Raw genomic sequence first — 239,117 nt, 5'->3', positions numbered from 1 at the left:
AGAAGAGGCGCGAAGGAGGCGATTTCTCGCGCGATCGGACCGATCAGCCACGATTGGATCGATAAAACGCGGTCGATAAAGTCGTATTTTTAGGCCTCATAACGATGCATAACTCGCGCGATATGGGAACCGACGGCCGGCTATCTCCGGGAGTGAAGAGATAGGATAGGAGTCGCCGAGTTTCTTTTTTCATCTGAATATTTTTTCTAAGCCTAGGAGAAAACGCAGGAGGGAAAATTTACGGTGGAAATGCCGGTCTCCTCGAGATTTAATTTACATCTCTTGCCGATGGAGGGAGGGAGAGAGAAAGAGAAAAGGAGAGATGCTCCATGCGGCTCCAAGGTTAGATCTCGTGACAAAAGTGCACACTCCATGCATTCGCTGCACCGTGGAATTTCTTTCGAGGTAAAAAATTCCGCGTCGGCCGACGAAGGAATAAAAATGGTAAACGGAACCGAGGGTCGCGAAGTCGACGTTTCGAGGTGATTTTTCCGACATTTGAGGAGTCTACTCCGTAGGTGGGTTAATTCGCGTTGGCATAAACGGAAGCGTCGAGGAAAGGCGTCGGAGCGATCTCGGATAACCGCGTCCGATCCGAGCGTTGACGTCGCCATCTTTGATCTCGAAATCGAACGGGACCGCGACGACGAAATCCCAAGGGACGCACGGTTTCCCGCGAGATACATAAATTAGAAGTCCCCAACGAGGGAGAAGGTGCAGGGCGTCGAGTGAAGTTCTCGTAACGGCCGCGCCTAAAAAGGACCGAGAGCGGAGAGTCCTTCCGAGCGGGACGTCCAAAGCCGAGCCGTCGCGGCGCGTTCGCCCTAAATTCGAGAATTGGCCCCCGGACGTTCAATCCAAGCGGCGGTATCAATTGATAAACTCGAAGGGTCGGCCGAGACCGGGGTACCTTAAACAGCCGCGGGGACGGAGCGCGTCGCGCTGGGTGGCGGAGCGGTTTCATTTATTTAAGGCGAGACCGGCAATTGACCGTTTTCCCGCGAGAGGATCCGCGGGGTCGGCGAGAGAAAGGGGGAAGAGGGGAAGAGGGGAAGAGGGGAAGGGGGCAGGGGGCAGGGGGGTCGGAGCGGGAGCAGCCGGCCTGTCGCGTCCGGGGATCGGATAAGGAGTCGCGGATAAGGATAAGGGGCCCGGTCCCTCGGGCTGCGCTCGGCCGGCGGCGGCTCGGCGGCGCTCGGGGATCTCCGCCGGCGGTCGGGCGTGGTCGGGCCGCCGCCTCGCGCGCTCCGCTGGCTGCCATGACTGGCCGGCTCGGGTGGCTCGGGGGGGCGCGGGGCCTGCGCCGCGCGGGGGCCGCCGGCGAATCGGGCGGCGCGATTGGTCGGCGCGTGGGAGAGCCGCCCGCCCGAGCGCCGCGGCCGCGGCAGTCCGCGCCGAGCAGCCAGGTGGACCACTTCGAGCCGGACCCCCGAGCGACCGGGCGAGAGAGCGCGCGCGCGTCGGCCAGAGAGCGACTTCGAGCCGGGCGACGAAGAGACCCGGAGGAGGACGGCCAGCGGAGTGCGCGAGAGGGAGCGCGAGGGAGCGAGAGGGAACGAGAGGCAGCGAGAGGCAGCGATCGGCGAGAGGGAGAGAGAGAGCGAGGGAGAGCGAGAGCGCTCGCGACCGGCAGTCGGCGGCCCGCCAGGGGCGAGGGGAGCGCGCGCGCGCGCGCGCGCTCGCGCCTCCCGGAGCACGCAGGATGGCCGCCGAGCGCGTGCCGAGTCGTGCTCGCGTCGCTCGGTCCGCGCGCACCCCGCCGGTCTGCCACCGCCGCCGACCTAACCTCGCCGACCCGCGGCCGAGCCGCCGCCACCGCTGAGGGCGGCCGAGGGCTCCCGGCCGCAGGCGCGCGCGACCGGACGCGCCGCGTCCGCGGGCCGCGCGCGCGAGTGCGGGCAGTGAGACGGGCGGGACCGAGAGGCGCCGCGCCGCGACGACGCCCGACGGCGGCCGCCGGCGCCGCGGCCCTTCCCCGAGCCCGGACACAGCCCCGCCGCAATAATGCCGCACGTGAGCAGCAGCGGCGGCGGTGACGATCTCTGCAGCGAGGACGAGGTCAAGGTCTTCAAGGATGAGGGCGAGGGCGAGGACGAGAAACGCTCCGAGAACCTCACCGAGGAGAAGAGCTCGCTCATCGACCTCACGGAGTCCGAGGTGCGCGGCCCCCCTCCTCTACCCTTGACCCCGACCACCGCCGGCGACGGGACCGATCTGGATTACGACATTCCTTGGGTTATTGTGTGTGTTGCAGGAAAAGGGCGCGCTCGCCGCTGGGAGCTACGCCGCCGCCGGCAAGACCTCCGCGAGGTCCGACCTCAGCCCCGTCTTCGGTGAGTCCGACCGCCGTTATCGGGACCCCGCGAGCCCCGACGGAACTCGAGACGACGATACCCCTTATCTCGACCTGGGCCCGATTCTCCCCGGCGCCGTTATCGCCGGAGGAATGCTCCCGAGACTCCTCTCGGAACGCGCCGGGTCTGAGCGATTTTTACTGCCCGCCCGTCTTCCCCATTTTCATTATTTTCACTATTTTCACTATTTTCACTATTTTCACTTTTCGCTCGTTTCCCTACTTTGACTACCTTCGCGCAGGACCTCGAGTTCCGTCGCGTCGTCGCTTTGTCCTATCCTAGGTATACCTCGCTGTAAGCTCCCGCCCGTTGCTAGAAAAATCTAGAAAAGTAAGCAGGAACGGCGGTTCTCTAGACGCCTTCGGCGCCCGCCGCTCCGGTCCCGCCGACTCGCGTCCGTCGCTCCAGACCCGCCGTCGGCCCGGAACATGTGTTCGACGGCTGAATCGTTCTTGGCCTTCGGAAACGGTTTAACGTGCATATACCCGCGATGTTTCTTTTAATTTTTTTTTTTTTACAACCGTCTCTACTTTTTAACGGTTCCTGGGGGGATGGGAAAAAATCCGTTTACAATGTGACGCGATTTTCCGCCACGATATCAACGATGTAGCGCGACTAACGCATCGGTATGCGTGTATTTAATTTCGCTCCATGAAACGAGGGTGGTCTATTGTCGGTGGCTTGTTAGAAATTCGCTAATTGTTTAGAAACCGGTAAACCGTCCTCTTCGGACGCCGCGCGGGGAAGACTCGAATCAAATCTCGGTGGGGGTTGGACCTTATCCTGTTATCGGTCGAGTTAGGAATTTTTCACGTTTCTTGCCCACCTTTTTTTCTTTTGGACTTACCTGCGAAAGAGTCGACGCCTTATCGTCGCGGCGAGTTTCCCTAGAGTTGAGTCATCCGAAGGGACGAATTGCACCTTCCCCAGGTAGGGTCCGCTCCTTGCCAGGTCCTGTAAGGATCCTCGACGTTGCTCGACCTGCCCAGGCGGATCGAGTGGACGTCTCGTCGCGCGACCGTTGTCTTTGGAAAGACGAGGAAGGCGCGTATTTCGATCGTCATTTTTTTTTTTTTGGAGGATGATGGCTCGTAGTTAAAAATGCCGTCCAGGGGCCTTCGGGGAACGTTTCTCGTCATCTTGTGGACGGTCGGGAAATCGTCGACCAGGGCGAATCGACGCGCGAATGGAACCTCTATCTACGGCGGAACGGCGCGAAAGAGAAGGAGACCCGACCGGACGTCGACGTCCGGTAAGGTCTCTTCCGCCCTTCCAATAATACACAACCTCCGTACACGGAAATCCGCCAAGTGTGGGAGGCGGAGAGACACCTCCAAGTTTTTGGACGCGTCTCGGGCCGCGAGATGGATTTCCCGAGCCGAGGAACGAGCCTTGGTTCGCGGGGACAATTTTCATCGGCGCCGATTAGCCCAGGGTAAAGTGCGCACGTGGAGGTCGTTCTCGATATTCGGACCTCCTCGAGGCGAGAAGCGCGGCGTAAGTCATGGAGGAGCACCGGGGAGAGACGTTCCGAAATTCCCGAGTCAAGTTCGACCCGGGTCTTGCCAAGTCGCCTCCCTCGTCCCCTCCGGGAAGCGTCCTCGAGGAGTTATTTTCGAGGAAGGAGGAATCGTCGCGAGGAGTGCCTTCGATGTGGGCGGGCAACGTTTTCCCGGTGACTGTTCGAGTATACCAAAACAAATCATTTTTTTTCTTTTTTTTTTTTCGTCTCATTCGTCGGATCCTTGTCGGCCTATCTGACGAAATCTCCGATCCTCGAACATCCTGGACGAGCGCTTTGATTACTGCGCCGAATCTCTTAGTCCGACAATTTTGTATCCTTCCTCGTCTAAATACATTGTAACGAGCTTTCGGGATCAGGGATGCTGCGCAGAGGGCGACTCAATGTTGCCGACTTAGTTTACATGGTCGCTCGTCGGTTCTCATTCCGAGGCCTCGTTTACGAGACACCGTCGCAGACCTTGGAGGATCGATTATTTCAACTCGGAGCCGATTACCTAACGCGAGTTCCGCGAAAAGTCCTCGCCGGTATCCATCGAGAGGGATCTCTCCTATCCCTCTCTCTCCCTCGGCACTTTACGTCCTCTTCCAGGAGTTAATTTTTCTTTTTTTTTTTTTTTTTTTCGCGCCTTGCGCCGGACCGTGCGATCTCTCCGGGGGCCCCATCGGAATTTCAAATGGGGCCCTATCGGCTCAGGGCTTCGAGGGTTCACGCGTGAGAAAACCCCCAGGTACCTCCTTACACGTTTCACGTCTCGCGGAGGAGCCGGAGTTTACGCGGAAGTCGGGCCTGGACGGGGAAAACGTCGCGGGGAACCTTTACGCGTTTTTCCACTTCTGGGATTGTCGCTGGAACCGAAAATTAAAACCTTTCGCCAGGTCCGACACGGTGCCGGGGTGGTAGTCTAGGAGGTGCGACATAGATTTTTTTTTAATTTTTTTTTTTTCCGGTACTTTTTAACGGAAACTTTAACGACGGTAGAGCAAACCCGAAAAAAATTGTTAAGCGCTCTTTCATATAGGAGCAGCTTGTAGAATAATCTTTTATTTATTTATTTTTTTTAATTTTTTCTTGCGGGTTGAATACAATTTTTAAGGTTAGGGGTGGATTTTAAATTCGATTTTAACCTCGGTGGTAATTTTCGTTCTACTTTTCGATCTTAGTTCCCGCCTCAGGGGAGGGTAAAAATGCGAGAATTTCGGGATTAACGGATCTCTTCCTATGGGAAAAAGAAAGTCAAGGGACGCGATCGGCGGTTTTAGTGAACTTCGACGCCCGAGACAAATTACGGTCGTTAGCGGCGCGGACAATAGCGGCCGGTCTCTCTGGCCGGCTGCTTAGTTTAATAAACCCTGTCACTGACAAATCGATGACACGCCGTCACGCGGCCGTCACTGCCGCTGCCAAAATATTTCGACGGGATTTACGGGCGCTCTTCTACGCGGACGCGTCGATGGCGCCCCGACGCCGCTCCCTAGGAAAGGCAAACGTCAGTAAAGTGTCGCGTATGAGTGAATTAATTAATTTCATTTATTTATCCACTATCTATCCGCGATAGTGACTGCCCCGGGAGGAACCTTCCGCGATTCTTCGAGTCCTCTCCCCAAACATTTCATTTACCGGCCACTGGCGTTCCGTGTTTTTTATTCTCCCTCTCTATTCTTTTTTTTTTTCCTTTTTCGCCCGGTCGAAAAGCCCCCTGCGGATCCTGCGGCTAAGTCCATAAACGAGGGGAACACTCGGCCAGGGTAAACGGGGAAGGTCAAAAACGCGTCCCCGGGTTTTCGGGCTTTTCCGAGAGGCGCTCGACGCGAACGAGATTTCGAAGGGACCACGGGAGGACCACTCGGCGCGACTTGTTGACTCGGAACCCGCGATTTATTTATTACTCGGCCGGAGGAAATAGAAAAAAATAAAAATAAAAAAAAAAACGAAAACTACGAAAAAAAAATAAAATAGGATGGCGGGGGTTTCGCCACGGCGAGGAGGCGATCGATGCGCCAAGCGGAGAGGTCGGCGAACATTTGCACGTTCGCGCTACGCACATGGCGAACCATGGCGAACCAAGGGGACTATCCAGAGACCCGATTCTCGAGTTCGCAGGAACTTTCGCCCGCGAAATCGACAATTTCGTGTAAGACTTTCAAGCGTCGATCAATTATGCCAGATCAATTTCGCAGCGATGCGAAATTTCCTATGCGACAAAGTATTCCTATGAACTCGAGAATAGAGGCCCAGGAACCCCATCAGTCCATCGAGCGGTATAAAAAAAAAGAAAAAGAACCCGTGGAATTCCGGAGACCCAATTTCTCGAGAACACCTCGAATTCCGCCGATCGCGTCACCGGCCAAAAATCGCGACTCGTCGCCTTTTCCTTTCCCCCCTCTTTTTTTTTTTTTTATCTTCCCTCTCCCAATCTCTTTCTCTCCGGCCCCGCGAATCGGCCGGTTCTTTATCGGCCGGCGTTGTAGCACACCTTGTTTGCCCGCCGCACACATAAGGAGGGGGGGAGCGCTAATTTATTCGCCATTCTCACGTTCATCGGCCGATCGCGGGTGCTCCCCGGCGAAGGCCGCGTAGTGTGTTACCCGAGGGAGAGAGAGGGAGAGAGAGATCGCCACTCGAGGCCGAAGGGCGTGCGAACGCGAATCGGTCTCTGCCCATCGAGTGGAGGCGCCAATTCGAGATCTCGTTGTATCCGAGCCCCCCCATAGACGGATTCAACTGGCATTGACTCGACAATGTCTCGGACTAGTTCGAGGGAGATCGCATGCACTTCTTGGGCGTTCTTGAGTTGCACGCGAGGGTTTATCTCACGATGTGACACGGCGACGGCGAATCGAGGTCGTATCGAGCTCGTTCATCCTTCATTGTTTATTGAATGGCGATAGGAGCTTGATAAGGGGCACCTAGGTATGAGAATGTAAACGCGAGTCGTGGAACGTTCGGCTGGAAATGGGGACGACATTTAAGCCATCGGGAGGATGCACTTTTATTTGTCATACGGGGTGGACGATCGGCGTAGGGGGGGAATTAATTAAAATCACCCGGGATAATCGAGGGGGAATTTCGGGGCTGAATTTGGTCCGGTTTATTTTCGTTACTTCGGGACGTCTCTCGTGGCTGTTTGAACTTGGTGAAATTTTGAAAGGGAACTCGAGGTGTACCCCTTCCGGGGTGAGTCAACGGGAATCTTTTCACCGGGGGTATAGTACTAATAACAACGAGAAGTAGTACATCGCGCCTCAAACAGGATATGTCGCGGTGCACTCGATGTCGCTGTTAATCTTAACCTTTACAGCCGCTCCGCCGACACGGTATCGCCCGGCCTTATCTTTTCGCGTTAATTATTCAAGGAGCACGGCTTCTGGCTGCGGGGGGGGGGGGAGGTGAAAAAGTATATCCCCGTAAATCATAGCTCAATGGCAACCGGTTGTAAACGAGACCGCGTGTCGGACACGGCAAGAGTTATCCCCGCGAAAACGAGGCTCGAGGCGTGCCCGGTGAAATGCCTCCTGAGAATTTTCGAGGAAACGAGAAGGTGGACACGACCGGGATATCAACTTTTCATCCCCCTCGAGGGATTTGAAATTGGCGCCCGTCCGGGCGGAGCGCCGATCAGCTGATCGAGGCTCGTTAGTGGCCGGAGACGGAACGGTGCGGATCCCGTCGTTGCCGGACGTTCGATCCGCGATCGGCCGTCCGGAAGGTGACGGGACTCCCGACGCGGTCTCCCATAATTTGGCAACATCGCGTGCGGCGCCGACGAAGCACTAACGATGCATCGGCATATAATAGCAGGAAATGCAAAGTGGAACGCGTTCCCTCCTGCGTGCCCGAGACGATGGCCCGAGCGAGATGGAGAGAGAGAGAGAGGGGGGGGGGGCTGTAGGGGAGGGTCGAGGGTTAGAGGGAGACGGGACGAGGCGGAGGAAGGATTTTTTTGGGAAAATCTTGAATCCCGAGTCTCTTCGTATCGGCGGGGGGAACGGGGGACGACCGGCGTCGATAACAAGGACATATAAAATCCGGGGAGCGAGCGTCCCGGCGCCACGGCCGGTGGAAGCGATAAAAATTGACGAGTCCGGGGACGTAGGATGGCGGCCATTAGCATGAGCGGGGCCGCGCGAATGAATCCTTGATTTTAATCGGCGATTTAAATAAATTCGAGCCGACCTTCGCCGACGAAGCCCGAATCCGTCGTTAGAAAGTGGACCGGGTAGAACGGAAAAAGGTTTTGCGAATTTTTTTTTTTTCTTTGGGAGGGGGAAGGAAAAAAAAATTGGAAATCCCTTGCGCGCAGGTCCTTTCTCGGCGTCGCCTCGCTCCGTCTCTCCGGCGCGGCGGTAACGTATGGGCGCGCTCGCAACGAGGGCCAATGATATCTCGTTGTGCGAAGTAATTGACGAGTTCGCGTGTAGGCGGCGGTCGGGCGCCTAGATAGCCGCGAGGCGCGGCGTATCGAGAACCGGGACGGAACCGAGCCGAAACTCGAACCTCGCCGGACGGAGAGGAGGCGAGGCGGCGAGGAGGCCGAGAGAGCGAGAGGGGAGTACCCGAGGCACGCATCACCCTGAACTTGTCCGAATACCTTCCCTCCGAACCTCGGGGTAGCCGCTCTCGCCGATGCACATGGCACCCAAGCGAGTTCTCTCGCTGCCTCTCTCTCTCTCTCCCTCTCCCTCGTTCTCTCTCTTCGCTCCCTTCGTCCCTTGCGCGCCCCCTCCGCTTGCCCCGTCTCCTCGCGCCGTCTCCCGGCCGCGACCGCCCTCTCTCTCGCTCCGCCCGCCCGCCCCTATGCGCGGTCTCTCTCCCTCCCGGGCCGCGGACCCTCCTCGATCCCGGCTCTCGGTCCCTGTCGGCGTCTCTCGACGCCTCCGTGCTTCTCGCTCGCTCTACCGGCCCGCCGCCTCGCTCCGTCCTCCTCTCTCTTCCTTACCTCGTCTCTCCGGGCTAACCCACCCATTTCTTGCGCTTAGCCGCGCGTACCGGGTGTCCCCCGAAACCTCGCACACTTTGTGCCCTCCCCCCCTCTGTCGAATCTCCATCCCAGGGTCCTGGTGACGGTTTCCCATCGGTGCATCTCGCTTCCATCTGGTCCGTCTACCTGTAACTTTCGAAAAACCCCCTAGTTCCTCGACCTTCCATGGCCGGTCTCGATTTCTCCGCGTCACCCATAAATTCGGTCTCGCGCGTATCTATCACCGAGTTATCCATATCTTGCGACCCGACCATGGGCCCGGAAAAGGGTCGACGCGAGTGCCCCCGGGATGGGCCCGGGCCCCGCCGCGCTCTCGGGACACCCGGTAGAGGGAGACACGGACACGGTGACTACGGTCGGCATTGTACACCTACCCCGGGCCCGACTCTACCTACCTACCTACCCACCTACCTACCTACCTACCTACCTGCTCGCTAACGAGCCTACCTGCTGCACTTCTTACATTCGGAAAGGTTACCCAGGGCCCCCTCCCCTCGGGTACCTGGGCCCTGCCCCTGCCCCTGCCCCGCGCTGCAGGGCCCGCTCTCGCGGTGGTGTTGCACCTTCCTTTATAACTGGTTAAACAAATTTCCTCGTAAAACGTTTTTCCGAGAATCCCCACGGATCGGGGGGGGGGGGTCGGGGGCACCGGGGAAAGGGAAGAGATTATCGTTTTTCCAGGGACGGAATGCACCTGATTCGCAGGGGGGAGGTTGCTTTTTTTGCCCCTCTTCCTTTTCTACCGACCCTCCCGATGCATCTGCGGGGGTAAAAACGATGCTCCCCTCCCCCCCGGTCCTTTTTGCGGGCCCCTTTTCGTGATCGCGAGGGGCCCAGCACGCGACTCCCTGGGCCCCGTCTTGGGCATCCTCGAAATCCATGTAGGTTAACCCGTGTAAGTATACGTACGTACGCATGCGCGGATATTTTTTTACGCGCTCGGCGATGTTCAACGGGGGGACGGGGAGACTCGTTCGTGCCTTATGGCCGGGGCACGCCTAAAATGCGTGCAAATGGAATTCTCACCTCGGATAACGCGGCGGGGCCTCGAATTAATCAGGATCGCCGGGGCAACCGGTAACGAGGCGGCGGAGTTAACGATAATGCGCCGCCGCCGCGTTACACGGGGTACAAGGGGGCCGCGACGTGTAACCGGTGGGGCCCCGTTGCCTCGATGGGTCGCCGCCGTTACATGACATTGGGGGGAGTCGTAATTAATGCGCGTATTAATTTCGGCGCGAATCGAGGTAGGACGGAATCTCCGACGGCCGAGTCCAACGTGGACGTCGAGGCGCCGAGGCGAGATGACTCCTCTCGGGCGATACACCTACCCGATATATATCCCCCCTCTTGGTGCGACACTAACGAACGCCGCTGTACATCTGGACAGGCCGATTAAAGAAGAAAGGAGGGCCCCTCCTAGTATACGCGATAAATCTGCAAACGGGTACCTCGTTATTGGTCCAACGGCCCCGACCGAGACCTGGGGGATCCGGGTTAAGTGTGTTAGTTAACGCCTCGACTCGCGTTAGACCTTTCGAGCGAGATTTTGGAGTTCTCGACGCAGAAGGAAGTCCGTGGAGAATTTTATTACGTACATTTTTTTCGGGGGGATTTTGAAGGGTTTGTCGGTGGAGGAATGTCAGGGGCGACGAGTTCCTTGGGGAGGATTTATCGGGGCTGATCGGCATCCGCCTCGAGGATTCGATGTCCTCGGTCGACGCGGACGCAACGATCGCGGCGGACCGACTCGCGCCAGCCGCGAGGCACGGGCGCATGCGCGGGCGCGCCCGGCACACGTGACTTCCCGCGACCCGTCACGTGACGCCGCGCGCCACGTGGCTCGGTCATTGAGTGCGCGGCCCTCGCCAGCGACGGATCGGGCGAGTCTCCTTGCCCGGGAAATCGAGCCCAGGTGGGGCCTGATTATCTCGCGATACCTCGGAAGGACCAGGGAAGGGGGCGGGGGGGGGGGACCTTGGAGAACAGTCTCAACTCTCTCTCTCTTTCTCCGCTGCACTTGTCGCGAGTACGCCAGCGAGACACGTGGCGGTCTCGCGCGCGTCGCGTCACGCGACGTCGCGCCGCGGTCCGGGTCTCGTCCATTGAGCCGGGGCCCTCCTCGTGCATGACAGATCGCCCCGATGCACGCGCGACAAATCTGTCCCTCCTCGTCTAGAGCGAAGTCTGCCGACTCGACGGCGAGGAACGATCGGATAAGAGATCGTTTTCTCCCTCCTCGGCACACCTTGCCTCGGTTGGAGGAGGTCCAGGAAACTAGTTTCTTGATTTCGATGTTTTTTTTTTTCTTTCCATAGTTTTTCAATTCTTCTTCTTTTTTTTTTTATCATTTCGTTTTTTCTTAATCAAGTCTCGATGTCGAACATTAGCGGCCATTCGCATGATCGATTTGGATTTCAGCGTACATCCGAGTCGATCGCCTCGAACCATTTCGCGTGCGCGTCGCCGCTCTCCGATTTCCGATTTGATGCGCGGAATCCGCGCCGCGGGTCGTGGACGGGATCTGTATCGGGGGCGATGCACTCCCGCGTCGTGGAGTCTTTTTTCCCCGGAGATGCCTCGCCGCACCCCCGAGGTCCACCTAGAATCCAAGAAACGTGCAATCCGCGCGGAATTGCCGGCAATCTGGGCCGCTCGCGACCGGTCGTTTGCTCTCCGTGGGGATTTGAAAAAGTCCGAAAGTTTTTCTTTTCTTTTCTTTTTTTTTTTTTGTTTTCATCCCCAAGGTAGAAAAATCTTTGCATCGACCGAGGCCTCCTGACTTTGGGATGGGAAAATCGAGGGTTGAATTTTCGAGGGTCCTCCGTTGACGCCTTCTGGGTAACTCGCGGAAATTCAGTTCCGCAGTCTATTCCGAGGAAGGGTCGCCGGTGAGGTCGATTCGGCCCTCTGGAGAGGGTCTTCCCTCCATTCCGGACACGGGCTCGGAGGTTTCCTTATCGTCACCCGGGAAATTCGACGCGCCACCTGCGAGAGATTTATTCCCGACTCGTTGCACTCGATAAACCGGCGGGAAACGCGTGGCTCGTGTATACGCGACTTTTCTCCCCCCCCTTTTCCCCCCACGTCGTACTCTTTTTCGCCCGACCAAATCGACGCTCCGAGTCGAAACGGAGCCGTAATGCCCCGCACTGCATTCAGGCCCTGTCGGAGCCCCGAGCGATAAAATCTTGTTAAGAAATCGCGCGCGTTCGATCTGGATTCTAATGCCGTGGACTGTGGTACGAGCGCGATGCGTGACACTTTAGCCAAATCGGCGAGACCCTGAAATGGGCCTTAAGGCCCTTTTCCGAGCCTCTCTCTCTCTCTCTCTCTCTCTCTCTCCGAGATAACGTAGATGAAAAAAATTTCTCGCGGTCCTGAGAGGAACTCTCGCAGTCGATCGTCGATTCTAGCGCGGTCCCCGGGCGGCCTCGTCGGGCCCGACGTCGGGCCCCCAAACGGACCGTGGCGGCCCCAGCGTGTGGAGGCTTTCGAAAGCCGGACTAGCTGCTCTAAACAAAGAGCTTTATGGCCATATTTATAGTTGTCGTAAAACACTACGCAGATTGCTAACCTCTCGGCGAGCGCGCAGACGGCGGAGCCGTGCCCGCCCGTTTCCTCGCGCTCGCGACCTATCCCCCTCTGCGTCGTACCCTCGCGGCCCGGCATCGCCCTCTCTCTCTCCATCCTCCGGATACGCGTCTCTCCGTCTCTCCTTGCGAGACGGGCCCCAATTTTGCCCTCCACTCCTCTCCCCCCCGATACTCTCCGAATCCGTCTAACGTATTCCCAACTAAAATCTAAATGACGTACCGAAAGATGAATTAAAAAAATATATATATATTACTGTTATCTTATCTTTATCATTTACTTTTCGGTATATCATTTAGATTTTAATTCACTCTTTCGCAGCCTCCACCCCAGTTTCGACCGTTCGTCCCCAGATTTACGGAGTGCTCACCGTCGTCGGGGTCAACTCCACCCGTTAAGGGGAACACGCGACGGAGGGCATAAATCCCCCCTCCCCCGTGCCGTTATATCGTTAGGCGAAGCGATTTCTGGAATATCGCGAGCGGCTAATGGGTCTTAACGCTAGTTGCGCGAACGGAGGCGATCGATGCCTCGCGAGGAGCCTTCTCTAGTCCCCTCTCTCTTCCTCTTGGGTAGCGGCGAATGGTTCCCTCTCGCTCTTCGGGTCCACTTCGCGCTCCTTATAAGGGGGCCCGCGGTCCCTCGCCGGAAGCTGGCCGTCGGAATTAAACGAGCGAGATGGGGGCAGGAGGAGACAGGGAAATTCACGGTTCCGCGACGGATCCGCACAGGGTCGGGCGGAGAAACGGGAATCGCGGGTCTCCCGCGGAGAAGAAAGTCCAGCGGCGGGGGAAGGGGGAGATAGAGAGAGAGGGAGCGGTGCACTCGATCAATCGGTCCCGGCCGGTGAGTTAACTAGGGCTAAATAAGGTAGCCACCCGGTCTCCGTAAATAATTGTATCTCGTAAAGCGACTAGGTTACCGAGGATTTATATGGGCGTAGCCGTCGGGCCCCGACACTTGCTCCGACCGGCGACCGAGAGCCGCGCCACTCGGCCTAACCCTAACCTAACCTAACCTAGGCGAGCCCTTTGTCCACGATACCAATGCCCATGACCGACTGCGTGACGTCACTCGCGGGTTGTCCCTCTCCTCAAATTGTTCTTTTTGATAACGCCTCCGTACCCTGAGAAAAGCAAAAAGAGGACTCATCGATCCGTTGGGATATTCCTTTGTATTGTGCCTAAGAAATATCTTTTTAGCTCGAATAATATCACTGAGAATGATAATTAGCATTATTTGAATCAACCAAGTATTTCTTTGGAACCGAAGAAATAGTCCTTTGGTCCAGTGAATCTTCTTTTTCTCAGCCTACGGAAGCTCGGGCCCGGCTATTCGAGATGTACCTCGATAGCGAAATCGATATTAATTTACTTGAGTCAGATGGAAGTGATTTTTTTTTTTTTTTTTATATGAGCGTTCAAAGCGGGAGAGGGGCTTGTTCTCGATTTTTCCCTCTCTCTCTCTTTCCCTCGCTATTAATATTTTTTTCATTTGTTCCCTCTCAACTAAACACCTATCTCGCTTCCTCTCGCGCGGTCCAGATAGCGGTCTCTCGTTTTTCCCCGATCGGGGACGATTTATCGGACGTCGGCTGACGAGTGGATCTCTCCGCGAGGGTGGGGACGACAGGTGCGCCAATTTTCGTCTCCGCAGGTGAGATCGCTCGGGGTTGTTTCGATTGGGCGGGTATTTCGCTAGGAAGGACGGCTTTAAGTCATTAGTCGCGAGGGAAATGAGTCTCTCCTCGGTTCTCCCTTGTTTACCCGTCTCTCACTCTCTCTCTCTCATCCTCTTCCTTCTCTTCCTCCTCCGGTCTCGACGCAACGATCGGCGAGCGGAGTAACGACGAGATGAGTGCGCTACTCAACCTCTCACGAGAGGTCGCGATCCGGATCGTCCCTCTTCCCTCTCTCTCCGTCTCTCCTCCGTCTCTATCTCTCCCGCTCTAAAGTGCGAGAGAGTATATCCTTAGGGCGCGGATCGCGTCGACAATGTTGCGTGCGCGGCGCCTCGTCTCTCCTCGTCTCTCTTTTACGGCTCACTTGCGGACGATCCGCGGGCCCTTTTCCGCGATCCGCGATTCCTCGCGCCGTTGTCCTGGGTCCGAGAGAGAAGGAGGGAGAAAGGACCGGGGTGTGGATATATTTTTCGCTGGACGGATTCGCCGTCGCGGATTACCGGGCGCCGGTCTTATCCGCGAGATGAGGACCAGGAGCCGATAAGGAGAGGGCCCGGGCCCAAAATCCGGCTCGACCTCGTTTCACGTATTTCGCCGCGCCAAATGTACCGGGGGCCAAGATATACAAGCGGGGCAAACCGGCGAATACTTTGTATCCGTGACGTAACGGAGCCATGACGGCCATATTTGCCGCAGGCTGGCGTCGGGGGAACGGAACGTCGAGGGACCCTCAGGAATTTTATCTCCTCCCGCGGACGACGCTCGGTGGCAAGGTTGACACCGAACGTCTCCATACTTTTCGTTTTACGGCCTTTTTATGGGGGACTTTCTCTCCCGGCTTATCCGCGCGGAGGATATTTCGAAGGCGGAACTCTTGCGGGGACCGAGGGCCGTCTCGGGCCCATGTATGGACGTCGTCGGGAGGCACGACGTCTTTCCTCCAAGGTCCTCCGGCCGAACGGGCCCCAGGTCCCGCTCGGAGTGACCCGACGCGGGGACTGGAAATCCTGAAAATCTCGAAAATCATGAAATCCTCAAACTCCTCGAAGATTTCCAGACGCCACTCGTGGGGCCCTCCGTCGCGACGGCCCGCCGTCGGGCCCCGTTTCTGGACCCGAAAGAGAGAGAACGCGCGGCGGACGCGGACAGGGAGGAGTGGTTCCTCCCTCTCTCTCTTTCCCATGACTCGAGGCATCGCTCCGTCCCTCTCCCTCCGCTTGGGCCTGGGGCCCGGAACGCGGGCCCAGGGCTGCGGGGCCTCGAGCCGGCGGCTACTTACAACCTTGCGGCGTTGCCGTCTCGCCTTGCGGCCCCTCCGCGTGAAGAACGAGAAAGAGCGAGAAAGGGAGAGAGAGAGCACCTTCGAGTGCGCCGGGAGGGCGCCTCGCTCGTTTCTCGAGGGCCCGCTTTTCCGGAGAATCTCGGGCCCTTCGCGAGACGCCTCTCGTCACTTCGTTTCTTCGTCTCCTCGAGGATCCAAGAGGCGATCCCAGCCTCTCAGCTACCGAGAGACGCATCGATTCTCGGAACGGGCCCCGGGAACCCTCGGAAAATTGGGCCCGCGATCCAATCACCGAAATTCGGGCCCACTGGTGTTCCGTCTTTCTTCTTCCAATGCTTCGGAGGAACTCGCAATTGGTTTCTTCCTTTTTCTTCCTCGTATTTTCCGCGTTCGGAGGGGACGACGCTCGCGAGGCCCACTGGCGCGCGGGCCCGGAGATGCGTTCCCGGGCCCGACTCGGCCGAGACAGCCTTGGTCGCCGGCAGGGCACCCATTGTCCGCGCTCGGCCGTCTCTTGTTACGGGACGAGACGAGCGGCTCGCCGCGGCCAGGCAGTCAAGCAAGGCGGCAGGCCAGTCGACGTTCGAAGGGGCCAGTCCCAGGCGGGCCCGACTCCTACCCTCTCCCCGTCCCCCCGCGGGCCCCTCTCGCCCCGCAAGCCAAAACCACGCGCGCTCGTGGTCGAGGCGTGCGCTCGCCGCTCCGCTGCGGACCCACGGGCCCATTGGGCCCCGCCGCGCGCGCCTTGACCTCCGATCCGAATCTCGACCCCGAGCCGAACCGGAGTCCGTTTCCTCCCGCGGGAACGCGCGACTCCGTCCACCGGGACCCCGTCCCACTGAGCGCGTCGGCGGCGTACCTCCCGCTTTGGGCCTTACGATTATGTGATAAAACGTGGGTCCCACGTTTCCCAGTTTTGTGAACGAAGCGAGGACCTTTAAGGTAATGAAAGTTTGGTCGATTTTGGGCCGGAAGTCCGGAACGGGCCGCAGGATCGGGCCCGACGCGCCGTCTCGGCGCCGCGGGCCCAAGGAGCGCCGGCCCGAGCTGGGCCCGGCCCCCGGGCACGTCTGGAATCCGTGGGCCTTACGGCCACGTGGGTGCGCCGACTCTCCTCGCCCCGACGCGAGCGAAATTCGCCACGCGTCGCTGGGCCCGATGAGGCCCCGTGTCTTCGTAAAGGGCCCTTTTCACGGCGACTGTTTGTCCATCCCGCGGTTTGCGATGGAAATCTCCGTTTCTCTGCGGTTTTCGTCACCGACGCTGCGTCGTTAACCGCTCGATTTTTCGGTCCCAGTCTCACGGGGCCCCGAGCTAGAGAACCGGCCGAACCGTGACCGAGACGCTAAATCCCTTCTCCGGTGTCGCTTTCCTTTGGAATCCCAACAATGCCCCTCTGTTTGGGCCCGTTCGGGAAATATTTTGCGGCAAATTTACCCCGGCTCGGTAACGTCGCTCGAAGGGCCGTTTTACTAGGTAAACGACGATTCCTTGTCGGCTGTTTCCGTTTATTTATTTATTTTATTTTATTTTTTTTTTCCGCTCGGGATGTAATACAGCTCGGAGTCCCGGAATCCGTCGCCGGACCGCAGGAAGACGTTTCGAGCGGGCCCGAGCCGTCCTCGGCGGAAAAGGAGCCGTGTCGGCCATAATGGAAATCTCGGTCCCCCCGCGGTGACGGTCGGACCCCTCGGAGGGAGCGAGACGCTCCGACGGCGCGACCGTGGGCGCGACGGAGACGCAGCTACCGATCGGGCAGCCGTGACTAAGGCGTCGCACTTGTTGCACAAAGCCAGTTTCTCGGGGCACTAAATTCTTCCGTGGGCATCGGCTCCGGCCGTGATTTCTTTCGGACGGGGACCCCCCGGGTCGAGGCCCATGAGACCGAGCCCGGCCGAGGCACGCATTTCTATTGACACGGCCAATAGTCCTGGCCCCCGGGTTTGTTGGGAATCTGTACGGTCCTTTGCCCGGTCCCGGGGGTGCGGTAATCCTTGACCTTTTCCCTCCGCGTGGGCTCGGGCGGTCGCGCCCTCTCTCTCGCTCCCGCGACCCGGCCGCTCGCTCTGTCTCTCTCGCCCTCCCGCGAGACTTCGGCTCCTCGCCCCGGGAGAACGGAAGAGCGCCGGACCGGCTCGCGATCCGGGCGCAAACATCGGCGTTTTCTTGCCGATCCCTTCCGAATGGGTGCACTCTCTCCCCGAGTTCGCGCCTCTCGATTCTCCCCTCGAAATTCATCTCCCCGAAAGTCGGCACGAAAGCCGAGTTAAACCGTCCGGGACGTCTTCGTGACATTTTTCTTTTTTTTTTTTTTTTTTCCCACCGTGCCTTATCGGCGGGTGGTAATTGTTTCGTTCCACGGGGGTCCTTTCGGATGTGTAATTTACGCCGAAGGTAAATCTCACCTTTAGCATATCCACTGGGATTTTTTTTCGAGACTAATCGACCGAGAAACTACCTGATCGGGGGGGAGGGCTATAATTATACAGGCCTCGTAAAGCTCGACGTGCGTAGCGTGGCTAAATTATGGCCGACTCGAGCCGGGATTTCCTCTATTTTTCAAATTCATTCACACATTCCGTCCGACCGATTCGAGAGGTGTTGTCGGGTTTTACGGGAAGCGCCGGGACAAAGTGGCCGATCGGGCCCCGCGTGTCCGTATGCCTATCCAATTAGAATTACCGCTCGGGCCCGGCACTAAAAATCCACTCATCCGAAATCCGAGAGTTCCAGGAAACGGCCGCTCGGAAATTCTGCCGTCGGTTTTTGGTCTCGAGGGGGGCAGGCTGGGATTTCGGGAAGGGGCCCTGGATCGAGGGGACCTCGGGATCGGCGGGGCCCGGGAACCGAAATGGGTCCAGGACCCATCCAAGGGACACGGGAGCGAGAGAGCGTGCCGTTAATGCCATTATGGGCAACCTCGTGTGTACACCTTGTTGTCGGCTGGTAAATTACTATAATTGTGAAGTTCCGGCGATTTTTAGATTAGCTCTGGTCCATCAAGGGTATAGCCTGCCTACCGACCTGCCGACACACCGTATACCCGGAGAGGGCGGCGGTTCTCAAATCTCTCTCTCGAGGCCTTCGCCGAGGTTCGGGGAACGTCCCAGGACCACCGGGCTCGTTTCGCACGGAATTGGACTCCGGTGGTGCCTTTCGTTTCCCCGACTCGCTCTCGGTGGTCCGGCCCGGTCTACTTTTCGGGAAGGGCCCGCCGAGAGGTGGGACCCCGGCCCCGGCGAGAGGGCCCTCCTCAATGAAAACGAGCCTCCCCTCTTTCTCGAGTTTTACGACATTTTCTAAGATTTTTTTTATAGAACCACGGGAAATTTTACGGATTTTCGTGAAACCTTCCGGGATCTCGGGAAATATCCCGTGAGATTCTATGAAAGACTTCCGAAGTTTCTTGGATTTCTCTGAAACTCCATGACAATTGTATACGCTCTCCCGACGTTCCGTGGAATTTTCTGAAATTTTCCCGACATTCTGTTGGATTTCATGAAATTGCCTAATTTCACCTCGGGCCCCCTTCCTCCTCGCGGTCCCTGAACTCGCGAGGGACCTCGAGGGAACCTCGGGGCCCCATCCGTCTCTCGATTAGCCGGCTAAACGACGGCTGACACGCCGCGGCGCGCATCTATAATTACCGACGGAGTATTATTCCAACGCGACTGAGAAGTAAACAAACCACCCGGGCGGAGGAGGCGAGCTCGAACTTTGAGTTTGCACTCCCGGCTCTGTCGGAGGACGGAGGGCGCGCGGCCCGAGGGGGGCGATGCGACGCCGCGAGGTGACAGCCGCGGCAGAAACGGGGAGGGGGGGGGGGGGGGGGGCTCCGAGCGCTTGCAATAAACTTTGGTACGAGGCGTGTGGTGCACATGTGCGCTCTGGTCGCTGCGCGCGAGGTACAGTCGCAAGCGGTCTCTCGACGCGGCCGGACTCTTGCCGGTGATTGTACCGCCGATGCCGCCGACCGCCGCGACCAAATCGGCGCCGATTCCTGCATTGCGCAGCCGCCAAACTCGGAACATGCGGGCCCGCGATTGGTCGCGGCGGTCACGTGACCCCGCGGCGCGCACCCATTGGCCGAGCCGCCGCGACCCGCATCCTTATTGGCGCGATCGCCGCCGAGCGCGCCCAGTGGCGCGTCGACCCCTGACGGATGCGCATCTTCCCTAGATACGTTTTGCAGAATTGATTCCGTGACAAGGTAATATATGTCTCATGGAATACGAGATCACGGCAACGACGTTATCTCGAGTTCGAACGAACAGAAAATTGTCGACGGTTGGACGACCCTTGAGAAATATAAATTTCACGCGGTCGATTACACCGAGCTCGACGTGGCTGTACCCTCGTTGCGTCGACCTCTGTTTGGTGCGGGGGCGGGGGCGGGGGGGGGGGAACTCGTTCATATCAGAGATAAAAAATATCGGGCGACCTTGCGACGCGGCCCGGCCATGGACTATTGGAATTTCGGGCGATCGATCGCTTTCGTCCAGGGGGAGGGCGTGAATTCCGCGGGTAATTTCTACGGCAAAACGGTGATTCCTCCGAGAGGGGAGGGCGCCAAAACGAATCCGCGTGACTCCGGGGAAAAAGCTCGACGCGTCGTGCATCAAATGCGGTTTGTCGGGTCATCGCGTTATTTATAGAGTCTCGTCGCTGACGATTTAATCGCCCTTTGTCACACGCGTTGCGGTGGCCCGCCGGCTGCGTGCGAGGCTTTGACGCCTTTGCGAGCACTCTCAATAAGCATGTAAACCGCTTCTCTCTCTCTCGCTCCCCCTCCCCTCCCGCCGAGAGCTCAAACGTAAAAGTTCTTTTCGAGCAAACTGGGCCACAGAAGCCCGCCGAATGCTTTCATCGGTTCTCTGCGCCCCACCTCCCCCCCCGCCCCCCTTTTTTTTGCTTCAATTAATTTTCAATAAGTGCCGCGCGCAGGAAATTGAGCGGCGCTAACGAGTCGTTTCCGGCGGGATTGAATCTTTTTTATTTTTCTTTACTTTTTTTTTTTCCCTCCTCTCTCCCGGCCAATTTGACACCGGGAAATTTTCCAGCCGATTTTTGCGTCGAACGCGCGCATACGTGGTTACTCGCTCCGGCTCGTCGTTATTTATTCCCCGCGCAGGCGCGCTCGCCTCGGCCTCGCCTCGGTTGGCACCTTCGCGCCTTCGGTCGTTTTCGATCGGCGCCGGTCGACGGGTCAGGAACGAGCGAGCGAAAGCGAGGAGGAAAAGGAACGGGAGGGAGCAAAAGGAAGGGTACGCATAAATAAGGCGGAGGATAAAGAGGTATTTTTTTCTTATTCCAACAGGAAAGGTGGATCCGACGCCGCACACCTCCTCGTTCAACATGGGCTACCTCGTCTCGCCGTACCCCTATCCCAACGGTGCCGGAGGACCCATTCCCGTCTCCATGGTGAGTCCACTCGATTTAAGCATGAGCTTTCTTCCGTACGTACGTTTATCGGTCTCTCGTTCGAGAGGCGTCGATTTTCGGTCATTTTAACCTTGGCAGAGATTTATCGGAGGGGCGAGTCACCTCGGGAGCGCCTCGAAGCGCGGGAGAAAAAATGGAACGGGACAAGGTGAAAAGTCGAAAATGTGAAAAATCGAAAATGTGAAAATGTGAAAAATCGAAAAGTCGAAAATGTGAAAATGTGAAAAATCGAAAAGTCGAAAATGTGAAAATGTGAAAAATCGAAAATTCGATTTTTCGGCGACTCCCCCGTTAGGCGGCTCGCCGCGACGCGCGAGCCCATTAGGCCTCTTCGGCGTTGATAAACCAGCCGGCCTTAGGAGCCGCGAGTGCGGCCAATGGGCGGCGGGCAACGAGCAACGGTCAGTGGGCAGCCGAAGCTCTCTTCCGCCCGCGCCGCGGGCCCCGACCGAACAGGATTCGTTCTCGGCCACTGCGAGCGCGCCCGAGCCCTGCCGGGTACTCCCGAGCCCTGCCGAGTCCTCCCGAGTCCCCCCGAGCGCGCGCTTCCCCTCTCGCCGCGCCCCGCCGACTGGCCCATCCGGCCCATTCGGCTCGTCTCCCTCTCCCCCCGCCACTCGCCTCCTCTCGCCTCCTCTCGCCTCGTCTTACCGTGGATTTACCTACCTCGGGCACTCATCTCCTACCATGTCATTATGTCGTTATTTCCGACAACGAGCATGCCTCGACAAACCTTCCTCTATAGAATTCGCTTCTCGCCCAAATTCGGCCACCCCCCTGAAGCCCCTTCCCCTACCCTCTCTCCGGAAGGGTCGGGGCCCGGGACGTGCCACCGCGTCCGGATTCCCGGACCTCCGTCAAACGATTCGGACTTGGGACTCGAGTCGACCGGTTCGCGGTCGTTCCTCGTCAAGGTCCACGGCGGTCGTAGTTGGTCCTTACCGTTTAGAAAATCCTCTCCGCGAACGTCGACTGCTTTTAAGAGACGATCAACCCCCTCTCCCGTCTAGTTGCTCAATTTGACATTATTTCCCTTTTTGGGCCACGGGTCCTTCCCCTGATACCGCGCCTCGCGTATATCTCCCTTCTCTAGGGGACCGTTCTCCGATTTTCTTCGCCATCCCTTCTCTCCCAGACGGGGGTGGAGGCTCGCCCCCTCCTAGTGTTCGCGCGAGATCCGCCTCGGACCGACCGACCCTTGGCCTCTCCTCCGCCATGGCGGGGTGGACCGCGCCCTCGGGAACCGGCGCGCGCGTCCCACCAATTAGAAAGGACTCGATTCGGCGGGGTTCCTGCAAATAACGGGCGTATCGGAGCGTGGCGCGCTCGCGGGGGAGGCGGGGAGGGGTCGAGGGGGCCTCCGCGGGGGGGAGGGAGGGGGGACGCGCGCACGTGAAATCCAAAACCCTTATATTAAAACAGAGCCAGCCAGCCGCGCTCGGCGCGCTTAATTCAAAACAATATAATGGGTCTGCCCGAGTGCGTCGCTCCGCTGTACGGGGTGGCTCGACGCCGACCGAGGCGGGACAAAACGCCTCCTCCTCCCCCCCCCCCCCCCCCCCCCCGGTGGGACCGTCGAGGAGATCGATTCAGTAATCGAGCAATCGAGGATTCGCGCCGGGGAAGGGTTCCTGGGAGAATTTCGAACTCTTCTCGGACAGGGACGAAAGTGGTCGAGGGTCAATCTGGGTAGATCGGACGAGTTTTTGTCACGCGCTATTTTATTCATTTCATCTATTTCGATGGTTCCGTCGATTTCGTCGATTTTGTCGATTTCGTCGATTTCATCGATTTCGTCGATTTCGTCGATTTCGTCAATTTCGTCAATTTCGTCAATTTCGTCAATTTCGGCGATTTCGTCGATTTCGGCGATTTCTTCGATTTCGGCGATTTCTTCGATTTCGGCGATTTCGGCGATTTCGTCGATTTCGTCGATTTCGTCGATTTCGTCGATTTCGTCGATTTCGGCAATTTCGGCAATTTCGGCAATTTCGGCAATTTCGGCAATTTCGGCGATTTCGTCGATTTCGGCGATTTCGACGATTTCGTCGATTTCGTCGATTTCGTCCATTTCGTCGATTTCGTAGATTTCGTAGATTTCGTCGATTTCGTCGATTTCGTCGATCTCGCCCATATCGTTAATTTTATTTATTTCATCCATTTAATCAATTTCATCCAATTCGTCGATTTCGTCGATTTTATCGGGGTGGTCGGTCTCGTCGGCGCGAGTCGCTCCCGTCGACGTCGACTCGCCGGCGCGCGCAAGAGCGAACGGCGGAACGGCGGAGGAACGACCGTACCGACCAAACGACGGGCTCTTTGTCCTAGGCTACGCCGGAAGACCAGGCACGCGGCATTGTCCTCATTGTTGGCCTACAAGAGAGCGTGGGCCGTTAATGCCCAAGATGTCCGCGATACGTGCGAGCCTAGCGGAGCCTCTGGTATTTAGCGCTCCCAGGGGAGCGCGTGGCCGTTAATTGTTCCCGGATCGCTCCCCGGGAACGTGGGAGCCAAGCGCATCTGGGTCGACTTCGAAATTGTTTTCCCTTTCCGAAATCTTGGTCCCAAGGAGGGGAACATTGGCGCGCGCGTTGGGTCGGTCTTAAAAAAAAAAAAAAGAAAAAAAAAGAAATAAGAAAAAAAGGATATGTTAACAATCGTAACGATAATAACGCCCCCGTTTGGGATAAATTCATCGAAAATCTGGAAATTTCTCGACGACCTTAACGCCGGTTAAATTCTTCTCCCTCGGGCAGGAAGTTCCTCTCGGGCACGCGTGGGATCTACTCGCGCGATCTCTCGCGAGATCCCTCCTCTCTCGATCCCGCGATCCGCAGTCGCGATCCTCGCTCGCGACGTCCCGACGTTGACATAATGGACGGTCCGGGATTTCAGGAATCTCGTTTGGCCGACATCGCCGCGCGGGGTTTACGATCTCCCCGGGTGCGTCGTGCCTGGTATCGGTAATCGATCGCGATCTATCGATCCGATCGGAATAGCCGCGGGTATATCCTTACGACTTCCCGTTCCCATCCACGGTTCGTTTCTCCGGGTTTGGGTTTTCTCCTTTCTTTCTTCCTTCCTTCCTCCTCCCGTGCGAAATTTCGTTAGACGGCGGGACGGTGGAAATTTCCGGCGCCGATCGAGAGATCCTCGAGGCGTCGGTCCCGAAAGGGTTCACGACGCACTTTATGCTAATCACCGGCGTAAAGCCTCGTTTACGGCTTAAGAGGCCCCGAGAAAAGCCGCGGTATCGCCGGATCTCCGAGCGGCCTTTCCGCGCGGCGGTTTCTCCGCGGGAGAGGGCCCCGCCGTCGGAGGCCGAGATAAATCCTTGGCGTCGCGTTTTCCGGAAAACGGAGACCCGTCCCTGCGATGGGGACCTCGAGATTTCCCCGCTTTTAGACCCTACCTGGGGGGGGCGTAAGGAGGTGTCCCCGGGGATTACGTTAGCCGAGCCATTACCTCCTCTTGGTTAACACCTGAGACCTCGGACGAGGCTCCTCGCCTTCTCGGGAGGGTTCCAAGGAGACGGCGAGGAAACGGCTGCGCAGGGGGCCACGGGGGAGGATGGAAATTTAAGCACCCTTCGACGCGGAGGGTCCCCTGGATCGCGACACTTTTCCGAGACGCGGATCCTACGTCGCGTTCTCGCGACGACCTCGACCTCGTGGAAACGTCATCTTCGAAATGAGTCCTCGAAAATCGACGCCTTTTTTTCGCACGCGAAAATCTCGCGTGAATAATTTCGCACCGGGTCGTCGGTCAATGTTCAAGAGTCGTACACGAGACTGTCGATTTTTTATGAGTAATTCTTCATGCAAATCCAGTGGTATGGGAAAAGAAAAGAAAAGAAAAAATCCGTACAAGGTCGCGGGGTTTAGAAATTACCGAGATGAAGATAGAGGGGGAGGTTGGGACTACGTGCCCGGTTCCGCGGGGGGGTCCCCTGGGATTTCCCGTTTAATCGATCCGCCGGACCTCAAATCGGCGTTCCCGCCACCTCGGAGGAGCCGACCAAAAGGTTGGCCCGGCGCGAAGTGGGTCGCGCCGCGACGGAAAGGCCGGAGCGGGACCGTCCACGGGATGGAGCGAGACGGGGAGCCACGGGCCCGAGAGGAGGCAGGACGCGGCCGACGCGGCGATCCTGCGGGATAAATGAGCCAGAATAAACGCGAGGGAGGGCCGTGAACATCGAAGAATGCCCAGAACTAACCACCTCGGGAGGGAGAGAGAGGGCCGAGCTGGCTGGTTGCGGCCGAGAGACGAGATCCACCTTGTCAGACCGGGCCCTCTCCGTCTCCCTCTCTCTGCCGCCTCGACCGGACCCCCTCCACCTTCCCCCCCCCCGGCGGCGCATAACTCGACTTCGGGGCTCTCGTTAAGGCGTCCCTTAACGCGCGCTGCGCGTTCCGCGTCCCCCGGGAGGGCGGCAGCCTCGTCGGTGCCCGATTCCGCGCGCGGAATGCCCAAATTGCAATTCCGGATCCGGCCGGCCACCCTCGGATCCTCCCCGACCTGGAGAGGAATCTCTAATTTAACGCGAGCGTCGAGCCATCCGCCTATCGGCCTATCGGAAGCACTATCGATCCCGGGCCGATCTACGATCCGACGCCCCCCACCGGGGGGAGGGAGCCTCTTTCACCCTTTGCCGCAATTTCGCCCCAGAGATACCACCCCCCGGGGACAGAGATCCGCGCCTCGTTGCACGGGTTTCGTGGTTTTCTCGTTCGACGTCGGAGGTTGAATTCGGTGGAGGGGCGTCGAGACGCCGGACCGTCGCGCCGACCTCCGTCGACGTTTCCGTCCCAACGGGGACCCGTCCCGGGGCCCGCCCCGTCGTTAAAACGCGCCGTTAAGGCCGGACGTTTTCCGCGCAGGGGATCTAGGAGAGGAGGATCCTCTCGGCTTTCCTTCGCGATTCCGGTCTCGAGGGTAAAAACGGGGCCCCTCGCAACCCCCGTTGTCGTTGGCGGTTAGCGGTTCCTGGAACGATCGGCGGATCCTTCCCCGATTCTCGCTCTCATCTCCGCTTCGCGTTAAGCCGGGCCGAAGCGTGACGGAACCGCCGCGGGAAGAAGCTTCCCTCGGTCCTCCCTTTTCTTGCCCCCCTTTTTCATGTCGGGCCCACCTAGGAATCCGCGGATGGGAACGTCGCCTCCTCGTAGGGAGTATTCAAGGGGCCGAACGGATTCTGGCAATCGGTGCGGCATGTTTCCACGTCCTTTGCGGATTTTTCACGTCCGTTGGCGAGGGCGTCGGGTCGCCCAGGGGAGGGGGCTTTAGGGCCCCGACGACGTCACGCCGTAAGGACCCTCGGTCGCCAAGGCGTGGCGATCGTTCCGCAGCGGGTTTATAGCGGAAGGAGGGAAGAAATTGTTTACGATGTTGCGCGAGGAACGGCACGAGACGAGCGTTCGTTCCACTCCTGAATCACCGCGAGTCGTAGGCGGCGACCTCGATCATCGGACGTGACTCGACTTCGTGCGGAAATTTCGCGCGTTTTTTTATTTTCTATTTTTATTTTTTTTTATACGCCGCGAAATCTCTCCACAAAATCGGGTCGAGTCGGTTTCGCGGTTCTAGGATCCGGCAAGGGGTGAGTCGATTTTGGGCCTCATTTGTGGAAATTGACAACGGATCTCCTCCCGGCGATCGGCGAGGGTCTATGGTTTCGCGATTAGACATTCAATTAAGCCGATATGTAATTTTCTTTTTTTTTTTTTCCAAATGCATCGTTTTAATCCGACCGGGGCCCGGACCCATTCAGGCGCGCCGGTTCCGTTTTTGCGCCACTCCTCCGCGCCTCCTCGTACCCTCCATTCAAGTTTGACGCGCACCTACACTCTCGCAAGGCCCCATACACGCACGGGCCCCTGGGCTCGGAATAAAGATACGAAATCCGAGAGAGGTCGGAATCAGGTGGGGACCTATATATACCCACACGCCTACGGCGTTGTGCTCGGGGCCCGAAACAAGTCCCGGGGAAAACTCCCGAGGCACTTTTTACCCGCCGATCCCCCACGTGACGTAATTAGACGTCCTTTGTCAACCGGCCCTGCTGACTGGGCCCGGGCCCCGCCCCCTCTCTCCCCTCGACAGGCCGATGACGCGCGTCTTTGGGCCCTAATGACCGAGCGATGAATAATTTCGAAGGATTCGGAGTCGTCCGAAACAGCGCGTCGGTGGAATCGGCTCGGTATCGCTCCTCGTCGAATGATAAGGGATAATATCTGCCGGGAAGAGGGGCCTTATGGGACCGACGAGGTCCTAGAATTCGGATCGATCTCTGCGCGGTGGACTAGGAAAATACCCGAGAAATCGACAATGGCCGAGAGGAGGCTGCGCAGCTTCCCCGAATGAGTCTCACCGGCCCCGTAGGGCCCCGAGTCCTGGAGGGGCCCGAAAAGTAAACGGCTCCCCGTGTCCTTTCACGGTTCGTTTGTAAACTCGAAATTACGAGGTCCTAAGCTCGGCCGGTTCCCTCCCCGTTAAACCGCCAACAATCGGCCGGTCCCAGGAAAACGTCAATTTCGAGAGGCCCCGGAACGGGGCCAGTCTCGGCGCCCGATTCGGCACGGGTGCTCGAGGGTAAACAAACGCGCCGTTTAACGACCCCGCTGGGAAAACTTTGCATCCTTCGATGACGCCGAAAAATCCGGGAAACGAGTCAATACGGAATCGAGGTAGCGTCTCGAGACAAGTTACCCTTAATTTATCTTGAACATTACTATTTGACGCGCACGTAGAAAGTCACATTTTAAAATACCTTATTAAAATTCCGCTCATTAAAATTCATATACCCCGAAAGAGTCTCTCGATACGTCTTACGACCTCGGCGGGGAAAAAAAGGAGAGGTTCGTTCGACATCTCTAGGGACCCTCGCCCTGGGCCTATCGTCGCGGCGCGTCGTTAAATTCCCGCGTGCTCGCCCTTGCGCTGTCGGAGCGGCCCACGCGGCGGAGCCCGATAGCGCGGCAAGAAAGTAGTCCGTGCGCGCGCAGCGGAGCGACACGCGCAACGATCGGGGCCTTATCGGGCCCGAAGTCGACGCGATTCCGCGGCGCCGCCGTCGGGCCCGCGATTCCGGCCAATAAACCGCGCAACGGCCCGCAAGGCGATCGAGATGCAATTACTCTCGGGCGCTTTGTCCCGGAATAATAAACTTGGTCGGCAGAGGGGGGGGGGAANGGGGGGAGGGAGGGAGGGTAGGAAAGAGGAAAGAAAAAAAAGACGATATCGCGGGGTTAGCCGAGCAAATATCGCTCCCATTCTTCCCGCCGCGCGATTTACCGTTGGCGAAGAAATTAACCGCGAACGGCCTCTCCCGGCGTTTCGCGGCTAATTCGCCTTCCGCAACGGCAGATCCGTTTTTTCCCCGGTTTTTTTCCCCTTCGTCCTACCGCTACTCTCGAGATCGTCGAACCACGGACCCGAGGCTCGCGATTGGAGGATAGAAAGAAAAGTGCCACGCGACGTGGGTAGTTGCGAAACGAGCCGGATATCCCGGGGCGGAAACGAACAGGCTGGCGTCACGTCGGGCGGGTCGTAGGTGCAGCAGCAGGTGCGGCGACCAATTTCGAGCGCAAGTCCTCTGCCCGGCTCGCCTCTCCGGGGACTCATCCAAGACGAATAACCCTTTATTTCGACCGCCCTAACCTCACTTTCAAGAGGTCAGGCCCGAGTCGGTCGGAACCGGCGCCCTGGCGTCGGGGCGCGTCTCTGGGAATTCCGAAAACCTGGTCGAGCCTCCCCTTCGAGGTGTCGTCGCGAGCAAGACGGCGGAAGTTGCGGGGGAGAGGTGGAGGAGAGATGGAGAGAGAAGGAGAGAGAGGGAGAGGGACGGTGGCGAGCGATGAGTGGGGCGTGCCCGCTGCGGTAATAGCTGGTAAGCGGCGCTATTATGAGCCCCACCGGCAAAAAACCTGACGTCATGCTAGCCACTCCCGTACACAGGGAAAAGGATTGAGGGAAGGGAAGAGAAAAAGAAACAGGGTGGGGAATAAACAAAACGGCTCGCTGGAGAAGAAAATGACGAAAAGATGGCGTCTTATTGTTCCCCGCGATCGGGGGTGGTCCGGGGCTGGCGCGTCTCCCCGGATCCAAGATGGCGGCGCCCGGTGGCTGCGTTCCCGGGAGAGCGGACGACCTGCGACGGGGGGGGGGGGACGGTTTTTGCTCGGCTGCGGGGTGTTGCTCACTTTGCATTTTAATTTACAGCGAGGCTCGCACCCCGCTCTCCTGCCGTCGTAAACCACGCGATAGTTAGTCCTGCGAAATTGGTCCTTTCTTTGACTAGGGCGAGGCTCGGCACGGAAAAGTGTCGCCGCGGCCTTAATGGACCCGCGGCCGGCCGCTCTTCGAGCCCCTCTTAAAAAACCGGAGGGCTCTTTCCGCCTTTTAGAAAACCTCCCACGAGGCGCGGGGGGGAGCTGATGGAACCTGAGGAGGCCCGCCATGTTCGCCAAGGAGAATTCCCTCGTCCTCGCTGTAAGGCCCGAGAAATTCCCTCGCCCCTGGTTTAAGGTCCGAGGAACTCGACTCGGAGATCTCGAGCATTTTTCGAGGGAAAGATAAGAAAAATCATAAATAAACCACGATGTTACAGTCGCCTTGGAGTATCGACGGGTCGCGGGGGTTGGGAAGCAATCCGTCCAGTCTATCGCGTGCGAGCGTCGCGACGCCGCCCACGCACGGGAGGAACCACTCCTAGGTCGTGGTCGCCGCGATTGCGGAAGGTCACGAACTCCCGACTCGAGAAGATCCCGCCAACTCGCGTGAACTTCTCCCGAGGAATTTTTTTTATCGTACTTTGTATAGTGACCATTACACTTTTTGTTAAGTCCGTTTCTTTTCGTTCTCTCGCGTTGATCTCGCTCGACGAAGCGTCGTCCCCCGTCCAAGCGGTTCTTAGCTTTGTAGTCGACGCTGCCGGTACACTTGAAAGGGATATCGCCGGTCCCCGGACAATGGCGGGGTTAATATTTTCATAATTAACGGCGGATCGAGGAGGACGCGGCAGTTCCGCCCTCGACTTCGAGGTAATTCGTCGCGTGACGGCCGGCGTCGCCGAGGTCGCGGTCGTCGCAACGGCGGAAAGCCGTCCACCTCGCTTCGCTATTCCACGGCTCTAATTAATAAGAAAGCACCCTGCGGTGGGGCTCCGCGACAATGCGGAAACACTGGCGGCTAGCCCTCGAATATTTCCCCGTGGCGACCCCACACGGCTCATAAAATATTCATCGCCTCGACGGACGACAACTCGTAAATACGCATTGTTTATACATGCGTGCCGAATTTTCCGCGGAATTCCGGAGACGTCGAAAAATGCAGTCTGGAGGAGACAGGTGCGACTCCGCGGGCATTCGTCTCGCGACGTTTTCCGCCTCGGAGGTCCGCGGTCGTTCCGGAGGCGTGCCCGCTCCTCGCTCTAATTAATAACGGGCCGGCCCTAATTAATAACCGGGGCCTGGCGACGACAGTCGAGGCTGGACGCGAGTCGCGTGACCCGCGCGCCACCTACGCGCTACCCTTGGCCTGGGGGCTTTCGTCGACTTTGTCCCGCTTTTAATTCTCTCCGTATAAGGAAGACGAGAGGCTTAAGGCGATGCGAAAGCGGCCTCGAATAATTGACCCCTTCCTCCGACCTGGGTGCTCCGAATCGGTTGAAAGTTTGCAACTCGACCACAGTGACCATAAGGAAGGTCCCGACCCCCATGAAATTCCAATGTTAACGCGAAATTTAAAAAAGTGTCTGGAAAGAGGTTAAAAAAAAAAGAAATTTTACTAAAGTCAGGATCTTCCTTCTAGCCTCCGTATTCGCGTTGAAAAGGTTTTAATTCGGTACGCCCAGTTCGGAGAAGTTACGCAAAGGGTTGTTTGCCATTTTTGTGTCACCTTAAACCACGGGTATGGGATCTTTGCTAACTTTGGATGATGGTGCAGGGAGGAGGGGAATCGAATTTTCCCATTTTCCGCTCGCCGGTAGGCATAGGGTCCGCGGTCCGTCTCCTCCGGTGTCGCGGAGGCGTGTGCCTACCCCACGGCGTGGCGCTCTAATTAATAACTAGGCTCGCACGAGACAGCCGCGTCACGTGACACGCGGCAGCCACTCGCGCGCCACCCCCGGGAACTCGGTAGCGCCGCGCAGCGCGGGGCAGCGCAGCGCACTCCGCGGCGAGCCGCTGTCTCGAGAGGGGGCGCACGTTTCGCGTCGACCGGCTCACCCTTGACACACCCCCAGGGGGGCCCCTTTTAATTGCCCCCCTAGCCATCGGTCCTCGGTTATTAACGAATGCACCGTCCGAGGACGCGCTGCGCCTCCTTCGAGGAAGTCGCGCTAAGTGGACGACGGCCGGATGTCGAGTGCCGAGTTCGTGAAATGCACCAATTACCGGGATAATTACGGAATTGTACGATTACCGGGTACGCGGCCGAAGGGGGTTGCGAGTCCTTTTTTTTTTCTCCCCCTCTCTCTTTCTTTCCTTTTCCCGTGAAATATATCCCACGGAGCGGGAAGGAAGAAGTGCCGGTGGGAACTCTCTCCCTGCTCGGGAATTTCCAGAGGTACGCGTTAACCCTAGATTAAAATCCCGCGGGCCGGCCGCCATTTTGATCTCGAGGGCAACCACGGAGGGACCCTAAGCCGCCTCGGAAAACCGATTCCCATGGAATAATCGAATCGAATTGGGATCCACAGGGGGCGGCGCGTCACAGAGCGAGGCCCCCCTCCCCCCGATTCTCGAGCGGGGGCGGATCGCGCGTTTTGTAAAAATTGAAACCCGGTGGAAAATGCGCCTCCGCCGGGCCGTTCGCGGCCGGTAATCCGTCATCAGCGAAGATTAATGGATCGCCGGGGGAATAATTATTTTTCGCCCGGCGCAGGCTGTGCCCGATCGAGGCGAAAATGACCAAAAGCGAGGGTTTACCCCGGAAATTTCACCTGGAAAAATGCCGCGGGGCCATTGACTGGTAATAAGGGCGGCAAGTGGGGGAGGGCCCGCGATTTTCCCATTTCCCCGTTCCCCGACGATTCGAAAATCCCGCTTCATCGATCGCCGGCACCAGGTCGCGAGATACCGCGACGGTTTTCTTTTGACAACTCTTCGCGACACTTCGTCGCTCCTAGGCGTGGTTAGCGGAAACGAGGCGCGTTATGGTCTATCCAGAAAACGCGTGGCCCGATATCTGGGAGGCGGAGGGGGCCGCACGCGATTCCGTGGTATCGGAGATCAAAGGCGAAGTATCGAGCGTCAAAGGCGCGATCTTTGGCACAAAGCCGGACCAGCGTAGCGTTACATCGCGCGGTTTTCGGCCGGGCGAAGGAAGGAGCACGGAACGTGTGCGGAGAAAGCGCGGAGAAAGTGCCCCCCCTCCCTCCGAAAAGGTACCTTTTCGAGACCCTCGCCCGCGACCCGGGGAAATAATTTTATTATCCCCGAGCCGCTTACCGGGCGCGCCAATTAAAACTTCGGTAATTGCCGCGGCGAATTACGTAATTGCCGCGTCGCGGCCGCGGCGGCAACATGGCGGGTACTAATGCGACCGCGCGCGCCGGTTTCGCCCCCCCACCCCCGACTCGGGGAGTCCGGGCACCTCCTCCAGGTTTCGATTCGGACCGATGACCCGGGATCCTCCTCGGGGCGAGGTAGACGTCCATCGTCGATTCCGCGTTGACGCCGCGTCGCCAGATGGCCGCGGTGGAATCGCGCAAAAACGCGCCCGGTTGACCGCGTCTCGCGTGTCCGGGGCGCATTAAGCGCCTCCAGGGTCTACATCTCGAGAAGTCCAGGTACAAGGAGCTGCGGCGACTGCGAGTCGGTTGGTGTTTTATGCGCCGACGCAGAACACGCCCGGGAGCGCCTATTCGGTTAATCTCCCCCGAGGAAAGAAAAATGATCATCGTCTATTGAATTTCTAGGAGGCATATTTTTTTTTTTCCTTCTCCCCGAGTTTATCCTCGTTTCTATTCCTTCCCATACCGGGGGTATCGCGTGACGTCCGGCGGGCTAATTACCGAAATTAATCGGAGACAACGTTATCGAATCTAAATGCAATTTGCGAGTCGGCCGGAGGCAAGTCGTGTGCGTGGCGGGTGACGCACGCGCAGGTGCGGTGTTGCGTCTGCGGACGAGTGTGTGCGACCCGCGGCGATATGGGGAACGGATGTTGCCGGTGACGCGCGGAACGCGGGTGTCGGTCGGAACGACGGCGGTCGTCGTTATCAGAAGTAAACGATGTACCGCGATAGGGTGGGCATCGGTTGTCGAACCGAGAGTTTCGGCCCCCTCCGTGTAAGGTATGCGTCACGCGCGAAGAGGACGTAGACGAAATACGCCGGCGGATCTCGTGTTTGCTCGCGGAACGACGGCATAATTTCGCCCCAAGTGCATCCACTCGGCCGGTTTAACGAATTCCAACGGCCTCGCTCTCCCAGGCAGGCGAAACGAACGAAAAGCGGACGCGATCGGCAGGTCTCGTCCCTTTTTTGCCGCGGCCATCCTTTTCTTCTCCCCCTTTCCCCCAGGGCCCTCAGGAAACCCTCGACTTCCCTCCGTGGAAGTCTTACGAGCTCGCGGAATCCGCGTCCTTTCGGGGGGATAATTCGCTTCGAGGAGATCGGGTCGGTTTCGTAGGATTTCAGGAGAAAGACCGGCGATCGACCGTGCCGATCATCGCGGCTCGTCCCGAAGGAACCCCCAAAGCGTCCCGGCGATCCCCTTCTTCGAGGGTAACCCAGATGGGACGTCGCTATCTACGTGACTAACGCGCCGTTTAGCGCTGCCATTTTTCTGGCCCTCGGCCACCGGGGTTCCTCGAGTTCCTTCGTGGCGATTTTTTTTGTCCTACCTTTTTTTCTTTCCACCGGGTCCATTCGTCCCCGAGGCGGGCTCCCGAATGCGCGGCTCGCGCGCGCCCGCTCCATTTGGAGGCGATCGGCGCTCGGCGCGACCGAGGACTGCCGAGGACCGCCGAAGACGGCCGAGCGCGCTTTGTGTCGCGGCCCGCATAGCGGCGTCCTTGTTTGGTCTCGGCCCGAGTACGCGGGCGCGGGTCGGACCGGTCCGGTCGGGCCGGGCGCGACCCGATGGTAGCGGCGAGATCCTCGCCTCCTACATGCAGCGCGCCTTAAATCACCAGCGGCCCCGATAATTGAGGGGGTCGTTGAGCCGCGCGTCCCTCTCCGTCCCCCTCCTCCTGCGAAATCGGCGAAACGAGCCGTCGCCGCGCCCTTGGGCCGCCCCTCCCTCCGGCTTCCGGAACCCGACGGCGGAGACGCGCCGCGACGCTCGGACCCCCGTTCCCGGCCTAATTCCGCGCGACCTTGACACCGAATCTCGCGTTTTTATCCCCGACGGTGCCCGGCACTCGATCGGACATCCTCGAGATCGGGACCCGTCGTCGACTTTATCTCGAAAACGAATTCTCGCGAGGAGGGGAGAGACCTACTTCAGCGAGTCGTTCGGCGCCGTGTGCGGTCGCGATCGAATTTTCGCCACTTTCGCCCTCCTTAAATTCCCCTTAAATGGCCTCCTTGCGCTCCTTACGTCCCGCCGGCCGCTCGTAAACGCGTCCCGATTCGACGCGCGGGCGATATTTCCGCCCGGCGCTAACTAATTAATTAGTCGCTTTTCCGCCACCCCGGCTGACCGCCGAACGCCAAACTTTCGCCGCAGTCGACGGCCGACCGCGGGGTCGCGCCTTCCGCCCTCCCCCGGCCCGCGCATGCGTCCCCGTGGGCCGACCGACGCGCCCGCAAAAATCAGAGAACGATCTCGAAAAGTCGAGCTCGAGCCCGCGACGGCCGATAAACCCCGGAATCGGTAGCCGGTCTCCGCGTTGTTTCGCAATCCCGGCTTCGGGGAATCGAATGTGTTCCGCGTTTTTCCCTGATAACGGCGGCCAACCAGCGGAACGTTTCCGCGGAGCGGCTTAGGTCAGGATCTCCACTCCGACGCTGGTTGGCTTGCAACCGCCAGGGTCCCGGAACGCGCGGTCAAGCATTACCGACAAAAGTCGAGGACCGGCTCGGATAGAAAAACCCGGCTAATTAATTAGCCCTCGTAGCGTGACGACGTCGCGCGCCCCAGCCGGAATTTTTTTATCGCCCATTTTTACCCGACAACGAAACCTCCGTCGCGGCAATGATAGCGACTCGAGAAAATCAGCTCGAAAGGGGCACTGGGTCTTCTCGCATAGTTCGACAAAATTCGGCAGCGCTAGAATGGCGTCTAATTAATTGACGCTCGCGGCACGACACTCCGCGTATCGGTTGGATTTTTTTTTCTCGCCAACTTCGCTTCGATACCGGACCTGCATCGAACGAAACGATTTGTGAAATCCAGGTCAAAAGGGGTTACGGCGATTCCGGGGCCCTCCTTGCCACGTTCGGCAAAACTCGGCGGTCATCGGCGGTCCTCGGCGGCGCTAGAGCGGCGTCTAATTAATTAGCGCGCTCGGCTATCGGTCTCTAACGCGCGGCTCGACTTGCTCGGCGCAGGCGGCGTTGCCATGCCTCGAGCCACACGCACCAAATATTTGACGCTAACCATCGGTGAAACACGCTCGTTCCCCGGGGTTACTAGCCGGCTCGAAAACATTGACGCCTCCTGTTATTTGCATTCCCCTAGCAGCCACCGCGGTGTCATTGTCTCCGTCGGTGTCTCTCTCGCTCGGCCGGCGGCGCGGCTCGCTCGGTCTCGCTCGCTCTCGCCCGTGCCCGCATCCCGTCTCCTTGGCTTCGCGCTCGCTCTCCCTCGCTCGCCCGCGCGCCGCCTCCGGTCCTCTCTCTCTCTCGCTCGCTGCCTCTCCCGCGTCTCCTTCCCCCTTCTTGCGCGCCTCTCGCTCGCTCGCGTTCCCCGGCTGCGCCGATGACCGGCGAAACCCGAAGAATCTCACCTCGCCCTTAAACTCCGGAGAACCCGCTGCGCTAACTGCGACCGGACCGAAACCTCTCCTCGCATCGGACGTTGGCCGATTTTAGCCCGAGGTTAAAGAGGCTGCAGAGGGAGACCGGCCCTCTCGATATTTCGAGGGCGGGTCTCGATAGCCCCTACCCGCTTATCGATTAAAATCCCCGGGCGCGACGTCGCGGATTTAAAATTACAGGAAAGAGGCGTCGAGGCCTCGTAAGCCAAACTGCTCCTACCTGGACATACCGAATCGTTTGAAACTCCGTAGATGGCCTCGACGGCCATGAAATTTCACTTAGACGTTTCTTAAATATCTTTACAAACGTCGATATTTCCCGGAGGTCGTGAAGTTTGAAACTATTCGCTATCGATCCTTCGGACGCCACTTTCTCATCGCCTTCCTCTCTCTACGCTTTTTACAGGATATTTCCGTGTCACGTGACGTTATATGGAAGTTGACCGCGACCTACGTCGTGAACCGGGTGGAGGCGAATTTCCCGCGACCTTGGCCGCCATTGCTCGATATCTCGGTCGATAAGACGCCAGTTCTCGATTTTATCGACCGGGCGATCGGCGGGGACGGCGACGTGGTTTTCGGATCCGAAGGCCCCACCCACCGTGTCGACGGGAATCCGGAGACTCGGTTGACGAGGAATTCCCGAAGGCCCGTGCTCGCCGGCGATTTATGCCGGATCGGTCGACGATCGGCTCGTCGAATTTCATGCGGCCTCGACGGGCCCGCCTCGCGGCCTCGGGCGCAGCTGCGGCCGGTCGGCTCGGCTCGGCTCGCGACTGGCCCCCCTCTTCCCGACCCGCTCCCCGCGACACCTCGGCTCCGACTGCGACTCCGAGAGCCCGCTCCGGAGTCGCCCTCGAGCGGTCCTTCCTCGAACGGGGCGAAACCAAGAAATTCGTAAACCGACTCTTTGACCAATCTCAATTCATGGAACAATTTTTCTTTTCCCTTTCAAGCCGAGAAGAGCCCTACGTGAAATTTTCAATTTTCAAAAACTCCGACATTAGCTACCTTGAGAAAAAAAATCTCCATCGAGCCGAAGAAATATTTTGTTCACTCAAGGAATATGATTATTAGACTCGAGTGAGCTCGAATATATTGGATGCAACGTTTGCCTCGGGATTATCTTTTTTCTTTCTCAGGGTTATTCTCAATGTTAGAATACCAGGTGTAAGTTTCGGGTAAGGTGTAACATTTATATGGGTTTGTTTGCAATTTATAAACCAATTTCTTGGTTACAACGGGGTGATGCGGTAACAAGGCGGCAAGGTTTTGAAGAAAGTGCCAAGAGGAAGGGTATCTTTGGCCGCAGGGAATTCTTTTTAGGCCAGGCCAGGGTCTAGGTTCGAGTCGTCGACAGGCGTCGATCGCGTCGAGCACCCGTCATGGAGTATACAGAGGGTGAGAGGGGGGGCACTCGGTGGCATGCACCGGGCGACGACAGCGCCCCCAGCGCCGTTGCGTGCTCGGGACACGAGGGGTTAATTAACTGCGGAATTAGTCGAAGCCGACACTTGGCTCGTCGACGGAAGCACCGGGGATCGACCGATCGACCCGATCGGCCGGATCGATCGGCGAGCCGGGCGCAGCAACGCGCGAAATTGCCGGATAAAAGAAGAAGAAGAAATGAAAAAAAAAAAGAGGGAAGGCCGAAAGAAACGCCGCAGGTTGCAGGTGCTCCCAGGGGTGCGTAAGCGCCGGTAAATGCGCCAATTATCAGGAATCAGGCCGCACCGAGGAGCGACTTCGAGAAAGGGATACCTTCGAATCGCGAAACTGCGACCCTTTCGCGTATACCCGGAAAAAGAAGAGAAATTATCCAAAGGAAACGAGAAACACCGAACTCCGCGAATATCACCGGGAATCGTAGCGTGCATCGTTTATAAAAGTCACGCGTGGACCAGCTAAAGAAAAGAAAAAAAGGGAAAAAAAAGGAAATCAACTAGTCATAGTTAAATGCGCGCTATTTATCAGAAATCAATGGATAAGATACAATCGCGACGGCGATGGGCGAGGGGAGAAAGTCATTCTTTTTGGTCGAGGCGAGCGCCCGGCAAAAAGGGGGTGCGCGCACGCACTTAGGCGCGCAGGGCGCATCGCCGCTTTGAGGGGGAGGGAGGGAGCGGCGCGAGATTGTCTACTTGACAGTCGTTGGGCAGCTCTCGGGAGGCGCGGTACTCGAGGGAGGGACGAGACGGGGGAACGGGAGGGGGCAGGGGGAGAGCCGAGGTGCGGGCACCTACCGGCGAACGAAGAGAGTGTCGCGCATTTAGATAATGCGTGCGCTCTCTTCACACTCCGCCGCCGTTCGGCCGTAAAAGCTTAAAGCGTGCATCCTTTTATCCTCTTGTAACTTTGGTGCCTCCTCGCGGCACTCTCGCGGCTAGCGCGGCGCGGCGCGACGCGGCGAGGCCGCGGCGGCCGCACGCGGACCCCCGAGCCCATTAACGCCCGTAATTGCTCCGAAACGCGCCAAATGCAACGGCCGCCGTCGTTAAGGAGCCGAGTCGATATCCAACGCCGAAAGGGACGGGTAAAACGGGGGACGCGCGTTTTCGGCGCCGCGCGGTAAAAGGCTTCGACGGTTGCCACGTAACCGCCGATCTTGGAGCGTTCCGCGTTTTCCCGCAATGCGCGTCAAATACCGATCCCCGTTTCGCGGAATAAAGGGCGAAGGAGGAAGGCGATGATACGCTCGGCGAGCGACGCTGACGGTTTTTCTTCGGTTTGGATTTACCGCGTCCGACGTTCGGTCGAATATTGCTTGCACGGGCACGCGAATCTCGCCCGTATGTAGGGAGGGCTGGGTTGGAACGGAAATCCCGAGTCAAAGGCGCGACTCGTGGTCGACCGTTAAGTACCCGACGGACTCGCGAGCTCGACAAAACGTCGTCATTGTACCTCTGGAAACTCGTCGTCGTTAACGGGCCTCCGGAAGAGCGGAGCAAGAAGCGCCCGCGCGGGCCAACGCCGTGGCCAGTTAAGGGAGCCGGTTTCCCGCGAGGTTCCACTTCGGTTCCGAGGCGACGGCCAATCGGAAGGTGCTCGTTTCCCGGTCGCTCCGGTCGCGCCTCGGCGTACATGGAGGCTTATGGATCTTTACGATCCGACGGCCGCCTCCCCGTCGCCGGGCGGGCGCCGTCTCCGTCCATGGAAACGAGTTACGGAGGCTCGTTAGAACGCCATTATGGCGCGCGAGCGGCCGCGGCACATTTTCCACCCGAGGAGGCCCTCGCCGCGCGGCGTCGCGGCAACGGGCGCGTTACGCGCTGAAAACCTAGAGCGAGCCTAAAGACTCGCTCGTAGCCCGTCCGCTGAACTTTAGACCTCGCCTGGACTGCCGCTCGTTAGGTCGCCGTTACGGCTCCGCGACGGGATAACGCGGGGACGCGCCGCCGTTATCCCGGATAAGGAGGGAGCGGAACGCGCGACGCCTACTCGCGCGTCCGTCCTCGCGATGGCCCGAGCCCTCGTTATTCGCTACGAGAAAGAAATGTCATTGAACCGAAGATACATGTCCCTTTGAATACCGGCAAAGAAATATTTCCTCAATTCGAGGAATAATCAGCGTTTCCTCAAAATCATGATAATTTCGGGATATCGGAGTGAAATGAAATACTTTGAATGGGAAAAAAAAGTTTCTTCGGTATTACTTTAAAAAAAAAAAAATGCATCTTCGGTTCAATGACATCTTTTTCTCAGGGGCGAGATGGTGATCTTCGATCGTGCTGAATATTTTACTTGCAATACAGTCATCGTAGTACGGCTCGTTTAACGGTTTAATGTCCGTTTATATTCGATCGTCTCGGGCGAGGAGCGATTCCGCCCCGGGTCCCCGACTCGTCGCGACGCCGGCGTCTCCTCCGCGGGCCCGGCGGCCGCTCGCGAGTACACTTTCACATAATTGCATTTCGCTCGCCACACCCCGACTGCCTCGCCTCGCTAATGGTAATATCTGGGGCTTGGTTTGCGCCTGCCGGGAACGCCGGTCACGTACTCGCCGGACGCGTACGCGGCCTTAACGATATTCTCGTCACGACGCCCTGAGAACCGTGACGCCAAGACGCCGAGAGGGCCCCCTTACTTAGATCCGTCATTTGACGCGCCAACCGCGACCGGCTCTGATTCCCGGCGCGGCCGTTCCGTGCCGGATCCTTGCCGCGCGGGAAGACGCGGAACTCGCTCGCGTACCCTCCACCTTAGTCAGCCTAGGTTAGGTCAAGTCCGCCCCCGTTAACTTAATTTGACAATCTAAACGAAAAATGTCCCCATTAACTTAATTTGACAATCTAAACGAAAAATGTCCCCATTAACTTAATTTGACGATCTAAATGAAAAATGTCCCCATTAACTTAATTTGACGATCTAAACAAAAAATGTCTCCCTTAACTTAATTTGACGATCTAAACGAAAAATGTCTCCCTTAACTTAATTTGACGATCTAAACGAAAAATGTCTCCCTTAACTTAATTTGACGATCTAAAAAATGTCTCCCTTAACTTAATTTGACGATCTAAACAAAAAATGTCCTTTAGCCCCGTATCTCAAAATCGACGCCCGACGTCGCGTTAAAACAGCGAAAGGGAGGAAGGGGTCGAGGAGGCTCGTATCCCCCCGGTGGACCACCGTTATCACATCGGCGACCGAATTCGCGAAAGAAGCGAAGAAGGGTCCCGTTAGCGTCGGGTCAACCCCCGCCCCACGGCGGCGTTAACTTGGCCCCCTCCCCCCTGGACGGTTCTCTCATCTCGTTCGAAGGCAAAGGACGAAGGCCCCGGGGCAGGTATAATATAACCGACCCACCGTTGCCCCCTCCTCGGACCCCCTCTTCGAGCCGCGACGGGCACGGCCGCTCCGAACCGGCCGAGGAGGTTATTTATTACGGGTTTGGCGTTTATATTGGATTTACACAACTTAAATACCGAGTCGGACGCAACATCAACATAAATATTGTAGTTTTGTCCGCGATCCACGCGAGCCCGAACGAGGGAGGAAGCCGCGGCCCGGCCAAGGCCGGGCCCCTTTTCCTGCCCAATTTGCGAGGTCCCCCCCCCGGACGAGGGACGTGCCTTCGTCGTTACTGCCTCGGCCGTCTTTTCGATAATTTAACGTGGAATTTTGAAGCGCCTGGCCGAGAGGGGGGGACGGGTAACCCCGGGTGCGGGACGACCCCCTAGGCGACCCGCGGTCACGGGTTACTTCGTGGTTATCATTGGTACAAGTAGTACGGCACATCTGGCGTGAGGTTCTCCCGAGTTTTTGATTTTCGAAGATTTTCAGTTGGGTCCCGACGCGATCTGCGTGCGGGGGTGCGGGAAATTTCTATCCAGGTTTCGAGGTTAGGGACGACGCGATGGATAACTTAACCTAACCTAACCTGCGGGCGGCCGGGAGGCGGCGGGAGTAATTCCCACCTGACAAATTGCGAGACTCCGAGCTGCTTCGTTACCGAAGGTTAAACAGACCCCACCTCCACCTCGTCGGGCCTCTCTTTCTCCCTCGCCCCCTCGCCGTTTCCAATTCGTCAAACTCGGTCCGTGCTATCATCCACGAGCCGGGCGTGGCCACGCTCCCCTCTCTCGGCCCTCGTCGCGACCCGCACGGGACATCGGCCCGGGCCCCGGGCGCGAGGACGGAGAACGAGGTTCCCGGCGGGTCGTCGAGATGGGTCGACGCCGCGATCGAGGAAGAGTAACGACACGGCCGCAACGGGCGCGGTGGTCTATCTCGGCGCGCGGCGCGGAGGGATTGCCGCGAACGGCCACGCGGAGCGCTCGCCTCCGTATCTAGCGGTCGCCGGCGGCGGCGGTGGCAACGTGTAGGCATTCATCCATCATCCAGTGGCGTGGAGAGTACTCGTTTATCCGCCACCCCCGGCTCCCCTCCGCGGGGAGGGATCCTCTCCGAGAGAGGGAGAAGTTGGAGAGATAACGTCGCACCGAGGGAAAAAAAAACAGGAACGAAACTCGTGGAAGTCGACGAATTCAATTTTTTTTTCGCGACCGAATAATTTCTTCCAATGATGTATCTCGTCAATATGTATCGAGTAATTTTTTTTTTTTTTTTTAATTTAGTACACGCGGTCATGAATGGCTTCTTGGTGTACATGGTGCTGCCTGGGGTGGTAACGTAAATATAACGTGAAAAACCAGCTCGAGAACTTATGTACTTGCGATACCTGATGTATAATAAACTGTAAAATAATTTATGTAATAAAGCAACTTATTAAACGATAACAATGAGTACGTTTAATTAGACGAACATGTCTAGCAAATCCTCTGATCGCCTATTCCTGATCCTTGAAAATCAGTTAAGGAGGTGGCACGGAGTTTCTCCCGAGCAAAAATTTTAGGGGCTGAAATTTCCGATTTCTAACAGGATCATAGAACAACCGAGGAGGTGGCACGGAATTCTCCCGGACAAAAATTTTAGGGGTTGAAATTTCCGATTTCTAACAGGATCATAGGACAACCGAGGAGGTGGCATCGAGTTTCGTGCCTTAGGTCTACGAGTGATTTTCATGGATCAGGAATAGGCGATTAAAGGGTTTGCTAGACATGCTCGTCTAATTAAACATACTCATTGTTATTGTTTAATAATTTTCTTTATTACATTAATTATTTTACAGTTTATTATACATCAGATATCGCAAGTACATAAGTTCTCGAGCTGGTTTTCGACGTTACTTTTACGTTACCACCCCCAGGCAGCACCATGTACACGAGGAAGCCAATCATGACCGCCAGTGTATCGTGTTCCTTATTTCGGTTGCAGTCGTGTGGTATATCGAAGTCTCGGAGAATTATCTACTTTCGCGAGCGACGACGGGGGGTCCTGGGGGTCTCTCGATCGCGAGAGGTTAAGTCGACCCGCGCTCTCGCGGCGCGCCGGGCAAGTGCCGCGCGCTCCCGCGGCGTGCACCGCTTCGTCCCTGGCGCGCTAGCCGAAGCCGCAACGCCGCACGACGCGGCAACATTGTAACCGGGGGTACCGGCTGCTCGGCGCAGCGCGAGCGAGACGAGGCGAGCCGCGTTCGCGGGTTGAACGGAGACGGAGCACCGAGCGCGCGGTGGGTGTCGCCTCGATCGCGGCGACGTCGCTGCCGTTCCTCGTTACCGACGCGGTTGCCGGACGCCCTCCCGGCCTTCGGCGTCGCGGCCCATCGGGCGTCCTTCAGGGGCGCAGGGATCGAAACGTCACCTTAACCTCTTCGAAAAGCCTCCGAAACCCTCCGTCCCGAGACTCCGGAATGGACGAATCCACCTTGGACGCCCCTACAAGTGTCCCCGATCTTCGGTGGATTTCCGGCAAGTCGCAACTCGCAAATTCACTAACGAGGTTTCGGTAGGCCTTCGTTGCGTCCGATCGCGCCTCTTCGGTAGCCGCAAGAGGTCTCGCGGCCTCCGGCCGCGCCTGCGCGGAGGAGGTGCGCGCTAACGAGCGAGCAGCGCCCGCTCCTCGGGGTGTCCGCCATAACCGGCGCGGAAGGGACGCGAGTTACGGGCCGGACCGGCCGAGGAGCCCGGCGATTTGGCAGCTGCTTTGTCCGCGATAATGAGTTTGGCGAATTGACGCTTGTAAAGATTCTCGGAACCGGGGCGGACTTGAATTTCACCGACGGTCAATAAAAATGCCGGGCCCTCCGGCCCGGGGCGCGCGCGCGCGTTTCCATAGACGACCTATCCGTGACAATTACACCCAACGAGCACGGGGTAGCTTTTATACGTCGGCTACGCGTGTCGCGTCCGATCCCACCCGCGCCGCAAAGCGCAATTCGGTCGTCTCGGCGTTTCCTAAGGGACGAAACGCGTCCGTGTGCGCCGGGCCTTAACGCGGCCGAGCGGGGGACGCAGAAATCCGAGCACGGCCCTGTCTCGCCCCCCGCGCACCCCCCGCGCTCCGTCGCCGCCGCCGCCGCCGCTCGGTCCACGCCGGACGTGCCGGCCAGGGGCGCTCAACCTCTCCCGGCCCCGGCGCGCGCGCCGGTCCGGTCACGTGCCGCGGGTCTCGTTAACCGCCCTAACGACCAGGATCCACGCGGCCAAACGTGGTTTCATCAATTGGCCGGCACAAATTTGCTTTTAATAATTGTGACACCCGCCGTCGACCGATACGCCCTAATCCGGGCCGGTGTGCGCGCCCAATGGAAAATGCCGCGCGGCGCGGCCGGCGTTAAACGAATAGCCGCCCGGGGTGCGGAATCAATTGGCCGGTTTTTTTTTCCCCCGGAGTTTCCTCGGTGGACCCAGGGAGGACGGGAGGAAGGTCCGATTTCAATAAACTTTCGCCCACCGAGGGACTTATCGGCGAGGCGATATCGAGTCGAGAAGCCGCTCGGAAGGAAAAAAGGGGCGGAAGGGAGCGAGCCGCCTCTATTTCGGTCGCGGGTGCGGAGTCGTATCCGGCCGCGGCGCCCGATACCCGACTCGGCCCTAATCGGCGGGCCTTATCGCGGCGCGACGTCGCTCGGGTAAATACGGAAAGCCGGGAGAGGAGGGGCGCGCGCGCGCCGCCTGGCGGCATCAAAAGCGCCGCCCTGGGACGGCTTTATGCGCCTCTAATTTACGAGCGATATACGTAAGCGCGCCACCTAGCGGCGCGTCGCCCGGCCCGCCCGGATTCCGGCACCTTTTCCGCCCCGGGAACCGCGCGCGGTAGCCGCGCGGCCGAGCGCCGCCAGACGATTGCGTGGCGCCGCAAGGCCGCGGATAAGGCCCCGCGTCGCCCCCCACCACCGCCCCGCNCCCCCCCTGCCCCGCCTGCCCACGCGGCCCCGTTAATCCTTGCGTCGTCCTTCCTTTCTTTCCGGCTACTTACACGGTAATTAATTATTATACGTGCCGTCATACCGCGCGCGGTTTATAGTCCCTAAACGATTACCCCGGCCGGTTAACGACGCCGGCGTTCGTTAACTCGCGGCAGGACTTTATGGCGCCGAATCCTGCCGTTTTTATTGGCCGATGATACCGAGGGGAGATCCCGGCATTACACGGCCCGACACGGCCGCTTAGGGCCCGGAACGAGGGCGTTAAGGGGCCCGATCGTTGTCGCCTTTACCTACTGCGGTTTTCGGATTCGAGGACGGCCGATCCTTTTATGAACTTCGCCGTCCGGTCGAATTTCATCCCGGGCCTTCGCTAACTGGCTCTTTGCCGCGGTTTCATCCGTAAGGAGCCTCTGCAGATCGACGCGTTTAGCCCTGCGCCTCGAAGAGGGGCCGATAGGAACGGTGATAAGATATGACGTGCCACCCTAACCTAATCGCTCCTTCCCCGGGTTCCGAGGGAGACAAAGACGGTCGCGAAATTTCAAGATCGGCCCTTTTTCTCGCGCAAACGTGGCGTGATCCTTTTTTCCGGGTCCTACGAGGATCCCCTCGAATCGAGGGAAGAGGAAAAGTTGGCGTGCCGCGTTTGGATTCCGGGATTTGCATTTCGGCGATACGCGTAATCGGTCGATTATTAAATATGAATATTTAACGAGCCTATCTGGTCGCGCCTTCCGAGAATGGCGCGGGTGCTGTCCGAGGGCACCTCGAGTAATGTGGAGTTACGGCCGTTTTAGTATTTTTTTTTTTTCTTTTTCTTTCCTTAATTCCTTCTTTTGCATTTTCTTTTCCAACGCGCGACTTTTGCGCAATCGGGCAATATTCCTCGCATGAGCGACGCTTCGAGTGACGAGCAGTATCCTGGTAAAAGTGCGCGAACGAGTTCTCCGCTCCTTTCTAAACGCGACGTGCAGTATCTACTTTATTTCCCGGTAATTGTGATTAACATTAGCCCGCGGCTCGTTAAACCGCGACGCATAAAGATACCCCGCGCGAGTAGCTCGCAAAAACCTGCGACGCTAATGCTCTTCATTACCGCGTTTCCTGCTATCCGTTAATGCCGGGAAAATGGCCGCGGCACGTCATCCCCGTTCCACTCCCAAGTCGAAATTATTTCTAAGAGTGTTTATCCAGTAAGTGTCGCAATAACGATTACCTTATGTCCTCGCTGACGTTCTCAAGATTCCTCGTGGGGTTAACCCGTGATTCCCTTCTCTGTTTCAGGTGAGTGTCGATTTTCTTACGTCACCGGGTCGGAAGGTCGTAAGTAGCGCCGCCATCTTTCCTTCCGCGACCCTCGAGGGAAATTCCCGAATTTATTCCAGGTCGAATTCCAACTCTTGGGCCACGTACCGCAAGTGATGTGGACATTGCGCATCGTGACGTATCGCAAATCCCCGTAATCGAGGATAATGGGATCTCAAGGGGGGGTAAAATGCCTAATCCGAGCAACCCCGTCCGAAAGGACGCTCCAGGGTGGCGGACAATGCTCGCCTCGGCCGAGGGGCTCGAATGCCCTCGAGGGTGACCATAAGCAGGAATAATAACTCGCATAACGGATACCAGCCAACGGGCGCGTTGAATAAATATAACGCGACCGTTAGGAACGCCGCGGCCGAGCCGTTTGCACCCCATCAATCGCGTGCGGTCGTCTATCGCCGCACGCGTCGCCGCAAACGCAACCACCGGATCGCGGGGTGGATTCTCGCACCTCGCGAGACCTCCGTTTTTCGTTTCTGCCGCGGAATCGACCCCGGTCAACCGCGGTTTGCGAACTATCGGGAGGAGCTGCGAGTGGAGGTAGATCCCCGTTGTGGGAGGAAATTGGGAAAATTGGGAAATTTCGCGGAATTCGAGAAATGCGAAAAATTTTCTAATCAGGGGAGGGATTTGAAATTCGCGGTTTAACGGGGGTTGGGTAGCAGGTTGGTCGCAGGTTTCGTTCCCTCCCTGGAATCTCCCCTGGTTAGGAATCGACCAGGCACAGTGGCACCTGACTGCAGGTCTCGGCCGGTGCGTGCGGTCGCCCCTGCACGCACGTCTCGTCGGGGATCATCCTTGAATGGGCCGGGACCCGCAGCGGCCCCTGACGCCCCTCGAATATGAGTATAAATATCGTGCCCCCTGCCCCACCGCCACTTACCAAATGATTTATCAATTGAGCGCCGCCAACCCCAGGGACCGGTGTTGAAATATTATAACATCATTCCCGCGCGGCTCACCCTAATATTATCCCTCTTGCCGGCCGCCATTAACATAACAATGTCGACCTAATTGCGGGGCTAATCGGCGCCGCGGGCGAACCGGGATGCCCGATGCCTCGATCCTCTCAAAGAGGGGGTCCATCGCGCCCCTCTCGTCGTCGTCGACGGGTCCGACCCCCCCGGAAAGGAATTCCCCGAGTCGCTCCAGGATTTCCGCCCCTTCGCTCCACCTCCGGGGCTCCCCTTAAGAAACCCTTTTCCGCGGCCGCCTGGACCAGGATCTCAGGAACGCCGCGCCACTCGACGCGTCGCGACGCCCAACCCCCGGTTACGTCTCTGGAGGGGTGGAAAAAAAATACCCCCACGCTCCAGCCCGATATACCACCCGGGGACTCGGCGCCTAGACTATGACTTCCATACCTGGAATTTCATCAAACCTCTGAGATAATGGAAACATTTTATTTCCTGTATTTCTCGGAAATTTATACCCCGAGGAATAAAGGACTCATTGAACCAAGGAGACATTTCGTTAATTCGAAGAATAATCACTTTACTCTAATTAACTCCAATAAATTGTCACGGGTCCGAATAAACGCGTTGCGTCCAATTTACCCCAGTTCGTGTAAGTGGAATAATTATTTCTTGAATCGATAGAATTTTTTTTTTTCATATTATAGGTACGGTAGGGGCGGGTGGACGTAGGTACATAGGGTATGAAAAAAGGAAGGACCTCGATTCCTGGATCACCGATCGGAAGGCGGCCGCGACGCGGCGGTTTCTCTCCGGTTTTATGGTCACCCTGGAAGGCTTCGATCCCGTCCTTGACTTCGGGGCCGGCGATTTCTCGCGAGAGCTATGCGCAACTTTGCAAACGCGCCAGAGCACCGAGGTCGACGCTCGTTAAATATTCTCGTTACCGCCGAGGCGCGCGCGCACCGTCGTCGCGCGTACATTTTTTCCCCCGATTTTTCTGCGTTCCTCGCCGCCCGGGGCGCGGGCCCGAGTAGCCTCCTCTCTCTCGCTCTCGCGGGCCCCGGGATCGCTCCCTCTCTCTCGCTCGCTCGGCCGGCTGGCCGCGTGGGTGAGGACGGCGGGATTGTCTCCGTGGCGCGAGCCGCCGTCCTCGGTGCTACGCGGGTTTACGACGCAGATACGCGGGGCGCACGTGCGAATGGGTGGGCACGAGCGTGTAATCATTGCGGCCATTGTCGGCGGTGTCCAATAAATAATCGGTTTAACGTCAATCTACAAAGTAAGGCCGTGATCCGTGAGCCGGCGCGAAGTCGCGCGCGTCGCGTCGACTTTCGGTCGCGACCGCGGGGCGTCCCGCTAATGGCGCCGTTCGATTTGTCCAAATTGCAATTTACCTTCGGGAAGGGGGGGGGGGGCGGGATAATTGCGATCGCGATGTAATTACAAAGGGGATCCAATTACACTCGTGATTAAAAAGACACTGAGAATCGAATACTTTCGCAATTAGCCGATAAATATAATTATTCGATAACAGATTGCGTTACAGGGGCCGCCGGCAGGGATCGCTTTGCTTTTATTCCCGGGCAAACATGCTCCAGTTACTCCGCGCCCGCCCGCGCCGCCTCGGTTTACACGTTTCAGTAGGCGGCTCGGTTTCCCCGCGCGGGAATTTCGCGGTTCGTCTACAATTTATTTTCCGCCCGACGCCCGATCCGGAGCGTTTAACCCCTTTGCGAGTGTCGGGGAGTGCGGAGACCCCGCGCGGACGATCCCGTCGTCGTCTCGCCGGGAGTCGCGCGGCGACCTCGAGGGAGCGGCCCAGCGGAAAGAGCGAATCCCGCGCCGGTAATGGTCACGGGGCGATCTCGCGGTAGGCGGAATTCGCGTGGGAGGGGGGGAAGGGACCCGGCGGAACGGAGGCCATCTCCGTTCGCTTTCGTCTCTTTCTCCCCTGGAGCCCGGGCGCCCCGCTCCTCTCTCTCTCTCTCTCGGCCCCTCGGTCCCTCGCCACCCGCACGCTCCGGCTCTCGTGTTTATATATAGGAAGCAGAAGATCAAAGAGCGAACCTTCGCTTAGCTTAGCGGCATCGCACCGGGGTACTGGCCCATCGTCACCGAGAGGGAGATCCGCCTACGCCGGGCGAGAAAGGGAGAGAGAGAGGGAGAGAGAGCGCGCGTATATGGGCGGCGGGGCGAGTGGATATAAATGCGTTATGTTTGCGGAAAGAGCCGCGGAGGGGAGGGGCCGTCGGCCACTGATCTATAACGGAACGTCCGCCCGGATTCGTCAAATCCGCGGCAATCCGATCAGCCGTTCGATCCTCTCGACACGAGGGGTAGAAAAACCCGGACGAATTTTCCCTACGCACCTACCCGAAATCGCGATTTTTCCCAATTTTCCCAGTTTTCGAAACTCCCGATCCGGCCGCCCCCCGTACTCCCGATTTTCCGGAATTCTCCAAGATTCCCGGGAACTCGGATGCTTTTCCAATTTCCGTCTTCGTCGCTCGAGCGCTGCCGGAGAGAAATAGAGGTCCGCGTTAAAGTAACGCATCCGCTCGAAGAGAACCCTCCTCCCCTCCTCCGAGTCCCCCTTTTTCTTTCCTTTCCCCGGCCCGCTTCTCGCGCCGTCGGCGTTCAGCTGGTAGCCGGTTTCGTTTCCGACGTGGTCGTCTAAATTCCTCGGGGGTCGTATATTTTTTCAGCTTCCGGCGGGCCGCGGCTCTCCCCTCTCGCGGCCGCTGCCAAGAACAAAGTAACCCGTTTCCTAGGAGGCCGGGGTAGACCCAATTAGAAAGCGCGGTTACCGCGCGGACCCTCGTTAGGGGGCCCTGCCTTCCGTCGGTTCCCAAAGTGGGGGCGACACCTCCCCCCGGACCCCCCTACGGTTTACGAGCCCCCATATGCGTAGCGCCTCGCTACGACGTGCTAATTATATGATTTCATGAATAACGAGATGCGGGCAGGGGGCGCCATCTCTGATCCAAGAGGCCCTCCGCCTGCCCCCTTCTCGGTTCCTCGACTTTGGGCCCCTTCGTCCCGACGATGCTCCTCGATCCGACATCCTCGAAGGGGATCGCAACCGCGGACGCGGAATCTCATAAATTCCAAGGCCGGCGAGAAGGTCCATTCGAAATTCCCGCTCGGGGCGGAGGGGCCCGAAGTGTCCTCCGCGAGGGGCCCGTCACCCTTCGCACTTTACGGCGCGTTCCCGTCCTTGTAAATCCGAGCCTCCGGGGGGAAGCGTCGTCCCGGAGAAGTCCAGAATCGGGGCTCGGCTTTTACAGCTTCGACGCGAGGGAGAGGACTCCCTCGTCGGTCGGGTTGTAAAGTCGAGGCCCTTTAAATTTACAGCGGAAGTCTCGCGCCGGAAGGAGGTTTATTCGTTTCTTCGCGAGCTCCGAGGGAGCTCGGGTGCGGCACACGTGTACGGAGGGGGTATACGAGGACGGGACACGCGGGTGCCGAGCGAACGTAGAGAGAAACGAAACGGCTCGTGCAAACAATGCCGGGAAACCTGTCGGAAAGCGATCGAGGGCGATCGGGCAATGGCGCGTAGGTTACCGCGGTCGGCTGGCCGCTCGTACGTCGCGCATTACCCTCTATTAATATCATAATATAAACATAACTCGTGCGTGCGCGCGCGCCGAGTCAGCGAGGCGGCGGAGGGAGCGAGCGGGAGCGAGAGGGCGCGAGGGCCGGGCGCGGCGGAGCGAGAGAGAGGTCCGCGACGCCACCGCGGGAGAGACCGTTCAGGGCCGATGTTCGAGGGGTTACGGATGCCGGCAGGGGTGCGGGCGAAAAGAGGGACCCGCGGGAAGGGGAACAAGTGGCGCGTGATGAGTAGGGTGTGTTACACGCACATTATGCGAGATCCTGCCTCGCAAGGGAGAGCCGGGGAGAGGGAGAGAGACAGAGCCGGTGAGAGGTCGGATACGTGCCCGATTCTGCCCCCGACAACCCCGTTTTATATCGGTCGCCCTTACGGCAGGGGGTTACAACTGTATCGGGTAATCGTTTCCGCATCGGCTCACCCCCCGCGCGGAGCACCCTCCGCCCTCGGCATCGCGGCGCGACTTAGTCCCGCCCTGAGAAAACTTTGCGCGACCCGATCGCCTCGGTCCTCCGAACTCCTAGGCGATCCTCGGCGGAAAGGTCCGAGTTTCCCGATCGCGCCGATTTTCGGTCCGGATACCTTCCCTTCTCCCCGCTTACCTCGCCGGACCGTCGTCGCCCGCGTGACCGTCCGCCTGGAGCGCCGGCGCGCGAGTGTGTGCGCCGCGGGCGGGCGCGCCGCTAATCACCCGCGACCGCGCGGTGGGGGGAACTGGCGCGGGCGCATGCGCGCGAGGGAGTCTCCGAATCTCGCGAGTCGCGCGGCGACGTCGATACCGGCCGACTAATTGGCGGCACGCCGGTCACTGTTCTCGACGCGGGGTCCGCCATCGATCTCCCATGCCGGGATGGGAGACCTTTAAACTCACCTGGATCACTTCTTACACCCCTGGAGGTCTCCGGATGAGAACCCCGAACTCACCTGCCGGTTTCTAGGGGATCCCCGAAAAGTCCTCGGATGGCAGATGCGACTCGACGGCTTAACGAGGTCGATGTAAACGGCGGCGAGCGGCTCGCGCGGAATACCGGCGGAGATGACGGACTCTCTCGGCTCGACCGCCCTGAGACCGAGGGGAGCTGAAAAGAGAAAATCCCCTAAGAATCACCCGGTATAAGGCACCGTACATTGGTGCACTTGACTGTAGCACGTACTCCGCAGTACACGCAAGGGGTTCGTGGGGTGCATACGTTGCGGTATATGGATTAGTTAGGCGGACACAATAATTCCGCCGGCACCCACGGGCGATGTTTTCCTCTCTCTCTCTCGCGCGCGCCATCGCGCTCTCTCGGCCTCTCTAGTCTAGCCGCGCCACTCGTGGGGCGACTCTCTCTCTCTCTCTCCCGATTCCCCTCGGCGCCGAACCCTCCCCGGCTCGCCACCCGCCCCTCCGACCAGGCCTCGCCGCCCCTTCTGGGCCGTACCTGACGATCGACGCGACCCACTCGTGATCTCTATAAATATGAGACATAACCCGCAAATAGTGCAGGTTGCCTCTCCGACCTGCCCAAGGGGGAACTCTCCGACTCCTGAATCGTAATCCTTTCGCTCTTCCCTGAATCTTCGTTTTTTCTAAATCCTAGGTTTTACGTTATGTCGACAGGAGCGATTGAATTCCAATAAATTGAATGCAACATTTCTTCGGAATTGTGACAATTAATTTGAGAGAAATATTTTTTGGCTCGATGTTTTCCTCGCAGTGGGTGAATGAAGTTCGTTCCGAACTTTTTGACTTTATCCGAGATCGTGGCCCGTTTCGATCTCCAGCGGGTGGAGTCAGCGGAAGCTTCGACTGGAGTCACTTCCGGCCGGTTCGTCGCCGGGGCGGCAGGGGGCACCGCCGGAGGAGGTGGTCGAGAGAACCCCTGCCCACCCTTATTAAGATTCCAGCTGTGGAATTCTACCTGCGCGCAGCTCGCTACTGGTCTTAAGTAAATAAAACACGAGCGACCCACGTCGCGGCGGCCGGGCCGCGCTCGTTGCTCGCCCGCCGTTGCCGCTCCGTTGCCGTAGCCGGCGCGTTCCCCTCCCGCCGAGCCTTCTCTCCGTCGCTCCCTCCCGGTCCTCTCCGCCATTATTTCGCTCCTTTGCCTACGCGTCCGGTTTTACGTCGCGGCACCTCTACGGGGGACGTCGGGCTTAACTGGTCCTCTCTCCTGGGGCCCCGGGAGAGAGAGAGAGAGAGATAGACGGGCCCTCGACCTCGACTTTCCGAATCGAGGGCGAGACTCGAGGAGTTCGGAGAGTCTCGAATTTATCGCCTTCCATAATTGAAAGGAATGGATTTCTTGGGTCGCCATTTTGAGATCCATCTACGGTGGATCGTTCGTGAGTTCCCTCGACATTAATTTTGTAACGCGGACTTTGGGTGGGATTCGGTTCGGTTCCTCTTTCCGGGTCGGCGCGGAAAAGCGATCCGACGTAAAATGGCGGAAGATGGCTCCGCCATCCGAGGGCGCCGGTGACAGGCGTTCCGACGCCGGGCTGACACAGAACCGCGGGGCTTGCCATTCGTTACGGTTACGTGTTACGGCAGCGGATGGCACGGCGACGCCCGGCGTCTCGGCGTTGCCCGAACGTTTTTAATATTCCCCTCGGCGGTGTTTGCGCGGCCGTCATTCAAGATTCCCCCCGGCGAGGCATTCGGGGTCAGGGGGGCTCCCCTCCGAGCACAATGCGCGCGGGCCCGGCGCCGTCGCGGCGGGGACGCGCCGACGCCGGTGGTGACGTCGGGGCGCCGATTGCCGGGCGTCGCGGCGCGGATGCCCGCGGGGCCCGCGCGCGCCCCCGACACCGGGACGCCCGGGAAAAAAACGAGAGGATAAAGAGAAGACTTCCGGGCATAATCCGGCGTCGCGGTGAGGCGCCCGGCGTCGCGCTAGAACAAATCAAGCCGCCAACGGACGCCGCTTCATTGTTACCGAGCCCGCGGCCATTTTGCCGCGATTGGGGCCCGAAGATGCGCCGAGTGCTCGCTTTCTCTTCCCTCCTCCCCCGACCCGGGGGTTTATCCACCGGCACCTCACTCCGGCTCGAAATACTCGATTTTTCGCCGCGCCGACTAGAATCCCGGAGACCGGAGTCCCGAGCGCTCGTCTCGGCCCGGAAGACGGAGGGAGAGGGACGGGGCCCGAGAGAGAAACGAGCCTCGACGCCGCGGGGGGAGCGGCCGAGGAAACGCGCGTAGGACGAAACGGCCGAGGGGGAGGGAACCGCGGACCGCGAACGGGCCCCGGGGGGCGCGGGCCCGGGGGAGGAGGCCAAGGTATGCATTGTGCGCCCGGGACCCGGACCGCAGGGCCGAGGGTCCCCGACGTTAAGGCCCCGGGCTTCCAGGAACTCCAGTCCGCCCGAAAGTGGCGGGCCCCGACCGGACCCCGACCGGACCCCGACCGGACCCCGACCGGACCCCGACCGGACCCCGACCGGACCCCGACCGGACCCCGACGGGCTACCGGCGGAAATCTGGGCCCCGGGTCGAGCTCCTCTCGCTTGATCTTCCGAGTGTCTAAAAAAGTGTACAAATTCGGCCGAATCCATAGGATTCCTCCCGCGTAGAGCCCTTTGGATTTTCTCCCTTCTCTCCCGTTTTTCCCATCTATGGCGGCGAGACGGGTCGCTGCATAATTCGGGGCTCCATCCCCTCGTGCAAAGAGTCGCGGGGGTTTTCGCCCGAAAATTGGCCGGACCTCTCGGGTGATTTCGCTGCGGGGCGATCCCACCCATTCGGCGGTTCTACACGCGGGCGGATACTCGCGAAATGATACACTAGGGCGGTGATAAGTACCACACTCCTCGCAGATTATATGAGCAGTGGACGAGTGTAAGTATACGAGGACCCCCGAGCCTAACGATCGAAGGACTTTTTGGTCCTGCATCCGCCTATTCGACGCTCTCGCCCTAAAAAATCCGTAATTGATATCGCGGCACGCAACCTTGGGATTACGCGCGTTAATGGCCGCCGCGTTTCCTGCCGGTTGTCGCTTCCTTCGGACGGCGATCCTCCTCGAGCCGGGGTCGGGACCGAGGGTCGACGCGACCGGGTCTCTAAAAAATAATCTCGACTCTATTGACCCGTTAAACCTGGAAGTGGCCCTTGCACGCGTCCGGATAAAATAATCGCGGCCGAGATCCGCCAAGATGACAGACGCGAGTCCGCCTCGGGCCGCTCCTTCGAGAGCCGACGAGCTAGGCGAGATGGCTGTAATCTTCAATCAGGCCGCCGTTTCGCGGCCGAGGGTGCAATTATGAATTAAGGATGAATCGCGAGAGGGAAAAGGGCGAGCCGAGGGAAACGCCGAGGAAGAACTCGGATGGGGCCGAGTCTTGGGGCGGCGCGTAACCCGCGGATTTTTTCTTCTTTCTCATTTTTTTTTCCTAACTTTTATTTCAGTTAGGACTCCGGTCTTAACGCGCGGCTTACTCGTTGCGCATTACGCGTTACGCGTTACGCCCTCCAGGGGAAAAACGGGAGGTAAAGGGGGCCCCCGGTCGGGTCCGATCCACGCAATAAATCTCCTCGGATATTTCTCATCCCCCCTTCCTACGACCATTCACGTCCGATCGCGCGTATTCCGCGTGCGGCCGCGTAACATCCGCAAGGCGCGACTCGAGGAATCCCGCTTCTTGTCGGCCGCCATCTTTTTCCGGGCCGTTTTTGCGTCTCCGCGTCCAACCCCGAGGGTTATTGAATTTCAGGACCCGCCGTTAGGAAACCCGCGACGGATTCCACGTGACGGCCGCAAGGCGATAAAATTGCTCCGATCGGATTCTCGATCCGTGAGAACGCTAGCGGATAAAAACTCGACTCGCGGCGCGTTTTAACTATTTTTTTTTTATTTTCTCCCTTTTCTCGACTTTACGGGACTCATTGGATCATCCGCGGCGAGTCCGCGTCCCGGGTGGAGTTTTCCGCCCGGCATAACGCCGTGGAATTTTTCCGAGGGTGCCTTGGAGAAGAGCTCTCGAGAATAGGCCTCGATTGTAAGTCGAATCGTGAAGAGGCGACTTTATGCGCCCGCAAAGTTACGGCCCGAGGGTCTTCGATGACGACTCGTTTCCTTTAGGGGGACCCACGTCGAAAGCGGCCGATTCTCCGAAAACGGCGTCGACGGGGACCCTCCTCGGGGGCGAGGGTAACGCGATCCCCGGATCGAGTTTCCGAACGGCGCGATGGCCCTCGCTGATAATTCCCAGCCGCAGGTTCTTGCGAAAGCAGGAAGATCCCGAAAGCCTTTTTGCCCCCTTTCTGGTGTTAGCATAAAAGATCGATGGCGACGTCGGAGCCGTTTCTCGGGGCCCGTCTCGACGTTTCCGATGGCCCCCCGACTTCTGCGAATCTAATTCCCCCCCTGAGAAAAATCTCCCCCGATTTCGCGAATCGAACCTTCCTTAACGGCGATAGAATAAATCCGATAAAAAATTCGCCATCGTTGCGAGACCCATATACACGACCTTGGTTTTTATGGAAAGGAGGTACTCGCTGGTTTTTAATATCGAATCACAAGTACGAGTCGTCAAAGAAGCATTGTCTGCCACGGAGGGGTTATTTTGCCGCTCGACTTTCCGTGTCCTTTTTTTTTTTTTGAATTTTCTCGCGTTTATGGTTCCTTGGAAAACGGCGAAATCCTTGGGCTTCTCGAAGGAAAGCCCGGAGTTCCTCGAGAGTCACTCGCGTGCTCGGCTCGTATCGGGACCTCCGATAGGGCCTCCGTAGGCACGCAACGTCGACGCGCCGGCACCGGCAACCGAGCGGCAACCGAGCGGCAACCGGCGCGCAACCGGGCGGCAACCGGCAGCCAGCGGCTCCCTAGGAACGGGTTCACGGTCCCCCTCCGGTTGCGCGCCAGTAATTGCTTCCTTTGAGTAGCTCCGGAGGTGTAATTTAGTCCCGACCAACAACCTTAACTAATTAACACACCGAGCACAGCGAGAGCGAGTAAGCGGGCGAACGAGTGACGGAGAACGAGCCGACGAGCGCCGAGTGACGGACGTCGGACGGACCTCTCCGGACCAGTCCGAAGGTAACCCGGGGTTGTTCGGTAGCTTCCGTGCATCGGCCCTTCGTTCTTCCCCCCTGAACGATCCAATAAATATTACTAAACCATTAAAAATGCAGCCAAATCTGCAGTTCGATACAAATTCCATAAGACTACAAATTTTCTCTGACAATTTGATCGTTTTCAAATTGTATCACATTTCAGTTTTTTCAGGATTTTATTAGACCCGGGTCATAAGGTCTGCACGTGTTAATCCAAACAGGGAAAACGTGAGGTAGTTGCATAAATCATATCGTAATTCACCCAAGACCTTAACCGGAAATATTTATTTGATTCAATGACATTTTTTTTCTCGGTGTACCGGATACATTCCACGATTTAGTATAGTTTCTTGTTCAAACACCTTGGTAGGTCTTCGGGGTATCAGGGACTGGTTAAAAAAAAAAAAGAATGGACGGTTTAAATCCCTTTTTGTCGAGAAGCAGATCCCGGAAAGTGGCGGCGAGGTCGAGGGCTGCGCCTCCTCTCTCAAGAGCGAAGTCTCGGGCGAAATCACGGTAAAACGCGGGACCGCGCGGGAATCGCCGCAAAGTCCGGGAATCGAGAGGCGAGCGCGCGTCCACTTCATTTGGCAAAGTGGATATCCCATTGCGGAAATGGCGAGGCTCGTCGGGGAGGAGAGTGATCATGTAGGATCGATCTCGAATCTCGGTCGGCGAGGGCGAGGAGCGCGGAAAAGGGCTCCGGATTTCGTGTCCTCGCTCCCCGACATGGCCGATTTCCCAGCGATATCGGAAATACGTGGTGAAATATAAAAAAGTGAGCCTTTAAAAAACTAAGGCAGGTACCCCTGGCACGGAATTGTATTTCTTAATCCCGGCCGATTTTCTTTTAAATCCTCCCAACGTCGAGTTAAGACGGAGGCTATCCCTGTGAGCGGTGGAAGCAAGACCTCCGCGATAATTATTATCAATAACGTTTCAATAAGGCCCGACCGCGCAGGTGGGCCCACCTGCGAGGCACCTGTCGCGCCGATCGGGCCCGCGGTCGCTCGATTCGGAAAGTCAGGGCAGAGCGGAGGTGCAACGATGCTCGTATTTATCACCTGATTAAAGCGAGCGAGGGGTAGCGTTGGCGTGACCAAAGCGATTGCAGCGAGATGAGGCCCCCCCCTCGTCCCGGTGCGCCGTGGCCCAGCCTCCGGGTCCCTGGGGCCCCTTCGGCCTCTTCACCCCTTCGGGCCCCCCCGTACTTTCGGAACATAAGGTGGTCCGGCCGGTCGCGGTCGGAGGGGGCCGGGAACGGGCCCCGAGCGACAGCGTAATCACCTGGACGAACTACCACACGCCACTGGCCCAATGGCGTACCTCGCCCCGAGATCTGGACCTCGGGTTTAACTCTCGGGAGTCGCAAAAGTAATCCAGAGAGGAAATTCTGAAAAACTCTCTTCCTTTTCTCCTTCTCTTATACGGATATCAAAATCGTTGAGCGATTTCGAGCCGAACCTCGGATTTAATTATTCAGAATTTATAGGAAGACCGGGGGCGATTTTCTGTCATCGTCGAAAGTTCATTTATAAGGGGAGTTCGGAAAGGTCGGTGGTCCAGGCGTCGAAAACCGGAGACGCCGCGACGCCGTGGGTCCTCCTTAATCCAGTCGGGGGACGTAACGAAATTTTATGATTACAAAACGGCCTACCTCCCGACGGAATAACGCGGCGTAAACGCGACGGAGTAACGACCATCCGCTGGAAGATCCAACGATAAGCGCTTATCGGAACCGGGAATTCACTCTTGAGAGATCTCTCCGTCGGTTTTATCCTCCGCTTTGTCACACTTACGACAAACCAAGGTGCGATTATTAAACCGGACCCGCGGCCTCGTTTGCCCCGTACTCGGCGTCGATGCGTCGCGTTCGCACCTTATCAGAGAGGGAAGCAGTCGTCGCGTGCGCGGCGATAAGGCCGATAACTCAGTGTCCAGTTCAGCATAGCAGACATCGATCTAACGAGCTCCCCCGCAAAGAGAGTAGCCGTTGTCGGAACCGGAGCATCGATGCCCTCGCGTGCAAGAAGAGGCCCGACCCTGACCTTGAATCGCGAGCCACCTCCATTGATAAGGATATCCGATGTCAATCGCAGCCTCGAAAAATCCTCCGAAATGTCTCTATCTCGAGAAAAAAAAAAAACGCGTCGATTAACCCAAATTTGCGGGACGAACGGACACGACGGAAGGCCGTAAAAACGGATCCTCGAGTGCGCCTAATTGCTCCCCGTAAAACGGCATAACGCGTCTTATGGGTACGACTCGATGGAAACGAAACGCCGGAGGAAATTGTTCTCTCCACCGAGAACGTTTATCCTTCGGTTCCAGTTAACGTCGGCCTAATAAGGACGTCTTGCTGGACGGTGCAATATTTAATTACCGCGTTTATACGGTTGCGGCAACGCGTCGCGACCCAGAGCGGTTCCGTTCCCCATGGTTTCAGAGGGGGCACCTCGACTCGTCCGGGCCCCTTAACGCCACCGCCATTGGGCCCCGTAGTCAGCCCCTTGTTCGCCGCATTAACAGGCATGACTTGAAAAATGTGGTTCCTAACACCGTCCGTCCGTCCCGATGGAATGACCGACGAGAGATCGTGTTATTAATGCGCCTCGTTGTCTCGTTCCCGATACCTTGGGATCGGGAGCGAGGACGTTGGTCCTTCGGCGATATCGAAAATCGAAAGAAATTCATTTCTCTATCCTGGACGATTTTTTTTTTTTTTTTCGGTCGATTTTATTTTCGACGATCTATCGCGAACTCGGTAGATCGGCAAAAAATACATTTTTTTCTTATCGACAATTTTTCATGCCTCGCTCTCGATTTCGTTGTCGACCGATGGAGAGTATTTCAGGAGTAGGTGATTAATCGCAGAAAATTGATTTTTTTTTGTTTGTTGAAGATGATCCGTGATTTTTCTTTCGCTCGAAATTGAGGGTTCCTTTTGACGGTTTTCTGGGAAGGCCCCGGCTTATGAGATTTATGCCTAGATTTATACCTAGATCGGAATGGTCGACTCGACGAGCTTCCCGGCTCGTCGTGACGGGAATCGCGGATAGATCGTCGGTCCTCTCGTGGCCGCGCATAGACGCGTCGCAGACTCGCAGGAATGCTCCTCTCCTCTCCTCTCGTCGCCTTTACGGAATTTTCATGGGGCCCCTTCGGACGCGGATTACGCACGCATCACACGCGTGCCATTCGTATGCGCGAGCGTGCGCCCTCGCGTGACCGATCCTCGCGACCCACGATTCCGGACAGCCATTCGACGGGGCCCCATAGTCACCTACGCGATGCCCGAAAACGCGGGAGAAAAGACGGGAAACGGGCCTTAAGGCCCGTGGGTCTCGTGCAAAAGTAGGCAAATTCGAAAATTATGCAAAATCCGGACCCCCCGATTTTTCAGGACTCCCACGTGCCCGAAATCGGCCCATCCGCTGTCCCGGACTTTACGAGACGACTAGTCCCCGTCTTTCTATCCTAAGTCTCATAATCCGTACTTCGTAACGTTCCCTAGAATACTCGAGCAATGAATTATCCGTATTACCGCGCATAAATAAATCCACTCCGAAAATAACTCGCTCCTATCCATAAAAAAATACAATTCACATTGATGACAAGAAATTTTACTCACTTCAACAAACGCGAACACTTGAAAGTGGGTCAGGAAAATTTCTATCCAGTTTTTGTTATATCGGGAATAAAAATGATTACTAAGATGTAATTGCAAAGATTTTCGCCGTTGGGGGGATTATTCTCGCAGGAAGAGGAGACGTTTATCAGCAACGTCGTCCTTTGCTAGACGCGCAGATTTCTATTTTTCCCATTGAAGAAGCCCCGTGGGAGTGGGATGTTCCCTGGAAAGGTTTTCGAAAAAGATCGGTCCTTCTGATGTCAATTAAAAGTCCGAATGGAAATTACGCAGGCTTTCAGATCACCGCAATCCGCCTTCCATCCCGTTAAAAGAGCCGAGCTAAACGAGGGGCCCCGATAAGGCATAAAAGCCTCGAACGGAAAGCGGATCCCCTCTGCGAAAGCATCCCTCTCGTTTTCTCCGGTCTTTTGGCATGTTTCCCCGCGAAAACCGCGGGAATTCCACCTTGCGTTTCTCGCGAGGGTCTCTTTTTCCCCGAGGTTTGCGTCTAAATTACGCGCCCCCGCGTCTACGGCCGCGTCCGCGTATAAAGCCACCCCCGAGATTGCTCGACTCGTCCCCTGAACACCCCTCGATAAAACCTAACCTAATACCCGTTAAGTACCGTCACTAGTTCTTGAACGTCTTACTCCTCTGCGGTAACTACCTTTTACCTGGCTACTCCGAAAGTGTTCCCAAGTTACCGTTTACCCTCCGAAAATAAAGTCCCTATCAACGTCCACCATGCGCCTGATAAAAAAAGAAATCAAAACCTGATAATGCCGATTACCAAAATCAAGTCGCGCTCTCCTAGATACTTTTGTGACAGGACAAATATTAAGGGCATATTTAACGATTTAGTCTAGGTAAAATACCCCGGTTTATTTTTTATTTATTTTTATTTTTTCCGGGGCTCTTTACCTGTCTCAGGTGCGGCCCTGGGCATGCGCACGCGTCTCTGGAACCAGTTTCTTCGTCGATGGCTTTCGAGCTGAAAAGCCCCGTATAGTCGGCCATTTCCTGGACGAGAAATCGGTAAATAACCAGCGCGCCTCTTCCGCCTTCTTCCGCCTCCGCGGCCGGATCGCGGCTTTTCCGCGCGGGATTGCTGCAGCTCTCGGGCGGGGGGGACCCGTCTTGCAAGACCTCCATGGAGTCCGTGCCCGACCGGGGATAATTTGCATAATGAACTTGACGATTTTCCGCGATCGGCGCGCGTCCTCGTCCGACCGCGAGAACGGAGAGCCGAGGATCGCATCGTATATGGAAGTCCTTCGACATTCCCGAGAGGCTTAACTCGAATCAAGATACGATTCACCCAGCTCGGATCTCACCCGAGCTATCTACACGGGGATTGTCCCCCATGAAGCTCATCCGACGATTAATTCCATTCCTTGGCTTATCCGCGCGTCCCTCGCGGCGCGTTTCGAGTTCAACCGGCCCAGAATTTATTTCTTCCCCTTTTGAAGAGCTCGACAAAAAATTCAGAGACGTCGGAACCTCGACTACGAAGCGATCGATGGATTTGGGAAAAAATCGCCAGAGATCTCCATGAAAGGTTGGAAGGGAAAACCCGGGGGCTGCATAATGGAGGGCGATCGGCGAAGTGCGCCGAGGTGGCGGTGATCGGCTTAAATAAAATATACACCTCGACCTTCCTCGGAGGTGAGGCGGTTGCTTCCTTCCGGGCTTTTAAAAGTTTAAGCCACCCTGGGGGGCAAAGGCGTTTCGGCTAAACGCTCCATTAGGTGAGCCACTTTCGACGGGTCGGATGTGTCTCTTCTATGGGGAGGGTCGATCGATCGGCGACGATCTCTCCGGTGACCCCGTGCTCGATATTCCGTTTGTTGTCAAAGTTTTGGGCAGGGGTGGTACCCGTGGAGAATTCCACGAGATCGACGGAGGAGATAGAAAAACTAGAAACAATGAGGAGAGGAAAGGACGCAAAGAGGGAGGAAAACGCCCCATAGGCTCGATGACGATACCGGCGATTATTCAAGCCATTAATATTGCACCTCGAGAGGGACATCCCCAGGGACTTATCGTGCCACCGCGTCATCAGGGCCCGACACCTCGTTCCACCTCGGAACCGCGAGATTCTTCACTTTCCTCGGTGACAGTCCTCGAGGGTGGAGGACGCGTCCACTCGAGGGCCGCCATGGGGTGAAACTCGACGGGAAATTACATATCGGTCCCCGTCCGCGGAAGTCGATCGGCAAGACGTCGCCCTCCAAACGGAATACTCGATCGCGTTTAATCATACATTCGAGCACCTCGAGCTCGCTTTAATTCCACCCGTCGCGACGCGACGTGTCCGACGCACGACCCCCCACCCGCCAGGTGACTCGCCAGGTGACTCGCCGCCATCAAAACCATGATATAAAATTGAAGAATCGAGAGGACGTCGACCTCGAAAAATTCCCACCCCTACCCCGTCATTAATCAACGTCGAAATCCCGATATAGAATTCCACCATCTAAGGATATCCATCCGAAAAAATCCCTCCACTCCCCGAGTTGCCAGGTAGGACTCGTTACCTTAGAAATTCCGATATGAAATTGGAAATGTCGAAGAAACTCGACCTAGTGAAATTCCCACTTTCTCGAGGATAGGGGAATTTCGGGATTTCCCGGGAGATTTTCTAGGGGGCTCCCATAAGACCCTTTCTATCTCGAATACCTTCCGGTTTCGTGGTCGAGGTTTCGGCCAGCCGAAGCGCGGAGTATGCAAAAGAGGGGCATGATGAAGGGGGGAGCGGGGAGATCCGCGGAGATACAGCGAGGGTGGGAGCGACGGAGAGGGCCGGATATCGGCCGCGCGGGGAAGACGGAGAGGGGAAACCGGGAGCGCGTAACAAACGGAATTTTCGATGAAGGATCTGTTATTCACGGGTCTACCGAGCCCATTGTATACAATCGTCGGGCTCTGGCCGGTCTCGGGGAGAGCGGGCTCTCTTTCGCTCGCGCTGATCGATGCCTGCTATTCAGAGAATCGCGCGCACCGAAAAAGGGGGGCAGTGCCGTGGATAACCCGACGAGGGAATTTTTTATTCAACGCCATCTCGAGGTACCTCCAGAATACGAGGAATAAAGAAGAAATCGGGAAAGCGGCGTCGAACATCGCGCTCTACTCCTCGGGACGGTGGAGGGTGGATTAACAAATTCCGAGTGGTCCGGAAAGAATTTCAGAAAAATCGGACATAACGCGAGAATTCCGAAATTTTCGTACCTGGGAACGTGGAAATCTCGGGATCTGGAATTATTGAATTCTAGGGATATCTAAATGCCCCACTCCCCCGGCGCGGATATTAATAATCCACCGGAGACTCGGGCGCATTCTTATTAATGGTTTCCTATCCGGCCGGCGGTGATCGGTAATTACAATGTATAATTAATCCCAAGTCCAATTAGTTTCAACGGCATTTTAGCAAATTATCGGCCGACTCAAAGGTTCCGGTCGCCGCGGGTGATTATGATTAAATTGGACACGCGAGAACGCGATCAAACATTAACCGGCGCCAAGCGCGCGCGTTTATGCCCCGGCGTATTAACGCGCGTGCGCGGGCGATCAAACGATCGCATTAATATTTGATCGCTCCTCTCTCGGAACAACTTCTTCGCCCTCTCGCTCGCTCTCCTTCCTAAGGCCGACTCGTCCCTCGTGCTCCGGTTTAACGTACGTCGAATCGTCGCTTCCTGCTTCTGAAAATTCGAGAGAGTCGATCGATCGATCGAAAACCCGCCGCGAGATTTCTCCTCTTGATCATTTCTCGGAGAAGTCGATTTCACCGAACCGAAGAAATATTTCGTTAATTCAAAGAATAATCGTTTCATTCAAGCGGACTTTTTTTTTCTTTTTCTTTTTTTTTTTTTTCTTCAATGTTCTAATTCTTCCCCTGGAATCGAAGTATCGTTTCATTCTCAGGTCTTCGATTTTCCGTCTCTTTCCGAAAGCGCTCTTCCCCGACGAGGTGCAAAGTCGGGATCATCGGCCGACCTTGTTCTCCTTTTTGTCCCAGAATTCGTAATCCGGCACGACGCGGCACAATGCCGTTCCTCGCCGCGCGCGGAAACGCCGCGGCCGGGTATCTGCCGCAACAGAAAACTCGCGGTGCAACCGGCCGGGTCGTTTTTTCCTCTGAGCCCGCAAACAACGTGCATTAACCACTTAAAAGCATTACCTTGTCACCTGCTCCCTTCCGCGGAATTAAAACGCCAGAAGGCATGCATATTTATTTATACTCAAAGGTGAATAATCTCGCATAATACCGCGCTAATGCAGTTCCCAGCTGTTGCATGCGGCCTCGGATTCGCGACTCCTCCGCCCCCGAAATTCCTTATTTCGCGAAATTGCGGAACATCGCCCAGAGAAACAAAATGGCCGCCCTTCTACAGAATACCTCGACAGCCCTGAAATAATCGAAATCGATTGAATCCTCCAAACCGTTTCCAACAAATCCCACAGCGAATCGCGCTACGCATCTCTAGGGCGTATAAACCTCAAGCACGATATTGACTTTCCAACGAGAAAATTCCGCTTTCGACATAACTACTCGCGTTTTCATGCTCCCTTCCCGACCAAGCATGGAGTCACGGCTTCCTTTGGCCGCGCAGCGCGCGATAAACGTCTCGTTTTATGGCCATTATGAATTATCTTTCAATTCTTTTATTTCCCGATGTACTCGCGATGGGATTACGGCCTCGGTACGACCCACCGCGGTGTACAAACGAACGTAACGCAAACACCTTCGCCTTTATAAAATCGTCTCTTGGTTCCCCTCGATTTCCAGCGCGACTCGACCGAACGTGTAATGAAAAATCTTTAAAAAAGAATAAAAAAAATAAACTTGCTAAAATGAATGAAATTCAAGGACCGCATAAAATGCATGAAACTCATAAAATGTATAAAACGGATGAAACGCATTCTGGAGAAGTCGCCTTCACCGAGGTGGACGCGCGCGGTTCAGTTCGGCGGTAAGTAGGTTCGCGCACGTGTGCCCGCCGCTCCGGAGACGAAGGGGATGGACGGACGTAACGAGAGATGGCCTTAACGAACGAGACGAGGCCTAAAGGAGGGAGAGAGGACGAGAGACCATCGAAGGGAGACGGGCAGATGCGTCGCGCGGGGTCACGCGGGAAGGCGAAAGAAGGGATGCGGTTTACGGGCGAGTAGAGAGAAAGAGCGAGAGAGGGATCGAAGGTAAGCGAAAGGCGCCGAGGAGGGGGAGCCGCGAAGAGAGAGAGAGAGAAAGGGTAGACTACTCGGGAAGCCTCATTATTTTCTAATGCACTTGTTAATTGACCAATCAGGGAAGCACTCCCACGCAACGCGCGGTGCGCCTCCTCCTAGTGTTAACCAGGGCCGGAACAATTTAATGATCGGCCCGAGGATTATTATTCGCCCGACGTTTTATGTTCCGCGTACCTAGAGCCGCGCGCGCGCAGGTAGGTGGGTAGGTGAGCACCTACTCGCGCGATCGCGATCGCGATTCCGTTCCGTACGTGGGCGCAATAGACAGGAAGGGAAAAAGAGGCGAGGAGGGAGTGGGTTAGAGGGTGCAGCGCCCCTGGTCCGGGAATACACGATATCGTGAACAAACGAGCACGTGAGCACGTGAATATGTGAAAATATGAAAATATGAAAATACGAAAATGTGAATATGTGAAAATATGAAAATGTGAAAATATGAAAATGTGAAAATGTGAAACTGTGAAAATGTGAAACTGTGAAAATGTGAAACTGTGAAAATGTGAAAATGTGAAAATGTGAAAATGTGAAAATGTGAAAATGTGAAAATGTGAAAATGTGAAAATGTAGAAATGTGAAAAATGAAAATGCGAAAATGTGAAGACGTGAAGTGTTGAACACGTAAACGCGTGAACTCGCGAACACATACCTGCATTAGACCGATGCGTCCATGTGCCTCGAGCCTCTTTTATGTGTGTCCCGTACCTGTGCACCCTTTACCCGTGCGCCCACGAGAAAGAGAGAGAGCATATGCCGGCCGGCCCGGAATCGAGGCTCGTTCCGATCTTATGGCCGAGCAGAGCCGAGCCTCTTACCTGCGCATCGTTTCCTCCCAATGGGAACGAAACCGTATTTCGAAGGTCCCATTCAATGGCCCCCAGGGGCCCGGGATAAATCACGGTATTTCACCCCTCCCCGTCCCCTGATCGAGGGTCGGGGTGGATTTCGTCTTATTTATCGTGGCCCCCTTGGCTCGCCGCCTCCCGGATACGTGCCCCCTCCACGGGGCCCTTTCGCCGCCCTAGCGGACTTCCGGCGCACCGGAAATCCCAGACGAGGTCGATTTAGGGCGCGCTCTCTCGCCCCCCCCTGAAAAAGGACGTTCGAACGAGGAATCGGGATCCTAAAATCCATCGAAACCGACGAGCGGAAGGATATGACGACTTTTCACTAAATTACGCTCCTCCTCCCTCCACCTACATTTACTTTCAGATGCATCGAGGAAGAGGCGGAAAACCACCCGAATAAACGTTCGGAACCCGTCTGCAGGGTTTACGATAATAACCGACAGCCCGGAGCGCGGGGGGGGAGAAATAAAATGAGAAAGGGTGGGAATTAAAAGAGGGCCTTCCCTCCCTTTGGCGCACCTTCGCGGCATTAATGAATGTCGTTTGAGCGAGGATCTCCCGTAATTCCATCCGCGCCGAGTTTATCGCCGAGGGTACCATCTTTCGATATGTATATATTTTTTTTTCTCACTCTTTGAGAAGGGTGAAATGGACATATCGAGCGACTATACGTGCATGTCCTCCGAAGACCTTGCGGATGGCTAATTCGAACGACCCCCGAAGTCGTGGATTAGTAATGGCGAACCGCCCCTCTTGGTCTTTGGTACTCAAAGACAGAGGGGCGCGAAATAAAAGGCGACTCGTCCTCCCTTCGGCGCTTCAAAGCCACGCCGGCCAAATGAGGGCCCTCAGTAATTCCGTTTCCGCCGATTTTAATATTAAGACCTTCGCCTTTCGATTTCGGGTCTCGCGACGCCGCGTGGAGCGTGGAGGAGCGGTCCGCGGATTTCGCGGAATCCGCCCCCGCGAGAGTCCTTATTAATAATGGCAAGCGAGCCGCAAGTCTTTGCCGCGGAAGAGAGGAAGCGCGAGAAATAAAAGAGGACTCCTACCCCTTTGAGATTTCCCTCAAAGACTCGCCAAACGTTGCCCAAATGAGGACCTCTAATGGCCGAAGTCGATCGTAACCGCCGCTTTCCGGAATTTCGGTAACATCCACATCCACCCCTTGTCCTCTCGGGCAATTTTCAAACCAAGGGGGAGGCATCGCAAACGCGATCGAGGAACCGTCGATTAAAAATTTTCAATTCATTTTTTATTCTTTAGGAGAGGGGAAAAAGGAGGCAAAGGGCCGGGCCGTAAAGAGACTCGACGGGGCGGGAGAGAGGGTGACACCCTCGGACATCCGGAAGGCGAAATTCGAGCCAGGACTGAACCACCCCCTGAGCCCCTGATTAATAATGCCAGGAGGGCCTCGAGGCCAACGGGGGAGAGGGCGCGAAACGAAAGAGGAGCCCTTTAAATCCGCAAAAATGTTTACCCGAGAGGAGGACCTCGAAGGTCCTCCACCTTCGCCGATCGTTTCATCCCTCTCGCGGGTTTTGTTTCCCCTTTCGAAGACCCTGCAGATATTTTCCACCCGGGGTGAATTATCGCCGATTCCGAAGTCCCTCCAAAGCGGTCCCGGGCTGTATATAGAGGTCGGCCCGAATCCGGCCAGAGACGATTTTCCCCTTTTATTTCCCTTCCAGGCTCCCGTTTTTCCCTCTTTTTCCCCATTTTTTCGGAGTAGTCGAAGAGAAGATAGCGGCGCGCTTAATACGCGAGAGGGTGGGCGAGCGAGACGGAGCGCCGCGAAAATGAATGGCGGGCCTCGGCCGTTCGCCAAGAGGGAGAGAGCCAGAGAACGGTCAATTAATGCCGCGCTTCCTCGACCTTTGAAATCCTTTCAGCGTATTTTCCCTGAAAGCTTCGACCCGCGTCCATAATCCGCAATAACGCGGTCTCTGGCGAGCCTCGGAAAAACGGGTGTCGCCGGTGCAACGAGGGAAAGGGGTAGGGGGGAAATCGCGAATTTCCTTCCCCCTTCCTTTTCCCTGCCCTTTCCCAAAGAACCGCCGTCGCGTTTTGGAAGAGCCCAGAAGGTCCACGGACTTGCGCCGGAAATTTCCGAGGAAAATATTTTCCTGCAAATCTGTGTACAGGTACTCGACCATTGATAACGCGGATCTATGTTTTTGTGACTGAAAAGTGTTTTTCCTATTTATTTTAACGTGCCTTCTATTACCTGTAAAATTAGTTTTTTCTGTTTGTGATGGAAAAAGTGTTTTTTTTTTTTTGCGAGACTTGATTTTTTTTTTTCTGACTAGGGGAAATTCGTCTTTGAATGGGACGAGAGTCGGTCAACCCCCTTGCCCGGTAATCCACCCTCGTCCCGGATAGGGACGAGCCAAGGGCCTATAAATGGCGTAATCGAAGTTGCCGAAGATTTCCTGAAGGAGGGATTTCCCGGGGCTAATTCTCCGGTGAATTGGGAAAACTAGCGGTTTTCCTTCCTCGGGCACTCGCGTGAACCTTAAGTGGTTTAGTGCACCCCACCGTCTTGTTTTTATTGAATGACGAGACGTAATGCGATTCCGATCAAATGAGTAACCAATCGACTTATCCCCGACATTAGGAGGGCATCTTCCGGGAAACCGCTATTAATTTCCCGGATTTTCTCCGCCCTTGATTTTTCCGAGTCCCATTTCCCGGATAGCGAAGTCAGGGTGGATGTTCGTTTAAAGGCCGAAGAATTTTTCTGCAATTTTCCCCCACCTCCTTCGAGTACCAATATGGCGCAGGTAAATCCTTGTCCCGATTCGTGCCTCCCCTTTCTTCCTCCCCCTTCCCCTTGCGTATTAATATTTACGGAGCCGGAGTGCCCGAGGAAGGGAAATTCTCCCCCTTCCAGGGGGACGCCGGTTGACAATAATCGCGACCGGAATAATCGATCCATCGGATGTTATACCTTTATGGAGACGAAAACGGGAGGGCGGTCGACGGGGAAGGGGACGAGAGGCCTTACGGTGCAATCTGGCTTCCGTCGGATCAGCAGACTTCCGTCGAATTCGCGTAAACGCCGGCTTTGCGGGGGAGGATGAGCTGGTTTTATTAATCCGCCGCACAAAGAGGTTTTGCTTTTTTGTAAATACGCAATATTCGCCGTAACGTCAGACGCCGCGTTATTAAGGACACCCCGCAGGAACGAGTGCGTGGAAATTGGACGATCGGGCTATCCTCCCGGAGGTCCGGTCCTTGACTTCCGGGTTTTCCTTCATACTTCTCGCGATTATTACGACAGGTAAGACCTTCACGGTTAAAGATTCCCTGAAACGGGAGTTCGAGAATTTAAATCGCGATTCCGGAATTAGGCCGGCAGTCTAGAGTCCCTCCTCGCGTGTCGCACGGACGCGCGACTGAAATCCCGACTCGATCGCGAATCCGGTCTCCGTTGATAAAAATTTCATTCGCGATGTGCAGCTTGACTGTCCCCTCTCGTGACTGACCGTGATTCCTCGTTAAATGTAATTTCCGTGAAAATGCCCCCGACAATCCATCTTTTCCTTCCCCGTGGCGCAATAAGGGCGAATTTCTCGACGCGTATCCCTCCCGTGGTCGACGCCCCTCGGACTCGTATACCGGAAACCTCTCCTGTGAATAAAATTAATATCGCGAACATTTCCGATCCCGCCGCTCGACTCGAAGTCCAAAACCGCGGGGGTGGCGGAGCCCTGTTAAAAATAACCGCACTCGGTCCTCAAAGTCTTGGGAAATACAAAGCCTTGCGAGCAAATATCATGCATAAATGCATGAGTGGGACTCTAAAGGCCCCGCGAAACGTCCGACGAATTTCCATCCTCTATTGTAAATTTGCGCCGCTTTCGGCGGTCCCTGGAAACCGCGATTTCCGAGCCGGGAATATTAAGGGGAGAGGAGCGGAAAATACGGAAAATCGGGGGATTTTTCGTCAAATCGCGACGTCGCCACTGAATGACGTGACGACTCCCATTAACGGGAGAGAGAGAGAGAGGAAAAAAAAAATCCACCGTTTTCAAGCTGAACTAATAATTAAAGATGGCGCGAGCGAAGTGCATCGCGCGTCCCATCTGCACTTCTGCAGTTCCTGGTTTATCGCTCTACAAGGCGCTCTCTGTCTCTTCCCATATGTACAAGTTCTCTCTCATTCCCACGGAGAAGATCTCCGTCATCGTCGAAACTGCGTCGCGACATTTATAACCCTCGACCTTCTCTTTAAAAAAAAAAAAAAAATCAAGAAATCACAAATAAATTTCGCCCATCACCATCTCAAACACCCCCCAAAACCCCTAATTTCGCCCGAATTAATCCGCGACGCTCGTAATTCATCCTTTATTTTTCATCCTGTGTGATAAAAAAATGTTATATTAATTTCCATATTTATTTAGCTCGCCGATTTACGTTCGATGGTATTTCCTTTTCTATTTTTAACAGCCGTAGGGTCGTGGGAGTCGATCGCGACGGTCCTTATCGGGCTCGATATCGATGCACATAGATGCACTCGCGGGTCCACGTGTGCACACGCGCCCCCCTCGCGACGCCTCCGCGTCGTGTCCGCGTCCACCTTGTCGCCGATTTATTTGCCTTGGCAGAACCCGCGTGTCCGTATATCCCGATCAATCATACTCGGCAAACATTTCCCCTCGCCCCTTCCGGAGTGCCGCCCATCGGTCCCGCATTTACGGCCCTCGGTATTTGCCGAATGCACCGCGCGCGATAAGCCTTATCCCGCGTCGCGGCCATGTTTTCCGGACTCATCCGCCTCTCGGCGGCGGTTCGTATGAGCTCTTTAACGAGGCCGCTTCGTATAATATCGGGTATCTCGCGTGGCCAGATCTCGGTTACGGCTCGGTACGCGCAATGCTCGGTACCGAGGCGCGAATGTCTCGGTTTTTCGCGCGAGGAAAATCTCGTTACCCGATCGCGACTAATGAAAAAAGGAGAGAAAAGAAATATAGAGATATAAAAAAAGGTTGGAAAATAATACACACGTTCCGCACGGACAGCACGGGGGAAGAAACATGTCATCGACCCGAAGAAATATTTCACTGACCCAAAGAATCATTTGACTCGGATAAATTCCAGTGGACTCGAGGCAAAGAATTATTTCTTCGAGCCAACGAAATGTTTCTTCGGTTCCGCGGATTTTCTTTTCTCAAGGTGGAGGACCAGCCATGGTTATCGGTATTTTTGCAAGCAAAACGTGCCCCCTGTGAAGCGGAGGGGGGTCGAGACTCGGAGATCGATAAGCGCTGATAAAAGCGGGCTCTTTCTCCTTATATATTTTTTTTCCCCTCTTTAAGAAATCCGGGGTCGAGTCGAGTTCGGAAGTCGGGGCGATCCCCCTTTTCAGGGACCTTTCAGGGTCCTTCCCGGTCCGATACGTTCGCCGAGTGGCGCGAGTCCGCAAAAAGATGGCGGCGTTCCGAAAAGGGTCGGTCCACCGATCGGAGAGATTTCTCCGGCACAAAGGGGGCTTTTCTCCGCGGCCGCTCGAGCGTCCACCTTTTCAGGCGAAGGAGAGAGCCCGCGAGACGCGGCCGGCTAAGGTAAATATTTGGACATCCGTGACCGCGAAAGTGGGACTTGGCTCCCCCCCAGGAGGTGGAGGCGGACAATGTCCGGTCGACCGGCGGACCGCGATAACGGGGTTAGGGCCGCGCGCGGAATCCGCGGGACCGACCCTGGACAAAGGACCCGTTTCACCTTTGAGGCGGCTCGTAAAAAATGCACGGGGAACCTGTCGAACCGGAAAGAAACGGGCGACTTTACCTCGGTACGGGGATATAAGGCGCCGAATTTATCGCCCCGATGGGAGAACAAGCCTGAATCGTATTGAATTTCTTCGATTACTAAATTCATCCAATTTTTTCAATTACCCGAATTTATCGAATTTATCTAATAATAAAATTGATCGCATACATCGTTCCAAACCTAACCTCAAAAATCCGTCGAGGTGCAGGCTCGGTTTACCCCGGTACCGGATTATAAGAGTACTTCGTATAAAACCCTCATAGAGTAAACGAAGGAGCCCGAAATCGATGCAGAGTGGTTTAACTCTCATGTATTCGGTACAAGGCGCAAAGTGATCAACGTAGACCAGGTACTTACTTACTTCCTAACGTACCTTGGAGGGAAAAGTTCCGCCGGATCGAGGGGGGCAAGGGTAGCCACCCCCGTAAGAATAAGACGCGTGACTCCGCGTGTGACTCGATGTTTGCTTTAACGTCTCGTCGACCTCGCCGAGTTCTTCGTTCCTCCTCCGTCTAGTGTTTGCCCGGGGCACACAACTCGTGTTTTCGCGGGCGTATCAGCCTTGCGGTGGATAGACGCGCCGGCACCCACGACCGATTCGAGGGGGGTTAGGGGGAGGGTTCAGAGGGAAGAGGGGATCCGGGAGGAAAAGTCGAGCCCCACGAGGGCGCGATTCGAGGGCGGCCCCCGCGCCGGGAATTTATTTTTCCGAACTATGCAGGAGGGCGGACTCCGTCCTTTGATGTTCGCCCGGCGCATAGACATTAACGTATAAATATTTAGGCCGTCGCGCGGCCCCGATAAAGGCGATAATGTAGGCACCTCGTTCGATCGCCTCTCGGATGAGCCCCGTTTCCGGGCAAAGCCGCGTCGCCGCTTTTCCGCTTTCTTTATACTTTCCCGCCCCCCTTCCCTAAATTATGGGGATTTATTCCCGGCCGCGGCGTCCGGGCGTTCCTCCGCCGGTTCATCGCCGGGCAACGAATCCGTCGTAAAAATGGCGCCGCCATCTTCCGGGAGACCCAACCCCCGGGCCCAGGATTATGGAATTTCCAGTCGTCCATGAATCGCTGATCGTCCGCCAGGGTCAGCGCGTTCGAGAAATTGGAGCGAACCCGTCGAGGTGACAACCCGGGATTGGACCGAGGCGGTGGTCGCGGGGGTTCCGCTCCGTTCCCGCCGCGAGGGCGGCTCGAAGAGGACCGGGGGGTCCGGGGCGGGTAATTACGAAATATAAAGGGTGGGCCGGGCGGCGCCACCGACGCAGGCAGGCAGACTAATGAATATTTCACCGCGCTGCATTAGCCAGCGCGGAACGCGCCCGTGTACGTCTCTTTCACTTTCCGCGCGCCTTCCTTCCCCGTTCTTCCCCGTTCTTGCCAGCTCGGAGGCGCCGCCGTAGGATTCCGGGGAGTGCGAACCACTCGAGAGGCCGGGGGCGCCAAACCCCGCGGTTGGACGGTCCATTCCCCCGCAGCCCCGACCCCCGCAGAGGGTTGCAAATGGCCGCGCTTAGAAGCGGCGCTCTCGGGCTCTCTCGGCACTATCGATTGGACTCGCGCGAACGTCCACGGACCCCGAGGAAAGACGTAATTGGCGATACGAGCAAGGAATCGGAGCCGCCACCCTACCTCTCCCGAAGAATCGCGACTAAAATTATCCCGCGACATTTTCCAAAAGGCCAAGCTCCTCGCGCGTCACTTGGACGGCCCCCTTTCCGCCTCATTTAAATATACCTCGCGAGGGTCGCCCGCCCCCTCCTCCCATCCGGTCGCCGCGAAAGAGCGATCGCGAGTGGATGCGGCGACGTTCGAATTTATCCGGGAGACCTAGCTGCGTTCGAGCATTCGGGATTTGAATAGGGGGGGATTCCCGGAGTCACGATCCTGGGGGCGGTCGGGGGGAGGGGGAGGGGGGAGGGAAGGGCGCCCTCGGGGCTCGAGTGGTCGGAGGGGAGTGTACCTGCGACCCTCCCCTGCCGTCCGGCGACCCCTCGAGCCCGACCCCCCCCCCTGACGGCCGGACGACCACTTCACGTCCGCGACCCTTTCGCCGGACACATTCGAATTTATTGGCGCGTGTTCGAATATTCATAAAAACCGGCGCGGCCCCCGCCATGGCGAATTATACCGGGGCTTAAGTGCGCCGGGAGGGGGAGGCGAAATGGAGAGGTTATGATTGAAAAGATGATTGTTGCGGGAACAAAGCGCTCACTGACTTCACAGTTTAGACCCGGCAGGTTTCATTACTCGCTTGTGGAATCGCGCGGTGCACGAGGACGCCCCCCCCCCCCCCCCCAACAACCCCTTCCTGTATCCACCTCCCTGTACCGCGGATCGTTTCCGATTTATTCCTTCGGGTTATGATATCATCGATTTTAATTTTCCTTCACTTTTTTTTTTGTTTAACTTTGATATCGGAAAAGGCGAGAAAAAAAAAATCTGACTCCGTCGTCCCGAGCCCAAGGGGGTGGGTTCAAGGTGGAGGGGCCCCGAATCGCGTTTCTTTTTCCCAGGGTGGATCCCACCTCGAGACGCGGGGACGAGCTCCTCGCTGGATGTGATTTTCGCTCGGTCTGCCGATCCGGGTCGCCGATCACCGATACTCGAGGGGGGCGATCGGCCCCCGGGGGCGGGCACCGCCGGTAAAGCTCATTTTGAGAAGGGCCGTCGCGCAGAAATGAAAATCCCGCAGAGGGTCTTTGGCGAGAGGGGGAGGGACCGGGAGGCGGGGGGTCGGCGGCTCTTCGGGGGTTTAGCGGAGCAAATAATGCAGCGGGCCGCGCACAGCCGGCCCTTCGGGCGGAAGAGCGGCCGACCGATCGCATTGATCTTTGCCAAAAACAATACCTACCCGCCTTTGGACTGCGCTGGCAAAATACGGGCGCGAGGTGACTCACAGGCCAAGGCAGAGGTGGAGGGAAAGGGCGCACAGACGGACGCGCACGCGCCAAAGGCCTTTCCGGGCATCGGTGCGCGAAACGCCGTTCAAATGAGCCCCGTGATGCTCCGACGACTCCGTCTTATGATGCGAGAGCGCCGCCCGGGTGGCGGGCGGGTCGCCACACCTGGCGGCGCCGACCGAGGATTATCGACCGAGGTCGATAGGATACGACCCTTGGTCGAAATCCCGGAGAGATTCTACGGTGGATCCGGGGGGAGGGGCGGGACGTATCGGCTCTTCCGGTGGGCCGGAAGTCGCGCATCGGCCGCGGCGGTAATTGGGGTTAAAGTGCAGGCAAATAAGTACGGTTGCTACTTTATCGGAGGGAGGGCAGGCGGGCTCGCAACAATGGCACCACGCGTATCGTATTATGAGCGCGGATTGTACTCGTGCCGGCTGGTTGAGCCGGCGGCAGGGTGTAGCGTTAATATAGCGAGCGGCGAACGCTGCCGAGCTCTTTGCCACTCCACCGAGCAGAAATTGATAGGATAAATTCCGGGTCTGAATTGGCTCCGCCGAGCTGGAAACCCCCCGGCGCCGCCCCGAACCCCGACCCCGGCGTCGTCGTCGCCGAGCACTCCCGTATTCCTCCTGACACGGAGCAAGGCGGTCGGGAGCGAGAGGGCGAGCGTCATTACCGTACGGCGGGCGCGACCCCCTTTGCCGGGCTGCGCGCGCACCCGCCGCGGGGTGGAGGGCGCGATCGCGAGGAATCGTCTTCTCCGAAGATTAATTACGACCGTCTCCCCGCGGTAACCCGGGTAATCGATCCTGGTCTTACAGTTTTTCCGCAAAACGTTCGAGATCAAGGGGAAAATTAAAGAACCCCAGGACAATCGCGAGACCAACTCCAAGGCTCGAGTAGGCGAGTCGCGGCCATGGAAATATTGAAAAGAACGTTGAAATAGTGACACATTTCGTTAATTCAAAGAATAATTATTTCACTCGAATGGCCTTGTCGTTGGTCGTCATTCCGCCGATTTAATCGGCTTCGATCCCGTGGTCCATCTTCTCGTCTCCGCGGCGGCCAGCCTCCGCACTTTCGGGCTTCCCGGTCGCGATCGATACCTCGCCCTCGTTCGCATCGATCGCAGCCATAGGAGAGTTCCACCGAGTCGCAGGAAACCGCGAGACAAAAGACGCATCCCTTGACCGACCGCCCCGAATGAAAATCCTCCGGGTCCGCGTCCTCGCGGCGTCCCGACGCGGAGTGTAGAGAAAGAGTGGGGGGAGAGGCAGAGCGCCATCCGGGGGATTAGCGCATCGGCGCTACTTACGGGGGACAAAGCGGCCAACTGTCGGATCCATTATGCGTAGTTAATTAGGGCAGGGTACGGGAGATGCGCCCAGCATCCCTGGGAGCGGCGTGCGCCGTCAATGGTCCCCGTGCCCTGCCATGGGACAGGGACACATCGGGCAAGGTGAGGCATTAGCGGGACAGGGGGACACGGGGACACGCGAGGATGCCAATGGGAACCCCGGGGGGTAGACAAGATTATAATCTGTCCCATTATTGTGCCATCGACGTCCCGGAGGGGATTTTTCTATTTGACAATGCAGTTACACTTTTGTGCATTTAACATCGGCGAGTCCCCCCAGGGGTGCGCGCCCCGTGTAACCAACCCCGCTCGCGAGCCCACGGGGCTGGCTCGGATCACGGAGCTACGGGGACGGTGGGGTGGCCGCTCGTCTCCCAAACCGAAAAAAGGGCTCTCCTCCGATAATCCTACCTGCACACGATGTCCCGCCATTGTTCGCCCCGTGCGACATACTGGACCCCCCTCTGGACCCCCACCCCCCGGGAATGTGCTTAAACGCTTTACCGCAGTTGCGCTCCTGCGCTCTTCTATGCTCCTCTATCCTTTTCACCAGAAAGGACCCACTCGACTCGACCTATGGGACACGAAAACGGAGAAGCGACCCCCTAGATGCCCATTTTTTAACGATTCGAGGAACCGAAGGGTTGGCCCTTGTCTCTCTATTCCCGCACCCCGCTCGTATGGGAATTGCGTTATTTCGCGTATAAATTATTCTTCCGACGCCCCCACGGGTTGTGGGGGGTAAATGGTGGTTTTAGACGCCGATCTCGAATTTCTTCTTTTGGGGTGTCACCCCGATTAATGCCCCGGAAAGTGAGAAACGTATGTCGACGTCCTCAGGGTGGCGCTACGTAAACGAGGGCCGGCCCCGACAATCCGACGTCTAATAACTGTTATTAAGGGCCTGTTGACAGTGGTAACGCACCGTGTAACGGATGCCGATTGCGGGGAATATATCGTGGCCTGGTATCGGACACGCGTGGCTACGCACGACACGCGGGTGCACTGAGAAAATAGGATCCACCGAACCGAGGAAATGTTTCGTTAATTCGAAAAATAATTATATGGCCGAAATAATCCCAAATAAATTGGCATAATTCCGAAGAAACTTTGCGTCCGATTTACTCCAATTTGGCTGAAATAATTATTTTTCGAACGGTCAAGATATTCCTTCGGCCCGATGAAACTTTTTCTCTCGATACGGGTCAGACATTTTTCAAGGCGGCTCGCATCGAAACGACGAAGACGATATAATTAAATGGTTAAAAAATTCCACATAAAAATTCTCGGACCATCGGATCATTGAATCGTTCCCTTGCCACCTTTCGGTAGCGCCGTCGATACCTGTCTCTCGACTTTCGCAATTGCAATCGCAATTTCCACACCGGGATTCCTGCCTGGGAAACGCGACAAGTCCGCGGAACTCGACGGGAGCAGCCTCGTTCGGTTCGATCGATCGACGGATTTAAGGGGAGCCTATCTGGTTACGTTCGATCATTGTGTCACGCGTGTCCGAGAAAAGGAGCCCGTCGAGAGTAGGAATGGGAAAATAGGCATTACGCGTAATACCTAATACGTTATGCCGGTAATAATAACGTCGCGGTCTCGTAGCCACGAGCTGATGTCAGCCACGGCCATTATGCACCGTGTAATAAATCACGGTGCACCGTGTATAGATCTTGACTGCACTCGCTTAACTATATCGAGCTACGATCTGCATTCCCGGTTTATGGTTGAATAATTTTTTTTATACATATACATATTTTGTATATTAAATTGAGCGAGTCCAGCGACAGGTCGTAAGCCGCATCCATGGGGTCTACCCTGAAGGGGGTGCACGCGATCGGCTCTTATGGGGTCGAGGATGGGTGCTCGGCACGGTCGATCATCGCGCTTAATTCGGACATGACGGAGTCAACATGGGAACGGCAAACAGACTCGTAACGGATAGTATTGCAAATAGACAAATACGTACAGTGCCGCCGTTATGCTTTACAAGGCCCGGGCTTACGTACCCCTCGGAAACTCGGGCAAACACGGACGCATCCAACCCTTCCCCCTTTCAAAGGATCGCCGCACCTTTGTTAAAACCAATTCCTCGCCCTCGAATGGCCGGGCCGAGTCTTCAACGAGTTCTGAATACACAGTTTCGATAAACCGGCCGAAGGAGTACTCGAAGTCGGATAATGCACCCGGAGTAACTTTTTCCCTCCGGGGTGTCCCATGAGAACCGAAGATGGGACGATTCGCCTACTCCGACGGAATTCCTCGGCAGATAGTCAAATAACGTGTACAATTGCCAGAAAAAAAAAATTCGTTCGGCAATTTTTCTTTCAGGTACTCCTTCGGGAATTTATTATTTATTCCCCCTCGTGTCGAATAAATTCGCACGTTTCCCGGGGACACGGCTAAGGAATCGATTCTGTCACTCCTTAAACGGATAAGAAAGGGGATAATTTAATCCCTAGTTGCGCAAGGCGGTTCGCGTCAGTTACCCTTAGACTTAACACGACTCGTATGTTTCTTTCTGTTCCAGGTGAGTGACACAACTGACGCGCCGGTCGGATGTACAGCCTGGCCGTACGTGAGTACTTAGCGTAAATCCGATACACGCCGACGAAAAGAAACGCGATCGCTTGTACCAACGAGTGGGGAGATAATTCCCCCATATAAATTGATATAAAGTACCGAGAATAACCTGGCTCGATGCCGGCGAGAGTCGATCGCCCGGTTGGTCCATGATCGCCGTTCCTCGTTTTTCACCTGCCGAGTTGTAGGCGAGAATTTCCGTCAACACCTTCCCAAGGAAGTACTTTCGTCCTCTCCTCCTGGGTACCATAAGTAAAGAAAAAATCCTCTATAACGATACAGTAGGATAAAAGATAACCTTCGCGTATCAAAAGTACCTACCCAGGGGATATCTCGCAATCCGCTCGATGCGAAAGTAATAACGTTTCTGTAAGGATAGGTTTACTACGGGTTTCCAACCGCCGTCACCTTAACGTATGACCTCCGACAGTCGCCGATTGTTTAGTAAACTGGAACCTTGAGCGTCCGTAGAAGGAACAGCCGAGATGCGAAAGGTTAATGGAACGAGCTGTCGATCGTATATAACTCCGGATGGCAGTCCCATCTCCCTAGGTGCCAGCTACCCTGCAGGTAGTGCAGGTAGCCGATCGCTCGTAACGAAGCGGAAGCTCTTCAGCCCCTGAAGTTGGCACTCTTCGAGTGGTATAGCTCGGGGCATTTCCAGGCGACGTTCCTCCCGGAGGAACGGAGAAGGATCCGGTCCTGCGACGGACGTCGACTAGCGGGAACATCGGAATCCTCCGGATCGCGCTAATCGAGTCGCTCCCTGGGACTCTCCCCCCGTCAAGATCGAGCCATTAAGACTCTCGTTACCTTTTTACGCCGCGAGAGCGGCGCCATGCCTCGTCAGCAACTTCTTACGGGTCTTACGCGGGTCTTACCTCGATTGCGAGTCAGAACCGCGACGTATCGACATCCCAGGTGTCGAGATAGGTGCCGCCGGGGGAACCGCTCGTAATAGTCTGCACTCTCTCTGTAATTGCCTCTTTGCTCCAGTGCTCCGGTTACCCTTCTCCTCGCCGAGCAATTTTGCCCCTCCCTACCGTGACACCGTCCCTGCACAGAAGGCGATCACCGGGTAGAATTCATTATCCGGAGTTATTAACGGATACAGGGTGTACCGAGAAATTCCTATAAAACAAATACTTGAAATTCTCTCGGTCGTTTCCCTCCAATCCGAGGACCTCGTTCGCCTCATCCCGCGATTACGTAAAGAACGAAATATCGGACTTACCTAATTTCTCTATGGTTTCCTCAAAATATTCGCCGAACCATCTCGGTTCCTTTGACCGATCTCGAGAAAGTCGGTAAACTCGGCGGCAAAAGGTTGGGCCCGGGAGAGGTGGGACGTCCGCACCCGGGCGTGCGGAAATAGTGATTAAATTTCAATGACGAAATTCACGGAAAAGAGGTGGGGGCTCGAGTCGGCGACGCGAGCGCCGCGGTCGGCACTGTCGGTAGGCAGAGACGGTAATGCGCTAATGAGCAGTGTCTGGCGCTCCGTAACGTACCGCCGCAATTTCAGCGTCGCACCGCCGCGTTGCCGGCGTCCTTTGGCGGGACCCGGGCGTTTATTATCGCTATCCGCTACATTACCGCCCTTTGAGCGGCCCGATGCTCGTTGCTTTGCCGGAAAACTCGCGAGGGGGCGGTTGGCGTCGCTAAAGATCGCCCAAGATGGCGCTGACCCACTCAGCGCCGAGCCGAAAATCCGTCGTTCTCGGCTGAGAAGAAACCGGCCGATCTCAGGAAACTTCTCGTGGCCTTGGGGACGGCGATCGGTAGCTCTCGGGTCCTCGAGGCGGCTCTCGGCTCTCCCCCTCTCTCTCGCTCTCTTCTCGGACTCGTGGGTGGCCCGCTTCGCGTTCACGGCACGCCGCCCGTAATTACAGGTTCCTTATTTACCGCCTGTTACACCCTTCGTTAGCGCATCACTTATAAAGTAGTCATGTACCACTTAGTAGGTAGGTACCCTAGCCCCTATACACGGTCGCGCGCATCTACATACGCAGCGTACGCGTATGCGGGCACGCGTGCTCTCTCTCTCTCTCTCTCTTCCTCTCGCGTCGACCTAACCTCCATCCGTCGTGAATGAGTGGCGCGCTGCGCTGACGGCGCCGGCCATGGCGGCAGCGGCGACGGTGGGTATTTATGAATGAATCGCGTGCGTGCCAACCGGCCGATCGGTGGTGGGGCTACCAACGGTAGCCGGCCGCCGTTCGAACGCGAGTGTTTCTCAATTACGTTACAAACCCGCCGCCGCTCGCGCCCGATTAATAACCGGCCGACCCGTCGTGGTGGGCGCCGCGGCGCTTCCGACGCGCGAGCCCGCCCATCCCGGAGGTGCGTCTCGCTCGCGCGCGCGCGTCCTACTGCCGGCGCGGGTCAAGGTTCGATCGCGTGACCGCGGCTCCCGGGAACCGGCCAATCGGGGCTTCCGACGGTCACGTGACCGCCCGCATCGTGCTTCGCGGTGAGGCTCGCCGACGCGGGCCCGGCGTCGGAGTACGGTTGACGTTTCCCCCCCCCCCCCCTCCGACCCGAGGTGCCATGACCAATTTAATCCGGGAATCGGAGAATTGTCTCGAACACCTCGTGTACATAACCTATGTCTTTACGGAGATCCCCTGCAAATTCCGACATTTCTTGATCTCTTAAGCAGCGGGCCATCCGGGGAGGTCGATCGTCCCCGGAAATCAAAACCCTCTCGATTTACTCCAATAGAGGTTAAGGGCGCTCCCGAGCGTCGTATGTCGGAAACGCGTCGCCAGGGCGCACGCGGTTTACGGCGCACGTAAGAAAGGTTAATGAGGCTGTACCTCTAATTTACGGCGACTAGCTTACAGGCGTGGAAGAGGAATGGCCGTGTTAGTCTCGCCGGAATTCCTGCTTCGTGTTCGGCGAGCGCGGGGACGGGACTCGAGCCTGACTGCTGGCTACACGCCGGCGAGCAGGATAGGCCGAGGAGACCGCCTTAAATCACGGACGCGTTGCGCCTGCGTGGCGAGCAAAATCGGTGTTGGGATAAATGCGAGATATAAAAAAAGACCCATACTCGCCAGGGCAAGACGAAGACCGAGGTCGATATTTCTGGATTTCTCATCGCTGAAGTGAACTTAAAAAATGAAAAAAAATGTCATCGGTGACATTTTTTTGCTCAGGAATTTTAGGTCCGCTCGTCGAATCGGGCGTACGCGTAATCGAGGGCCACCGATAGTGGGTCAAGACGGCGGACGCGGCTCGATCGATAGGTCGAGAACACGGGGACTCTCCCACGAGAGATATTTGGGGTCCGGGGGTGTCGGCGAAGATCAAAGGAGCCGCCGCGGACGCGGACCCCCGTGGGTCTAGGCGCGTGGATCGCGCCACGCGATCATTACGGGCGCTTCGAGGACGTCGAGGACGTCGGGGAGGCTTCGATCCCGCCGTTTCGGATGCTCCTTCCGCTCGGCTCGGCGTTGCCTTTTTACCGGCGAGTACTCGGCGAGAAGCGGTAACGAGGTTCCAGGGGGACCAGCGGCACCCTTTGGCCTCCCGTTACGCGTTTTCCTTTTCTTCATCCGGAATCGGTTCCGACCCGGCGACCCGCTTCGTCGCCCTCCCCGAGAAGAGGTTCGCGCTCCCAAATGGCGAGTTCGTGGATTCCCAAAATTTATTCACTATATCAACAGGCGGGGAGAAATCTCACGGGTTTTCGACGTTTCTCAATTTTTTCGAATCCATCCTTCTCTCTCCCGAATCTTTATCGGCCGGTGGGAGAGAGACGGCGAGAGAGCCCACTCGCCATTCGTCCCGAGGACTCGTCCTCCGCGACGAGGGCAGGATTGTTAGTTTGCGGCATTCAAGCAAAACTTTCTTGGCGGGATAATTGCGATTGTAATTAAAATTCTTCGTGAAAAGAGTATCCGCGCCGGCCGCGGAGTGCAGCGATCGCGCGGGCGCGCCCGAGCGAGCGAGACGAGGCGAGGCGGGCCGAGGGGAGCCAGAGAGAGAAGCAGAGACCGTGGAGCGAAGCCTAGAGAGGAGGAGGAACGAGCAAGAGAGCAACTCTGGAGGAGCGTCGACAGCGGCGCGCCATAATTGGAATGGTCGCGTGCGCTCGCCGCGGACAATGGACTCGTCCGAGTGCAAATTATTAACGTGCCTTTCTCCGCTCCCTCGGCCCGAAGTCTGGCCAGGAAGTCTCCTTCCCCGTGGATGCTCTTCCTCGTCGCGAGGAAAACCGCTCCCCGTCAAAGTCGACTCGAACCACCCCCGCACCGAAAAGACTCCTCCAAAACGCGCCCCTCGTTTCGTCCCTCGTCCCAAAGTTCCCGGAAACAAGAATTCGAAAATTTCGATTTTCACGCCGTCCTTTCCGCTCCCGAGATTCAAGATAAAGTCTCGTTACCCCCGGGCGCTTCGATAAGCCCGGACAATTAATCTCCGCGAATTTAATACAGCCGGCCCCTGCAGGGGCTTCGGAAATCAATTTCCGAGTCGCGCTCATTTTTTCGGAAACGACGAGAGCGCCACATCTCTTGCGTAGATATTAATAAAATAGACATTACGGGCATTTTATGTGTCCGAAAAAAAAAAAAAAAAATGAATTCACCGGGTGAAATCGGTTTTTAACGGCACATGGGTCGTTTCCGAAAACTTTTCGTCGAACAGACCGAATGGTAGAGAATATCGATAAAATCGAGCATTTTTTATATACCCAGTTGAACGGATAAAAGTTGTAAGAATTCCATTATACATGGGCCCTGAGAAAAAAGTGTCCGACCCAGAAGGAATATTTTACAAGTTCAAACAATAATTGCAAGACTCGAGTGAATTGGAACAAATGGGACGTTCGGGATTATGGGAGCTCGTTCGAGTGATGATCTTTCTTCGGCACCCTTTCAAAGAAATATTTCTTCGGCCGAAGGAATTTTTTTTCCTCCCCGTGCGTTACATGCTCCAGTCGAGAGGACGCTCTCGAGCCCGACTCCGGGCTTCCTTTCCCTCCGGTAAGGAAAAACGAGGAGCGTCGGAAAATCGAAAACGCCCAGCCGGGGGAGGTTACTCGGCGGTCCGCCCAGGGGGCGGGCCGAGTTAGGTGCCCGGCTCGGCCATGGCGGGCTTCTCGCATTTACGGCTTAGAATCGCGGCCCCGGGCGCTTTTTGTTTAGCCCGGGTTTAAAAGTATCGGTGAAGAGGCCGCGCACCGGCGAGATAAATCCGCGCCCTGGAGAGGGGGCGCCGAGAGGATCCTCCTGACCCTCTGAATGCTGCGGGGGGGGGCTGCGGGGGTGGCCAATCAGGGGTGAGCTCCATTTAAGCCGCCGCGGCCTCGGCGCGCCTCTCTCGCGGCTGAAAGGCATTTAGCCAATCTAAAAGGTCCTTTCATTAGACATTTCACTTTGTCTCTGTTTAAAGGTTTATATTTTAAATGCTAATTGCAAGTTTTTAATGGGCCACGCCGGGCGGGCTCATTGTGAGCGATGAAAAACCGACGCCGAGAGCGCGCGGGGGCGGCGAGCGGAGGCGCCACCGAGAGAGAGCAAGCGCATTTGTTCCGCCGCGTATAATGAAAAAATTACGGCTTTCGCGGTATTATGCCCGCCCCCCCACCCCTCGGCCGTATATGTATAATCGCGTTTATGCGCCCCCTAACCCCGGCGAATACCTGCGCGAACGCCGCCGCAAGGTGGCGCCGGGACGCCCACCCTTTCGCGTTTGGTCGTTAAGTTAACCGACGCTCTTCTTACGACTCTCTCTTTCTCCCCTTCTTTTTCACTTTTTTCCATTTTTTGATTCATTGATTTCCCTCTCGAAGGGTGAATTTCGACGAGTCGAGCTTTATTCGAGGCTTTTTCGACACGGTCGAAGATGAACGCGGGCGATGGTTGCTCGTGAGGTCAGTTTTCTTCGGGATATTTTATCGTTTGGTTTTGAGAGGAAATGGGAGGGCATCGACGGATCGCAGGAATTGTTTCGTTAGTTCGGTAAATTATTTTTTGCGTTTAATAACGCGGGTCGGGGATTCTTTTACCGGGCCGGGAGATGTCATCCGACGAGAGGAATCGCTTTTGCCGGCGCGTCCACTTGTTAATTTCACCCTTGGTCGTGGCGTCTTTTTACCGACTTCCGACTCCGTCGCTCCTGGCGGTTTTCAAGTAGTCGCGCTTTATGCCCTCCGCCGTTTTAGTGGCCTCCTTTTTCCCCTCCCCCCTTCTCGTTTTCTACCTGGATAACGTTAATACCCGGCGCCGAGATATCTCGCGTTGCGGGACATCCTCGCGATTCTTTCCCACCGCCCTTGCGATAATTAAATTAACGATTCTCGATAAGGAAATAATCATCCGTCGCTTCACCTAGAGATCGAGGTTTACTGGCCAGATTTAACCTAAAAAAGGCATAGCCCCATGTGGGGACGGATGGGGACAAAACTGGAATCGGTAACAATCTCGGGGAATCAAAATGTCGATTAGGTGGCCGAAACAACCGAACGCGAATGGGTTGGAAATAAAAATAATAGTCGAAATTCCGAGCAACTCGGTCGCGAAAATGGCCGAATCGGAAGAGCAGTCGGGGGTAGTCGTGGGGCTTATTTCCCCCAGTCGGTGGGAACCGCCCCCTCGAGCCCCTCGACTTCTCCGGCGGCGCACCGCTGCTCGTATTATTAGCACGTCGGATACTCCGAAAGTTTCGTCGGCAGCACATTCACGTTTCAGCCTGAATGGGCGAGAGGGCATTATGAGAAGAAGGGACACTCGGCGGGATAACGAGGTTGCTACGTTACGAAGAAGAGGAGGGTCGCGAAGTCGCGCGAGGGTGGCGCCCCGCCGCGGCCGCTCCCCGCGCTCTCGCTCCTCGGCCGGGTCGGACCCGTGAAAGGAACAAACGTAGAAGGAGAAGAGGATTGAAAAATCCGAAGGCTGAAAGCCCGATTATCTTCCGCTCCTTGTCGTTCCCGCCTAATCAGCGAATTAAAGCGAGCCGGGGGCGGTGGATGCGCCGCCACCGCCGCGGCGGAGGAAGCCGATTGTGCGGAGACCCAAGGAGGAAGATTCCTGCGCGGATCCAGGGGAAAGAAAGCGCCGCCGGCCGCCCCAGGGGAAAGTCGCACGCGGCCGCCCGGCCGCCATTGTGCGTCGGACCGTTCGCGAGCGTCCGGACTGCGGATTACTTTAATGCGCCCGACGCGGCGTCGTTTCCGGCCCGCGCGAGGTGGATTTTTTTCCCGGGAGGGGGGAAATCGGCACAGGCATCCCCGCCACCCAGGGGGGAGCCCGCTCGTACTCCCTAATGTTTGGCTTAAATTCGGAAATTGCCGAGCCCGGTGGGGGGCTAATCGACTAACCGGCGGGCGAGTAACTCCTCTCTCCAAACTCATCGAAATAGTTGATAACTTGAGGAGCGCTCCCTCTCCCCCGAGTCCTGGGAGTTTCCCCCGGAATTCGCGGGTCGTCGAGACCTCGCCCAAGAAGAAATCCGCCCGCGTGCCGGGACGAGAGAATTCACCCCACGGTGAGAAATTACGCCAGGGCGCGAGGAACGATCTCGGCGCGAGCGGAAACACTTTTCCAATGGCGATCGACTCCCGAGATACGCGTTAAAATTATCCGGAACCACTCTGCCACCCCCGGGAAGACGACGCCGATCGGGACGTACCGGAAGAGCGGCATTTCGTTCCCTTATCAAGGTGAGAGCCGCAGTCGATAAATCGGCACAGGACGGGCGGACACCTCCGCGGCAAGACGGGCACATTTCATCTGATTAAAAGAGAGTTTCAGGAGCATAAATAAATGAGCTGCCGCGCACAATGGGAGCGAACGGAGGGGGAGGGTAGCGGGGGAGAAACGCCGTGGCGGGAGACTAGCCGCTGGCTGCGGGTTTGCGTATCCGCTCTTAGTATATTGGAATGGAGCTTCGGAGTCCTGGCGGAGCCATCCCCCGCCACCCCCTCGCCACCCCCTGGGAGGCGCCGCCACCTCCTTCGACCCAATCCTCTCGGCCGGTACACCCTCCGGCTCCTCCTCCACCCCTGGCTACCGGGTACACAAAGCCTGTCCCCGCTTTTATTACTCCTATATACCTACGAGATGCGAGATCGAGACGCGGACTATCGCCACGTCGAGCCGACTTATCAGCGAATTTCAAGGCCAGGTGTACTTGGATTTTCCGGGGACCGGGGAAATTGTTATTTTCCCGCTTTCTACAATTTTTTAGGATTCCCTATTATATGCACGCTCTTGGGCGGTTTCTTTTTCGCAGCATCCGCTGGACCACCCCTTCCGCAAACTCGAGGCGATCGTCGGATCACGTCGCGATATTACTCCCGCGATATTGCGCCCCTTGGAGAGAACATCCTTTAACTTTATTTCGGAGGTATCCTTGGATATTTTCCTGCAATTTTGGGGTGTTTTTTTTTTTCTCCCGTGGTGGAGGATTTTTCAACCGACACAGGGGGGCCAGCGGATCATTGTATTAGGCATCTCCGGCAATATCGGCCGCGCTTAGCGGGGAGGCTTTTCTATAACGTCCCCCTCGATACCCCTCCATGGCAATTCCGCCCTCTGATATCCTCGACGGGGACGAATGCGATATTTCCGACGGGACGAGATTTGTCCCCCTTCTTTATTTTGAGCCATTGCCTCGAAAACGATCGATTTGCCTCCGCGACGGAGACGCTTATAATCCACCCTCCGTGGACGCGGCGATTTCGAGGTTTATCGGAGATGCCCCGATAACGAGGGTGGTGATACGACGCGGAGAAATTTTTATATAACCACGATTTACCAGAGTTCGATGCTCGCATACATTTTATCGGATTATTCGCGTAAATTGGCGAAAAAAAATTTCTTCGCAAATAGTTCCACATATTTATGGGAACGGGAGGGGCAAGAAGAGGTGGACGATGCCCGAGAACGCGTTATTAATCGATACGCGGGGAATAAATAATTTTTACGGAAAATTAATCGGTTGGTCGCTTACGAATTTGTTAACGGACTTGGGGGATGTTTTCGTGTATGTTTCGGGCTTGCTGGTGGAAAAGGGAGGAAATCGCCGGAACGAGGTCCGCCCCGTATCTCGAAGATTTCGTCTCGAGCGCGCCTTCTCGTTTGTGCACCCACTTAAACGGCGCGGTGAAGGGTACCCATTACCTCCTTTTGTGAACGTTACATGGTGATAGCAAATTACGGCGAACTGCAATTCCGAAAATGATACCTCTCGGCTTCTGCCAACCTGTTTCCCGGCAGGATAACCGGCGTAATATGCCTACGCGAGTCGCGCCGCCAGGGCGCTCGTCGCCTGTCTCGTTACGCGGAATTTACCCGCGATTCCGAAACTTCTCCCTCTTTCTCCTAGGGAAAATTGATTACAAGTTCCACCACGGGTCGCTAAACCAAAGACATCTGCCACTCGCACGTACATACCCCCGTAATTATGATAGTGGTCCAAGTAAAACGTAAAAAAAAAAAAATCAACGTCCACATTCCGCATCCTATGTCCTGGTTCTATCCGTTTAAATCGCTTTTACGGTCAGTTTCGTAAAAAAAGAATGGAAATAAGTTTCCATATAACCATCGGCGTATGTGAGGGTACACGTGTACGTGACCGGGCCACGAGGGTCATTCGTTTCTATCTCGGCAGACATTCCTCATCTGTAGAAGGTCTGTGCAGCCTCCGGTCTGGATGCGCTCGGCCATCGAGCCGATAAAGGCTCGGAGGCTTTTTCAGGCCCGACACAGCGTCGGCATTTAAGTCTCGACCGAAGCCATCGACGTTTGACGAGTCCGTTTGAGGTTAGGTTTGCGTCGCGTTATGGCGTCGCGCGCAAGGAGGCGGGAGGGCTCTCGCGGTGTAAACGATGCTTTCGGCTCGAGAGGGAAAACGAAAGAGAGAGAGAAAGTCGCGGCGAGAAGAGGTCGGTACAAAAGAGCGAGAGAAAAGGGAGCGGCGCGTCAGGCGATAATGAAAAACGCCAGCAAGGGATGGCTGGTTGATACACGAGGATTGAGGCGGTGTAACCGTGTACGGAGTGCTCGTATGTACGAGAGTAGCCCGGGCATTGTTTGAAATACGAACACTTATTAAAGCTGCGAGAACGAAGGATGCGTGTCCGTCCCCCTCTCCCTCGGTTTCCACCCCCCGCGAGTGGCCCGAGTGGGGTGACTTTACTCCCCCGTCCCCTGGCGGTGAGATGTAACGCCTCGCATTTTCACCGTCGCGTCTCGGAACGAGGCCACTCCCCTCGTGGCAATCTTTTCGGGGACGCTAATGGAAGTCCCGCGACCGATCGCGCTTTGATTCCCTCCCCTAAGGGCGAGTATCCCTGCACGCGGATTAAGCCATTTCCAAGACATTCCGCGTTAATCCGCCCATGGAAACGAGACGCACCGGTGGCGTCGCGGTCGGGGGTGGTCTTTCCTCCCCCTACTTAGGTTACTCCGATAACTACGAAGATAATGGTCTGGAAGATCGTTGAGATACTTGCGAAAATTGAAACTGAACGGGAAACTACCCTCAAAAATCGAACCCGCCCCTCGGTTGGTCACGATTCGCTGAGCCGGCGAGGTGCCGCGGATTCCTTGCGGATTTCGCGCAACGCGTCCCTCCCGCCCCTCCGGCTACGATATATCCCCGTTATTTGCGCCAAGTCCTATTCAGGGGTTGGGACTACCCGGCTATATTAAGACCTCTCTTCCTCCTGCGAACTCGTATTTGTGACACGCACAGCTCCGTCGAGGGGTGCCTTCCCCGGTGGGGGTTGCTTAATGCCGCTTGTCGAAAGCTTACCGCTTCAATGGGAGTACGTACCCGCGCGGGCGACCACCATTTTATTTTCGACGTGCCCGTCGCGCTTTTTTTCCCTCTCTTTTTACATTTTCCATTTCTCTGTCTCATCCGCGACGGCTCGATAGCTCGACTCGCCGCCCCGAGGAAAAGTTCCAAATTTCAGATTTTCTCGAGCATCGTGGTCTTCCTTAGTCTCCGTAGTCACGTGCCAATGTGTCAAACAATTGCACAAAGTTTCATAAATATTTTGATACGTAACGCTTTTATTACACCTTAAGGTGCATCAAATGGGGTGGACCGATCGGGGTGAGATCTGGAAATGGGGGAGGAACGGAAAGACTCTTAATTGGGGCGAAAATTCCGGCGGACTCTTCTACTTCCGCGGGCGAAGGACGCGTCTCGTTAAGCGAATCCGAGATCCGTCCGTCGACTGATCAAACGCGGCCGTTAAACGGAGGCGTTCACACGTGGCGGATCGGCCGCGATGCGGGCACTTCCCAAACGATCCGCGTATCCGCGACGCACGTAATAGCCCCGAGCCCCTCTTTGAAGCCTTTCCTCCCTCCACGGGGTCCCGAAATCCCCCTGGACGTTCCCAGAAATCCAAAACGTCTCCCGGGGGGAGGGGCTCGCAAAGGAAACGCCGGTGTCGGGTAAAACTCGACATAGCGCTCATTAGCAGCGGCCTGGTGCTCCTTTTTCGCGTCCTTTCGTCCGGTCGGCAAAGACCGGGGGTAACCCGAGTCGACGGGGTGGTCCATTCGCGTCCTCACCTCCGAAAATTCTCCCGTTGATCCCGGGAAAAAATACTGCGTCAAATTTACGTACATTATTACGTTCGAGTGGGGTTTATGTGCCATATTTATTGTTTTCCTTCCCCATAACTCTCGTTACGCGTCGTCCCAAGTCGTCCGCGTCCGGGGCGAATCGTTTTCGGAGGCATCCCCGAAGGTCGTCCCGGGGAAGTCCTCGTTCCGAAACGCGTGATTTCAGTCCTTTTAAATACCGAGGGGGGCGACGATCTGTTGCGCCCGTTAATTAAAACGGTTAATTAAAAAATGCTTGCCAGCGGATCCGCGCCTAGGCGCTCCCATTTACGCGGCCACCCCTACGCGGAAGTCCGCTTTGGGATCGTTCCTGGGGCTGCTCGGGGCTTACTTGGCCATTTATTCAGACGAGTTCTCTCTCGCTAGCGCGGCATTCATCGGCCCGCTTTCAGAACGACGCGCGGCGTCGCGGCGCTACCGACGCACCCCCTTAATTGCGAGGATCCTGGGGGCTCGCGGAGGAGGTGGCATCGTCCAGGTCGAATTTTAAGAATTCCGTTAAAATCCCGAAGGTCCAGGGCGACTTTGCACGTCCTTCGGGCAGTCCTCGAAGACGAGCCTCGAAGACGTGCCTCGAAGTCCTGGGGAGGGAGGCTAGCCCGAGGAAACGAGGGACGAGAGCAAATCGGCTTTGCCAGGGCTCCGAGGTGGCGGCGGTCCGCCGAGGGGTTACTTCCTCGGTATTTGCGAGGTTTTCATATAAAGAGGCGCAGCGACTTTCGCGGGACCCCCCTCGCAGAAATCCCGCGGCAATCCGGGTTTACTCGCGAGGGTTTCCCCGGGAGGAGCTCGAACCCCTCGAGGTGACTCCGGGGTATTTTTCGATGGGTGATAAAAAGACGTCGGTCGGGGTAAATATCGAAATTGCGCGGAAACGTCGCGATTCCGGGGGGAAGTCGTTGCGCGAGGACGCCGGACCGGGCAAGCTCTCCCAAATCCCGCGGAACCGTCGCGGCGATTCCGGGTCGGGGGGCGAGTCGGGAAAATCGCGCTCGCGGAAATCCCTTTGCGGGGGTCGGCCTTGCTTTGTAGCGCGGCTACCCTCGGAACGTGACGACCGGAAAGGGGTGGCGCCCGCGCTCGCGCAGGGCTCACGGCTACGTAACTAATTACCCGATCCCACGGTGAGCAACCGAGTGGGTCGATCGGCGAGGAGCGAGAGTCATGGGTTCCGGCCTGCCGCTGCTGCTGACACCAAAGACTTCTCAACGCGCAACCACCCCCGGCGGGACGCGTCGCGACGGCGGCGTAATACAACTTGCCGGTTACGCGTCGAGCAGCTGCGGTGGTAATGGCTTTCCGAGCCGGTCGGCGCGTTTCTTCGGACAAAGGCCGGGGACCTTGGGGGGTAACCTCGGAAATCCCGACACGGAGGACGAGGGTGGACGAGGAAGACCGACGGACCGTTAGCATTCGATAAGAAAATAGAAATGACGGATGGGAAGGTCGAGCCTCCGGTATCTCCAACGCACCCCCCACGTCCGACCTCGAGGCAGGTCCGGGTGCGGGAGGATTTTTCGCGAGGTCAGGGGTCACTCGAATCCATGTTTAATCTCGAGTCGGCGAGATCCGGGGAAGAAAGGCCGCCCGGGGGTGGATTTCTATACCGGTCACGGGAGACGAGGCTGGGGGTACCCGGGAGGAAAACGGACCCAAGGAACCCGAAGAGAGCGGGGGAGGGAATCGATCGGATTTTCCAATCTCGCCGGCGCCGGGTATTTGAATTCCTGGGCGCATAGCTCGGCCCGGTCGATGCGGCGAGGAGTCGACGCCATTTTCCTAACCCTCGACGCGAACTTGGCGGGCGACCGCGGTGGACGTAAGGCGATTGGATCGATTCGGAACGAAATCGAATATCCGTCGCGGCGCAATCGGGAGGAGAGGCGAGGGGGGCGAGGGCTCGGCCAGCGGGAGGGAGAGGGAAGAGGGAATCGATCCGATTTTCCAATCTCGAGCGCGCACCGTATTTGAATTCCAGCGCGCGGACGCGCGGCTCGCCTTCGGGGGTGGAGGCGAGCCGGAGGGTGGGAGCACACCTATACCTCGGTTGCGGCCGGTGCTGCGATTGAATGCTAGGAATTTCATCATGAGTCGAGTCGCGGGACGCAGGAGGCCCGCGGGGCGCCGCTCCCGGAGGTGGCGAGGTCCGCCCCCGCCGCCCACCTACGGGCTAACGGGGCCGGAGCCCTTTGCTTAGCAGCCGGCCGTTCCAATCATGATTCCAAGCTGCAGCGTTTGAAGTCTCGATTGAAAAGGGGCGGAGGTTTGACTAAAGAACGAGTGCCTGGCTAGCGGCCTCCCGGATATACGCCGCGCGACCGACTGCGCTTCCTCTCGGGGTCCGGCCTGGCCGGCCGTAGTCCTCTCTCTCTCGCCCTCGCCAAGACCCGCCGCGCGCCCTCTCCCTCGCTCTCGTTGTCCTCCGCCCGGACCGGTGCCCTCGAGAAAGAAAGTAGACAAAAAAAATAGGAAAAAAATTCAGACGCGGAGAAAATGCCCTGGTCGACGTAAAACATCCATCGTGAGCCACCCTCGAATGTGGAAATTATGGGTGCACCGTATAGGCGAAGATAACGAGACACTTATCGGAAAGTGTATTGTTGTTTTCAGCGCGACGTAAGGAGCATTGAAATCGGCGGGACAGTCGTTGCCCCGGATCCTTAGCTCCTCGAAATTATTTACAGAATGCCGAATTTATTTATTAAGTCCGTCGTACTTCCCAGTTGTGGAATTAAGGGGAGCATACGCGATGCATTCGCGTCCGACTTGCAGCGAGGCCATCGGGCATAACGAACGCACTCTCCTTTTATCTCGCGACCCTGGACCGATAACGACGCTCCGCGTCGGGGCGACGATTTCGTGGGTCGGCGGAGAGAAAAAAGTCGGCCGACGTCGATCGCCCCGGTTCGGCGTCTCCTCGTCGGGATCGAAATCGCATCTCCCGGGGACGGCGACGCGTCGCGACGCATCGACGACCGAATCGTCGGCTTCCGGCCACCTGGCCGAGGGGCGCGCGCCCGCCGTAATTACGCACTTAATAACACGTCATAATAATATGCCAGGAGATTACTCGCTCCCGGACAGGGCGAGGGGTAGTCGCGCAAAACGCGCACGCGTGCCGAATCGGAGTCCCCGTGACGGGAGTAAATGCATCCGCGCAAAAGGGGACCGAGGGGCGGGACGGGTGAACGGATGAATGAACGAGCGCGGAAACGAACGAAGGGGTGGGCCGATGATATCGCCGCTCTTTGTCGGGAGATCCGACGCGACGATACGCGCCGGCCCGGCGATACGACCGGACCCCCTTGTCGGGCCGACCCTCCTTTTTAGGTTAGGATCGCGAAAGCCCATCGCGCTAATAAGGCGGTCCGGCGCGGGTCAACGGGGCGCCTTTGTACGGGGCCACTTTGTTCGAGGACGTGTCGACGAGGACTCCCGATTTCGCGACGTCTCCAAAATTGCGGAGTTTCCCCTAAGCGGTTAGAAAAAGCACTCCCACTTCCGTGTAAAAGTGGATCCCACGTTTAATCGAGTTAACGAGGGACTGGGCAACATTTTTGCGGAAAAAAAATTCCAGGGTGCAGGGGTTGACGATAGTCGGCGTGACGTTGAAGATATACCCGGTGATCGAGGAACGTTGATAAATATAAACCACGAGACCGGGGATACGTGCCGAGCGAGGGTCGTCGTCGGCCGAAGGGAAGGAAACGTAGGGTCTCGCGGTGCACTTGGCGCGGAGCTCCACTCCGATTCGGCGCGAGGTGCAAAGGCAATTTGCAAGAGTAATGGCGGGCGTTACTCGCCCGGCCGGAGGTGGCAGGAAGTCGAGAAACGGCGAAGGAGCGCGGGGGTCCTTTGCAGCGGGTTTTTTGCCCGGCAGCTCGCTTTGCGCCAAGGGTGGCGGCCGCCCGCTTTGCGCCCGGGCGGACGCGGAAGTGGAACAGGTTCCCGCCCGGGCCGGCTCGACCTTATACACAACGCGCCGGGCCTCAAAGTCTCCGGAGCTAGTTTGCGCTATAATTTACTATCTCGTCGTTTGCAATTAACTTCTCTTGACGACGTCACGTTCGTTCGCGCCTCATTTCCAGCGCGGAACAATCTACGCGGTCCCCCCCTTCCGCCTCCCTCCCTTTATCTCGCGCCGGCCTTTTCCGCCTCCCTCCCCCAGGACCCTCTCCGATCCTTTTATCTTTGCTTCTAAATTTCGTAATCGGGTCTTTCCTCTCCAGGAATCCACGAATTTCGCCCTCCCCCCCGTCTTCTCTCTCCCTTCCGCAGCCTCCGCCCATGCTCCTCTCTCCGTTCTCGCGCTTTGATGTCGAGCCGTGGACTCCATCCGGTCCGTTCAATTTGCCGAGTGATTTCTTTCGGCGTCTCCTTCCGAAAGAAATCGCTCGATAAATGGTTTCCAGAGCCCTCCACCGCGGCCGGCAACTTCCGGTACATTTCGACGAACCGGTAACCGGATCGCGCTAACCCGGGATTCCGTAACCCCCGTTTACGGTCTCTTCTCCGTCATCTCGATTACCCGATTCTCCACGCTGGAAGTTTAAACCCTTCCTCTGGAAATGAGGTTCAAACCACCCCAGATGGCGCCACCCGCGTCAACCCTTTATTTTTATCCCCGAGTCGTCATTTTTTCCAAGACCCTGTCCAGGTCGCGGGGTGGGGCCCGCGTGAAATATTAATGGCGCCGAGGGCGAAAGTTCGGCTAAGTTCCCGGCAAGAGGCGAGGGCAGGGGATTTGGTATGCCAGTCGCGAAGTATGCCAAAGTCGAGGCTACGAGGCTACAAACAACCGCGCGGAGCCGGAGAGGCATAGCAAGTGGAGCGAAAATCAGATTTGCTCGTTGTCGCCTCCACCCCCGAGCATCGGGCCCCCCCGGCCCCTCCCCCTGTCGGGAAAGCTCGCACGAGCGCCGCCCTTTGATCCTGCCGACGACCACCCTCCTCGATCCCACCCACCCCCGCTACCCTCGCGGGTCTCGATAAATATGCTACCGGTGGGACGCACGACTCACACATTCCCCTTCCACCCCTGTTACGCCCTTCGACTGCCCCCCCTGAGTCGCCACCCCCGTCATATTCGGTGACGACGTCATTTTGGCCAAAAATAGGGGAGTCGTGATACGAACCTTACGGGGGGCACCCCATGGTACGAGTAACCCATTTCCTATTTTTTATGGCGGGCTTTTCGTCGCCTCCCTTCATCCCCGTGGACTCCATTAGGTTCCTCGAGGCAGTGACGGATTTCCTGGAAAGCTATGGAGGGTAGTCGGTTCTTTTTTTTTTTCTGTTTTTTTCCTTTTTCTTTCATTTTTAAGAGGAGAAAGCCCCGGATCCCGCGATCCGCTTTCCCACCCCTCTTGGCCGGGGTGCTTTGGCGCCGCCCGCCACTCCTAGGGCGGCAAAATGTGAAATCGACGTAAACGAGGAGTCGAGCCCTCCGCGCACCCTCGATGCACGGCTCGTTTCCCGTTTTCAGTTGTCGGCAAGACGAAACGCGGTCGCGTTCGCGGGGGATCGCCGGTAACGAGCGGCGCTCGGATCGCTTCCCGGGGGCGGCGGTGTTTTTTAATTGCTCCGGGTATCCAGCCCGTCGGAAAACTCGAGAAACCCGCCGGGATGGAGATCGAAGGTCGGCGTAACACTTTTTAAATGGAGGAAATCTCCTTTTGATGAATTCTGCGGAATTTCAAGGCAAAGGCCGGGAGGGGAGGGGGGGGGAATTTGTGAAAATGTCGAAAGGGGGGAATCGATCCGATCGTTTACCCCCTCTGGGGTGGGGGCATGGAAAGATTTAACTCGGCCCTAGACCGCCGACGTGTTAAATTAACGAGCCAATATACTTACTTTGTGGGAAAGGGGGTGGCATTTGCATCCCCCTGCCGATTTGCATTCGTATGGTTCGCTAATTGAACCTGCCAAGGCGGAAGTGCCCGGCCGCACCTTCGTCCCCGCGACCCCGAGACGCTTTGTGTCGGCGTGTTGTACTATTTCCTCGTTTGCGTTCCCTCCTTTCTTTGAAACGTTCCTTTCCTCTTTTTCGCGGGGAGGGTTGAACGCAATCATCGGCGAATGCAATCGGGTTGCCGGGCAAAGAGGCCGATACGAGATTCGAGTCGCCTTTTTTTTTTTTTCCATCCCCGATATCCCCGTCCCTTGACCCTTCCCCGTGCTCGGATAAGAGGAACGGGGACGTTGAATGTGATTATCAAAAAAATTTTCACCGGAGTCGAAGAATCCTCGAAGGGAGGTCTTCGTCCCTAAAATCACCGAGGATTGTCGATAACGCGAAAGAGAGAAAAAAAAAATTCCAGGGTGGGCAGGAGTGTTAATATCAAAAGTGATCATAAAAAAAATGCCAAACATAGTCGAGGAATCCTCGAGGAGGGGTGTTCATCCCCCGAGGCACCAAGGTTTGGCTATAGAGCGATTGTCAAAAAAATGTCTACACAGCCGAAGAGAGGTCTTCATCCTTCGAGTCATCGAGGGGTGAGACGCGATTCACCCCAGCCTCTTTCAAGGCATTTTCACGGGCCAACGACGCACTCGGTGGCGTTTTCGGTAACGCGAAAAAGGGGGAAAGACGCCGACTTTGTCGAACCTCCCCCCGCCTGCGTTTACAGAATGCGGCAGGTTCCGCGCGGATCAAACGCCGGCGACGATTGCGCGAAGAGCGCGCCGACTCGTCGTCGCCGCTACGTCGCCGGCAATCCCCCTCGCGGCGCCGCCGACGCCGACGCCGTTGTGTTCTCTGAAGCCTCGTTGATGCTGTTTATAAAACAAAAGGCGCTCGTTTTATTTCCCGGATGGAAAGCGCGTTTAAGGGAGCGAGAGCGAGAAACGCTTTAGCCCGCCCCCCCACCCATTGGAGGCGTCGCGACGACGGCGCCTGCCGAGCCTCCACGACCCTCCTGGTCCCCCCTCTTTCCTCCACCTAGCATCGCGAGGGTGCCACCCTCCACCCCCAGAATAGAGTTTACTAGAATCTAGGAAAAGCCCCATTCCAGTAATTTTCAAAATTTCCACGAACGTTGAAAAAATGGGACGACCTATGGAAAAAACGACGCTTGAAAAGAATATGACGACCCTTGAAAAAATACGACGACGCTTTAGAAAATGGGGAAAAAATTCGATTAGGACGATATTTCACCCCCGAGAGAATCTCGTCCAAAGGATGACTCCTGGGGGGGTCTTTGGCACGTGGCGGACCGCGGTGCGTCGACACGTCGGAAGACGGAAAATTAGTTGTCGCGAAACCAGGTGCGGGCGAGAAAGAGGAGGGGTGGCGAGGGGGGCAAAAGGGGAAAACGCTCGATTCCTGGGAAAGTTTTCATTTGGCGGCGAGGAAAAGCCTTTGACGGCGCTCCCTCCCCGCCCGGTCGGATCGCGCGCTCGATCGTTTGACTCTCCACGCCGCCCGGCGCGATCGACTTTCCGCCCTCGAATCGCCGGGATTTCTTAAGGGAAATTAACTCGGAGCACGTTTTCCCCCCGCGACGCCCCCGCCCTCTGAAAGGGGGCGGCGACGGAAATTGCGGGAGCGAAGCACAGCGCGACTGTCCGACGTCGGTCTTCGACGGACGAGATTTTCGAAACCCCTGCCGGGGGCGAAAACCACCCTTTCCCTCGTATTCGCGCGTATAATTGCGCTACGCGTTACCTAGCGAGGGCACCCTCGACTGGAGGGGACGCACCCCCTGAACCGTGAGTGCGGTCGCGAGGGGGAAGGAAATTTCTCAGCCGGTCCTTCCGCTCAGAGAAATTCGGAAGGAAATCCGAAATCTGCCGAACGGGAATTTCGAAAGTGGATTCGAAGGGGGATGAGTCTCCCGAGATATTCACCCCGGGGGGTCACACGGTGTCGATTCGAGTCGCGTCGCGGACGGGGTCCATTCGTTTCAAGTTTGTCACAGTTCGCGCTACGCGGAAAGTGGGTTAAACGAAGTTGCCGGGGTTTCCGCTGGCGTCCGGACGCGGAAGTGGGCAATAGGGGCGGAAAAGTGTGCGTAGCCCTCTCTCTCTCGCTCCCTCGCTCGATTCGCCGCCCCTCCTACGTCTCTTTCCGCCTTCCTCGGGCTCTCTCTTTCTCTCGCTCTCCTCGCGGGGGTACCCGCGTATATGTATATACGTATGTACATATATACACGTATGTACACGCCATGCACATAACAGGATACATACGTATATATATATATATGTATATGTATATACCTAGGAACGAGCGTGGACGCAGGCGCCGGTAGCCATGGCGACGATTCCTTCGGATTGGCCGCAGCTTCCACTCGAATCCCCGCCGCCCGGTTCGTACGTCCGTCCGTCCACCCGCTGACGTTACTATCCGCCACCATCGATAACCCCTCCGCCCACCCTTACGTGGCGCCCCACCCTCCGGCTGCGCCCCCGTCGACTGCCAAGTGCAGAGTTCCCCTCTCTGCGGCCCCGGGGATCTTGGAAATTTATTTTACCCCCGGCCGCCCCGAGGACGACTCGCCGACCCGAAGGCTACCGGGACCGACCTCCGACGTCTCCGATTATTCCCACCCGGGGGACCCCTCGGTCAACCCGACGACCTCTCCATCGGCTCGAATTCTCCCAAGACGTCTACAAGCTGTGGCCTGATGCGCGCTCTATCCCTGATCCTGTTATCCGTTATCAAGTATAATATTAAACGCTATCTTAAGGGGCACCCCGTGTGACACTTTTCTCCGAATCGTTTCAAAATTCACAACGTGATTACGGAGGCTACGAGGAAGGTCCCGACGCCCAGAGAAATTGTTGAAAGTCCCACGAAGAAATTCTGAAAAATTTCAAACTCGAGGTGTCAGGACCCTCCTTGTAGCTATTCTCGTAAATTTTTATACGATATACACTCGAAAGAAAACCTCGGATTTTCGTAAACGAGACCTCTGACGTCTGTCGCGTCGCCTTAAATATGGGTTTACATGTATGTATCGCAATGAAGGGAGGCTGGAGATCCATTTTTTCGAGGTAATCGCCCCGGAGTCCGTTGTCTTTCTCTTCCTGGCGGATCACTCTTGCTCCCCGTTCGCAAATTAGTCGCGCGTTAGTGCAGCCGAGCCTCGGCTTTATTACCGGCGCACTAACGGCCGTAAGTGCCGCGGCGAAACAAAGTATATACGAGCACACCTCGGGGTAGGCCACGTCGGATAACGATTCCCAACGTGTCCAAGTCCCGCGCCAGCCTACGCTAATATGCCGGGCTGGTACGCGGGCGCGCGCGCGCGCACGTTCCCGGCTTCCTCCCCGTGGCACGAGACACGCTATGTACCCGGTGCTCTCCCCCGTCTACGGGGTGGTCGGGTTTAAAGACAGGGCGAACAAGGGTGGGCGGACTTTCGAGCGCCTTTGGTTCTCGAGTCTCGAGTTTTCGTACATCTCTAGGTTACGTAAGTCTCTCCCGACGTTACGCATTTCTAGGTTACGTAAGCCTCCCGCGATTTTACGTATTTCCAGGTTACGTCCCCACTTTAAAAAAAAAAAAAAAAAACACTTGACAGGGTAGGACTCTCGTGCGCCGTCTAGGTTCAGCTCGATTTCCTACCTCTGTTAATCCGATCCTCTAGTCCATCCATGTTACCAATCTTCAAAAATTCAAGTGGAATTAATTTTCTCGGCGTTTCCACATTTTTCCCTTCTACATCCTATATGGTCCAGGCAGGTTCGGGAGGAATCCCGAGCACCCTGTATACTCGTCTCCGTGCCTACATGCCGGGGCGCCCCACCCACGCGGGAGGTCGGGGGGAGGGGGGGCGCTCCCTGGGCCGTGTACGCGCACACGGCCGAGTATCGAATATTCAGTGCCTCGCCTCGCTTTCCTCCCGCCCTCTCCGAGAGCGCGCAGCCCCTTCCCCGCGCTAGCTCCGAGCCGACTGACACCCCCACCCCGAGCCGCCCCTGACGTCGTCCCGCCCCGCGCGCAGCCCGGGACCCACTGTCTCGTTTGATTATTCGAGCCATCATTGGGATCCGCGCCGTCGGCGCCCCCCACCCCTCGGCGCTCCTTCGCGCCCCCCACTCCTCCCCTTCGGGCTCGCCTCGCGTCTCCCGCGCCCCCCTCCGCCCCCGTTGCCGGGGCAACCGGCTTGGGGTTGGCCACCGCCGGCTCCGAGCGCGCCGCTCATTCACCGCGCGCCCCTCCGCCCCCTCCGCCCCCTCGCCCGGTGCCCTTACCCCTCCGTCGGCTCCGATGGACCCGCGAGGAGCCGGGCGCCCCCCAGCCCCACGAAAATGGAGGAACTCCTCCGGAAGCCAACCGGATTAATGCGTTTCGAATAATTCATGCGCCCGCGCCGGCCAATTTGCGCTCCCGATTGCTCGAGCCCGAGGAGAGGGCCGACGCCGCCCGGGCCCGAGAGTCGGCGGGACGCTGGAAAGTGGGTCGCGAGGGCCACCCTCGCTCGGCAGTCTCCAGGTTTAACCCGTGCGGTCCGCGAGGGGGCCGCTCGTTATTGCCCTCCCCCCGACGTTATCATCGATCGGGTCGATCGATCGCGGCGGCGTTTATTAAATATCCGCGGGGGAGGGGTCTCGTCCGCGCGTATTTCGGATGCGTTCCCGGCACATGCGCGACAGGTGGGGAAGCGTCGGTAACTGGCCGGGGTCGATTCCCGTCGACGGTGGGTAACGGTGGGTAACGGTCGAAAGAGCGCGCGAAGGTCGGCGCGTCACCTGGAGGGTGAGCGTCTCTCTCGCGGCCGCCCGCGGGCCAGGGGAGCGGGGGGACAGCGCGCCCGCCGTCGCGAGGTCGATCGGTGGGAGGGACGCGGCATCCCACGATCTCGCGGGTGTCTCTCTCTCCCCGCCGTCGGGCAGCCGGCATCCCGCGGGCCGGCTGTCTCCGTCGCACCCCTCCCCCCCCCCCGCGGCGTGCCATGCCAACCAACGAGCCGGGGCCGCTTTTGCTTTGTGCGCGTCGAGCGGTGGTACATCAAAGCCTTCTAGTTCCCGCTCCGGCCTTTGACGGCTGCGTCGCGGCCGCTCGCTCAGTCATCGTTCGGTAGCGGCACGGGGCGCGCTGGATGCGCCCGCGGAGGACTCGCGAGGACCGCGGCCATGTCGCCGAGGTTCTCGAGCGCCAGGGCGGCCCGGGAGGCTCGGGAGGCCGGGAAGGCGACGTCGGCAACCTCGTCGCCGGCCGAGGGTGGTCGATGCGCGGCGCCCGCGCGCCGGGCCCTGGACGGCGGCGAGAGGCCGCGCCCCGGACGCCGGCACCGCCAGGACGCCGCGGGATCCCTGCACCGGCGGCCGGGACTCGACGGGCCCCGCCACCCCCGCCGTGTCGCGCGCCCCGCCGTCTGGCGGCCGATTGCTCGCACTAGGCCCGAACGCGGTGGCGCCCTCGCATCGGACGACGGCGACGCTGGCGCCGCCTGCCGCCGGCGGCAAGAACCTGCCCGGCGCTCGCCTGGCCCGGGAGGGAGAGCGCGCCCTGGCGAGCCGGGGTCCGACGTCGACGCGAAGGGTCCCGGGACTGACGCTTCCGCCGACGACTGTGCCGAGGATGTCGAGGCTCCCGACGCCACCGCCGTCCCCACCGACTGCCCCGCCTATACGCGCTCTGGCCAGGAGTGCCCGGGCCTCGCGTTCGAGGGCCACGACCTCGGGCGCACCTACCTGGCCTACGTCTCCTTCCTCGACTGGCGCGACCTCCCGGGCCGCAGGTCCACCCGGGGCGAGCGCGTCTGGGTCATGGGGGCGGCCGACCACGCCGGCCGACACCGCACCAGGTTACTGGTCACCGGTCGCCACTGGAGGCCCCGGTGCCTCCGCCGGGTCAACATGCTCAGCCAGCCCGTCGTCTACGCCGGCGGAGGCAGGGGCGCCCTCACCGCCGACCTCTTCTCTTGGTGGTTCCACCACGAGTTCGCCGTCACCGCCATGGCGATGCACCCGGACGGCGCGGTGCTGGTGGCGCAGTGCGCGGACTACGTGCCCCCGGAGTCCGAGTGCGTCGCCGCCGACGGCCTGGTGCGCCTGGTCGTGGTCCCCCGGGACTCGTTGGACCCGGCGGTCGTCACCGCCGAGCTCAGGGTCAGGCTCGCCGCGGGACTTCTCTCGTCGGCGTGCCTGGACGGGAGCCTCGCCAATCCCGACCGGACTCCGGAGTCCGATCTCCTGGATCGACACCTGAAGAGGTTCACCCTGAAGGAGGCCTTCGCCGACCTCCACCAGGCGTGGCTGGCCATTCGGTCGGAGACCTTCTCCAGAAGTTGGGTCCTGGACCCGACCGGCGACTCCGGGGCCGAGGTCGAGGGCGTCGGGCCTCGACTGTCCAAGAGGACGCCGCGCCGGGTAGACTTCCACGAGGATGGGCTCCTCCTGGGGCAACTGGACGCTTTGCTGGGAGAGATGGGACTCCGGCCTGGGTCCAAGGAACTCCAGGAGTGGCTCGACGACGAGGAGGGTCGGCTCGGTAAACACGTGAAGATCGAACCGGAAGACCCGGAGAACTCGGAAACGGCGACCGCGAGTTGGGACGACTCCAAGGCCGACGACGGCGACGAGGACGAGCCCACCGCTAGGGACGTCGTCCAGCTCTTCTCTCGCGTCATCCGCTGGATGGAAAGGGAACCTCTCGATCCCGGTCTCCTCCTCGCGGCGAGGTCGATGCGCGATACCGTCGCTCTCATGGTAAGCTCCTGGTCCGATAAGCGACGAACCATCGATCGGGGGACGAGGAGCGTCCCGACGTCGCGGCGTCGTTTATCTCGTCGGAGCGGATCCCAAAAATTCCTGGACTCGGTTACCCCTCGGCATTTGAGTACAAGTTTTTCCTTCCCCTTCATATTTTTTTTTTTAATTTTGGACCAAGCGATCGTATTTCCTAGCCGACGTGTATACAGACGCGCGCTAGCCAGGACTCTTGGATAAGTAGAGGCTTATAGTCATAAGTAGATCTAAGTAATTTAATTTTAGATGTAGCGTAGACCCATGCATGTTAAGAAACTCGGTCACCTGGGCCCGCACGCGCCGATGTGCGTATTTGGCGCGAAGCTCGACTTCGCGATACCGCAGACCTCGCGGCTCGAATCACTCTTTGGATCTTTCCGGTACTCACGGTGACCCTCTGCGTTTCAGGCGAGCAAAATGGGACTGGCGGGGACGCATCCGAGCGGGCTGCCCTTCTTCTGCCCGAACGGGGACCACCTGACGCAGCCACCCCCCGCCCACATGGGGATCCCACCGTACGGAGCGCTGGACGCCGGCAAGGCGGCCGCGGCGGCCGGTGAGTACTGGCCACCAACCCACCCCCACGGGACACCCCCTCACCCCGCACATTGGAAACGACTTCTCGCAGCAGCAGCCTCCACAGGTCAGCCCCGTCACGCCCGTTAGGCCCGTCGGGTCCCCAGGGCTTCCAGGCCCTCCAGGCGCGTCCACTCGGTCGAGCTCGGTAGGCTCGCTGGACCCGAAGGACCTGAGACGCCCATGGGCATTCATAGGTATCGATGGGCATCCATGGGTGCCGATGGACCCTCGTACCACGGAAAAAAAAAAAAAAAACAGTTCATGGAACCAAAAAAATATTTCTTTGAATAGTACCAAGGAAATATCTCGTTAACTCGGAGAATAATTATTTGACTCGAGTGAACCGAAATTCCGCAGAAACGTAGCATCCACTCCATTCGAGTTTGCGCCAAATCGTTGTCCTTTGAATTAAGAAAGTATTTCTGCAGTAGTATTTGAAGAAAGATTTCATTGGCCATGTGATACATTTTTCACCCGAGCCCGTTAGTCCTAGCCGACCTGCAGGACATCCGATTCTCATCGATCCTCTCGAGGTCGTCGAGATCGAAGAGACCGACCACCTCGACGAGCACGTCAGTCGGTCTCTACGAAACTACCCCTGGTGACGTGTACATCCCCCCCTCGATCTCGGTCCAGGGTCGTCGATTCCTACATCGGGGTCTAATTAATAGCGAATTTATTTAAGAACTAAACGACGGTTCCGATCCGCGCGGGCGTTGGTGGTGGTGGCCAAGGTGGAGGTTGCTATTAAAAATTAGGGAACCCGACTTCGAGCTCGGCCATTTCTCGCCGGGCTAACCCTGGATGGCGCGACTCGCGATTTTTCCGCGATTTTCCCGCAATACGTGATTTCCAAGCGAGAGAGAGTCCATTCCTCCGCTTGGCGGGGGTGCTGAAAAAAAAATGGGGAAATTCAGTAATTCATCGATTCCAATAAAATAGAACGGAAGAAGAGAAAATGACAACTCCAAGGATATGAGAGAAAAACCTCGCCATGCCCCTGGATCGATAGAAAATGGCGGATCCACCGTTTCCGGGGGAAATTCGTCGAAGACGGTTGCGCAAGAGCGGGCGAACCCCCCGCTATGCAAATGCCGGATTTTTCGTTGGAAAGGCGGCCCGAGGCCACTCGTGCCTAATCGAATTCCCATGGAGTATCCTGCTCCCTCGAGTGGCGAGTCGATACTCCTTTCAGGATGGGCGTGGACAGGGGTGGCAACTGGGGGAGGGGGTAAATATTGATATTTGTGAGCGAGAATAATTGAAGGAATATTTCTTATCGAGTCAAGGACCGCAACGATGTTGGTCGAGAGGGGAGCGTGGAGAGGCGAGAGGAAGGAAGCCCCCGAGTCAAGAGAGAAGAGAAGAGCGAAGAGAGAACGAGGAGAGGCTCGCGAACTGGCGTCGAGTAGGAGAATAAGAGAAGGACTCACCATTAGGCTAATCAGCCAGGCATGCAGCCTCCCTCCGGAGCCGGGTCAAGGGGGTTTCGACCCACCCCTCTATCGCTACGGTTTTCCCAACCCCTGTGCCCCCAGCCCCCAAGCCCGGCCCCCGACTCCCCACCGCCCTCGACACCGGCTTCGGACCATCAACCGTCGATAACCCCTGCCTGTTCTAGGCTTCCGATGTCCAACGGCGACCCTGGATACCGTTCTCGCCAACCTGACCGTTGTACAGGGCGATTCACCCCCGAAATCCCTCCTCGGTATCCTCGCCGGGTCTTGCTACTTTTTTCTCTTCTTCTTCTTTTCTTTCCTTTTTCTTCTACGTTTTCCTTGGACACATGCAAAGCACTCGCCGGAGACGTCGAGACTCCGCCTCATGAAAACCAGATGCGGAGGCTAAGATCTTGACCAGGTCTTGGACTCCTCTCTCGCGTTGCTTCTTTTCCCTCCGACGAGTCCGTTCATCCTGGGAACGGAAGGAGATGACCTGTCCTGAGAAAAAATACGGGAAATTAATGGTACGCCGAGAAAGTGTGACAGTGTACTATCTATGGAGTTGCGATTATTAGAGTAATTTTTTCATTCCGTAGTTGCGCATCGTATCGAAACATCGTCATTGTTGCTATTATTTTTATTATTAATATATAACATCACAGCGAGCGGTGGTCGTGTTTAATTTTTTTTTTTTTTTTAGGGCAAGTCAGGATTTAATGTGGGGCCCCAGGTGTATAGAGGTTATGTTATCTTCGTTACCTTGAAACGCGCTTGTGGTCCGTGATTAGCGATTTTAAGTACAGGACACAATGTTCAATTCGTAAATCTCGCCGTTAATGATTGCACCCTGTGTCAGCTTTGGAGCGGTCTGTACGGCTCCGGCGCGGATATCGCCCGCGCACGCGCCCCCGCCCCGGAATATGTAGATGGGGTTGATAGCGTTTATGCACGACTACGAGTCCGTACCGGCGGCTCGGTTCTTTGTCTTGCAAACGAGCGCGAGCGTTTCGCCTCCCCCGGCCCCCGCGCGGCGGCGCTCTCTTCGTCGTTCGGCCCCTCGCCCCCTTCGCCCCCGCCGGGGGCGGCCCTGCCTTCCTCTCGACACTCGCTTGCTCGAATATTTCTAATTAGCTCCACTTTTCGATCTCCACTTCTCTCTCTCTCGCTCACTCTCCCCGTGTTTATTTCACAATTCGCGCCGGCGGCTGCCGCCTCCGCCGTCGTCGTTTCAGAAACGGTGCATTGATCCGTTTAATTCCCCCCGTCCCCCGCGCCCGGGGGCCGGCGGCAAAGCCCGTCGAAGAGCCACCCCCGAAGCTCCGGCACTCCAGGATACGCTTGACGCGATTCGCTCGCGATAACCGGCCCCTTTCCACATTTTTCCTATTTTTTTTCTCTCTCCTTCCCCCTGACGCTCGATTCGCGGACGCTGTCGCTCGGCTGAAGGTATCTCCGTCTCCGTCGCTCCCGCGACGCGGCAGTGGCGCGCGAGTGAGACAGAGATACCTCCGATCGAGCTTCGGGAGGTGGAGGCTCTCTGGATTTCTGGAAGTCTCGATTTTAATTCCGTTACGACGATTTCCTCGTGGATACGGATAATTAGGCGTTACACCTCGGAGAATCTGGACTATGGCGACGATAGGAGGTACAATTGAGAGAGAGAGAGGATCGCTCGAGGGAGGAAAAGTCCTTTTTTTATCGGTTCTCCTTTTTCTCCCCTTTTATTTCTTCTATCGAGGCTGTCGACTCGTCGGCCGTTCCTGATTAATGAGTCCGGCGAGTGGGCGCGTCGCGGAGGGTGTCATCATCGGTGCCAGTGTCTTCGTCCTGACGAGCGCATAAAGCGTACCACCTTGCACCGTTTGCCCGCACAATTTCCGCGTCTCGTTCCCACCGAGGCTCGTTTCGCCGTACAAACCGCTCCATGATTTGCGACCCGGCTCACCCCCGCCACCTCCACTGCTCCCTGGTAGAGGAGAAAACCTCGACGGAAAAAGAAAAAAAAAAGCCGGAAACGTGGCAAGGGAAAATGAAACATCACGAGAAATCGTCCTGGAAAACGTTTAACGAGAAGAAGGAATTTTTTCCCGGACAGTCCCTCGGGGCAAATGGGTATCGCGATTAACGGCGACGCCGATAAACCTCCGGTGATAAGGAGCCAAGATACGAGGGCGATCGCCTCTCCCTCCCGAACGTTCTCGACTCGTTTCACGGATCACGTGGAAGAAAGGTTAACGGCGGGATCTAATAAAGCAAAACAGGCGAAAGAGCCTGTAGCGGGGGGTGGCGAGAGGGGTAAAGAAGCTGAAAACAAGCAGCGTAGAAGTCTGCGGAAGGTAGAGACGAACCGGAGGACCGGAGCAGCGGGAGGAACGAGAGCGAGGGAGAGGCAACGATGGGAGGGCGCGGGCGAGAGAGAGAGACGGAGCTCGCGGTTGTTCGGGAATAAAAGAGTAATTTTCCGGGTGGTGAGACGCCGATAATGGGGTTGCAGACTGCCGAGTCGACTGGAAAGTGATTAAGCACACATGACAGAGCCCACGGACTCGCCAGGATATTACGAGCCCCCCTCCGGGCGCGGTTCCGCCCCCGCGAGTCGCGGTCCCAATCCCGACCGGCTATCTTCCGCCCGGAATCCGCGAAGTGCGGCTTCGCATCCCGGAAAAGATCTTCTGGAGGTCTTAACCCCCGGAGGACATCTTTGCTCCTGATGCTGTCGCTTATATATATTTTTTTTTTTGGTATGTACAATGTAACCCACCCCAGGAGATCGCGCGCCTCCTCTTCGGGGTCTCTCCGACCCTCGGCGGACAAAAAGCCCGGGGGATCCGCCCAGGAACGGCCGCGCGACGCTACGAGATGTATTGGCCTCGTCAGAGCGCTCACGCCGGCTGATACCCTCGGCTCTCTCGTCGGCTCTTATGAAGCCAATTATTTTCTTCGGCAAAGCCGCGCGCGTTTCCACGCACACGGCCCACTTACGGGTATATCCGCGCCCTCTCACCGCGTTATGTGCCCCGCTCGACCGCGGGCTATATAACACGTCCCGGCCGCCGTTTGCGGACTTTCCGTAATTGGTGGACTTGCGGCGAATTCGCCCTCCCGCTGCCGAGTCGGTCGCGACACCTCGAGCGGCCTCCCGGGGCGAAACCTCTGCCGAGGGCGGGAAAGAGATAGAGGGCGATATAACGATATACCGTATATAAATCGATAACCGGTCGAATATTAAATATCAAGTAGAGAGGAGAACGCACTTGGCGCGATACTCTGCCTAGTTTCTGGATTTCCCTCCGACGGGGGGTATTAATGCACGCATCGCGATAATTACCCGCGATATCGGTAATCAAACGGCTCGATCTCCCGTCTACCCGGCATCCTGGGCATTCGCCTCGGCACAGAGAGGGTGCAATCGCTTAAGTTCGCCAGTCGTCCGTCCGGATGTGCTTGGCATTTCGTGTTTACGCCGCAAACCGTCCGTTACCGATATCAAACGCATGCGCGTCCTTCTCCTCCCCTGGCGCCGACACTCCGTCGATATGTGCGTTCTTTGATCTCTCGGGGTAATAATGTTTGTTCTGGATTTGTTAATACCGCCCGGTGGCAGGCTTCCGGGCGTAGCCCTCGAGAGATGAAAACTCCCGGCAGCGACGACACCCCCTGGACCGTGGCTCTCCCTCCCGGCTCGCCCTCGAATTATTCGGGATTTAATGTCGGATCTTCGATCGCTTTGTCTTGCAATCGGCCTTCTTTTTTTTGCGTCAATTAAACGTCGAACGCCCTCGAGGGACGGTTGCCACGCAAAAGGAAAAGTCATGCGATTTATTACCCGGTCGGGCCGCGCCGATAGAGGAGGGCTCGCTCGTTAACTCGCCACTCGACCTCTCCGAGTCCTTCTTATTTTGGGCTCCCTTTTGTTGCAGGTCTCACGAGAGCGCCGATGTACCCCTTCTCGACGGGGCAGTACCCTTACCCCATGCTCAGCCCGGAAATGTCGCAAGTCGCGGCCTCCTGGTAAGTCCACCGATATCCACCTCTGAAACGATATATCCACCGTTTACGTCACGTAAGCGAGGAAATAGAACACCGTCTTGTTATACCTCCCTTTCCTCCACGTTAAATTACTCCTGGATTTCATTCGCGTTACACCCGACCGACTTAACTAACGACCGGCTTCGAGGAGGATTCGACTATTATGACGAGCGAACGAGAACCTCGGGGTTCTCTAACGACGAGGACCGGAGCCGAGGATTCACATTCTGGACCAGCTCCGGAGAGAAATCCGCAGTTAAGTGCCGAACACTGCGGTCAGTCAGCCGGTCATCCTCTCGGTTCCGGCCTATTAGACCGACTACACCCTCGCTCTTCCTTCTTCTTCTTATTTCTTCTGCCCTCGGAACCTACGTCCCTCCTTGTTATTTGCTTTCTGCCCGATCCGCCCTAAATTGAGATTTTCCACGGTCGATTAGACGTCCTTTCCTCAATTACGCCGAGTCCCTCCACTGCCTCTCCACCGTGAAAGGAGGACTCGACGATTACAGGACGGGGTCTGTCATTTCCTCCTCTCCTGAAATAAAAAAGAAATAATGTAATAATATCCAGGAGTTAATCCTCGGCCCGCTTTTTCGACGGGTAATCCGGGTGTCCATTAAAACTAGCCGATTGATCGGGGAATGACTCGCAATTTGCCGAAATACCTGGCCGAGGGTAAACAGATGAGGACGTCGCTTACGCTCTCGGGGTGCGTCCTCCTCTCTGTGAGTCTGTCCGCTGCACGGAGCCGTGCCCCTACCCGGGAGGTCATACGATAATTAATAATTTCAGGCACACGCCGAGCATGTACCCCATTTCCCCGGCGAGTGCTGGCTTCCGGAGTCCGTACCCAACGAGTTTACCCATTACTAGTTCGAGTTTACCAAGGTGAGTACTCCAGCCTGCCGGTCATCTGCGAAATTAAAGACATATTTGTGTATCGAAACCAAGACGCCTCGAGATACGGCATTTTATCCATCCTTAAGTACTATAATCCATAGCCGATCGATTACCTATACGTGTCGGAGATTGCCTGGGAATTTTTCCACGCGTCGCGTGAAACGTCGTTTTCACTTTTCACCGTGGAAGGTCGCGTGCCCGCAGTCACCGCGCCCGCGGTTAAGTCCCTGTTAAATAATAACGTATAATTGGCGCCTCCCCCCAACGCGAGTATTAATAAAGAGTGTGCACGCGTTGACGTAACCTGTGTTTTCAGTGATCTCTATCGGTTTTCGCCGACGGGCCTCATGCCACCGCATCCTGGATTGAGTCCGCACGCCCATGCGTTAGCGTCCCATGCGTTGGTCTCCTCGGCGCCGAAAGCGGACCACTCCACCTTGGATCACAATCACAGGTGTGTCTTCTCGTCTGAAATATATACTTCATATCACGTATCATACCTCGGATAACGAAATTCCTGGCCAAGCTGCATACCATACTTGAAAATGAAGTCGAAAAGTCCCGTACGGTTATTTCCCTCCGGCGCATAATTTGCCTGGGATAATTAAGAAACTCGGTAGAGTTTCGCGCCATGTCCAATATTTATGTCAATTTACATGAGCATTTTTATCAGTGAACCGCCCGATAATCGAGTTTAATTAATTCTTCCGGGCAAACCATGCTTCGGTAGAGAATGTATCGGCAGTTTAAACTGCAACAGGGGCGTAAACCGTGGCCAGGAATTCTGACCCACCCCGTAAATACGAACGAGCCGCTAATGAGCAAGATGGCGGCCATATTGGATGCCTCCGACTCGAGGTGTACTCGAAGCGCGGAAAAGTACCTGACTTCCTCGATTCGTCTCGTCTAGCCGAGAGAGTCCAGAGAGACCTTCCGGAGTGGTGGGAAATATCGGAAATATCTCGTCAGGCGTAGGCTCGTGCTTCCGTAGATAAGGCATACCTTGAGGCGTCGGATCTCGGGGAAGAGAGCCCTCACGGTCCAGCGGATAATGCGGAATCGTCGCGTCCTGTCGTCAGGCGGCGACATCGGAGAGGGTCAGGTCTCGGCCTAGAGGGAAAAAGAAATCGATCGCTTAACCGGTCATTTACCAATGCGTCGACGCGGCGACGCTACATAGAGTTTTCCAGGCGACGAAGGTCGCGCGCGCGTCTCGGTCGATAAAAACCAGGCGACCTCGCGGCGATGAGACATCTGTCGGTGGGCGCGCGGACTGATCGCAGGGGACAAGGACGGCCACGTGACCGAAACGTTTTTCTCGGCCCCTACTTTCGAGTTCGTACAAATTTTCCCCGCGTACGAATAGACTCGCATAACAAATTTCGCATTGTTGCGAGGTCGCGTCATCGGTCAACATTTGAATGTCGTATGGTAAACTCAATTTTTCATGCGAGAGTTGATCGTATGAGCTCGAGAATAGGGTTCCTGATGGGTTCGATCGAAGAATAGTCGAGAAGGGTCGAAGAAGCGGGGACGGAGAAGAGCCCACGCGATAAGGAAGCGCGTAACGATCGAGCCCGATAGTTGACGAGTCGTCCGCCTAGGGGGTAGCACGTAACGAACGCAGCCCTAAACCGCGACGAGGGAGAGCGACACTCGTCGAACGGCAACACGCGAACGACCCCGCGGGATTCCGCGGGAGAGACAGAGAGGGAGACGGCGACTTACCACGGCGTCTGCGCCGCCTTTTCCTATGTATTGATCATTACCCTCTTAACGGATTTCTAATTTACATTAGTACTCGAGGATATCTCTCGTCGGGCCGCATGGATCCGCATGTCCCGCATGTCCCGTCGACGGGTCCCGCACGGGGTATATAAGGGGTCGGAGATCGAGAGCACCGCCAGACCTCCGCCGGCAGCCGGGCAACGACGTTGACGGTCGCTCCCCGAGCGCGGACACGGAGACGAATTCCCGATGATGTCCGTCGCCGGCTCGACCACCCCGACTGCAGATGCCGGAAGGTCGGACCGTTCTCAACTAAACGCCATTCATGATTCGGGGAGTCTGGATCCGTTGACCTCCGAAGACACGTCGAGAGCCTTCCCTCGGGTTTCTACATCGATGTAAACACAGTCGCTAAGGTCGGATGACCGCGTCGAGTACTAAGTTTGTCGTGTATACCCGGGTAGATAGTCGGTAGGTCTCTGATGAGAGTGAGGTCCACGACGTTTCCCTCCGCCCCTGCGACCTAACCTCACTTTCACGCCCCAGCGGACGCGCCTTCGAGGGGTCCTTAGCGCGGGACCTCGCCGCGCCGAGTGCCCGGGATTGAATGCCAGTCCGGTCGAGAGGTGCGGGGAGGTGTTAAATCGGTTTATACGCCCGGAAACGCGTCGCCGGTAGGCGGGATCGCCGCGGCGACGAGCGCGTCGCTCCCGTCTGCGCTCGGCGACGGTAGCGCCACGGATCCCGCCAAAAAAATGCGACTTTCATCCCCACGCAAATTATACATTGGTAGGGTGCTGCGAGATGTAGTTGTAGGGAGCCATGAATCGCAATGATGGCCCGTGCACCCGCCTCCCACCGGGGATAATCAATCGTAACACCGTGGTGATTCCTGGCTAGGACGGCGTCGATGTGAAATGCGCGCCGGCCAGTGCCGTGGGCCTCGAGCGCTCCTTGAGGACCAAGAGGGCTCGGAGGTGAAGCGGCGAGGGTCTAGCTCGAATAATAAACCGCGCGGCGTTGACGGACGCGATTGTTAAATATCGCGTGCGGCGATGGAGCCATTAAAATCGTCGAGGGAAGTGGGATAGTGAGGCGGAGGAAATGGACGCGAGGGCCGAGTCCTACGAGACACTCTAATCGAAATCGGAAGGTCGAAATGTCGAGGGAAGCCTGAATTCCACGAGCGAGGTTCGAAGCATGCAGAGAGTCATATGTTGGATGATCTTGTGATCTTGTGGAGGAATTGCGGTTGAGTACGTGGAGAATGTAATGGCTGTGGAAGGGGATAACGTGCCAATGAATTCTAGTCAGAACGGGGCAGGATCCTGTCCTAAAATACATGGATCGATGGGTCTAGTCATAGCATAGCGAAGCAGCTACCTCGAAGAGGTATCGGGCTTGGATAGAATATTTTACGTGGCGATGGAGTCCGAATGCCCGGAGCCATTAAATTTAGTCATAAAGAAGGATGGCAATGGAAGCGACTCGACGTTCATCGAGGAGAATCTGGTGTCTTCGATAAAGAGGATCGAAGAGGATGGTGGCGATACCAGGGTACCGGAGAACGTGACCTTCCTGCAGGATGCGGTTAAATCTAATGAATCTAATTTACCCACTGCGGACCACAAGATTCTCACGGCTCTGTATATGAGCAGTCTTATGCAAATGTCTAATATGACCGTTCCAAGAAGCGTGACTCCTCCGTCGTTCGGGGCTCAGCACAATTTTATGCAACTCCTTGCCATGGTCGAAGCCAGGCATCGCATGTGGCAACACATGAGTTGGTCGGTGCCGCAGAACTTCTTGAGGAATCCTCTTGGTTTGCCTCAGCCTTATTTCGATAGTCCCGTGGCAAATTTGTCCGAACAGTTGTGCAATTCTCAAAATTCCACACCGGCCTATTCCTTGCCTTCGGTTAAGCACGAGCCTACGAATCACGATACGAAGCAACCTTATTTTAAACGGTAACCTCTTCCGGTCCTTGTTGGTCCGTGAAAATAGCAACCGATGTACATATTTCAGGGTTTACTTTGTTGCAGGTCTACGATAGAGCAGAAAAATTCTACGTCATTAGCTACGGACAACACAAAGACTCAGGATACGGGCCAGCAGAACAATCAAGGTAAGAAGACGTCGTTGCATTACAACTTTTGGTTTGAACTATTTTTGACACGTGTTCCTCATAATATTGGCCTGTTCAACAGATAAAAAGAAACCCCACATAAAAAAGCCTTTGAACGCGTTTATGCTGTACATGAAGGAAATGAGGGCAAAAGTTGTAGCGGAATGTACCTTGAAAGAGAGTGCTGCGATCAACCAAATATTGGGAAGACGAGTGAGTAATTGTCATCATCTATTTGCTTGTCACCGTTTATAAGATACAGACCTCGTTTACATCAGATTAAAGGAACTATTTAAATCAAGACAGACCCGCCGATGCAGAAGCTTTAAATGATGAATAAATTGTGCATGCAACTAATATAAAACTTGGATGAAATTTTTGAATACCAATTGGGCATTTAAGGAAACAAAATATTCTGATGTAAACGCTGTCAAATTACTTTTAAGTCAAGATTTCATTCTGCGGAATGGTGCAATTTTTTTCACCTCTTACCAAAGCTTTTGTATCGTACTCTTTTTATAAAAACTACTTCGACCGGTTATACTTCTAGATGTTCCAAGGTACCACGAAACATTTGAACCTTATTAAAGCGAAACACATTCCCATACTCTATGTCATCGCAGGAATTTCACAAAATCACTTGAGAGAACCCATGAAAATGTACCGCCTTCCGTAATGATTCTCGAATGTAGCTCCTTCCCCTCTCGACACAGTGAAATCTTGACAATTTCTTTGAAGCATCGAGCCATTCGCAGCCTCAAAGAATGTAGCCACTATACTGTATATAAGCATGCACCTAACGTTCGAGAGTAATATACATACATATTACCCTCGACCTGGTACTACTAACCAAAGCGAAGAAGTACCTTAGAAGGTACCGATAGAGCATTGTAGGTGGGATCTAAGGAATCTCGAAGCGAAGGAAAAAGTGCGGATCCTCTCGCTAAGGCAGAGGACAGGTTGCTAGGGGTGGGTGGGAGCGATCCGAAGCACAGGAGTATACCTTGATCCTCTGGTACCGCTCGGCGCGCTGAATAAGTTGTAAAGACTTAAGGAGCACGGATGCACGGATGTACGGATATATCTCTCTCGAGTATATGCGAATGTCTGAAACGTTTTGGGGGTATGACACGCAGTGGCACTCGCTAAGCCGGGAGGAGCAGGCGCGGTATTATGAGGCGGCCAGGCAGGAGCGCCATCTGCACCAGCAACGCTACCCCGGCTGGAGTGCCAGGGATAACTACGGATACGGCAGCAAGAAGAAGAAGAGGAAGAAAGAGCGCTCCGCAGATCCCACCGGAGGTACCACTTTCCAGTGCTAGAACAGCAGGCCCTTAATAATCATTATAATAATTACTAGTTCCTATTGGTTGATTGAAACGATCAAAGTCTCTGTGCGTTTCTGTTTTTGTTTTTCATTTGTTTTCTGTATTCTCTTTGATGAGCGGATGATTATTCATTGGATTGGATTGTCTGTGGGGATTGTGGAATGTGGCAGCATAGAGCGAAACCGGAGCTCGCGGTAACATGCAAATGATCATATCTGGCCAACTCCCTAAAGCGGTATATTCGTCTCGGGAACGATTTTAACGAGAAAGAGCAAATCTCTACAGGATGTCTGGTAGACCCAGGATGCGCCGTGACATGTCGAGCCCAAGGCTAACATCGGACCGCATTCAAGCCTCGCCGGCGTTCCCATTATCGACCTCCTTGTCGAGTCCTTGCCGACCTGTCCAGGGCACCAGCATCCCTGCCCGTTAGTGCACCCGCGCTTCGCCGAGGCGTTGCGTTCGCGCGACCTCCACGAAGACCTTCCACCGACCGCCGTCTTTCGGCGCTGCGTTCGCCGCTTTTTGCCGTGACCCGAGGTGCCTCTGCGGATGCACTAAGTCGCGAGGAATGTAACCCGAGGTCGGATCATAGCTAGAACGTGTCCCGGACATTTAGCGGACAGCTTAGCGGCTCGCGGGGAAGGCGGAGGCCCATCGGTCAACACACCAGGGACGTCTAGCGTCATTTGGGCTCGAGGGTGTCATTGTCGAATCGCTCTCGAAAGCTGTTAGGTCCCAGTCTCGTTTATTTAAACAGTACCTAATGTTTGTAATGAAAAAAAAAAATAGAGGAAGGCACCACGTTGCTTTCGAGAGCGTTCGCCGTGGAGGGGCGTTCCTGCGCCAACTCTATCAGACACCCTGTAAACCTAGGCGTCGTATCCGAACGAAGGAGTAGGGTGCAACCGAGGGGGGCAACCTAGGCTGTTCTTCTAGCACTTTAAACGGAAAGTAGGGACCCCAATGTTACTGAAATGCTATGTAATGAGATACGAGAGAGAAAAATGACAAGAGAGCATACGAAAGATGATTCCTAGATGACCTAACTCGAGTATAGGCAACACAGGGTGGCGGCTCAGTAGCATAGTGACTTTTTTCTTGATTAATGTTTAGCCACGGTCTCTTTATGCAATTACAAAAGTGTTTGGTTCTCTCTCGGTAGTGGCACGCGCTAGGGCGAGAGGAACAGGCCAAGTATTATGAGTTGGCGCGACGGGAGAGACAGTTGCACATGCAGATGTACCCTGACTGGTCTTCCCGCGCAAATACCAACCGAACTAAGAAGAGGAAGCGCAAACAAGACACAAACAGTGATCCTGGAGGTACCCACATGCCTCACTCCACACATTCTTACAGTCCCCCCATTATTACATATACTATTTATTATATTACGTTAATATATTGCTACACTACATTATGTTGCATGTTTCCCCCACTTCGGGGTTTTAGGTCAATATATACCTGCAAACATATATATTATATTATATTATATGGGTATACGACCGACACGTATATACGTATACTTACGTGCATATGTGTATTTTATTATATATCATATATTATATACACTACCACGTGCGTGAGGGCGCGCTCTTCGGCACGTACATACATATCCTGCGTGTATATATACATATATGTATTGCATATCACACGTATGAATATGTATATATACACGAGTACATTAATTACGTATACAACTTTGGGGACGCTGGCCATCTTGCATTTTTACAGGGGACCTACTCCGCAATCAGACAATCCTGAGCGTTTTAATTTCTCTCAGTCTCTCTATCTTTCTCTCCTGTTCAATTTCAATTATGCATTTTTTCCTTTGATCGTTTCAATGTTGCCTAATCCTGGATTTTGTTTTTCGTTTGAATTTTTTTTTTTTGTTGTTTTTGTTTCGTTGGTTACCTCTAATCATCACCCACCAAGACCCCGTATTAGTTCTCATTCACGATGCCTACAAGCTTACATTCAAATTAATTTATATAAATATATATATATAGATATGCCTAGAGCTTGTACCGCATTCACAACATGCGTAACTACCTCGATATATTCGTGCCGTTAACATGTATTGCATGACGATTGCTTGTCTAAACATCTTGTATTATTTTTTTTTTACCCCCTCTTTTTTTAAATCAATGACAACCTTCCCCGATGCTCGCTGAAACTTAAGAAGGATTAACGACTTTTGTTGTACTTTTAATTATTAAAAAAAAAAAAAACATCGAGGTTGTGTCGTTTGGTCGATGGCGTTATTAGCGTTACACCATCTGGGAATGTCGTCAGTAAACGTAAATTATAGCGAATCGATCGTTTGGCAATCAGCATGATTATCTTGTACGATTGATAAACGTTGATTCGCTGTTTACATTAACCGCAACTTGCCGTAACAGTTTCTTTTTTTTTTTTTTTTACGTTTATCCCATGATTCCCCAGAAAACACATGGATGTGTCACGATATATGATACCCTCCACCCAACACGTAGTTTTTTTCCCACGTGAGCGTAATCTCGTAGCATCGTATATTTCCACGATTATTAATAATCCTCTAGTTGCATCCCCCGATAACCAACGTTGGCCCTTCGATGTCGACGTTAACTTTAGTCCCAGCACTTTGCACCCCTAACTATCCCAGTTACATCCCACAGGACAGTAACATTAGTCTCGGCGATAGCTCGACTTTTATGCCTTAATATTCTCGCACGTTTCTTTGCGCGCGATAGGACGCTAATCATTAACGCCTGCTTCTCCATTTCTAGGTAACAACATGAAGAAGTGCCGAGCCAGGTACGGATTAGACCAGCAGAGCCAGTGGTGCAAGCCCTGCAGGTACGTTGACGTCGTACCGACGTAAACGGATTTTAAAACCAACTAGGTCTTGGTGCGTGGTCTTGAGGCAAATCTCTCTCTCTCTCTCTCTGTCTCTGTCCGGTTGTGCACATGCACCTCGCGTGTAAATACGTCTCGCCGGCATAGATTCTGAATGGCAATCGACCATCCCGAGACAGCTCTCTCGTCGTCTTCCGGGAGAGGGTAATCCGAAAAGAAATACGAAAAAGAAATATACAGAGAAACGGCGTCGAGACCCGAACGGTACGTGGCACTCGGTAGTACGTCCTGGTATCGGCTCTGGGTGGAACCTCGATTAAGCCCGTTTCCATCGAATCAATTACCGCGGAACGACCGCGCTCTGCGCGTTTCACGCTCGGCTCCATCTGCCGAAGTTCAGCTTCATTCAGCCTGCCCTGAATGGTGGATATCGAGCCGGCCGCCAATTAAAGTTCCGCTGGTGGTCATTCAGCTTCCAGTCGATTTTCAGCGCCCACTGTGGAGGTCGCTCAACTCGGCCGGAAACGCTTCTCAGTGTTCCACCTGGGTGTTAGAGAGATCCCTTGGGACACGCGGCGATACCATGGACGGACGAGTGCGCGAGGCTCGAGTCGTGGACTCGATTTCGACCTCGGCTTCCGAGATTTGGACCTTCAAGTCGGCTCGAGGCGCCATGGCTGACCTCTTGAGAGCACGCCGTTGGACTTCCGAAGATTAAATGGCGGTTGTTTGACTACCGTCACTAAGTGGACCGACGTATTTCGATGGGGATCGGCGACGAGGTGCTCTCAGGAATTGACTCACGGCGGATTATCTCGGGCGCCGATGGAAACGAGACCTCACGACTCGCAGCGCGCGAGGCCCTCGACGACCGTCGAGCGAGCTTATCCTAAGTGCTAGATTATTTAAGAGCCGCGAAGATGGCAACGCGTCGCCACCGGCCCGGTGCCATCTTCGAGCTCCGTTCCGTCATCCACATGTGATCGTGGAGCCCGAAACGATCGGAAAGAGTTGCTTGCGATCGAGGAAGCGTACTCGAAAGCTGCGATCACGCGAGCGGTCCGCAAGGGCCTGCGCCCTCCGATGCTGCGAACCGTCAGAAAATGTGTCTTCCAAACTAGCGAATGGGTTTTCCAACTAGTACCGAATTGATCACGATAGTTACCCACTGCTTGTAAATATCTCTTCTAGAACCACACTCGTAGTTATTGCGACGTCATGAGCTGCCCGTCTAGTGCCACTAACTAACCGTAACTACTTACCGTATATATACATATATCTATATACTGCATAGAAACGCCCAACGCCCCAACTCCCGGCTGGGTTTGTGAATCTCATGGACCTCATTAAAGGGGCGAACACGAATCCCATCCTTGCTCGAGTCCAGATTGCCGGATACTTTGCGAGGGAATCGGTATCTGCATACGAACGAGGACATACGGAGAGCCGGGTATCGCACCTACGGAGGAAGGAAAATTAGTCCTCGGGTGATATCTTCGGGTAGTCCCTATCTTTCTCCGGCAATGCGCCGACGGAAGCGACGCAGCCATTGCCCGGTGGATCCTTTGCTCGTCCCCGGAGGCAATCTAAGGGCCGGGGCCAGCAAGGACGCGATACCTAATTCATAAGCCATGCCAAGAGTCTCGACGGCCACGTACTAACTAACACATTTGGGAGACATATTTTCTGATCAGTCACGTGCCAGTCTTCCTCTCCCTCTTTTCCGTCCATCTTCCTGCAGTAACCCTCCACGTCTGTGTCGTTCATCCGCCCACAAATTCCTGGACGCGGTTCCTGGAGATGCCGCGAGGACGACCTTCCGCTCTAGAAGATTATATGGGAAATCAAATCCCCTCTACACTCTGGAAGTGAATTTCCGGGTGGCGTTACCTCGACGCCATCTTGGATTCCTCCGAGTCTTCCCTGCACCGAGAGAGAAGAATCTCATTGAACCAAAGAAATATTCCGTCAACTCGAAGAATAATTATTTATCCCGAGGATGTCGGATGCAACATTTATTCGGGATTATGACGATTTCGGTGAAATTATTATCCTTGGAACTGATGCGACATTTCTTTGGTTCGATGCATTTTCTTTTTCTTTTTCTCAGGGTGGGAGTTCACCGATTCGGGTGTATTGTACGAGTTCAATCTCTCTCTCTCTTTCTCTCGTTCTCGGGAAGTGGAGGAGAAAACGGGAAAGAGGTAAATTGGGTTCTCTTAGGCATCTCTTGGAACGGCTCGCGACCGGCAGCGCGCGAAGCGTCGACGCGTGTGGGTGACGAGGTTCGATGAGATGTAAGAGGCGGGCTAAATAGACGATGTCGATGCGAGCGCCCCTTTAATGGCTGGTGGTTGGTTTTGGCAGCCCAGTGGAGCATGGAGCGGGGATGGGCATCCACGCGAGCATAATCCATCACGGTGTGGGAAGTAGCGCGGGGGCCGGGGTCGGGGCTGGAGGCGGTGGGGGATCAGTAGGGGGGGCGGCCGCTCCGCCGAACACCAACACTGCCTCCAATGCCTCCTCGCCTCAGCAAGAACCCACTTATGTTAATCTCTAGTCAAGCCTATCGCCTCCCTTCTACTGCAACACTTCTTCTTAAACAGTGGTCAGTCCCGACTTAAAACCTACGGGCTCGCTAGCTCTCACTGATGCAAAGTGCGGTCCTAGGGTCCCTAAATGCGGGATCCGCGATTCCTCCTCTCGGCGCCGGAGTTACCAGACCGCGAGGAGACGAAGGAGAAGAGAAACGGTCGCGGGTGTACCACACCGAGGAAAAAAAAAATGGTTGACCCAGAGAAACGTACATTCTTGAGATATAAAATCCAGCGTCCAAACGATCAAGTACAAAGAAAATAATTCTTGCTTCGGTCAACTAATTTTTTTTTTTTCCTCGGTGCTGGGGTCGTTTCGATTATTGTTAGGGCCCCCGGGCGGATGGCATAGTGAGCAGCCGAGTGACGCCCTAATGCTCGCATTGTTTCTCATTGTTGTGGCTCTGTACAGCTTATTATTCTTATTATTTATCCTGGTTTAGTTACACGTTACTATCTGCTCAGTGTTACCCTTTAGCATGGCCATCGACGAGGTTGCGCGTGTACCCACGTGTATACGCGTAACCGACCTTTTCGGTTCAGATCGTTACCGTACATTTTACAGTTGATAGAGTTATTTCTGAGTTTAGCATGGCAGTTTCTACGTACATGTCTTTACATATAATTATATATATATGTATATTTATATATACTATATTTATACGGTTACGAGATGTGTGGTACCGGTATATTATATATGTATTTAGTATCTAATATTATATTATATATTATGATGTTATAGTGTGCGTAACACCTCGCAGCACGACGCGACACTGTTGGAGCTTGCGCGATGGACCGTCGGGCGTCTCTAGTGTCGCTCACTCGCTCTCTCTCTTTCTCTTTTTATTTTTATTTTCTTTTATTCGTATTCTATTTCATTGTCTCTATGTTTTATTTCGTTCTCTCGTGCCCTTCGCCTCGCGCCGGGTTATCCGCCGTTATTCATCGACTGTTGTACCCGTTCACGCCTAGAATATCCAAAACTAAATGGTCCGACGTCGACGAGGTACCACGGAGTCGTAACGGGAAATACGACGCCATCTTTGGCGGTTCTTGTATCGCAATTTCCACGTTTAGTGCTCGATGATGCGTTTGACGGTATCACCAAGCGTGCCTGTTGCTGTATAACCGCTTCGGTATTACTGGTATTACTGACGATCTAGCTGAGAGATTAATAATGAGAGCCAATGGCAGAGCGGTAAATGTCTCGACTGCAGTGCTGCAAGTATCGCGTTGTGCCCTCTAGGTTAATCGCTCGGTCCCTGGAGATGGAAAAAAAAAATATGATGGATGGGAAAGAGACACATTAACGACTTCGCGATATTTCGAAGCCGCGGTGGATCTTCGTCCTTTTTGGTTCCGGAACGCCGGAGGCAGTGGACGACTTTCCACCCGGACGTCCCATGGAATTAGAGATAAGGGGTGATAACGGGCGGGACAATTACCCTTATCGCTAAGCCCGTGGACGTACACTCGGTTGAGGCCTAAACCACCCCAAGTGAAACAGCTCGTACCTTCGTTAACGTCTTTAACGTAATTAACATCGTTTCGAGGGAGAATGACTACATGCGACCTGTAGTGCGCGCTACGCGAGAAAAAATTCATTTATCGGATTAATATCCTATAGGTATTTATGGCTCGGTTTACGAGCTTGAAAAATCTCGTTCGGAGACGAGGAAGGGGAGTGCACGAACCGTCTCGAGGATTTCGTTCTTCAAGGACTGTTTCACTTGGCCTCCCACTCTACTGCGAGAACTCGACGCCTCGACATGTACCGATTTTGTTTCGACCTTTGGTTTTCCCGTGTCCATGTTATGCTTGTTCCGTCTTAACTTTGAAGCATGGCATTTGCAGCGTGTGACCGTCGAATGTCGAGGGAGGCCCCGCCCGACTGCGTCGGGAAATTCGAGGAGAGAAAATACAGGGACGCTTCGAGAACGCTCGCGTCGAGCGCGGCCTCGCGGCGGCAGCGAGTGAACGCATGCACTTTTAGTTACAAACGTATAACACCTAGCCGTAAAACCGGAGCGTTGTGGGGACCGGGACCCCTTGAGTCAGGGATGACCTCTCCTCGACCTGGCCTTCGACCTGGAGCTTTGTATCAATTTGTATTAAGAGGAGACCGCGAGACTCGAGGGGTCGCGACCCGCCGTCGCTGAACGACCTCCTTGGACCGACGTCCGACTGACCCTAACTCGTTGTTTCCAGACGTAAGAAGAAATGTATCAGGTACATGGGGGAGGGAGGAGATGGAGACGGCGAGGCCGACGGAGAGGGCGAGGACGACCACTCGGAGGACAACCTCGGCAGCGTGGGGGAGGCAGGCACTCCCGAGGAAGACGAGTCGCTGAGCAGTCCCGGAGGTCTGTCGGCGCTGTCCAGCCTGGCGAGTCCGTCTCTGGTGCTGCCGTCGCCCTCCAGCTTGGCCAGCCCCTGCCCCTGCCCCCTGACGCCCCCGGTGCCCCCGCCGCCCCTGGGGGCCGGCTCGGCGCAGCCCACGCCGCCCCCGCCGCACCGCAACCCGGTCGGAACCAACCCCCACGACATCAACAACCCCCTCAGCGTTAACCAGCTGACCGGACAGTGCATTAAGAGCGACGTGGGCCCGGCGCCCTCGGGCCCCTCCAACCCTGCGATCAGCGTCACGTAGCCCCACGGGGCAACCCCACGTGGCAAGACTCTGACGCTCGGGGTCTTCGGGGTTCGACTACGCAGGGCGCCCTCGGACTCGCTGGACAGTCGCCGCACCTAGGGCGAGACTGGGAGCCGGGGTGGTTAGATGGACGGGGCTTCCTGGGGTGGGGGGATCGTCGGACAGGGGGTCCGACAGGGCCCATGGGTCCCTGAAGGGAGCCAAACAAGATCGGTCGGGTCCGTTGCGTTCAATTCCGGTGATTTTTTTTCCGGCGTTTTGTTCCTCCCGTTCGCGACTTCCCGGGTACACTGGCCGCGGGAGGTCGGGTTCCGAGAGGGAGGCGACGGTGGCTCGGAGATGGCGGACCGGTCGATCAGGGGTAGAGTCGGGTATGGTGGTAAGATCTAGGAAGGTGGAAAATTATCGCCTCGATACGCCCTTAGGCTCGTTACCTTATGACGCGGGTAGTTAAAGATGGGTAATCGTTGTCCTCGAGAGAGCAGACTGTTTGAATTCCAAGTTTTAGAATTTATCGACGAGCGTTGCTGGCGAGGGATTTATCGTCCTAGACTCGCCGAGCCACCGTCGAGGTCTCGAGGCATCTCGCGCTATGATGCGTTTAGCAGGGAAGATTGCGTTCTTTGAGTCAACCGTGTCCTTGATCATCTCAAAAATCAGCTTAGAAGCCATCTCTGCGAAAACTGCGATCATCGGACCGAACGTGCTCCGGATGGGACGAGGTCGACCGACCCTGAAGGGATCCGTAGACCAATCCACGTAGGCTGGTTGCCGACCCGACCAGCGCACCCATGGAACCAGCATGGACACCGAGTTCCGGCGGAAGTCGACCCTGCCAACCGGAAGCCAGCTCGCGAGGCCAACCCTGTCGCCAGGTGATGGCTGGTCCCGTAGATGGGTAACTCGCGGGGCCGGCCCACGGACACCTCCTCTCGGGGGTCTTTGAAATCCGCGATGGGACCGCTCTCCGGTGCCCATCGACCCCTTTAACCAGGAGGCCGAGACGCCGTGGGTGGACCGAGGCCGAAGAGGAACCGGGCTCCGGTGTGCGGAGGAGGCTGGACACCCCATCCTGACGATGGGATCCGTCCGTGGGGTCGGTAGGGATCCAAGAAGACGACCAAGCCGAGGTGAGTTCGGCCTCGCTCCGTGGAAGAGGCGACGAACGCGCGATTCGTCCGCGAGAAGACGATGCGAAAATACTCAGGACCAAGTGTCTGGCTGCTGTCACTCACTCGAAAGGGGATGCAAGCACTCTCGTCTGCCGAGATCGACCTTTGACCCTTCACTGGGGATGGACCGGTGAGCAAAGGTGCGGTCAGGACCGACTAGGTGAAGTGCGCGTGACCGCAGCTCGTAGTCCTTGTTACGTTGTGATGCCAATGACTGAGAGGTCATGTTCCTGTGCCAGGTACTATATTCTATAAATGATTATATCTCGCAGACGTAGCTAAAGAGTTAAGTGATAGCGTTTATTATATTCATTCTCATTTGTATTCTCGACGTCACGTGTCAAAGTACCCACGCGCCCAGGCCCCTCTCTTCCTTCCCTGCTCTCCTACCCTCCCCCCGTTCCCTGTATGTAATTTGTTATTTTTTTAAAAGTCTATACACATTGCCGATTAAGTAGAGCGTAAGGCCCTCTTTAGTGCGACGTCGTTACTTTTTAGGGCGCGACCGGAACGAACGTTCGCCGCCCTGCAATGTACCCTGCCAAATTGTCCTGATCCTCGAACTGCGACCCCTGGCTCCTCGTTGCCGACCCGATAAGCATGTTCGCCGATTGGCAGGTTCGTTTCTCGGTTTTTAATAAACCTCGGTGACCTTGTACGTGGATCCTCGTGATACTAAATGAGGCTCGTCGATCTCGAGACGAGACGTGCCTCGGTCTTCAACCTTCTCCCCGAGTTTCGCTGCGCGTTGTCCGATTAAATTAATTCGAACGACCCGATCGGTGCTTCTTACATTTTACTCCTAATTGGGAGCTGCTTGTCAAACCTATGTATGATATTTAAATTGATCTTCGAACCGCGCAGCGTCACTCGTTCACCTTGCGCTTCCAACCGAATGGAGAGCGAGGCACTTCGCTGATCTCTGACATCTTAAAAATTTCAAATGTCTCTTATGTTTCTTTAACTATATTCCCTGATTTTCTATCCATTTCACGGACATCCACGTTCCAGTTGTCGAGCGGTTCGGACTTGCCTGAGCTAGGAATGCCAGAGGAAATCAGAACTGGACACCGATTTTCCCTAACCTGAATCCGCTTAAACTCGTAACGTTAATTGATATTTCACTGATAATACTTAACACTTCTGGTCAATGTTTATCCCTAATTTGGGCGACTTTCTGGCATTCCTGAGACTATAATTATTGATCTCGGGCCGGTATCGGGGGAGCTTTTCTCGTCTCTTGTATTTCGACCGTGCCAATCCGCAGCATCCGAAAAACATGGATTTTCGGGCATGTTCAATTGAGTTTGTATAGAGACATAGCAGTATCGGATTGCTCGCAGAGTCTTCCACCAGCGCGCGTGCTGCTTCCTTTAGCAATAATTAGGAAACGCGAAAACGCGAACATTTCCGCGTAGAGCGATCGACCTCCTTGGTTCGCGACTTTGATCTCCGCAGACCCGGGCACCTACTCGAAATAGTTTTAGCCAAGATCTTCTGGGAGTCGATATCGGTGGTAATCCGTTAATCGGTTGTTAAAAGAGCCACGGCAACGCGCGCTGCCAAATGTAGAGCCACGTTAGCCGATAAAAAATTGTACTCGTAGTTAAGTCAATTCTGTATGAAGTTATTCCAAGTAGATGCCCAGATCTGGATCTCCGGTGGGTCGCCACAATATTTAACGGTCCCTTTATCAATAATTTCCCCTTCCTGCGATCTTTTGTCCCGAGGACTGCCAAGACGAGGAAGCTGCGAGTGATCTCTTGCTGATCGAGAAATTCTCACGGCCCCCAACTACGTTTCTTCCCTCCTCCTTCTTCTTTTTTCTTCCCCCCCCCCTTTTTTTTTTCATTCGTTTCCATCGCGTTTAATTGCATGACCTTTCGGTGCAATCTATTTTACCATTTTACCAACCAAAAATGCAATAGGAATCTTATAACGATTGTTTGAGCGTTCATTTTTAGGAAGCAGCTAATTGTACATAATGAGTAAATACGTTTAAGGTGCATTTATTGTGAAGATGGGAAAGTGCAATGGAGGATTTTAATATCGAGGACAAATTGTATACGCTAATACGAATCGGAGGTGCGAGAGAGAGAGAGAAAGTGTGCGAATGAGAGATAGTCATGAGTGTGTATAGCGAGCGGAAGGCATCTCGACTGAAGAAAAAAAAAAAATCTATTGTCTGTATAGCGATCCCACGTAACCGCTGTAAACGCGTCACTGAATAGTAAACTAAACGTGCCATACGAACATCATGCCAATATTATTAATAATACATATTTTTTACATTGTTCTCCGTTCATCCCCGTTCCGCCTGCGAAACGCGAGAACGCGAAGTCGGCCGAGATTGAGGGAAATGCGAGCGAATTAGAAAGAGAAATGTGTACGGGTGGAAGTTAATCGAAGTGCGCATTTTCGGCTTGCCAAATTGTCGATGACTCTTAATAGCGCGTTAATTTCGAACTCGGAGTTCATTCGGGAGATTATCGAGGGTGGGAAAAAATGTGCACTTCAAGTTGTCGTTTTTTTGCGCGCGCGGATACGTCGAGGTCGGAGAATTTGCGTTGAATTTGCGTTGAATTTGCCGCCGCCATCTTGTTTCTTTGCTCCCTTCCGATGTCGCGTCGACGTATCCACGCTTGCACGGGTTTTGTCGCGTTGGAGCGAGTTTTGACCGACGTAGCCACAAAAGACTAAGCTGTATGAAATATGTAATTGTATCGATGACTGCTGTAACGCTCTGTGGTACACGAAAAGGGGACACACCCGGGTAGGGCCGGACCCCTACGCCGTGCACGAGGGCCGAACACTTTTCGAGGACGAGGTTTCCTGCCTGTGCCACTTTGCAATCTTTCAACACTCCTCGACGACGAGACGGCATCGATGCGGACCAGTTCAGCAGAGAGAAGCCGAGCTTTGTGTCGTCCGGGAACTGGAAACGTCTTCTCCGATAAAGAATGACCTACCGAAATGGATCTAAGAGGACCGAGCGACAAAATGGCGGAGATAAAACCTCGCTCCATGGAATGAAATATTTAAAGTACAAGCTCGAGCCCTCCGCGCGATTTAGTTGAATTTATACGCACTTTTAACACGTTTATGATTACTTTGCATGTCGAGTTTTAGCGGCAGGAATTTATTCAAGTTCAGTTCGTTGTTATTCGGGCGATCTTTTAATTAGACTTAATTAAGGGCGCTGGGGAAGGAGAGATTCTGGTTTTCTTTTTTTATTTTTGTACGTCGTCTGCAATTTTTGGTTTTTAGTTTGATGGGGGAATGGAACAAGCATGACCGAACAGTGGGCAAAAAGGTGCGGCTTCTCTCCACTGAATACGAAACTCTCGTAGATCGGATTCGTCTCGCTCCCAGGAGTGACTGTATCATATGTAAAGTATCCGACAGTTCAGCTGCGTTGTACAGTGTTTTCTAAGTATCTAGTTTATAGTGTGTAATTGAAATGCATTGTATTTACACTGATAAGTGATCTGTATCAAATTCAATCTCGTATAGCCTGTACTCCTACTCATGTAGATGCTAAAAGTGATTTGTGTCATAAAACTATAAATAAAATTAGCAATTTGAGAATGTTGGTCAACGCCTCGTGCTTTTGTTCATTTTCGTGTTGCACGAACCTTTTCAGGTTGCGATTTAAAAAATAGTAAGTAGGATACAGCATTTACGATATTATTTAATCATGTCTTTAAAAGTACTTTATGTGAGCTGTTTTTTTTTTTCCTTGTGTGTATTATTCCGACGTAGTTGCATGGTGCTGGTTTTTTATTTGACTGGTTTCAAATTTTCCCGCGGCCAAGACGAACGCAAGATGGCCGCCATCTCCCACCACGAATTCGGTACTGCTGTTTTCACGGAGCGACAGGAACACGTCGCTGTAGGCAGGGAAAGAGGTCGTCGCTTTCATGAGAATATGGATTTGAAGGTTCTCTAAAGTCTCTAAAAACCGGTCTTTGATTGGCCACTGTCGTTCCGCTCCTCCAATGAAAACGACGGTCGGCTTTCCATTGGCGGTTCTTCTTTTTGGGCGTTTTGTAACGTCCTTCATGCTATTGAAAACGGAGCAGTTGCCTAGTGCTGCCTAGTGGGTGCTATTGGAGACGCGATCGACGGCAAAGTTTACGTATGTGTGGTCGGTTTACGGGAACGGGCCACAATTAAAAGTAAATAAGGCAGACCATGATATTGTGGAGTGTAATGTGACACATTTTATTATTTTCTTCAAGGTACGGGCATAACAGAGTTGGCAAAGTGACTTTTCCGCCTTTCCTGCAAGTAACCGCCAAAACTAGGCTCCGAGACGCCATCTTAAGCACTTTTGTTGACAATATAATTAGATTATATTGTCGTTCAAAATTTTTTCGTGATAATTTGAAACTACGCGCGTCTTGATTAGGCTCTTTGTAAATATTCCAAGTTTTGGTGTTATTTTCGCATGGAATTATCCAACGGTTTCTCCGTTTCAAATTTAATGTTGCACTTTTTGTATGCAGTTGCCTGTATACTATTGTCTATACGCTTGTTTGCACTTGATTTAAATGAGTTTCGTAAGATAAACGACGGTTTTTTCAGGTACGTTAATAAAGAGGATCCACTATGTTTTATGCACACTTTGTGTTGGCCAAGAAAGGGCCTCTGGCCCGTATTTGGCTAGCGGCACACTGGGATAAAAAGCTGACGAAGGCCCATGTTTTTGAAACTAATATTGAGAAGTCCGTCGATGGAATTCTACAGCCAAAGGTAAGAGTATTAAAAAAAGTAATGTATTTTATAAAACTACTGGGCTGAATTTCAAACATACGTGACCATTGTTTCTTAGGTTAAAATGGCCCTGAGGACATCGGGCCACCTTCTCTTAGGAGTCGTCAGAATATATTCGAGAAAAGCCAAGTACCTCTTGGCGGACTGCAATGAAGCTTTTGTTAAAATCAAAATGGCATTTCGGCCAGGCATGGTCGATTTGCCGGAAGAACACAGAGAAGCTGCTGTTAATGCTATTACATTACCTGAGGTGTTTCATGATTTTGACACCGCTATGCCAGAGCTCAAGTATGTACTATTCTTTCATTGTTTATAATTATGTGAAGAAACCCTACATTAACTATATCGTTTGTTTTGTAACTCTTGCAGAGATGTTGACATTGAGGCCCAATTTAGTTTAAACCAATCTAGAGCCGAGGAAATAACAATGAGAGAAGACTATGGTACCCTTTCCTTGGTAACTCATGATCAAGGATTTGGCGATATGAGTTTTGATGCTGAACCTCCAGAATTATTAAGGCATGCTGGTACGATGGAGCCATCGTTAGACCAGGTACACGATGATATCCATGTAACGATTCAATATATTTTATTTTCTCTGTTTCTTAATGTATAAAGATTGACACTTATTTTTAGAGTCATATGTTATTCAGTGATGGACCTGGAATAGAAGCAGCATTAGAACAAAAAGAAAAAGAACCCATTGCCGGGACGTCGACTACTGCTCAAGCAATGGATATAGATACACCTATAAGAGACGATGGGTTTGGTGGTCACCTAGGTCAAGATATTATATGTACGTGTCTCGTCGGTACTTCCTGTAAGCAGAGTATTTATTGGGTATATATGAAATTTCTTTTTTAGCTGGAGGATTATTTGAAGGAGGTCTTTTTGACGAGGCACCGATGGGAGAAGTCCCAGTGCCTGAGGTTAGCAGTATTAGCGAACAGCAGGAAGCTGCAGCTTCTGCTGGCGTTGCTCCCTCTGTTCATGAAGAATCGGATGAGGATTTAGGTGATCACTTTGGAGGGCCTGCGTCTCCGATGGGTGGAATGAGGTATCTACGGATTTTATTCTCCTATCACATTTACTCAGTCTGCATTCTACGGTACTGCAACCAAAATATTTCTCATAATTTAGCAGTAGTGGGGGCTCCAGACCTGCCACGCCAGTAGCAACCGGAGAGGAGATCGAGGGTCGAGTGAGCGTAGCTAGTCGTAGGTTCACTCCAGCACCACCAATACCTGAAGAGCATCCAATGGACGCTATCGAGGAGCCACCTCCGTTGCAAGATCAGACTACGTTGCTCCACGATGAAGAAGAGAGTTTTGCGCTTGCACCTGTTGATGCTTCTGCGTTGAAAGGTACTATATTGAATTTTATTGGTTCTAACAGAATGTTTTTGCACGGTGCAAAAATTTATTGTGTACATTTATCGTTCTGTCCTAGGATTCACAAAGGCAAAGCGCAAGAGGAAATTGATAGTCGATGAGGTGAAAAACATATCAGGTGAAGAAATGAAGGCGCAGTTATCCGACACAAGTGACATCGTGACGACATTAGATCTAGCGCCACCAACGAAAAGATTAATGCATTGGAAGGAGACTGGAGGTGTCGAAAAATTGTTCGCCCTTCCTGGAAGACCAATCCCGGCGCGTGCGTTGTTCAAGGTATGGTTTAACGTGATAATCAACGTTGTCGAGTTGCCTTTGATTATCTAAAAACGTATCTGGTTTTCCGACTTCAGAATTATCAACGACACTTGACCAGTAAGTCGTACGATCATGAAGATTTTGGTCGGTTGGGTGTCGAAGAGGATGGAATGGCATTGGAACAGATGAGGGACGCAGAGCCAGAAGCTGCTTTTGAACCTAGTTTACTCAGTAAACGAATGAGTCGTAAGCGTAAGACGCCATTAGACGAGGAGGTAAGTCTGCGGATATTCTGCAATCCTTTCCATACTTTTTTTTCATTAAGTTCAGAATATTTAATAGCATAATTCTTTATTCAGCCCAAGGCAGCAGCAGACGTCAGTGAACCCTCCTTGACTGTCGAAGCCGTTGAACCCCCAAGTGTGATCCCACCAGTACCTGCCCCAACCCCGGAGGGTCCTCCTATCCCTGCGGAAGTAACGTTACCTTCGGAAACCTCGGTTCCCGACATCAGTACTATGCTACCCTCTGTGGAATCCACGGAAATAATGGGCGTGCCACCAGAAACACCTTCGATGAGCATAGAAATGCCACAAATCCCACCGGCTGAAGTGAGTTCCATTCTTGGCACTGCGGAAGAGGAACCACCTTTGCCTCCAGTTATTCCCCAACCGGAAGAGATTATCACTCCACAGCCTGCGGAGATGCCACAAATGGAAAATATGGGATACGATCAGGTACGGAAGCTGTCAATTTAGATTTTATGTATTTACTTGGAATTGATCTAGCGTTCAACTGTCATTCATTTGTACCTTTCCAGACACAACCTCCTGTCTCTTACATGGGCTACGATGAGCAGCATCCTCCAGCTCATACACCTGGTGCTGTCTCCGAAAGAGGGCCAGCGACTCCTTGGAACCACGAAGACTATGAGTTCCCTCCTTCGGTTGGACCGGTATGTTTTAATGTAGAAATTTAATTTCATAACATCTCTGGGTATTGTTTATCTTGTCAACATTTTCTTTTTTGTCATTTTAGCAAGAGGAGCAACAGGTGGACGAGACCTATGAGCAGTTTGAGGAGCGCGTGCTGAACAAACGGGCTGCGCACATGTATCACGTTATTAAAAATAAATTGGACACCAAAGATAGGTTGACCCTTTCAGAAATGGCATACAAAAACAATCGGAAGCAGGTATTTACTGTCGTCACTGGTATTACAAAGACCTTGGGGATAATTTAAATTTGGGCTTTAAAATAATCACCTTCGTTCTAATTTTTTTAGGTGGCGCAGAAATTCTATACACTACTAGTCCTTAAGAAATTCCAAGTATTGGAGCTGAGCCAGGAATATTCATACGCCGAAATCTTCGTTACCAAAGGCCCAAAATTCGACAATCCAGCGTTGTGAAGAGCCGACTCTTCGTCTTTCGCTCGTATTCAGTTGTAAACTGGCTCGCGTCATCGGAATTACGTTTACTATTTCTTCGCAAGAAAATAATTGATACGGACTTGAAAGTCTATTTTAAACGACATCGGTATTATACCGTCATGTCGAATGTGTCTTTCGAATCGCGTTCAACATAAAGATCGGACTTATAAATATTTATTACGTTGTTCTCACATCATTTAACAGAAAGAAAGAAAAAAAAAAACTACTTAGGGTTAAGGGAGAGTATATTTCTACATTTCATTGATCAGCGAAGCATTCGCGTAATTACGTTCGGTTTAGAGATTAGACGATAATGTTCGAGACCTTTTTCAGATAGTATGCGAAAATGACCTACAGATAGAGTAAGACCTTTTTTATTCAGGACTGCCGGCGCATGGTTTTTTAAATAACCGCTAGTAGAATAGGGAATACATATCACATCTCTCGACTCTATTGCAGTTAATACCTTGCAATAAAAAATAGAAAATTGTGTACTTCCATTAACGAGATTCGGTTGTACGATTTTGATATGGCAGTTATCTTTTCAAATTCCGTTTTTCATACATTGTATGTACTCCTCAGTGTAGGATTTTCGATAAGGTCTTGCAATGGTCTGGCGATTATTTTTGCGCTATCCTTGATATAATTAGAACTTTAAATTACTCTGCCTTATTAGTTGTACGAGTCTGCAAATCTCTTTGCAGAGGTGATATGTATTCTATTAAAATGCATATTCGATCAGATGGGCGTGTAAAAAAAAGTTAAATCATTGCGCTTGATTTGTTTTCGAGCTCCATTGAATAAATGACATCGTTAAATTTGAATGACCTTAAAAATTGAATTTATATCGATGATACACACTGTATTTCCCTAGTATGGTATCAAAATCAGTAAATGTAATATATTATATAATAAAACAAAATACTTATAATATCGCTTTATAATTACCGGTTATCAATTTCTTGCAATCGTTTATTTTATACGATGCGTTTTTCATTAATATACGGAAACAAAAATGGGATTCCAGACATGGTACTAAATAAAATGAAAAAGCTTTATTTGAAGTACTCGCGACGGTACACATTTACTGCGGTATACGCGCAGTTGTACTTTCATTAATTTATGCGAACATTAATACAATGATGTAAAAATTTATTTAATGTATCATTAATCATACGTTTTGTTTAGCTTTAACCGTGTTAATGAAAGACGAACGCCCTCGTACCAGACTTTCGTTCAATGGAAATATCAACACGTGAACGGAAAATAGCACAAAATTAGTGTTTGTTTAATCTAATTCTCCTGCAGCCATGGCGTCTTGATAGGATTTATCCTTTGGACGTTCAGGATCTAGCTTGATCATGTCATCGATTCGCAGGATGGTAATAGCCGCTTCGGTGGCAAATTTCAATGATTTGATTTTGGAAATAGCAGGCTCCAACACTCCGGCTGTCTTGTTATCTCTGACAGTTCCTTCTGTCAAGTCTAGTCCAACCCTGTATAACAAATATATAATACATATTTAAATTGTTTCTTCACAATCTTAAGGTGCTAATTAACGTCTATCCATTGGTATAGGCGATACGTACCATTTGAGATACGCATGATCAGGTTTCGTTTGGCTGGAGTTGTGATAAGCCCTTAATTTAGCGACAAGATCGGTTGCGTCTTGAGCCGCATTAACAGCTAATGTTTTCGGTATCACCAACAGTGATTTTGCAAATTCTGCAATAGCCAGCTGCTCCCTGGAACTCTGAAAATTATAAGAATAACACATGAAGTTAAAGTTACCTAAAGGTAATTTTGCTTAAGACATTAAATAAATAGAAATGGAGTCTTAGATTTACCAAAAACGTGGCGAATGTCTCTAGATATATTGATAGCGCTGCTTCAACACATCCACCACCAGCCACTATGCGTTTGCTTTCCAAAACTCGCTTCACCATGCACAGAGCATCGTGCACCGATCGCTCCATCTCATCACAATAATAATCATTCGGTCCACGTAAGATAATAGAACTGGCTGTCCTTGCTTTAGGCCTGATATTAAAAATATAATATTATTTATACCTTTATTTCAGTTCAGTTAATGAACATTATTGAAAATCTAGAAATTACCCCTTAATCAAGATGAGTTCATCGTCACAGACCATTTCTTGAACTACCTCTGCAGCTTCACCTAGATTATTAGCATCGAAGCTTTCCTCGCCCTCCATGTTCGATAGGGATGTAACGAAATGCGCACCCGTTGCCTTGGCGATCCTTTTCAGATCGACTTTCTTACATCTGCGAACGGCCATTGCTCCAGCTTCGACGAAATACTAAATATAAGAGTGCATAAATGTTAGTATCATGGAAATTGTTACTACTCAAGTTTGTTGCAATTTTAATAAACAATCTTGCAACACTCTTGCAAGACTAGTATGTATATACCTTAAGACATAAATCGTCGATTCCACCACTGACGAGAATTACATTAGCTCCGACGGACAAAATTTTCTGAATACGTTCTTTTGTAATATCGCACTCGCGTTGACGGACACCTTCAAGTTTTTCTGGATCCGTAATAAGAACCTCGACTCCCAACTTCATCTTGGCTTTTTGCAAGGGAAAGTCCAAACAAGCGATCTTTGCATTTGTGATCTTTTTGACCATTGCCTGAGAAGCTACGGTACAATTCAATGCATAGCCATGCACCAAGATTGATTCTCGAGCACTTTTTCCATGAGCCTTTAATACATTCACTGCTTTAATTGGATATATGACTCCTCCTTTAACGTCGTTGATCTTGACGGCATTGGCAGCATCAACAACCATTTCAGAAAAAAAATCAGCATCTCTATTTATCAATAAGGAAAATAATACCTGTGGCAAATGGCATATCTTTCCCTATTAATTCAGTTAAACATAATGTATTATAAAAGGATACGCTCCAATGATTTTACTTGACATTGCAGTTTTTGCTACATTAACTAAGCAATCTCTTCCCAATTCGGTCGAACTGACAGTTAAATGTTGCTGAATATACTTGCAGGCCTCCCTAAAACAGAAAGATCAATATTAATACCACTAAGTTACAGAATCGATGTACTTTGGTGAAGCGCTTACTTGCAAGCAAGCCTATAACCACTAATAACCGATGTAGGATGAATTTTCTGTTTGACAAGCTCATCTGCATTTTTTAGTAGCTCTGCAGCCAGGATAACCTAAGAGTATGAACGGTGCTTAAATTCACATATTCCTATGTAGCACATAACAAATATATTTAATAAGACGTACCACAGAAGTTGTACCGTCACCAACTTCGTCGTCTTGTAGCTGAGCTAATTCTACTAAAACACGAGCTGCTGGGTGTTCAACCTCTAACAATTGCAGTATCGTCGCACCATCATTCGTCACGGTAACATCCTAAGAAAATATCAGCATCGTAAGAATGCGAAGAATATTGATTTCGCATGTGGTAAAAAAGCTAGCGATGCTTACTCCGATGTCATCCACCATCATTTTATCCAGACCAACTGGACCTAGAGAGCTTTTCACAATGTTTGCAATCGCACAGGCTGCCATAACTAAAAAGTGCACGTGGATAAATTTTTTAATATTAGATCCTGCTAACTACAGGAGTAAAGAATCAACTCCACTCCTTCCGTCCTACATGACACCGGTAAACGACGCAATGTGTTATATGCGATTGCTGACTGCCCCTCAATTTTAACAAGAAAATACGTACCATTTTGTGTGCGGACGGGAGCGCCAGATTGCCGACTGCCTCCAACGGCCAACGGGCTTGCTAATGTCGACATTATTTTACTAAAAGACCAATTCTTTCGGATAACGAATCTTCTCGATGAAAAAGAACACTGCCGTAAAAGGAAAAGGTCTACGGAAACCGCGTGTGGGGAAACTCGAGGATGTTCCTATAATAACATGAACTAAGAATATTCAAGATCGGTAACCATAGCGAGGATGGTGAATTCGAACACTTTGAACGTAGAACCGGCCCCTCCCTAAAATCCCTAAAATAGTAATACTCTATGCAGAGATGAGTTGGGCCGCCATGAGTGGCATCAGCTGACAAGTGCGCGAGCTGCTCGCATTCTCCACCGAGGATAGAACGCGATCGTGCGACCCAGCCCATGAGCAATTTCCCAACTCATCTCCGAACTTAACGTGTGTGCGAAAGTTGCCGGCATTTTCAAGGGTGTTAAGATAGGTTATGTGTAGCCGGTACATTTTAATTTTCATTTCTCGTTAGTCATAAACGAAAGCGAAATGTGAAGTCTTGATCATCAGTGCACGAGTTGATGGAGTATTTACAGTGGGCATATAGATGGCTGTGAATGATCGTCTAAAGGAAGAAGTGCAGAAAGAGTAACTTTGAGGTTGAATCGTCTACGATCATGTTGAACGGAGAAAAAGCAGGATGCAAGGAGTTGCTGGCAAAGAGGATCCTTGCGGCTATCATCTCGAGCATAATCCTGCAATTTTTCTTCACGACCTGCGTAATTCTGATAACGAACCTCAGTATCGTGCACCCACTTTCTTGGTTAAGAGATACCTGGGGGATCATCACACGCTTCGAAACATGGAGTTACTATTTGGCTCTCGCAGTGATAATATTTCTCCAAGGAGCAATATGTAGCAGGAATTACCTTAACGCCCCTCCATGCCTGAACAGTAGATTTGCAATTCTATGTAACATTTTTATGCCTCGCAATCTCGTTATGGGGTCGTTGTACATGGTCATCGGCTCTACTCTAGTTTGGCTACATTTGTCCTTGGAAGACGGAAGGTACGGGGCTCTAACTAGAAGCTGTGACATAAAAGAAGGCTCGTGTCTAGTCGAGGAGCACTACTTTCTTTTACTGGGAGGAATGTGGGCTGGGATATACTTCTTCTTAAAGACGAACAGCTTCAGCTTCCACTATTTACAATTTCCAATAATCCCACAGTCGAAATTTTCTCAAGTCAAAAGAGGGATCGAAGTGGCCCTTCCAATGGTGATGTTGAGTGCAGTTTGGCCAACGTTATATTATCTTGGAATATATTTCATATTTGGAGCATACCTTCGCAATGCTGCTTTAACTACATTGTTCCTGCACTTGGAAAACGAGCCCCTCTCAAGGATCACAGGCTTGTTGAGCCTATCATTGATATTTCACATGTGGCTCTATATGTCACTATTTGCATTAAGTATGAACGTCATGCATATAATATTCCAAGCCTATTTAACGCAGTGGATTCCCTTCGAAGTGGCTCGCACTGCTGTTTTCAGCAATGAAACTTTGAACGTGACTCTTCCGGAGGCATTATCTATGGATAAGATCCCAATAATTCAGCATCTGGGCTACCTTGATCTAGTTACGTTGTCTCAAAAGGAGAAACACAGACGAGCGATGCTGTTTACTTTGAGCCAACCTGGAGGTCATCCGTACAACTGGAATTGCATAGTTGACAAGTGTACAGAGATGATAAAATCTTTTACAAAGGAACTTGACGCAGCATGCTTGGGCAGACAGGATCATGTCCAGGTGCTTGCGCCATCTACTTTATCAAAGTTGCAACCAATGGAGAGATCTCATGCTTACCACATGCGGAATCTGGTATCTCCGAAGATTGTTTCTCCTATCCCAGTGGAAAGAACAGTCTGTAAACAAAGTGAACAATTTATCCTGCAATATTTCCAGAACTTGAAACAACGTTTGGTGAATTATTTACTTTCTAAGCCACTTATTTTCTACATATTTGGAGAGCAAACTGACAGCAAAGTAAAGCATGTCTTAGTCAAAGCACAGCAAATCATCTGGGCATCCGATGCTCTCTCTTCCATTGCAGTGGTATCCCTCATGGAAGATCCTTATGGGATTGTGCAGAAAGACTTGCCAGCATTAATTTCTGTACTCTTGGCATTGAAACACTCGCTTGATAAATTACAGAAAATCAATATGCAGCTGGTGCGAAAACCTCAAACCGATGACCGACTGATACGTCAAGTCATAACCTCCTTACGCAGTGCAGTGAAACGCAGTGTATATAGAATCACTTCATCCTTCAAGGATTACATTCTGGACCTAGGACTTGAACCTGCAACCCTTGAACAGTTACAAGGATTCCTCTCCTATAGGGAATAATTATTGTTTTCTTATTGCCATATGCAGTACATTTATAGTAAAGACTTTTATGATACTTTTTATAGGTTGTACAATGTATTTTCTGACTTACGTCGCATTTAATGCATAGACACTTACAAGAATATCGTTAAAAAATAGGGAGTTAATTTTTTAATATCAAATTTGAATGTACATTCTTTTAAATCAAACAATCTACTTATTTATATTTCTAGCCTAACACAAACTCTTGGTCGATGCTACTGCAAAGTAGAATTACTTAAACTTGATGCCAAGGCCGGTGACAAAAAAGTGATCATTTGCGCTATTCATAATTATACGTAAACTATGTGTAAATTTCGGAATTTGCCTTGTACATCAGAAATAAAATATTTTCATATTCACTTGTGCACTTAGTGATATTAATAACTCAACAGCTATCAAATTGCTGAATACTAAACAAAGGAGCAATATGCTATATACATTATATTGTACATCTTAACCATAAAAATAATGCTGCAATGAAATGTACTATTACATTCTTCTCAAGTGTTCAACTAAGCTGAGATTATAGTGTAATTTCTCTCTAAGGATTGACCAGTTTTCTAGTTGCACTTGGGAGAGTTCTTCCAAATAATCCACCAATTTCTTTGTTTTTACTATCGTCCTGTCATGTGTCTTTAAAAATGCAGCGAGGTAAGCCTGAGACAGTTCGAAGTCCCTTTTAGTTGTCATCATCCACTTGATCATCGCCAAGAACTGTAATAAGACTTCAGTGGTGTGTTTTTCATCCAACGACAGAGACTGTATTTCAAAGTCAACAGAACTAGGTCCAAATGATTTCAGCATCTCGAAAACATTAGTGAAGTCATTTGTTTCAGTAGTGGATAACAACTGGTTGCCAAATGAAGTGAGAGTTTGCAAGTTTGTGTTTTTGAGCAATTTACTGCCCGTTGTATTAGTTGCATTCGACAGGTCGAATTTTATATCCAAAGCTGGGATTGTGGGCAGGAAGAACGGAGCAGTTTCTGGCACCTTCAGAGGCTCCCTTGGTTTGTTTCTCTTTTTGACGATGTCTATGTTGAGCAGGTTTTGCCACCTTGAATTGGGTAACAAAGACAGGGTTATCAAAGTTTCGTGTAGCTGGTCTGGAGATGAGTATTCATCTGTTGTCTCTGCTTCTTCTTCTAGTTCCAGTAACTGTTCGCCATCTGTCACTAGAATTCCAGGAAGGTCCATCGATGGGACTACGTAATCCGCAGGCAGTGCTTTCAATGACACATGGGAGTAGAGCATGCGATTTGACCACAAATAAATTCCGAGGTTGCAAACGTGTACTGTGGCTAAGTACACTCCTGTTGGAGAGAAGTGGACCGAAGTACATGCTTCCGGGACCTGAATTCAGTTATTCATGAAGGTAGTTTTTTTTTGTGAAAAAAATCGCCAATGACTGTTTACATTTAGATTATGATTAATGTATTAAATTTCGAGATCAAAATGTGATTACCTGAAAGACATCAATCAAATGAGCAGAAGGAATATCCCAGGTGCGTATTGTGCAATCCATGGATGCTGTCACTAACCATCTTGCATCAGGATTGAACGTAGCATCTGTAAGGCGTCCAGAGTGTCCTCGGAAATGTCTTACAACTCGTCTATTTTCTAAATCGACGAGAACGATGCTGAAATCTTGCAGAGCTATCGCGACGAGAGAGCTTTCTTTGTGGTTTCTCAACCACTCTGCAGGTTCATCTAACTGTACCGTAGCTTCGGGCTCTCTGCCTAGAATTGATTGTAAAAAATGATTACATTTTCTTTTATAAAGAATTATATGAAAATTAGTGGTTTAAAAATATCAAGTCTACCAAAAATCGTACTTTGTGCGGGTTTGAAGGGCCAAAATTTAAGCAGTTTATCTCGGCCTGCACTGACTACTGTTTGGTTTAAGACATCTACTGTGATTCCTCGAACTGCTCCTTCGTGACCTCCTGATTCTTTGCCATAAGTGGCTCTATGAATTCCAGACTGCATATTAAATCTATCAATGTGACCGCTACTGTATCCGATAACAATAAAATTTCCGCAATGAGTTATGCAGAGACTCGTTGCAGAAACGTATTGTTTTTTACGAAATCGCTCCGGTAATAACAAGTGTTCTCCCATCTTCTTGTTGTCATATGACCACGTAGAGACCATTCCAATGCCTAAGTGGGATGTGGCAATGTTGCACCAATCTTTCTCTCGTGTCTTTTCGGACACAATGTCCATTATAGGAGGCATAGTTGCAGGATCCACTATTATTCTACCTTTTTTCTTTGATGCTTTTCTGTCATAAGAGGCTTTGCCAAGACTCTTATTGAATGTCTCCGTGATTGTTGAGAAGATCCTCAAAGATGAATCTCCACCAGCTGTCAATACATTGTCTCCATCGTTTCCATAAAATCGAATACACGTTGGTGGTTCGGAGTGACCTTCACGTATTTTAAGCAGCCTGGCTCCACCATCGGCTAAATCAAAGATCCATAATTTTAAAGAATTGTCAGGAGAAGAGGATACCATCATTGGTTCATTCGGCAAACAACTTAATCCAGTTACTGCCTTTAAATGTGCTTGCATAATTTCACTTTCCATCTTTCGTTCGTCTAAATTCCACAAAACAACGTGCCCAATTGATGTGCCCGTCGCCATGATGGGTTGGCCATCACTGCGGAACGTTATGGCAGTGACGAGACCCCAGTCCTGCATCAACTCAAATACAGTCCGATCCACTTTAAGATTATGTAAAATAATCTTACCACTCGCAAGCCCGATTGCTGCTATGTCTATTGCTGGAGCCGATTCCAATGCGGTCACTGGACTGTTCCAACCTTTAAAAGTGTAAATTAATTTTGAAGTATCTATATTCCACAACTGTAATTGTCCTTGTTCGCTTCCTAGCAGTATTTTATTAACATATGTGTAAGGATGAGCCAGAGTAGTTATTTTGAAGATATCATTGCTGAAATTCAACTCGAGCATGAGTTCTTCTGTCTTAATATCCCAGACTTTTATATTACTCTCCTCGTCAATTGATATCAAATGGGGCCCGAAGGGTAATAAAAGATGTACAGGACTATCATGACCTGTATATGTGTGTTTCAATTCATTCCCTCGTCGCCAAGCATAAATTTTGTTCTCGCAGGTCGAGAAGATATGATATGTGTCTGCAGCTAAGCATGTTATATCGCTTGCATGTAAACTCGAGACGGTGAGAAGCGCAAAGTGGGAACAGCTGTATGTATGAAATGCCCTTCCAACAGAAGTAACAATTAGATTCTCGTTTCTTTTTAGGATAAATCTCGTTGCATGTGCTATGTGGTTGCTCACATAACCTAGAGCTCGGTTTCTTACAAAGATCTTACTTTGTGACATCTTGTTCAACGAACAATCTAAAATTAATAATGTGATCGCAATTTGCCTTCGATGAATCTTTCACTTTGTCGAATTCCTTCGGTCGTGGCGGAATAGTTTATATATCATAGTAACCCACGTGTTCCGATGAATATATTTTACTTAAATTCACTCAAAACAACTTTTGTACGAGCCGCCATCAAATCTGCGACAGTCATGAAAGAAAAAGAGCGTAGATGTACAAACGCACTATGAACAAGAGACAGGAATATATGGCATTCGTTTCTTTAAATTTATTAATCATATTTTTTTTTAACTCAGCGAAAATTCTAATTAGAATTTTTATGTGATTTTCAAAATCATCCACTGTGGTACTTTACGCTCATAGGTTATGATTATACTTTGGTTGCTAATTTGAAAACTCGGCATAAGGACGTTTGAAATTTGTCCCATCTTCAATTCAAACATAACCTACGAATTTTCGTCGCATTATGAGGTGAAGCGAGTCGATCCAATTAATTTGGAGAATGGCGCGTCGAGAAGTTGATAGAGACTGTGAAAAGACACAAAATTTGATGGATAATAATAGTATAGATTTAGACTCTTATAGGAATATGGTTAAGTCGTACATTGATTTGGTAAGTCGATTGGAATACACTGTACAAGGTGCCGAGAAAAAGTTCAAGAGTAAATTTTGTTCATTTACAGCATCTTTACGGTGCTGCGTTGTTCTGGGCTGACAAGGTATTATCATTAGGCAAGGAAGATCCGAAGGATGTGTGCGTCCTAGCCCAGTGTATGTACCTCATGAAACAATATCATAGAGCGGCTCATCTCATCAGAAGCCGAGGATTAGAAAAGGTTTGGTTGAGTAGCATGCTGTTTGTATTTTTATTTACCACAAGCGTGTTAAATTATATTATTCCTCTTGCAATGCAATTTCAGACAGATGTAAGATGTCATTACCTGGCTGTTCGTTGTTTACTAGAGGCTAAAGAGTTTTCGGAAGCATTGCAAGTAATTAATGAGTCTGAGATATGTAATAGTATGTCACATTCAGGTATAAGCTTTTCTGATCGTGCGGATATACTTGAGAATGCACCAAAAAATGTGAGTACATTTAGAAACAGTCTGGTTATATTCTTGATACTGTTTTACTTTTTAATACTACTGTTTCACATAAATTTTCTGGTCATTTAATATAGGTGCAAAGTGCAATATTATATGTCAAAGGACGAGTTTATGAAGCAATGGATAATAGAGCAATGGCAACAGACTGTTACAAACAAGCCTTAATTTGTGATGTATATTCATATCAGGCTTTTGAGGCCTTAGTTCAAAATCAAATGCTGTCAGCTGCGGAGGGTATTTACTTGATTGTTTGATTATCTCTTAGTTATGCTTTACCATATATAATTTAAATGTAATGTTTGTTAGAAAAGGAGCTTCTGGAATCTCTGCCAATTGCTCAACAGTGCACGGAGGGAGAGAGTCAATTACTCAAATTGTTGTACAAGAGTAAACTTAAAAAATACCAAGTCCCCTCCGAGAAGCAACCTGTAATAACGTGTTGCGTCATGGGAATACTTGTGACGGATCGTTTGCAAGATAATTTGGACATGCAAGTTTCTAAGGCTGAAAGAATGTATTATAATTGTGATTATCATCAGTGTTTTTCACTCACTGAAAGGTGGATATTTTTCTCTTACGTCAAGTGGTATTTAATTAATACATTTTTTTGTACTTATATGCTTGATTTTTCTATATAGAATTTTGAAAAAAGATCCATACCACAGCACCTGTCTGCCAGTACATATAGCATGCTTGGTGGAATTAAAAAAGACAAATGGTATAATTAATTAATTATCAATATCTGATATGCGATAAATGTATTATAAAAATGTAATGTTGCATTTTTATGTCGCAGCATTATTTTATTTGGCACACAAACTGGTCGACTTGTATCCGGATATGGCACTTGCATGGTTTGCCGTTGGCTGCTATTATTATACAATTGGTAGGTGCACTTATTTGTTCAATTTATTGTAATAAATAAATCAATATATAAATTTCCTTTTTTTTTTGTTTAGGCAAAAGTGACCCTGCCCGCAGGTATTTAGCGAAAGCTACTGCATTAGACAAGTTATTTGGTCCAGCTTGGCTTGCCTATGGTCACTCTTTTGCAGTAGAAAATGAACACGATCAAGCCATGGCAGCATATTTCAAGGCTTCGCAATTAATGAAGGGCTGCCACCTTCCACTTTTATATATTGGCCTGGAATGTGGTTTAACAAACAATCTCAAGTTGGCAGATAAATTTTTTCAGCAAGCACAGGAAATAGCTCCTAACGATCCCTTTGTCATTCATGAAATGGGTGTTATATCATTTTACAATTTGGAGTAAGTACATCAACTGTTTGAAATTTGAGGAATCGATAGCCTATAGTGTTTCTCATCCGTTCTTTGTATAAAATTTATTTTTTCCGTTCATCTGTTCATATATTAATATCCAGATTCATTAGAAAAATTTCCTAATCTAGTTAATATCATTCTTATCCGATGAATTTCTTGGGTTAATCAAGAGTTATCGTTTCACCAAGTACAGTTACAAGAGCGCCGAGCGCCAATTTAAGGAAGCGATGAAAAGGATACAAGGCGGCACGAAGGATGTCATTTTACCCAGTAAATGGGAAGCGTTGCTGAATAATTTAGGCCATACCTACCGAAAGATGAAAAGGTACGAGGAAGCGCTGGAGTTTCATCAACAGGTACGAAAAATGCCTACCAATTTAATTGATATTTTCGATATTTTCCATTAAAATTATATATTCGACGTTACTTATTTTATTCGAAAATATTTCCTATTAATTAATTATCAAAATGAAAGAATTTTACATGTATCGTCTGCAGGCCTTAGTATTGAATCCATTAAGTCCATCGACTTACTCCGCCATGGGTTTCATTCATGCACTCATGGGCAATTCTCAAGAAGCTGTCGATGCTTTTCACAAAGCACTTGGACTTCGACGAGACGATACATTTACAACAACAATGTTGGGTTACGTCATGGAGCAACTCATCGATGAGATTCCACCGTATCCTGGTAAGAATCTTTTAAAATTGTTGGATTACTTATCTCTGGATAAAAAATGTCACTAGGGTTTCTGTATATAAAAATTCTTTTATTTGCAAAAACATTGTTACAGATGCGCCAAGAGAGGTTCCAAAATACAAATTTCCAGATGCAGGACTTCAAACGGAGGAAGCTGAGACAGGAGAGAATGCAACTGCGGGACCTGCGGTCCCACAGGACCAGAACATCGATAAACTTAGGGTGAATCTTTTTTCTGGATGGGGCGAAGATTCTGGAAAAGGAGACGAAAATACCAGCGAAAAAGCGGAACAGTCCCGTGAGAGCGTTGTCGTTAATTATTCAACTAACGACATGAGTTCCGAGGTGGAAATGTTAGATTCTTCAACGGCGCACATAGAATACAGTTAAACAAACAAGTTTCATCTTCCGATACGAAAGATGACTCGTCAATGACATTTATCTCACGCGAGGGCCTGTACATATCCTCGTGATTTTAAGTTTAAATTAAACTTAAGTTTTGATACAATTCTGGCCTCTATGTTCCTTCCCGTAGAATATTCTTTCGATATAACGCGCCTCGCAAATATCCAAAGCGGTCATCGCTTCTAGCCCCATAATACGAATAAAAGCGTCGAGGAATCATCCATTACATGGAAAACAACACCTCTTCGACACCACTTTCACATCACCTTAAGAAATACGTCTTAAGTTTTCGCGGTGATGAGTTCCTTATTGGTTTATCTCTCTCTCTCTCCCAATTTCTGGAAGTTGAACTCGTTCAAAGGAATCCCATTGTTTCGGTATGCGTGTCCGCCGGAGGAATGCGACCACGTGACAGGAGAGCGTGTAGGTACGCGAATCTCCTCCCACGTGGTCGAGGAAGAGACCGTTGATTGGCCGAATTTTCCCTCTCCCTCGCGGAGAGACCTACTCAATGAGAGGGTGGGTCTCCCGCTCCCACCTCGAAGTCCCTCGGGAGCGATTGAATTCAGTTTGCGGAGAATTGCGGCTCCTCGAAGAATGGCCGTCTCGTCAGCGCGGTGATTCGCTTCGAGACAAGCCTGAGCCCGAGGGAAACGCACAGGTCGGCTCCGGCTCGGATTCCTTCGACAGGGAATGGCCAACCTCGTGCTCGGCCAAGGCGAGTGATCGCCGGTCGCGTCTCAAGATTCACTCTCGCAAGCTCGATGACTTTGTCGTGACTCGTCCTATTTATTAATTTATTCGAATCGGTGCTTCCGAAATCTTCGCGACATCTTCCCTGCTCCACCTTCAGGCATCCCCAGACGCCGGAAAGATCGACGACCACCTGCGTCACCTCGAGGGGAGACATGTCCACCTTGCTGCAACAGGTAAACGCTTCTTGCGCAGATAGTCCAAGACTTTTCGACGTACTTGGCTTACGTACATTTACTCTGTACGCGTATTCCTCGTCTCGCTGGCTGACACCCCTAAGGCGGGGCGAAACCCTCGAATGCGACACTTTTCTCAAAGGGTTTTCCACGGAACTGGTTGAATTTTTACCATCCAACTCAGAGGAACGCCCTGACACTTTCAAAATGTTTACACAATTTTTCGGTTAAGTCTAGACTTTTCTTTTTGGAAGATTAAATTTTTTTATAACGTCTGCACGTTTTTTGGGCGATCAGGAGTCTCGTGCTGAAATTTCGGAACCAAGGATTGTTTTTTAGGACGTAATTTCAGGTTTACTTTTCTTTTCTTTATTATTAATTGTTGCGTTTGAAAATCACGGAGGAGGGTGATTGGTAATGGGATGTATTATGGAATTGTCGATGTGAGTAATACGTTATATATATATATAATAATGGAGGAGATTTGGGTGCCACGTGGAACCGGCGGTATTGCACCCCCTGGGGAGGTTATGTTTCCGGGAGTGGTTACAACCTTCGCTTTCCACGCTTGGCCGGCGTAAGTTTAGCCATTACTACTTTTCTAAATGTAAAGCCACTGAATTTCACGATCTCTCGAGAATCGAAAAAAAGTTTAAAGTATTAACCTCCCATTCGCGATTTCTTTAATACTTCATGGACCAGGAATATTAAACGGCGTATTAAGTGATTTACTTGAGAAACTGAAAAGCAATGGAAAAATAAATAAAATGTTATGCAAAATTTCGTAACGTGGAGTTAGTTTTTCTTAGACGTTCCTCGTAGCATTTTTGTATTCGTTGACCCGGGAGATGGTGAAAGAAAAATCCTGAGAACGCGAATAACGAATGTCCCTCATCTACTTCCGGATGGCGAATGAAACGAGCCGGGAAATATCAAAGATTAATTCTGTATGGAATGGAATGCGTCCTGTAATTGCATAAAGGTAGTTTTGGCTATTTTAGATTGAATTTCCCGGGGCAGCTAATTGCGTAAACGATCTTAGGGAAATAATTAGCCGTGACCCGACTACGTGCCCAAATCTGGTTAGCCTAGGCCCCTTCTACTTGTACTTGTGTTTACGATTGTTGCGAAGTTTCGTTTGTTTACCACGCATTCCATTCCATCCCGAAATCGCCCGCGAGGAATGCCAACGACAGGCCGGCATTTCTTAGATAAATTCAAGACCTGTATTATCCGTGGATAGATGTACAAATACTCGGAGTAATTTTAACAGGACTGGAGATGCATAATATCGAGGGAACAAAGGATTCGCGGTTTCTTTTTTTGGCGTCGTTTAATAAATTCACGAACAACCTTTTCTGCGGTGAATTTTCTTTGGAGATCATTTTCACGCTTATGTAAAAGTATCGGGAAGGTCGCAAGGGGAAGGAATACATTTTTGGACTTTTAAAAAAATTCTTCGGCGAGTTTTTTTTTTTATTATGGAACGTCCCAGTTCCATGGGGCGCGATAAGAACGTTTGTTTATCGCGCGCTAAATTCCGTACCGAGAATATGGACAGGCCACTTCGAATTCGCGGAAAGTCTTCGCCTGGGCGTCAAGTCGATAATTCGTGGGATAATTCGACGAATTCCGGAGCGGCCCTGGGTTCGCCATTGGCCGGGTATTCGAATTTCTTGCGACGCCATCGCGCCGCGGCCCAACGGTCGCGGCGGCCATCTTGGACTCCTCGGCGCGCGTCGACCTTGTCCGTTGGAAGCGTAAATTAAAGGCATACGGGAGTCATTTATGAATGATGCGATTTACGAATATCCACGAGCGAGGGATTTTTACGAGTCTGCTTGCGTATTTTCCCCTCTCCGGCGCTTTCAAGTGGCGTCTTCGCGTCGATTTCGAGGCCGCGTGGCGAAGAGCCGCAAGAAGTTTGTTTTTTAGCGTCGCAGGGGACGCGATCGAACGTCTCGCAGTGCAACGCCCTCGAATCTTGATATCGCAAGTAGCGATAACTTGCTTCGGTCCGACTTCTTCGGAAGCATTGCTCTTTGTGCTCTTTTCTCCCTCTTTTGTCCCCACTTTCGGTAGAGAAGTTGCGCCCCTCTTTCACTTCTCGAGTGGTACGAGTTGCATACGTCGGGGTTTTCGTTTTTTCTTTTTTCTTTCCCAACCCCCCTTTTCGAAACTAGGACATCCAGAGTCTGGGGAAAGAGGGCGGTAGCCTCGGGGATTGTGATTTCAGGATGTTAGAAGGTACGCCCCGGTCGAATTTTGTGGGAAATTATTGACGAGAAATTCCATTTTTCTCCGTCGGGATTTTGGTTCCCACAATGGCCAAGAGTGAGGCGAGGCGCTTGGGAGTTCTTTTTTTTTTTTCATTTTCTTTGGGCCCTTCCAGGCGCCGTTCCCGGGATTCCTCGAAAGCCTGGAATTCCAAGTAGGACTCGGGCCGGGCTCGACTTTGGAAACGGCTTCTGGGCGAGCTGTTACATTTTTTTCCCCCTTCCCGGAATCTCTTCCTCGCCCCCTTTCGGGCCCTGTTTCCGCCATTCCTGGCTTTTGCAGAGCGCAGTTCGTCGACGATGTTCGCGACATTTACATCGGGTGACGGGCCGATCGGGGCGAGGATTCGCGAGAAGAATTTTCCGGGGAGAGACGAGGCGCGTAAAATTACACCTCCAATTAAATTCCCGGATTTTATTTTCCGGGGCGAATATTCTTCCGCCTTCCTCTCTGCTTCCAATAGTCTCGAATTAATTCAACGATGGGGTAAATTAAATGGAAGTGAGAGAGAATTCGAAGGTTTTCTTTTTCTACCGGTGAAAACAAGGAATTAGAAAATTAAGCGGGAGATTAATTATTATTTTCGGAAATAGGCGGGGATGTAGCTTAGGGAGGATTCGATGCATAAATTGTATTTATAGTCGGGGGTTAGTGGAGGCTGAGCTTAATTTTCATTTCGCAGTTGGTCCAGATTTTCGACGCCGAGGGAGAGATCAGGGACGCGTCGGAGAACGGAGAACCAAGGAATACGCAGATGTATCAGAGGGACCAGCAAAGAGACCAGCAAAGAGACCAGCAAAGGGACCAGAAGGAGCTCCAGAGGGAGTTGTACCCTCAGCAGAGGGAGAAGCCCCAGCGGGAGAAGAGGGACCAGCTCCACCAAATTCGCTCGATGAATAACCTACTCCTGGATCTGCCGACCTACTCCCGGGAACCGGGAGATGCCGACTTCGGGACCTCGAAAGGGTCCAACCTCGAAGGTCGGTGTCGATAACGCGTCTCGGTTCGTACTCGAAGAGAGCGGAGAATTTCGTCGACGCGAGGGTGGTTAACGTCGAAGAGAGGTCTTAAGATCGTTGCGCGAAGAAAAAAGAATTTAATTGATGACAAACATTTTAATTTACAGCGGTACCATAAATTCCCTCTATTTTCGAACCGCCCTCCCATCTCCTCGGTCTCTTCGTGGACCGCGTTGAAGAGCGCCTCAAAATTCAGTATATCACATTTTTTATCGCGATTGATAAAAATTCCTGGCATAGATTATTAGGCTGGCCAAAAACTCTTTCTCATTTTGATCAACCCTTAACCACCTTGAACCGAGGAGCTGGAGTCGAATCGGCTTCTCGAGAGCGTTTGTTCGTCGCTTGTCGAGTCGCCGTCCAGTCTCGTCTGGAACCTCGACACACGAGAGGCCCAGGGGTGAAGAGAGAGGACTAATTCGCACCTTTTTTGCCCAGGAGACATGTCGATTTCGGATCTGTTCGGGCTGAGCCTGCCCCGAGGGTCGCTGATGGGTTCGCCGAGCCACCGCCAACACCAGCTACAGGGCCAGAACTACGGGCAGACCTCGCCCTCGTCGACTTCCTCCTCGCACAGGCATCTCCAGGTATCCAAGCCCTCCTCCGGGACCTCCTCTCTGTATCGAGTCGAACCCCACCGGGGCCGGGACCGGGAACGATCGGCCCCTTTTCGGCGACTCTCGGTCGCCGTGCCAATTCCGCGGAACAGGGCCAATCGCTCGAAATCGAGTTTGCCCCCCTCTTGTTGTCGCAGCTGTCATTTGGTCCAGCGACAGAGACCCATTGACAACCTCGGGTACGAGCTGGTAAGGGCGGAAGATTTCCGATTTCGCCAGACCGTGATCATCGGCCCGCCGATAGCGCGACGCGGGAGAAAAGCCGGGTATCGTGCAAGAGACGTCTGGGCGCTGCCAATGCAATAACCGGAAGGACGATCGCCCTCCCTTGGAGGAGGTCCAAGCGGCCTCCTCGTGGCTAATTCTTTCCGCGATCTCCTCGAGCCTATCTCGAGATCATGGACGCGAATGCCGATTGCGAGAAGCGTGTCGATAAATGTACAACGATATGGAACGTTGCGTTACGTGGGTGGAGGGACCTTCCGTAGGGCCTCCTTGCCTCCTTGCTAGGAGAAAAGTGACCCTGGTCTCGCGTCGCCTTAACTTTGCGACGACCGACCCGCGGGCTTCGGACCGGAGACAGTAAAGCATGCATATTAGGCTCGACGGACAATGGGGGACGCATAAAATAAATAACGCATAGCGCGGCGCGTTAGGGCGACCCCGATTCCGCGGGAGCCAAGAATCCGCGGGGTCGAGCCAAACGGCTCCGTCGGTCCGTCGAGGAGGGGGGCTGGGGGATCCCACCCCCCCGTTATTTTCCGACGCTCCTTTGCGCGACGTTACTTTGGAGTTACTCCAAAGACGGCCCTGTTCTCCTAGGGCGATCGATGCGTCTCGTGGCGGCGCGTCGTAACCTTTTAAACGAGGCCTCCGACTCGCGGTTAAGGCGGTGCGAAAGCACCGTCCGGGGTGTCGCTCCCTCGTCACACTTTACTCTGAACTGGGTGGACCGAAACGTTCGAATCTTTACCGCGTGGACGTGGAGGACCCACCGAAGGTCCCTCCACCCATGGGATTTTATATCTTAAATTTCTTACCGGACATTTTTTAATTTGTATGGAATGTCAAATTTCAACGGTGGACGGACCTTCCTTAGGGTCTCCGTGTCCACGCGGTTAAGGCGACGCGAAAGTGCCGTTCGAGGGGTCGATCGCTTATGACGGTTTTATGTTAGTCTCGCCCGTGGGTGTGCAGTCGTTCTGCCGAGTTTCGTGTTTCTTTTGGGTATATATCGGTGTTTTCTTTTTCACTTCAGCCGGAGGATTGGCAGAGCTGTTACCCTGCTTCTCTCAGTCTGGACTTTCCGGGGACACCAAGCTCGGTGACTACCCCTGGGAGTCCCAGCACTCCTGGAAGCGGGTACTCCAGTCCTTACACCTACGGGAGCGCCTGGAACAATCCTCACGTGGCCTCGACTCCGAATAGCAGTCGCGCTCCGATCCAGAATTTCGGATCCCCGCTGTCTTCCGTCAACTCTTCCTACTACGGGAGGCCGATTCGCGGCTCGCCGCCGTACAGGTACCCATTTTCTTTTTTTTTTCTGTGGAGAATAAAAAAATGTTTGGAAAATACTTAAACCATTCGACTTGAGATCTCGTTACTATCAGGGGTGACTGCGAGTCGTAGGCACTATTTTTAATATCGTTCTATGGGAAACTAATGGGGATATTTTTTTTTAGCGACTGCGGAAGCCCGACCGTGGAGTACCCGTACACGGTGGGATGCAACGGGACGAGATCGAACTCACCGGCCGATTCCGAGACCAGCGGCGTCAGCAGCATGGACGGCTCTTTGTCCGACATCATGGTGAACCTTGTTTTAAGGGATTTAAGGGGGTCCCATGTCCCGGAGAGTGGTGGACACGTACGAGACCGAGATCACGGACTCGACTCTTGGTCTTGGTCTTTCTCTTTTGGAACAACCAAGACCAAGGCTTTTGGGACCAGTACCGATTTTACTCGTGGGTTATTAATATCATTTTTGCGTGGGTGGGCTTTTTTGTACGCAGAATTGCCTCTCGCTGAACTCCAACCAGCACTCGTGCTACCCTCAGTCGCTGAGCATTCTGATGTCTCCGGAGACGAGCGTTTGTTCGGAAAACAGAGCGGCTTATCAGCGAATGCCGGTAAAGAAGTGCATGCCGCCGTCGCCGGGCCAGCAACAGCAATCCTCCCCCTCTTTGCACCACCATCATTACCATCACTCCCATGGCCACCCTCGGAATCATCAGTACTCGCAGTCGCAGCTCGGCAACTCGATGAACTCCTTGCTCCCCGCGGAGAAGAACTGCTGCATCAATGGGAATCCCCATGTCATGTCGATCAACCCGTCCCTTGCGAACTCGTTGGAGCAACAGATGTCCCTGGACCGCGCCGCGCGTTTCCACAAAAATGCGGCTGGTAAATCGTTAATCTAAAAATGCTAGGGAAAATAATTCTTTCCATTTCATGCTTAATTATTTAAGTAATTAATTGTGAGGAAGGTGTCTCGTTGCTGAGACAAGGTCAAAGTCGAGTTGAATTTTTTAAGGTTTAAGGAAAGTATCTTATAGGAAATGATTTATTTTATGTGATTTAGCGCTGTGCGACGCCACGTGCACCTGGAGCGGCATTTTGCCTCAACGTACGCACAAGCCCCAGGGGTATTCCTCGAAGATCTTCCTCGGAGGGGTTCCTTGGGACATTACGGAATCCTCCTTGATCGCTACTTTCAAGCAATTCGGCCAGATTCGCGTCGAGTGGCCCGGAAAGGAGCAATCGCCCACGCAGCCCAAGGGCTACGTGTACATTATACTGGAATCCGAGAAACAGGTGTGCCATTGTTGTCGCCAGTCTCAAAATGCGACTTTTTTTTTACTTTTCATAATTCAATATTTTGCCGTTTAAATCTTCAGGTCAAGGCACTGCTTGCCTGTTGCACGCACGATTTTACCAATGGCGGTAGTTGGTATTACAAAATCTCGTCGAAGCGAATAAAAGGTAAAGAGGTAAGTCTTCCGTCAGCTGTTCGATTACTAAAAAACTTAAAGGAGGTACCTTTGAAACGTTTGAGCTTACGTGTGGGGTTTTTTCATCTCTACCAGGTCCAAGTGATACCTTGGATACTGAATGACAGCAACTACGTGAAGTCCACGTCTCAAAAGTTGGATCCGCAGAAGACCGTCTTCGTGGGCGCGCTTCATGGTATGCTGACTGCCGCGGGGCTCGCGAAGATTATGAACGACCTCTTTGACGGAGTCATTTATGCAGGTATTTCGTGGAATCATTCGAGGAACCATCTTCCGATGAAAATCTGGAAGCTCGAGCCGATCTCACCAGTATTTCTCCGTTTCAGGAATCGACACGGACAAGTACAAGTATCCGATTGGTTCCGGTCGCGTGACCTTCAGCAATATTCGTTCCTACTTGAAAGCTGTTTCCGCAGCCTTCGTAGAAATTAAGACTGTTAAATTTACTAAAAAGGTAACCGGACGTTAATAGTCCCCCTATTTTAGGTCGTCCCTAACCGTTAATCCTTGTTCCAGGTTCAAATCGACCCTTACATCGAGGACTCCCTCTGCTCCGGATGCTCGGTGCAGCAAGGACCTTACTTCTGTCGCGAATTGGTACGGTTGAATTAATTCTAGATATAAAAGTCCAAAGGGATTTAGACCAGAATGTTTGTCAACTTGGATATGTAATTTTTTTTTTTTTTCATCTAAAAACGTCGATTTCAGATCTGCTTCCGGTACTTCTGCCGCAACTGCTGGCAGTGGCAACACGCCATGGAGTCGATGCGCCACCATGAGCCTTTGATGCGGAACTCCAAGACCAACCAGGTCGTCGGGTTGACCCCGAACTTCGGGTGGAGCGGCCATGGCGGAAGGACCTCGAACAGGCTCGCGATTTAAATTTCTTTTCCCGTCGACCTCGCGGCCCTGGAGGTTTGCGCGAGCGTCGCCGCAATTTCTTTCTTGACTTGAGTTTAGATATTCGTACGAGCACCGAGATTTACCGTAGCACCGAATTACCCGATTTTTGTTGTCGTGACGGCGCTGAGTCAGTTTTAAACGCGGGGCTGCGGGCAGCTGGTCTGACGAAGGAGGAAGATTGCCGGACGATCCGTTGGGGAATAGGTCGGGACGCGTTGTCCACCTCGAGGACCTCCTCCTCGAAGTCCCAACCCCATCCCCGAGGTCCCCCAAGCGAGCGCGAGACACTTTTATTTCGCCTTTGTTTATTTCGGGACTGGCGCTCTCTTTCTCGCCCCCATTTCCATTTTCCTACGTCCTTCCTTATGCGACTCACCCGGGAGCGCGAGACCCTCTTGGGGGAGGATTTTTGAATTTCACGCGCGAAAACATAATATTCCGATTTATTCATGAGATCTTAGGTTCCTAGCGAGTTTCCCCCCTGGTTCGGTTCGTCTCTCATTTCGCGGGGTTTCGCTCACCGGGGGGAGGATTTTTGAATTTCGCGCGCTCCCGCGAAAGGACGCCACGGGCTGTTTTTCTAATTCTTAAAAGGGGAAACGATACTACAAGACCTTTAGGATAACGATCCTCCTCCGCTTTCCCACGTTCTTTTTCAAGCCTTTTCTTCCCTTTGCGTTTTACGACCTTACCGGAGGACCTTACAGGAAACGATGGAACGATTGTTTTAACGAGACCCCTTGGCGCGTCTCGACGCCCCGATAATACGGATCGTCTCGTTGTTCGCGAACGGCGGCCTTCTCCGCGCGCGGACTAGCGATTCTAGGGCCGTTATTAATGCGTTAGATTATTATATCACGATGTTATAAAATGTTAACTCGCGGGGCGGCAAGCAGGGCCGTGGCCCTCGCCCCGATTCCGCTCGACTCTCGTCGACAGGTGGATTCTAGCCAACCCCCGTTACATCGGATCGTCCCACAAGTAACGCGGTTCTCTTTCGTTTCCTAAAATAAGAGACTCGGTTATGATCAAAGGAAAAAGAAAAAAAAAAGAAACAGAAATACCCTCGGGACGCGATTCTTCTCTCTAAAGAGAAATACTAAACGCGGTTATTCGGAGGAAAAATGAAGAGGAACACCGAAGATTCCATTTTTTTTTGCACTCTCCTTGGAGAGAAATACCAAAGTCGGTAATTTGAGGGGAAGTACCGATAATGTGAGCTCTTTTTTTTTTCTATCTCTCTCTCACTCTCGGTGGACGAAATCACGAAATGCGGCTTTTTCTCGAGGAGAATATGAGACGCCGCTCTTTTTCTTATCGGTTAATGAGATTATCGCGTCACTTTTGGGACCACCCGATTAGTAGTTTATATCGTTAGGCAACCGTACACATATTCCCACAGTGTACGGGTCGCAGATCGCGTATGCAGATGCAAATGCAGATGCAGATGCAGCGACCACTCGGCGGCCCGATGTTAGCTGTAAAACGCGCATAACTTATCTACTCGTTAGTCGAGCTCGGGCCCGAGCTCACGTTGGACCGTTTAAACGTTGACGAAATGGATAGGTATACGGTCTACGATTCTGGTGCGGATTGTAGTGAATTGATTCCGTTCCTTCTTTTCTTTTCTCTCCCCTCCCTTATTTTTTCTTTTTTTTTTTCATTCCTTTTCTTCCCTCGTTACGATGTCGCGTTGCGTCTCCCTCCGACGGGGAGGACGTCCCCCCCCCCCCCGATGCTGCGTTTGTCTCAAATGTGTCCCTTTCTTCTTATTTTTTTTTCTGCTGCTGGTCTTTTTTTTTTGATACGATTTTGTTGAGCGAATTAAAATTCCCATTTTTGCAGGTACACGAGATGCTTATTTTGTTGCTTTTTTTTTTACCGCGTCCCGATTTCTCCATTGGTTTCTGCGTTTCTTTCGTTTTTTCAGTTCGTCTCCTTTCTGGAGTTTTAATGATTTTACCAGAGGTGAGAGTTTCCTTTTCTTGGTAATGTGAAGATGTTTTTTTTTTCTTTCTTTTCAGGAATTTCCTTACGGATCTAGGAGTGAAAAGTTGAATTATTAAGGGGCGAAGAGTGGTCGGAGTTGCAATGAAATTAACGCGCGATTAATTAACGATAGATATATATACGACGTAAGCTTTCTCGGCGTTATCTTTCACCGGCAAGAAGCTCCACGCTTTTTGAATATCATGATCACATCGAATCGTATGTTAACTCTAGACAGATCTACGTGCTCTCTTCCCTCGCGGGGAAGGGGGAAAAAATGAGGGACGCCATCTTGGTCGCTTCGCCGATCGTGGAGGAAGAAAGAAAAAAAAGTATATATATATCGGGATTTTGCAAAATGCCAGAAATTGCGGAAAATCGGTCGGCCAACTCGGGCCGATTTAATAAAACGAGGCGGATATCGCGAGAGACTTTTAGGGATTCTCTTTTATCCAGGGGCGATATCCCCTCGGGGGACTTTTAATGCACCGTGCCTTTTTAAAGAAAATGTGATCCGCGGTAATAGGAATATTTTATGCCGACACGTCGACGTAATGGGGATTCGTTTTAAATCGTCGGAGAGACGTCCGCGCCCAGGGCGGACCCTTTAATTATACCGATAAGAGAGAAAGACTTTATGAACGACGGACCGGCGTAGAATGTCGGGCTTTCCTACATTTTACGCAGAGGTTTCGGCGCGAAATGGGGGTCGTTTTTACGTTGGAACCGAACAAGTGCCTCGTCGTTTCTTTCTCAGGGTGGGAACAACGTTCGAGCCGTAGATTCTTTCATTTCGTGGCTGCGCGTAATTCGAGGATGACAATAACGAGGCTTCGCTCTTGTCGAGAGATCGGCCGAGATTTTCTCCTGCCTCGGACGTTGCGGAGTCGTTGCCTGAACTTTAACAGTGCCAGGTTGATCGTTCGTTATCACGAGGAACGATATCATGTAGCTGGAACGCATTTCTTAATAGATTTCGTTGGCATCCTTCCTAGTTTTCCAGGAAACCGACGTAGCTCTGTCCGGATGACGACTTCCTAGTGACGCTTTAGCTTTTCCTAATGTATCCTCGACGATGATGTCTCACACTGTACTGCCTAATTTATTTGAAACAATAAAACGTTCCTTGTTAGACGGTCCATGTTCCTTTCGCGGGTCGAGGACTGGATTCTCTCCTGTGGAATGGAATATATAATTGATGGATTATCTAGGTAATACTGAATTAAGAGTAAAAGATGGCTACGGTGAGTTTTTAGCTGTGAGCCGAATCAATCCTAGGAGGGAGATCAAGAATTCCAGCATAGAGGTGGAAGTAATATCCACTAGACTTCTGATCCATCTGAGACTTGTTATGTAATAATATTATAATATGTATTAAAACAAATATACATACAATATAATCGGTGACCTTTTAATGTGTATACTGAAATCTTTGACTACGGGTATTCGATTAATTGTAGGGAATCCTGGATATGTCTAGAACAATCGTTCCCCTCTTAATCTCACGTCCAACACGGGTTAACCCCTCTCTCTTCTGAGTCTCGTTTTTTCTTGTTTTTGTCGCTTAAACCAAGAACAACGTTCGGATGGTCTCGTAGAAAATGTGATGTAAATTATACATGCTCCGGTTTAGTGGGTAAGGTGCAAGTGTGTCGAATTATCCAAACATGATTCGTAATGCGATATTTGTTCCTATCCACTGCCGATAGAGATTGGAAATTAATAACATCCGCTTTCCAGGAGCGTTTTTCGCTAAGAATTCAGCTTCCCGCTCGATAAATTCCAGCAACGGAGTATTTACAAAATTACAAATAGCTTAAGTGATTCGCAGCTTAGTCCAAGACGAGACCCTTGTATGCGTATCCTTCGGATTCGGGGGATTTCATTCTATTACGCAAACGCTCTAATGTATTAGTTAAATGCTTCTGAATTTGCTCGGTCTCTTCACTGACTTCCAGCTTGGGAAGTTCCTCCTTGATCTTCGCGATCACCTGGTTCAGGATCTCTATGGTGACCTGGAAAAATGATTCGTCAGACGATCCGTACTCTCGGTACCACTAAACCGTTAAATCCTTGAGATCATTACCGCCGTGTTCCCCTTCTCGTAGAAATAAATATAATGATTCAACAACTCCACGAACAGCTGAACTCGAACCGAAATGTCCACGCACTGACTCACAATGCGGATGGCTTTCTTCAGGCAGCCCAAAACTTTGTTTCCGTCTTGCATCTGCAATAATTGAAGGTGTAAAATAATATATAAATTAGTGGACCGGTTCGGTAGATTTTTATATGTACATTGAATTTTAAAGTGTATCAATTTTCACCTCTTTTCCCTTCGTAGCCAAAGACTTCCCCGACCAGAATAAATGGGCGCAAGTTGCGACTCCTCGACACTGGTCCGGCTTTTTCAATAATTTGCTTGCGTAAAGAGCACACTGGTTTCTAACAGGCTCTGCATTTTCCTCGCTGAAGCAGCTTATTTGCTCGAACGTGGCAATGATCAGCGTGATAGCGGCCAGTTGGGCCTTCGAGTCGCTTATTTCGTCCTCGTAAATGGAAAAGGCCTGGCTCATGAATTCATACGCTACCATTTCGAAGTTTTCGAAACGAATTTCGCCAATGGCCAGTGCTCCTTGCAGGAACAGTCTCAGGGGAATTTCTGCATATTCCGCCTTCATCAACGCCGTTATGGTAGCGTGGCAAAATTGAAAGATCTTCTGGCACTTCTTCTGCCACATTTCGTCCTTACGTAACAAGGACAGATTATTAAAATACATATTTTTACATTCGCATAAATTATTCGGCATTTGGATAAATTATTTAAAAAAACCTAGGAAGTGAAAGAGCATGGTGTGCAGGTACTAACCTGGTCTCGTAAGCTTTTGTACGTGAAAGCAAGTTGGTAGGCTTGGAATACTATCGGAGGCAAGGTGAACTTGATTCTCTTGTTCCCTCCGGTGCTGAAGTGCTTCCTCGCAGCACTTAGGATCATGTATTGCTGATCGGCTGTTTCTGATTTGAAGTGGTGAATCAATCTACCTAGTAAACCTTGCTCTTCGGCAAAGTCTTCAGGGTCCTCTTCTATGCCGTGCATGTCCGGCTGGTCTTGGACCAGTGGTGCCACCATAGAGAGCACAGCGTCCACTTGTTCCTGTGTTGGTATCATGGTCTCATTGTCCAAGATGTTTGTTATTATGTAAACTGCCAGCAACTTTCTGCCCTCATAGTCAAAGTACTCCAGCAGGGGAGCGAAGTGCTCCAATTTTAATACGGTTAAGATGTTCTTATAATTGTCCACCGGGATCTTCATCAGTCTTGCCAGCTCCCTTGACACGGCACTGTTGTATTCTAATCTATAAAGTTTCCATCGAAAAGTTATTCTGTATTCCTCGTTACCTGCTGGTTTGTGACTCATACATACTTTTCTATATTCAGATTCTGGAAGATTTGTATCGTAGTCAGGAGAACCTTGTCTACGTAATCCACTCTATCTGGATAACACTTATGCGCCAAATTAATGAGGGCCACTTGCAGTGAAACAATGTCTTCCGATGGCATGTTTTTCCTGGTCTGTTGACGTTAACCAGAAAAAAAAATTAGTATCCTTCCAAGCCTTTCAGAATGTATCCATCGAGATACTAGTAGCAATTATTCATCGTGTTCTTTGTATGTCACTGATCACAATGTCGCAGACTCAAAATTTCCCATCATTGATATTTTTCATAGACAGACCATTTAATATCTATGCAAGTAGTTTGAACGGACAGAAGTTAATTCACGGATAATGAAACACACTGTCGGACACGTTTCAAGAATGCTTCCGATGGAATATTACTGTGCTTGTTATTATAGCACAGCCAATTACATTCAAGCCACTTCAAACTACTGATATTAACTGTCTTGTGAAAAGAGTAAAAGCAACAGCGACATTATCAATGGTTTGCACAATACACTGATAACGTTCTAAGGATGTACGCCAATTCTCATATATAGAACATTAACACTGTTAAACGTCAAAATTTGAATAGCTTATTAAAATTAACATGCATACAAATATTTTGTGACTGTTCTCAGACTTAAACTAGATGAGTAAAGAATGTTTCATACAAGATATCACAGTAATTTCAATGGTGCAGTATCTGGATCATCATAGAACAGTTCGGAAGTGGGTATCGAGGAAAAATATTTTCTTAAAAACATAACGAGTTGCATAAATATAATTTTCACACCTGAATAATCGTAGCCACTTGGTCGCTAAATACATCAAACAATTTGACATCTTGAGGGATGCCAGGAATTTGACTTGGACTCCCTGGGCCACCTACGCCATCGGATCGTTGACTGAATGCAGCAAATCTGTCTATCAGTGAAATTATTATATTTTTGACGTTTACTCCATTCTCCAGCTCGGCGCATGACTTTAGGAAAGCATTCAGAGTTTGTAGATGAAACTCATCAGGGAAAACCTGTAAAGATTATTAAATTCTTATAATTCGTTTAAGTTACATTTAATGAAATATCTTTTCTAAAATTACCTGAATGATACACTCCATAAGGTATTCCTGTGCGATAGAGTCTTTACAGCTGACTACTTGTTCTAAGATCCCTGGTAGGACCAGCTGAAAAAAATTATTAATTTTAATTTTTACTGAAAACGTTACATACTTATACATATATATTATGATAGATCAGGAACTAACCTTTTTGTACATGTCTAAAGTTATGGATTCCAGTTGACTTAATCGGACGAGATTAGTACCAACTAAAATCCGTAACTCTTCTCTTTCCTTTTCCCTTCGCTCTTTATCTCTGCTGTGGCCCTGATGTTGCATTCGTACCCACAACTTATTCATTTCAGCAAAGTTCATGAGAACAAAGTCTATACTATCGCGTACCTGAAAGTCAAAAAAGGTTTACCTGGTTTCTAAGAATTTTATGATCTTTGCTATATCCATGGCTTACCGTCCCTTCTTCCGGAACTCCATCGATTACATCAGGTAATATATTTCTAGTACACTGCAGTAAATAATTTCTCAGAAACAATCCTCGCAGTGGATGTTGCACGCCTCTGCACATTTCGACTAAATCTCTCAACAGATCCCTTCTTAGGCGAGGCACCATTTTTATGTAAACTAATCCCACGGTTATAAGTAAATAGCTGCAAGTAGTTATTTCAATTGAACATACAGATTTAACACAATTAAAACTCGGAAAGGTATTCACAACTTACAGTCGTGGTACAATGTTTCCAGCATATTGCACTATTTCGTACAGATCGGTGACTTTTCCATTTTTCTTAAATTCATCTAACAAGAAGAGTTGCAAATGTCTAAGCTCATCCGTAATTGCCATATCTTAATGGGAATGATAAGGAAATACTAGTTTCGTACTAATAAGTGCATAAATTAATTTACGTTAATTATCATTGTAAAAAAAAGGATACAAAGTTCATAGTAGCTTTTTGGACTAAGCAGGGAAGTTCGTAATTCACCCAACATAGAGGAAGCATGTTTCAAGGCGTCCATCAGCTTTTCATTATCCAAACAGTGCTTCATTTGAAAAGCTTGAACCCGAACGACTCCACTTGCATCTTCCAGCAATTTTTGCTGCTCCTCTACTCCCGTCATAACAGGCGTCATTGGCTATGAATAAAGATACGTACTAAGAATATAAAGCGACCATGCCGAATTAAATATCAAATTTACTTGTACTTGACGATACATTATACAATTTTAATGTTACAAAAGTGACCATGCAAAACGAAGTCCAATACTCATCTCTTGATACGAAGGTTGACGACGACAATGTCAGATGAATCAGAATATTCAAAGCATTGACAAAATAAGAAGTGTTTGTAGTTATAGGTTACATCGCAAGCTTTAATCGACAAAGTACACAAACTATTCAATATTACCGAATGCAAATAAACTCAATATGAGATAATTGAATATAAAAGTTTAACTATTAAATGTTAAAACAATAATACAAAAGTTTACGATGAAACATGATCTAACCTGACATAATTCAGAGATAATCTAGAGAGCACAAAATTATTTAATATATCTCAATGTGGACGCACATACATCACAATTCACTTTAGAAACGAAATGTCAACGTACTCACCATTTTTGTAAAAAAAAATAACTACGTACAAAGCTTTAATGAAGCATCACCTGTATAACTGACAGAATTACCTCAATCGGATTCATATCTAACTTCGAAGAAACAATTTACTGTCTTATAAAGTACAGAATTGCGGCTTGTTCCGCCATCTTGTGAGTAAACGCTTGAAGCAGGAACGAAACAGATGATGAATGCAATTGAATGCAATCGTGACCAGAGCATCTCTGATCGTGACCAGGGCGTTTATTATGTATTTTTGACGAGCGCGCTCACTTCTCGCACTTCCATCTCACGTGGGTTTATTCGCCGAATTACGTATTCGCTATATGAAAGAACGAAATCACTAGCACTTCCGGTCTAGTAATATTGCAAATAAAGGTATATACCTTGTAAATCGAACATTTCGAGAGGTGTGCAGAGCTGTGGGATATAGGCAGGAAAGGCGGGAAGATGGAAAGCTGTTAAAAGTAAAGAAAAAGACTCGAGTCTATTCATATTTTTTAAATATGTTTACATTCATATTTACATTTACTATAATTAGAAGTTCAACAATACAATTTTCTTATCATGTCATGTAAGCATGAAGTATTTAACAGTTTTCAATGTTTAATAATGTAATATAACCTTGCAATAACAAACACTAACCGGTATGTACCGTCCGTTGATCAAACTCGTAGGTTATATTCAACCTAAATGTGTCTTTTTAAAAAAGATTCTATACTTTTCGAGCATTGTTCAAACGCTTTTTCAAATCCAGTGCTATCGACATCCTGTACACATATAAACGTGTGCATTCAGAATAATAAAATTCATGACCGGTCATCAAATTTAAATTCTACTTACACAATATGGATCTCTTATAATCGATATTCCGTCTGGATAATATTGGCCAAGGAGTTCTACCTTTGTTTTGCTATCTTTTGGTCTTATTTCATTTAATTCTTTCATATTTGCTTCGTCCATTCCAAATATCCAGTCGAACTCATAGAAGTCGCTCTCCTTAATCTTATTGTGATAAAAAAGGTGTCATATAAAATGTAGAAGTTTCAATAAGAAATGAAAATATTGCTTACCACCCTGGACCTGTGACTATAATTAGTGATTCCTTTACTATAAAGTGTTGACATTGTTCTTTCGTTCGGATATTCTCCAGTATGGTATCCTTTTAGTGCAGCACTGTCAACTTCCCAGAAATCTTTTAAACCTAGTTTCTGTATTTTCTCGTTAAACACAGCTTCTGCCATCGGAGACCGACAAGTGTTTCCTTTAATATTACAATATTAAATATACGTTTATTGTTATGCATACATGTACATTTAATTATTAATTAATTGTACCTAAGCAAACCATAAGTACTCTCCTTCTTTGAGCCATTGCTTTGTTTGGCAAAAATTCCTCGTTTCATAAAGAACCCGCCAAAAATTTTGCACAATTACTTCACCTAATGTCACGATCCAAGATGGTCGACCTTCCTTTACCAAGCTCTTAATTGTGCGATGGAACAAACTCTGGTAACATTATACGTAAACTTAAAATATTAAATGAAATGCGCAAACTAACGTCTGCAGTCGTTTTTAGACTTTGCACTACAGTGACCAAAGGAAACAGTAGGACGTAACACTGCAATTACTCGATATATTTTTAGTCCCATTCTATGACACATAATGCAACTTGCGTCATATCGCTCTGTTATTAAGATAATAGCAAAAAAGTACTGTATGTTACAAATAGCTTGATCTAATGGGAGGGGTGTCAAATTATATTTTATATCGCTTAAAACAATGCGTTTATATAGAAAGTAAAATTACATAACAAATGTAATGTCCTATTGCTTTATTTCTACAATGAAAGTACGTATCTCCATTGGTTTCAGAGTAATAGTAGTACCATCTTCTGGTACTCTCTGCGGATTGGTATTCAGATCATTTCTGTACGCATCATTTGCTTCAGATTCCCATTTTAGACGCTGTTCATCTTCTAGCCACTGGTTTGCACCTAGAGTTGTCTCGTGTACTGATGTCACCGTAAACCATGGGAGTATGTCCTGAAATAAAACCTTGTTTAAAAGTTCTAAACGCTATCTAACTAAAATCATTATGCTAAGTAATTGATCAGGGAGACTAAATACCGTAATATTCAATGTGACAGGCTGAGACAGCTGTTGAGCTTCATTAACTTCGAACAAATGTTCCAGCCTCAACAAAATGGTACCTTCTTTCCAGGGTTCCAGAGTTAGAATATGGACATTTGGAGGCAGTGCCTTAACTTCTCCAGCACTCTGGTTTAAAATAAAAAAAAAAGTAGACCAAAACGTTTAGCAACAGAAAATAAGATACACTTTGGATGTCGCTCAGCGTCATATAATTACTGTCATTTTGTAGAACTTCTTCCATTCATCGTAGGTAAGGTTTACAGCAGGGCTAACAAATGTCCATGGCTGAAGCGCTAATTTTAAAGCCAAGGTTTTTTCTTCCAGCACTAAATTATCTTTGTCAGTTGTACTAGCACCGAAGATGTAATGGGTTCCTCTTGCCACCAAACCTTTGCCGAATGCTTCTTCATTCAGAGCCTCACCCACACCAAACGCATCATCACTCAATAACCTTCTGTGTAGCTAATGAGATATAGTTAATCATCTGCTTATTATTAATTATGTATTATTATTTATGCTTACCATTAATTCTAATTCGCCATCTTGCATACTGGTTCCCCCTTGTGCTCGGTCATTTAGAACGTTAAGTCTGAGTCCTTGTTTTGGATCTTCAAGATATATTTTTGATGTTACGGGGTAATAATTTCCTGACACTGGTTCAGCTAATTTAACCTGCCATGTTGGTCGATAATTCCTCAAGCGTTTTATCATTTCTCGCCCATTACTGTCTGTATAAAAGGTTCCTTCGGATTTGAGGTTACTAGAGTACCTGGATACAAGTTCTTTGCCGATTTTATCACTGAAATGAAGAAACCAATACTTCATTTATTTAACTACTAATTGTATAATGATATTAGCATTATTAGAAAAATGTTTTACCCGACAGGGATGGGTCCAACGAGCCAATGAAATTCGATTTGTTTTCCCATGTTATAAATTCTTAACACTTGACTAACCCAATCGTTTATTGTTTGATGAATCTCTTGTACTAGAGGACCTGTGCAATCCCATTGTGAACAAATTTTACTTTTTATTGTAAAGTAAAATGAGATTTGATATTGATAGTAATTTTTGACGTACCTTTATAAATTTTAAATGATCCACTGTATGTCAGATTGTTTATCTCCGGTTTTTTTGGTCTGAAGATGTAAGCCCCGGAGGAACGATTTGCAAAGATTTTGTTATTACCTTCAGCTCCTTCATAGTAATGATAAGATTGTACAAGTTTCATCTTCTCATTTTTCCATTGAATCTGGATTTCACCAGTTGAGGTGACACTCACATCGTACAGCTTTAAAAGTAAACAGAATTTCACATAAACAATAAACATTAGGTTAACAATTTAATAGAAAATTGCTTTACTTACAGAATTTCCAATGGATGTGTCCGATTGAACTTCATTAATGTAATCGTTCTGATGGTTTACTTTTTCAGTAACATAAAATGACAGATAGCCAAGGGGTGGAATTTCATCAGCGTAGAAAACTAATTCCTTTGTGGCAGTGCTTTTTCTTCCAGGAATATTTAGAACTGTTTCTGGAATCGGCACAATTTGAGATGTTATTTCCGTTCCTAGAAAATAAAACATGTCGTGAATTTTTTACTTCCATATGACATACATTATCGACACAATATTGCAAAAAAATATTTTGTTAATAACCTGTGGAGTTTTTAACACTGTACGAGTTTCCTTGGACCGGTAGTCGTACATAAGTCGACACAAGACGACTTTGTGAGTTGTAAAGGGTAACAACAAATTGTTTATTTTCCTCGGTTGGCTTGCAAGAGCTTATATTTAATTGTAGACACGAATAAAACTTAACGGGAGGTTGTTCAGGTTCTTTCGCTAAGATTTTCCTTCATGGAAATAATTAATAAGAAGATATTAACAGAGTTTCCTTAATATCTATCGTACCAAAATCATTATACTTACCTCAGTGCATCGGAATTAAGGTGTTCCGCCTGATGCACACTGGCATACAAAATCCGAGCATAATCGCTAGCAACTTTTTGCTTCTCCGTACCAGTTATTGCATCGTGATGCTGCATCATGCCCATCGCCTCTCGGAAATGACTCAAATGCTCGTCTTTTGAATCTAAGTGTGCTAACACTGAAAGTTGCTTACAAACCTAAAAACATATTTCATGCGATAAGTACGCGTTTGAAATATAAAAAAAAAGTGAAACTAGGTACGTACTTGCAAGAGGTTGTTACCCATTCTTTCAAAGAATTTCAAAGTAGGTCTAGAAGTGAAGTACCCAGTCCAATATGCATGAGGATCACTCGCGTAGGGAAAGAAATCATCGGTCTTAGTTGGCCATTTCAAATTAGCATCATGTAAAGCCTTGAGGTAACATGATGGTGTCGAGTAAAATACATTCACCGTTGATCCATTCCGAGCATTGGTATATCTAAAAACAAATTATGACACTAAAAAATTGTAATTGATAAATTACATATTTCAGTATCATGCAAAATCATGTAAAACAAACTCTATGGTGTTAGAATTCATGTTAAAAGTACTATTCCCCTTAATCATTTTTGAAAAGTGATTAATTTCCATTAAATCTTAGAGTAAGAGAATGCCATAAATAGACATGCCTACCTTCTTACCTAATAAGCATATCCATATTAACGAACCACATTTTCGCGTTTTGATAGTTAAAATCTTCACCCATTGTGAGAATAATATTATTGGTTTTATAAAACCTTGATTGATTTTGTACATAAGCCACAAATATCTCCACCTGTTAAATGATCACTTTGCTTATGGACCGTTAATTAATTAATTATGCACAATCATTTTTTGTACTTGGTTTTACAAGAATTCTATACATATGTATAGAAAATATTTTTTATAGGCCCCTTGTGTTGTACAATTTTTTTATAAAAAAATGCAATGTATTAAACAAGGAAGTATTCGTTTTCATAGAAGACTTTAACAGGATAATGATGATGACACATGTTCTTAGTAATTAGGCTATTCGAGAAAAAAGGTGATTGGTGATTGTAATTAAAAAGCCTTTAGTACCTTATTAGACTGTCCAAATTTTTGAACCACATTTGTGCGTGTTGATAAGTAAAATCTCCTCCCATTGTCAAAATTGCATTATTCGTGCGGTAATGGCGAGCTTGCTCTCCGGTGAAATTGAGAAAGGAATCAATCTGACATAAAAACAAATATAATTAATAACTAAGAATTAAAATAAAATGACGTATTAATATGCTGACCAAACATTTTTAGCAGACCATCGCGTCTTACACTCGCCACATATCATGTAATTATTTAGAAATAGAAAAATAAATTTAAGTCTTAAATACATCTTGCAGAGCGAACTTTTTAAAAACAATCACATAATATAATTACAATACATTGCTGAATGTGAGAAACTACTTCCAAGTAAAATCTTCTATTGAAACTAGATTGTCATTGTCATTGGAATTATAATATAGACTATGGATTGATTATTCAAGGCATACTTACTCTTTTAGCAATATTATTATCAGGGCTATCAGGATCATCGATTAATGGCTCATCGGCACAGAGCACATCAAAGCAAAAGCCTGGTGGGGGTGAATAGTTATTAAACAGGACACCTGTGAATAAATCTGCCTTTCCACCTGTAACAAAAAATGGTCCTCACGTATTGTTGTTCAAGATTCTAACATATTGCACACCGAATTAACTAAGCATACCTAAACTAGGACTTGCTTTCCAGATGAATTCAGCAGATTTCTCACTTAACCGCTTAAGTTTGTCCTGGTAATCTAGACGGCCAATAAACATGCCATCAAAGCCCATCTGGGCGAACATTGAAGCCTGTTCTCTTGAATGTCCAAAAGGATCAATTTGCCATCCTATATGAGGTCGAGCACATGTTCCAAAAGTATCGTTCAAACGTCTGAAATTATTAAGTTCGTAATTAAAGCCTTCGAGCATTATTTCAACTGTATGCTAACAAATATGTACCTGAATCCCCAGGTGAACTGATCGATAACAGAGTGATAATGAGTAGAGCCTTCATCGTTCATGCTCCATCCCCCACTAATAATTTCGAGTCTTCCTTCATTTATCAAAGTTTTAACATTTTGCCTTACTTCATCATTCTGGCGCAACCACCACTTCCACAGGAAAGCAGTTTCCACATAAATAAACCTGTGCGAAATAATTAATTTTACTTAACTGTCTTAACATTCAGGTTTAACCAATTACCTTCTTTGTGGATCTTTAAGCAGCTCTTCGATAACGGTATCGAGGATGTACTGCACTCCTGCCTTTTGGATTAAGGATTGACCTATGTAAAAAAATTATGTCTCACTTTCTTGTTTCATATAGTATTACTTAGGAACAAAGTGTTGGCTTACTCCCAAAGTAATATTGGTCCACCGTTTTCAGCCATCCAACATCGTCATGAGTATGTGGTACCAAATGGATATTCAACTTATCCTTGCTTATTGTGGGGCATGCCTATAATAGAAAGTCTGTTAAAATCTGATGTGTTCATTGACCAACGGTACAGGTCAATTAATTTATGAAATTTTCTGGTACTTACTGCATAACCGCATGTAGACTCTAAGGACCGTGTGAAGGTTTGAATATGTGCGCAATTCCCTGACGTTAAAAAATAGCCAAATAGCAGAGGGAGCAATAAAGGGACAGTGATCCCTGACATAATTGTGTTTGGTTATGTTTCCTTATTTTCGAGGAAAGCACTAGCATTCGATCCGACGGAGTTATTGAATTTGAAATTTTCTGAGCCGGCGTCTCGTACTTATGCCTCCTTTTATCGCGTTGATGTGTATGAACCTTTCATTGTATTCTACATGTCTAAATGCTGTGCACTATATGGACGTATTCTCTGCAAATGCCAGATACGGGAAATATTCCCTCCGACTCCCTCGCGAGAGAACACTGCTGGCGATTCATTTTATCAAGCAATACTTTGTCCTTTCTTACTCGATCCGTCTTTTAAAGCAATTTTCAGATCCATTCCGATAATACACGAAAACACTAAGAGTTGCAATGTTACAATTGCGTTTTCGTGCGTCCATATATTTCAAGTATTTTATAAAAAGAAAATGTAAAAGATTAAGTCTCATAAAGTGAGGTCAATATCCTATTTTTTTCGGTCATTGATCCGTAAGCTTAATTCTCCACTTGACATTATTCAGTGGTTTGTTTTGAATGATATCGATAAAATCCATAAAATAGAGATAACTCTAGCTTCTTGTAAACACTGAAAGATAGAAAGGGAGGTGTGGCATCGAGAGATTTCTGATATTAATTATCGAACATCGCACATATACCGTAAATACATTTATATGCACTTATACTTATAACAATACATGTAATATATTCATACTTAAGGAACTTATTTAATAATTACTTAAGTAATCTAATAGATTCCTTTGTCAACAAAAGAAAACGAAACACAAGAAACAATATTTAATTGCACTGTATTCATGATTCTAAGAAATAGTCAGCGACAAGAAATAAGAAAACAGTGTTTATTCATGTATCATATGTAATCGATAAAAATGCAACAAAGTAACACCGCTGTAAGCAAAAATCAACGTTCCGGATTTCTATTAATAATCGCTGATGAACTCTCGAGCGGCACATACATTTTGTGATATATACGAATGGTATATTTTTACAATTAAGTATTTCAAATCCGACTGGAGAGTTCGATCTTGACTAGGAGCGTAGACTAGTTATTTCTAGAATCGAGGAGGTAGGTTGATTAAGCATAATTAAGCTCAAACTAACGTAGCGTTAACACCACGTTCTTTATATATCTCCATTTATAATTTTCTTCTGAAAAGAGTCAGCATTGAATACTCAGCAAAAATAGGAGCATGCTCAGTTACACCAGAGACAGGTTTCGTTAGCGATGTCCTTTGGGTAATCTTCAGGGTTGTTCGGAAACCTAAAAGAAATCACTCTCTTCAGATAATTTTTAGCTCCTCCGATACACTTTGCAAGAAAATCCATTTCTTTGTAAATTTCTAACACACGATAAACTAATAAATATAAACATAAATCGGTAGACTGATAATTAGATTATACTTTGTAAACAGATAATATTCAATTACGGGTTTGATAATAATCGCGTAATCGCGGTCACTGATTAAAAGCGTGATTAATTGACGTACCAAGATTAGGTAAAGTTGCATGTCTAAAAGTCAGAGTACACGATCGTGTCCTGAGGCTTTTCAAATTTGATTGGTCGATAATAAGATTGGGACTGATCCCAGCCTCGGGGTGCAGTATTATAATTCGTCAATGTCTGAAAGCTGGATAATTTCGGTCCGTTATAGGTACTCTCGTAGAGTTTCTGCCCTGTAACGTGTTAAAAATACAATTACTGTTACAACTTATCGGATGAATTGTGCAACCGAATAACACTTTCGATAATCCACGATCTCGATAAAGACTCGATAGCATCCGACCTGATTTTATGAAAAACAAATGATGCAGATCCAAGTCCGATCATTATGATGCTTAAAAAAACGGATTCCACGCTTAACAGATAAGGATTTAAACTCTCTATTTATTCACAGGGCTTATCAAAAATCTGAAAAACAGTAAGGCGAATGGTAAACAGAGCACTCCTCCACGCCACCGTAAATAAGACGTCTCGGTGGCATCCTAAGCTCTCTTTCCAGAAATACTCACCAGGAATACTCATTTCAGGACGAATTTCAACATCAGGACTGACTGAAAATGCAGGAAAGGGGATCCCGACGGAACAAGTCAGGCTCGTCATAGCAAGGCACATGAAATCTCAGGAAGGGTTCAGCAACAGCCAGCAATGCCCATGCGCTCTAACTTGCCTACGTCGGAGTCGACGCCATTCAGTTTGCACTCCAGCGAAGCACCAGGGACCAAGTTCTCCAAAACAGGTGTATTACGCAGATTTCTAATCGTCTCCAGAATATCTTCCTGGGAGGCCACCATAGCGAGAACTCTAGGTTTGGACTCCATGGAATCATCCCCATCGCCATTCTCAAGCCCAGAATTTCCATTGGTCAACTCATCGAAGCCAGTTAATTGACCATTAGCAACTTGTCGTCTCCAAAATTCATCGACGAGGCTCATGGTGAACTCGGACTCCCCGTTGCCGAGACTAGAGGTCTTCAGGAACTCAGACTTGGTGCTCTCTTCCTCGCAGAAAGACGGAGAGTTGGAAACCCCGCGGTCGAAATTATTGTAACCATTCGAAGGAAACTGGCAGTACTGCTCGAACTCATCGTCGTCGTCGTCGTCGTCCGAATCGTCGTCTTCCTCCTCTTCGTCCTCCTCTTCGTCCTCCTCTTCGTCCTCGTCTTCGTCTATTTCCTCTTGCGGGCATCTTGGAGGCTCCAGGACTCTGCTGGACACTTGCTCGTAGTTGTTGATGAGGCGAGAATTAAAATACCTCGACAAATCGCTGTCGACCGTTGCTTGGCGGATAATCGGCACGATCTTCGGGCTGATCTTCTTGTACTGCATGGACGGTCGGCAGGTTTTCTCGAATTCTTGAATAAGTTGTTTTACAGGAACCGGGGTGTATTCGTTCTCCTCGCTGTTGTCGGAGTGCTCCTCGTAGACGCGTCTTTCGGGCTTCGTCTTCATGGGCTTCGACTCGCGATTGCGACTCATCGACGGCTTTGCCAAAGGGTTAGCTAGCGATCGGCTGTAGCAGTTATTCGAGCGAAGCGACGAGTTAGCCAAGCAGTCGTTAGTTTCGTCCAGGACGACGCGTCGGGATTTTTCTACGTTGACGAAACGTCCTGGTGGATGGTTAAGTGGGAAATCGACCTCGGTCCCGACTGCGACTTCTCTTACGTGGGTTCTCTTCACCTCGGCACATTTTGTTAGACCATGGTTTGCCTTACTGGCACGTCTATAGTTGTTCCCTGAAACTTTTGCCATAAGGGGCTGAGCGAAGTTCATGACCGTTTAAACATTAGAGATTTTAATAGTTGTCCGGATAGAGCTCCACTTATAAGGCTCGTGGCAAATATACGCTCTCCTTTGATCCGATTCCAAAAGTTTATGCAGGAATCCTTCGCGTTCTAAATCTAGAGTAGGCCGATATTACGAGAGGTCGAGAGACGTACGTCTCGAAATTTGCAGCCCTTTGTTCTCAGAAATTGTCATATCTATCCAGTTATCCATTGCTTAGCGCAGATACGCACCGTAACGAAAATACGGGAATAATGTTTTCTAACGGGTGCCAGCACGGTTTGCCAAGTAACATCATGCATTAGTTGCGACTGTCGTGCGTTCTCACCTGTTGAAAAGTTGGCACCGTTCAAAGAAAGGTCCAACGTGAAAGGATTGTAGAAAGGTTGCGACGCCGGCGTGGACGGGAAGGGTTCCATCGGTGGGAACTTTGCATTCTCGTTGGCAATGTCCTAAAAGTATTCAACGGATTTAATTATCGAGCTGGAGTGATCAAGTTTTCATGTAGACGGTCGTGCCAAATCCAGGGGAAATTACCTGTTTGGTAGGATAAATCGGAGCTTTGGATACTGCCGGAGTACTCGGGGTCTGGGGCTGACTTTTATCCACCACCCATTTCTCGGAGCGTTTTCTGCGCTTTGCAAATATCTCCGCGCCTGAAATTTGTTGAAATTAATCGATTTGGATACGGACACCGGTCTACTAAAGTGCAATTTCGAAGAAGCCAAACCAGGAAGCCTTGGCTCAAGTTCAAAGCATTTCGGGAAATTTGTCAGATTCGTCCGTGTAATTTCAGGGTGAATCTTCACGATCTTAGTATTAACAAAAAAAAATGAAATCTTTTAATATCGATAAATTACCGCGGCCTTTCTGGTTGTTGAGGTCACGGACGATGTCGAACATTTTCTCCGGATGCGCCGGTATCGGCTCGATGTTCACTTCCTCTCCCAGAGCTTGTATGCAGTGCATGTCCAGGACTTTTCCATTCGGATTCATAACGCACTTCAGAGGAACTTTATCCTGCCGGGAAAAATCAAATTATTCTCCGGTGAACCAAGACATCTCTTGAATTCTCGATGTTCACCTTGTGAATCGGCGACGGAGGTTCGTCCTCGCCTTCCAGCCCTGAGCGAAATTACAATCGATTATCTCTACCACCCGAACGAGTAAATAAATAATCAAAAAAATTCCAGCTACCATTCCCATCGTGGATCCACTTGACGGATCGCTTTTTCCGATTGACGTACATCGACTGACCCTTGCTCTTCATGTTCCTGACGTCGCTCAGAGAATGCGAAATTCGGCGTGCGAGTTCGACCTGGTCCTCCACCGTGGGATGCGTCGGTGCGTAGAAGTACGAGGAAGCGTACATTTTTTCTGAAAATGGGAGATAAATATATAATAAAAAAAAATGTGCCTCTCGATGTTTAATCAATTAAAACTTCAATTGCATCGCAGTTAACGAATTCCTTACTGCTCTTCGAGTGGATGATCTCGGGCGAGTCGGATGCTGGCGTCAGCAACTTCTGCAGGTCGATCGGCGTAGCCTCGCCGCTTTCCTGAGGGAGGGTGAGATTTTATTTTCGATATCGTATTTTACATGTACTTAGAGATATCTCACCATGTCGAAGTGCAGGATCTTTGACGTCAGGCTCTCCAGGAATCTTCTTTTGACCGGGTCGTGTCGGTCCGAAGGCTTGAAGCCGCGATTGCGGACTACAACATTGTCGGCCGAGACGCTTCTCTGCAAGTAGCTGCTGGTAGCTTGCAGACTGTAGTTCACGCACTTGCTCGCAACATCTCTAGCAGCCGGGGCGAGGTTGTACGCCGCTGCGTTGCTTACAATATTGCGTTTCGTATTATCGTGTCTGTAGAAATGCAAATGATTCATGGTGAGAGGGCCGAGTGCAAGCCGCTGCCGCATCGATTCGGACGCGCGATTCTGCGAAATTCCGAATTATCAAGGGAGAGAAATTCCATATCGAAGTACCGATTGTAACGAGTAGGACCGCGAGTAGGACAATATCGGCCCTAATTACCAAAATCTGCGAAAATCGGGAAGGTCCTTTGCGGGGTGTACGTAACAGTTGGCTCCTACCCTACTGTCAATCGGATCGAGAATCCGCCTATTGGCGCAGACACAACGGGGTTCCGGTCTAAAAGGACTGCTAAATTTACTTGCTCGTAACGTTTAAAAATACGGACTGAAGCGGCGTCCTCGTAAATCCTCGAGGTCTTCCTACGAGTACTCGAGGATGATCGATGGATCCGATTGCCCCGACCGACCCTCGACTTCCAGCAACCCTATTAATCCTCTAGAGTGCCGGTAATTTTACCATAAACCGTAAACGCAATTGACGAAAATCTAGAAAAATTCGCGTACAATTTTATGCGCAAAAATTCACCGAATATCTAGAAAAATTCGCGTACAATTTTATGCGCAAAGATTCATCGAATATCTAGAAAAATTCGCGTACAATTTTATGCGCAAAGATTCATCGAATATCGACACCGTTAAGTCGTCGAAATAATTCGTTCGGTGCCATAACTCGAGGAGTACGCGCAACTGACCGAGTATAAAAAATCTGTAACAATTCGCGTACGATTTTGCGAGGAAAGATTCATCGAATATCGCTACCGTTAAGTCGTCGAGATAATTCGTTCAGTGCCGGGTTCCACCCGCCAGGAACTCGAAGAGCGCGACGCTCGCCGTCCGCCCGCGCCGGCCCGACAGCCACGTCGAATCGTCTAACGTTACGAACAGATAAATTTAGCGTTTCTTTTGCATCGACCCCCGTTGCGTCCTTGCCAACAGAGAAAAGGCGAAGGGACGTGGCCGGAATTAATCGGCCGACCGCCTCCTCCCCCCGAGCTCGGCAGAATTCAATTTCTCCCGGTACCCGATATTAACGATGACCAAACGCATTTACATTCGCAAAATCGCAAGATAGCGCGAATTGGTTGGCGGGAAGCTCGCGTAAATCTCCTCTCCCCGGGCTCTGTCTACTCCTGGGGCTTTTCCACGGTTATTTTCACCCCGCGATTCCTGCCGAGCCACCGCTACTTGAACCCACACGCGCGATTCATTGCGTTCCACGTACCGACACGAGTACCTTCGAATGTGAATGGCTCTGACTAAAAACGAACGAAATCGAGAGCCACGAGTTAGCGCGCCACGTGTGTATATTTGGCTTGTTACGAAACATTGAAAAAGAATCTCCGCGGATGAGATTACGTCAGAGGTGTCGATCGGCGCTCGATGAGATGGTATTATTCGCTCATTTTTACAGAGGGGTAGGAAGGATACCGTTCCCTGACAATGGGTCATGGAGTAACCCAGTTACGGGTCTCTCTACACAGTACCCGCAAAGAATAAAACGCACAAGTGGTACGTCCCGACACGGCGCAGTAAATATAAGCCGAGGGAACACTTGTTGCGACGAAACGCCGACGAAAGAGAAGAAGCGGCTCGTTATTTCGGGAAGGTTTTTGTCGGAAAAGAGGACGAATCGGACACGGTCTGCACTTCTTCTCGCTGAGGATTAAATCTTCCGCGAAGACCATTTCAGAAATCCAAATAACACCCCGATGGGTCCTCTTACGGCATGCACGAAACGGTAGACGGAACGGATATAAAAAAAGCAGGTAGAGTCTCACGCCAAGTACACTTCCAAGGGGTTTTCTCCTGGGCACTGGAAATTTCTTAACTCTTCCTGCTTTCACTAAATCTGAATGTAATAAGCGACTCGACAGGGTCTCGTGCAATTTTTAGTATTCGATACTTTACTTATTAACCGACGTCCTCATCGCGCGTATCTCGGGCCGTCTGGTTTTCGTATTTTACGTAACTTCCCTCGGTCGACTCGCCGCGGCCGGACTCGGAGTCGCTCGGCGCTCGCCATCTAACCGGGAGCACACGGTCGGGTTTTGCATCTTGCAAAATATTCCCCAGGCGCTACATATGAGCGACCAACACCGGTGAATCCCGTTACGTGTCCTCTACCCACGGGCGCACACAGGCGCGCATTATTTGGTAACCCACTTCTACAAATCCGCGGAATCGTTCTCGGGAGGACCGGCGAGTTGGCGACGCGCGAAGGAGTCTATAGAGCGCGTCCATTCCCCGAGCGTATTCCAACCCCTCGACCAATTCGCAAAACATTTATAAGATTCTAATTCTAAAAATTGACCGCGAACCCCGACATTACCATGAGCGGCACATAAGTCTCGGGAAAGCTCGATCTACTTTACAATTTCACTGTCGGCATGCCGTAGAACTTGGGAGGAAATAACTATTTTCGAGCTTTTTTAGGTACAAGGCGTATTCCTCCAGGGGTACGATCGGAGGATTATGTCTGTCACGCTGATTAGAAGGTTTATGGAATTATGGGCGGTTCACTGGGGCTCGGGGTTGCTTCGAGACGCAAAACGACGGCAAAGTTCGTGTCTCGGGTACGGTATATCGCGCGGCAAACGTACTTGGTGCGCTCTCGAGCACTGGGCTCCCTTAAGGTAGGGACGGCGACAGTTACGACACGGCGATGCGGCTCGCAGTAGCCGGTGTAGCGGATAGTAGCGGCTAGTAGCGGCCACTCGTTGCTCGAGACTTCCCGACGCGACTCGGGTCGCGCTCGATAAAAATAGACCCCCAGAAAGCGACCGGGCTTCTGGGCTTTCGGTTTTCAGCTCTTGGTCCGACGACCGCTCGCATCCGCCAGGGACAGTGCGTCGGACCACAAGGCGAGACCTTTGCTTCGAAAATGATGTCTTCTAACGCGTTCCATCGGTGATCCGTTCTCTTGATTTCTTCATTATAGACCTACATCGATTTAAAAAAAAAAACATAAAGTTACGTGTCGCGGCTCAGCGAATTGCATACGGAAAGTCTTTGAACGCTCCTGTGAGAACGACTGGCTTTATTGTTCCTTTCTCGATGCTCCTTGAGACAAGATTGTAGGCGTAAAAAAGTATACATCATCAATCCCAATCATTGACACTGGTTTCCTTGACGATATCCGTATTTTCTCTGGGAAGGTCTTCGATATCCTCAAGGGCGGCGTGCTTGGTTTTTTTCTTCTCTGCTCGCCTCCCAGACTTTGACTTTCTTTTTCTCTTTTCCAGCACCTCGAGCTCGTCCTCGTCGTCATCCCCGTTTTCTTCCGTCTCTCTGGCTCGCTCTTTTAGTTTCTTTAACGTGGGTAAACCGAAGTCGGCAACTTCGTCGTTCTTTGTCAAAAGCTTCAGCTTTTGCGACCGCTGGATCTTGATCCAAGACTCGAAGAATTTCGAAATTGGAGTTCCCTGGGCTCTCATTCGGTTCTCCCAATTTTTTATTTCCACGGTGTCCTTTAATTCGAATGCTACGTTGGCTCGTTGCTTCTCGATGAACTGCCGGTTCTCTTCGATCTTGTCTAAGAGCTGTTTAATTTTTCTGCAGTAGTTCGCTACGTGACACTTTTTCACGAATGCTTTCAACTGAAACATAGGATTAGGTAGCATAATTTATTTATGAAATTTGAAACAATCAGATTCTGTTACGTTACACTGAAATTATAGAACAGTCAAAAAACATACCTGTATGACACAAGGCACGTACATGTCGGGGAAATAAATTTTATGACTGTCTTTCTCTGCACACGTTAATACAAGTTCGTAGATATTTTCAATGATGCTGTCTTTGAAGCCATTTTCTTGTAACTGTGCCTTGGACATTCTCAGCACGCAAGTTAATGGTATGGGTTTCATGGACACTGCTTTATGCCTCTTGTTAAAATCATATGAGTCAAGTATCTGAAAAACATTAGAAACAATTATAATACTCTAATCCTGACTAACACCACATACAATTACGAACACTAATTTACCTCCAAAGCAAATGGCAAGATCGGTATGAAAGTATCGGTGTCCTTAGAAATGTTTATTAATATTTCTATACAATGGAATCGTAAAGGATAGTATTGCGTAGTTGGTATTACTTTGATAGTTCCTGTGATAATCTGCAAATTAAATATATTTAAATAACAAGATCCAGCTGAGGCCAATAAAACTTTTTTACACCATGACATACCTGTACCAAAGGATAGAGAAGTGATTGCAACATTGACTGATTTTTTAATCTTATTAATTCAGCCCAAAACCGCAGGGAATTAATGTACTGCCAATTATATACTGCTTGGAAGTATTCCTTCTTCTTTAAAGTCACTGCATTTCTTAAATGAATCGCCAATTGACGGATATAAAGGAAAGCATGGTTATACGAAAGATTGCAGTCGAGCATAAATATTTCGCATAGTGAATGTCTCATAAAATTGATTCCTGGTAGGGTTATCGGAGAAACGAATTTGGAGTTTTCAACATATTTGACGTACATTGTCTAATAAGAAGAAACAAAATTAGTTTTGTTTTTAATGTGCCTATTTGAGTAAAAACAGTAATGAAGAAATTTACCTTCAACAAGGTTTCAAGAATCGATCCTTTGCGACCTAATGCATAATGTAATATATTCAGAAAAGCCACAACTCTGACTGTATCTTCACCACTTGACCACATTTGCAACAGTATCCTCAGCAGAGGTTTACTTAGCGTTGAGAATGAATGTACATAAGGTAACATTTGATGAAGATGTTTCAAAAGTACAGTAAGGATGTTAGATGACGTTACGTTTTTTAATATCTAAAATAAATAACATTGAATAATCAGATCTATATGACTACTAGTTTTGTTAATTTAATAATCACTTACTTACCTTAATTAAGTCTGTAAGATATGACTTTATGACTGTTTTTACTTTGACAAACCGTTTCGCTTTATGAGCTTCAAATGAATTTCCTGGACCCAATTGTAGAAACTTCTTGAACGCAGGAGGTAGATGTAGAATACACAAACGTACTATTCCATTGAATGCTAAAACGCCGAAAAATATCATGAATATATATAATAATGAATTTATTAGAAACTGGTATTGTTACAAACCTGTAGCCCCTTCAACTTTATACCGAGTGCTTTTAGGTTCATTTGGTTCTTCCACCATTTGTAAAGCTGCATGAAAAGCTTCAACAACATTTTTTATTGTCTTTAAGGGTCTGGAAAATCAGTCAAAAATAAATATTATCCACTCTTAAAATTAAAATATTTATGTACGTATTATAAAATAGATGTAAAGGCTTCAGTGTTGGTACCTGGTTTTTTCTAGTTCATCTTGCCAAGTTTGAAGCAATTTCTGTGTTACTTTCTGTGGACCCCCTAAAGTAGTACTACCTTCTTCTCCTACTGGCTCATAATCACTTTCATCACTTGCAATCTATTTTACCCACATTAATTAAAATATAAGACATTACTTAAAATATAAGTGAGAACAATATTAATTAAAATATAAGTGAGAATTTAATAAATTAAATGATAAAAATTTTAATAATACCATGCTAAATTGTATAAAACAAAGGTATGAATTATACCTCTAAATTATCTTCAAGGGTATGAGTTTTGCTATCCTCGATTTCTGAAGGTACATCATCCTCATCAGACAAATTAAACTCTAAAAGTTTTTTGTCATTTTCCTTCAAATACGAGTAAAATTCAGGATCGGTATCTTTTAATTTCATTAACGATTTTTTGTGTTCATCAGGGTCCATATCACTTTCTCCGCTATCATAATCCTTGTCTTCACTATTGCTGCCACCTATAAGAGACCACAATTTACAACAGGCAGTTAGAAATGAGCTACATTCCTCAAATTATTTTAAGTTTACCCTTTTTACTTTTTCGTTCTTCATCCTCACCACTGCTGTCTTCAAAATTTTGCTCAAAAAACTCTTCCGTTGTTACCTTACTTAATGGTTTTTTCAATTGCTGTTTCTTCTTCACCCTCTTGGCAACAATCTTTGATTTTTTTACTTTCATTTTATTTTTTATATTATTGTTATGTGAATGTATAATTTCTGAACAGAAAAATAATTTATATTAATGTGATGTTCATGCATTTAGAAAGTGCTCTTCTATTAAAACATAAACTTACCTTCAGCTTTTATAGAATTTATTTGTCATTACATAATTTATTTGACAAGCAGTTCACTTCATAGTCCTATATGTAGTTATGCAAATAATAATATGATAAATAAAACAATCTAGCAGGTAATGTAACAATATCAAGATTCACACGTGTACTCGGTAACTTTAAAGGTTAGTGGTAAACAGTAATACAGTGCTGCCACCTAACAAGCGGAAGTAGATTGAAATCGTTTCTGCACATGCGCAATGTAAGCTTTTAACATGATTTTAATTCAATTGTATGAATTTGCGAACAATTTCATCGGCAGTACTTATTAAGCTTCGAAATATCCATGACGGAATATTTGGAGTAGGAAATTCGGAGCATGGAGTCCATTTACGAAACCTCTCTTTTGTTTTTTGTAAGTAAACAGGTTGAGAGAAGAAAAGTCCTTCTGGAATCCCAAAGGTACCTGGCAATAAAAAATAATGCGAAGAGTAATTATTTTACTATCCAAACTGTAATAATTATTATTGAAGAAAATCTTGCATACCATCGGAAAAAATTCCTAAAGATACGATCTGATCATCGCTGTTGTCATTTTCACTGTACCATATTTTGATAATGTCACAAATAGCTTTACACATATGATTATTATTTCCTTGGCTAGTTCTGATAGCAAAGTTATTCTAAAAAATTAAATACACAGTAGAATCTTACAAGTAAATAATTTAAGCAATTTTGAAAATACCTCATATATGGGTTGCATCTCGTAAGGGCTTTTGTTATGCACTGCATAAAAAAACCAACGGAACTCTGTACAGTTTGTGCCTATGGGCAATGTTGATTTTTCACTTGGTATCGATGCCTTTGTATCCAGTTTAACTACTCTATGTTTTTGAAGCATGTGACACATGTCGATGAAATCATTCACTCCTGTAATAAATTAAAAATTACATTTATAGCAGTTATTTTAATTTACAATATATGTACTGTAAAAAATATATTCATCGACCTAAGAATCCCCACACAGGAGGACAACCAACTTCGTTCAATGGGATATTCATTGATTTAAGAAAATTGTAAACTACTTCTAAAGCATAGTGAGCACTGACTGCAACAATATTTTCTTTCCTCAGTTTTGTAGCAAATTTTGTTAGAACACCAGCACAAAAGCACGTTGGCCCTGTAGAGCAAAATATTACTTTCATGTGAGATGGAGCATATCTGTTTATTTGTTCAGCTAATTCATGCGTGCTTTCGTAGTTACGCCGTAGCCATTTCTCTGTTTTTCCTTGACCTTGCCTAAGCAATTTAAATTTACTCATTTTGGTAATTTCATTATCCAGTTGATTTTGACGTTTTTCATGCTTACCTTGGTACATAGTCTAGTATAAGTAGAATGTCACAATCTGATAAACCATCAGGTATCGAGTGCAGCACGATGGCAGCATTCAAACCACCTCCGATCAACGATGCATCTTTAACAATTTCCCTTAGCTTGGAAAAATTAGTAGCAGTATCAATGAGATTGACAGTGACCCCAAGTTGCAACTGCAATTCCTTCATCGTTACCAATTGTGCTACTAGATCTTGACAGAAAGATTTTCCTGCTCCAATTATGGTTACACGACGATACTGCTTCTGAATATTCTGTGACTTAAACTCTGTTTCTTTCTTGCAAGCCTAAGAATAGATCTGGTAGTTTGAGTAGAAAATTCTTTATAAATGTTGAATTGGAAATAATTATTGGACCCACCAATGTTGTATCTAATTTTAACTTTTCAAGTTGTGATCTTGTAAGTCGAGAGACAATACCATAGTATTCATGTATCAATTCCCAAAATTGTGTTACTCCTCCGACATACGAACGATTACCTCCACAAATTCCATTTTCACGCCAAATTAATGGAGATGTCATATGAGACCAATTGTTAGCGTTGCATATTTCTTCTAACCAAGGCTATGATACAAGTTTACATAAAATTAAATAATACAGTTCCCTAAAAGTTTTGTATAATGGATCAAAATACCTTCCACTCATCTTCTTTTTTGAAAATCCTTTCAAAATAAAAATTTGGTAGCATGTCAGATAAATTACTAGCGACATAACAAACATGACCAAATGCCATATCGTTAGGTATTCCTGCTACAACAGTAATAACTTTATCAGCAGCCATACCTTTTACTTATAGTTACGATGGATAGTTCAATGTCAATTAGGTTAGCATTAAAAAAAAAAAGAAAGAAAGAAAAACAAATTGAAGTGAGCAATGAAATTGATAGAACTTTCAAGCTTACTGACACAGACTGTCTACTTTTTGAATGTTGTAATTAAATTCGACACGTGTGCACACATTTTTTATGAAATATAATGCATTTATTTTGGTCTGATGTTTTAACCATAGACATGTCATACAAGTTACAGTTAATTTTACATTTTATTACTATTAATACAGTCTTAACGTTGTTTGTGACATTTCTGTAGTCTTCTAAGAGATCACTTATGTGTGGGTACGAAAAAAATATTTGACAGCTTAGTGCAAAAGGGTATGTGACATTTGACACTTGCAACTTTTTTGCACTAAGCCCTTTATTTGTAGGGAACAAAATTATTATATAAATTAAATTACAATGGAACCTGCCTCACATTAAAGCATTTAATAATTCAGAAATAAAATGCATCGATTAGAGTCTGAATATAATTCCCAAATTCCTGTTTTAAACAGAACATTTCTTAACTTAATCATTCGTTCAAGCGAGGGTGCGAAAGTAATCTATAAAGGCTTCTTAATTGAGTTAAAAGTCATCATCGGTATCAGATAATTCTGGTAAATCGAGGAAGGTGTCCTTGTCTATTTCATCATCTGATGCATCAGTAAATATCTTAAAGGTAGGCATTACCGGAGAAATGAGTGCTTCAGGTTCTAAATGTTTGAAAGAAAAAATCGTGATTAAATGCATAACTTATAAATTAAATAAAAGTGTATCTTACCTAACTCAAAACCTTCGTCTTCATTTTTGTTCTTAGAAAAATTAAGCACTTTCATCAGGTTGTTGAACTCTTTATCAATAGATTCACTGAACAAGTAATCTGGAAATGTCCACAGTATGCAAAATTCAATACTATTTAAATTTGTCTGCAATGCAGTAAAAAATCCCTATATCGTGATAATAAAATGTACATACTAAATTCACGTTCTTGATCATAAGGATGAGCCAAGATCTCTGGTTCTGGAAGTCGATCATTTTTCTTGTTTGCCATCTTGGGTGTTAACGGTTTCTTAAAGCAACTTTCATCCAAAGATTTCTTTGCTTTCAGACTTATATTCTTCAAGGAAGATGCTTTTTCTGACTTCATTTTCAAAGGCTCGTTAACCTATAAAATAAAACCATAATAAAGAGGCTGTAATCGCATAGTACCCACCTTTGCTTATCATCTACCTTTGAAGATTTATCTTTGTTGCGAGGAGAAACGGGTCGTCCAGAGATATCCAATTGTGTCAGTTTCGGCTTGCAATAATCCAACTCGCTGTCGCTACTTTTAGATACATTAGGAAGAGGTGTAGATGGACGATTTAAATCAGAATTTGAGCGCAGAGACAGCCCCTTTGGCTTTCTCGTAACCAGACCAGATTTCAACGGTGGCTCTAACATCGATCCCATAGTTTTCGACTTCGTCATAGGGCACATTGTGCCCCTAGAATATCCTAAAAATAAAAGAAAAATAGTTATAAAAGTTTCCGCAGCATTAAATCTATAATTTAATCCCCGAAAGGAAATCATCTCACCTAGTACCGAAGTTTGTTTTCGAGGCTCTCCAACCCCAGCAAACAAATCGAATATATTGGACATTTTCAACCACTGTTGTTCAAATCTCAAGATTTTCAATCGTTTATTAAACGTTAAAACTGAGGATCACTTTAAACTTAAGTAAACTCTCGTGAGTCCGTGCTCAAATGAATTCTTTGCCTGACAAATTCGAGTTTCATACGCTTTTCGGTTACTTCAATTTCTGTTCGCTTCTTTTGTCGGTTACAAAATCCGAGTGATTCTCAGCTCCTTCAAAATACTTCAGCTTGAAAATGGAGAATGGCGGGAAATTTGAACATTCAGTCCAAAGCCATATCAAAAGGTGGCGCGCTGACGCCACCTGGAAGGCGCGCGGAGAACCAGAGATACAAAAGCGATCTTCCGTCCGACGTTAACCTCCGCAGCCGTTCGGTGACAATTAAAAGCCTGTAAAAACCCTTACGGGATCTCGTGCGACGAACGGATACCACCTAAATGTCCTCGAAGCATTGCCGGACATTGCTGGTTAGAAATAATGGGCATAGCGCTCGCGTCCTCGAACAGACGCGTCACGGACGACGGTCAGCCTTGCGTCGTCTGCAGCGAAGGCTCGCAGCCGGGGAACCCGGGCAGCTTCGAGGACATTCACAAGAAGGTGAAGGACCTTTATCCCCGAAACTTCGAGGGAGCCCGATTAACCGTAAGAAAGTTGCTGAGCAGGCACTTCGACGTGTCGCACACGGTAACCCTGAGCTCGGTGACGCCCTCGGGGTACAAGTTCAACGCCTCCTACTCGGGCACGAAGAAAGTGGGTCTACACGAGCGGTACCCTCTGGTCAGCGGGGATTTGATGCCGAACGGAAACCTGAACGCTCGGCTGGTGCACACCCTCGGGTGTAGATGCAGGTTCAAGTTCGCCGCTCAGGTCGCCGAGGGGAAGTACAAGGCCAGCAGCTCCTCCCTTGAGTATCGCTCCGACGACTCCACCGTGTCCCTGACCCTAGCTAACCCGCACCTGATGAAGCTGCAGGGCACCGTGGTCCTGCACTTCCTTCAGGCCATTACTTCCAGGATTACCTTGGGAGCCGAAGTCGCGTACCTCGGGGAACCCAGAGTACCCAAAGGCATGCGGACCGTCGTGTCGGGTGCCTTCAGGTACAGCACCGGTCCCATCACCCTGTCCACCACGATCGGGAACGCCGGCGTCCATGTTTGCTACCATCGCAAAGCTAGTCAGCAGCTGCAGCTGGGCGTCGAGCTGGAGGCCAACTTTAGGACCCACGAGTCCGTTGGCACGATAGTCTACCAGCTGGACGTGCCCCATGCCGACCTCGTGTTTCGGGGAATCGTTAATTCCGAGACCTCCATCGGAGCGGTTTTCGAGAAGAAACTTTATCCCATTCCAGAGTCCTCCTTGGTCATCAGCGGGTTACTCAATCACGCCAAACAACAGTTTCGCGTTGGGATCGGACTCAACGTCGGCTGACATAGATCGATCGTCCTTATGAAATAAATCGTTGCATCTCTTTACGCCGAGAACGGATGGGAGATGACTCGCGGTCCATCTCGTTAGAGGAGCTCGTAAATGCTCGTTTCTTAATTCTTTTTCCGTTCGATGGAATACTTGCAAATTGGGCGATCCAACGTTAGTCGGGAATCGCGCATCTTTTGATGCTTCGAGAACGTAAGACGGATATTTCGATTTTTGATTCGAGACTAATAATCGAGTAAACCGAACGTCTTAAGTCGGGACGTTTTTAAAGAATTGTTATATTAACGCGGAGTAAACGTGACAATAAATAATTTGTATTGGCTTAGGATACTTTGAAACTTGTGTCTTCATCGTGTATTATAATTTACAATGTATTTTTTATTCGTGGTTTGTGTCTTTTCACTGAATTCGATCTGGGTTTGGAAATATGTTCACGCTCTATAGATTTTATATCCTGAACCGGTTTTCTTAGATATGAGTAGAAAACTGAGCGAACACTTGGGTGTTCAAAAGTGCTTTTGAGCATCGATCAATACGTATTTTTAGAATTAATTAATAGAACTATTCGTCTCCATTTGCTATTCTCTCGTCCAAATCGTTTTCTTCTTCCTCCTGCAAGTATGCTTTCCAATCGATGTAACTCCACGAGGTTTGATCACTTAACAGTCCATTATCATCCGCAAATTCGAGGATGTCGCAAATTAGTGGAGATTCAACGCCCAGGATATATTCGCAGGTTTTAGGTTCTAGCAAGAACAAGGATACGCTAGCTGGACTAGTTGTCTGAGGCTCTACACATTTCAGTTTAACCTACGGCAGTACAATGTTCACTAAAGAATAATGAATTTTTAAAACGCAGATAGTAAAATTTCATTGTCCTCAAAAATACATTCGCTTACCTCTGTTTGTCTTAATTTACCCGTTTTGTCACATTCGCTGCCACCACTGTAAAAGTGAGAAAGCTGCTTTCTTTGAGCCAGGGATTTTGGCCTTTTCTTGGGATGGGCTTCGATCCATTCCAAGTGCTTTTTTAAATTGAACCTGCCAAGGTTTACTACGGTTTTGGACCCATCCCTTTCCACGTGGTATTGGGCTACGAAGCGTCCGTAACAAAACTCATATTTCCACCATCCGTTACCCTGAGAAAACATTTTATTATATTATGAAATATTCGCAAAGTCAGATAAAGTATTATATTCTACATAACGTCAAAGGATAAATATTCAAATAGTTGACACTTCCACTTGACAGATATTATATAAGATTATGTACCCCATATAAGCAGTTTTTACCACTGAGGAAGTTTTGAACAGGAGTGATGTCGACTGGACTAGTCCCTTGTTCTCCGATAGGACTTAGACTTTTATCTATGCTGTTGCTATTGTCAATTCCGTCCACGGGATGAATCTTAACTCTAACGCGAGTTTCTCCATCCTGAAATAAGACGTATTTTAGACTAACATAAAAGTGCATAAATGCATCCGTATCAATTTGGCACTGATACGATAACAGGTTTGTTACAAGGCCTGATTTATCGGAACGAGATAACGTCGATGAATTTAAAGGAAAGTAACGTCTTCCATTTCCCAGGCCCCGTAAAGTGTACCGATGAAAATGTTAATATGTAAAACTATGGACAGATTATACAGCATGGATGGAAAAGTTAGTAGAAAGGAATTGTATTGTATAATGATAAATATCAGTTTGTAAAGATGTAGAATATTGAGGAAGGTAATTTATAATTCTCTGTAAATTCCTAATTCTGTGCACTATAACATGGAAGATAATTTATCAAGCATTCTGGAAAGCGAGTTGTTTAAGCAGAAAAGTATTTTTAAAATGAGATGATGTATTTCTAGTCTTATTATATAATTCATATATTAGTGCGTGAAGTGTTTAGTACGAGATATATTTCTTTTTTTGTAGGTAGTATATGAAACAAGAATAGAATAATATGAAACATTTTGCCACATTGGCTTACTCATTGAGCAGGAAGCATTAGTCCCAATCCCAAAGATATTCAAAATACTCTAACCTGGCCTTCCTTATCTACATGGAAGATCGCAAAGACTTTCTGCTGGTTCCCATCCTGAATAACAAACAATTATGTTGGTACTGAAATATCTGTCACAGGAATAAATACATAAAAACAATTCATCCTTCGTACAAAAAAAAAAAAAAGAAATACACCCAATGTAGTTCTAATATGAATAAGGAAGTATACACAAATAAGTTTCATTTGAACCGTTAAAACTTCATCAAGAACATTATCATTTGCAGAGTGAAAAATAGGCTGTAAAAACACTTTGATATATTTCTTGTTCTAATCATGGAGTCCTAATTAGTATATAAAGCATAAGTTCAAAACCGAACAAGCAGGAACTGAGTTTCTTCCAGTTATAAAGTAACACTAGAAAGTAAATAAATTCGCAACTACATGTAGTAGCCTGTATTTTAGAAGGCAGTCAACTGTTGAAGAAATCGCACCCCTGAAGGAATGGATATATTCTAATCTAAATAGCAATAGAATACATTACCGTCACTTGAGGATGTCTGAGTTTTAAGCTTTCTGCATCCATTGCAGATAATGCCTTTGGTTTTCTTGGAGCCCCATTGACAGGTCTACAATTAATTTCATTTTCTCCCGTGTCCTGTGGATTATAATCTGGGTGGTGGCAGAGTAACGGAGAGAGAACCACTGCCTCATACTCACAACTTGAAATCTCTTTTAGAGAAAATACTTCGTGTTTACTATGTTGATAACACGTGTACAATACTCTAATCATTCTCGGTTTGCCATTTAAATCACAAAGTGTACCATCTGACATTTTGATTTCCACATATGGCATATTGACCCCTTCTACCTTCTTGACAGGTATATCTGCTTTATTAGAATTTTTTGCTCGCTGATCGTACTGTGCCGAGAGTTTCACTATTTCCGATGGATCTAATTTACCAAGATAATATTCTTGAATTTTAACCTTCTTTCCTTCTCGTTCCTCATGGTATTGACGCACATAGCGGCCGTGACACAATTCATAGGTCCAGTATGATTCTAACTATTGAACAAACATACTGGTATCGTTAAAAATTCACCATTATTTCAATTCATTTACCAATGAATGTAATATATACCTTGAAAGAACACGAATCTTGGGTGAAAAGTGGAGACAAAATTTCAATGGGATTGAGCCACGTATAGGTTTCTCCATGATCATGTTCCTGTTTTGTTGTATCTGGGATGAAACATTGGTATCGCTCGTTATTTGCTGTTGTTATAAAATAAGGTGCTACATTGGTTTGCGTTTCCTGCAAGGTAATCACGTAATAATTTACACGTTCTTATGTGTTAAAGGAATACGTTAATAATACGTACCAATAAATCAGCGCTACTTTCGCCTGGCCAATTAATTCTAAACAAAACCGTATCATCGAAGCCTTTAAGATCGTGTCCAGCAATGGACACAGTCGTTTGACATACAAGAAGGTATATATAAAAATCGCTTATAATAAACAGTTTCCACATATTTTTTATTTAACGGCGCCACTTCATATATCGTCATCCAATCATCAAGAAATTTATGACACGACAAATGCCTCTGCCACATTCATGTTCCATTCCAGTGTTGCCAGATATCTACAGCTGGTTTAAGTAGCGTTCCTAAATCATAGTGTTTATTCATACAGAATTTTCACTATTCAAGGTTTGCAGCAACTATTACACAACGTATAATGGTCGCCATTCGTTTCTTTCCGCAGAAACCATAGATATAGGAATATCTGAGACATAGCATAAAGTACATAAAATACAGTGCACCATTTTTTTACTTTTATAAAAATTATTTTTTGTAACTTGTACTATGTCTGCGGTTTCCATCACCGATTTTGGCAGTTGCGACATTAAATGGCATAGGTCGACGCTGTTCGATAGGTCGAAACTAGTGGAAACTACGGTCGTAGTCGGAACGCAACGTCGATTATTCGGCTCAATTCGGCTGCGCTCGGTTTTGCTCGGCTTGCTTGCTGTCGGACACTGGCGAGCGCGTGCGCGTGTGTATGTACGGTCACACGACACACATCGGCTCGAGTTATTTTTTGAAGAAATATCGCGAATCCATTTTGACCACGTAAAAATTGACCTTTTCCGGGAAGGAGATGAACCGATTGGTGGCGGCGTGTAGAATGTAAGGAACGATGTGCGCGTTCTCGCGTAATCGACGTAGACACGTTTTTTGACACTTCGGGGGTATCGGTCAGCTGGGTTCTGCTTTATACCGCGAGCGAAAACGCTCTTGAAACTTGGAAGATGACATTCGACGGAAAATACAACGCTAAAAGCCCCGGTAAGTGTTCCGAATTTAATTTGTCGAATATTTCCCAGGTCAAACTTTGTCTAAGAATGGTACTTTATGTCAATTTGGTCTATAGCCGTGAAGAGATTAATGCGGGAAGCACAAGAGTTGCATGAAGCAACGGAGGAATACTGTGCTTATCCGTTGGAGGACAACCTCTTCGAGTGGCACTTCACCGTGCAAGGGCCACCGTTGACAGACTTCGAGGGCGGTGTTTATCACGGCAGAATTCTATTACCACCAGAGTATCCAATGAAACCACCAAATATCATATTACTCACGGTAGGAGTCACGGTCGAATCGTGGAACATAAAGGAACGGGTGTGAAGATAAATGGTTTATAATTCTAGCCTAACGGCCGATTTGAAGTTAATAAGAAAATTTGCTTGAGTATCTCTGGCCATCATCCTGAAACGTGGCAACCATCGTGGAGTATCCGAACAGCTTTGTTGGCATTAATTGCATTCATGCCAACTCCAGGGAATGGAACTATCGGTTCACTGGATTATAACACCGAGGAGAGACAAAAGTTGGCCAAGAGGTAATTGAATTGCTTCAGTAACTTGATTTCTGGTAACTATTATGATGTCGTTATTCTTAGGTCGTTACAATGGCAATGTGACATATGTGGTAAAACTGCAACCTTGTTATCGAAGGACACGGTTAAGAAACCTATTACAGAGGAAGAACAGCACATGTTAGATACAATTGCATTGAAGGTATCGATATTAATAAATATTGGTAGGAAAAAACGACTACCACCTCCATGAATTCTGAAATAAATAAACGTTATAGGCCGAAGAACCATCAACGTCCGAATCTTCTTTAACGTCAAATACAGACAGTATTCAAGACAACGACCTGCGGAAACGTAATGTGGAAGTTCCACGTGTGGAGACCATTGAACGACAACAACCAGAGATTATTATTAATCATCAGGAAGACATTATGTCCTCTTCAAACGATCTTTTCTGGAGTATACTTATAGCATCTCTGGTGTCAGCGATCATCCTTCTTGTTTTGCGACGACTATTCCTCGTTTAAGTTGCAGCGCAACTTTGTGAACAATGGACATTACATCTGTACGCATGTTATCGGATTCAAAGTAAATTTTATACACATTTTACGAACAGCATTTTTAAACTTAGTGTGCAGAGGAAATTTATACTTGAAAGGGATGTCAAGTTTGAATTGTATACAATGTAGTAACACCATACAACTGTGCAATATCTGTACGAAACACAAAGTCATCTGTCACATTCACTACTAGGAATTTCAGTGCTTACGATGCACAATTGATGTAGCAGAGGTATGCAATTACCCTCACTTGCTGATTTTTACACATTGTTGGTTAAACGAATATGCTTCACTGAGTCCGTGTAATAACCTGCAGTTTCTTCTGTGTCTTAGATCAGCTGTAAGCTACTAGTCTTTAATTAATTTTGAAATCGAGGTTCACTCCAAGGTCTCATATATATGTATGTTAACTGTACAGTCTTTGAGGCTGTAGCTTATGAAATTTAGAAATGACTCGTTGCTTGCATTTATTAGCCATAAAGTAGCAATAATTACTAATAATAATGCGAATGAAAGAGATATTTGTACACATTTTGAACTTATATTTGAGCAGTAGGATGTAATTATCACAAACTGGTCTATAGATGAATCGTCATTGTGCACAGTATTTAATGAATGTCCTTCGTTATTTGAAGCCTTGACGAACAAATCATAGTCTCTTGCATTCACTGTTAGTTTTTCGATACTCCATTCTCAATGTACAATTATATGTATACTTGCAACAAATCTCGCACTGACTGTATTGTACCAATTTTGCATCACCTTTGAAAATCTTAAAAAACATCTCAAATACTGGAGTAACGACTCTTAAAAAATTGGTTCGGATACCCAGATTTTGACAGAGACCAAGGGAAATTTTATAAAGAAACTGTTTTATTGAAGCATACAAATGTACTCGTCTTTTAGAGTAGAATTACGTTTTGAAACCTTCCCTAGGGATCGGACATTCTCGTAAATGTACGGTACAGGCAAATTCCTAACAATTTTGGCCCTGATTACAATTCTGATATGAAACACAGTACCTCTCGTCTAATTATACCTTACACTGTGTTTGACTAGCTTATTACGGCGATTTCAAACTGACGGCGAAATGTCATGACCGTAACGGCACTCGAGGTCAACTACAAGAAACAGTCCGTTTTTTTTTTAGATTGAAAAAGATGCCGAGAAACTAGATGACTGGTGTTAAAAGACCCCGACATTGTAGACGTCGTTCATCGGTAACTTTTACTTTTTACATTGCAGTTCCCATTCGCATATAAGCCAGAGTAAGAATAAACAGTCTTTTTCATTTGTCACGTGTACAAAAGTCTGTCCATCGCGTGCACCTCTGCAAATGATCAGACACGGTCGATAAAATTGCCAGTCCACGTCGCCTCGACATAAGGTTTCCTTAAAAGCTTTCCAGTGATTAACAACGCCACGACATTGAAAATTTCGCAAAATACATAACACTACTTATTTGCGCTCGAAATGCATACCTCAGCGTTTTCCTTGTCCGAGGAAACTAATTACAGTACTCGTTATTGCGCGTTAAAGGTAATCCCCGAGCAATTGCAAATCTAAAAACACTTGAAGCTCAACGCGTTCCAATGTATATCTGTACCTGAGGTGCAGAATCAATATTACTAATTTAACATTTCTAGGCACGTTGCTGACGCGTCTTCACGATCAAAAGTATTCAGATTAGCAATCTCTCGAGAGAGTGAGAAATAATTGCAATTTCTCCTCGAAATCTTATAAATTATCCTCCGAAATATCCTCTTTCTACTAGGACTGGTTTCGATTGGAAGAAGCTTCTACATCTTTAACATGTGCGCCTTGTGCTCAACGATACATACATTTAATAGCCCATAATGCAAATCAAATAATCTTAACGATTAACTGCAACCTCCACATTTGGTCCCGGTCGTTTAAGGTCATTAACACAGTCGCAGTAAAATGAAACAAAACAGCTATTCGGAAGGCTCACCGATCCAAAGTTTAGACACGTAGCACCATTGTTAATTTCATATATTTTTTTGGTATCAATTCCAGTTATTTAAATTATGTGATTCGATTTGTTATCCGGGAAGTGAAACGCGAGTATAATCAATTGACTGTGTATCGACCTGATGATGAATACCATCGAGCCAGCAACGACAACCAAGCAGGTTAATCTCAAATTCCAATCACAATTCCTTTACATCACCACCATAGTTTCTAATGTAAAATATATTTGTTGCTGAACAATTTTACATAAATAGTCCATCGAGTGTTATGCTATAAAATGTGTGCAACATATTATAAATTTTTTTTAAAGCAGTGCGATAACCATTGGGTAAAATCAGTGATAGAGATTCTTTTCAATCGTTGTAAGGCAACCCAGTCGGTACTAGCACTCGTTCGAACGTTGGATTTTTACTCTTTATAGAACTCCTCATCCGTCGATCTATATAACTATAGTACAATGCATAGTTCTTGTCGTAAACGTTTCTGTACAGACACCTAAGTATCGATATTAATACTAATATCAGAGCTACTCTAATCACTTTTCTCGAGACGTGTCTATGTAGTTCAACTTTTCAAATCTATCTATTGAGATATTGACGTTCGAGATTATTTACAGTCTCTATGGATAATCGATCAAAAGTCTATTTGCACTGATTTTTACAGTGTGAATAGTCGATTCCTCTTTGTTGTTTCATATCTTTCTTTTCCTAAGAATTAAGAATGGTAAAAAGGATAATCGTGGTATCATCTTAGACGTTTTGTAAAACCAACGAGTAGTTTGTTATCGTTTTGTAGAATGTTTAAACAATTTTGGGAATGTGGGCGATAATCTGTTTCTGCTTTCAACGGTTATTAATAATTTGTTATTCTATCGCATTGATAATTTATTATCGATTTATTTTTGATAATTAGCTAGTAAGTTTAATAAAAATAGAAAATTATGAGATTCGAGGAGTAGACATCAATTTTTTTACCCGTTGTTTCGTAGGGCATTAACCTAATGCCACCTCGAAATAATTTTGAGTAACGATCTGTAGACTATTGATGCTCACCCAAGTAACGCGTTAAATTTATTAAAACCTTAATGAGATCATTTCATCAGTTAATATTATAACATTTCTGTGCAGTTTCTCAGAAAGTCAAACTTTACGTTAAACCTTTAGCTTTCTAGTTTATTTTGGTATATTAGCGTGACGCTAATTTATAAATTCCATTGAAATAACTTTTAACATCCCATGTAGACTATCTAAGGTCATCGAAATATCCTGCTCAACTTATTAAAATAGTGATGAGGTAATGCAGTTAACAATCTGTGATTTTTCCAACCTCTAAGCAATTTCACTTTTCTGTCGATGAGATCAATTACGAACGAGTTTCCGCCTGTCTTATATTTTTGAAGAATAGAAGATATCCTTTGTACCAAAAACCGATGAAAACCATTCCTTACTCTAATACAAAAATATAAACAGCCCACAATTGAAACGATTCCATAATTTATCAGCTAGTACCTGTCCATTCTCCAGTTTCTTTCAAAGCTCTATCTGTTAGTCTTTCTATTTCAGTTAACAATTGTTCAGTCTCGATGTCGACACACACCATGTCAGCTTCAACCGGGTCCCACTCCAAGCTGTCGAGAGTCGACACTCTGGACCAGGGTGAATTTGTCAGACTAGAAGGCTGACTATTATTGTTCGATAGCTGCGCCAAGGAACCTTCGCTGCTCTCCATCTTATCATTCTCTATGGCAGGTAATGGCATTCCTAGATGAATAAAAATTTCATTTACAATGTACATAAAATGTATTCATCAAATTTGTTGAAACCATTTTATCAAGTCTTTTCAGACTTCCCCATTTTTTTCTTGAACACACTGTATACTCACCTTCGTGTTCCCACTCAAGATCTAAGGAAGACGCAGGTGTAGAAGACATGCATCCTTGGTGTTTCAACAGTGAGCGGGCATCGAGAGTTTGAAATGGCGTATCCAAACTAGAACTATTGTGCAGTTTAAATATTTATAACATGTACTTGAAAAGACACGCTTTCCCAAGTCTGATATTTTTATTACCTTGTTGATGCATTATTTCTGGAGCTTAATCGGGCATATTTGCTTGTACCTCTTGGCCAGCCGCTTTCTTCCACCAATTCCAGGGTCACCGGAGTTCCATGTTTTTTCTACAGATACATGTAATTCTTCCATAAATATATTAAAGCACTGCGAAATATTAATGGATAAAGATGCTTCATTTTACTTCATTGATTGAAATACAAATTCCAAATATTAATGGAATTTTCCATTTTAATTCATACGGTATCGTCTATATAGTAACACAGTAAACAGAAACATCAAACCTTTCTCTTTACTTTACCTTTAGTCGTTTCAGGGACAGATACGATAAGAGTCTGTCCGGAAGGCATGGTACAGAAATTGATAATTAATCGGAAACGTCAATCAAACTTTATCTGATGAGTAAAACTGGCATTTACCTTTTAGCTCTCCCAGCCTGTTCCGTGTTTCCAGTTTCTGCTTCGTTCGTGAACTAGAAAAAGAAACTTGTGGAAGAAGAATCGTTTGTAGGTTATTGATTAGAACAAGCAATCAGACAATTTGAGATAACGTACCTCCACTCGACCGCTTTCCTGGAAGAACATACTGGAATGTCTGTGGTAGGACCTTAAACGAATAAACAATAGAACAGAACAAGATATACAGAATGAAATAAATTTATGAATGAAAATTTGATGACGATTCTTAAATCTAAACAGCGTTCAGTTACTCCAATTTTAATAGCGATGTTCCGGCATTTAAAATTCCGTCAGTTAAAGCATTATTTCGATGAAATGTAATTAATTTCATGGTAAGTCTGTAAATTTAGATGGTAATTGTCCTAACCTGAAGGACGACGGGTCGACGACGTTGAAGCAGCGGCTGAGGCAGGCCCCCATGACCCGTCGCGTCGAAGCCCCGCACCGTCATTTAACCTGCTTTCTAATCGTTCATCCGACTCGTCTTAAATTTCACGTGAAACACGAAAAATATCCTGAGGTTCCACCTCGACATCACGAATCAGTCAATCGTGATTCATCGCTACGCTCGTCCATATCTGCCGCGAGGACCGGCTCGTACGCAGTCGCGTCAAATCATAGAGAGCAGTCGCATGCACCTGTGTATACATACATCTGTCAAAACAGGCTTCCATGAACCACTGAATAAACAGATGCGAGGTAAAGTAGAAAATAAGCGACTGTTCACGGACTATAAATTTTTAGGTTAGAAACAGAGAGTAGAAAAGATGCTGCTTTAAAATGAGACCGGAGAGGTTATAGATAGCGCCACGTGAAATATGTGCGAGCTTTTCCAATTCTCTATGGAGGGCAGTCCAAGATGGCGGACAACTGACTTCTTTAACAACCTTGGAAAACATGTCGGACATGTGTGTCATCTTCACGCGAAGACTATCGTAATCAAAATGTCTTAACCTTTGTGAGAAGGGTTGCAGTGAATAAATTGCAGCAGCAGGAGGCTTGCGCCGTCATGTGGAAGTGTCACAAATGCGGGAAACCCGTATATTTCGGTCTGAAACAATATTTTTCATTAAGCCAAGTGCGTTCCTGACGTTGTCAAGTACATACGCTGTCAATGAATTTTAAACGAATCACTGTCAAAATTCAAGTTTTGTAGCAAGAAATGTAGTACGTATTTATTTTCGTCGGAGTTTTCATGTACTAGACAACTGAGGTAGCGATACGTCGATGCATTTAAATCGAGGTTATGTTAGTTTAGTTGGTTTTAATTTCTGTCACCAATTCTGGAACTCCATCCATGTACCTTGTATAGAGAAGATGCAAATTCAATAAAATGTTTATTTTTAGCGGAGCGTAAGCAGTCATTAGGATATGATTGGCATCCAGAATGTTTACGGTGCGAGGAGTGTGGAAAGCGATTAAATCCTGGACAGCATGCAGAGGTAATGAAAGATAGCCGTAGGGGAAGGAATGAAATAGTTGTTATAATCAGTTATTGCGATCTTTTAATTCTTACTTTAATTAGCATAAAGGAGTTCCCTATTGTCATGTTCCCTGTTATGGAGCATTATTTGGTCCCCAATTATTCGGACATGGTACAAGAGTTGAATCGCATACAAGTTTTGGGAAAAAGGAATCCCGCTCATCGTTGCCAAGATCACATTTGGAATCCAAGTTAAAAGTGTTTAATCAATATTACGAGGGTAAAAGTGGTGGTATTAGAAGTCGTGAGGTTAGAATTTTTAATTTATTCATCTCTTATTTAACTAGTATGTAGATCATGAAAATGAGGTTTGGATTTATTAAGGTGAATGGTCGATTGATATTGGAAGGAGCACTTAGAATCTATTGGGGTGTTCGCGGAGTTATTCATCTGAAAGAAGACGATGATCAACGCACGGTTGTTACAGCACGAAACAGAAATTCTTGTCGCCGAAGTGTCTCTGAGGTTCGTGCACCCCTGTTGAAAAAAGTTCGGTTGATTTCAATTTGAACAAAATGTTTTTTAATTTTTGTCCATGGTGATTAGGTGGAAGAAGATGAAGATAAGGCAGAGACGCCAACTAAAGATATTGCAACAACTGAGAACCTCCCAGAGAGCGAACCTAATTCCATTCCAGCATCACCTGATCATTTAAAAAGCTTAACTTTACCTATGAAGTTAGATGTAAAGACTATGGAATGGGATGAACTGGACGAATTACTTCAGGTTTGTAACTTCGATCTTTGTGATAGTACATATTGTTACATATTATGACAGTAGTCGTACTTAGGTGGAGCGCAAAGTACAGGAAGGCAACAAATTATATCAGACCATGCCAGAAAGTTTGCCATCGATTAGTTCACATTCCAGTACAGAGACATCGGCACAGTTGAATCAAGCTAGTACAGAAGCAGAATCCCGTGGAAACTCAACAAGTGGTTACCAAACCAGTAAAGACGACAGCAGTGTAAACAGCACACCCACGCATAGCATAGGAAGTTCCTCTGGTACCGATACACCTATCTACCAAGGAACTGTAAATAGGAATGGCACACTTCGTAGGGTAGAATATTTTGACAGCCTTGAGAAAAATATTGCTGGAAATAGACACAGCAACGATGACAGTTGGATAGAAAAGGGTTTGAACCGCTCCATGTCTGGACCAGATTGTCTTCAGAGGCACCGAAATGATAGCGATACTGACTCTGTAAATTCCCTCCACTTTCGAGACGACGACAACATGACCATGTCAACGGATAGCGGTCTCGAGGTGTGATTTGCATTATGTGCTAAAATTCATTTATTCTTTTACTCCATAGCACTAAGAGTGTATTCGAGTTTTGTTACTTGTTTTAGTTGGATGGCGTTGTATTGAGACGTAAGCAAGGCTCAACAGCGATCAGACGTCGTCCTGGTGGTAGGCGACAGTCTAGGAGTAGATTACGTCGCCGATGCTCTATAAATGGTCACTTTTATAATAGAGAGACCAGTTTCTTCACACCTCCTCATGGCTCTCAGATGTCGGTGTGGGTTACCAGCTTGGTGAGCACCCAAGAGGTTATCAATCTCATGCTCGACAAGTACAAGGTTGACGCCAAACCTGACAACTTTGCGTTATTCGTAGTGCGTGATAATGGAGGTAATGTCCTCAATGTAATATCTGCAACGGATGTCGACAAATCTATTGTGTACGAGAATTACGTACAATGTGTATGTTATTTATTTATTTCAGAGCAACGGAGACTAAGAGACGACGAATACCCATTGGAGGTTAGGGTAGTTTTGGGTCCACATGAAAACGTAACTCGTCTCTTCCTCGTAGACAAGCTGTCCACTCCGGAAATTAGTTCGGACGTCGCACAATTTCTTAACCTGTCACTGGCAGAGTGTCACGGTATTTTGCAACGTTACCACTTCGAGGAAGAACGTCAGATACTAGTTCTACGAGAGAAGTAAGTCTCCCGAAGGAATTGAATTATTTTTGTGCGATTACTGAATCATCTCTGCAAACAAAAATGATTTAACAATTTAGATACAAGGAGATGCGGCGAAGAATAAAACAACGAATGGAGGAACTGAAGGTCCGCTTATAGGCTTGGCAATCGACGGATGTATAATCAAATTGACGATCCGTTATCTTCACGAACGTCCGATGTCGTTTATTATATTTGTTGCGCGTAGCGGGTTAATCCGTAACATATCGCTTTTTCTTTAATCGTTCGTAGTGTTATTAACTAATATTTGATTATCATTAGGCGTGCTTCATCAGTAACGAAGATGGCATGTAAACATGGCATTTCCATATTATCTTGCAATTAATCATGGTCGGACAGTTTTGTACTCGCACCGTCGCATTTTGAATAGTTCCAATATTATTAAACCGTTCAATTAACACTGGGATACGCGAGTGTATCCTCTAACATAGTCAGACTTATTGTCTTTCAGTTAGCAAGCTTTTACAGTTTATTTTTTCTAGTATATTTAAGTGAAAAATTAGGTTACAAATAATGGTCCAAGCGAGTAGCTTGAGGATTAGGTAGCTATGATATAATTAAATACATAGTCCCATAAAATCATTATCGTAGGTTACCTATTACCTATCGTACCATGGATTGATTGTGAGCATTAGACAAAAATTTGCCCATGCAGCAGCTCCAGATCCTCTTTTTATACTATAAACGTCTGTTTCGATACGTTTATATAGCTAACATTTATAGTTGTTGATAAGGATATATGTATTGACCGTTATTATCGGAGTAATTCGTCATACCTGTCTATCAGCGATGGATTGGCAAATTCTTTCCGAAATACCCATGACTGTTCTTGCGTTCTCAATGAACCAAGTTTAACGTATGCACAGCAATAGTACGACGATGTTTTATCAACATCGACGTACTCATCGAAAGGCTGATAAAAAAGTAACATTCGCGAAACTAGGTACCATTAAGTTAATGTAGGGAAACGGCATTTCTTTTTTCGACTTTTTTTTACTAGGAAATACTCATAAAGTACCATGACAATTCCAAAACGAATCAAAGCTTGGACAGAATTGATAATTACGGGCGGATGAAACTGGGAAGCCTAAAAATTGTAATATACGAATCTGTAATTGAAAGTTATACGTATACATAAGGAATAAAGTGACGTTGTTTCTTCTTTATGTCTGTTATCGATGGAATAAGGATGCAGAGGGTGGAGAATACGAGATATTGAGTTAGACTGGACAGAATGTATTTATTTATCGTTAGAGTAAGTAGAGTTAAAGTGGATCAATGCAGCGTTACGAGTAGTATGAATAGTAATTCATCATACGAGTCGCTAGGAACGAGTATGTATACCCACAACACCGAGGAGCTCAGTCGGCTCTTTGCACGACACTGATATACGTTAAACGTTACAAAGACAGTAATAACAATCATCGTTGTAGTCGTCCTCGTCGTCGTCGTCGTAGTCGTCGTCGTCGCATTTTAGGGCTACTCGCTACTACACGGCTCTTAATCTTTGGCAATTGCGGACACCAGGATCGATGCGGACTCCTTGCAGTTGCGCTAAAACGTAAATATCTTAGCTATCTAGGCCTGGCCACGGTATTTTCGCCGGTTTCCCACGTGAATTCGCGGCACGGGAACGAGAATGCAGTCGTCACGCTCCAAATAACCTCACGACGCGAAAGAAAAATCGACGCTAATTTCAGGAAAGGCGTAACGCCTCCGTGTACCGAACAACGTAATACAATCTGCTCACCGAGCGATCCTTTCGACGGAAACAAATTTGGACGGTTCCTTTGCAGCGATTTTGAGAATACATACGTATGCACGTTTCATATCTGGTGCGAAACTTCACCGAGTTCCCTCATTGGTGGAAACTGACGCGCGGGTCACGTGACGGGTTGCCTCTAACGGCGGGAAAGATGGCGGCGTTTGAATTCGAACGTGGGAAACCGATCGAACCGAGTGCTCGGGGGGCCTTGCTTTTCAATTGTTTCCGCTTTCCTTCTTTCATCTTCGTTTTTTTTTTCGGCCAGCGGACGGCACGCTGGCGCCACTCGTCGACGACGTTGCGAACTCGGGTTTATCACAATCGTGGCAAAAATGTGCCGTTTACAAAAAATACAATACGCAGGTCCGCAGCAGTGTATATCACTTGGCCAGCGCGCCAATCCGGCCGCGCATCTAACAATAACTTATTCCACGGCATTCTCTCCCTTTCACTCGCACTCCCACGCGTTCGCCATTAAATAACCGATTTTCTCCCTCATTCTAGCGCCAAGCCGTCTGGCGAGGGAGGCCTTTAGGCCCAGCCAATAGGATCGACGCGCATGCTCGGGAGAGCCAACGGGAGACCGGCAGTCGCGACCCATCCCGCGTAACCCGACCAACACAGTTTCCGGTAAACGAGGATAAGTGCACTTAGAATATGAGAAGCATGACTCTGGGAGTTTTGATTTGCATCCCCGATCTGTCAGGTTTGTACCTAAATCGTCATTCGCCCCGGCGAGGCGGCGTTACCATTGTAAAAGTATGGTATAATCGTCCATCCAGTCTCCGAATCTCCCTCGAGAGTAGCGGCCATAACCTAAAAAAAGAAAATAGGGAGAACGACTCGTTACCGCCGACTAGAGTAGGATAATACCAGCAATGCCCCTACGTTAGAAAGTCTCTGAACACAAAATATAGGAACGTAGGCCGCGAAATAATCCTTTTAATCGGATCGTAAACTCCCCGAAGCTAACCTCTCGCGCCCGATCGGTACAAACAGCGCGCCCACGCGCGATAAAAGTGAATCCAAATACAAAGACTCGGCGCAGATTGCGTCCCGTCAACGCCAGTTCCGATCGACCCAGATTTCAGCCTCTCTTTACGGCAGAAAATTCCCACGCAACGATATCGGCCGCGTAACCGGGTCTCCCATTGCGTCCTCGAAGCCTTGGCACTGGAACGGCAAGCGTTCTAGGATCGTTACGAATATCAATTGAAAACCGGGGACGGTCCGCGCCCCCGCGCGTTCTTTGGTTACAAAACATCTAGATCGATAGACCGTCGAGTCGCGGCGCAGCTCGGCCGCGTGGACGTAATAACTAGTTAAGTACTTCGAAAGTGTCATCTCGGCCCGCCGACGTCGATCCCCGGGATCGGCTGGCCGATCGAGCCGAGATCGAATAAGCATATCGATAAGACGTATCTCGCCTCCGCCCACTTGGCGGACCCGAGAGCCTTTCACACACGCACCACACGTACACCCTCTAAAATTCGATGTGCTCGTCCCCTCAACAATAACAACGATTGAATATGAATTAGAAAAATAACATTATATCGTAGACAACAATCGGTTATAATGTATAGTGTACTGGCAATAATATCTGTTATAGTACTTCGTCACCACCCACTCCGATCGGCTTTCTCCGCGGAAAGCTCGAAGCGGGAACCGCCGACAAGAGGCGTAGCTTTTCGATCTATCGATCGATCGATCGATCGATCCATCGCACCCACGCCGCTCCCCTGGATCGGTCCGAGCGACCGCGGCCTCGGGACGGGTTTTCGGTTTTGGGTTGGGCCTTTTCGGGGAGAGCGGCGGGCCGGAGGGTGCGGACCCCACCGAGTGCCGGGACCGAGTGCGGGGGAGGGGAGAACGCGCCGCTCCCCGATTGGTCGGCGCGCCCCCCACTTTCGCGACGGACCAATCGCGTGGCGGCGCGCCGCGCGGGGTGGGGGAAGGGGAGCTCCCAAATGACGTCGGGTTTTCCACATCCGCTGTTTTCCCCCTCATCCGCGTATCGGCGGTCCGGGCTTCTCGCGTGTGCCCTCGATCGATGGCCTCGTATCGATCCGAGGTGGTCATCGATCTCGGGTCGATCGATCCGCTTCTCTTCTCGTTCGCTCTTAGGATCTAGCTTCGGCTTCGCTTCCTCTTACCGTTAGGCTTACGGGCTAACACCTAGGTATCAGGCTAATCGTTAATGACTATCCTTTATACGGCTTGTACGACAGACATCGACTCGTTTATAATCAATATATCTATATTACAGTTATAGATTGCTCATTGTCAATTCTTCGGTTTATCACATTTAGTACAAGTTGAAAAATATCTCTAACATCCACATCGTGTCGTGTCGTGTCGCAATGGTACGGAAGGTGGACCCACTGGCGGGAAGTGCGACGGGTGGAGTCGCCGACTTAAGTCCCCCCGTCGTCGCCTGACTTTTGAGGGGGTTGCACCGCGTGATCGATCAAATTCTAGAAACAGGAATAAAGGACATTTTCCGCGAATTGGAAGCTCGATCTTTCGGTTATGCCGACCTCGAAAAGGGACGAGAAATCGGTTTCGAACCCCCTCGGTACGATTTGGGGGGGAGGATGAATCTTATCAGTGGGTATTTCCAGGTGTATCGACAAGGTGGGCCCGCTGCAATTACTTCAAACGATGTCATTGTAACTTGGCATCGTTCGGAGGGTGTAAACGTCCACATCGCACTTCCCGCGGGGTGTTTCTGTGTGTGAGTGTCGCCTTGGCGAGTGCGTCCGTGTAGGTCGGCCGGGAGTGTTCGCGCGAGTGTGTGTAGTCGCGGGTCAGGGTAATCAGCTACATATGCTTACATTCCATGCTCTACTATAATGACTCTATCGTCACGCTATTATACGGGAAAGATTTCTCTAGTAATAGGTAAACGGCGACACGATCATATTCGAAGTTACGGCCAAGAAGTTTCGAAGTGCTAACTTTTTTCCACGGTTCTCCCTCGTCGCTGCCAAATTTTCTTCCCTATTATTTTTTTTTTGGTTTCCCGATGTTCCCAATTTTTGCGCCCTATCTTTCTTTTTTTCCTTTTTCCTTTCATTTTCTGTAATCGACAATCGATCGATTTTGAGCAACGGGAGTATTGGGAGAGTCACTAGTTGGCGTTGTCCAGTTGAAAGGAGGAACCACCCCAAGGGGGCGAAAAAGTGTCGGGTTTGGAATTTTTTTTTATCTCTTTTTCTCTTTTTGACTTTTCCGAGGCGGATTAGATGGACATTGACGAGGGGGAGCACTCTTTTCCTTTATCTTTAGAATAGACACCGAAGACACCGAGAGACCGAAGGAGGACCAAAGGAGGAGAAGAGAGTTCATTTGGCCATGGGCCCTTTAAACGGACACCGAGTGGCCCGATCTACAAGCACTTTTCTATCTGAGCTATATCGGTAGCTATCTTCTTCTAGCTAAATACTAGCTAAATAGTCGCCCCGTACGGACTGACGGACGCCGAGGATTGAGCAAAACTGTTTATTGCACGGAACCGCGAGATCTGCGAGGGTTGCACGCGAGTTTTCGTGAATCTTGCCAATCCTATTGGGACATCCCTCGATTTTTCATCCCTTCCTTCCTGGAAGGAATTTTCTACCCGCTCGTTTCTTCCTACTTTCCCGATATGTCGAGGGGATGAGAGGAAACGACCGTCCTATCGCTATTAAATAAATAAATAAAATTAATGAATTTTATATAAATGTGTATATTTTAGTTGAGGTACCACACCTTCAGTCGTGGTCTTCGAAATCATACGAGAGAGGTTACTCGGCAAGGGCTCGACATCTCGTGGACGAGGAGAGTCGAGAAATGTGAGTCCTCGTTTTTGGAAATGAAAATAGTAAATTGGCCAAAAATCGACTCCTTAGGCACGACCCCGAGGCCGGACTCGCGTGGAATCGTCGAGGATTTATCGATAGAGGCCATGAATCATCTTTCAGAGTGTCTGGACCTAAGAATAAATCTCTCCTCCGGCGACTTGTTTTCCACGATTACGGCAACCCTGTCGATGGTTTATCAAGGCTGGGACGAACGTACGAACGTATTGTCGCCGCCTGTCGACGTACCGGGGCGTAATTACTCGTTATCGCGCGACAATGAGCGTAATCAGGTGGCACGGTTAAAATCTGGTTACTCTTTTTGCGGGTCATCGTTTGAGGGCGAAATAGAAAATGAAAGTCCAGATCCTCTCCAGGATATCCCGACGAGGACGTTCTCAAGGGATGTCCGTCCAAGGATTCGCAAGCTCCACTTCCGGGATGACAATAGATCGCGCGCATCCCTCTTCCTTGCCGCTTCTTTTTTTTTTTTTCCTTCTAATTACACTTGGTACGTACGCGAGTGTACTTCGTGTTTCCGCGAGGAACAATTCCCCACTCTTTGGCAGAATTTTTTCGAAATATCTCCCACGCGAATGGGACCCGAAATACACGCGAAATAAAATGTCACCGGACGTGTCACGTAAACAGGCGTGTTATTAAAAAAAAAAAGAAAATCCTTTGATAGTTGTTCGAAGGATTCGAGAAATCTCTTTAAGGAACCCAGCTTTAGAATTTCACTCAGCCAACGAGGAGAGAACCACCCCTCGCAAGTGTTCCTCTCTCTCTGTGTGTCTGTGTGTCTGTGTGTACATATACTTATATGTATCCGCATTCGCATACGAATATATATAGCTATATCCTCGGAACATCGAAAACCAGTTAAAAACATTGTATATGTCCCTATCTACCTATACACAATATATAGATATAATGTGTTTGTATATCGTAATCATACTAAACAATATTAATCGCATATACATACGAGTTACGGTAAATAATTATTAATTCAATATTTCTTACGCGTATATCACATCTGATCGTTCAGTCAATGTAGGAAGACCCTCGCCTCGCCTCCGCATTATGCGCGACTCGCATTGTTATGTTTTTTTTTTCTTCTTTTAATTACTCCCTAAAATCAAATCTCCCGTAATTCCGGCTATCAATCGTTAGGATTCCCGGCTAATTGTCTCGCCCTCGCCTACTTTTGTCGCCTCGACTTTTTACAATTACCCACCCCGGCTTAGCCTAATTTTTTCACAGTGGCTACGAGCTAGACAGACATTAAACATTTCTCGTTTCCGGCAAAAACCTGAAATCACCATCGAATATATATATANTATTTATACTTTTCAACCGTGTTTTAAAATGCCCATGGATTCCGTGACGCCTGGATCTTCGGTGAACTCGCTGCGGGGGATCGATCGATCTTTGATCGATCGATCTATGGGCGAGTAATTATTATTTAAGGACGGCCGATCGGCGGTGGGAGCGTCGCAGGAGTCCCGGGCGCCGCGACTCCCGCAAAAGTGGAAAATACTCGCGAATTTTCTAGGACGTGGCGGCGTCGCGACGCTCGGGACGTCCTTTGCTTACGCACGATCGCGTTCGTTATATCGGGCGGGTTTATCGTTGCTGTCGTTGTACATTAATATCGTTGACGAGTGGGCCGGTCTTGACGCACTTCGGAGCGCGCTTGTATATATGTATATGGATGTACACGTACATGTATATATATATATATCTACAGATATACAATGTACAATAGCGAATATCCGTTAAATCTAAATATCCGTAAGAGGAGTATGCGCGCTTCGTTGGACATTGGCGATCGTGCTCGTTCGACGTGGAAGATGCGACTTGGTATTTTTTATGTGTTATCATATCATGGCGCGGTGGTACCGGATATACCATGTAACTCGGTGTCATATGGACGATACATTCCCTCGATTGGAAGGAAAAGATATTTTAGCCATTTTAGAATTTACTTCTCCTCCAATTTACGATTAAGCGTTAGTTGCCATTCGTGATGGAATTTAATTTTTTTTTATACATATTGTGATTTCAGATGAAATCGAGATAATTGGAGGATGATTAGAGGAGATGTCTGCTACTTTTGGGAATGTATCGTGTTGTCCGGAATTTGGAGCACCGTGGAACCAGCAGTCGCATAGGCCGGAAATTACGCGCCGGTAAGTACCGAGTACTTTTATGGCCGTCGTTACGGAAGTCCTTTAGTTCGTACGAATTTCGGAATCCAGTCGCTAGTTTATCATACACCCCCGGTGGCGTGTTAATGCTAAAATCTGAACCGAAGCCGAGACGCCTCCGTCCGAGTTTTACCGTATTTTTACTCAGGTCATAATTGCGGAGAGAGAAAAACCGGGATGGATAAGGAAAAGCAGGATAAATGTTAGTTTGTACCCATGATTCGACGATTAACGCAATTCGATTGTCATTTCTTTAAGCCGATCGTGCGCGTACTTTGAGGTTAGAGGTTCTCGATAATCTCCCGTTTCAAGACTTCTGTAAAATACTATTAAGTGTTTCCATATTCTGGGACAGGATTTTTTAATAGGTGTCTCGTATTTTTAAGGGTGACCCGTCGAGGAAGTTTCCGTTAAAAAAAGGGAGATCGGATAAGGGTTGTCGGAATTTTCGTTCTCCGCCTTTTAAGTCCGAGCACGATCGGCCATTTTGAATATCTGGCTGAGAATTATGGCATTACTCGAAAGTTAGTCGTTCCTCCTTTGGAGACGGTCGTTTAAAAAGACGCCTTGAAAAGGAAGCTCCGAGATCTTTCCTCCTTCCTCGAGACCCGATTTCTGAGGAGGTTACGCCAAAGCGCCATCAGGATTTTTCCATGCCAAGGGCGGTTAAGTGACCGTTTCAAATGTTAAGACTCAGTTTCGAACGAAGCTGATCTGGCGAACCGAAGAAGCTCTGTCAGCAGAAACGACCGCGCCGCTAGATTCACACTGTATTTAGAAGCAGGGGTTAGTTGCATTTCGCTTGAAATTTATATCGCTGGTCGAGCTGAAATTTCATCTGCAGTTCTGAGAAGATTCCATGTACATACAACTTCCTGGATCGAGGGACACGTTTCAGTTGGCCGTAGAGAATTTAATATACCTTTTCCCCTGCACCGGACGCAACTTCTCGCGTCCCTCGGGGAAATTGCCGCGTTTCTATCTAATTGACGATGTCAATGGATCCTTCCCTCCCTGCTCCCCCTAATAACACGTATCTCCCATTATCAGTCGAGGCGATTAAAGAAACAACATCGGAAAAAATGTTTTACGCAAAGCCGATCTCGGAGCTTCCTCCTCGACGAATAAAGCCGGGATGAAAGTCTTGTTTCCGGCAAAACAAGATGGCGTCGCCGACAACGGCGAGCGACGTTTTAAGCCGGATTAATGGTCGAAAACGTCGTACACCAGGCGCCACGGAATTGTTTAGCGCCGGCCGAGAGGGCGACGCCAACGCCAGGAGTCGCAAGGGTTTACGGACAGGAAACGGCGAGCCGAGACCGATTTTAGGTCGAAGTGCCCCCGAGTCCGTCGAGCGTCACCCAGAGCGTCGGGTGGATCGAAATTGAAAATTAACTGTACAAATTCTAACCTCAATTCCGGCATCGGCGCGAGTTGGACGGGAGGTCGCGATCGAGTGACCCGATTGGCCCGGAAACGACCTCTCGCGCTGGGCGCGGCACCCTTCTCGCCGACTCTTCCAAAATCTTCCAGGACCTTCCGGAATCATCCGAAATCTCGTTTCGTCCTTCCGAGGAGGACGTTTGACCCCAAGACGCTCCCAATGGCCGTCGCGTTCACGACGAGGCGTCCTCGACGAGCCTGGGCTTCGAAGAGGGCACTTTCTCGCTCGACCTCCTCCATCGCGAGGTCCGACGCTCGAACATCGAAACGGCACCTTTGACCCTTCGCGACGGAATGACGACGCATCGCGCTCGTCCAACTCCGGAGGGGGTTAACGTAGGTTGAAAAAGCTTGGACGCGTTACCTCGCGGTCTGCAAAAAATGGCCGGGACGCGTGGACCGTTCGAAGGGGTGCGCGAGTCGGTCGGGACGGCGAGGTTCCTCTTCAACGCAAGATACTGCCAACTCAGCGGAACGGCCTTCTTCATCGGAGCTAATAATGACTAAAATCACAGTGTCGGAAGTATTCCGCAGGCCCGGTGACGCGGTATCGGCCAGGTATTCGCGTCGGCGTCGGCGTCGGTCGCGGCAGAGGCAGCGGTTCTATCCCGTTTAAGACAACGAAGTTACCTCTGAACGTAACGAATCGTCAACACAGCGGAACGGTACTCTCCGTCAGAGTTAATAACGACTAAAATCACAGCACCGGAAGCGTTCCGCCGCCTCCGCGACGAGTCGTGACCGGAAGTTCTCCTTTCGCCGATGCGCCGTCACTCCTCGTCTCGCCTTAAAAGACGCAACGATGGATCCAATATTCCTACCCCTAAAGCATAACGGGGTAAATGCCGGCAGCGGCGGAAGGTAATGCAGTAGAGCGGCGAAGGGAAGACGCAAACTCGAAGAAGAACCGAAGGAACCGATCCTATTGCAGGTATAAATCCTCGTCGTGGTCGCGCTCTTTGGTTTCGGGATCCTTATCACAAATGATTCTCACTAGCATAACGTAGCAAATCTCTCTGGTGCGGGACTTCCGGTCGCCGGTAATTGACGCGTCTTTGGTGGGCCACGGTTCGGAGCCCTCTCGTCCATGGAGATCCATCCCCGATGACCGGCTCGTCGGCGGCGGTCCTAGTCATCCGGGCGAGGAGAGACGAGGAACCCGAGGTCTAGGGGTCCCGGGGCAGGGGGGTGCCCTAACGTTGGTGTATGTGCGTGGTGAGGTGTTTGGAGAGGTAGTCCGCCCTGGCGAAGCACTTGCCGCACATCTCGCAGTGGTAGGGCCGCTCGCCGGTGTGGATCCTGAGGTGCCTGGTGAGGTCGCTCTTGCCGCCGAAGGCGCGGCCGCAGAAGAGGCAGACGAAGGGCCGCTCGCCGGTGTGCTTGCGCACGTGGAGCTTGAGGTTCTCCTTGGAGCGGACGCACTTGCCGCAGAAGGGGCAGGCGAAGCGCCTCTCGCGGCGGTCGGGGTCGTGGCCGCGCAGGAGGCCGAGGACGGGGTCGGCGGGCTCGCGCTCGTCGTCGGGGTCGGGGTCGGCGGGGTCGGCGGGGTCGCCGGGCTCGCTGGTGGTGGCGCGGGCGGGCCCCGGCTCGGCCGGACGAGGGCCCTCCGCGGACTCCTGGCCCTCGTGCAGGCTGGCGGTCTCGAGGGAGGTCTCGAGGGCCTCCAGCGCGTCGGCGCCCCTGGCGGCGGCCTCCTCCGCGTCGGCGGCCGCCTCCGCCTGCGAGGGCTCGCCCGTGCTGGAGACCTGGTCGCTGCGCTCCGCCGCGGCCGCCGCGGCCGCCGCCGCGGCCGCCGCGCTGGCTCGCGGCTGCGACTCCGAGGCCCGCTGCAGCCGCTCCAGGGCGTGGTTCAACCTGTGCTTCTTAAAGGACTTGAGGTACCTGAATTGCATGCCGCAGACGTCGCAGGTGAACAGCTTGTCCGCCGGCAGGCGGGCTCGGTGGTTCTGCTCCCGGTGCTTCACGTAGGCCGACCGGTAGCGGTAACGCTGGCCGCACTGCTCGCAGGTGAAGGGCTTGTCGTCCCCTGGCTGCCCCGCGTGCTGCAGCAGGGCGTGCCGCTCCAGCAGCCACGCCGACGGGAAGGACGCCAGGCAGACGCCGCAGCGCCGCGCCAGCCCGGCCGCCAGCCCCGCCGCGAAGCCCCCGGGAGTCAGCAGGCTCGGCGACCCGCCCCCGCCGCCTCCGGTCGGCGTCGGGGCCCGCTCCACCAGCGCCCCCCAGCCGCCCGCCTCCAGCCCCAGCGCCAGCGACACCTGCGGACACACGGCCGACCTCAGTCCGACTCCTCCGACTCCTCCCACTCTCCGTTTCCGCCACGCGTCCGGTCGTCCGGTCGTCCGGTCGTCCCCGCTGTACCTTACCTTTCCACGACTCCTGGGCCGACGAGGGTTCAATGAGAAAAATGCAAGCCTTGCAAGCGCACCGCTTTTATGCCTCGATCGTCGCTCGAGCCGTGTCTCGCCTCACCTGGACCGCACCGGGACTGGACGGGGTGTATGAGCGAGTTCAAGGTGACGTAACGTTAACGCAAACAGTTTGCAGATTTTATTTTTCACAAATCGTTAATTTACAACTATGATATGCATTCGTTCGTCTAAGAACCGAAAGAGAAACGATCTTTTTTTTTTTCTTCTTTTTATTTACGTCGCACGAACCAACGTCGCGGTACCCGTTAACGCGTGAATGGCCGGCGCGCGGCGCGCTCGATTCCTGGAACGCGGGGGCCCCTTTCGAGAATTTTTTTTTTTTTCTTCCTTCTCTTGTATTTTGCGCGGCTGAACGTGTGCGTATGAATTCGGCGCACCAAGGGGGAGGTCGCTGGGTGGATAATCTGGGGAAATAAAGTTCCGTAGGATGAAAGAGACAGCTTTTAGATTTTTTTTTTCTCCAGGAATCGACCCACTTTTTTTCAGAGTCAATTTGGGGCATCCGAATTTTTCTCGGGGGCGTTCCTCGACCCTTAGGGTGCCGAGAAGGTTTGCCGGACGATATCGCCGATTATCCCGGCCCTTCGCGTTATCGTTATCGGTTCCCGCGGGCTCCTCCGCGTTCCGGCTGCGCACGCGCGCCCCGCGCCTCCGTGGCTTCTCTGATACGCAGCGAGAGCCATGAGTCGTCGGAACGGATTCTCCCGTGATCCCTGTACGCATAAAAAGTAGGTGTCTCGTTAGTTAAGGCGTGTCCGGGATGTTAAGGAGGGTCCGCGCGAAGCAGCGCCCGATCCAACGATCCCTCCACGTAGGATCGGAGGTGGTCGATCCATTTCCCGTTTTCATTCTCTATTTCTCAAAATTGGCCGGCCATTTTTCCCAATTTTCCCCCCTATCCCCCAGACCAGGCACTGCACCGGTGATGACCCCTCCCGGGACGTCCGCTCGTCCGCCCGATCGTTGGCCTCTTCTACTGGGCACTCCTAGTCCGCGTATTTTTCCCGAACCTCCTGAGACCCGATTCCGGAATTCATCCGATTAAATTTCCTGTGCGAAATTGACAGTTCCGCCCACGAGTTTCAAATCGTGACCAACGACGCGACTTCGCGACGATGGGAAATTTTTTTTTCCTGCGCGAAAAAATCCGAATGAATTCGAGAATAGGAGCTCTGGAGCGCGATCAATCCGAGGGGGTAAAAATCGATTGAAAGGTCAATCGATGGCGGAGGTCGAGCGATGGGACCGAGATTACTTTTTCCTGCGATTCTTTTGCCCAGGATAGAGGGGCCAAAATGGCGCGTCGTGGACGAGCTTCGGAGCGGACGCGCCCGATGAAACCCGCGACAGGACTCAAAGGAAACGAACCAAAGGAACTAAATCTGGAACGATCTTCCCCTACACTCGACGTTGGCCGTCGTTGGGAAATTCGGCGGAAGGTTGGAAAACGTACGTTTTCGTTATCCGGAGTGATCGGGGCGTATTTCCCAACCGCGCCGATACCCGCGACCCGCCAGCGGAGTACTCCCAAACCAGGTCCCGGGGACCCTAAGAGCGATACAAAGGTCCGCGCCCTCTAGACCGGCGAGCGGATCGAAAATTCCCGGGTGTTCTCTGTTTATCGCGGAAAGCGGTGAAGGTCAGAAATTCCACCGTATTCGCAGCGGGGTACGGACTTTCCGTCGCGGTCTAAGAGGGCCGCGGAGGGTCTACGTAAATGGGGGGAACCGGCGACGACGACGATGGCGCTCGGTAGAAGTCATCCTCTCGTGGGTTAACCCTTATTTTGCAAGATCGCGCATGCGGAGACCCTGGGTGAATCCCTGTGAAACGCAAAGTCGCTATCCGATTGGCACAAAACGAAATCGAGCGGGGTCCCGGGCGACGCCGGTCGCCGGCGTCGGCACCGGGACGTCGGTGGATCTGTGAGAACATGTCGGGTTGTGTACGCGGTGACGCGGGCGCGTCTCTGTGGAACCGTGAGTATGAAAAATATTCCGTCCGGCCCTGTGAGCGCGGTTAAAAAAGTTATTGCATCTGGGTAGCCTATGTCGTATAGGTTTACGCGCATTTATCATTTATATTGTACAAATATTGTTGTAAGTCGGTACAAACGTTACTGTAGAAAAACTTAACAATTCGTAGGTTCGTCTCCGCTTTGTCCTAGCTCCCTCCTCCTCTGCTGCTGAAACCCCGCCCGTTGACCTTCGACCTCGTACCCCTCGCTTTCCGTGGGTCTCCGCCTCCCTCGTTCCTTCCCACCCCGTTCTTTCCTGCTCTTTCACCACCCTACCTCCCCCTCGCTATCGGAAAGCTCTATAACTCCGTCGCTACGTCCTGCGCTAAGATATACCGATGAGACTACGCGGGGATTCCGAGTGCTAGAAAACCCTCTCTCGGTCTCGAGCGGCCAGGGACGACGGGGAGGAACACCAGTCCGATCTTTTCCCCTCTTTCCCCCTCTTTCCTAAGCCACCCCTCCGAGTCCACGGAGGGGAGGACGAGGTCTGGGAATTATTTCGAGATTCTAAGACCCTCGAGCACTCCGAAATATCTTCGAGTTTCCGAGACGCGCCGCCGCCTGCCAAGATGGCGGCGTGGTCACGTGGTCGGCGGTAACCTTGGACGAGGCGAATCGTGACCGCGGAGCGGCAAGGCTGACGAAAGCGCGGGGGACAAGTCCGGTGCATGAAATATGCAGTGACCGCACAATGCTAATGCGGCCCCGCCGCGCTCTTTCTCGCTCCCTCTTCGCTCCCTCTTCGCTCCCTCTTCGCGGAGGCGGCGCCGCGCACCCCGCGAGGTGGATGGAATTTTTAATCTAACCTCGATTCCTCGCCTCTTCCCGGAAAGGACGGCCGACGAGTTCCGACAGGACTCCGTCGAGAATCCGACGAATTCCCGTCGCCTCGGGGAAATCGGACACGGGGCCGCCATATTGGGACCGCTCCTCCGCCGCGAAAAAGTAGTGCCTTCCACCTGCCTCGTCGAATCCCCGACATCGTTTCGAAATTCACGCGTGACGTTATTTTACCTCTCGTCCCCCGCCGCCGGAAGGGCTGGAATAAAATCGGGCGACTTTCTTTTTGGCTTTTTGAACGACGCGGGAGGGGGTCACGTGGTCGGCTCGTTGCAGGATTCGGAAGGGCGCGCCTCGTCACCCGGTGACCCGGTCCAGAAAGCGCGGCAAGAGGCGCGGCGAACTGGGGTAGTAGGGAGCCGGCGGGCGTGGGTGGAAGGTGGAAGGTGGCACGTGACCGGGCCGAGGTCGCGGGCGTGTGGGCGGTTACCGCGATGTCGCGCGCGCGCGCGCGCGCGCGGATAGGCGGGCCTCGGGGCGGCGCCAGGTGAACACACCTCTGACCTCGGCGCGGGTCGCCGCCGACTTCCCCGCGAGTTGCGATCGAGCGACCTCGAGCGGATGGGCGCGGCCAGCCCTTCCAAGGGACCGTCACCTTCCGGTGTCCCGATCGCTACCCAACCTAACCTCTGCCCTTATCGACCTTTCCATTGGTTCCAGGAGCAAATTCGTCGAGGCGTCCTCGGGTCCGACCGAAGAGGCCGCCAAGATTCGAGAACGCGAGCTCGGAGATGGTAATTTTCCGCGAGGCGCAACGCAAATCCGAAACGGCGGACCGTGGAGCGAGGCGAATCCCGGAACCGACGGAGAGTGGGCGCAAAAAAGGGGTTGCCCCTCGGCCGCCGAGGGAGACTGAAACTAAAACCGAAGTCGGCGATACGCCTCGGAAGAGTCGGGGGCCCCCCTTGAAATCGATATGCCGTTGCGGGAGGACGAACTCGAGGGGAAAGAAGCGCGGCTTCTTACGTCAAACGAAGACCTCTTCGATGGTCCGCCTCCGGAGGAACGTCTCCCCGAGGAGCAGCGGCCTCTCCCCTCTAAGAACCTCACCGAGAACCACCTTCCACGGCCTCCTCGAAACCGATGCACCGTTATCTCCCAACCGTGAAGTACACCGAGAAAACACGGGGTATAACCTCCATGAAATAAATACTCCTTCTCCGAGGGTCTTATCGTTCACCCTCCACTCATCCCCGAAGTCCTCGTCCGTCGTCCGCCTTCCCTGAGCCTCTCGACGTGGGTATCGCCTCGCGGGTGAAAAAGAAGCGCCATCGAAAAGAGGGTTAAAAGAAAAGACCCTTGCCCGAGACGGACGCCATTTTGGTGAACTCTCGTCTTATAGAGGTCTACCTTGAAATGGCGCGCGCTCGTCGTGGGTGCCTACGCAAAATTGCGGAAAGGAAATCCCTCGGGTCCTAACTATCTCCGACGCGTTTCTTGGCGCAGCTACCCGACTAACAGTGAGCGTTAATATTAACCAGCGTTTACGAGTGCAAGTCCCCGCGCGTTATTAGTAAAAGATGCCCGTGCCCCGCCGCTGCCTCCCAGCGGCGTTAAATATATTCGCAATCCCCCTGAACAATATATCGTACTCGCCAGGGCGACCGTCGTCATCGTCCTACAGTCATCGACAATAAAACCTGCCCTTAACCTAGAGATTTAGTATCCAGTTTAGCGGTACTCGTTAACCTCCTATTCCGCGTCGCTCCCTTCGCGAGGGACGCGCGATGCGTGTACGTGTGTGCGCCCGTGTGTCAGCGTGTGGGTTTACGCGTGTCCTCGGTGTGTGTCCTTTAACTTTACGAATTCTATGCGATATTTGTTAATATGATTTTCCTGTCCCTTTAGTCGCTAGTCCATATTCGGTGGATATATAATGCGTCATATATCGTGGAGTATTAATCTCTATCGCGTGTCTCGCGTGTACCTTCTGATCCTCTATTTACAGCGCGTTATCACTCTATCACTCGTTATTTTACACTCTCGCCGACCGCCTCAACGAATCTCTCGCTCTCCTCTCTCTTTCTCTCTTTCTCTCGCACGGTATATTCATTCATTCGTTCACTCATTTATTTATATTATCTATATTTATATTTATATATTTATATCGTGTGTTTACGTACTAAACTATTAAAATACTAGTATAAATATTATCTCTCGACATATATATATATATATATTTGCATTTATGTATATATATATATGCATATACTTTTTGTTGTATATGTATAGGTGTAGCATAATTCATAACGGAGTCGAGGAAACGAGTGTAGTTCTCTTGTCGTCCTTCTCCCTTCCTCTGTACAGTCCTCCCGTCTTTTTTTCTCTCTCTCTCCTAACACCGGTTATAGAGGGACCCATCTCGAGCAGGTGGACGTCCGATTGCGTCGGCTACGTCCACTTGATCCAAAATGGCCGACCTCTTCGAGAGCGCAGTCCCACCCTCGTCACCTCCGCGCGCGACCAGCGACGATCAAACGTCGACCTCGTCTTTCCGATTCGACGTGTTTATTGCTATTGGATTCATTGCATAGTAGGTTCCCTCTCGTCAATTGATATATCCCACCCCGCCCCCCCCAGTCCCTAATTCGTCTAATCCCCCGTATTTTCTAAGGTTCCCGCTAAAATGGCCGCCATCCGCGCCGAGACCAACGACCTCGGGATATCCCGAAGGACCTCGGATCGCCTCGTAAACCGCGAAAGCCCGTCTCCTAGGGGAATAAAAACCGCGAATCTGCGCGAAATACCCGATCGGCTTCGGTCATTATCGGCTCCGGCTTTAAGCGTTCAGACTTGATTGTGATATGTCCCTCGTTCGGTAACTGAAGTGGGTTATCTCCCGTTTTCATCGGCGGAAAGAAGGGTTTAGCCATCCTTTGACTCTCCCCGGCGGAGATTTCAGCCCGGGAAACTTAAACCTCGATTTTAGGGGTCCGGGGAAACAGGCTTTCGAGGAACCGCGGCTTCGCGAACCTTCCGGCGGAGGGCGTCACCGTCTCTCCTGCCCTTCAACGCGAGAGCGGTGCTACTCGCGATTATCGTGCAGATCCAGCCCGATATAGCATAATGATTAAGTACTTTACTCGCTAGGGTTTAATTACTAGTCTTTATCCGCTCATGAGTCTTTTACAGTGACGCACTCTACTCTAAGTTTGGGAGAACGAGGCGCTGCTCGAGTTTCGGAGATCGTCCGAAGGAGAAATGAAGGTTCGCTATTTTTTTAAAAGGAATTCCATCAATGGCTAGTTGCGAACTCGTCGTACCTCTTTTTTGAAAAAAAAGAGCACTTTCCATCAAGGCTTACTTTCGGAATCCCCCGGGACCTCCCACCTGGAAGTTGTACGGTAAACTTTCTAAAAACATCGTTCCGTTTGAAAATGACTCGACGAATAGTAAAAGTAGAAATAAAAAGAAATATGGCCGCCGAGTGAGTTCGTCCTACCGAACGATCTCCCGAAACAGCCCGCTGTTCTCTGACCCGAGGCGAAGCGCGACCTGCGATTGCCGATTCTTGACGTGACCCGAGACACCCGACACTGGTAGAGTGGAGGTTATCGTTTATACGAGCAGGTTTAAAAAGTGGAACTCTCCGTAGAACTCGCAGGCCGCGCTTAGCCCAAGTTCCCCTCAGCCCTGCTCGCGCCTCTCTTCATCCCGACGCGTTTCCACGTGGCGATTTCATTAAACCATAACTTTTCTTATTTTTACTCCCACGCAATTAAACGTTACGGATTCCGGAAACCCGAGAATGCCTGCTCCACTTTGAAGAAAAACGGAAAGAGGCTGAAATCAACGCAAGAGATTGTAAAGATGATATGTCCCCAAGAAACTCGGTAGAGCGTCGTGCCGAATTGGATCGCCAATTAATACCGAGTATCCTTTCGAAGGCGTTTTTAGAGCCACTCGCCACGTGGAAACGCGTCCGTGCCGTGGACTTAGGATATATGGACGTCTCCCGTGGATCTGACTCTATCCCGTGGAGGCGGCCATATTGGGATGTGTCGGGGCCCATATATTATTTCCTACGTCCACGGTCTGTGCACCCATCGCGGTTACTCCTTAGCGCTACTCTCGTAACGTCGCCTAGACGCGACATTCACGATAAAATACTATTACGTAGCCACGCTTATGCCACTTATTGTTGCCGCCGCATTTCCCGGGATTCTTCCTGCGACTCGCGCCCCCTCGATTGAAGACCCGGCTTAGTAAGTATTCTCTATTTCTGTCCGCGCCGATCGAGTGCGCCAGCCGAAAGCTGCACCAAAATGGCGAAATGGGAGGAAAATACCCGAAGAAGTCACCTAGGGATCAGCCTCACGAGAAGCATCGATCAGGTTCCTTATCGAAGTCGGGATATCGCGTTGACGTTCTCCACAAAATGGCGGCCGATGCGCGTCCGTTCCCGCTTATCCCTTTTCCGCGAACGATCCCTCTCGTCTAGAGGAACGGAGATGGCTCGATGGGGAAGAGATAGAGGAGAAAATGCCGCTCTTTTCTCACGACCGCACGCATCGCGCGTCACGATTCGCGTAAACGGTACCGCGGGATAGAAGCCGTTCTCGTTCGGTACAGCGGGACGAAGAAAGAGACGCAAGGTAGGAATCGAAGAAACGTCTCTTCGTTCTCCGTTTATCTCTGGATTTAAACAACAAAAAAAATGTCGAAAAACCCCGCGAGAATAATTCAACGTTTTTTTGGACAGGTTGGACATGCAGAAATGAACACGGAATTACGGAGATTCGAAGCGCGACTTTAGTGCGATTAAGGTGGTCCACTGTACCGGGTCGCGGCGTCACAATAGAGCGGGAGGAAGAAAGAATCTCGAGTCACGGCGCGGCGTGACTCGCGCGAGATCGCTGGCTTCGCGTGACCGCTCGCGCGAGTGTGCGCGACGCGTGCACGCACGTGGCCGCGCACACGCACCGGGCTTAGGTGCGTTACGTAAAAGGATTTATGTAATTTCGCGATAAATCGGCGGTGATGCGGCATCGTGCGTTCCCGCCGCCGTTCTACGGACGCGAAGAAGGTCGTCGAGAGGTCGCTCGGGCGCGGATAATTTTTCCCGATTTTCCTTCCCCGGCATTTCCCTCCGACCTCGCGATTTCCGAATAATAATAACACTGATTTTCAGTACATTACCAGGAAAAGAGTGGCGACATATGCGTGTACCCGTCGCGGGCTGCGACCCGCTCTATCGGCACTCTCGATTCCGGGAATTATTGCATCGGTCAGTAGTCAAATTCCTGGAAAGGAAGGGTCCACTGTTCGGGAACGGGGAAGGGAGAATACCAACGTCGAACGTAAAAAAATCGAGAAAGGGGAGACAGGTCAACTGAAAGCGGCGTTTCAAAATAGGCGTTTATATTTTACTGTCGTATGTATAAGGTAAACCGATAGCAATGTAGTTAATCGTATAATTAATAATATAATATAATATAATAATAAAGGTTAGAGTAACAAAATAAATTCTAAATTAACTAACTAATAGTAATCGCTAGGGATGATGATAAAAATTAATTTACAATCGAAAGGAGAAACAAAGCACCGTCATCACATCGGGGTAGCGTCCAGTGGAAAAAAAAAATATATATAATATTTAATATATATAACTCACGCACACACCCCCAAGGAACTTTAGCCCAGAAATATAATCGCGCTAATGCCCGCGCAAGGATCTCTCCCTCTTTCGCGCGTTTCTCTTCCGTCTTGACCTTTTTCTTTTCCTTTATTTTTTTCCCCACGAATCGTCCGAACTTTCAAGGCGAATTATTTTATTCGGTCGCCGTTTTCCGTTAGCCCCCGAATATCGGGGTTCCTCGTCGCACACGTTGCGTATTCCGTCCCTGTGTACTTACGCACTCCTCTCCTTCGACATGCTTCTTTTCTCGTTCATCCCCTCGCCCATTTCCTCTCTCGGCCGCCATTTTGAATCGACGAGACCCGCTCTCGAACGTTAGGAGTCCTTCGATGAATTTCCCGATTTCTTTGCCAGTTCTTGGTCATTCTCGCGAAGAGAGAAAATGGGGACGAGGGACCGCCGAGGAAAGAGAGAATCCCCACGTGGAGGTTTAAAAGTAACTAATGGAACCATTGCACGACTTGCCATTGCGAGTCTCTTAATACTGATAAAAAACGCCGCCGCCCCCTCGAAGGACGCGATCCTGGGCCCCTGTGTGCCCTTGTCGATATGTATACTCAGTCGAAACCCTTCCCCCGTCTCGACATCGATTTTCGATGATCGGATCATCGACGAGTGCCGATCGAACGCGCTCCGCCATTTATAGGTATCTATATTGGTTAGGTGTTCTCAGTAACTGTAATTTCGCGCCGCCGCAGACCATAAGTCTAATTTAATCATTTCACCGCGCGAAGCAATCCTAATAAGGTCCTCCATGTCAACGAATTAACCCATACCCGGCCTGTTTTGAGGTTAGATGTTTTTTTTTTTAGTGCGATTTCAAAGAGGTTACACCGAAACTAGAGATCTAGAAGTCGGAAAAGATGAAACTCTGGCCGAGGGGGTCTCGTTTCTAGAGGAAAATGAGAGCCACTGGCCAATCAGCGATTTATCTGTCGTGACGTGTGGCCGGCGATAATTCGAGCGTGCACGCGCGTATGCGACTCGTCGCGCGATAGAGGCAAACGCATTATGCAGTTTTCGATGCGTTCTTGCCGGTCGTCGATTTTTCTCCTGGCAAGGTCCCTCGATCGGTCTTGTTTCGCGTTCCCCGCGTTTTTCCAGTTCTTCGTATTTTTCGCGCCCGGAAAAGTCGAAATTTCGCAAAATTTCGGGCCTTGGCGTTAAGAACCCCAGAAAATTGGAAACCGACCCGCTTTCCACCCTTTATGGGGAGGGAGAGAGAGAGAGAGAGACGGGGAGAGGGAAAAGGAAAGAGACGAGGGGGAAAGTGGCACAATGCGAACTTCTGTCTGCTCCTCTCGTTTCTTTCCAGGCTCCTTTTTCCGTCCTTTTCTCCCTCCTTCGGGCCGACCGGTCGGGAGCTCTTTCGAGAGAGCACGGCGAGGTCTATTATCGATAGAAATTGCAGGCTTTGTCCGCCCGAGCACACTCGCGCTCAGCCACGGGGCTTACAAATAAATTAAAGTTAATTAATACTTCTGGCAATAACGTTCTTCCGGGTGCGCTCGATTCCGCTCGAACTGTCCATCGAGTCCGCACTTACCGGAGCCAATGATAAGGCTCGTGATAATAAAAGTATCCCAACGTTAAACTACCCCCTCTCGAGAGCCGCCCGATTAAGGCGGCTCGAAACCGACTCCCCGACCCGAGTTCGTTAACGTTGTCGCTTTTCCACCCATTTTTCCCGACGATATCGGGAATTCGAGAATCGGATCGAACGCGAGATCGAAGAAAAGAGAAAATAAAAAAAACGTCAAGTGGATTTTTTAAGGGGTCGCGAGATAACCGTCGATCGATCGTTTCCGTTTCCGACGCCGTCCGTGTCGGACCTCGATCGATGAGAGATCGATGATGATCGATCGAGCGAGATCTTTTTTCTTTTACGCGACGAGGGATGAGGATCTTTCGCCTCCTGACCGGTAAATCGACTCTAGAGGATTTCGATAAATTTTTCGCCGATCGATCGGTCAATGGAGCCAGAACGTTCGAAATGCGGCCTAAGCTTGTCCGCTTTCCGGGGGCTTTCCGCGTCCGTCTTCGTCGCTTCCGGCGCTTTTCTTGCCGTCTCTCTCTCCCCCTTCGTTCGTCGTCCTTTTCCTTCCCCTTCCCCGACGCCCTACCCCTCGGAACGTCGCGCTTCCCCCCTTAATTATTTAAGCGGCTTCGGGACCAACTTTTAACCAGCCGAGCTTCCCGACGAATTTCCTCGAATTTCGAGTAATCCTCCCTGTCGAAAGTCGCTAAACGTCGGGGGCGATTCAATTGGCCGTTACAACCCATCACGGCAAAGCTGCACCGAGAAAAAGAAATTGTTTGACTTAAAAAAAAATTGCAACGAAATCCTGCGATGAAATACCTCCAAATGTCAAGAAGAGGAAACAAGAGTCGTTTAAAACAACGATATCATTTTTCTTCTCGACAAATTAATTGTTTCTTGCAATTACGTATGATTTAGGCGACGATGTATGTTCGTTTAAGTCAACGAATCTTTTTTCTCGGAGTGGCGTCCGGATTATATCCGTTTTTAGGGGGACGCCATAATTTTTTTCTCTCACTCTATGGAGGAAAGCGACCAATGGCGGACCTCGCCTTGATTCGATCATCGGGAAACGTTCCATTGGAATTTGGTTTGCATCTTGTCCGCGACTCGGTTCGCGGTTACCTACAACCTACGCTTAAGGGCGCGTTTCGCAAAACTAAACGGACTAATCGATACGAGAGAAAAGAGCGGCATTTAGGGATATTGCACTGTCTATAAAATGGCTGCCTCGTCGTATCAGGTCTCTAGTAACTCAATGTTAGGAACACCGCCCAAAAGGGCCTCGCGTTCGTTTCCTCCCCTAGCCTCCACTAGTTTCCCCTATACGAGGCCTGACCTCGTCAAAGTGCCCGATGCGTTCCATCCCGGGACCTCCTCTAGAACGCCCGGAAATAAGCCGAGTTTCCATGGCGATTCCTATTTTTATGCTCCAAGAAAAAATTGTCATGGAATCCAAGAAATATTTCTTAGGTTCAATGACTTCTTTTTTTTTTTTTTTCTAAGCGCGCAAATCAAGGAACGGTCCAGGAAATTCGGGTCTCCCTCGACCTCGGAACAAGGGATCGGACAGCAATGCACCTCTTGGATGCAGCGCCGCGCCAGCGCACTCTATCGGCCGACTCGGTAAGCGCCCTAACCTCGCGGCGGCCCCTGAACGCCGCGTCGAAACCCACCCCCGTCAACTGTATAAAATATTCTCAATCGTATCAACAACGGTCACATCGTACATCGTACAACGTTAGTACATATTACAATATATATATGTGTATATATATATATAGTTAGAGTTCGTCGTAATATAATAATATAATCATATTCACAGCATTTTATCAAAATCTCTTAAAAGCACCAACCGTGGCGGCCCAGATCTTTCGGCTCGCTCTTTTTCGCGCGAACCAACGTCCCCCCCCGCCCCACCTCTCGTCGCGTCGCGTCGTTGCAGTCGCGTCATCGCAATCGCGTCCGGGGTCGCCGAGGGCCGTCGCGACGCGCGCGGCGCCAGCGTCGCGAGAGGTCCGCGCCCGTCCTCCGCCTCCCCGTTTAAAACTTCGATAATAATTTACATACCGACACACTACGCGTTACAAGCTAAACGTCTCGTCTTAAAGCACTGATTAAACGAGGGAGCTCGTATTTAACGTGTCCCTCCCTCTGAACACGCGTACCACCCCTCCTAACCAAAATCACAGGACTAACTAGAAATACCATCGGGCAGGCCGAGATGGCGCCCCGGTCGCCTCGACCGCCGCGCAGCCGCCCGCGCAGCCGCCCGCGCAGCCGCCGTCCTTCTCGCCCTCCCGCGGAAGACGATCCCTCCGTCCTCGTCGGAGCCTCTCCGAGGGGCCGCTCGCCCCTTCGGCTAACGGTTCCCGCCATCGCGGGGGCTGTCGCATCGCGGAGGTGCCTCGGGTGGGGAGCAAACGAGACCCCGTTCGGGAAGGCCCGGGGTGAATCTTTGGGTGGGGGAGAGCGACTCGTCGCGTCGGTTGGCTATAGAAAAATATGCCCGGGGGTCGGCGGCCACGGAGAGGGGACCCGGAGGCCAGAGGCGGCGTCCTCAGGCGACCTCGTAGGCGAGCTGGTCCTGGAGGTCCCACTCGGGGCCGGAGGGGCCGGAGGGGCAAGGGTCGGCGGCGGCGGCGGCGGCGGCTGCGGCGGCGGCTGCGGCGGCGGCGGCGGCGGCGGCGACGAGAGCCGCGGAGACTCTTAGCCGCGGTGGCGGCCTCGCTCAGTGGTGCGGGGGCGGCGGGGGCGGGGCCTCCTCCTCGGTGGGGTCGACGGGGCTCGGGGACAGGAACTTGCGCACATACTTGGGGTAATGTGTCTTTTCGTGGGCTTTCAGTATGGTCGACCTGGAGAAGGTCTTGCCGCAGAGGGTGCACCGAAAGGGCCGCTCGCCGGTGTGGACCCGGCAGTGGTCCTTCATGTGGTGGCGCAGCTTGAACGCCTTGCCGCAGAACTCGCACTTAAACGGCCGGTCCCCGGTGTGGGCCGGCAGGTGGGCTATCAGCGATCCGACGTCCGGGAAGGACTTGCCGCAGAACTTGCAAAGGACCACACCGGAGGCGGGGTCCGAGTGCACGGCGGCGAGCTCGAGGTCCACGGGCTCGACCGGGCCGGGCCCCGGGTAGTGGACCTCGCCGGCCAGGTGCATGCCGCCCGCCCCGGCCTCGAGGCCCAGCTGGGCCTGCAGCTGCAGGTGCGCCTGCTCGCGGTACTTGAGCGACTCGAGGCTGTGCGATAGGATGTGCCGGGTCAGCTTGCTCTGGTGGAGGAACGAGGCACCGCAGTACATGCACGCAAACACCCGCTCATCCACACCCATCAACTCCTGCAACCAAACAAACAAGAACATCAACTTCTTGCTTCTCCCCCTGTCTCTGTTATCCGACCGCGTATCTCTCTCTTTTTCTCTCTTTCTCTCTCTCTCTCTCTCTCTCTATCTCTCCCTCTCTCACTCTCTTCCTCTCTTACTCTCGCGAGACGTCAATCTGTCTATCTCCTTCTAAAGGCAGGGTCGTGCCGCCCTCTTCGGCGTCTCTGAACTGTCTCTCTTTCTCACTTTTTTTCACTCTCTCTTTCTCTCTCTCCATGTATCACGATCGCTCTCGTTCACTCTTGCGCACACACCCTCTTTTTACGAGTATTTATAGATATTTATATGTACACGTATCATCGACTATATCTCTAGGTCTCTATCTCTATATCTCTACGTCTCCGTCGTCTCGACTGTCTCTCTCTCACTCTCTCTCTCTCTCTATCTCTCTCCGATCTTTCCATCGTCCGTCCCGTCCGTCCGTGGTTCCTCTCTTCGCTTCGATCTCTCTTTCTCTCTTCCTCTTTCTCTCTCTTTCACTCTCTCTTCCTTTCACTCCATATCTCTTTCTCTCTCCGTTCATCCGTCTCTCGGTAGGCTCTTTCTCTGGCAAAGAGTGTCTCGGAATGGCGAGAAGTGTCTCCTCCCGTTTAGAGTATATCAAACGGCAGGCACAAGAAGTTGACGCTCATTTTTGTTTGGCGCGCGCCCACCCCGCTCCCTACCCCCGCCCCCGCCCCCGCCCCCGGGGAAGTTAACGAATGTCGCGGGCGGCCGCGCGGTGGACTTCCGGTTTCCGCGGCGCCCGCGTCGGAAGTCGACCGCGGGGCGCCTCTCTGTGACGGAAGCCCCCGCCCCCTCGCGGCGCCGCCGCCGCGACGCCCCGGCTCACAGATATATATATATAAATATATCCTCGCAAACCATACAAACGGTAATAATAAGTAAGGGTGGTAATAGTAAGAACGATAGAGTATCATATAAGTAAGAAGGAATATGAAAAACTTGACACATACGTGTACGGTACGTGGATAGGTATGTAAATGTACAGTATATGCACAAATGTATATATATATGTATGTAGATATATATGAGTATATACGATGATATATATGCCAGGGGGTACCGAGCGGTACACGCGGCGCCTCGGCCGGAAGTCCGCGCCGACCTTCCTCCTCAACGGCCGGCCGACGAATGATCGGCTAGGAGCGCGCCGAGGTCGGCGGCTGCGGCCGGCCAATGGCGTCGGCCGGGCGTGGCGCGAGCCACCCCCGAACACGCCCAATGGGCGGGCGCAGGCGTGGCACGTGACCCGCCCGCGCGCCACGATTGGTCGAGCCGGAGCGCGCGCCGGGGCCGACCGGAAGGGCCTTCCGGCGCTCCGAGCGGCGCTTTCCCTGGGGAAGGTCGGCGGGCCGCCTGCGTACGGATGCGTGTGCATATATATTGCGTATATATAAATATATATATGTATATATAGATATATATAAATATGTAGTTGTAAAAAATAGTAGACAACCATGGCCAAAAACGAAGGTCAACTTCTTGACAGTGAGCTAGCAAGACAAGGCTGGCAGGAGGGAAAAGTCGGGACGCGAGAGCGGCGGCGTCGCGATGCGCCGAGACCTCGTGGCAACGCGAAAATCGGAAGCGGAGCGGAAAATGTAAGCGGGACGCGCGTATGCGGTGAATTCGGACGGGCACGACGGAGAACGGAGACGCGGGGGTGGACTCGGTTCGCCACCCGGCCGCGCGATGGCGCCACCTTCATCGGGCGGCTGGGGTGAATCGACGCGGTCGCTCTATTTTGCCACCCCTTCTAAAACTTCTCTTATACGACGGAGTCCTTTAATGCGACGCATCACTCCATGCGACGACTGCGTCTTTTGAGTTCAACGAAAGAAAGGAAATTCGAAAAACCGCGAAGATCGACCGTTTACACCGAGGGTTTAAGTAAAGCTTCGCATTTAAGATGCGTGTCGGGCGATCGGTGCAACGAGGTCGAGGAGGAACAACGTAATCTGCGTGTTTTTTAAGGTTGAGCGTTTCGAAACCCCCGCCGGGGTCGCCCTGCCCGCCATAGACGCGCCTCGCCGCATGGAGTCGGGTCGGATGCGCGCGCACGTCTAGCTGCGCGCGCGTCCATCCACATGTGCACATATACGCCGACGCGGCCGCATACGCGCGAGTCGCACAGACCACGCGGGTGGTGGCGGAGGGTCGTCGGTGTATGCCGCGTGTACGCTCACGTGTGACGCGTGACGTTTGCCGCGCGCACGTGCTCGGGGGCACGCATGCGCCGGAGAGACGGAGAGAAAGAGAAGAGAGAAAGTGACGGAGTGAATGGCAGCGACGGGGTGGAAGAGGGAGGGCCAGAGTCGGGGGCCCAGGGGAAGGAGGAAGACGGATCGGGCGACGATGTATATACATATGTTCATACATATTTATTTATATATACGTGGGCTCGCAAGGACGCGGAAAAGGGAAGCTCCGATTTTTCGTTCAGGCGTCGAGAAAGACGACGCGTCGTCGACATGCACGCGTCGTTTAACGCGATGGAAGACTACGAGATGTCTCGAAATACGGATGACCCTCGAGCGACGCGATTAATCGACTTCGAGTTCGACCTGAAACCGCGTCGCCGCGGGTTCCCATATGCCTCTACACGTGTCACACTCACGCGCGGCGGGAGCGGCGACGCGCACGTGCGTCCGCTGCGCGCGCTCGCCCGCGACTGAAGGACCGCGGGATCGCGGCGCCACGGAACCGCGGAACCGCGGTACCTAACCGCACATTAATTTCCCGCGTTCCGCAGCATTAGGGAGCTTCCGCGACGCGTCTCCTAGGGCTCGAACGGGCTTTCGCGGTAACGAGTGCGTCTCAGACAGGGCAAAGCGAGGTGGTAACGAGACACTACCGCGTAATTACGCCGCAACGTCTACCCGGGAGATTAGTCGACGTCGGAATAACGCAGTCGATGCCCCCGTCCATTTACTCCCATTATTCTTCGGGCGGATATTTTTTAACCATGCCTCGAAACGCCATATCGGACTCGAAAAGAGTCTCGCGAAGGAGCTACTTTACGGATACTCGATCCGACCACCTAATCCTTCGTCTCCGTTGAGGTCCGATATATAAAGATAGTATTAAAAAAAAAAATCAGAGTAAACGTCAAAACTCCCGCGAGCCTCGTCCACGTCAAGTCAGTCGTCGCGATCGTCGAGCCCGCGATTTTTCATTTTTTTTTTTTAATATATATATATAGGAAATCACGACGCGGTCGCCATTTTGATTCGGCAGGGAGAGCAGCGGACAGCAAAACATTTGGGCACATGCAGCAGACCCACATGCAAAATCGACCTCGACGACGATCGGTCGAGGAGTCTGCAACGAAGCTCTCGCGCCGTTACTCATCGACGACGGAGGGCTCGATCGGTCCTCGTGATAAGGCCCACATTCGCGGGACCGGGCGGCCGAATGTAGCCCCTACCGCGGTTCTCGCTCGAGCCGTTCAGCCCTCGTCGGGAGGAAGACCATTCGTCATTTCGATTACGTGCCGACAAGGGACGCTCCTCTACTCGTTGATAACGACCCGTCGAGGCGCCTCTACGGTCGGGAAAGTTTTCCAGCAATTTTTCAAATTCCCGCGTTCTCGTTTCGACGATTTACTTCGGCAAGCGAGCGTCCCTTTGTCGGAACGAGATCCGAGACGTCCCTTCGGCGCATCGGCCGGAGATGTCAGCGAGGTTGCCGTTTCTTTCGAGAACAATCCTCCGATCTGCCCCGGGGCGATTACGCGTGCGCGTAAACACGCGCGAGATGCACTTCCGGTTGCCCTATCCTCGGCAACCTAACTTGACCTTGATTTATCGGCTCGATCGCAGACGAGTGCCGAGCTGGCGATAGATAATGGTAATCCTCGAGTACGGAATGCAGAGCAAAGAGAAATAGATGGAATATATATATACGTATACATACGTGTATACGAATACATACGATATATATATAAAAGAGTATAATGAGAACGAATGCGTCAACCTCCCTGGGAGACTTACCGGATCCGGAGGAAGTCTGTAGTCGGTGGAGATTTCGCTGCTGGCGCTCCGCTCCTCCGTCGACCTTTCCCAGTCCACTTCCTTCTTCAGCGACTACGAGGGAACAACGATTACCCATGACGAACGTTCACCGGAATCAAAAATTAGAAAATACCAAACAAGCGAAGTCAAAAAGCTCGACCGAAGCTACGAGTCGATCCAAAATTGTAATGAGAACACCGAAACGAATATACCTCGTAGACATATATTTTGTTCGGAATGAAAAATGATACTGCTTGATTTAAAGGAATTTATTCGAGTTATTCTAGTCATTCGAGTAGAATAAATATTTTCTAAATCAATGAAATATTTCTTTGGCGGCATTCGAAGAAATATATTACACGCTTGGGTCGATGGAACGTTTTTTCTCAGGGTAGGCTATGGCGAGGGGGGAGCACGGAAACGCGGGGTATGCCGAAGGATTAACGGATGTTGGAGGTGTTGTTTGCTTACCAGGGGTACCTGCTGCACCGGGGGCAGGCCGGAGGGGCCCGCGAGGGGTTCCGTGCTGTGGGGGGACGGAAGCCGGCTCTGGGGCAGGCTGAGAGGCAGCACGCCGGGGGCGGCGGTGTTGTTGCTGAGGCTCATGTCGCTGGGCCCGCTGTGCACGGAGACGGGGCTGAGGGAGCCTCTGGTCTCCTCGAGGCTGGCAGCGTCGTCGGAGTCCCTCCTAGGCCGGTCGAGGGCGAGGGGGCCGGGTCCGGCGGCGGGGGAGGCAGGGCACTCGGCCATGAGATCGGCGGCGTCGGAGGCGGCGACGGCGGCGGCGGCGGCGGCAGCAGCGGCGGCGGCGGCGGCCTCGCTGGGGGGCCGCAGCTGGGGCTGCAGCTGCAGCTGCGGGGGTTGCTCGCAGTCCTTGGGGTCGCGGTCCCTCTGGTCCCGGTCCTTGTCCTTCTCGCGGTCCCGGTGTTCCCGATGGTCCCGGTGGTCCCGGTGGTCGCGGTGGTCGCGGTGGTCCCGGCGCTGCTCCCGGTCCCGGTGCTGCTGCTCCCGCAGGCCCTCGGGCCCCGTCGCCAGGTGCTGCTCCTCCCTGCTGGCCACCGCCGCGTTGATGTTGGTCATGTCCGCCAGGCCCTTGACTTTCAGGCTCTCGGCGGTCTTAAGGAGAGCGGAGAGTTGGCAGTACTCGACGTTGACCTCTCCCTTGTACATGAAGTCGACGAGGGTGCGCAGCTCGGCGAAGCGGACGTCCTTCAGGATGACGATGGGGTGGCGGTTCGGGTGGTCGAGGAACAGCGCCTGGAAGTAGCTGGAGCACGCGGAAAGGACGACCTTGTGGGCCCGGATCGAGGGTCCCTCCGTGCACGCCAGCGTCACGTCCACCAGCGACTCCGACTCCAACAGCTGACTGAACACCCCCAGCAAGTTGCTCTGATGATTGTTCCACCTCAGGCAGTAATGCTCACTTCCCATGTCTGAACTGCCCGCAACCCTGCTGCAAAAGAGACGCAAGAGTATCGCAGGGGCTCCTCTGGGACCCTAACCTCCTTCCGTCGGGAGCCTCCCCTTCGACCTCGACGCCCGGACGGTCATCCGCGACTCCGCCTCGAGACGGTCGTTCCGGCCAGAAGTCGCCGTCGACTCGCGCGGCTTTCCGCATCTCCCGGAAAGATCGAGCCGCGGATCTCGCGACTGTCGATTCGCCGCGCTGCACGCGTGGATAGACGGCGTGACCGATATCGGCCGACGATACGAAATTATCTCTTACGACTCTATTTTTTTTTTCCCCCTCCCGCTTCTCTCCCGAGCCGCTTTTACGCGTCTACGATAGCGGCCGCACGTACGTCCGTCGCGGATTGCGTGCGGCAGGCGGGGGCGGCGGGCGATCCGCTAAACACCGACCGCGGGCGAATAGGTGTGCGTGCGCGCCCACCCGCGTGCACGACCCGCGCGACGTGCCGCGAGACGCTCGCCGAACTAATTGCGTGCCGCGATTACTTCCCGCTCCGTTTTCCGCGTGCGTGCGCGATACGGAGAATTTCCAGGTCCCCCTGGACCCCGTGAACCTCGTGGCCGCCATGATGGATCCCGCCGTTCTTTTCTCTTTTAACCTTAATTTTTCGCAGCTTTTCCGGCTCGATGCCGTCACGATTCGCTTATCCTCCCTTCCTCTTCGGACGAGGGGCTTGAAGGTGGAAAACGAGGTGGGAAACTAAGGGATGGGAAAAACGAAAATTCGAGACCTACCCAGACGGGCACGGGCTAAGTGCAACCCCTGTTCCCGTTTCTGCCCTATCGATTTTTCACACCTTCCGCGCCTCCGAGCGTTCCGTTAATGCGCGGAATTTTCTTTGGTACCTGCGCGAGAGAGAGTTTCCCGAGGCTCGCTCGTTCCCGTTCTCTTTCTCCTGGTGAACTTTCAGGGATGGTCGCGAACCATGACCCCCCGCGAAGCGCGCCGACCATAAACTACCGCAACGCGTGAGAAGGGAAGACCAGGCGATTCTGGAAAGTAGGTACACGTACGGCATTTTCGCGAAATTTCCTTCAAATTTTCCCCTGGAATTGTCCCGGTTTATCCGAAAACGGAATTCGCTCGATTTTCGGAATTATTCCCATCAAAGACGTCCCCGTGAAATTTTTCGGTTTCCCGAGGTTTTTAATTATCGAATTTCTCGCGATTATGAGCGATTAAGTGGGATCGATCGGTGGCGATCGACCGGTGACCATTCAGGGGTATCTTTTTTTAGTGCCCAGTGGTCGGGCTCTAACGATCGTCGGCGAATTCCTCGTGGAAAAGTCTAACGCGAGTTAGTAGTACGGCTTCGTAGGCGCGAGGGAAAGGGTTGAACGAAGACAGGGAGACGGCCAAAGGTGGAGTTAAAGGGAGACGGAGGAGAAAAGGTGGAACACCGCACGGAGGCGAGGCGCAAGTGCAGGTCGGGAGGAAATACGATTGGCGAGTAAGAATAAAACCTCGGTCGACGTCAATCTGGCTTCCGCGCCTTTACGACCTTGTAAACGTGTTTACTGCGCAATGATGGGGTCTCCTCCCTTCTTTTCCCTTTTTCCCCCCGTTCGTAATGGGTCTTAATTTTTCAGAGCGTTACGCCCAGGTAACGGCGACGGGAACGGTTCGTCGAAGTCGGCAGGTGCCACCGGGAAGCTCGAAAACTCGACCATGAAGACGCCACCCTGGAAATCGACGTCGACCGGATGAATTCTCGAGATTCCGGGGACATCGATAAAAAACCTCCCCTTTATATCTCGCATCGATTGCGCGCAGACGAGCTTCCTGATAAACTCGATACCAACGAGTCTTTCCGGCGCGGAGTCCATACGTTTTCCACGAACATTTTGGAATATTCAAAAATTGCAGAAAAGCGAAGGAAATACTTTTTGGAATTTTTTTTCTTTCTTAAAGAACCTGCAGCTTGGATTTTCATCTTCTGTCGGTATTTATTACGAGGGGAGGAATTAGCGAAGGACGAATGATCGATCTCGAGAACGGCTCCTCGAAGATCGATATTATATTAATTTATTCCGGTTGCACCCTAGTTCTTTTCGATTTCCCTAGATCGGTGTAGTCTAACCAGACCAGGTCTGGCCCACGCACGATAATCGGTCCTGCGTTACGCACCGAGGCTGCGATGCGTGCATGCATCGTAACGCAGCGTGCATCGGAACGGATTGTCTCTCTCTTCCTCTGCATGCTCGGTTACGTAAGCATTTAGCGTGGAGAGTCGACCGGGTCGTTATTTATGTCATTTCAGAGGTTTTCTTTGGGTCAATCCATTTATAACGAGGCGACACGCGTGTTCTATGACCGCTTCCTCCTCCGCGTGCAGGGCGATGCATCGGTGCAGTCGAGTGCACCCCCTTCCTCCTTTCCACAAATTCTTGGTCGGCGAGGAATAATTTATTCAGCCCGAATTAATAGCTCCGTTTCTCTAATTTATTATACACTTATCGTATAAAATAGGTAATAAAGTCGCGTTGTTTCCGGAAAGTCCCTCTACGCGTATTCATCTCAAAGTGGAGGAGACATTTCCGGAAGTAGGTTACCGTGCATCCTGTGCACGTTGAAGTACCAGGGCGTATCTTCCCCATCGGCCCCCGCGTCCGTTTCTATCTCCAGGATTTTTGGAAAAATCGGAAGAACCGCTGAAAAAAATTTAGCTGGTTTTGGTGTCACCTCCAAAATGGCGGACCGACGTGGCGACGCTCTCAGAAGAACTTTTGCTAAGGTATTACGGCTCGGAGACGTTGCGTTACACGTCGTTTCAAAGAACACGAGTTCACGGTAACCGACGAACAGAGACGCATTTGTAAATACCGAAACGAGGAGCCACAGAACGCATATGGAGATTTTTTTCCCGGAAGGCCGTCGCAACGGCGGCCATTGTTGCCGATTTCCGGAGAAAAATGGCCGAATTGGGCCTTCCGAGGAAGAGTGGAGAAATCGACGGTCGCGAAACGCCGATTCGCGGATCTATCGGTTCCCGATATCTCGTCGATGCATTTTCGGGTCGCGAATAATTTTTCGCGAGTGCCCTTTAAGTGCATTTTTGAGTTCCGACCTGACTCGCGTTCGGTCACGTGACCCCTTTTTCGAGGGTAATAATTCGAAGAGGATAGAATATCGGGACGGCAGATCGATCGATCGATCGATCTATTCCTTGGTTCGTGACTTCACGATTCCCTGGAAACTCGAATATCCAGTGAAAGCGGGGCGATCGCGGAGGGCCCCGTCCCTCTCTCTCTCTCTTTTCTGCGCCCACGAAGAAAGAGCGACTTCACGGATCGATGCTAATTTTCTCTAGGACCGGCAGTTAAGTAAACTCAAAGAAATGCGGACCGAGCGGGCGCTGCTCTTATCCACGCCGCGATTAAAATTACAAATCAATAGTCGTGACGAGTAGACGGCCAGAAAGAAGAGCGAAAGAACGGGAAAAGAAAGGGAAACGTCCCGGCGGGGTCTTCAGGGTGGTCGCCTGGAGGTTCCCCCGCCACCTTCCTCATAACCTCTAAAATTACGAAATCTCGAACTCTGAGACTATTCATCGATATCCCCTTCCCTCCTGGATATATTAAAAAGTGCGAAGAAAAGACGCGTAGCCTCTAAAAATTTGAATTCTCACTTGGCAGAAAATCCCCCTCCCTGTGTATATATTGCGCCGAGATGCGCCGATATAAAGGAAACGAGAAGGAGCCTCGGGACTTGAATTTAATTTCCTCGCAAGGAGACAGGTTTCGAATCGGCAAGCTTACGCGTCTCTCGGCCGATTAGATCGGCCTTGCGTCGCACGCAATGCCGTCTCCGGTCTCTGCCGTGACACGCACTCGCGGTGAGTGCGCGCACACGCGCCCCACCGTGCGCGAGTGCGTACGTACGCGCATTCGCGCACAAGGCGCACGGTCCACGCGACCTTCGCCGAAACGTCAAACGCCGGCGGATCGCGGTCGCTCTCCGCTCCCGGAAAAATATGAAAATAATAGTCCCGACTCGATTCATCGTTTTTCCTCGTGGATACTCGCTCGAAACCTCAGACTCGAGGCTAGAGAGAGAGCTTAAAGGGTTGTCATTGTTCGATGGAACTATAAATTCAATAAAATCTACCCTCGTCTCCCTAGTAGTACCTTCCTCGAATGTGCGGGAAAATTCATAGAAAGTGAGGAAAACGCGAAACCTCGCACCTGCTGTCGCGGATCTGCAAACCGAGGACGTAATGCCGGCACATCGCGACACGCACAGCCGAGATGCGTTTCCCGTTAGTCGGTGGTTCGGCGGCAAGAGGACGCATCAAAGGCGCCGCTTCTCGCCCGAGTGAGGTCGGATAAGATTTTCATCCCCGATCTAAGTACCCCCCACACCTGTCCGCGCACACGTGAACACACGTATCGAGAGACGCGGGTATACCTGTCTAAATTTCCTGCGTAGTTCAAGGCTCGACCGATGCGTGCCAAAATCGGGCGCGACTCGCGGCTTCTTGGCACTCGTCTCCTAGGGACACTTCTAGGGACCGCGGCGCTCATCTGGGGGACTTTCCGTGGCCGAGAGTTCGATCAGCCTAGTTTCGATTTTTCACGTAACGCGGGTATAAAAAGCGTCCTTTATTCCGGATCGTCCTTTTAAAAGGATTCCACCGGGAAACGGAAGGGCGGTCCATTGCGCACCGCGGCTCACGCAGCTCGCCTCGTGCTGCAAACTTGTATCTCGTAATCGTCACATGTTTCGCATCCTCCTTTCTGCCCCCCTCTCGTCCTCTCGCTCCCTCTCCTGTTCCCCGTCGAAAATTTCAAGGCTCTAAGGGCGCGTGCCAAAAGCTCGCGCCGGAGAGAAAAGCGTCTTTTCGAGCGAGATTTTCCGCGGAATCTCATAGTTTCTCTATTATCGGCTATATCACGTTCGATGAAATTTATGAATTTTGGGGAGATGCGCAAATCCGGGCGTGGAGATCCGAAATTGTATCGGCACCGAATTCGTTTGTTCTGGTCACTTCCAAAAGCGAAATCGAGATTCACGACTTGGGTATTTTTTTTTAACGTCGTTTGAAATTAAAATTGAAAAAGTAGCCTGTTTTTTGACGAGGGACAAGCATCGGCAGATATTGTAGCTATTGGGCATAACTCGAGAATAACGCGCGCATCGTCGGCGGCTTTTCTTAAGGACGCGACGAAGTTGTACGATTTCTTCGGTTTCCCGAAGTCAGCTGGAACGACGTAGAAGATAATGCCGGAGAAAGGCGTTAACGTAACGTCCTTGGGGGTCTTGAGTTTTTCCGCGTGCAGTTTTTCGCGAAATTTTTATTCCGAAACCCGATGGGAGGGAAACTTGCCTCTAGATGGAAATGCGAAACGTTGGGAGAAATTTCAACGTTAAGTCAGTTTTACGAGTAAGTTTCTTCCTCGCGTTAAGAAGTCGGTTGACGTTTACTTACGGTCGATCTCCCTCGCACCGTTGACAAGAACGTTGAAACGAACCCAACGTTAATAATGTCGTTAACGATGTCGAGTAGGTTTTCCTGTCTGACGAGTGACGGCTCCTTCCGAGAGCTCTTGGCGTATTTTCTTCACTATCTATTGACAAAGATCTCGAGGAGGATGTCGACGACAACATCGAGAACGAGTTTCGACTTTACCGAACGTCACTGGAGCTTTCTCGATTGCCGTCAATGCGTTCCGAAACGCGTTTTCCGCAGCCGCCTCGCACGTCGCGGCGTCTTTGACAACGTTGTTACGGACGTCGACGGAGAACGCGGAAGACCCTGGGAATATTTTTGCCGACCCGGGGGCAGAGATTAAATTCCGAGACGCGTTTCCGATATTTTGGGAACCTCAAAATCATGACGGATGAATTTCCGAATTTTCTTATGAATTACGAAAGTTATACAATTTAAATCCAATAACGAGAGTTACAGGGAGCACGTTGGAAGGACGTTGCACGTCGTACCCTTCGACACCCGTTGAAACGTCGAATGCGTTTCCGCACGCGTTTTCCGTCGTCGTGGCCGACAACGCCGGGAATTAATCGACACGGCTCCGTGTTTGTCGATTAACAATTATTTTTGAGAGGACGTCAAAGGATGTTAAATTCGAGGAAGGGTGTCTGACCCGTGGAAAAATTCCATCGACGTGGATAAAATGTTAAAAATGGATGAAATGAAGAAAATGGAGAAAATGCAGGGTCGACGAGAACGAGGATCTCACCTGTTCGGAAGTAATTTCCTCGAGACACGTGGAAAATTTCACGTCAGGAGGGACACTTCTTTCGAAAATGCTTTACACATCGCCCGACACCTGTCCGACGACGTCGGGGACGTTTACGGCGATTTTGTCAAGACAATGTTTGGAGCGAGGTCGCAAGGAGAGAGCTATATCATCTTGCAGGTTACCCATACCTGGGGTGCAATCGGTCGAGATTAGGGCAAAACATGCAGATTAGAAAGGTGGGATGCCGTGGTTGGAGGATTCCAAAGCCTTGCGACCCCGTTCCCATAAAGGAATCTCCCTGGACAGACAGGGAGCACCCTGTCACCTGTCCGACTACCACCGACCGATGGGAAGATGGACGTCGAGTCCATTGACAAGAAAATCGACCAATAGAGCGGTCCCTTAATTTTTAACCTTCCCCCGGCTCAGGAGAAAATTCGAACGATTTCTACGAGCTGTCACGAGGATCTTTCACAGGACAGCCCTTCCATAACCCGGAGCCACGCAGAGGAGCCAACCAAAAGCTCGACCAGCCATAGTGCGACCTCGACTTCTCGATTTCAAGACCTAACGCGATGTCGGGGACCACATCGTCCAAAGAATCATTTAGACGTAGAATTTGGCATGGTCAAAGAGTCGCCGGTCGCAAAAGGTCCTTTCCTCCTGCCCGCTCGAGATCAACCTTTTCCCCTAGGTGACGAAATCTACCCAGGACCAGCGGAAGAGTTTCCGCGGACTATAACAATCCTTCCATTTTCCCACCTTCGTAAAACGATGCGAACCCGTTCACGCTCCCCAAATTTGCAAGGTGTACATTCAGAATCACCAAGGGCGGTGCACCCGTAATTTTGTATCACGATTTGTTTCACGAATCGGGATGGTTCGTCGAGAAACGAGTCGAGATGCGTTTGTCACCCGCGACGGGGCCGAGTGGTCTCGGACGTCGACGGAGGGCGCGACGGAGGGCGCGACGGAGGGCGCGACGGAGGGATGCAGGGATGCACGAAGAATCGTCCAGCGCGTCCTCGGAGGCGGGTTGGACGGAACCCGGCGGCCTAAGCGCGCGCTTTTCGAAGCACGTGGAGAGTCGGCGGGACCCTCCGTCGCAGGGACGGCAGCCGACGACTCGCCGTCATCGGGGCTCCGTCGAGGCGCCGGCCGGCGGTCGGGGGTGTACGCCGTCCGGGGACGCGTGGACGGGCTCCGCGCGGTGCCCGTAGTCGCGGCGGCGGTTCGGGCTCCGCGTCGTCTCGCCGCCTCCGCACCTCGCGGTAGCCGTCGCCACCGGCGTGACGAGTCGCGCGCACTCTCGGTACCGACTCGAGATATTTACCTTGCTACATGTAAAATGAATAGAGAGCCTGCCTGAATCGAACGAAGGAAGGCTCAACCGGCCCACTGTGACGTCGCCGGCCTACTGTCAGCTCGCCGCTCGCTCGGCCCCGCGGTCAACTAACCTACCGTGGCACGCCAGCCACCGAGTGGCCGCCGATCGACTCTTCGCCCTCTAATCCGCGTTTAAACTTCTCCATAAATCCGATCTCGCTATTTTATGAATTTACCAGCTGGATTCGAGCCCCGTTACGCGTTTTTTCGACCGATTTTCCCCCGGGCAACGGTCGCTCGCTTGACTCCGGTGGTTCTCAGGTGCGAGGCGCTCGCGCTCACCGCGGCCGCGAGGTGCGCGCGCACCCGCCCGGCCGCGCGCCCGCCGCCATCTTTGTCGCCCTCGCCGCGCGCACCTCGCGCTCTCTTTCTCCGGCGCCGCGCCAGCGAACGCCGCAGCGAGCGGCGAGGGGAGCGCGTCGCCTGGCGCGCGCGATTCGGACCGCAATCGTCCGAGGGATCTCTCAGAATTCAAGCGTTACCGTAAGTCTTTTCGAAAAAGTATCGACTACCGTGTCGTCTCCGTTTATCGCTGGCAATGAGATGCAATCCTCGTCGCAACGGCTGTCGATATCGCCCCGTGCCCGCGCTGGCTTCTGGAGGCCGCCGCACGCGCCATTGCTCCGCACGGCGCGGGAACTCCGGAGGCGATTCAAACTCGACGGATCTCGATTTTCCTCTCCGGGAATATCGAGGGAATCTAAATGTCGAATTAAATCCGTTGATACTAAACTTGGTGAATACTTGGCCGAATTTCTCTAAGATTTATCTCTGGCCTGGTACAGCGTCGGACGCGTACGCGACACCTCAATTTTTATGATAACACTTCATTTACCGAATTTGGAGCAAATGACGATCAGCGGTTTTTAAAGCCGATTAATGAGCTCCCGGTAGATAAAGCGTTAAGACCAGGCGATTAGACTAAAATATTTATTAGTTAATACATTTAATGTTCACGTCCACGTCGGTCGATGCGTGACTCCGCGAGGCGCGTATCGGGCACGTAAAGTCGGTCGGCGGCGTTTAACCGATCACAGGCGCCGTTAATTTCCGAGAAGCACGTCACGCAGCTCGAAGTCGTTAAAGACCGCCGGCGGAAAAGCCTGTCGGAAAAGCGTCGCGATCTGGCGCGGACGCGCGGCGGCTCTTAGGTAAGAAAGCGTCGCGTGCGTGCGGCACGCATTCGCACACACGCGCGCCTCCACTGGCGCGTCACGAATTAACATTTTCGGCCGGTTAGATAACACTGCAGCGGCCGCTCTACAGGGCGCCTCAGGACGGGCAGCGCCTATTTTTGTCCGAGTCCGCGCGTCGCCGTGACATTGAGAGGCCTCGCGAAACGTCCGCGAGTCGGCGGAGGCCGTTCGGCGTTCCTAGGGCAAGGTGGCACCTCGTCCCACGGACGAATCGCCGATTTTCTCTACTCCGAAAATTCATCTGCATCGCGGAATCATCGGACAGCTGCCCTACTCCCAATCAACGGAACTCGTAATCACGAGCGCGGTACCGCGTGGTTACGGCGCCTTTAATGCTCGAATCTCGCGGGTTTAAATTTTTCTCGGTCCTATGGGGTCATTTTTCAGGTTCCCTTAGGCGATACGAGGAGTCAATCGTTCGAGAAACTTTTCCACCAAACCGGGGGTGCCGATTGAGAGTTCGCTTTTTAACACAAATTTTCTACAAGGGTTCTAATATATTTCTGGAAATATTTAAATTGCATGGGGGTCGGGACCTTCCTTGGAGCTTAAATGTTTACGTCGGAAGGGTTGAAACGATTCGGTATGTCTGGCTCGGGGAAAAGTTTTACGAAGTCTCTTTGATGCCACTTTCGTATCACCTTAATCGGTTTATCGGTGGTTCCGCGGATTCGCGGGGGTTCCGCAGCTCGCGAGGCCCTTGTACGGGCGCGCACCGCGACGGCAGATTGAGTTT

At 51.0% G+C, this 239,117-nt stretch overlaps 21 protein-coding genes across 34 annotated transcripts; 8 read left to right on the top strand and 13 right to left on the bottom strand.

Moving 5' to 3' along the window:
* The first annotated feature begins 1,997 nt into the window (after positions 1 to 1,997).
* On the top strand, positions 1,998 to 126,721 carry LOC105694860 (protein pangolin, isoforms A/H/I/S). Of its 5 annotated transcripts, none has more exons than XM_023434109.1 (12): positions 1,998 to 2,157; positions 2,255 to 2,333; positions 20,732 to 20,835; positions 103,489 to 103,723; positions 109,022 to 109,112; positions 109,923 to 110,018; positions 110,347 to 110,484; positions 113,801 to 113,883; positions 113,966 to 114,096; positions 116,377 to 116,536; positions 117,980 to 118,049; positions 122,852 to 126,721. In XM_023434109.1, the coding sequence occupies exons 1-12, from the start codon at positions 2,005 to 2,007 to the stop codon at positions 123,291 to 123,293; spliced, it is 1,782 nt and encodes a 593-aa protein (XP_023289877.1). In that variant the 5' UTR covers positions 1,998 to 2,004; the 3' UTR covers positions 123,294 to 126,721. The 5 variants fall into 5 exon arrangements, with proteins under 5 accessions (XP_023289877.1, XP_012271370.1, XP_023289878.1 ...); XM_012415947.2 differs by lacking the exon at positions 116,377 to 116,536 and adding an exon at positions 115,020 to 115,185; XM_023434110.1 differs by lacking the exon at positions 116,377 to 116,536 and adding an exon at positions 115,020 to 115,185 and having other exon boundaries at positions 2,005 to 2,157; positions 103,489 to 103,636; positions 122,852 to 123,293.
* A 1,822-nt stretch (positions 126,722 to 128,543) lies between these two features.
* LOC105694900 (double-strand-break repair protein rad21 homolog) lies at positions 128,544 to 133,258 on the top strand. Of its 2 annotated transcripts, none has more exons than XM_012416041.2 (13): positions 128,544 to 128,709; positions 129,056 to 129,223; positions 129,303 to 129,532; positions 129,614 to 129,797; positions 129,881 to 130,040; positions 130,109 to 130,301; positions 130,388 to 130,608; positions 130,694 to 130,914; positions 130,992 to 131,171; positions 131,256 to 131,633; positions 131,717 to 131,851; positions 131,935 to 132,090; positions 132,181 to 133,258. In XM_012416041.2, exons 2-13 carry the CDS (start codon positions 129,080 to 129,082, stop codon positions 132,304 to 132,306), a joined length of 2,328 nt encoding a protein of 775 aa, XP_012271464.1. In that variant the 5' UTR covers positions 128,544 to 128,709; positions 129,056 to 129,079; the 3' UTR covers positions 132,307 to 133,258. The 2 variants fall into 2 exon arrangements, with proteins under 2 accessions (XP_012271464.1, XP_012271463.1); XM_012416040.2 differs by having other exon boundaries at positions 130,385 to 130,608.
* A 109-nt stretch (positions 133,259 to 133,367) lies between these two features.
* LOC105694908 (T-complex protein 1 subunit alpha) lies at positions 133,368 to 136,265 on the bottom strand. The gene is made up of 10 exons (XM_012416049.2): positions 136,058 to 136,265; positions 135,811 to 135,896; positions 135,607 to 135,735; positions 135,436 to 135,533; positions 135,257 to 135,367; positions 134,761 to 135,166; positions 134,446 to 134,648; positions 134,175 to 134,367; positions 133,917 to 134,080; positions 133,368 to 133,823 (listed from the first exon to the last, which is right to left on the bottom strand). Exons 1-10 carry the CDS (start codon positions 136,128 to 136,130, stop codon positions 133,616 to 133,618), a joined length of 1,671 nt encoding a protein of 556 aa, XP_012271472.1. The 5' UTR covers positions 136,131 to 136,265; the 3' UTR covers positions 133,368 to 133,615.
* A 227-nt stretch (positions 136,266 to 136,492) lies between these two features.
* On the top strand, positions 136,493 to 138,489 carry LOC105694891 (nucleoporin NDC1). The gene has a single exon (XM_012416019.1). It carries the CDS (start codon positions 136,728 to 136,730, stop codon positions 138,456 to 138,458), a length of 1,731 nt encoding a protein of 576 aa, XP_012271442.1. The 5' UTR covers positions 136,493 to 136,727; the 3' UTR covers positions 138,459 to 138,489.
* Positions 138,490 to 138,941: 452 nt separating this feature from the next.
* LOC105694890 (WD repeat-containing protein 36) lies at positions 138,942 to 141,873 on the bottom strand. The gene is made up of 3 exons (XM_012416018.2): positions 140,312 to 141,873; positions 139,942 to 140,216; positions 138,942 to 139,829 (listed from the first exon to the last, which is right to left on the bottom strand). The coding sequence occupies exons 1-3, from the start codon at positions 141,843 to 141,845 to the stop codon at positions 138,969 to 138,971; spliced, it is 2,670 nt and encodes an 889-aa protein (XP_012271441.1). The 5' UTR covers positions 141,846 to 141,873; the 3' UTR covers positions 138,942 to 138,968.
* Positions 141,874 to 142,332: 459 nt separating this feature from the next.
* On the top strand, positions 142,333 to 145,444 carry LOC105694872 (cell division cycle protein 16 homolog). Its single transcript, XM_012415971.2, has 11 exons — positions 142,333 to 142,462; positions 142,533 to 142,685; positions 142,770 to 142,934; positions 143,030 to 143,189; positions 143,262 to 143,514; positions 143,594 to 143,673; positions 143,752 to 143,841; positions 143,915 to 144,224; positions 144,430 to 144,592; positions 144,735 to 144,927; positions 145,031 to 145,444. The coding sequence occupies exons 1-11, from the start codon at positions 142,352 to 142,354 to the stop codon at positions 145,324 to 145,326; spliced, it is 1,974 nt and encodes a 657-aa protein (XP_012271394.1). The 5' UTR covers positions 142,333 to 142,351; the 3' UTR covers positions 145,327 to 145,444.
* Positions 145,445 to 145,928: 484 nt separating this feature from the next.
* Positions 145,929 to 155,491, top strand: LOC105694871 (cytoplasmic polyadenylation element-binding protein 1). 2 transcript variants are annotated; one of them, XM_023434157.1, is made up of 12 exons: positions 145,929 to 146,270; positions 149,230 to 149,527; positions 150,005 to 150,153; positions 151,442 to 151,704; positions 151,866 to 151,992; positions 152,195 to 152,585; positions 152,764 to 152,996; positions 153,080 to 153,172; positions 153,269 to 153,434; positions 153,520 to 153,647; positions 153,710 to 153,790; positions 153,902 to 155,491. In XM_023434157.1, the coding sequence occupies exons 1-12, from the start codon at positions 146,250 to 146,252 to the stop codon at positions 154,073 to 154,075; spliced, it is 2,124 nt and encodes a 707-aa protein (XP_023289925.1). In that variant the 5' UTR covers positions 145,929 to 146,249; the 3' UTR covers positions 154,076 to 155,491. The 2 variants fall into 2 exon arrangements, with proteins under 2 accessions (XP_023289925.1, XP_012271393.1); XM_012415970.1 differs by lacking the exon at positions 145,929 to 146,270 and adding an exon at positions 148,847 to 148,924.
* A 1,943-nt stretch (positions 155,492 to 157,434) lies between these two features.
* Positions 157,435 to 162,378, bottom strand: LOC105694897 (vacuolar protein sorting-associated protein 35). 3 transcript variants are annotated; one of them, XM_012416033.2, is made up of 12 exons: positions 162,283 to 162,378; positions 161,532 to 161,730; positions 161,319 to 161,442; positions 161,051 to 161,246; positions 160,789 to 160,983; positions 160,624 to 160,707; positions 160,318 to 160,554; positions 159,510 to 159,658; positions 158,955 to 159,441; positions 158,413 to 158,832; positions 158,172 to 158,315; positions 157,435 to 158,100 (listed from the first exon to the last, which is right to left on the bottom strand). In XM_012416033.2, the coding sequence occupies exons 1-12, from the start codon at positions 162,295 to 162,297 to the stop codon at positions 157,918 to 157,920; spliced, it is 2,433 nt and encodes an 810-aa protein (XP_012271456.1). In that variant the 5' UTR covers positions 162,298 to 162,378; the 3' UTR covers positions 157,435 to 157,917. The 3 variants fall into 3 exon arrangements, with proteins under 3 accessions (XP_012271456.1, XP_012271457.1, XP_012271458.1); XM_012416034.2 differs by having other exon boundaries at positions 162,212 to 162,363; XM_012416035.2 differs by lacking the exon at positions 162,283 to 162,378 and adding an exon at positions 162,103 to 162,182.
* A 382-nt stretch (positions 162,379 to 162,760) lies between these two features.
* On the bottom strand, positions 162,761 to 163,868 carry LOC105694846 (low molecular weight phosphotyrosine protein phosphatase 1-like). Its single transcript, XM_012415923.2, has 4 exons — positions 163,549 to 163,868; positions 163,285 to 163,475; positions 163,055 to 163,216; positions 162,761 to 162,981 (listed from the first exon to the last, which is right to left on the bottom strand). The coding sequence occupies exons 1-4, from the start codon at positions 163,583 to 163,585 to the stop codon at positions 162,901 to 162,903; spliced, it is 471 nt and encodes a 156-aa protein (XP_012271346.1). The 5' UTR covers positions 163,586 to 163,868; the 3' UTR covers positions 162,761 to 162,900.
* Positions 163,869 to 163,980: 112 nt separating this feature from the next.
* Positions 163,981 to 169,243, bottom strand: LOC105694845 (lysosomal alpha-mannosidase). Of its 2 annotated transcripts, none has more exons than XM_012415922.2 (17): positions 168,918 to 169,243; positions 168,730 to 168,832; positions 168,578 to 168,659; positions 168,335 to 168,520; positions 168,061 to 168,266; positions 167,849 to 167,985; positions 166,978 to 167,111; positions 166,562 to 166,775; positions 166,297 to 166,493; positions 166,024 to 166,220; positions 165,730 to 165,935; positions 165,444 to 165,654; positions 165,243 to 165,360; positions 164,886 to 165,162; positions 164,580 to 164,825; positions 164,340 to 164,489; positions 163,981 to 164,255 (listed from the first exon to the last, which is right to left on the bottom strand). In XM_012415922.2, exons 1-17 carry the CDS (start codon positions 169,035 to 169,037, stop codon positions 164,037 to 164,039), a joined length of 3,003 nt encoding a protein of 1,000 aa, XP_012271345.1. In that variant the 5' UTR covers positions 169,038 to 169,243; the 3' UTR covers positions 163,981 to 164,036. The 2 variants fall into 2 exon arrangements, with proteins under 2 accessions (XP_012271345.1, XP_012271344.1); XM_012415921.2 differs by lacking the exon at positions 166,978 to 167,111 and adding an exon at positions 167,396 to 167,529 and having other exon boundaries at positions 168,918 to 169,242.
* Positions 169,244 to 169,628: 385 nt separating this feature from the next.
* On the bottom strand, positions 169,629 to 175,947 carry LOC105694757. The gene is made up of 11 exons (XM_023434046.1): positions 175,246 to 175,947; positions 173,937 to 174,183; positions 173,790 to 173,874; positions 173,513 to 173,692; positions 173,400 to 173,440; positions 173,176 to 173,335; positions 172,853 to 172,971; positions 172,628 to 172,767; positions 171,202 to 172,253; positions 170,521 to 170,707; positions 169,629 to 170,294 (listed from the first exon to the last, which is right to left on the bottom strand). The coding sequence occupies exons 1-10, from the start codon at positions 175,641 to 175,643 to the stop codon at positions 170,544 to 170,546; spliced, it is 2,586 nt and encodes an 861-aa protein (XP_023289814.1). The 5' UTR covers positions 175,644 to 175,947; the 3' UTR covers positions 169,629 to 170,294; positions 170,521 to 170,543.
* Positions 175,948 to 177,217: 1,270 nt separating this feature from the next.
* Positions 177,218 to 180,392, bottom strand: LOC105694844 (nucleolar complex protein 2 homolog). 2 transcript variants are annotated; one of them, XM_012415919.1, is made up of 11 exons: positions 180,330 to 180,392; positions 180,064 to 180,252; positions 179,770 to 179,993; positions 179,494 to 179,615; positions 179,288 to 179,397; positions 179,061 to 179,218; positions 178,763 to 178,987; positions 178,383 to 178,688; positions 178,180 to 178,311; positions 177,890 to 178,105; positions 177,218 to 177,790 (listed from the first exon to the last, which is right to left on the bottom strand). In XM_012415919.1, the coding sequence occupies exons 2-11, from the start codon at positions 180,212 to 180,214 to the stop codon at positions 177,293 to 177,295; spliced, it is 2,142 nt and encodes a 713-aa protein (XP_012271342.1). In that variant the 5' UTR covers positions 180,215 to 180,252; positions 180,330 to 180,392; the 3' UTR covers positions 177,218 to 177,292. The 2 variants fall into 2 exon arrangements, with proteins under 2 accessions (XP_012271342.1, XP_012271343.1); XM_012415920.1 differs by having other exon boundaries at positions 180,073 to 180,252.
* An 11-nt stretch (positions 180,393 to 180,403) lies between these two features.
* On the bottom strand, positions 180,404 to 182,482 carry LOC105694756 (putative malate dehydrogenase 1B). Its single transcript, XM_023434036.1, has 7 exons — positions 182,336 to 182,482; positions 182,062 to 182,265; positions 181,678 to 181,961; positions 181,318 to 181,607; positions 181,054 to 181,238; positions 180,856 to 180,991; positions 180,404 to 180,774 (listed from the first exon to the last, which is right to left on the bottom strand). The coding sequence occupies exons 1-7, from the start codon at positions 182,480 to 182,482 to the stop codon at positions 180,590 to 180,592; spliced, it is 1,431 nt and encodes a 476-aa protein (XP_023289804.1). The 3' UTR covers positions 180,404 to 180,589.
* Positions 182,483 to 182,720: 238 nt separating this feature from the next.
* On the bottom strand, positions 182,721 to 184,401 carry LOC105694775. Of its 2 annotated transcripts, none has more exons than XM_012415728.2 (5): positions 184,094 to 184,388; positions 183,747 to 184,012; positions 183,492 to 183,681; positions 183,298 to 183,396; positions 182,721 to 183,229 (listed from the first exon to the last, which is right to left on the bottom strand). In XM_012415728.2, exons 1-5 carry the CDS (start codon positions 184,155 to 184,157, stop codon positions 183,102 to 183,104), a joined length of 747 nt encoding a protein of 248 aa, XP_012271151.1. In that variant the 5' UTR covers positions 184,158 to 184,388; the 3' UTR covers positions 182,721 to 183,101. The 2 variants fall into 2 exon arrangements, with proteins under 2 accessions (XP_012271151.1, XP_012271152.1); XM_012415729.2 differs by having other exon boundaries at positions 183,137 to 183,229; positions 183,303 to 183,396; positions 184,094 to 184,401.
* A 228-nt stretch (positions 184,402 to 184,629) lies between these two features.
* Positions 184,630 to 185,580, top strand: LOC105694755 (mitochondrial import receptor subunit TOM40 homolog 1-like). Its single transcript, XM_012415702.1, has one exon. The coding sequence runs from the start codon at positions 184,630 to 184,632 to the stop codon at positions 185,578 to 185,580; it is 951 nt and encodes a 316-aa protein (XP_012271125.1).
* A 334-nt stretch (positions 185,581 to 185,914) lies between these two features.
* LOC105694811 (endoplasmic reticulum lectin 1) lies at positions 185,915 to 189,287 on the bottom strand. Of its 2 annotated transcripts, XM_012415830.2 has the most exons (7): positions 188,963 to 189,282; positions 188,722 to 188,895; positions 188,124 to 188,645; positions 187,622 to 187,675; positions 186,859 to 187,020; positions 186,486 to 186,725; positions 185,915 to 186,396 (listed from the first exon to the last, which is right to left on the bottom strand). In XM_012415830.2, exons 1-7 carry the CDS (start codon positions 189,110 to 189,112, stop codon positions 186,148 to 186,150), a joined length of 1,551 nt encoding a protein of 516 aa, XP_012271253.1. In that variant the 5' UTR covers positions 189,113 to 189,282; the 3' UTR covers positions 185,915 to 186,147. The 2 variants fall into 2 exon arrangements, with proteins under 2 accessions (XP_012271253.1, XP_012271255.1); XM_012415832.2 differs by lacking the exon at positions 187,622 to 187,675 and having other exon boundaries at positions 188,963 to 189,287.
* Positions 189,288 to 189,628: 341 nt separating this feature from the next.
* LOC105694812 (ubiquitin-conjugating enzyme E2 J1-like) lies at positions 189,629 to 192,309 on the top strand. Its single transcript, XM_012415833.2, has 5 exons — positions 189,629 to 189,929; positions 190,015 to 190,220; positions 190,289 to 190,479; positions 190,540 to 190,657; positions 190,734 to 192,309. Exons 1-5 carry the CDS (start codon positions 189,893 to 189,895, stop codon positions 190,980 to 190,982), a joined length of 801 nt encoding a protein of 266 aa, XP_012271256.1. The 5' UTR covers positions 189,629 to 189,892; the 3' UTR covers positions 190,983 to 192,309.
* A 1,852-nt stretch (positions 192,310 to 194,161) lies between these two features.
* Positions 194,162 to 196,002, bottom strand: LOC105694813. Of its 2 annotated transcripts, none has more exons than XM_012415834.1 (7): positions 195,900 to 196,002; positions 195,629 to 195,680; positions 195,494 to 195,546; positions 195,376 to 195,409; positions 195,075 to 195,181; positions 194,889 to 195,001; positions 194,162 to 194,767 (listed from the first exon to the last, which is right to left on the bottom strand). In XM_012415834.1, exons 1-7 carry the CDS (start codon positions 195,950 to 195,952, stop codon positions 194,505 to 194,507), a joined length of 675 nt encoding a protein of 224 aa, XP_012271257.1. In that variant the 5' UTR covers positions 195,953 to 196,002; the 3' UTR covers positions 194,162 to 194,504. The 2 variants fall into 2 exon arrangements, with proteins under 2 accessions (XP_012271257.1, XP_012271258.1); XM_012415835.1 differs by having other exon boundaries at positions 194,889 to 194,995.
* Positions 196,003 to 196,336: 334 nt separating this feature from the next.
* On the top strand, positions 196,337 to 200,173 carry LOC105694810 (ras association domain-containing protein 4). Its single transcript, XM_012415829.2, has 9 exons — positions 196,337 to 196,581; positions 196,880 to 196,974; positions 197,058 to 197,264; positions 197,340 to 197,480; positions 197,562 to 197,741; positions 197,806 to 198,285; positions 198,372 to 198,654; positions 198,748 to 198,967; positions 199,048 to 200,173. The coding sequence occupies exons 1-9, from the start codon at positions 196,542 to 196,544 to the stop codon at positions 199,106 to 199,108; spliced, it is 1,707 nt and encodes a 568-aa protein (XP_012271252.1). The 5' UTR covers positions 196,337 to 196,541; the 3' UTR covers positions 199,109 to 200,173.
* A 5,806-nt stretch (positions 200,174 to 205,979) lies between these two features.
* Positions 205,980 to 229,779, bottom strand: LOC105694843 (protein bric-a-brac 1-like). Its single transcript, XM_023434133.1, has 4 exons — positions 229,136 to 229,779; positions 228,600 to 229,063; positions 228,108 to 228,200; positions 205,980 to 210,521 (listed from the first exon to the last, which is right to left on the bottom strand). The coding sequence occupies exons 1-4, from the start codon at positions 229,557 to 229,559 to the stop codon at positions 209,460 to 209,462; spliced, it is 2,043 nt and encodes a 680-aa protein (XP_023289901.1). The 5' UTR covers positions 229,560 to 229,779; the 3' UTR covers positions 205,980 to 209,459.
* On the bottom strand, positions 223,465 to 224,702 carry LOC111674326 (zinc finger and SCAN domain-containing protein 10-like). The gene has a single exon (XM_023434136.1). The coding sequence runs from the start codon at positions 224,089 to 224,091 to the stop codon at positions 223,465 to 223,467; it is 627 nt and encodes a 208-aa protein (XP_023289904.1). The 5' UTR covers positions 224,092 to 224,702.
* Positions 229,780 to 239,117: the final 9,338 nt, after the last annotated feature.

This window comes from Orussus abietinus, unplaced genomic scaffold (assembly GCF_000612105.2).
Source record: "Orussus abietinus isolate OABI.00-Male unplaced genomic scaffold, Oabi_2.0 scaffold27, whole genome shotgun sequence".
NCBI classification, from domain to species: Eukaryota; Metazoa; Arthropoda; class Insecta; order Hymenoptera; family Orussidae; genus Orussus; species Orussus abietinus.
The sequence above is the reverse complement of the archived record's forward strand: the minus strand, read 5'-3'. Positions and strand labels throughout refer to the sequence as shown.

Coding starts and splice junctions, on each gene's coding strand:
- LOC105694810 (XM_012415829.2), top strand. CDS start 196,542: ATGTGGAAGTGTCACAAATGCGGGAAACCCGTATATTTCG. Junction 196,975..197,057: donor ATCCTGGACAGCATGCAGAG/GTAATGAAAGAT, acceptor TACTTTAATTAG/CATAAAGGAGTTCCCTATTG. Junction 197,742..197,805: donor AACTGGACGAATTACTTCAG/GTTTGTAACTTC, acceptor AGTCGTACTTAG/GTGGAGCGCAAAGTACAGGA.
- LOC105694812 (XM_012415833.2), top strand. CDS start 189,893: ATGACATTCGACGGAAAATACAACGCTAAAAGCCCCG. Junction 189,930..190,014: donor ATACAACGCTAAAAGCCCCG/GTAAGTGTTCCG, acceptor TTTGGTCTATAG/CCGTGAAGAGATTAATGCGG. Junction 190,480..190,539: donor AGACAAAAGTTGGCCAAGAG/GTAATTGAATTG, acceptor CGTTATTCTTAG/GTCGTTACAATGGCAATGTG.
- LOC105694908 (XM_012416049.2), bottom strand. CDS start 136,130: ATGTCGACATTAGCAAGCCCGTTGGCCGTTGGAGGCAGTCGGCAATCT. Junction 135,534..135,606: donor GTGACGGTACAACTTCTGTG/GTACGTCTTATT, acceptor TCATACTCTTAG/GTTATCCTGGCTGCAGAGCT. Junction 134,368..134,445: donor GAACTCATCTTGATTAAGGG/GTAATTTCTAGA, acceptor TTTTAATATCAG/GCCTAAAGCAAGGACAGCCA.
- LOC105694844 (XM_012415919.1), bottom strand. CDS start 180,214: ATGAAAGTAAAAAAATCAAAGATTGTTGCCAAGAGGGTGAAGAAGAAA. Junction 179,219..179,287: donor TAAAGTTGAAGGGGCTACAG/GTTTGTAACAAT, acceptor TCGGCGTTTTAG/CATTCAATGGAATAGTACGT. Junction 177,791..177,889: donor ACGTGCCTTGTGTCATACAG/GTATGTTTTTTG, acceptor CCTATGTTTCAG/TTGAAAGCATTCGTGAAAAA.
- LOC105694845 (XM_012415922.2), bottom strand. CDS start 169,037: ATGTCAGGGATCACTGTCCCTTTATTGCTCCCTCTGCTATTTGGCTAT. Junction 166,221..166,296: donor CTTAATTCCGATGCACTGAG/GTAAGTATAATG, acceptor ATTTCCATGAAG/GAAAATCTTAGCGAAAGAAC. Junction 164,256..164,339: donor CTGTCACATTGAATATTACG/GTATTTAGTCTC, acceptor GTTTTATTTCAG/GACATACTCCCATGGTTTAC.
- LOC105694890 (XM_012416018.2), bottom strand. CDS start 141,845: ATGTCACAAAGTAAGATCTTTGTAAGAAACCGAGCTCTAGGTTATGTG. Junction 140,217..140,311: donor GCCCTTCAAACCCGCACAAA/GTACGATTTTTG, acceptor AATCAATTCTAG/GCAGAGAGCCCGAAGCTACG. Junction 139,830..139,941: donor ATTTGATTGATGTCTTTCAG/GTAATCACATTT, acceptor AACTGAATTCAG/GTCCCGGAAGCATGTACTTC.
- LOC105694871 (XM_012415970.1), top strand. CDS start 148,847: ATGTTCGCGACATTTACATCGGGTGACGGGCCGATCGGGGCGAGGATT. Junction 149,528..150,004: donor GAAAGGGTCCAACCTCGAAG/GTCGGTGTCGAT, acceptor TTTTTTGCCCAG/GAGACATGTCGATTTCGGAT. Junction 153,648..153,709: donor CTGTTAAATTTACTAAAAAG/GTAACCGGACGT, acceptor TCCTTGTTCCAG/GTTCAAATCGACCCTTACAT.
- LOC105694755 (XM_012415702.1), top strand. CDS start 184,630: ATGGGCATAGCGCTCGCGTCCTCGAACAGACGCGTCACGGACGACGGT.
- LOC111674326 (XM_023434136.1), bottom strand. CDS start 224,091: ATGTTCTTGTTTGTTTGGTTGCAGGAGTTGATGGGTGTGGATGAGCGG.
- LOC105694811 (XM_012415830.2), bottom strand. CDS start 189,112: ATGTGGAAACTGTTTATTATAAGCGATTTTTATATATACCTTCTTGTA. Junction 187,676..188,123: donor TCAGACATCCTCAAGTGACG/GTAATGTATTCT, acceptor TTTGTTATTCAG/GATGGGAACCAGCAGAAAGT. Junction 187,021..187,621: donor ATGTAGATAAGGAAGGCCAG/GTTAGAGTATTT, acceptor GTCTTATTTCAG/GATGGAGAAACTCGCGTTAG.
- LOC105694775 (XM_012415728.2), bottom strand. CDS start 184,157: ATGTCCAATATATTCGATTTGTTTGCTGGGGTTGGAGAGCCTCGAAAA. Junction 184,013..184,093: donor AAAACAAACTTCGGTACTAG/GTGAGATGATTT, acceptor TTTTATTTTTAG/GATATTCTAGGGGCACAATG. Junction 183,397..183,491: donor TGATCAAGAACGTGAATTTA/GTATGTACATTT, acceptor GGACATTTCCAG/ATTACTTGTTCAGTGAATCT.
- LOC105694846 (XM_012415923.2), bottom strand. CDS start 163,585: ATGGCTCAAAGAAGGAGAGTACTTATGGTTTGCTTAG. Junction 163,476..163,548: donor AGTACTTATGGTTTGCTTAG/GTACAATTAATT, acceptor GTAATATTAAAG/GAAACACTTGTCGGTCTCCG. Junction 163,217..163,284: donor ATAGTCACAGGTCCAGGGTG/GTAAGCAATATT, acceptor TATCACAATAAG/ATTAAGGAGAGCGACTTCTA.
- LOC105694897 (XM_012416033.2), bottom strand. Junction 160,555..160,623: donor TTATGGAGTGTATCATTCAG/GTAATTTTAGAA, acceptor TAATCTTTACAG/GTTTTCCCTGATGAGTTTCA. Junction 159,659..160,317: donor AAGTGGCTACGATTATTCAG/GTGTGAAAATTA, acceptor TAACGTCAACAG/ACCAGGAAAAACATGCCATC.
- LOC105694860 (XM_012415947.2), top strand. CDS start 2,005: ATGCCGCACGTGAGCAGCAGCGGCGGCGGTGACGATCTCTGCAGCGAG. Junction 110,019..110,346: donor ACTAGTTCGAGTTTACCAAG/GTGAGTACTCCA, acceptor CTGTGTTTTCAG/TGATCTCTATCGGTTTTCGC. Junction 118,050..122,851: donor CAGTGGTGCAAGCCCTGCAG/GTACGTTGACGT, acceptor CGTTGTTTCCAG/ACGTAAGAAGAAATGTATCA.
- LOC105694843 (XM_023434133.1), bottom strand. CDS start 229,559: ATGGGAAGTGAGCATTACTGCCTGAGGTGGAACAATCATCAGAGCAAC. Junction 229,064..229,135: donor GGGGCCCGAGGGCCTGCGGG/AGCAGCAGCACC, acceptor ACCACCGGGACC/ATCGGGAACACCGGGACCGC. Junction 228,201..228,599: donor CGGTGCAGCAGGTACCCCTG/GTAAGCAAACAA, acceptor GTTCCCTCGTAG/TCGCTGAAGAAGGAAGTGGA.
- LOC105694813 (XM_012415834.1), bottom strand. CDS start 195,952: ATGGGGGCCTGCCTCAGCCGCTGCTTCAACGTCGTCGACCCGTCGTCC. Junction 195,547..195,628: donor AGGAAAGCGGTCGAGTGGAG/GTACGTTATCTC, acceptor TTCTTTTTCTAG/TTCACGAACGAAGCAGAAAC. Junction 195,002..195,074: donor AGAAATAATGCATCAACAAG/GTAATAAAAATA, acceptor ACTGCACAATAG/TTCTAGTTTGGATACGCCAT.
- LOC105694891 (XM_012416019.1), top strand. CDS start 136,728: ATGTTGAACGGAGAAAAAGCAGGATGCAAGGAGTTGCTGGCAAAGAGG.
- LOC105694900 (XM_012416040.2), top strand. CDS start 129,080: ATGTTTTATGCACACTTTGTGTTGGCCAAGAAAGGGCCTCTGGCCCGT. Junction 129,224..129,302: donor ATGGAATTCTACAGCCAAAG/GTAAGAGTATTA, acceptor ATTGTTTCTTAG/GTTAAAATGGCCCTGAGGAC. Junction 130,609..130,693: donor TGATGCTTCTGCGTTGAAAG/GTACTATATTGA, acceptor GTTCTGTCCTAG/GATTCACAAAGGCAAAGCGC.
- LOC105694872 (XM_012415971.2), top strand. CDS start 142,352: ATGGCGCGTCGAGAAGTTGATAGAGACTGTGAAAAGACACAAAATTTG. Junction 143,674..143,751: donor GGAATTAAAAAAGACAAATG/GTATAATTAATT, acceptor TTTATGTCGCAG/CATTATTTTATTTGGCACAC. Junction 144,928..145,030: donor TGAGATTCCACCGTATCCTG/GTAAGAATCTTT, acceptor ACATTGTTACAG/ATGCGCCAAGAGAGGTTCCA.
- LOC105694756 (XM_023434036.1), bottom strand. CDS start 182,482: ATGGCTGCTGATAAAGTTATTACTGTTGTAGCAGGAATACCTAACGAT. Junction 182,266..182,335: donor AAAAAGAAGATGAGTGGAAG/GTATTTTGATCC, acceptor CTTGTATCATAG/CCTTGGTTAGAAGAAATATG. Junction 181,239..181,317: donor TCCTGTGTGGGGATTCTTAG/GTCGATGAATAT, acceptor AATTTATTACAG/GAGTGAATGATTTCATCGAC.
- LOC105694757 (XM_023434046.1), bottom strand. CDS start 175,643: ATGACCCATTGTCAGGGAACGGTATCCTTCCTACCCCTCTGTAAAAAT. Junction 174,184..175,245: donor TATCTTGCGATTTTGCGAAT/GTAAATGCGTTT, acceptor GCATTTCTACAG/ACACGATAATACGAAACGCA. Junction 172,254..172,627: donor ACAGGTGAGAACGCACGACA/GTCGCAACTAAT, acceptor GAACAACTATAG/ACGTGCCAGTAAGGCAAACC.